At 34.5% G+C, this 288,358-nt stretch overlaps 1 long non-coding RNA gene across 1 annotated transcript; it reads left to right on the top strand.

Annotated features, from left to right (window-relative positions):
* The first annotated feature begins 3,432 nt into the window (after window positions 1–3,432).
* On the top strand, window positions 3,433–132,485 carry LOC138708655 (uncharacterized). The gene is made up of 3 exons (XR_011334749.1): window positions 3,433–3,539; window positions 16,266–16,371; window positions 132,430–132,485. It is a non-coding gene; the product is annotated as an uncharacterized lncRNA (long non-coding RNA).
* Window positions 132,486–288,358: the final 155,873 nt, after the last annotated feature.

Consider the following 288,358-nt stretch of genomic DNA (forward strand, 5'->3'; position numbering starts at 1 on the left):
AATCAACGATTTAGTTAAATAAAAAGAAAAATTGTATAGTAAGTTTTGTTTCTGAGGATCTGACAAGTATGTAGACAAAATTTCAGGCCAAAACATTTGAATTTATGGGAGGAGTAGCAATTTTTGACAAGCTAAATTTACACAATTTAAAATTACAAAATTGTTAATAATTATTAATAGTTATAATTCATACATTTCTGCACCAAATGAGATGAAACTTTATACCGAAATTATTTATATGCAGCAGGACATCTGTACAAAATTTCAGAGCTCTATCTAGAATAGTTTAGCAAATTGAAATTTCACATCAGTCTACCCTTAAAACGAGAAATCCTAGACCTGAGCGGGATTCGAACAGCCTGCGTGACAGACTGATGCAGAGGCTCACTTCGTACGTACGGAAGAAATCCCTACATTTAGTTTTCCATTCTCTCCAGCTACTCCGAGTAGGATTGCATTCCCTCGTAATAATTTCCCTTCTTGTCAGAACAATAAATACGGTTTGAAACGTCTGCCTCTGTCAGCATTCCCGGTCTGTGAGAGAATAATATTTTAGTGCCACAGGGCTTGTTTGTTAATACTTTTATCGAGTAGGCTGTGTAAACAAATTTAATTTAAAAAACAATAGCCATGACCTTTAAAGAAACGAATGCCATCCACCGTAAAACATTAGAGACGAACAGAGGTATCTGATTTAGTTTATTAGATAACAACGTTCCTACTTTACGTTAACCCTTAAATTGACAATGTACCCTATAAGATACAACAGGTTAATGAACTACTAACATTTAAAATCATCCGTCCTCAAGTGAGGTTGACCACTGGGATCCGGAATTAACAAACATAAAAGATAAAGGGAAATGAAACGGGAAAAATATGGATTAGATTTGTACATTAAAACAAAAATTTACGTGTTAATATATAGATGATACTGTAAAATTTGAAGAGAGGCCTTCAGAATTTCCATTACATTCTTCTGAACCTCATAAAAGGGAATTTTAAAGGATTTAAGAATATTACATGTAAATTTTGGTAAACAACCCCTCGCTCCAAATAGTAAGCCTGCAACATCCCAGTTGTAAAGCGAAATGCCATATTTTTCACTGAGGTATGGAAGACAAGGTGCAGTACTTGATTTGTGTCAACTCTGTGGCAACTCTTAGCTTATGAAACAGATGTTTGATTTTTTGTAGAAGTAAACACATCAGAGGATCAAGTGATTTTATAAATGAAACCTGTATGAGCGCTGACACTCCAGACACAGAGCCCATGTCACGGCGCTTGTTGGAATAAATGCGTTCACCATGACGAATGACACAACACTACTTAAAGTTTCCTCTCTTGAAATACACTTTAATTTCCAATCAGTGCAAGCAAGCTAACCAATAATGGCGAATCTTAGCTTATGAAACAGATGTGTGATTTTTTGTGGAAGTAGACACCACAGAGGATCAAGTAATTTTATAAATGATACCTGTATGAGCGTTGACACTCCAGACACAGAGTCCATGTCACGGCGCTTGTTAGAATAAATGCGTTCACCATGACGAATGACACAACACTACTTAAAGTTTCGTCTCTTGAAATACACTTTAATTTCCGATCAGTGCAAGCAAGCTAACCAATAATGGCGAATCTTAGCTTATGAAACAGATGTGTGATTTTTTGTGGAAGTAGACACCACAGAGGATCAAGTCATTTTATAAATGATACCTGTATGAGCGTTGACACTCCAGACACAAAGTCCATGTAACGGCGCTTGTTAGAATAAATGCGTTCACCATGACGAATGACACAACACTACTTAAAGTTTCCTCTCTTGAAATACACTTTAATTTCCATTCAGCGCAAGCAAGCTAACCAATAATGGCAACTCTTAGCTTATGAAACAAATGTGTGTTTTTTTGTGGAAGTAAACATATCAGAGGATCAAGTGATTTTGTAAATGATACCTGTATGAGCGTTGACACTCCAGACACAGAGCCCATGTCACGGCGCTTGTTGGAATAAATGAGTTCGCCATGACGAATGATTGGGCGTGCACCTAATCCTTCGTTCGTCAACCTAGCGTCATGAACAAAATCTATGACCGTGCTGCAGACTTGGAAATCCATTCACGCCGAATAACACGAAGGATTACAAGTAAATATTCCGGTAAATTCAATATTAAAATGTTGGGTGATGCCAACTGGCAAACAATGTGCAATTACACAGTTTATATCTGTTGCCGGTATAATCACAATTTACCTTTGAAATTATATTCTCGCGATATTGAACCTATGTGTGAGTGTACTGAGGGGGATATTGGAGTGTCAACAAGGGAACGCGGCTGGCTAATCGATGCCGGGCCTGGGCAAGCTTCTGTAAAAGGACAAAGGTTACCTGGTGGGGCACGGTAAATACCTGTAACAATACATCCACAGCTCTACAGGTGGATCTGAAGAAACAATTATACCGGTCGCGTGGACGCATTATGTCCGAGAGATCCGGAATACTATAGTTTCTGTTAGGGTCGTGGAGCTCGATCCCACAACTCTCTCTCTCTCTCTCTCTCTCTCTTTCTTTGGAAATGTTCATTCACACTGTCAAAATCTCACAAAACTATATTTCTGTCAAATAGGCATATGACTCGGTTAAGAGAGAAGTTTTATATGATATTCTTATTGAATTTGGTATTCCCAAGAAACTAGTTCGAATAATTAAAATGTGTCTCAGTGAAACGTACAGCAGAGTTCCTATAGGTCAGTTTCTGTCAGATACTTTTCCAATTCACTGTGGGATTTCCCAGATAAATCTCAGACCTATTGTGACATTACTATAGATTATTTCGTCATTATTTGTTGATGAACTCTTGTCTACTTTCCGTTGATCTCACATTTTTTAAATTTTGTTCCCTTATTTCCATAGTTACTCTGATTATTATAAACTTTTTTGTCTTTCCACCTAAACGCTTAATCAATTTCCAAGTGCCTCTCTCCTTCTACCTTCAAGAATGCCTAAGTGTTTATTTTGTTACAGTTTCCTTCCTGTGTTTTCCTTTTATTTTACGTACTTTTCTTCCATACTTTCGCGTGGGCTTCTTTGTAGTTTACCCCATCGTAGTCTTAGTTGTTAAAAATTGTTGGTATTCCTGTCGTTTACGCATGATTTCCTTTTCAATTTCCGTATCCATCAGTATGGTTTTCGATCTCTGTGATTTTTTCATATTCCCTTAGAGATTCTTTTGCTGCCGCATGGATACATTTTTAATACATCCGTAGTAATCTTCGGTATTGTCGAAGTTACCCCTTGCAATGTTTTCGTCCAAGAGCTTCTCATATGTATTTTTTTTTTATTCAAGGAGTTTAAATTATTTCGAACTTTCTTATGCCCTCATTCTGTTCCACGGCCACTGAATATTTTAATGTCTACTTCACATTATTCTCATTTCAGAATTGCTTCGTTGTCATGTAACCGTCTTCAGCAATGGCTGGGAGGATCGTTGCCCTGTCCTCAAGTTACTTCCACACTGGACACATAATCGTTCACCTCTACTGTGGGTAAGTGGACATGAGGCTGACAGTCGATTGGTAGGCCTTGGATTTATTAGATCTGCTTATTATTATTCAATACTAGCTTAAATTACCCGGCGTTGCCCGGGTTTTAAATTTTGGTCTATGTCTAAATAAACTGTTTGTTAGACTTATCGGAGACCTCGGCAAGGGAACTATATAAAACCAAAACGAACCATATTTACTTATGTTTTCCCCTCCCTAGTGACGAATATTAAAGAAAATGCCACTAATATCCAAAGAAACTGACTAATCGAAATAATTCCATCTCACCTATGAATAGAGTTTTAACAACATTAAGACCTTATGCTACAGGGATATTTAAGATATTTAACATTGTGATTGATGATAATATTTATCCTACCACGGCATTATGCATTATTAAGTCTTTCTGCCCACAATATATTTAATTTCCTTCAAGGCCAAAGTACTATCTGTAACGGATGGATTCTATCAAATACATGGATTTCAGGGTGTTTTGCAGTAACGGAGACTATACTCATCAGAATTCACTCTCCTGGAGAAGGCAATGTAGAACACTACCACAACAGAAAATCATATTTTTCTATAAAGGCAAGTCATTAGTGACCATAACTTATTAATAAGAGACGGGTTAACAGTAACAGTAAAATAGGCTCTATATTATTATTGCAATATTATAATATTGTAATATTATCACAAATATTACTATAACTTATAATAATTGCTTAAAATCGAATGGCTATAATAGCAATACGTAGGATAAAAACATCATCTTCTTTCGTTTTTCCAGTTAATATTGCCACTCATATTACGTTTCGCATGAGTTTTTGACACAAATTCTTGGCGAGTCAATATTTCGCAATAGTAGGTCTACTATGGCTATTCAATATTAAGTAAATTATGTGGTAGCAATCCTTGTAGTTTGAAGGAATTCTAGAATTCAATTGGATAAAACAGTCTGCTCACTATCTACAAAACTGCATCGAGGAATTCATAATACGGTCCTGGACTGCGTAAAAATACTTATTGCATGAATTATCTAGTTTTAGCCTTCATGATGTGTAACAACAATGTAATTTAATTTCGTGTTAAAATTTCCAAGGCCTCTTGAAAGTCTATGTTGAATACAACAGACAATAGTAAAGAACAATTGACTGTAGAAGATTTTGCATTTTAATATAATACATGAATATTTGGATCTATTTATTTTTATTTTTTATATATTTAACTAATTTAACTTCCATTTGCACAATTTTAATGTAGCCTATGTTCTTCTCCTGGTTATGAAGGTTAAATGTGCAAACTTTGGCACATATCGGTCAAAGCGTGTAGATTTGTATAGAGAACATACACACACACATACACACATACATACATACCCACATTCAATTTTATATATTAAGATTATGACATTATTATTCACTAAATTATATTTGCCTCTTTGTCTCATTATATGGTTCTTTTCAATATTAAACTTGGCTCTGATTGACTGGACGGTGTAACTTTTGGTGTTCCAAATAAGTACTTTAGTACGATTCTTGGCATCTCTCATGCAGTCCCTACCCAGAGATCCGATTGAGGGACTATTTTACCTCCGGAGAATTTTACACTGAGGGACTCCATGAATATAAGCAGTGAAAAATATAGTGGGACTGCGTTGGTGGTAATGCAGCCTATGTGGGTACCTCTTTGTTACTTGTTACCTTAAACAACAAGTTTAAGCCCCCTCACCACGACAAGGTGAGTACCCACGAGAGGGACTCCAAGGGGGCTATATTTAATATAATATGTACCAAAACCTATATGCACATAGAATTATTTCAATTCAGAAACAACTAAGTAAACTGAAAGAACTACAAAAGGAAATATAATTTCAATGGATACCTTGTCATTGTGGTATAACTGGAAAGAAGAAAGTCGATAATATTGAAAAACAGGCAACATACTCAGCAATATTTTAAAATCGATCTTAAAATAAAAATTCAATGGTGATCGTCTTTACCCTATTTAAGCAGGTAACTTCGATCACAAGTGAATTAAAAAAAACAGTTTTTTATAGATTATAATTCAATTTTTGTAACGTGTCTTCGTAAGTGAAGGATATGACGACAAAATGCTATTTTCTGAGGAACTTCGCTCCATTGCATAACCTCAATATCATTAAAAAATTGAAAACATTTGATCGACTTTACCCTCTTCTACAATTTACCGACAGATTTTTTTATTGTCTGAGGTTGTGTGAGACAGAGAGCAGCCAATGGCGCTTGTAAAAGCTTCCCTTGACTTTACTAGTGTAAAACTGTGTGCCTTAACCGGAACTATATTTCTTGTATACTCATATTAGCTACATTGTGTAACAAGTCTGCATAAAATCCCGTAATTTGTTTTTACAGTAATAGGTCTGCATAAAATGAAATTGTGTTCCATTAATTAAAAGGAACTAATTAATTACTAATTCTCAAGAAAACATTTATAAATAGATGATGGGAACAGCCCCCATATATTCTCTATAACAATCTACAGGACTTCATATTTTGTTCTTCAGGAAAAAAGGGGGGAGCGAGAGAGGAAGTCCACCGATCGGTTAATAGGGTGACCGATAATCGGGGTTCTACTGTTAAAAAAAAAACAAACAAACAAACGGTACCGTAGAAGTGGGTAAAGTCAATCAGTGGGTGTAAAATCGATCATTTCCGATTTTTATTGAAAATTATAGATTTTCTCAGTTACTTGTTAAAATTTTATTATGCTTACTTCATTGCCTTACATTGTAAATGTAAGCGAGACGGACAACTAAAAGCCTGCGAATGCCAACAATGGGAACACATTGTAATTACCGTTGAAGGGAAAATGGTTATTTTCAACTTTTTCTATTGAATGAAAACAAAGTCTTACAAACTCTAAATTATAGTCAGCAGTGAAAGGAGACAGGAAGTATACGCAAGTACTTTTCGTTGAGATCGTATCCTGAAATAATAGTTTTGCAGTTCGTAAATGTTAGTATTGAAATTTATTATTTCAAGAAAACTTGTACCTTTGTAGGGTTAAGTCGATCATGCCATCGACCTACTCGGAACAGATAGGACCAGCAGGAACAATAAATTGTTCACCGAAATACCTCCAACTAACACTTATAAACAGAAAAGTGTCATAGTATAGCTTATATTGATGGGATAGTGGGGAAAGAGGAAGACGAAATTATGGTGAATTTCTTGCGTAAGAGAAGCACTGCCAAAGGAACATATTTTGTACACCCCTCTGTACCTGACTACGGGAACAACGTAGTTTCTAAAGTGACATGAGGAGGGGAAGATTTCAAATAACATCTGATATAAACCTAAGCAATGTTGAATTGCATTTTAGATTATAATTGAAGGGTGGTATTTAAATGTAAATTTTGAAGTCTTAAATCTTTGTTTGTTGGTATGTGAAGTATTAAAATGTGTTTTTATGTTTTATAAGTTGGCAATCAGTCACAATTGTACAGTGAAGACCTATAGGCCTTATTATATCGAATAGTATGATCACAGTAACAAAAGATACACTATATAATACTATAGGCATATATTGAAGATTATTATTGTTTTTACACCCCTTATAACAAATAAAATATATGTAATACACTTAATTTGTTTTTTAAAAACGTAAACAGTGATCGACTTTACTCCGCAATATTTTAAAATCGATCTTAAACTAAAAATTCAATGGTGATCGACTTTACCCTATTTAAGCAGGTAACTTCGATCACAAGTCAAATAAAAAAAACAGTTTTTTTATAGATTATAATTCAATTTTTGTAACGTGTCTTCGTAAGTGAAGGATATGACGACAAAATGCTATTTTCTGAGGAAATTCGCTCCATTGTATAACCTCAATATCATTAGCCTAAAAAAATTGAAAAAAATTTGATCGACATTACCCTCTTCTACAATTTGCCGACAGATTTTTTTATCGTCTGAGGTTGTGTGTGTGAGAGAGAGAGAGAGAGAGAGAGAGAGAGAGTGATCGACTTTACTCCGCAATATTTTAAAATCGATCTTAAACTAAAAATTCAATGGTGATCGACTTTACCCTATTTAAGCAGGTAACTTCGATCACAAGTGAAATAAAAAAAAACAGTTTGTTTATAGATTACAATTCAATTTTTGTAACGTGTCTTCGTAAGTGAAGGATATGACGACAAAATGCTATTTTCTGAGGAAATTCGCTCCATTGCATAACCTCAATATCATTAGCCTAAAAAATTGAAAAAAAATTTGATCGACGTTACCCTCTTCTACAATTTGCCGACAGATTTTTTTTATCGTCTGAGGTTGTGTGTGTGTGTGAGAGAGAGAGAGAGAGAGAGAGAGATCGACTTTACTCCGCAATATTTTAAAATCGATCTTAAACTAAAAATTCAATGGTGATCGACTTTACCCTATTTAAGCAGGTAACTTCGATCACAAGTGAAATAAAAAAAAACAGTTTTTTTATAGATTACAATTCAATTTTTGTAACGTGTCTTCGTAAGTGAAGGATATGACGACAAAATGCTATTTTCTGAGGAAATTCGCTCCATTGCATAACCTCAATATCATTAGCCTAAAAAATTGAAAAAATTTGATCGACGTTACCCTCTTCTACAATTTGCCGACAGATTTTTTTATCGTCTCAGGTTGTGAGAGAGAGAGAGAGAGAGAGAGAGAGAGAGAGAGAGAGAGAGAGAGAGAGAGAGAGAGGGAGGGAGAGAGGGAGATATATATCCAATGGCTCTTGTAAAAGCTTCCCTTTACTTTACTAGTCGTGTAAAACTGTGTGCCCTAACCGGAATTATATTTCTTGTATACTCATATTAGCTACGTTGTGTAACAAGTCTGCATAAAATCCCGTAATTTGTTTTCACAGTAATAAGGTTCCTCGTTTCGCAGAAGGAATTTTCCAGCCCTGTCTGTATCACAGAGGCAGTGCTATAAGCCCATTACCACAGCAGAGTTAAATCCCATATGCTAATATTAAGCATTTAGCACTGATCATTCAACAGCACCTAATTAATATTTGCACTTAATGGCTCGCAGGCATTGTGGTTGCGGCAGCAAATTAGCATGGCAACCAGCAAAAACGGTCATAAGAGAAAAAGAACCCCCCCACCCAACGAGCGCTGCTGTCGTTAAGTCTGTGATACTGTGGCGCCGCTCGTGGAGGGGCGGGGAACGAAAATGACCCCATATGAAGTCCCGGATTGCGGCGGCAGAAATAAGAACATAGATCGCACAAATTGAAATACGTTTAACACGCCGTTGCCTAAACAATTGGTGTACGATGGGCGGTTGTCAATGACAACAGTTTTTGTATTCATTAGTCCTAAATCGATGTGTGTATGCATCATTATAACTATCTAGCTGACTATATGCACTACTGCAGCCGTGGCGAAAATGTGATCGTGCGCCGAGCCACTATGTAACCTGCAATGTGCATAGCATCTATGGAGGGAGGCGGACACCCGAAGGGGAAGTGAAGCAACTGTCTGACTTATTAACGGATTTTCATTTTCCTAACGTCAAGCACTTAAATATAATTTTATACAGTATAAGATTACAAACTAAAGTGTAGTACGTGTAACGAAAAAAGAAATGAATAAGACATAGGACACATTATCACAACCTAAAATTAACTGTCTTCAGAATGTCTGCGACACAGTTTCAAAATCAGGAATTATGTCACTTACTGCCAGTCGTAGTTGATCACGAAGGTATTTGTCTGTCAGTCGTGATCTCAATTTGGTTTATACTATTTTTCAATGTTGAAAATAATTTTTCACAAACATAAGTTGTAGCGAACATGGCTTCAACAGAGCAAGCGAAAGAACGAAGCTTCGGATATTTATTTTTTGGCAAAGATTTGAAAGTTCAACATTTGTCAAGTCCTTACATCTAGCTTTCATTTGACATCACGTAGTAAATCAGTGAGTTTAAATTGAAGATCTAACTGCATTATTCGTACATCTGCTGAAAAAAGAGTTGACATACAGAGATAGGCATAATAATAATAATAATAATAATAATAATAATAATAATAATAATAATAATAATAATAAAGTGACATGTAGTATAATGCCGTTTTATGTTATACAGCCGTTACCTCGTAATACTTGTGAACAAATCATACATTTAATATTCTCATCATATTGTCAGAAAAAAAAGCGTCCTCTCATCCTACTTGAAACTTTCGTTTTTGTAGAGGTACATGGTTTCGAGAGAGATATTTCGACGATATGCCACTCGCAGGTCAGAGACAAATACAAATGGAATGTAGTTTGAATCCAGTGAGTGAGAGGGTGTGGATTGGGGGAGGTAGGAAGCAAAAGAAATGCATAGCTATCGTTGCGAGCCACAATGTGTTCGCGAGTCACATTTTCGCCACGGCTGCTCTACTGTATTATAGGCTACTCTTGAGATTGTTTAATTGCCAATTTATAAAAATCAATTTATTCTTTCATTCATAGTGTTCTGCCCAAGGGCAGGTCTTTCACTGCAAACCCAGCATTCTGCAGTCTTTCCTATTTTCTGCCTTCCTCTTTGTCTCTTCATATGATCTATATCAGCGTTTCTCAAACTATGGATCACGGACCAACTGTGGTCCTGAAGTCTGCCCTTGTGGTCCTTCAAAAAAGACAGAAGAAAAAATAAAATTCAAACGAATTGCGCATCACACTATAGCACATCTGGCTCCTGTAACCCAGACAGGGACCACCCGAATTGATAACTGAGGATAAAAGTACCGAATCTTTTCATGTATTTATGACTTTCTTAATAGTTTTGCCGACACCCAGTCTACACATTGAAATGGTCACGTACCGTACTATATGTCGTACACCAATAATACAACTCTGAAGTCACAATTTTAAACTTATTTTCCAAGTAAATATGACGAATTTTCATGGGTTCGTGATCACTTTCATTGCGATATTGAAAATAACAAACTTTCATTGAGTGAAAGAGAACAGTTAATTGAACTCTCGAATGACATCGGACTTAAAATGAAATTCGAAGCGGAAGGTGTGGTTAATTTCTGGACCTCATCACAAGTGAAAAGAGAATATAGTGAACTGTACAATGGTGCTTTAGAGATAATAATTTAGTTTGCTTCTACATATCTATGTGAGAAAGGGTTTTCATCACTAACTCTAATAAAAACAAAGTAGGCTACCGATATCGACTCGAGTATGTGACGATCTCAGACTTAAGCTTACCAGCGTACGTCCAAATATAGAACTGTGCAAGAATCGGCAGGCTCAGCCATCTCATTAATGCGAATACCAACATTTATTTATTTTTTTAGTTAATTACTGCTGCGGGCTAAAGCAAGGAGATGCACTATCACCTTTACTTTTTAACTTCGCTCTAGAGTATGCCATTAGGAAAGTCCTGGATAACACAGAGGGTTTGGAATTGAACGGGTTACATCAGCTTCTTGTCCATGGGGATGACGTGAATATGTTAGGAGAAAATCCACAAACAATTAGGGAAAACGCGGAAATTCTTCTTGAAGCAAGTAGAGCGATAGGGTTGGAAGTAAATCCCGAAAAGAATAAGTATATGATTATGTCTCGTGACCAGAATATTGTACGAAATGGAAATATAAAAATTGTCGATTTATCCTTCGAAGAGGTGGAAAAATTCAAATATCTTGGAGCAACAGTAACAAATCTAAATGACACACGGGAGGAAATTAAACGCAGAATAAATATGGGAAATGCCTGTTATTATTCGGTTGAGAAGCTTTTGTCATCTAGTCTTCTGTCAAAAAGTCTGAAAGTTAGAATTTATAAAACAGTTATATTACCGGTTGTTCTGTATGGTTGTGAAACTTGGACTCTCACTTTGAGAGAGGAACAGAGATTAAGGGTGTTTGAGAATAAGGTTCTTAGGAAAATATTTGGGGCTAAGAGGGATGAAGTTACAGGAGAATGGAGAAAGTTACACAACGCAGAGCTGCACGCATTGTATACTTCACCTGACATAATTAAGAACATAAAATCCAGACGTTTGAGATGGGCAGGGCATGTAGCACGTATGGGCGAATCCAGAAATGCATATAGAGTGTTAGTTGGGAGGCCGGAGGGAAAAAGACCTTTGGGGAGGCCGAGACGTAGATGGGAGGATAATATAAAAATGGATTTGAGGGAGATAGGATATGATGGTAGAGACTGGATTAATCTTGCTCAGGATAGGGACCAATGGCGGGCTTATGTGAGGGCATCAATGAACCTACGGGTTCCTTAAAAGCCAGTAAGTAAGTTAATTACTGGTAGTTAAAGATTATCCAAACTCTAATACCTTGAATTATGAAAAAACAAAATGAATTTTCTTCTATTAACATTAACTTAATTAGTTAATACTAATATAAAATTAATTGAATTAAATTCATTTTAATTAATTAATTTTTTTAAATATAACTATACGGTATTAAAATATGCTACAAATATGATAAATTTGCTTTCGAAGGGAACAAGAGTAAGGTGGTCCCCGGAACTGCTCTGACTTGGAAAAGTGGTCCGCACTTAAAAAAAGTTTGAGAAACACTGATCTATATTTATCTTAATGTTGTCTATCACCTGATATCTTCTTCTGACACGAAATCTTCTCCCGTTCACCAAAAGACAGTTTCTTCTAAACTAATGACCCAGCCAATTCCTTTTCCTCTTCCTGATCAGTTTCAGCATCATTCTTTCTTCACCCACTGTTTCCAACGCAGCTTCGTTTCTTATTCTGTAATTCATTTCACACGCTCCATCCTTCTCCATATCCACATTTCAAATGATTCTAGTAGCTTCTCTTCACTTCGTCGTAATGTCCATGTTTCTGCCCCATGCTACACTTCACACAAAGCACTTCACTAGTCTCTTTCTTAGTTATTTTTCCAGGCAGAAGATGCTCCTTTTTCTATTAAAAGTTTCCTTTGCCATTGCTATTCTCCTTTTGACTTTCTATTCGCAGTTCAAGTTACTGCTTATAGTACACCCCAAGTATCTGAAGCTGTCCACTTGCTCTATTGCCTCATTTAGAATTCGCAAGTTTACTTTCTTTATTTTCCTTCCTATGACCATGGTCTTCTTCTTATTCGATACTACTCACAGCTGTCATTTAGGTCCAGTAGCATATCCCTTAGTATCATCTCCTCTTCTGATAACAACGCCATATTATCAGCAAGTCTTATGCACTTTATTCTCCTTCCTCCTACTATCACTCCTCCCATATTCTGAAAACAGTTTTTTACTAAATCCTCCAAATAGATGTTGAGCAGAGTAGGTCATAAAGGGCATCCTTGTCGTACTCCTCTCCCTATTTCACTTCCTTCTGACATTTCTTTTCCTAGAGAGTCATTATTTGAAACTGGAAAATATCAAATTGAGAAACATGTATATAAATATGTAGTTAAATATAGGCCTATTGAAATACTAGGGCATTCGATAAGTCATGGCAACACTGCTGTAAATAAGTGCTCCATTAAAATCTTGTACTACGTAATAGAGCATCGATTATTTCATAAATTTTGCAATATTGAAAGTCTCGAAATAGCCATATTTTGAAAATACAGTGGCTCTTTCTGATTTGTAGTAAACAATAAAGCGCCAAAGATACGAACAAAGGTACTTCATAAAAATCCAAGTTGCGAAAGAAAAACGTGCAACTCAGTGCTTTAGGGCATTACAAGAAGCCTGTGAGAGAGAAGTCCTACCATACTGAACTATTGAAAGGTGGGTGGAAGCGAGGCATTGGCTTTCAATCAAGAGTTGACATCCGAAGGGCTTTAGATTGATCAGTGAGAGAGATATCAAGAAATACTCCTGCAGATGGAGTTCGTCGTCTTCCAAGAATTTGGCAACGTATTGTTGTCATGGTAGGAGACTATATATGAAGTATGTAATGTCAAAAGTAATAAATTTAATGTGATACAGTAACTATGTTGTCATTACTTTTCGGATGCCCTATTATGTAAGTAGGTCTAAATATGTGATATCAAACGAATATATCGTCAGTTTACAAGCAAAACACATTGTCAAAAATATTACTTCTGAGAAAATGACGTATATAGTGTACATACTTAGAATTACTCATAAAGAGGAATAACTTACTAAAAATAATATTTTGAGGATTCGTTTTTGTCAAGAGATTACAGGACTCCTTGTTCTCAAAGGTAATATTTTTGCTGGATTTACTCAACTTTTAACACTGTATCACTTTGGAATATGTATGATAAGACTTTCTTGTGTTAAATTCTAACGTACCTTGTTTACATGTTTCGACCTATTTATGGGTCATCTTCAGAACTGATCATTGTTGGTCTTGGTGCCTCCTGTTCTGTTTCCTGTGAGGGTGCGTTCGTATGGTATAATGTAGAGTCAAATAGTGTGTGTGTTTTGAAATTGAGTTGTGTGTTGAGAATTTCGTTGGGGTGTGTTTCACATGAAACAGAACAAGTGGCGCCAAGACCAACAATGACCAGTTTTGAAGCTGATCCATAAATAGGTCGAAACATGTAAACGAGGGACGTCAGAATTTAACACAAAGTCTTATCATACATATTCCGAAGTAATGTTTTTGACTTCATGCGTTTTCCTTGTAAACCGACGATATAATTAGGAATGAAATAATTAGTAATTAGTAATTTATAATGTAATTCCATAAAAATCCGGACTCCAACAACTGTAAATTCGAAATATTATATTCGAAATATTATAACTAATTTCACTTACCAGTCATCATCCTTATAATATTTATTGCTCCCATTGCTTCAAAGTGATCCAGAGTCATTATTACACATCGTTTGATATTTAAGCACTGCACAAATTTCACTGTTGCAGTTTTCATAATGTTTTCTGAGTATTTAAAATGTTGTTTCTAATGCACGTATAATGTAAAATATTGTATAAGCTCTTGTACCAAGTCTGCGCCAAATGTTATAACAATGTATCATCGATTGATCGATGATAACTTCTAAAAATAGATAGTTCACATGTATTCAATACATATACAGAATGTTTCAAAAATACGGGGCATAATTTCAGGTCTCTATTTCCCACATGTAGACAATCAAAATAGTTCATTACAACATGTGTCCGGAAATGCTTTATTTCCGAGTTATGGCCTTCACAACATTGAAATTCACCGGAAAGTTTTTCTTTCCGCAGGTCGTTGCCGTCAAAGGAGACATTAAGAGGGCACTCTGACAGTTCATTCCGAGGCGAAGGTTACATTCAGTGTTGTGTAGGCGTTAGACTGTGCGACATGTATTCAAATCAAGAGCTGGCAGAGATACACTTCATGTACGGTAAGGCGGACGGCAATGCTGCGCTGGCTCGTCGTTTGTACCAGCAGAGGTACCCACAGCGACAATGTCCAGATCGGAAGACATTCGTACGTCTCCATTACCGTCTGTGCGAGTATGGAAACTTTAACTCTCCTGGTTTGGGAAGGGGACGACCAAGATCTACAACTCCAGAAGTACAGGAGGAGATTCTGGAGGCTGTGGACATGACTCCTTCTATCAGCACACGAAGAGTAGCGTTGCAAGTCAATGTTCCTCATACGACTGTCTGGAGACTGTTGAAAGAATATCAATTGTATCCTTATCATTTGCAACGTGTATAGGTCCTGTCACCAGCAGATTATCCTGCAGTAGTTCTTGCAGCAGTGTGGTGTAAATCCGAACTTTCCTGCCTTAGTATTATTTACAGATGAAGCACAGTTCACACGAGATGGCATAACAAATTTTCACAATCAGCATGTATGGGCGTATGAAAACCCACGTGCAACTGTTCCATCTCATCACCAGGTGCGGTTCTCCCTCAACATGTGGGCCGGTATCATTGGTGATCGATTAGTTGGACCCCATGTACAGTACTTGTAAACAGACTTACGGGGCAGGCGTACACAAACTTCCTGGAAAACACCATACCGGTACCTCATGTTTTAGAAGACACTCCACTGATCAATCGTCAACACATTCACTTCTTGCATGATGGCGCTCCTACACACTTCAGTCGTACGGCTCGCCGGTACTTGGATCGAAGGTTTCCTGATCGATGGATAGGTAGAGGTGGCCCAAATGCTTGGCCTCCACGCTCACCTGATCTGAACCCTCTCGATTTCTACTTGTGGGGCCATTTAAAATCATTGGTTTATTCGTCTCCGGTGCCTGATTTGGAATCCCTTCGGAATCGAATTTTGGCATGTTCTGAGGATATGCAATACTCCTGGAGTTTGGGATCGTGTTCGCAGGTCAATGAGACATCGATGTGAGGTCTGTATTCAAGCAGGAGGTGGACATTTTGAACATCTTCTGTAATGACAACGACCTGCGGAAAGAAAAACGTTCCGGTGAATTTCAATGTTATGAAGGCCATAACTCGGAAATGAAGCATTTCCGGACACATGTTGTAATGAACTATTTTGATTGTCTACATGTGGGAAATACATACCTGAAATTATGCCCCGTATTTTTGAAACACCCTGTATAACGAATTTTATTCATTTATTAATACAAGGAACTATATAACACTGGAACAGTGAACATTTATTAACTGCCTTCATCAGAAATGTGTTTATATTTGTTATCTTATTGTGATAGAGTTGACTGTATTCATTCTTGTATTGTAGCTTCACTTCAGAATAAACCTTATCTTAAGCTAGTAATAAATGAGATAATATTGCACGACTAGCTTACCAACCAATTTTAAACTTTTTGCAGGTCCAGCAACTTCTGACTACCTGAGGAATCCTAGCAGTTTTGTTGGGGTCAACTTCCAACTTCACTCAACACAACCATCTTCCTCAGACATTGGTGCGTTCAGGAGGTAAGACATTGTATATCTAATAATAAACTATAAGACATAAATATTGTGCGGGAATATAAAACATCAATGCAATAAATGTTAGCAATTTTTATTATTACATTTATATGACTCTTTCTTCGCAGACTATCACCTACAGGTTATACGCCACGCAATTTCTTGTATATTCAGATCCTATATCTTGCAAAAATTGTGCTTCAGAGTTCGAACTTTATAGTTCAGAGACTTCTATGAACTTGTGGGCGTTTCCACGTATTTATTTCATAGGCCTTATTTCCTGCTCTGTTACTTGGCCCCAATTTTAATTTATGGAGTGTTCATATGCTCATTAGCGAAAGTTTCACGGTAGCCCAAACTCCTTCATGTTTACACAATAACATGCATTTAATATTATATTAATAACACACAGTAAAACGATTAAATATCAACTTAAATTTTGCAAAATTCTATAATGAAAGCAGAAATAATCACAGTTGCCAACAGTCAGCTACAAACAAGAACGAGAATCTAATTTCTTTATACCTCATTTGAATGCGAGAAGAGGTCTTAAGAGCTGTTGCTCTCCTTTGTAAAAAGTGTATAACTAATGGCAAAACTAGGTAGTGGGCCTTATAACATGCTGGGCCTTAATACCTCCAGGTACCTTAATACTTATTCCGAAGTGATATAGTGTTAAAAGTTGTGTAATCAAGATATATTTTCGCTATACTGAAGAATTACCACGGTAGCTTTGAACCGTGCCGTTACGTTTACCACCAAATTTAACTACATACACAATGTTGCCAACATAAGATCATGACTTTGGTCTGTGGTGTCGTTAGAAGGAGAAATTTGTTTCTTTTTCTCTCTACCTCCTTCGTTCTGAACATTACTGAGAGATAGCATCACTGTTACTCTCATCTATTGCAATGATTTTTTCCCTGGACCACTAATTTACTTGGACGACATTTCTACATAGAAGATTAAGAAAGATCTTACAAGCGATCTCCAGTTACTAACACTATGGTCATAAAAATTGTGTGTCCATTTTATCTCGAACTAAAATATCTCTCGCATTTTCTTTTGTTTCATCACGGCCAAATGGATTTATCTCTTCGGTATCGATGTTTCTAGTCGGTCATGGCCTTTATGACAGTTTTTGTTTCATAATATTGATAGACGGTAATATAATTAAAGCGGTGAATAATTTCATGGTGCCTAAAAGTTTTTTTTTTTTTTTTTTCGTAAAAGGCTAGGTATTTTGTCTAGGCCACAAATAAAACTGCAACGCGGTCATAATTATGTACTTAATGCTTTGGTGAACGTTAATCGGAAATTTACTTTCCATTATTTAAATGATATTCCGTGAAACACATCTTTTTCCCTCTTCATTTCGTTGTCATAACCTACTTTAAGATCTTACTACATAAGCATTTTCTTTTAGTGCATTCAAAACAACGTCTTTGTTCTGCATAAATCTTGCACTTGACTAATGGAGTGGTTTATTTAAGAATATAGGCCTAGTCGCGAATTTTACTACCACCATTTCGATTGTCTTCTGTTTGACACGGCTCGGTACGGCCCGGTGACTAGTGGCCAGCGAGTAACGTCGACTACCGACATTGCTCTGCCGTGGGTATTATCCAGTTGTTCCTATATTATTATTATTATTGTTTTTATTTCTTTTCATTTCTTCTTTTCTTCCATTCTGATTTCCATTTTGCTTTCAATTTTCTTTCTTTTTCCTTTGTTTGTTTGTTTCTTTCTTTCCTTCTTTCTTTCTTTCCTTCTATCTTTCTTTCTTTCTTTCCTTCTTTCTTTCTTTCTTTCCTTCTTTCTTTCTTTTTTCCTTCTTTCTTTTCTTCTTTCTTTCTTCCTTTCTTTCCTTCTTTCTTTCTTTCTTTCCTTATTTCTTTCTTTCTTTCTTTCTTTCCTTATTTCTTTCCTTCTTTCCTTCTTTGTTTCTTTCCTTCTTTCTTTCTTTCCTTCTTTCTTTCTTCCTTCTTTCTTTCTTTCCTTCTTTCTTTCTTTCCTTCTTTCTTTCTTTCTTTCTTTATTTCTTTCCTTCTTTCTTTCTTTCCTTCCTTCTTTCCTTCCTTCTTTCCTTCCTTCCTTCTTTCTTTCCTTCTTTCTTTCCTTCCTTCTTTCTTTCCTTCTTTCTTTCCTTCTTTCTTTCTTTCTTTCCTTCCTTCTTTCTTTCCTTCTTTCTTTCTTTCCTTCTTTCTTTCTTTCTTTCCTTCTTTCTTTCTTTCCTTCTTTCTTTCTTTCTTTCTTTCCTTCTTTCCTTCTTTCTTTCCTTCTTTCCTTCTTTCTTTCTTTATTTCTTTTCTTCTTTCTTTCCTTCTTTCTTTCTTTCTTTCTTTCCTTCTTTCTTTCTTTCTTTCCTTCTTTCTTTCTTTTTTCCTTCTTTCTTTCTTTTTTCCTTCTTTCTTTCTTTCCTTATTTCCTTCTTTCCTTCTTTCTTTCTTTATTTCTTCCTTTCTTTTTTTTCTTTACATTTCCTCTTTACCTTCTTACAAAGCAGTATGCAGTAATTCAGTTTCTAAAAATGAAGTCTCTGATGGTTATAAATTCCTCGGAATTTGTGAGAGGCGTGCCGCACAGCCTTCTTGTACTCCACCTCCATACCGACAAGATTTGAATCTCAATATGATTTGTAACATGGCTACATTCACCATCCATTATTGTGTGGCTTTTAATATGATAGCACGAACTCTTTAGTGAAGAATGTTTCCGCCATGCAATTATTACGAAGCCAGCGATCGTTCTCCAGGGCGAAGTCCACACCGTACTGAGATAAATCCATGCCCTCGCTCCCTTTTGTTAAATGACTTCATTCGTGGGTAATTTTCGTTGTTCAATGCCTGCCAGTAGGAAACGTAGATTCAAGTTTGAGTGGTACGATATTTTCAATGGTGGAATACCAACAGGTGGCAAGTTCTCCCTTTCTTGAGAACGATTCTGTTTCAAGTCATGGTATGAGTTGTCCTACACAAACTGTGGTACAGTGAAACCTCTCCTTACGGACACCCCCAAAATACGAACACTCCTCATATACCAGGGCTGGGCACATTACGTGATTCTGAGAAATGAGCGCTGTGTGCTTTAAAGAGCGGGTCTAGCGAGCGCTCTGACGTATGCATACTGTACGTCATTCAGTGTCGGTGCAGTGGTGACTCTGCAGTATGATGGCGAACTTTGAAGACGGAGCTTCCGCTCATACACTAAAGCGGCCCGCTACTCCCAATGCTTTTAATGTATCATGGGAGGAGGAGTTATTTTTGGTAGAGAGCAGTGGATTAGCAAAGTGTTTAATTTGGCATAAAACACTCCAACTGATTAAGAAGTTCAATATCCAACGACATTATTCTTTACAACATGCTACTGAATAAGACAAATATGTTGGTAATGAACGCCATAAATTAATACAACAACTTAAAGACAATGTTTCTCAGGTACATTATATTAGAGTATCTATTTGATATTTACATTGCATTATAGGTTATTATACAGTTAGTAATATATAATTTTAAATTACACAAGTATTATGATATATCATAGTATAGTATATTACAGTTCATGATATATCATATATTAGGCCTATATATCTAATCATGAACTGTAATATACTATACTATGATATATCATAATATTTGTATAATTTAAAATTATATATTACTAAATGTACTATAATGACTTATAATGCAATATAAATATCGAATAAATACTCTAATGTAATGTACCTGAGAAACATTTTTTTTAGTTGTATTAATTTATGGTCATATATCATACCATACCATATCATATATCATATCATATCATATCATATCATATCATATCATATCATATCATATCATATCATATCATATCATATATCATATCATATCATATCATATCATATCATATTATATTATATTATATTATATTATATTATATTATATTATATTATATTATATTATATTATATTATATTATATTTTATATTAACAGGATGACAATAATGCACTTAGTGAATCGGCTATGAGAATTAGCTACACAATTTGCCATGAAATTGCAATGGAATTGAAAACATTCAACGAAGGTAACTTCATCAAGCGATGTTTAATTATATTGGTAGAAGATCTCTGTCCACAGCAAGTAGGGGAAGTGGAAGCCATACGCCTGTCTCGTAGAACCGTGGTGATGAGGTTGCAGTACGTGCGTATGGGTTATGTAAATAAGCCTAATGATTTGTGTGTGTGCATAGAGCGAAGTTTATTCCATTAAATTAATAAGAGTGTTATAAAGTCTGTAATGTACAATGGATTGATGTAATATCCTTATAAACTATTATGTACTGACAGACTGAATGACTAGAACAACCGTGGCTCTTGTTACGTTAATGCAGGGAAGGTAGCTGTAATGCGAGTCCGCCACTGCGTGAGCGTTCTGCTCCGGCTTGCCTTGCGGAGCGAGAGCAGCTCTGGCCGACCAAATGGAGCCGCTCTTATGCCCGACCCTGTCATATACGGACAGATTTTTATCTCCCAACTGAAATAATATAGAAATAATGTTAAGTTTAACTCTTGTTTACGGACACTCTCAGACACGGACACGGACACGGACACGGACACGGACACGGACACGGACACGGACACGGACACGGACACGGACAGCTGTTTCACACTCCTAAAGCTTGCTTTACCTCCTGACTGCGGACAGAACTTGGATTTCGAAACCTAATGTTTTATAGAAATGGAAAATTTAGTTTTGAGAACTGTACAGAAATTCCTTAACATGAAAGAAGACAATACGTTTTTCGTAGGCTACCAATAGCCCAGCCGGCTACCCCTTGTTAGCTGGAAGCGGGTGGATAAACACAGTCATAAAATTTAACCTGTCTGATGGGTCCAAAGTTTCCACGATAGTGAAATTGTATTCGACACATGATAGGGTTAGTAGGATTATTCTCTTCACTTCAATCAGTTGTTCTGTTTCGAGAGACATGGCACCTGAACGTAAAAATTAAGTTTAAAACTGTAAATTACAGTACTGCATAACTGTAGACCGAGAATAAAATTGCATGGCACAGTACTGTATTTTCCTTTTGTGCGAGATCGTGCGTATTTGCTTGTTTTCCGCACAGAACCAATACGCGGTAAGTGTGAAATACCACATTCAGTATTCCCAACGTAACACACATAACAATTTCCCTCTGCTTACCGCTTAAGCGCCACATTCATTTTACTGCTTTAGGTTTTTAACATATTATTTTTAGAGACGTTTAACATATTAATAATTATAAATTGGAAACTTACCACTGCAATTTCACCTAAATTGCAATGTTAATTATTGTTTTTAAATATTTGCAAAAATTAAGTAAAGTCTACTACTCCACGAAACTTATTGCATTCCTAATACAAGTAACATTAAGGAAGCCGTGAAAAAATCAACAAGATTCCAGGTGCGGATGTTATTACTGCAATATGCTATATAAATAATATTGTTAAAATATTAAAATGAAAAATAAATCATTACATAACCTTACCGTTTGTTTTAAGTTCGCATTTATAGACTGGGGGAAAAAAAAACAGACGTATATTACGGCCTACTGGAGTATAGTAAACACAGAAAACAATGTTGAAGGAAGATATTTTGGTTTTCCGAAGTTGCCGTCATTGAACAGAAACCAACATGGAGATTTCATTGCAACAAATTAGAAATTCGTCTTTCAGGTATGTAATAAACGATCTTCGCACAAAATAATGTACGATACACGAGCGGTATGTTTGTTTTCATGTTCTCGGAAATTAAAAAAGCTCAACTACGTTTCGCTTTTTCAATCTTTTCCTCGAAAATGAAAACGTGAACATACCGCTCTTGTAACGTATACCTATTACTATTTCGGTCTTATCTACTGTAGTTCAAAGTTGCAAAGAATTTATTGCAGTGTACTGTATTTAGAATTAACCTGCAGTAATACATTTAATTTAAAGAGTGAAGGGATACATAATGCATATTATAAATTTACTGTTAGATTGGGGAGCTTCCCTCCCAATAAAGGACACCTCCCAGATGCGGACAGATTGTTACGTCCCTTCGATGTCCGTAAATGAGAGGTTTCAATCTATTTACACAATTTCAATAACCATTCTTTCAATGATGATATGATGAAGAATATTTACTTTATGGTTTAAGAGGACTTTGATTTCTTTTAGTTCAAGATGTACCACTTTACGTACACATTCTGAAAATCAGATTCCCTCTGAAACAAAACACCAGAAATTAGTCCATCACGCTTATACACACTGTGACTAACAAATGAAATCGTATATTTTGTCACAAAGAATAATGGTGCTTTCAGAGAAATTAATTACCGTTATACTGTATATAATTACTTATATTCTTCTTTTTTACATTCGACTAAGTCTGCGCTTGCCTTCTACCGCCTCTGGGATCGTAACACAATACACGATAGAAGAAAACAGAACTTGTTTATTTTCTTGTATGTATATCCCTAGATCACATATGTAACAGATATGTCGGGGTTATAGGCTTTGAGGTTAACAACTTTTGTCAGGTTTACTACGCTGCCATCTAGTTGTTACATAAGGAGTCACGTCATAATTCCCATTTGAATTGCATTAGCGACTGTGCTGCCATCTCGTGTTCGTTTACGGCGGACAGGTGGCGATCCTGGCGGTTGTTCTCTTCAAAGCAGTGGCGGTGCGTTAATAAGAGCACAAGAGCACGTGAACACCTTGTTTCCATTAATGCACGACTAGTTTTATTATTTGATACCGTATTGACGTAGTGGGGATGTATAATATCAGAATCGAGTATTTTAAACTTCCCGCATCTTGCATAAACTTCTTATGTAAACTTGGCAACATGCGTTCAAGTACAAGCCGTGCTCTTTTCGAGTTGGTTACAGGAATTTCACGCATGCGCGGGAGAAAATTCTTTAGCTGGTCGCTTATGACTCGTCAAGAGCACAAAGCGTTAAGTGAACATGATGACTATCTATCCTACAGATGTCAGGTCCATCGATGCCTATCGTTCACGTGCTATATCTAGAGGAGGAAATTTAATAGCCTGTAGATGTCAGCATCTGACTGTAGGAACGTTTACTTACGTGTACAGTGCTGCTACGAGAGTGTAGTTTGTGAATTAGTATACTTCAGTGTCGGCATAATAGCATAGCTTGGCTTTCAAACACGTGCTGGCTGACTGTGGTGGTGGTATGAATTTAAGTATCTGTATGGCAGTGTATAATATTTAAGAATAATATTTACTGGCATGTATTTATAGTAACCTATGCGAGTGGGATTACAGTACTGGTATAGGCTATAGTGTATCAGTGTGTTGTGAATCAAAATATATTACTGAGCACACGCGTTTGTAAATAAGGAGATCGTGGTATGTATTCATTATTAACAAATGTAAACAATGAACTCTGTTCAAGTAATTTAGAACAGTAAAGAACTGGGTAAACTGGCTTACCAAAAAAAAATTGGAAATAAAAAGACTGAGTTTCATTATTATTATTATTATTATTATTATTATTATTATTATTATTATTATTATTATTATTATTATTATTATTATTATTATTATTATTATATGTTTTGAATTTATATACGGTTTTTTTTTCTATAGTGAAACATTGGAATCATGACATTTCATATTAGACTAAACATATGATTTCAAATTCTCTTCGATTTTGGAACCACAAAATTGTGAACACACATAATGTTTTATCACGAGCTGCCACTGCTTCAAAGTGCTGCCGATTTTAACGTAGCGAGGAGTTATCTGTTACATATATGATCTAGGGTATATCTCAGTACTCTTAGGTAGTGGGGGGAAAAATGTGACTTCTCAAAATCAAAATAAATCCAAAACAATGGCACCACCTTATGAGTATTGTTACAGTGTTGCTTCCAAAACATTTTCTTCACATTGATTTGATCACTTTAAGAAGGAATATTTTATATCATCAGTCAATATTCCAGCTCGGATTCATCACATTCAGCATCTAGTGCTTTTGACCTATGTGCAGCTTGGAAAAGCGACTGATTGTCTTCTCCCATCAGTGACGTCTGAACGTTTGTACAGACACTAGAGCTCTCTACTGTCTACATAATATAGTCATATTATAAGCTGTGCCTAAGCAGTAACACCCTAGCAGTATGCCAAAGAGGAATGGAGAGGAAAATACTCGACATATCTTTGAAGGACAGGATTAACAACAAGAGGCTGCAAGAAATCACATCCCCCAAGAACATAGTTCATGAAGCGGCAAGGATAAAATGGAGATGGGGAGGACATGTGGTAAGGCTGCGGGGGAATAGATGGGCGCAAATAACAACTACTTGGGACCCCTACCAAGGAAAGAGAAGACCAGGAAGGCCGAGAGTCAGATGGGCTGACCCTTTCAGGCAGCAGATCGGAATACACTGGAGCAGAGTAGCACAATGTAGGAGAGGATGGAAGGAGCTAGGACGACAGCTAGTTGAGTAGAGACAACGCATCCCAAGGAGAAAGTGATACATGTCCTAATATGTTAATTTAGTGCGAATTAAACGTAGACCAATGAGTAGGAACTGAAATCACCTGAATTACAAAGCCTAAATATTGTAAATTTATTTCAACTCAACAATGTAACTTTTATTTAAAGCAACAATAATTCCTTTCTACAATTTAACTTCACTCCCGTCAACAATGGGATTTGTTCTCCGCACAGCAGCACAGCTTTCTTTATTGCTCTCCACAAACGACAATGACAATTTACTTGGACTATTACGAACAACAATGAACTGTTAATCTTAACTAATATTCACAAAGCACTATTTACAACACAGAACTGTCAGTTCTCAGTTCACAGTTCTTCTAGCTCAGTCACTCGAGTTCACAGTATCTCGAACCACAGACCTTCAGAGACAGTCCACTGTACTCGAACTCAGGTCCCTCCAACTGCGGTCCACTGCACTCGAACTCAGGTCCCTCCAACTGCGGTCCACTGCACTCGAACTCAGGCCTTCGGATGCTGACACAGTTGCGGACGCACTCTCAAGTCGAACTCCGGTACACAAGACTGGCTGGCTTGCTCTGTTCACAACGCTAGCTTACTGACTGGCTGAATAAACTGAAACTGCTTAAGTTCGCTCGCGTTTCTTCTTTTATAGCTAAACCATAGTTGCGAGAAATTTCTACGGGTGTGCAGAGATAGCTCTCTCGAATTATCTGGATATCTCCACTTCGACGGACTTCTGGAAGAGTCGGGAGGGTCCGTCCCCCCTTCACTCCGCACGTAGCAGTTGCGCTCGCAACCTCACCTCGTCGCGTTGACGTAATACACCCCCTCTGCCCTTCAGCATGCAGATGCTCCCCGTACCAGCGTCTCGTCTGTCGCGCGCCCTGTTGGACGCGTATTCGAACCCCGTTGCAGCTGTCATAATATTCTAATGTGATAACTAACGTACAGAACAGACTAACAGCAATGAGTACAATCCTAAATGACAAAAGTGTTGAATATCTTAGTTGTAATTAAGTGACAAAGTGTTGATATTTAGTCATAATTGCCGATGTGTAGTACACAACTCCGCCCACGTGGACTAGCTCGACACGTGAACAAAACGGAGCCAGAGCTTTCCCTCTTGCAGGAGGCCTTAGCCCTTCTAAGGGACACTAATAGGCTATTTCATTTCATTTCATTTCATTTCATTTCATTTCATTTCATTTCATTTCATAAGCAGTAAGACATTTCATACTCACCACCACCTATGTGATGGAATAGCAAAATATGTGCATTTGTTTTGTATTTCTAATGGTGGCGACTATACTGAGGTATGTGTACATATATCTTGTCATTGCAGAGCACCCCTCAATTGTAGTAGGGAGTTTCCTAATAAAACATTTCAACTGTCAAAAACCTTATTTAAATTCGCTAGGAATTTGAACCTGGGTCCTCGGTGTGGCAATCTGAACCCTAGCCATTCGAGCAACTATCTATGTATTACAGCTTGATATTACTGCGAATTTTGAGGGAACTGTTAAGGTTTTCCAACTGCGTGATTGTGCCGCATTTGTTACACACGGGAAACTACGTATGGGCTATATTCCGTTCCATTAACCAATACTTCGCCTTCGAAGTTATCCAAAGCTTTCCTTGCCTCAAAGGCAGTCCTTGTCATGTGTAAATTAGGCCGAGGTATACACGCTTTCTGGACGGAAATTTGATTCTGTCTGCAGAATCCGGTAACTTCACGTTGCTCTTGATTTCAAAGAAACCTCATGGTCTTATGTAAATTTTCCTCCTTTCTGCAAGGAATTGGGGGATGACGTGGGTTGATGCAAAGAGACGGTTTACATGACGTCACAACCAAACATGTACGTCAGTCACCATTCCGCGTCTTTGCCAATTTCCGGGAGATTAATAAGTTACATTCCTCCTGCCGGTGTGATCATCTGGGGTGGTGAGTGCGTGTTTCTTATCGGGAGGAAATGCATCCATCACCACGGAGAAAAGAACACGAGAAAACGGCTGTGATGTGAGAAGCAACAATGAATGCGACAAGAAATCAGGAAATTCCGCAATGAAGTGCACACAATCGTATTTCTATAAAAGATATAGAAAAATGAGATATAAAACTCGAGGATATAGAAGTAATAACACAACTATTAACCAGCAAACGTAGTCTACTATATGATGAAAGAGTAATGGAATGGAGAAAAATTCTCTCCGGCGCCGGGATTTGAACCCGGGTTATCAGCTCTACGTGCTGTTGCTTTATCCACTAAACCACACCGGATACCCACCCCGGCGCCAGACAGAATCGTCTCAATTTAAGTTCCAACTCTTGGGTTCCCTCTGTACTACGTCGTAGATGTCTATGAACGTAGGACCGAAGTCCACACATGTGCTGAGGTGCACTCGTTATGAGCGACTAGTTGGCCGGGATCCGACGGAATAAGCGCCGTCTTAAATCACGAGGTGATTTACGCATATCATATATATTATTTTAATGTACCGAAGTACACATGATATTTCCATGCAGATATTCTGCGTCATCATACGATGAAAGAGTAATGGAACGGAGAAAAATTTTCTTCGGCGCCGGGATTTGAACCCGGGTTTTCAGCTCTACGTGCTGATGCTTTATCCACTAAGCCACACCGGATACCCGTTTCTCCGTTCCATTACTCTTCAGTCCTACGTTCATGGACATCTATGACGTAGTGCAGAGGGCGGCCAATAGAGGGAACCCAAGAGTGGAACTTAAATTGAGACGATTCTGTCCGGCGCCGGGGTGGGTATCCGGTTTGGCTTAGTGGATAAAGCATCAGCACGTAGAGCTGAAAACCCGGGTTCAAATTCCGGCGCCGGAGAGAATTTTTCTCCGTTCCGTTACTCTTTCATCGTATGATGAAGCAGAATATCTGCATGAAAATATCATATGTACAGCTGTCAAAAGAAAAAGTGGCCGCTCTCCTGAAACAAAGTTCCCTTCGGGTATCTTCGCTACAATTCGGACACAGACGATGTTACATGTTGTTGGACCACGTTGCCTGATATCTACAGTTATAATTGGAGTATTCTGTGTGTTATTCGATAGCGTAATGGTAGAGTTTAGGCCTCTTATTCATGAGATCCTGCGTTAGACTACAACCTCGTGCTTTTTATGTTCTTTTTTGTTCTGTTCTCCCAACTAACACTCTATATGCATTTCTGGATTCGCCCATACGTGCTACATGTCCTATCCATCTCAAACGTCTGGATTTAATATTCCTAATTATGTCAGGTGAAGAATACAATGCGTGCAGTTCTGTCTTGTGTAACTTCCTCCATTCTCCTGTAACTTTTCCATGTGATATCTAGGTAATTGATCAAAAGTCTGTTCCAATTCCTCGTAGAAGCTATCCTTTATATGGTCGTCTTTCTCTCCTGTAGGGGCATGAGCATTTATAACTACGATATCGCACCATCTACAGTATTAAATACGATAACCTATCACTAATAAATTCGACCTTCTTTACTGCTGATTTTATTCTTTCATGAATAAAGAATCCTGTTCCTAATTGGTGATTATCGTTTCCTTCCCCATAATACAACAAATAATCTCCTATTTGTGTTATGCCGTTCCCATCTAACCTAACCTCCTGTACTCCCACAAAGTCTATTCCATATCTAGCTAGTTCTTTTGCTACTAATGTTACCCCTCCTGTTCTATACAGACTTGTAACATTCCAAGTACCAAATCTCAAATCCTTATTCCTTTGCTGTGATCGTGCCAGAGAATCAGTCCCATTTGGAGGCTCATTTGAAGGATTCGTAACAAGTTGTTTTTTACGGTGATGGGTTGTTAGCCCTTCGCCCAACCCCCAAGCTGGAGGACCACCCCTCATCGGCTGTCCGCGACTGCTTATTCAATATATTCGCAGCTACCCTCCATATCTGGAGGCCGTCTCCTCTATCCGCAACCTGAGGACGCGCCATGCCGTGGTGATAGGGACCTACAATACATGGAATAGGCCTATTAATATTGATATTAATTAATTATTAGTGTGTTCAAACTTCACTAGCTTCCATTAATCGACTCAGAAATCTAGAACAATTTCAATTTTATAAAATTTCACTACTGTTTAGGCTGTTACTGCTCCCAACATAAAAGTTAGAAAATCACTACCAGTTGTAGTATTTCTCAGTACCGATATTCGAAATGAAGTTGACGAAAGACAATTCAATCTTCAAACTAGAAAATCACCATCATCTATTAGAATATGTAATAATGGGAGGAAAATGGTTACGTTTCGGCCTTAGTGTGTTAAGTAAGCTGATTCAGACTGATTATGTTCAAATTTCACTAGCTTCCAATAATCGGCTCAGAAATCTAGAACAATTTTAAGTTTATAAAATTTCACTATTGTCAAGGCTGTTACTGCTGCCAACATAACAGTAAGAAAGTCACTACCAATTCAGATGGAGATCAAAAACCCACTAATTTCAATTTTTGTCAAAATTGAGTTATGGCTGGATGATGCTTTTTATTTTGTCCCGCATGCGTGGAAGACAAGAATACACTAATATCGACATTCATCTGCATTCTGGGGGCTGTTTTGAAACTCGTAGAAGTCAGAACTCCACTTAGGAATAACAGCGTTTTTGCATTACAACCTTAATTTCCCGGTAGATGGCAACACTATCGCTCAACCAGCTGAGTAAAGTGATACGGTACGGTATTCAGAATATCACAAAAATCTAAGAAATCCGTGTAAGTAAGACTATTAAAGGCACAATATCGAGTCGATTAACTTCCAGAAACCCAATACAGATGCATCATTCCCCAGTCATCTAAATTACAATTCAGCATTGCCATTGAAAGAAGAAAGCAAAAGGAGTTGCAAAATTTAATGCAGTTTATTTCTGAGGAAAGGAGGATGTATTACCAAACTCTGTTTGCGGACAGTAATATTCTAGAATCTAGATGCACAGGAAGAACATGAGAGTGAGAGAAAAAAACGTAATCTGTAACATGAATGAGACTGTGTTAATATTTTAATATTGATTGTAGTTTTATTTGTGTATTTTGATGTGCTTTCTGGTAAATTGTGGTTTTCTGTCTCATATATTTGAAATTTAAAAAAATGTAGCAATGTTAATTTTAATAATAAACTTCCATTTTCTTGTATATTCCAATGTTTCATAAGGGAATTATGATATACTTATCTTTTTTTCTTCACATGGCTCATATTTATTCACTTTTCTTAATTCATATACTGTGGAAGTCAGAAAACCACTAACTCCAGCAGAGTTTATTTCAAATTGTAGCGTAAGATTTAGGTTTTGAAGTATTTAATCGATAAAGAATGTAACTTTACACAATATTAATAGATGAATGTATAACATTTTAGTTAGTAAGAGAAATAATGAGTTTTTTTCTCTCTCCTGTAAAATTTGGTTTATTGGAGTTAGGGAGTTTTTTTATTTCTCTGTCTCAATTGTAGTATTTCTCCGTACCGAAATTCGAAATGAAGTTAGCAAAAGAAAATTCAACCTTCAAACTAGAAAACCACCATAATCTACTAGCTTATGTAATAATGGGGGAAAATGTTTAGGTTTCACCCTTAGAGTATGAAGTAAGCTGACCCGGACTATAATATGCTCGCGGCCCTCCATTAAGGGGGTAGATGAGTACATTTCATGTTCATAGGCTTACTTTGGAGCAGATTTAGGCTACTTTTAAATGGATAATGCAAAAACAAAATTATTTAATATTTCAGAAGAAAATTCTATACAGAGTGTCCCATTTATCTTGTACACCTATTATAACTTTTTTGTTTGGATAGGTATTGGAATTTTTGTTTTTGAACGTTATGTTAGAACGAGGGGCTAACATGAGTGTAGAGATTTGGTGCATGTAACTACATTATGGTACAAGATACATGTGACGTCATCATTTTTCAAATAGCACTACATACTTTAATCATGTCATTGACTAATCATATTAAGAAGAGCTCAAAAATGTATCACAATGCCACCTTCATAATCAATAACAACAACAAAACGAAACAAAAACGTACTTCCAATGTGATAATGTTATGCTTTGAGAGTCACAGAAGATGCTCCAAATGGTGACCATTCACATTAATGCACATTCGAAGGCGTTCCCCGAAGGACCGTATGACTGCCCGGCATATTGCTGGCTGAATGGACACACAAGCCTGTCGAATGCGTTGCTGCATGTCGTCTGGTGTTGTCAGAATGTTCTGGTACACACTGTCCTTTACAGTTCCTCACAGGAAGAAGTCGAGTGGCGACAGGTCCGGAGAACGTTAAGGCCACTGTACGTGGATTGTGGTGTCGAGAGTTTTGTAGTTGGTTTACATGTTATACATACAGAAAACACAAAACACACGATGTGTACGGACGTCAGTCGTCTTTCATTTTGTGTAAGTTAATGCACAAGATGAATGGGGCACCACAACAAACGGCACATTCTGATGGCATTCATTTTGCACTTTGTTGTTGTTATTGATTGGGAAGGTGACATTGTGATACATTTTTGAACTCGTCTTAATGTGTGTAATCAATGTAACATGATTAAGTCCACACCTGTGGAGTAACGGTCAGCGCGTCTGGCAGTGAAACCAGGTGGCCCGGGTTCGAATCCCGGTCGGGGCAAGTTACCTGGTTGAGGTTTTTTCCGGGTTTTCCCTCAACCCAATACGAGCAAATGCTGGGTAACTTTCGGTGTTGGACCCCGGACTCATTTCACCGGCATTATCACCTTCATATCATTCAGACGCTAAATAACCTGGATGTTGATACAGCGTCGTAAAATAACCCAGTACAAAAAAACATGATTAAAATATGTACTGCTATTTGAGAAATTGATGACGTCACGTGTATCTTGTACCATAATGTAGGTACATGCACCAAATCTCTACACTCATGTTAGCCCCTCGTTCTAACATAACTTTCAAAAACAAAAATTCTAATACCTATCCAAACAAAAAAGTTATAATAGGTGCAGAAGATAAATGGGACACCCTGTATAGAAATAAAGAACATTAATACTACGTCATCTAAATATATGCAGGATCTATTAAAAAAATTTAACTAAAAGTCTTAGTAAACACTTCTCAAACTTTAATTATAATTTGGGATGTCAAATAAATATACATAATGAAAGTGTAAAAGATGTGGTGGTGGTGGTGGTGGTGGTGGTAGTATTGGTAGCAACTGCTGTAGTAGCTTCAGTTTACCTGGCAGAGTTAAGACCATAAGGCCTTCTCTTCCACTCAACCATATTTGAAACATAAGACATAAACATAAATACATACTCACACATATGCATACACGTTAGAGTTGGGTCGATTCGTAAACGAATCGTTCATTCGAACGACTAATAATAAAGAATCGTAAGAATCGATTCGTGGTATCAACGAATCGTCGTTCAAAAGTATCGTAACGAATCGTCGTTCAAAAGAATAGTAAGGAATCGGCATGGTATCGTAACGCACGATTCTATTAGTTGTTTGATGTAACCTGTCAACGAACATTTCCGAACCGTGCCGAATGCTCCCGAGCGAGAGTGAAATCAAAATATGTACTGCATTTGTTAAGTATGGAAAATGATGAACACAAACCTGAAATGTGCATAGTTAAATAGAGATGTAATGCAAAAAATGTACTTCGTAATAAGGTTCAGTTGATAAATTATAATTTAGAAACATTATCTTGGGTAATTTTGTAGATTAATGGAGGTCATGCTGAATGGTTCCAGCCAATGAGAAAGAGACAATCCAATGTCTCGCCTCTTATGCCATCTATGCGAGAGATGTAGAACGTTTTTGTTCTACGCGTGGTTTGCAATGGAAAGTGTCTTGTAAGTCGTTCGTTGACGAATCGTTGGAATCGCAGAGCAGGAAGAATCGTGAACCCGTTGACGATTCAAAAGAATAGTTGGAATCGCAGACTGAGAAGAATCGTGAACGAATCGTTAGAATCGATTCGTAATGTGTGATTGAATCGTTGGAATCGACTTCTGAAAAAGAATCGTATTGCCCAACTCTAATACACATATATACAGTGGCATCATTTCATTTTTATTAACATTTTTAATATTAGCCTGGCTATACCTTTGGATTAACATTTGAGAACCGGAAATAAAGTTTGCAACCCCCTTCCACGACTGGAGTTCGATGACACTGGCGTAATATACAAACAAATCACTTTACTAGGTATAGGAGGGAAGAAAAGTAGTTCATCCATTTACGTAAACTAGAAAATATCACAATTTTGAGTTTGATCATTTTCATTAGGTTTTTCTTCAATCAAAATACAGTACAGTATTAACAATGAGTGTTTTTACTCACGAACTGAGTAATCCATGCGAACATATTCATTATGCAGTGTCTATTATACTGTCTACAGCACATTAGCGTACAATATAGAGAATGAAGTTAAATTGAAAAATAATCACAATATGGATATTTAAACAAATTTCTTAAAATGGTGGCCGTTCATTTCGATACAGGCTTCAGTTCTTTTGTGCATATTATCGCACTATAGACTATTGCATCTAATTCCAATTACCAGTTTCTTCCTTCGTACTAGTAACTCATGTTGAAATAATTCTGTACCTACTCTATAAAAGGGTACCTTACGTACTGTAAATTCAATCTTCACTTCTGCCCGACCTGCACAGATAAAATTGTTCAAAAATGCTATCTACTGTCCGTCCAAGTGGTTATGCCGCAGGATCGTAGAAAGGGAGGAAATCACGTAATATTTAATTACTTAACGAGGCCATTTTATTTAAGTTATTTTAAATAGTTGCATAATATTACGTACGTAATAGTTGTATAATATTACTATTCTTTACAGAGGGGCGAGCAGAAGCAGGTTGAGGGAAATCGGGATGCAACGTAGGCAAACGGACGACAATACATGTGCGAAAATATGATTCAATATTGAAAGCTCTTTCGTCACTGGAAAACGCGAACATTTCTCTGGAACGTACTATACTCACTAACTCAGTACTGCTTACTATATGCGGCCTTGGTTCTGTGTGGAGGACAGTTGGAACTTCATTAGTAGAAGGGTGGGAATGAAGTACATTCAAAAACTCAGGTACAATAAAAGTTAAAGTAAAAATAAAATGATGTCCTTGTACATAGGTATGGTTTGCAACCTACGTTATCTCGGAACATTGTACTGATAACAGACAGAATGTTATATTAACTACTAGCCGTACCCGTGCGCTCCGCTGCACCCGTTAGAAATAAATATAAGGTAATTACATAATTAAAATAGGACATATGATCCAGGGAACATTCGTGTTTGATAGAAGGATAAATCGTTTAATATGTTACTTAATTTAAATTGCATGCAAATAATTAAAATGCTATCATTTTGGTCCAGAGACACTCATTTGGTGCAATGACAATTACTTTAATATGTTTCTTAATTTTTATCACATGCAACCATAGTTTAGATTTAATGTGTATATTTTATTTTACTTGTTATAGGTTTCCATTGAATTATGGTAATAACTTAATTTTAACCCTTGTTTTCTACGTATTCAGTAAATGGCTCTTGGCCCACTATAGTTCTGAACCCTTCAAATAACTTAAATTATATTATATTATATTATATTATATTATATTATATTATATTATATTATATTATATTATATTATATTATATTATATTACATTATATTATATTATATTATATTATATTATATTATATTATATTATATTATATTATATTATATTATATTATATTATATTATATTATATCAGAAGTTACTGTAATAACATTGTAGCATTATGTCCATCTAGAGAAACTACACTTTCCAATGGTGAAATAATAATTAATTATACAAATCGGTTAATTCAGCTTCCAATATTACTTTATACAAACACAGAAACATTCTCTGTCGGCTATCTTTCATAGCTTTCGAATGTTGCTGTCCAAGGCCCCTTATAGACGAAGTCATTTTTTTTAATTCATTACACGGCCTTAGATGGCAGTTATTTTAATTTTAAAACTCATTTATCTCATTACATATCAGTCCTATCAAACTTTTTCAAGGAATAAAACTTATCGCAAATTATTTGTAAAGAAACTTTTGTTATGTAACATTTTTCACAAAAATCAATAATAAGCGAAATATTTCGATTTATTTAATTCAGGTCCCCTTATAACCCCCCTTTTAAATGTATTTTTGAATGCTATATAGCCTAAAATCTAAGTTACAATGAACTTAATTTATATACCAATTTTCATCGAAATCCGTTCAGCCATTATCGCGTGAAAAGGTAACAAACATACAGACAGACAGACAGATATACAAACAAAAATTTCAAAAAAGCGATTTTCGACTTCAGGGTGGTTAATTATATATGTTAGGACCAATTATTTTTGGAAAATCGAAAATTACCAGAAAAATTTCGGCTACAGATTTATTATTAGTATAGATAATATTACGACTTGTCTAAACTTCAATAATTTACGAGTTACATACATACTACAATAGGTGAACAAATTATGCTCATAATTAATCCCGATGGAAAGTACTGAATCTCTCCTGGACTAGAAGGTATTCAACGTTTGGCGTTTGTATTTTCTATTTCCGTCTCAATCTGCAATGTGTCTCATACCCGTCACCCCCTGACACTTCATTTCTCTGTTGGTATACTGCCTCACGTTGCCATAGTAACGTTAGAATGTGTGATAGATGTTTGATTTTCTACAGTCGACTGAATGGAAATTTACGCAGCCCATTCAACGGAGGAGCAACACATTTTCGTTCCTCGAACATTGAATATCGACTAGTAACATAACAGAAAGATATTGCAGCTGAAATTCCGATATACAGGTATCTTGTTCTCAGAGATCTAGTAGCGGTTCATTTTCATAGCTCTTGGATGCAAGATCCGTGGGTTAAAACACAGCGGATGATGATAGATTTTAAATTGGTATAGAAGTTCTGCAATGGCTTCCTTTAGAAGGAAAAATGAAGCTATAGGTCTATGTAGTATATTTACAGCACATTAAAGAAATGTGCCTTGATAACAGGCTCAGAGCAAAATTTGTCCGCCATTTCTCGCCTACATTATATTTAACGCACAATAACCTCTACACATGAAAGCAATCTTAAGGGGAGAAAAATGAGTAAGATTTCAAAAACAATTTTTTTCCCTTAAAATACTCTGTGATATATGTGGAAGGCATAGCATAACATTTTGTGGGTATTTATGCTCTTATCGGATGTTGAGTCGCCATTTTGAAACTTCCTGCGCTATGGATTTTTAAATCACTCGCCCACTTTTATTGTTGTTTCCGGTAAATTAAATTTTCAAAAAAAAAAAATCTTTAAAATACACTGTGATATGTATGGAATGCAATGCATAACATTTTGTGGATATTTGTGCCCTTATCGGATGTTGAGTCGCCATTTTTAAACTTCCTGCGTTATGGATTTTTAAATCACTCGCCCACTTTTATTGTTGTTTCCGGTGAATTAAATTTAAAAAAATTCTTTAAAACACCCTGTGATATGTATGGAATGCATTGCATAACATTTTGTGCGTATTTGTGCTCTTATCGGATGTTGAGTCGCCATTTTTAAACTTCCTGCGTTATGGATTTTTAAATCACTCGCCCACTTTTATTGTTGTTTCCGGTAAATTAAATTAAAAAAAAAAATCTATAAAATACCCTGTGATATGTATGGAATGCATTGCATAACATTTTGTGGGTATTTGTGCCCTTATCGGATGTTGAGTCGCCATTTTTAAACTTCCTGCGTTATGGATTTTTAAATCACTCGACCAATTTATTGTTGTTTCCGATGAATTAAATTAAAAAAAAAATTCTTTAAAATGCCCTTTGATATGTGTGGAATGCTTTGCACAGCATTTTGTGGGTATTTGTGCCCTTAGCGGATCTTGAGACGTAATTTTTTAACTTCCTGCGCTATGGATTTTTAAATCACACGTCCACTTTTATTGGTTTCCAATAACTTCACTTTTTTTTTTTTGCTACTTTGCCAGACAAAAATGAATATAATTTCTGAACTATTGAAGATACATGCATTAAATTTGGAACACATTCTTTAGACTATTAGGAAACGTTTCTCTGTAACAGAATTTTGTTAATTGATTTCATTTTAAAAATACGTCCGTTTGTTTGCAAGAAAGGAAATAAAAAAAATTGTTATTAAATTTTAATTGTTTATTTTACAAACGTAGGGACTAATATCAAAATTCTGTTACAGACAGTTTGTAGAACACGCTTTTGCAAATATATTGCAAAAAAAAAGTTTCAATCTATTTTAAAAACGGTTTAGATATATCGGTTTTAGTACAATACTGCATTGGGTATATTTTTTTCAAATTTGGGCCTCCAAATAATTTTTTTTTTTCAAAATATTTATATTTGGTTGAGTTTCTACAGCTATGAGCTCTCTACATACAAAAAATTAATATTTTACATCAAATAGGAAAAACGTTTTAAAAAATACCATCCTCTCCGCATTCTTAAGGGTTTAGGTAGAGCTTACAGCAGTACAATTTTGGAAATATTAAAATTTTTTTCCTCCATTACTGTATCTTGTACATTAATGAAAATTAGTATGTGTAAAACACTGTTCTTCTGCTATATGAAAAAAAAAGTTACGATTTAAAGAGAATTATTTATATTTTTTTTTTTCAAAATTCAAAATGGTGGCAGTTCACTGTGCGGTAATGAAGCGTTTCCCTCATAACTAAAAAACTATAGAACATTCTGTAATTAAATTTTTGTGTGTATTTTTGCAATATGATGCAAAATTATTTCTCTACCTTTGATAGACTGTGTGATAAAAAGTAAATTATTTTTAAAAAATGGTCAAATATCAGTATTTTTTTCTAACACAAAATAAAAAAAATATATTATTTATTAAGGAATGTAGTTGAAAGAGCTTGATATTGTAAACGTGAGTTTCAGCAATAATATAAATGAGAGAGAACATGAAAAAGTTTGAGTTATGAGGGAAAAGCTTTATAACTGCACAGTGAACTGCCACCATTTTGAATTTTGAAAAAAAAAATACATAATTTTCTTTAAATTCTAAAAATATTTTTTCATATAGCAGAAGGACAATGTTTTACACATACCAGTTTTCATTATTGTACACGATACAGTAATGGAGGAAAAATATGTTGAATATTCCCAAAAAATTTACTGCTCTAAGTTGTACCTAACCTCTTAAATAAAGTAGGCCTACTGATTACATTACTAGTGTTGTTTCTACTACTAATGCTGCTATTCCTGTTATTTATACAATTACTGATACTGCCATTACTACTACAATCATTGTTGCTACTCTTAAAAGTGGTATTAATACTCTTACTAATAGTATTATTACCTTGTTCGTACTGGTATTTATAATTCCTATTACTGCTGTTATTACTCTTGATATTACATGTATTAAAATATCTACTAGAATCATTACTACTCCTGATAATACTAATATTAATGCTTCTACAGTAATCATTACTACTCCTGCTATAGTTGGAACTAATACTTCTGCTATTACTGATGCCGATATTTCTACTACAATCATTACTATTCCTGCTACTGCTATACTAATAAATCCTGTTACAATCGTTACCGCTTCTAGTACAGCTGGCACTAATACTCCTGCTAATACTAATGCTGATATTTCTACTACTGCTAGTGCTAGTACCAATAATCCTACTACAGTCATTATCACTCCTGGTACAGCTGGCACGAATACTCCTGCTACTACTGTTACTAATACTCCTGCTACTACTGTTACTAATACTCCTGCTACTACTGTTACTAATACTCCTGCTACTACTGTTACTAATACTCCTGCTACTACTGTTACTAATACTCCTGCTACTACTGTTACTAATACTTCTGCTACTACTGATGCCGATATTTCTACTGCAATCATTACTATTCCTGCTACTGCTATACTAATAAATCGTGTAACAATCGTTACCGCTTCTAGTACAGCTAGCACTAATACTCCTGCTAATACTAATGCTGATATTTCTACTACTGCTAGTGCTAGTACCAATAATCCTACTACAGTCATTATCACTCCTGGTACAGCTGGCACGAATACTCCTGCTACTACTGTTACTAATACTCCTGTTACTACTGTTACTAATACTCCTGTTACTAGTACTGTTACTCCAGGTGTTATTACTCGTATTACAATTAATAATTCTTCTAATGCTATTAAGGGGTTAGGTACAGCTTACAGCGGTAATTTTTTAAGAAATATTCAACATTTTTTTCCTCCATTATTGTATCTCTGCCAGGGAAAATAAAACTATTATTATTACTATTATTATTTTTATTATTATTATTATTATTATTATTATTATTATTATTATTATTATTAAACCTGCCCCGCCATCATTCCTGAATAAGTTCCTAGATTTCATAAATGCCTGCTGGAGCCATGGAAGCTTACCTGATGAGTGGAATGAGTCACTAGTGGTTCCCATTTACAAAAAAGGGAATAGAAAAGATAAGATTAACTATAGAGGCATTAGTCTATTAAATTCAGCCGCTAAAATATATGCAAAAATCATAAATAGCAGACTAAAGCCAATCACTGAAACGATACTTCTTGAAGAACAAAACGGCTTCAGAGAAAATAGATCTTGCATTGATGGAGTTTTTACATTGGCCCAACTGATTGAGAAACATCGAGAGTTCAATATTCCAACACACATAACATTTATTGATTTCCAAAAAGCATTTGATACTGTAAATAGATCAACAGTTTGGAACATTTTAAACAAAGAACGGATACCTGAAAATTTAATTTATGCCATTCAAAGCATGTACAGAAACACAAAGATTAAAATTAAAATTAATAACAAGATTAGTTTAACGACTAGGATAACAAATCAAGGCTTAAAACAAGGTTGTCCGCTGTCTCCTTGTTTATTTAATATATATATATATATATATATATATATATTAATGCATTTATTAAGGACTGGGAAATTGATTTGGCCACACATTTTATGATCGATAACAAACCCCTTAACACTCTGCTCTACGCAGATGATGTAATTATATTAGCTAACACCGAAGACAACTTACAAATGGCAATTCATAGGTTACATCAAAAAGCAAAAGAGTACAATTTAGAAATTTCTATACACAAAACAAAAACCATGGCCTTTATTGGTAAAAATTCTGTAAGAACTAAAATAGTTATCAATAACTCTGGAGTAGAGCAAGTAAATGCTTTTACTTACCTTGGCTGTAATCTCTCCTATATTCATTCTCGAGATATAGATAATAAATTAGCCAAATTTCAACAGCTGCTAAGAACAATTAGAAATACATTGTTTAAGAAGGTCCGGCAAGATACAATTTTGAAATTCTACAAAACAATGGCCATTCCAACTTTGCTATATGGATAAGAAACTTGGACTCTAACAACTAGTCAACTGAAAAGAATAGAAGCAGCTGAGATGAGATTACTAAGACCTCTAGCAGGCTACACTCTCTATGACCATAAATATAATGAAGACATCCGACAAGAACTAAATATCGCAGCCATTACAGAGACAATCCACAAGTATCGGAGCAACTGGCATGAGCATGTTCTACGGATGCCAAATGATAGACTACCCAGGAGATTATTAAATTACAGACCCCTTGGATACCGAGATCGTGGACGCCCGAAGAAGCGATGGAGAGACCAGCTTTTCACCTGAGACTGAACAGGCCAAATGGCCTAAACCCTCATAGCTATTGATGATGATGATGATGATGATGATGATGATGATTATGATTATTATTATTATTATTATTATTATTATTATTATTATTATTATCATCATCATCATCATCTTGTACAATAATGAAAATTGGTATGTGTAAAACACTGCCCTTCTTCTATATGAAAAAAATATTTTTAAGATTTAAAAAAATATATTTATATATTTTTTCAAAATTGAAATTGGTAGCAGTTCATTGTGCAGTGATGGAGCGTTTCCCTCATAATTCATAAACTTGTTAACTTTTTCATGTTCTCTCTCTTTTATTTTATTGCTGAAACTCATGTTTACAATATCATGCTCTTTCAACTACATTCCTTAATAAATAATATTTTGTTTTATTTTGTGTTAGAAGAAAATACTGATATTTGACCATTTTTAAAATGAATTTATTTTTTATCAGACCATCTGTCAAAGGTAGAGAAGTGATCTTGCATCATATTGTAGATATAACATGCATAAATACACACAAAATATTTCATCACAGAATGTTGGATAGGTTTTGAGTTATGTGGGAAACGCTTCATCAGTACACAGTGAACTGAATTTAAAAAAAAAAAATGGAAATAATTTTTTTAAATCGTAAAAATATTTTTTTTTCATATAGCAGAAGGACCGTGTTTTATACATACTAATACAAGACACAGTAATGGTGGGAAAGAATGTTGAATATTTCCAAAATTTTACTGCTGTAAGCTGTACCTAACCCCTTAATAATCATATTGTAATAATCATTATCACTGCTGGTACCGCTACTCCTACTATTACTGATACTAATACTCTTGTTACTTGTATTATTACTCCTGCTACTACCGGTACTGTTTTTTTTACAATCACTATTACCACTTTTGGTGTTGCTGATATTAATACTCTTTCTGCTATTATTCCTACTAAAACTGGCACTAATACTTTTGCTACTAGTATTACTACACCTGTGCTACTACTTGTACTAATACTCATGTTGCCATCGTTATTACTTCTGTTACTACTGGTACTATTATTGCTGTTAATAGTGTAGCACTCCTGCTGCTGCTACCACCACTGATATTAAAACAGTCTTATCCTGAATTTAGCTGTTTGAATGAAGTAAATGGATAGTATTTTATACTTTTTTTACTTTATAATTACATGAATAATGAAGGGAAGATATTGTGATTCAAATGAGATAAAGATATTGAGATGGTCATGTAGGCCTAATACATATTTTCAACAATAATTTCCTTCGGAATATGTATGGTAAGACTTTCCTGTGTTAAACTTCAACGTACCTCGTTTACATGTTTCGACGTATTTATGGGTCATCTTCAGAACTGGTCCTTGTTGGTCTTGGTGCCTCTTGTTCTGTTTCCTGTGAGGGTGCGTTCGTGTAGTATAGTGTAGAGTCAAAGAGTGTGTGTGTTTTGAAGTTGAGTTGTGAGTTGAGAATTTCGTTGGGGTGTGTTTTTGTGTGTCTGTATATTTCATATTGTTCTAGTGTGTTTAGTTTCTGGCATTTTGGTTGGATGTGTAGAATTTCCATGTCTGTGTTGATGTCTCTGTAGGTGTGGTTAGCATTTGAGATGTGTTCTGCATATATGGAGGTGCTTTGTAATTTTGTTATGTCACAAATGCTAACCACTCCATTCATTCATTCATTCATTCATTCATTCATTCATTCATTCATTCATTCATTCATTCATTCGTTCATTCATTAATTTTATTCCATAGATCTTACATGAGCAATGAAGCTATAAGATGTGGAACAAGTCAAAATTTTACAATATTGCAATTACAAATTTTACAAAATTTTATAGTTTTACAATTTAGTAATTTTCTACAATTTTTACAATTTTGTGCAATTTTTTACAATATTTTGGCGAGATGTAGTGAGATGACACAGACGTGGAAATCTACACATCCAACCAAAAAGCCAGAAACTAAACACATTAGAACAATATGAAATATACAGACACACAAAAACACACCCCAACGAAATTCTCAACACACAACTCAACTTCAAAACACATACACTCTTTGACTCTACACTATAACACACGAACGCTCCCTCACAGGAAACAGAACAAGTGGCGCCAAGACCAACAACGACCAGTTCTGAAGATGAACCATAAATATAGGTCGAAACATGTAAACGAGGTAGTTGAAATTTAACACAGGAAAGTCTTACCATACATATTCCGAAGTGATACAGTGTTAAAAGTTGTGTAATCAAGATATACAGTTTCCTATTTGCTACTTCAACAGGACTGTTGCCGATCGAACTTCCTCTTTCCTTCGGTAGTCAAATTTTCATCAACGTACCATGCATCATACATTGAACAAAAATATAACAAAAATAATTACAAATGAGTGAAATACCAAAGGTGGTGGAAACCTCAGTTCTCACAGTTACAGCTGGGTGGTTTGAAAATAGAGACAGAAAAAAAAAAAAAAGCAAACCGCTTACAGAACGGCGGTAATGTGCGCAACCACTCGAAATGTGTGTGCGGCGTTACAGAATGTAACAAAATATTTAGATTTGAAGTTTTGGTCATTTTAATTCTAATTCAATACAACCAAGGACAATCATAATTGTTTATTCAGCGTGGTATGAAAGAACCGCAGAATAGAGAACAAAAAAAAATCGCATATGATCGTTATAACACACAGCTATATTCAATTTAGTGGAGTACAGCTGTTATTTTTAGTCTGTAGCGATGCGAGATAATTTGAAATAATTTTTGTTGTCAAACCGTTTTGACAATTTATAAATTTCTTTCAGTTTCAGTTGTTCTGATGCACGTGCCGCTCTCTATGAATATTGACCTCATAAACTGTGGCTTTACTGTGCTTAAATAGTGAACAGGTTCGAATCCCAACAGAGAAATACCTAGAGAAATATCTGCATTATACAGGAAATGAATGTGTCCGTTCTTTTCACGTTTCACGCGTTGTTTTATACAGTGTCTTGTGTCATGCTGGCCCCATGTATGGGGAGTATCGCTATTGGTAAACTAGTGTATTACTTAAATAAACGTACTGGAATATTGAAGAAAATAGGTGTGGATTGAAAAGAGAAAGCTATAAAACAGGCCTGCACAAGGTTTGCGCTCTCCGAGCCGGCTCACAGCTCATGAGCGGAATGTAGATATTAGCTGCGCTCTGTATAAGGGTGGACTGGAAGAAGGGGCGATCTCGTACAAAATATACATAAAAGGAAGTACTATTACGAGTGCTTATGAAATGAATTCCCGTTCAGTGTTTGCAAAACTATCTTGGACTATTATTAATTAATAAAGAAATATTTATTTTACAGAAATAATAGAAATTCTATAGCTACTTAAATGTACAATATCATTTTGTTATATTTTTATTTATCAGTATATCAAAACGTCGTTTTATGCTGTTGGCAGCTGAAAGGAAGAGTAGCCTATTGATCGTAATGAAACATCAGTTACAGAAGTTCGATGTCTGCCTTTATTAAAGTTGATTATAGAAAAGAGTTGCTCACAAATATAAATGTTGAGCCAAACATAGCAATCATTTTCACAGCCAGCCTGTGTAGTCGTGGATATTATTGCTAATGTTTAGTCTTGTAAAACTCAACCAGGTTAGTAGTATTATTCAAACGATCTTTAGCTCTTAGGTCACATTGAAGATCAGTAAGTTCGAGCTGTAAATCGTTAAATGTTAAATTTTACGTTCCGTCTTTTAGATTCCTCTATACTGTACTGTAGCAGTAGGTAAGCAACGTGAAACAGTTACTGAGAATAGGCCTACATACTGCACTCCACTAGATAACTGAGTGGTCGTTTCCCTCTCCTCTAACTACAGCAAGTCTATGTCATTCTGACGTATCTTGCTCTCCGTTTCGGCGAGCGGTAAACACCGCTCTCCCGCTCTGAAGGAGCGCGCGCGCTCGTTGAGCGCTGTTTGTGAAGGCCTGCTATAAAACATCCTGTTAGTCAGGATAGGAGAATAAATGTCAGAAGTGAAATAGGGAGAAGAATATGACAAGAGTGTCTTTTATCACCTGCATTGTTCAATATTTCTTTCGAGGATTTAGTGAAGAACTGTTTTCAGGAATATGAGAGGGGTAATAGTCGGAGGAAGAAGAATCAAGTGCATAAGATGTGCTGGTGATATGACATTGTTAGAAGAAGAAAAAGTATTACTAAATACAAAGAAATACTCACCCAGTTCCTATTTAAGTTAACGAAATGTAGCCCTGCAGCAAATTTTGCATGAGCTGACACAGAAAGTAGGGCTATGCATTTTTTAGATATTCTGGAATTGTCATCACTAACCCATTACTTCAAATTGGTAACTATTATGTCTGAGCATTAGAATATAAACCCAAAGTCTCGAAATCAATTTAATGGTCAAAATTAAAAAGAAACATTCCCATATTAAAAGCCTGAAAATGCTTCCGAACCTATACCTTGATTTGAGTGATAATGATGGTGAATTATTTTAATACCTTGATTTTTAATAGCATTAAATAACTTCAGTTGTTAATACGTACTTGCTTACTTACTTCCTTACTTACTTACTTACTTAGTGGCTTTTAAGGAACACGGAGGTTCATTGCCGCCCTCACATAATCCCCCCCCCCCATAGGTCCCTATCCTGAGAAAGATTAATCCAATCTCTGTCATCATATCCCATCTCCCTCAAATCCATTTTAATATTATCCTCCCATCTACGTCTCGGCCTACCCAAAGGTCTTTTTCCCCTCCGGTCTCCCAACTAACACTCTATATGTATTTCTGGATTCGCCCATACGTGCTACATGCCCTGCCCATCTCAAACGTCTGGATTTAATTTTCCTAATTATGTCAGGTGAAGAATACAATGCGTGCAGTTCTGTGTCGTGTAACTTTCTCCATTCTCCTGTAACTTCATCCCTCTTAGCCCCAAATATTTTCCTAAGAACCTTATTCTCAAACACCCTTAATTTCTGTTCCTCTCTCAAAGTGCGAGTTCAAGTTTCACAACCATACAGAACAACCGGTAATATAACTGTTTTATAAATTCTAACTTTCAGATTTTTTGACAGCAGACTGGATGATAAAAGCTTCTCAACCGAATAATAAAAGGCATTTCCCATATTTATTCTGCGTTTAATTTCCTCCCGAATATCATTTATATTTGTTACTGTTGCTCCAAGATATTTGAATTTTTCCACCTCTTCGAAGGATAAATCTCCAATTTTTATAGTTCCATTTCGTACAATATTCTGGTCACGAGACAGTTGTTAATGCATAAAGAAATAATAGGTCTATAAAATGCTTTATGCTCGACCGTGCCGAAATGTAGTAATTATACACCTGGCAGCAGACCTTTAATGCATGTCATTAAAGTACACCTACTCATTAAAGGTCAGGTCTTTCAGCCAATGACGACTCAGGTTACAACTGTTCAGCCAATGACATGTCATTTCTACCGTTATAAAACCGCAAGTATCGATTATTCTCGGATATGCAATCGAAATAGAATTAGCGAAAAGTCACGGAGGCTGGAAATCCAATACTGTCGCAGAAGGTTATGTTCTGTTACTATAATAATTAGCGTTAATTGTAAATAATATTCAAATAAATTCAATTTGTCATCTCGTTTTTCATTGTCTAATTTTATTTGAATGTTATATCTGTAGGTTCTTATGGCCTAGCAAGGTCAATGTGAACATCTGTTCCTCGGAAAAAATCAATACTTTCGCGTCTGCCAACATCTCACAACATACGGGACATTGGTCAAGGTCAGATACAAAGAAAATTAATAATATCAAGTTAGAAATATGGTCGAGCATAAAAAGTAGTATAAAACTCGCCTGTAATGGTAATTAAGAAGCTCGTATGAAAATTATGAAACTCGCTTGCGCTCGTTTCATAAATATCCATACTCGCTTCTTAATTACCTTCATTACAGGCTTGTTGCATAAAGTACTATTATACTATGGCTTGTGGATATTTCACTGGAATTCAGCTGTTAAAATTTTAAAGAGATGTGGAATAATAATTTTAAATCCACTTCCAGTCTTGTAGAATGCCACATATCAGGTACTAGGATCGGTGTCACCATCCAAGTAATTATCATACTAACTCCTCCTAGGGGTTAGTGAAACTGCATCTCTGGGATTAGATCTCAGTACTAGCACTATACATTAAAGTAATGGCTACTCAATTACGTGACCTCAATAATCAGACTATATGCTTGACTGCTGCTAACACACATGTTATGTCTAATTGAACTTCATAGGTAGTCTATAACAGATGTACTGTAGATATTGTAACATTGTTTGAGGCGTATATCTTATATCTATGAATGGTGGAACCAGACAGATCGATGTCGCAATGAGCGTACTGTACAAGTCGAGAACTGAATATTATGAAGTTCTAAGTCCTAGCCGGACACTATCTACCAATTCCTACAAGATCGAAGTCCAAGTAGGATTCAATTTGCCATCAATTCGCTACAAGGTCAAGATGAGTATAAGTAGAATCCAATTTGCCGTCACCCCTCTATAAAGTCATTACTAGAGCGGTGCAGACGGAGCACATGACAGACAGAATGGCATCATAGCAAGGGTTCCGACGTTACTCGGCGTGTTCCCTGTGTACAAGCGACGGTCATGTACACGATGTGTTGACGTACAGACGACACAATAGAAATGACACAGTTTCTAACGTTTCTACAATTAATTTCCTACAGATACTTTAGTAAGATTTCAAAATTTCAAAACTAATTAACCATTTCATCCTAAACAAATAATATACTGTATACATGTATGATTTCATACAGAACGCAAACAAAATCACTGTTTATTTGTAACGGGTTCATGATATTCTATTCGCAAAAGCACTTGAACAATTGTTTTTTGTTTTTCTTTTTCTTTACAATGAGTGCGAGTTATTAATGCACATGTGATACGTTATCTGATTTCTTCCAAATATTGTTACAGTGCACAACAAATGATATTTGTACGTTATTAACAGAAAACGATTTTCGTCTATCTGATAGCATGGCCTTATACGTGGAGAAGCTTCTTTCTACGTCTGTTGAGACAACTGGGGCATACGTAAAATCCTGTAAAACATTTTTTTCAACTTCTGTTAGTTCTTCAAAGAAATCCTTATCTCCAGAAATATTGTCACTAATCTTTCAGAGTTTATAATATCCACCATTTTTTTCAACTTATTTGTTATTTTCGCAGATATTATTTTACCAATTTTATCGTCTACTTGAGTCACTTTCTTCCAGATATTTCGCAGTAGGGAAATCTGATCAACCAGTTTTGTACCAGACTTTTCTAAAGCTGTTATACAATCAGGAATAAACCCATAATTCGATTCAATGTATTCCAATTTGTTTTATGCTTGAATCAATTAACAAAAATATCACCATATTCGGAATTAAGTCTCTTAACTTTGCCGAACGAATTTGCTCAGCCTTAGGCATCGTAACACTAGAACCGAACTGTTCTTATGTTTCTTCAGTACTGACGTTTGCTTTACTACGCTGTACCTACTGCTTGCAGCTATCCTGTGTACCGCAGAGTCAGACCTCTGCAGGTACACAAGGTGAATTTACAACCCTTGCCCTGTTGCCGGTGTGTCGAACAACTGCTCTCTTTGCACTGCTCTAGTCATTACCCATACACATGGGTGGGCAACTCGTGCTCTCAAAGTGTCAACACAATCTCGGTGCAGGTAGAACGGACTCTGTACTAGCTGTACTGTCTGTGTGCGGTTCTTTCAAGACACAAGTTCGATCGCGTCCGCAGTAAGTGGCGGCTCGTTTTAAGTTAAAAACAATATAATTCCCAGATCATTTCCCTTTAGTTACGAGTAAAAAGAGAATTTTTTTATTAAGAAGAGAGGTAAAGCTTTTATTCTATTACACTTTCTTACGCATGACATTTTATGATACAAATAAACAGTGAAGGTTTTAGTAAAGAAATACTGTCTGCACCTGCTTTAGAACAGCTAAAGGTAAAAATGAGATATCAACAGTTGAGACTGATATCAAATATCATTAGCAAGTTGTGCGTGAGAGTTACAGAATTTCACGACATATAATCGACTAGCTAAGAACATTTATGGATAAATTTGAAATGTGGCAGTATCATGTAGAACATAGATAACTTCACTTTCTCTGACTATAAACTATCTTGAAGAGTGATAAGGAAACCTTCTTATCAAATATAAGACCCTACTTCAAGATCTACAGCAGAATTCACTGCTAATTTTGGAGAAAGAGTGACAATTGACAAGGAATCGAAATTTTTCTGAAATCTTATTGGCTTACGTCGATAGAAAATCCTGAAAATTTGTAGTTTTAATTATTAAATCTACAGAACAGCACGCCACTCAGATTCCAGCAAAATCAGGAATCGAACTATTCGTAATGTTGCCTAAGTCAGAATTTCTAAATATACTATTTGCTTCCATATGTACTGTATGTGCTTGAGTCAGAGTTTAATACAAGAAAGAAGTGTAAAAGCTCTCAAAGTAAAGAAAAAGCTCAGAAGTAAGCTTATTTCATCTGCCGTGATATGTAAAAAATACTTCCTTGAATTTGTTATTGTTTGCGAATACAGACTGTTACCTTTCTGAGAACAGAGCAATACTCTTTAATATATAAATACTTGCAAATTCTAGCGTTCTACGTTTCAAATAAGTCCTATAATAAGAAATATTAACAAATAGTGTAATAATAAATAAGTGTTGCAGCTATATTTGTTGTTATCTTGAAAAGGTTGTATTCAGTTTGTGTTTCCAGTACTAATCTAATTTAGAAAGCTAGAAAATAATATAATTTTGTTATGTGTTCAGGTATAGTCTGTCTAAAATTACTGTAATTAATGTATCATGCGTCATTCTGAAATTCAAATCATGGAATAGATATCACGACCACCTGCATGAGCCGCCAGAGCGCACCGTGGCTTTTGCAGCGAAACTACAAACAACTTGTAACTGCTGCGGCTGGCTCCGTCTGTCTTTCTCTCTTTCAAGGTTTTTTAACACTTTGGGAGCACGAGTTGCCCAACAATGCGCATACAGGTTCCAATTCATCATCAACTCCGCATTAAGTCGAAATCCACATAGCATGGAATTCCTCATCAACTCGCTACAAGATAAAATACAAATAGGATCCAATTTTGCCATCAACTCACAAAATAGTAGTAATAGTACGAAATAATAGTAAGATTAATTTTACTATCAACTCGCTACAGTGACTAAAAGTGGAACCCAATAACAAGATCAATGCTCATTTAGGATGCAATTTGCCATCAATTCACTACAAAGTAAAAGTAACATTAAAATCCAGTTCGCTATCAACTCGCTATAAGGTCGAAATCCAAATAAGATCCTGTACGCTATCAACTTGTTACAAGGTCAAAGTCTACATCGCAACAATTCTCTAAGCGGAAGAAGTACACGTAGAATCCAATGAGCCAAAATTCGCTAAAAGGTCAAAGTCCAGTTCTATCATTAATTTGCCTTTAGGTCAACGTCCAAGCACGATCCTTTTAGGTCAAAGTCCAAGTAGGATCCAATTCATCATCAACTTATTGTAAGGTCAAAGTCCAAGTAGGATCCAATTCATCATCAACTTACTGTAAGGAAGTAGGATCCAATTCATCAACTTACTGTAAGGTCAAAGTCCAAGTACGATCCAATTCACCAACTTGCTATTGACAGAAATAGGTGTGAATAATTATGTTTTTAATATAATTTTTCTTTGAATTCCGCTTAGACCTTGAAAGTCTTGTTGGACGAAAACTAGGATAAAAACGACAAAATTTCCGTGCAGTGAAGAGTAATCATCTCCCCGTCTGCTGTTAAATATTCTACACAGAGTTCCATCATATTTTTCTCCAGAAGAAAAACACTGCTTATTATTACATTATTATTAATAAAAACAAATAAGTGTGTCGTCAGTCAAAAAAAGGTTGGGAACCACTGCTATAAACTGTCATATACCTATAGTCGTGTCGCTGTTATTTCCGGTGTGACTCCTCTCCTTTTCTTACGTCTTAGGAAGTGAAGGCTCTATAAAATCTAGGTAGGTGGTATCGTTCGCCATTTTTGTTCTTTCGTTGCCGAGCTACCAGATGAGAAATCTATTTGCTTCACCGTTAAACATTATCACGTCGTAGCTCCTATGATAATAAATCAAATACACTGTAATTGAGCAAATAATTGAGCGGCAAATAACGCCCTCGTGTGATTTCTGCGAACGCCAACGAAAGAGCCAAAATGGCGGGCGATTATATTAAGTATTTATCGAGCCTTAGGAAATTCATTACATCATCAATAGCGAATGACAAGACGCACACGTTTAAATGTAGCCGACCTGTGATTGGCTGCCGGAAATAAGAGCGACGGGACTTTAGATTCTTTACTGATTCACTGAACGGAATTTCTGTGCCGTTTAATTTAATGGGAGGAAGATTTGGAAGTGCCGGCCAATTGGAAAGTGGTACATACGTTTCTCTTCGTTTAACCAATTTTGTTTCTCGTGTGTAACAATTGTTGTCGTTGGCCTTTGAATTGGTATTAATTACTACAATTACACGAATGAATGGGCGCAAATTACCACAGGGACTGAGACGCCTCCAGACTTCGCTATCTGCCAGCCTGCGTCACTGAATTCTACAGTTAGAGGTTAAATCATCTATGACGCCACGACGTCCTGTTAGCTTTGATTGCAACTAATGCGAGCGTCTGTAAACAATCGCAATATATTACCTGTGTAATTAGAAGTGGCCTCGGCTTCTGTCCAAATTAATCACACTGGTCAACTCCTCATGACGAGGCATGTTCTATAATCAGAGCTCATACTGCTTAGAGAAAAGTTTTATTTTAATTTGTGGTACAAATTTATTTATTTATTATTTATTTATTTATTATTTTGTTAATAATTGTAACATAAAATATAATATATACAGAAAAACTTTAGCTCGCCCCTGAAAGAGTACAACTCGTGCTCAGGGGCGGATTCCTGAATTGAAATTAATAATTATACAATACAATTTGTCTTATGTCTACTGTGCAATTATAGTATATAAATTTAAATTTACAATTTTTCAATTACTATAAAATCCATACATAACTTTTTTAAATTTAATACTAGAACTATTAGAATTGACAAGATTAGGATATTTAAATATAAATTTGTTACATATTCTTGGGTTTAAATTATTACTATGATTAAATACTGTAACAGTGTTGAATTCTGGTTCAAACAATCTTAAAGAATTCATACCTTTTGTTTCATAACTATGAGAATACAATTCAACATTATTTCGATTTTTATGTATGAATTCTATTAATACAATATAATAAATTTGTCTTACGTTAAATACATTAAAGTCTAGAAACAAATTTTGAGATGGAAAATCAATAGGTTTATGAATACGTATTTTAATTATTTTCTTCTGTAATAAATAAAGTGGATTAAAATTGGATTTAAATGAGCTACACCATCCTATAATTCCATACATAATTACCGATTGAAATAAAGTTAAATATATTGTACGTAATAAACTTATTGACAAGTAATTCCTCAATAAAACAAAATAATATACTATTTTACGTAATTTATTACAAAGTTAATTAATGTGTTGGTTCCTTTTTAAATGATTATCGAAAATTATGCCTAAATACTTAACTTCAGAGGACTCTTTAATAATCGGACATTTACACTGTATAAGACAACAATCAGAATTATGTAATTTAATACTTAATGTAGATGTAGGAGGTTTGTTACATTATTCAGATAATGAGAATGGAATAATTATCGTTTTATTTTCGATGATAGAAAGATAATTTATGTCAAACCATTTTTTTATTAATTTAAGTCCATTATTTGAATTATCATATGCATCATACCAGGTTTTTCCACCAAAAAGTAAAACTGTGTCATCTGCATAAGAATAGTGAAATTGAAATGCAAGATACTCTTTACTTCATAAAAGTCAAATATGCTGCCTTCCGCTGTTACGAAATACGTCCCCCAAAAGCAGGCACATCAATTGATGCCCACAGGAGCAAGCGCGCTTTAGAGCCCAGGAGAGCCTGAGCGCTTTACAACGGAAAGAAAGAGACAGACGAAAGAGGTGGTATGTGCCGCTTGGTCGAGCTATATTCAGGGATGGCCAGCACTGATTCAGTAGATAAAGGGAAGAGAACTTATTAAAACTGTATCCATGTTAATTTTTAGATTTGCCTGAAAAGTATAAGTGCATTATAAGAATATATATATATATATATACATACATATATAATTTGAACTGGTAATGGAAATTACCGGAAAACGCCTGAACGAATTTTAATGAGTGAATCCTCATTTTCATGCCTGGCATCCAAAGTTTTTCGGAAAAGTAATAGTTTTCAGTGAAATGTCAATTTTCCTACATCATTTTCCTATTTTCCAAAATTCATCTGTTGTCAGTTTTGAGAACTAATTTTATTCAATCACGGCCGACTTGATTGAATTTCAGGACAAAACACACACACTACAATAAACAAGAGGTTATTACACGAAGGCCATGACCTGCAGGATTGCCGACATATGTATTTAGAGCTCAATTCAATTTGTTATTAAAAACTGATTCTGCAGTGTATAATTTTCTGAGTACAGCTGTGTATTGGATATTCAAATCTACGAAACTTGAGGTTGAGTCTGATGACATTATTACCATTAGAAATTAAATATTATTATAGTTAATATCATGATGTATTTACTTTTTTTCATTAATTGTACATAATATTGATGCTATATTGATGACATGAAAGTGAAACGTTTTGTGGTTATGTAAGTAAATGTAGAGAATATCTTACTTTAGATCTTCATTTCTATAATTTACTGAGTGGCTGCTATACATAACTACAAAACTTAAGTAAGATTATAATATTGTTATTAAAAATCAAATATTTTTACACTTATTAAACCAGTGGGGTTGGGTCTTTTTCATATACTTAATGGCGGTGTAGTGTAGATATTGATTTGTGTCAATGTCTTCAGTATTGGCTCGAGAGAGCGCAAAAATTACAGTTCCTAAAAAGATCAAAAGGTATTACTTACTGATAAAATAACAGGCCTAGAAAATTTTGTTGTCTCCAGATCATTTCAACAAGATCTCTTAGTAGGATAAAATGATTTTACGCTCTACATTTCAAGTTCTACATGCAGCAGCTATACGAAAATGCTATTGTTCGAAACTTAGCAAACCTGACATTTTTTTAACTTTTGCCTACAATCCACAATGACCTGAAATAGCCACTGCTATCGTCCTGACATTAATACTTGCGTTTTCGCGTTGAAACTAAAAAACTGAAGTTGGATAGGTTCAAGAAAAAGTATTTGGCCTAAAAAAAGTCCATTCAGAGGGAGTATGTTTCATTATTATGGAAGCAAATAACTATCAAAAAGACAAGTATTCTTCATTGAAAATAAATTTGAAAATTTTTTATTTGAACGTCTAACGAACTTAGTTTGCACCAGTATTTGCAGCACAAGCCACTAGTAAGTTTTAATTTTAATGCTCATTTTTCACATGTTTCAATTTTTTATTCAAAAGAAATATTTTCTCAATTTTTTTTATAGAAAAATGAATTTTTCAGATATAGGTCCATTTATTTAGTAGCCTTACAGAATGTTTTCGTAAATCTAATATACCGTATATACGTATTACTGAAGATAGTGTATTGAAAATTTTGAAAATATTCGCATGGAAATTGTTTGTAACGAAGTGGATTAACAAAGCAACTACTGTTACATCATAAGCAAAAGATACGTGGCCATGTGTTGTAAAAATTTCAGCTCTATAGCTTCAGCAGATTTCGAGAAAATAATTTAATATTCTGATGATAGGAAGTTGCTCACAAATATCACCTTAAAAGCATAATGCGATAAGAGTTTTGTTATGTAATATTAGTTACACTTAAAACAGGTACAGTACCTAGGTAACTTTACTTTGTACTGTAATATTGTTTTGATTAGTTTATTGATTACTTTTGTAAGACTAAAGATACCATCAATATAAATTCCAACTTATCATGTCATACTCAAACTCTTTTTTTTTTTTTGGAATAACACTTTCTTTATGAATGATGTGTTTCATCCACTTAATACAGTATAATATTATACTAGTATGGAATTTAAGTGAATATTCCTTCTTAACTATCTGTTATGTTATTAATATTTAAAACACAAGTGCAATATTAAGAAATCAGTGTTAGTACTTTTGTTTTACAGACAATATAGATAATATTCAACAGAAAGAAGCCATATAAAATAACGGCATAAAATTTCACGTTCCGTTTGAAGTTTGTGCACCACTGTTTTCTTAATCCAACAGGTTGCTTATTCATATACACAACCCTTCCTCTTTCCATACTTAGTGCTTGCTGCCCGCGCACGACGTGAAGGTCAGAAAAATGCTCTTGCTTTGACATCACTGCCATAAAGTTTTAAGTTCAGTGCAGGGCCTATAATAATCATACAGGCTGTACCGTAAGTAACGTCATACAGATATTTCAAACAAAAAAGTTTAATAAAATTTTGCTCGTTTTTGCTTCCTTTTCGAGATAAAAATTATTTTATATGAACTATTTCATAGAGGTCCACACCTGTGGAGTAACAGTGTTGCAGTGTCCAGTCGATCAGTCGTAGTGAAATGGAGGAGTACACGAGAGCGGAATAAGCAGACCTGATTTTCGAATACGGATAAGCCAGTGGGAACAGTAGACAAGCTCACAGATTGTATCGGGACAAGTACCCACGTAGGAGACATCCGGCTCATACTATTTTTCCACGACTGTTCCAAAAGTTAAGGGAAGGAGGGCACGTGGTGCCAAATTACAATTGCATTTCCACTCAATTATTTTTGCTTATAACTTTCGACTCAGTCATTTCCGAACCAGGGTTCCTTATCTCAAATTGATACATGTACCCTTCGCCATCATCCCTGAAAGTTTGTAACACCACCTCGGAAACATCCTGTATAGTACTGTACAGATGGTTATTTACAATTAACAAGGAATATCTTAAAACATTAATGGCTATATTTCGAAGTTCCAGAAGATCAATATGGAAGCGAGGAAAGAAATAAAATTGATACAAAATCTGGAGATAGTACCTCTTGCACCAAAGAGCAAGTCAATTACTTCTCAGTGACAAAAGGGTATGTGGTATTTCTATTTCAGATAAGTAAAGCAGGGTTCATAATATCTTCTTCTTTTTTTTTTCCCAAATCTACTTTTTGTGGTTGTAATTCATTTCCCTCAAATCTGATAGTCGGATGGATTATGACGTCAATCTCTATAATATATACTAAAGTGTTTTTTAAATGTATTATTGTACCATCTCATCATTACAAAATTATTCCGCTAGATGGCAGTAGTGTGTTATGAGCTTTTCTTTTGTTACCAGTTGTGTCAACTACACTATCTACATTGAACTCTATGGACGATTATTAGTCAAGAAGTCTTTGTTCATTGTTTTATTTTTTGAAACAGTTGTATTCCACTTCAATTATCAATATAGGTCTATAGGATTTTTCCGATCTCGTGTTACAAACTTTCAAGGATGATGGCGAAGGGATATGTAACAATTTGAGATAAGGACCCATGGTCTGGAAATGAGTGAGTCGAAAGTTATAAGCAAAAATATTTATGTGGAAATGAAATTGTAATTTGGCACCACGTGCTCTTCTTCCCTTAACCGTTGGAACAGTCGTGGAAAGATGGTATGGGCCGGATGTCTCCTACGTGGGTACTTAGCCCGATACAATCTGTGAGCTTGTCTACTGTTCCCATTGGCTCATCCGTATTCGAAAATCAGGTCCGCTTATTCGTGTACTCCTCCATTTCACTAGGACTGATCGACTGGACACTGCAACTTGTACACATACACTGCTGTCTACAGACGTGCATATCAGGACCGACCATGTCCGTTACACATTACGCTATCTGCATTGCTTTAGTGTAGCTTCCTGTCCCCACCCCTCAGACAGCGCACAGAATGGAATACTGTAAGTAGAAAATGTAAACATCGTCAGATGAATACAGTATGTATAAGATGTACAGATAAATACACATAAATAAGGTGTACAGAGGAATAAAATTATTTCATTTCCACAAAACTATTTTTGCTTATAACTTTCGACTCAGTCATTTCCGGACCAATGGTTTCTTACCTCAAATTGATACATTTGCCCTTCCCCATTATCCCTGAAAGATAGTAACACTAGCCCGGAAACACCCTGTATATTAAAGAATCTCTGATACGTGATTATCTATTACATAACCTAAATAATGTTCATAAGAAATAATCGTATTCATCATCATACACAATCTCGCTCTCGCCCTTGTGGAATACCCTACCCAGTGACATCAGAGACTGTCCGAATTTAGTAGCGTTCAAAAGCAAACTTATTAAGCATTTTCTTACTGCGTAGAGTAGGTTTAATTTTTACTTGATTAATAAAAAAAATGTTTCTCTCTTATTAACTTTTACAATAAACTGTCTAGCTTTTATTAATCAGTTAATCTCTTAGTACTTTAATTTGTATTGTATTTATAAATTTAATATTAATTGTAATTATAATTGTAATTGTATTCTTAATATTGTAGTTGTAATCCCCTGGTAGAGGGGAAGAGAAGGCCTGATGGGCTTATCTCTACAAGGTTAAGTAAATAAATAATATAAACAAGATAAACGATAGAAAAGTTTTAATTAAGGATGATGGATTAAACATGAATCATTTTAAAAGGTACAATTATTGAAAGTACAATGCTGACAAAGGAGAAATGCTAGGGAGGTGATAAAAATTTCAGGATAAGCAGAAATGATTGGCTGAAACACGTTGTTCCGTACCGTTTCATTGGTCAAAAGAAGTATGATATAGTAAAAACATAATAGTCATCTATACTAATAATAAATCTGTAGCCGAAATTTTTCTGGTAATTTTTGATTTTCCAAAAATAATTGGTCCTGACATATATAATTAACCGCCCTGAAACCGAAAATCGCTTTTTTGAAATTTTTGTTTGTATGTTATGTCTGTCTGTCTGTATGTTTGTTGCCTTTTCACGCGATAATGGCTGAACCGATTTCGATGAAAATTGGAATATAAATTAAGTTCGTTGTAACTTAGAATTTAGGCTATATGGCATTTAAAATATTTGATTTAAAAGAGGGGTTATAAGGGGACTTGAATTATATAAATCGAAATATCTCCCTTATTATTAATTTTCATGAAAAATCTTACATAACAAAAGTATCTTTACAAATAATTTCCGATAAGTTTTATTCTATGCAAAATTTTGATAGGACTGATATTTAATGAGATAAATGAGTTTCAAAATAACAATAACGCCATCTAAGGCGGTGTAATGAAATAAAAAACAAATGACTTCGTCTATAAGGGGCCTTGGGCAACAACAATCGAAAACTATGAAACAAAGCCTACAGAGAATGTTTCTGTGTTTGTATGAATTAATATCGGAAGCTAAATTAACCGATTTGTATAATTAATTATTAATTCACCATTGGAAAGTGTCGTTTCTCTAGATGGACATAATGCTATAATGTTATTACAGTAACTTCCGAGTGAATCGAGGACAGGTAAGATTAAAATAGCTTCTTATGAACAGAAAACTTGATAGGCATTCGTTTCCTGTATTTCCTAAAATAATTTTTATGACCAAATGAATGGTCTCTGGATCAAAATGATCGCATTTTAATTTTTTTAATATAATTTAAATTAAGTAATATAATAAACGATTTATCCTTCTATCAAACACGAATGTTCCCTGGATCAAATGTCCTATTTTAATTATGTAATTTATATTTATTTCTAACAGGTGCAGCGGAGTCCACGGGTACGGCTAGTGTAAAATAATAGTACATTATGCAACGAGCCTATATTGATAGTAATTAAGACGCAAGTATGTCTGTTTATGAAACGAGCGCAAGCGAGTTTCATAATTTTCATACGAGCGTCTTAATTACCATTATAGGCAAGTTTCATACGACCTTATATGCTCGACCATATTTCTAACTTGAAATTATTCGGAGTTATAATTTTATTTGTATCTGACTGAAGATCGGAAGTGGCCTTGTGCATAGCTCGTGTGAGATGTGCGCAGACGCGAAAGTATTGATTTTTTCCGAGGAACAATAATGTCATTGATCTTGACAGAGAATAACATGAACTAATTTTGGTATAACCTGGAAATTGATTTAGAATTGAAAAACGAGATGACAAATTGAATTTATTTGAATATTATTTACAATTAACGCTAATTATTATAGTAACAGAACATAACCTTCTGCGACAGTATTGGATTTCCAGCCTCCGTGGCGTTTCCCTCGTTATCTTTCGATTGCATATCCGAGAATAATCGAAAATCTGAACCTTAATGAATAGGTGTACTTTAATCACATGCATTAAAGTACTGCTACCAGGTATATAATTACTACATTTCGGCATGGTCGAGCATAAATTTATTTCTCGTAAATCTAAGCGTGAAGGAATAAAATAGTACACGACTTTTTTATTCATACTGTGCTAAGGAGTCGTCCCTTGAAAGGATTATTCGTCCCTTGAACACTTTCCATACTGAATGTGCGCAATAATGCAAAAGTTGAACTAGATGTTGAATTCGTGATTTTACATGCAGAACAGTGATGACGAATTTTCGTGTTGCATATGAATATGGTTGAATACCATAATTAAAGTATCAGTATTACACTGTTGATTGAAGAGCGTATGGTATATAACATCCTACTGTTGTAATTGAACTCTGACTTTGACGAGCTCGTACACACGCTCAGGGTGACAATATCGTTAATTAGTTTATTAACGCCAACTCTGTTTATGTGCCACATTTATCATCGAGCGAGCGAAACATGGCATCAGCCTTGCCGCCGGAACGCACGACTAACATTCGTCTGTGAGCCGCTCATTATTTGCCTGCAAGCACAGCAGATCCCTCCGCCGCCCCCAAGACGCGATGACGTCAACAATCGCACCCAGGTCATGTGCAACAGAGAAAGAGAAGCCAAGCCCTCGCTTATTCTTCGTGATGGATATGCAGGTTCTTCCTCCAAAAGTAAACAACCGATTTTTATTCACAAGTTCCATGCCACATCTGCCCTAGTAGCAGTTTCTTTTTTTCATTATGTAAAGTACACAATGAATATTTTTATGCTCCAAAACAATCGATTTCGAAATATTATGGGAAAATAAACTCTCGGTAACCCTGATACAGAAAAAGAAGTTTCATCCACCTGTCCCTGTTTTAAGTTTTTCAGCGAATTTCGTTTATTCCCTCTACTTTTGTAGATTTGTTTTCGTATGTTCTCTATCCATCTTGTCTATCCGTGACTGACTGTCATTTCTATATATAATTTTTGTATTTATTTACACTGCAAGCGGGCAAGCACCCGGTGGCAGTGGTATACAGAATATAAACAATACACAATATGATAAACAATCTATACTAATAATAAATCTGTAGCCGAAATTTTTCTGGTAATTTTCGATTTTCCAAAAATAATTGGTCCTAAAATATATAATTAACCACCCTGAAACCGAAAATCGCTTTTTTGAAATTTTTGTTTGTATGTCTGTCTGTCTGTCTGTATGTTTGTTACCTTTTCACGCGATAATGGCTGAACGGATTTCGATGAAAATTGGAATATAAATTAAGTTCGTTGTAACTTAGATTTTAGGCTATATGGCATTCAAAATACATTATTTAAAAGGGGAGTTATAAGGGGACCTGAATTAAATAAATCGAAATATCTCGCTTATTATTGATTTTTGTGAAAAATGTTACATATCAAAAGTTTCTTTGAAAATAATTTGCGATAAGTTTTATTCCTTGAAAAATTTTGATAGGACTGATATTTAATGAGATAAATGAGTTTTAAAATTGAAATAACTGCCATCTAAGGTCGTGTAATGAATTAAAAAACAAATGACTTCGTCTATAAGGGGCCTTGGACAGCAACAATCGAAAGCTATGAAAGATAGCCTACAGAGAATGTTTCTGTGTTTGTATGAAGTAATATCGGAAGCTAAATTAACCGATTTGTATAATTAATTATTATTTCACCATTGGAAAGTGTAGTTTCTCTAGATGGACATAATGCTATAATGTTATTACAGTAACTTCTGATATAATGTAATATAATATAATATAATAAGATATAACATAATATAATTTATAATGTAATGTAATATTATATAATATAATTTAAGTTATTTGAAGGGTTCAGAACCATAGTGGGCCAAGCGCCATTTACCGACTACGTAGAAAACAAGGGTTAAAATGAAGTTATTACCATAATTCAATGGAAACATATAACAAGTAAAATAAAGTATATACATTAAATCTAAATGATGTCAATGTTCATTAAATTATGGTTGCATGTAATAACAATTAAGAAACATGTTAAAGGAATTGTCATTGCACCAAATGAGTGTCTCTGGATAAAAATGATCGCATTTTAATTATTGGGATGCAATTTAAATTAAGTAACATATTAAACGATTTCTCCTTCTATCAAACACGAATGTTCACTGGATCAAATGTTCTATTTTAATTATGTAATTACTTTATATTTATTTCTAACGGGTGCAGCGGAGCGCACGGGTACGGCTGGTACACAATAAAATCATAAACAATACACAATAAAATTTACAGTACACAATACAATTATACACACAATACAATAACAATACACAATACAATTTAACACAATAATTACAATTAATAAAATATATAAAATACCTCATTTTACAATACAACCTACATATGTATAGGCCCTACATAAGTTTCAATAGTCTTTCACTTTACTCTCATCTCACTCACTGTAGTGGCACTATGACGCATTTCACTGACACTTTAGGACACATTTCACTGACACTATAGAACACATTTCATTTACACTATAAATTATCACTGATCGGAACTATTCACTGCACTGTAAAACCATAACTTCACTGACTCACCTCGCTTCACTGATACAACAGTTCAAATAAGACAAATAATTACACCCTTATGCATACTTATAAACAGAACTACATTTAAGCTAAACATTTCTAGTCTAAGGCCCTCTTACACGCTATTTTTAAATAATTTACAATTCAAACCAAGGGAGTAACTCGTCAGGCTAAATAAATACATGTCACCTTAAAAAATTAAATATTAAATGTCGCCTTAATTTTAATTTGCACTTTATACACAACTTTTTAAGTTATTCTTGAATCTCCTTAAGGAAGGACAGCCCTCAAAGACCGCTGCACGTAGGTCATTCCAATCGTTTATAGTTCTATTTAAAAATGAGAATTTACCTACATCCGTTTTCTGTTTCCTACATTTGATTTTAAAATCATGATCATTCCTACCATAGTACGTTGGCTTTTCTAACCGAGCCGTTATGTCTACCCATGCTTTCTGACCTAGATGTGCTCTATACAATGATGTTATTCTAGTTTTCCTACGTCTGTTTTCCAAAGTTTCCTATTTAAGTTCTTTTATCGTATCTTTTCCATCTTCTCTATTACCTTTAACAAAATTAGCTGCCCTATACTGGATTCTTTCTAAGGAATTTATCTGATATATTCTACAGGGATCCCAACATGAGACAGGGAAATCAAAAACTCCCTAACTCGAATAAACCAATTTTACAGGACAGAGATAAAACTTATTATTTCTCTTACTAACTTTAAATGTTATACATTTATCTATTAATATTGTGTAAAATTACATTCTTTATCGATTAAATACTTCAAAACCTAAATTTTTACATTATCATACGCTAAAATTTGAAATAAACACTGCTGGAGTTAGTGGTTTTCTGACTTCCACAGTGTATGAATTAAGAAAAGTGAATAAATATGAGCCATGTGAACAAAAAAGATAAGTATATCATAATTCCTTTATGAAACATTGGAATATACGAGAAAATGAAACTTTATTATTAAGATTAACATTGCTACATTTTTTTAAATTTCAAATATATGCGACAGAAAATCACAAATTACCACAAAGCACATCAAAATACACAAATAAAACCACAATCAATATTAAAATGTTAACACAGTCTGATTCATGTTACAGATTCTGTTTTTTCTCTCACTCTCATGTTCTTCCTGAGCATCTAGATTATAGATTATTACTGTCCGCAAACAGAGTTTGGTAATTCATCCTACTTTCCTCAGAAATAAACTGCATTAAATTTTTCATTCCTTTTCCTTTCTTCTTTCAATGACAATGCTGAATTGTACTTTAGTTGACTGGGGAATGATGCATCTGTATTGGGTTTCTGGAACTTAATCGACTCGATATTGTGCCTTTAATAGTCTTACTTACATGGATTTCATAGATTTTTGTGACATTCTGAATACCGTAACGTATCACTTTACTTAGCTGGTTGAGCGATAGTGTTGCCACCTACCGGGAAATTAAGCTTGGAATGCAAAAACTCTCTTATTCCATGGAGTAAGTGGAGTTCTGACTTCCACGAGTTTTAAAACAGCCCCCAGAATGCAGATGAATGTCGATATTAGTGTATTCTTGCCTTCCACGCATGCGGGACAAACAAAAAAGCATCATCAGTCCATAACTCAATTTTGTCAAAAATTGGAGTTAGTGGGTTTTTTGATCCCTGTCTCATATATTCTTGTTTTGCTGTATGTCCTACTTTTTTTTTTTAGAAGATTAACATGTACACTTACTTTCTATTATATTAACTCTCTTATAATACCGCAATTTTATTGATGTAATCATAGCATTTCATAATAAGCGTTAATAGTAAATAATTTTAATATTTATCTTAAGAAGTATTAACCTGAATGAATAATAGGTGGAGGGGAGAAAAATTCTCTCCGGCACCGGGATTCGAGCCCGGGTCTTCAGCTCTGCCTGCTGACTCTTTATCCACTAAGCCACACCGGATTCCAGTTCCGATGCCGGATTGAATCATCTCAGTTCAAGCTCCACCTCTTACATCCCCTTTAGTGGCCAACCCTCATGCACTGTGTCGCACATGTGTGACAGTGGCACAATGTTCAACACACTATGTGCAGAGGTGCACTCATTACGAGTGACTAAGTGGCCGGGATCCGACGGAATGAACGCCGTCTTAAATCACAAGTGATTTTACTTATGCATATCATATTATTGTGATGTTCCGAAGTAGATATGATATTTCTGTGCAGGATTTCTGCGTTATCATATAATGAAGGATGGGTGGAGCGGAGCTGAAAACCCGGGTTTGAGTCACGATGCCGGAGATAATTTTTTCCCGCTCCACCCATCATTCATCATACGATAATGCAGAATTTCTGCACGGAAAAATCGTACGTATTTCGACACATCACAACAATTAACCTGAATGCTAATATGTACAGAAGTGGCAAAAAAAAACCGGACCGACCCTTGTAGCTGATTTCAGAGCCTTGTTCACTCAAGAGCGTGATAGACTGGTAACTAAGACTTTCATGGTTCGAATCCTGCCTGGGAAGGAAACTTTTTTTTAATCCTTATTAAAATTTATTCCCACAACTTTTCGATTGCAGCGATATTTTACTACTTAATTAACTTACTATTCCAAGAAAATTAATTTTACCAGCAATCGATGCCATATTAAGATATTAAACCCTAAAGTTTCGCAGGATCGACAAGTTTATTACGATATTTTTGCGATAATGTGAAACAAACTCTTATTAGCGCCTGCTGAAAATCTTGTAGTGCCTGTTGTTACATCTGTACAGTATTGAGATGTAGAACTACACGAAGGCAAAGCTGCTGAATTTTATTTGATTTACAGAGAAGATTACAGCGCCCGCACAGCTGAACGGCTTTAGTCTTTTTTACACACGTTACCCAGTGGCGCTTCAGCATTTGCACCGCAAACAACATGTTGGGTTAAGTGAAAACGTAGGCAAAAATGCAGTCAATTACAAAATATTTCACCATTTTGCAGTGTTAATTGTAGACAGTTTCAATTTTGCATGCACATTTTCAGTGGTTGGAACTTCCTGTCTTAAGGACAATAAAGCTAAAACTTTAGTTCCAGGTCTTGCAAATATGCGGACTAAACCTTTAGAACAGTGATCGCCAAAAGCTGTGTCGCGACTTATGCCCCCGCCTCCACTCAAGCGTAACCATGACATCATACCCCCACCCTCTGTTTACAGCCTTCACTTCGATATTAGACAAGACATTTATCAGCAGCGGATGTACACATGTAATGTTACAAGTGTGTTGGATAATATTATGTTTCGATTTCTTTTCCAAACGAGATAATATGAAATAGTAATATGCGTTACAAGAGCGGTATGTTGAACTTTTCATGTTTGAAGAAAAGTTTGAAAAAGCGAAACGTAGTTGAGCTTTTTTAATTTCCGAGAATTTATAGAAAACATACCGCTCGTGTATCGTACATTATTTTGTGCGAAGATCGTTTATTTCATAACTGAAAGAGGAATTTCTAATTAGTTGCAATGAAATCTCCACCTTGGTTTCTGTTCAATGACGGCAAATTTGCAAAACAAAAATATCTATCTTCAACATTTTTGCTTTAAAATGTTTTCTGTGTTTACTATACTCCACCAGGCCGTGATATACGTCTGTCTTTTTTTTCTCCCAGTCTATAAATGCGAACTTAAAACAAACGGTAAGGTTATGTAATAATTTATTTTTCATTTTAGTATTTTAACAATATTATTTATATAACATATTGCAGTAATAACATCGGCAAGTTGATTTGTTGATTTTTTCACGGTTTCCTTAATGTTACTTGCATCATGAATGCAGTAACTGTAGTGGAGTTGTAGAGTTTACTTAATTTTTGCAAATATAAAAAAACAATAATTAAGAGTGCAATTTAGGTGAAACTGCAGTGGTAAGTTTCCAATTTATAATTATTACTATATTGAACGTCTCTAAAAATAATATGTTAAAAGCCTAAGCAGTAAAATCAATATGTCACTTAAGCAGTAAGAAGAGGGAAATTGTTATGTGTGTTAGGTTGGGAATACTGAATGTGGAATTTTAGACTTTCCGCTGATTGGTTTTGTGCGGAAACCAAGCAAATACGCACGATCTCGCACAAACTTAATTTTAAGGAGCATAGGAGCAAAAGTATTTCTTTTGTGCAGATGGCAAAAATATGAGACACTTAATTTGTTGAAAAAATTTAAAATGAAGTATAAAAGAATAATGTACGTTGTCATTATTCTTCTTGAAATAAAAACTACCACGCCCTCACCTGCAAATGGAATATTTTATTAATAAATGAATAATAAAAAGTATCGGCTTCTATGTCTTAATCGGGGTAAAATACTTCGATGTTTTTTTCCGACGTATGTAGTATAATTTGGATATTTCATTAGTAAACAAACAATTAAAAAGTATCGGCTTCTATATCTTCATCGGGGTAAAATACTTCGACATTTTTTGGAGTGTGTAGTGTAATTTACAACTTCGTGACCAGCCTGATACGTATTTCTAATTTCAAATATCTGCTGATTTGAAGTATACGTTCTTTTTATGGTAAATAAGAAACTATACTTTATTTTATTAATAATACAAAAATAATGAATAGGAGGATAAAATTTAATACGGAAAAATGTGTGTGTAGTTAATAAGTAGAAGAATATTATATTCTTTTAGTTTTTTGGTTACAGTCCGTCTCTGCACTGTTATTCGCTGCAGTCCCTGAGGAGATACCCACTCCACCCCTCTCCCTGCGACAATGGTGTGCGGGCTGCATTTCTATTACGTCACAATTTCGTGGTGTTTGGCAACCATTGCTTTAGAACCTCCTGTACTTCAGCAAACTTCATGTAACGAAGGTTGTGTGGAAACAAGGTCCTCCGGTTTGAAAAGAGAACGTCACCCGGAGGTATTTCTTGTCCAGACTTTGCGTTAGAAGTTGACCTCAGCACCTGATTACGTCATGACCCACTTCTACAAGAACTGTTGATTTTTATCCTTGTCATCGGGGTAGCTCTCCCACACTGATAATCTCCGAGCAAATCAGAAGACCTACGCCAGGTAAACTTTTAAACATTTTATGTATCAAGAAACTGCGACACAAACTAAAGAAGACACCTCGTCGCCTGATGTTCTATAACAATAATAATTTTGTTGAACTTATGTAAGTAATAGATAATCGCGTGAACTCATAATTTTCCTTATTTTCTCCACTTAAATTCTAAGGTTTCTATGTTTCATCATTTATATTCCATGCTTATATCAGTAGAACAGCTAATATCGATAAAAATGATTTTCATCATTATCTTGTGAATAACCATAGAGTTTAGGCCTATACTAATATAAAAAAGTTACGGTACTGAAAAGTTATTAATAATAATTATTATTCTTTATTTATACTGGCAGAGTTAAGGCCATAGGGCCTTCTCTTACACTCTACCAGGTCACAAAGTATACAAGCAGTCAAAATTTAACAAAAAGTTAAAGAACAGAATACTAACATATTACAACAACAACAATAATAATAATAATAATAATAATAATAATAATAATAATAATAATAGCATAATAAAATCGACATTAAACAACATGAAAATAATACTATAATATAAAAAAAGAAAGTAACATACATTGGAATATAGTGAAAGCAACTCATTTAGTACAAATGGTTAATATGAAAAAACGTAAGGAAGAATATATCAAAATGGAATGTAATAAAATAATAATGAAAAAGAAAAGAAATACGAAAATTAAATAAAATTCACGATAAAAAGGATATGATAATAAATTCATGGGCTGATAAAGAGAACAAAAAGGGGAAAGGAAGGAAAAAGAAATATGTAGCCTATATTTTTACAAAACTATGGCAGAGAAAAGGGCTTACCTATAACTGAAAGGAATCTAATTCAAAAAGTGCAATTTTAATTTATTTTTGAAACTAGACAATGTCCGACAGTCTCTGACATGTTGTGGTAGAGAGTTCCAGAGATGAGCTGCAGAGACCGTGAAAGATGAAGAGTAGAAGGATGTTCTGTGTTTAGGAATGGAGAGTGTGATATGGTGTTGTGAGCGAGTATCTATTTCGTGATATGAGGACAAATGTTGAAAACGAGAAGCTAAGTAGCTAGGGTTAGAGGTTTGAAGAATATTGAAGAGTAAAGTGAGAGAGTGAATAGTTCTTCGCTCTTTGAGACGGACCCAGGACAGCATATTTAGTGAAGGTGTGATACGGTCAGATCTACGGACGTTGCAAATAAATCGAATACATGCATTACGAACACGCTGTAGTCTGTCTGTTAGTCTCATGTTAAGGTCAGTGTAGACAGTGTCACAGTAATCAAAATGAGGCATCAAGAGCGACTGCACTAGATTGTTCTTGAGAAGCAACGGAAGGAAATTTCTAATTCTTTTTAGTGCGCGAATTTTCATAAAAATTATTTTACATGTGTGTGTGTGATTTGAGTATTCCAACTTAAGTTTTTGTCCATATAAATTCCTAGATATTTTACTCTATCACTATCACAAATTACACTTGCACTTTAAAGAGCCTGTGAATCATGAGTGCAATGCAGATTCTCAGCGGTAATAGAAATGAAGTACTATTATCATGATGAGAAATAGAAGTAGCAGAGTACTCAGTAGAATGTACACTTCATTTTAGAACATAGACCAAACTTTCTTTTTTTATCTCGATGTGGAATAAATGAATTTTTTTCCTTTTACTCTCCAGAAAAATGTCGGGGTTACATCATTCAGTATATAGGTTTATTAAGTATCGTTACTTATGTTTATTTCTCAGTATTGTTGATTTGTTGGCTGTTTCTTCGTCAGTCAATTGCTTAGCTCGTTGACTGCTTGGTTATTCGGTTTGTTAATTGATTGCTTCCTCTGTTGACTGAGTGGGGTTAACTATAAGTTAGTTCGTAATTGATTCTCAGTTGATTAGCTCAGTTTTCTAGTTGTTTGATTGATTGCTTGATTATTTAGCTAATTCGCTGCTTGCTGTGTTGATCCAGTGGTTTCTTGCTCGATTGACAGATTAATTTAGCTAGTTCTGAGTTGGTCGATTAGTTGGTTCCTCCTTCTTCTAATATTTACTTGCATGTTCAGTCGGTTGCTTGTTTGTTTGAATGTCCGATTAGTTGGTTGATTACTTGGTTACTTTGTTGCTTAGTAGTTCGATTGTTTGCTTTGGCCAGTTAATTGACTACTTGGTTGGTTGCTTGAATGGTTACTTAATCCGTTGGTCCATTCGTTGCTTGTTCGTTTTGTCGACTAGTTGTTCGTTGTTTGGTTGCTTGATCGCTAGCTATACTTATGGTTGGTTATTCAATTGCTTGATTGATTGACTGGTTTTTTAATTGCTTAAGTGATAAGTAGAAGGTGGAAAGATGTTAAGAGTAGACGTACCAAATTTAAGCATTATTACACTCAGATATGTATTCTAAGAAAGTAAACGTTTACAAATTATGCAGAAATGGAAGTGATTGATAATAGTACATTATGCAACGAGCCTATAATGGTAGTAATTAAGACGCGAGTATGTTTGTTTATGAAACGAGCGTAACGCTCGTTTCATAATTTTCATACGAGCGTCTTAATTACCATTATAAAGAAGTTTCATACGACTTTTTATGCTCGACCATATTTCTAACTTGAAATTATTCATAAGTAGACTTCGTTGAATTGCCACACGCAGCATGCAATCAGGTTGCCGATGTACGGTAGTATAGAGGAGATGAGCGACCGCCCGGTCTCGTAGTATAAGCAGTTCATGTTAAGAGTTGTGACCGGTACAAATAGATAGAGCAGCTACAGCTAATGTATACCTATGTAAGCACTTGTTTTTGCATTATTGCGGTTGGAATAGTCAACGCTTAACATTTGTTCAGTGCAGACAAGAATTCAATCAAACATGCCGCGATATAATAGGCCTACTTCAGAATTGCATGTGTTTATAGAGGAGTTTGATACTAAGTATTTTAGTATTAAAGAGGAAGCAATTTTTTGTAAAATATGCAAACAATCTTTAAGAGTGGCTAGATGGCGTGATATAAAGACATTGTGACAGAGTTAATATATCTCACTATAAAATAATTGTGTATTTACATGTTTAGACATTTCCTACTTCAAAGATCATTCATCATATTTCTTGAATGCAGGATACAGGTTTTATTGTAACCGTAGTATACTGCTCAGTGTTTACATCAGAGACATACTCCATCCGTTGCACGCCCCCTTCTCATACAGTCTATACCGCGTGCGCAGTAAACCTTACGATTATAGTGGCAATTCCACGAAGTCTATTCATAAGTATTCATGTTATTGTTATCTGATTGAGGAGCGGAACTGACCTTGTGCAATACCTCGTAAATTGTGAGATGTGCGCAGACGCGAAAGTATTGATTTTTTCCGAGAAACAAATGTCGACATTGACCTTGATATAATCTAGAGAGTAAAATAAACATTAATCTTGATATAACCTTGAAATTCAATTAGACATTGAAAAACGAGATGACAAATTGAATTTATTTGAATATTATTTAAAATTAAGCTAATTATTATAGTAACTATAGTAAGTATAGACTTTATTTCAAATATAGGTGATTTATTGATTTATAGTTGTCTTTCGATTGCATATCCGAGAATAATCGATACTTGCGCTTTCATATTACTACCACGGTCTACTATATACAGTCGCGAAGCTGAATATGTAGTAAAAATGCAAATATGGGTAGTTGCCCACCACTAAGATCGCTACTATCGCCTCATCATCGCAGATCTCTCTCCTAGTAGACGACAAAATATGTTACACTTTCGTTGTGTTCTTTTGGAAAAATTAACACCTTCCTTCCATTATTCAAATATTAAATTCATAAAGTTAATTTATTATTTTAATGAAGTATATTAAATTCCACCATAAACTCGAAGATACCTGCAAGAAATAGGTTAATATTATTTTTGTTTGTGCAAAACGAACTGAAATTTACTATAATCGCTTCACTCATTCAAGATTATAGCGATAATTAACTATGAAACCAATAAATATTCATTTGCATTTCCCCTTACAACAATAATAATGGAATGCCATAATGGAAATATGAATTAATGGAGTAACTTACGTGTACCGGTACTTGTAGTGTAGGCTTACGTAGTTAACAAAGTGAGATGAGGTTAAGCAATAATAATCACACCAGAATTGGAAATAAAACGTGATCAATAAATGCTATTGTAACAGACTTTTTCTAAGTCTTTAGTAAAGTAACAAATAAAAATAACAACAAAATTAACAGCTATAATTAAAAACATATCCTTTGAAAAAAAAGTAGGCCTAAGCAATAATAATCCCACCAGAATTGAAAACAACGTGATCAATAAATTTCATCAAAACAAACTTTTTTTTTCTACGTCTCTAGTAAAATATTATTATTCCAATTATTGTATTTTAGCCATTAACATTTTCATTACAACCAATAACGAACATTTCACAAGCATCAATGTGAAATACGCAACGAGTTAGCTACGACACAGTCCAAAGTCGACCGTGGACAGTCTATTGTTTCTAGTTGCTAACCGCTTGGAGTGCTTTATCGCGAGATTTGCAAAAAATCACCACAAGCTTCGCGACTGTATATAGTAGACTGTGTTACTACCAGGGGCGAATGCTAGTCACGAAAGTTAGGCTTGCTCTTTTATTCATAGGGGAAGATGGGAGGATATAATAATTCATAATTAATAAAAATAATCAGACCCACATACATAATTTATTTTATAATCATGAAATCGTTATGAGTCGTGGATCATATTCGCTTATCAGATGTAGAAGTTCCATATAATATAACAAACATGGCCAATAAAACAGTTTATTTAGTATTTTCGACCCTGCCAACCAATGTATATTGTATTGAGCACATATTCTCTATAATGTCTGTCTTCTCTTGAATAGTCCTTCGGGAAATGGATTTAATAATAAGGTTTGAATAACACACAATTCCGAACTCATTGTAATACTTCAAATTAATGTTTAAGAATTAATAATACATGCATTCCCCTCATACAATTACATTGCACTCGCAAATCACAGCACATTCCCACTGTCAATACTGCTCTGTATAACGTTAAATAGTCGTTGGTGTAGCTCTCGGACCAGAGCTTCAAACAACACATAACAGAAGCATGTGCGCCTAGGACGGACTAAGGAGGAAGACACTTGCGCGCGCATCATATTCTCGCTATTGAGCGTATTCCGAATCTCACCGGTGAGCAATCCGATGGCATCACGGTATCCCGAATTCCACCGATGACGTCATTGATGCTCCACCGGTGTCGCACCGGTGCCATCAACTTGCACAGGTGGTGGCAGTCTCCATCAGCCGCCATCAGTGAATCTGATTGGTTCTTGTATAGGGCGGGAATTAGCAGACGAATGACATCGTGCACTGTTGTGTCATGGCGGTGTGTTCTGCTGTATTGTTTGTAATGAGCACAACGTAAAAACAATATATTAATGGCTTATGAGCGAACATGTCAACGGACCAGTTATTACTACTGGATCAAGAAATAAGTTGTTTATGATCTCTTTTATTTGATCGAGATGGCAGTACGGAAATTTCGCAAAATTTTGCTAGCGTAGCACAGACAGCAACTTATACAGTCGCCATGACAGCATCGATTCTTCCAGCAGTTTTATTCCTTATTTTCGTTGCAACGTGACGTCATTGATGCCATCGGACCTGTGAGATTCGGAATACGCTGATTTCTACGTCTTTCCTGTAGCTCCGAGAAACGAGCAAGCGTTGCGATACTTGCGGTGTGCAACCTGCGGACGGTATTACGCCTATACAATGTTCCAAAAATCAAAATAAATTTTAATGTACGTAATCCCATTTTGAGAAATACACATTCTACGAAAATGTTGGGCTTGCGCAGCAAGCATAGCATGCCCTGAGAAATCGCCCCTGGTTACTACAATGGTATTTTCTGATTGGTGGAACACCTGAACTTTAATGAATAGGTGTACTTTAATGAGGTCCATTAAAGGGCTGCTACCAGGTGTATAATTACTACATTTCGGCATGGTCGAGCATAAACCTATAAAACGCTGCAGTAACTGCCGTTTTTGTAATAGCCGTTACGGCAGGGTTTATAAACGTAAAATGTAACCTGGAATCTTCTTTTACTGTCTGTAGACTGAAGAGTCCTAATCCAGGTATTTGTTGCGTCAAACGCCTGTGCGGTAAGTTGGATCTCCGACTCTTAAGCCACGCTGAACCTCATCCGCATTACAGTCTTCACGAAATGTGACAGCAGTGCGATGCAGTCATTTTCCAAGCCGGTCTTCGCTGAGGAATACTGTCACATCACGACGAAAACAAGCGCCGTGTACCTTCTTGTTAGCGAAGAAAGTTCCAACGCCTTCCTTAAGAATTTGCATCAAGCAATGCGGGGCACGCATTTCTTTAATGGCTCAATCACGTAGAGAGATGTGGGCTATACAGCATGTCCCACGAACTTCCATAAATCAGTGAACCGGAAAGTAAATATCGCAGACATATTCCTTCCCTGCCTTATGTGCCAACACATTTCTTTCTAAATATTGAGTTTTCTGAGTGACATTTTGTACGTTTAATTCAATTCTGACAAATAAAGGCTTAAAACAAGTTTGTCCGCTGTCTCCTTGTTTATTTAATATATATATATATATATATATATATATATATATTAATGCACTTATTAAGGACTGGGAAATTGATTTGGCCACACATTTTATGATCGATAATAAACCCCTTAACACTCTGCTCCACGCAGATGATGTAATTATATTAGCTAACACCGAAGACAACTTACAAATGGCAATTCATAGGTTATATCAAAAAGCAAAAGAACACAATTTAGAAATTTCTATACACAAAACAAAAACCATGGCCTTTATTGGTAAAAATTCTGTAAGAACTAAAATAGTTATCAATAACTCTGGAGTAGAGCAAGTAAATGCTTTTACTTACCTTGGCTGTAATCTCTCCTATATTCATTCTCGAGATATAGATAATAAATTAGCAAAATTTCAACAGCTGCTAAGAACAATTAGAAATACACTGTTTAAGAAGGTCCGGCAAGACACAATTTTGAAATTCTACAAAACAATGGCCATTCCAACTTTGCTATATGGATCAGAAACTTGGACTCTAACAACTAGTCAACTGAAGAGAATAGAAGCAGCTGAGATGAGATTACTAAGACCGCTAGCAGGCTACACTCTCTATGACCATAAAGATAATGAAGACATCCGACAAGAACTAAATATCGCAGTCATTACAGAGACAATCCACAAGTATCGGAGCAACTGGCATGGGCATGTTCTACGGATGCCAAATGATAGACTACCCAGGAGATTATTAAATTACAGACCCCTTGGATACCGAGATCGTGGACGCCCGAAGAAGCGATGGAGAGACCAGCTTTTCACCTGAGACGGAACAGGCCAAATGGTCTAAACCCTGATAGCTATTGATGAATTCAATTCTGAGGATATATTTCTGAACGTAAAGTCGTCAAGTTCAAGATCGTTTTTTTTCAATATATATTCATAAAAGGAAAATACCTAATCACCATAGGCCAGTGATGTCAAAACAAGCGCATTTTTCTGACCTTGACGCCGTGCGCGGGCATTAAGCGCTAGGTATGCTAGGAGGAATAAGCAGCCTGTTGGATTAAGAAAACAGTGGTGGACAAACTTCAAACGGAACGTGAAATTTTATGTCATTATTTTTATATGGCTTCTTTCTGTTTGTTTTTTTTTTTTTGTTTTTTTATTGGGTTATTTTACGACGCTGTATCAACATCTAGGTTATTTAGCGTCTGAATGAAATGACGGTGATAATGCCGGTGAAATGAGTCCGGGGTCCAGCACCGAAAGTTCTGTTTGTTATTTTATATATTGTCTGTAAAACAAAAGTACTAACACCTATTTCTTAGCCTAATATTGCAGTTGTGTTTTAAACGTTAATAACATAATAAAGAATAAAGAAGGAATATTCACACAAATTCCACAAAAACTACAACTATACTGTACTAAGTGAATTAAACACATCATCCATAAACAAAGTGTTATCCCACTGAATATGACATGATAAGCTGAAATTGATATTTATGGTATCTTTAGTCTTATAAAAGTAATCAAAACAATATTATAGTACAAAGCAAAGTTGTCTAGTTATATGTTTTAACTGTAACTAATATTATATAATAAAACTCTTATCGCATTATGCTTTTACGTGATATTGGTATGTAACTTTCTGTTATCAGAATATTAAATTATCTCGAAATCTGCTGAAGCTATAGAGCTGACGTTTTACCAACATATAGGCACATATCTTTTGTTTGTAAGTAACAGTATTTGCTTTGTTAATTCATTTCCTTACAAACATTTTCCATGCGAATATTTTCAAACATTTTAATACACTATCTTCAGTAATATGTATTTACGATATATTAGATTTACGAAAACATTGTTTTAGTACCTATAAGGCTACTAAACAAACATATCTGAAAATTTCACTTTGCTGTAAAAAAATATTTGAGAAAATATTCCTTTTGAATAAGAAAGGAAACTTGTGAAAATGAACATTAAAATTACAACTTATAATGTACTTATACTTCTCAGACAAATCTAAAAATTAATATGGATACAGTTTTAATAACTTCTCTTCCCTTTATCCATTGAATCAGTGCTGGCCATCCCTGTATAGCTCGACCAAGCGGCATGTACTACCACTTTCGTCTGTCTCTTTCCTTTCCGCTGTAAAGCGCTCAGGTCCTCCTGGGCTCTAAAGCGCGCGCTTGCTCCTATGGGCATCAGTTGACATCACTGTCATTGGCACTTTTAGTCAGTTAAGTTTCATAGCATTTAAATGGTTCTTCTCGGAATTTCTGGTCTTTTGGATTTCACATGTGGCTATATTGTATTTATTGACGGAAGTCTTCGTTACAGCATTTTCTGTCTCTCTAGTAGAAAAAGCATATATATTTATGTAATTTGGTAGTTTATAAACATAAAATATACAAACCAATAAAGGTAAAGATGCCAATAAAGTATAAAATAATAGATAATTTATTACCTAACATTCTAAATAGACGCCAAAATCATTGTTTCTCACTTTCCAATCTACCTAGACCGCGAGAGAGTTCGGAAAAGTTGACAGACAAATGTATAGGTATATAAACACTTAAGTATACGAATATACACAGACATATTATCTCTCTTGCGTTTACCCCTACAATTATTTCTGTCCCTTGTTGTCTTTAAGCATTTTATAATTCTGAAATCTTACGGTTTGACTCACAATATGAGAAAATTAGAAACTTGAATTGCCCCTACACTAGTAGGAGGCCCTTGCCCTTCAGGGATGTCGAGGCTCATATTATCATCATCATCATCATCATCATCATCATCATTATCACATCATCATCATGAGTCTTATATCGATTGTTTTTATTACTAATATAATTAATATTGAAGAAAATATCAGATGATATACAATATTAAGATATATGGATCGTATTTTATTCATTCACTTACTTATTTGTTTATTTATTTACTTATTTATTTATTTACTCATTTATTTTCTTATTTACTTACATATTTACTTACTTATTTATTTACTCATTTATTTATTTACTTATTTATTTATTTATTAATTATTTATTTACTTATTTATTTATATACTTATTTATTTATTTACTTATTTATTTACTTATTTATTCACTTTCTTATTTATTTACTTATTTATTTATTTACTTATTTATTTATTTACTTACTACTTATTTTTTTATTTGTTTATTTATTTATTGATTTATATATTTATTTACTTACTTACTTATTTATTTACTTACTTATTTCCTTACTGATTTATTTATTTACTTATTTATTTATTTACTTATTTATTTATTTACTTATTTATTTATTTACTTATTTATTTATTTATTTACTTACATATTTATTTACTTACTTATTTCCTTACTTATTTATTTATTTACTTATTTATTTACTTATTTTTTATTTATTTACTTATTTATTTATTTAGTTATTTATTTAATTAATTATTTATTTATTTACTTACTTATTTACTTATTTATTTACTTACTTACATATTTATTTACTTACTTATTTCCTTACCTATTTATTTATTTATTTACTTATTTATTTATTTACTTATTTATTTATTTACTTATTTATTTATTTATTTATTTACTTATATATTTACTTTATTTATTTATTTATTCATTTATTTATTTATTTATTTACTTATTTATTTATTTAATTACTTATTTATTTATTTACTTATTTATTTATTTATTTATTTATTTATTTATTTATTTACTTATTTATTTATTTATTTATTTATTTATTTATTTATTTATTTATTTATTTATTTATTTACTTATTTATTTATTTATTACTATGGTGGAGTTAAGGCCATCAGCCCGCCTCTTTCACGCCACCAGAAATGCAATAAAACTACAAAAAAAATTACACATCAATGCAATTAATCTACAGTAATAACGAGTGACAGAATGAATATGACATGAACAAACAACTGAACAAACAAATAGAAATTGTAAATAATACAAATTAGTCTAACACATTAAATGTTGCAAAAAAGAACAAACAAAAAGTAAAAACATATACAACAAATACAGACACAAAATAACAGTGACACCCAGCATCATTTTTGTTAACCAAGGGACAATAAGCTGTTATACCATCCTAGCACAAAGACAAGGGCAAGGGTTAACCTAACAAAAGAAAATTAATGCAAAAATACTAAAGATAAAATCTTCGGCATAAATCTAGCAATTTCTCAGAAACAGATTTCGTGAGATAAAACATACGTACTTTTATGCTCGACCATGCCGAAATGTAGTAATTATACACCTGGTAGTAGCCCTTTAATGCACCTCATTAAAGTACACCTATTCATTACAATTCAGTTGTTCAGCCAATGGCAAATCACCTTTGTACCGTTATAAACCCGCCAATATCGATTATTCTCGGATATGCAATCGAAAGACAATTAGCGAAAAGTCACGGAGGCTGGAAATCCAATACTGTCGCAGAAGGTTATGTTCTGTTACTATAATAATTAGCGTTAATTGTAAATAATATTGAAATAAATTCAATTTGTCATCTCGTTTTTCAATTCTAAATCAATTTCCAGGTTATATCAAGACTAATGTTCTCTAGGTTATATCAAGGTCAATGATATTCGTGCCTCGGAAAAAATCAATACTTTCGCGTCTGCGCACATGTCACAATTCAGGTCAGTTCCGTTCGTCACTTACATAACCATAACTTGAAAACTTATGGATAATTTCAAGTTAGAAATATGGTCGAGCATAAAAAGTCGTATGAAACTTGACTATAATGGTAATTAAGACGCTCGTATGAAAATTATGAAACTCGCTTACGCTCGTTTCATAAACAAACATACTCGCGTCTTAATTACTGGCATTATAGGCTCGTTGCATAATGTACTATTCTACTTTACTTTTAAACTGTGACAGTGTCCGGTAATCCCTGACGTGACTATGTAACGAGTTCCAGTGGCGTATGTGGAGACAAGGAGGAATGAGGAAAATGTTGAAAATTGGAGAACGCTAGATATTCAGTGAGAAACCACTGGCACTTGGGCAGAAATCATGAATGTGATTAATATGGGAGATAAATTACAAATATGACTTGTAGACATGCTCCTTTGCTGTGGTCGTGCCAGAGAATCAGTCCCATTCCGAGGCTTATTCGAAGGATTCGTAACAAGCTGTTTTTTACGGTGATGGGTTTTTAGCCCTTCGCCCAACCCCCAAGCTGGAGGACCACCCCTCATCGGCTGTCCGCGACTGCTTATTCAATATATTCACAGCTACCCTCCATATCTGGAGGCCGTCTCCTCGATCCGCAACCTCAGGACGCGCCATGCCGTGGTGATAGGGACCCACAATACATGGGAGGCCGGAGGGGAAAAGACCTGTAGGGAGGCGGAGACGTAGATGGGAAGATAATATTGTAAATTTATTTCAACTCAACAATAGGATTTTATTCTTCCAACAATAATTCCTTTCTACAATTCGCCTTAAACGCTCTCGTCAACAATTGGATTTTCACTCAACACAGTATTCGTTATAGCACTCCACCGACGATAATGACAATTTAATTGGACTTGTACGAACAACAATGAACTGTTAATCTTAACTAATATTTACAAAGCATTATTTACAAATCAGAAATATCAGTTCTCAGTTCACAGTTCTTCTAGCTCAGTCACTCGAGTTCACAGTATCTCGAACCACAGACCTTCAGAAACAGTCCACTGTACTCGAACTCAGGTCCCTCCAACTGCGGTCCACTGCACTCGAGCTCAGGTCCCTCCAACTGCGGTCTACTGCACTCGAACTCAGGCCTTCGGATGCAGGCACAGTTGCGGACGCACACTCGAGCCAAACTCCGGTACACAAGACTGGCTTGCTTGCTCTGGCTTACTCACTGAATGGTTGAATAAACTGAAACACTGCCCAAGTTCGCGCGCGTTTCTTCTTTTATAGCAAAATCATAGTTGCGAGAAATTTCTACGGGTGTGCAGAGATAGCTCTCTCGCATTATCTGGATATCTCCACTTCGACGGACTTCTGGAAGAGTCGGGAGGGTCCGTGCCCCCTACTCCGCACGCAGCAGTTGCGCGCGCACTCTCCCCTCGTCGCATTGGCCCTTTCCCCTCTCTTCTCTCCGCCGCGCGCCGTCCCTCAGTGCTCCGTGAAGCCCGCGCGATCTGCTCTCTTGCGGGACGCTGGTCGTGAGTTCGAATCTCACGTCGCTGTCACAATATTAAAATGGATTTGAGGGAGGTAAGATATGATAGAGACTGGATTAATCCTGCTCAGGATAGGGACCAATGGCGGGCTTATGTGAGGGCGGCAATGAACCTCCGGGTTCCTTAAAAGGCAGTAAGTAAGTAAGTCATGCTCCTAGTAACATCAGACTCCTATATTTCAGTTGTCTTTCCAATTATTTGTATGAAATTGCGTTGCTACAGTGCGGGATGGTCAAGCATCGCGATGAGCCTAAATAAAGGAAGAAAGAAGGCACTCAGAATTCTGTTTCTGCACAGCAGCTTAACATAGCCGTATTTTATGTGCTTGTAAGGCACGAACCCGGAAAATTGCACTTAAGTCGTGTAGGCTGCCCCGCCTCCATATGTTGCTAGCATTAATAATTCAACTTGTTAAGTCGGAAGAGGGTGAGAAACGTTGGAGGGGAAGAAAAATGTCTAGATTTTTGTCTCGTTGAAATAAAATAACAGTTTAGACTTCTTCATAAGTAAAGCAGTCTCTCTGCCTCTTCGTTCTGTTTATCATTCCACGTCAGTGTCATTCGTCAGAAAACGCAGACTGATTGTGGGAGAATAATACAATTTAAAGACAACCTACGGTTTAATTGAAATACGAGAAAATTAACTCCATAATCTGTTTAATAGGATCTCATATTTCTAGATGATTACTATATGTTATTATTTCTGATGTCGGATTTTTTTTTTATAAAATTGTTTATGCTCGACCATGCCGAACTGTAGTAATTATACACCTGGTAGCAGAACTTTAATGCATGTCATTAAAGTACATCTACTCATTAACGGTCAGGTCTTTCAGCCAATGACGACTCAGGTTACAACTGTTCAGCCAATGACAGGTCAGCTTTCTACCGTTATAAAACCGCAAGTATCGATTATTCTCGAATATGCAATCGAAAGACAATTAGCGAAAAGTCACGGAGGCTGGAAATCCAATACTGTCGCAGAAGGTTATGTTCTGTTACTATAATAATTAGCGTTAATTGTAAATAATATTCAAATAAATTCAATTTGTCATCTCGTTTTTCAATGTCTAATTTAATTTCAATGTTATCTCTGTAGGTTCTTATGGCCCAGCAAGGTCAATGTGAACATCTGTTCCTCGGAAAAAATCAATACTTTCGCGTCTGCGCACATCTCACAACATACGGGACATTGGTCAAGGTCAGATACAAAGAAAATTAATAATATCAAGTTAGAAATATGGTCGAGCATAAAAAGTCGTATGAAACTCGCCTATAATGGTAGTTAAGACGCTCGTATGAAAATTATGAAACTCTCTTGCGGTTGTTTCATTAATATCCATACTCCTTCTTAATTACCTTCATTATAGGCTCGTTGCATAATGTACTATTAATTGAGTAAAACGTTAAACAGATATACCTAATTTCGATAAATTATATGTATGAAAAAAAAATATTATTCAAATCAACTTCACAGGGAGTTATACCTGAAAGCTTGATTTGCATAATACTTGTCACTTTACGTTACAGAAAACCACAATTTAAGTCACACAGAGTTAGTGTGCATCAATGTTGGTTGCTTCACGGTTGTCAGCCCACTTTGAGATATGTTGATATAGAGGGGAAAAATTGGATCGGTGTCGGGTAGAGTTCCCGGGTAGCTCAGTCGGTAGAGCGTTGGTACGTTTAACCGAAGGTCCCGGGTTCGATGCCCGGCCCCGGAACAATTTTTCCCTCTAAATTATTCAAATCAACTTTACAGGGAGTTATACCTGAAAGCTTGATTTGCAAAATAAATATTGCCTAATTATTATTCTCAGAATTCAGATCAACGCGATAAAGCCTAATTTATGAGTACATATATATATTGTAACTTTTAATTCAACAATAATATTACTTTTATTTCAATAGCAATCACACCCCCCAAACCATGGGTGTTCTACTCAACACTGCAACACTGTAGTCGTTATTGCACTCCACAGAACGACAATGACTACTGACGTGTATTATTGAGAAGAACAACAATGTACTCCTCATTTCAACTACTGTTCACAAAGCACTATTTACAAAACAAAACTGTCAGTTCTCATTTCAAAGTTCGTTCGCCTTGGCTAGTTCTTCTAGCTCACTCACTCAAGTTCACAGTATATCGAACCCCAAGCCTTCCAGGCACAGTGTACTGCACTTCGAACCGAAGACTTTCAGATACAATTCACTGCACGTCGAACCCAAGACTTCCGGATACGCCGCACTCGTCTGGACGCTGCCACAGTTACGGACCCACTTAAGTTCACTGCACGTCGAACCCAAGACTTCCGGATACGCCACACTCGCCTGGTCGCTGCCACAGTTACGGACCCACTTAAGTTCACTGCACGTCGAACCCAAGACTTCCGGATACGCCGCACTCGCCTGGTCGCTGCCACAGTTACAGACCCACTTAAATTCACTGCACGTCGAACCCAAGACTTCCAGATACGCCGCACTCGCCTGGTCGCTGCCACAGTTACGGACCCACTTAAGTTCACTGCACGTCGAACCCAAGGCTTCCGGATACGCCGCACTCGCCTGGACGCTGCCACAGTTATGGACCCACTTAAGGTTACTGCACGTCGAACCCAACACTTCCGGATACGCCGCACTCGCCTCGATGCTGCCACAGTTACGGACCCACTTAAGTTCACTGCACGTCGAACCAAGACTTCCGGATACGCCGCACTCGCCTGGACGCTGCCACACTTGCGGACCCATTTAAGTTCACTGCACGTCGAACCCAAGACTTCCGGATACGCCGCACTCGCCTGGACGCTGCCACAGTTACGGACCCACTTAATTTCACTGCACGTCGAACCCAAGACTTCCGGATACGCCGCACTCGCCTGGACGCTGCCACAGTTGCGGACCCACTTAAGTTCACTGCACATCGAACCCAAGATTTCCGGATACGCCGCACTCACTTGGACGCTGCCACAGTTGCGGACCCACTTAAGTTCACTGCACGTCGAACCCAAGACGTCCGGATACGCCGCACTCGCCTGGACTCTGCCACAGTTACGGACCCACTTAAGTTCACTGCACGTCGAACCCAACACTTCCGGATACAAGGAATATATAACAGACCTAAGATTATAAATATAAAATATACCAAACAATAAAGGCAAAGATAACATTGTTGCTATTATTATGATAATTATTGATAATGTTGTAATTATGATAATAGAATATCTTGTTAATATAATTATTTATCTTGTTTATACAAACTTTTTGATTGGAAGTCAAATATACTAATTATATTAGATAAATATGTTATCTTCCTGCCACACTCGCCTGGACGCTGCCACAGTTACGGACCCACTTCAGTTCACTGCACTTCGAACCCAAGACTTCCGGATATGCCGCACTCGCCACAGTTGCGGTCCTCCTCACGTCGAACCCCGGTCTCGATGGCTGACTTCCTTGCTCGCTCGCTACTGATTCACTTACTGACTGAACTAAACTGACACTTCTGGCTCACTTGCCCCTTTTTTATTTCTTAGATTACACGTTCTCGAATGTTCTGCGTCGCGTAACTTCTACAACAATCGGCTCGCGTGGCCTTGCGAAACTTCCAGAGATCCCCCCCCCCCGCTCCTTCGGCTCAACGTCACGCCGCACCTTCCCTCGCACTAGATGCGCGCGCAACTTCTCCGACACGACCAGGTCTTCCAACATGGCGCCACAATATAAATTGAACAGGCAATTAATTTCTGATTTGCAATGTTTCATCTATCCTACAAAAATAAAATCGGTGTTACTAAGAAATTATACATTATAAGGTTGATTATACAGGGTTAGTTAAAAGTCCCGCACCACATAAATAACTTTTGAAGCATGTGGTTCAGTGACATGAAACTTGGTATGTGGGAATAACCATATACTAAGAACTCAATAATGGTATTACCGAGTTTTTTCTACTTACGGTTTAACCGGAAGTAGCTCCAACTCTCTTATTTTAAATGGAACACCCGTTATATATTTTTTTTTCTTTTTGAATAAAGCTCATTAAGAGCTTTTCAAAAATTACCCATACTTGATACTTCTGTACAAATTCAGTGTTGCAAAGTCAAGAAAGAGAAAAAAGTGTATCGAATATTAAAATAATAAATGCACTACCTAAATAACTTTTGAAGCATACGGTTCAGTAATATGAAAGTTGGTATGTGAGGATAACCATATACTAAGAGCTCAGTAATGGTATTACGGAGTTTTTTATACTTCCGGTTTAACAGGACGTAACTCCAACTCTCTTATTTTAAAAGGAACATCCAATATATATATTTTTTTATTTTTGAATGAAGCTCATTAAGAGCTTTTCAAAAAGTACCCACGCTTGATACAAATTCAGTGTTGCTGAATAAAAATTGAAGTGGTGCAGAGTGAGTGGTCAGAGACTGTCGGACAATATCAAAATTCAAATTTAAATTTAAAAATCACATTCTAGTTCGTGGAATTGTTTGTTGAACACATGTCAGGTTGCGCAACTTCACCTTAACCCATGACATATAGTAAATATTGTAACTATGCTGTTGTAAAATTGAAAATTAATATGTAATGTATTTATAATTATTATTATTATTATTGCTACTATTATTATTATTGCTACTATTATTATTATTATTAATATTATTATTATTATTATTATTATTATTATTATTATTATTATTATTATTATTGTCAGTTATCAATAACATCATTGCTATCTCTGTTTTCTTTCTTTTAGTTGTATTAGCTCGATGAGAGCACTATAATGTACTTTTGACTCTGTTGACCCTCTATAGGGCTTTAACTTAATTTGTATCATTTTCATCAGTGTTTGTATTTCTTTTTTGTATTTATATGTGCTATCTGGTAGGATGGAAGAGAAGGCCTTATGGCCTTAATCCTGTCAGATTAAATAAATTATTATTATTATTATTATTATTATTATTATTATTATTATTATTATTATTATTATTATTATTATTATTATATTCCTAAAGCCTGGTTAAATCATTCCTTAAAAGCTTTCTATGATGAGTGACACATTGTAAAGCAGCTGAGGGGTACCAATTTGAACACATAATTTAGAAGATGAGCTAGCTTTGTTTTGTTTTTATTGAGGAAGGAGTATTTTATTATTTTAATATTCGATACACTTTTCTGTTTCCATGACTTACTAACACTGACTTTGTACAGAAGTATCAAGTTTGGGTAATTTTTGAAAAGTTCTTAATAAGTACTATTCAAAAATAAAATAACATATTGGGTGTTCCATTTAAAATAAGAGAGTTGGAGTTACTTCCGGTTAAACCGGAAGTAGAAAAAAACTCGGTAATACCATTATTGAGTTCTTAGTATATGGTTATCCCCACATACCAAGTTTCATGTCACTGAACCGTATGCTTCAAAAGTTATTTAGGTGGTGCGGGACTTTTAACTGACCCTGTATAAATGCAGTAGTAATAGAAGATCTCGCTTCTGCTCTGATACTAACGTCACGTCTGGTTTTACTACCATTGTCACGTGCAGTTTGCAGAGCCCATTTAACTTTTAATCCTAGCATAATCTATTTCCCTCAAACTATGATAATAATAACAATAGTTATTAGAGGAGAAAAATTCGCTCCCGGGCACCAAGTCACTCAATTGAGTGCTCTCCTTGTGTTAAAATGTTATGTTTTATTTAACGACCCTCGTAACTGCAGAGGTTATATCAGCGTCGCCGGATGTGCCGGAATTTTGTCCCGCAGGAGTTCTTTTACATACCAGTAAATCTACTGACATGAGCCTGTCGCATTTAAGCACACTTAAATGCCATTGATCTAGCCCGGAATCGAACCCGCAACCTTGGGCATAGGAAGCCAGCGCTATACTAACTCGCCAACCAGATCGACGCGCTCCTTGTATAATGGCATATATATATATATATATATATATATATATATATATATATATATAATATCTTTAGCAGTATTAAATAAATTTAATATTTTCGTGTAAAAGAATCATACTCTTTCATTTGTTATTTTTCGTAGGTTATTTTACATATTAGAGCTATAATTGTATTTTTATGTGAAACCTTCAGTATTTTATTATAAATTTTCAAGTTGTTTATATCACTTTCTCCATGTGGAAGCCCTCTAACGGGAAAAGTTTTGCAAATTAAATTATGTTACATTATGAAGTTTAAGAAAAGTGGTTGATGTATTAAAATACTCTAAATTAACACGTACAAACATCCAGTGATAATTCTGTCTTTTCTTGCCGTCTTGACCTAGAAAAGCATTCGTTCGCACGTTCGAATCTCGAAGAAAGTTTGTCGTGGGTTTTCGCATTGCTGGTGCACCCCACAGTCTACTATATACAGTCGCGAAGCTTGAGGTGATTTTTTGCAAATCTCATGATAAAGCGCTCCAAGCGGTTAGCAACTAGAAACAATAGACTGTCCACGGTCGACTTTGGACTGAATCGTATTTCCATCGAGTGCTAGCTCGTTGCGCATTTCACATTGATGCTTGTAATGAAAATGTTAATGGCTAAAATACAATAATTGCAATAATAATATTTTACTAGAGACGTAGAAAAATTAAGTTTGTTTTAATGAAATTTATTGATCACGTTTTATTTTCAATTCTGGTGGGATTATTATTGCTTAGGCCTACTTTTTTTTTCAAAGGATATGTTTTTAATTATAGCTGTTAGTTTTGTTGTTATTTTTATTTGTTACGTTACTAGAGACGCAGAAAAAGTCTGTTACAATAAAATTTATTAATCACGTTTTATTTACAATTCTGGTGTGATTATTATTGCTTAACCTCAACTACGTAAGCCTACACTACAAGTACCGGTACACGTAAGTTACTCCAATTAATTCATATTTCCATTATTATTGTTGTAAAGGCAAATGCAAAATAATACAGGGTGCGTCAGAAAGAACGGATGGATTTCACATGGCAAGAAAATTGTAAAGATTCATCAAATCAAAAATTTATTGTTATCAACATATTCACCAATACATGCAGTTTATTTATGTAAAACATTATCCATATGATGTCCTTGGCTTTCAATACAGGCATCGAGGCGTTTTCTGATGTTCGCCATCACTTTCACAGTCATAGCTGGTGCAATTGCCACGATTTCTTCACGAATCGCTGTCTTCAGTTCGTCCAGTGTATGTGATCGATGTTTACAAACTTACGCCTTCAAATGGTCCCAAAGAAAGAAGTCGCAGGGCGCGAGATCTTACCGTACCCTCGGACAATCTCAGTGCAATAGAATTTCGTCCAGGTGATTTCTTCTTTAATGTTGAACCTGTGATACGAAATGAAGCCACCCACCGCAAAATTGTATTCCGAGTTGGAATCCTAGCGTGACATCCGATGTCGAAATGAGTCCTGAGTGGCGATCACAGATTCTTCATTTTTCAAAAATGTCTCTACGATGAAAGCACGTTGTACACCAGACCAACACCATATTCTCAACTGAAACTGCATTCTATGGCTGACCCAACAGTCGTGGTCCCCCTCACTATATCTCTCTCCTCGTTGCGTATCGATAGTTTGAAATCCATCCGTTCTTTCTGACGCACCCTTTATTTATTGGTTTCATAGTTAATTATCGCTATAATCTTGAATGAGTGAAGCGATTATAGTAAATTTCAGTTCGTTTTGCACGAACAAAAATAATATTAACCTATTTCTTGCAAGGTATCTTCGAGTTTATGGTGGAATTTAATATACTTCATTAAAATGATAAATTAACTTTATACATTTAATATTTCAATAATGGAAGGAAGGTGTTAATTTTTCCAAAAGAACACAACGAAAGGGTAACATATTTTGTCGGCTGCTAGGAGAGAGAGATCTGCTATGATGAGGCGATAGTAGCGATCCTAGTGGTGGGCAACTATCCATGTTTGCATTTTTACTACATATTGAGCTTCGCAACTGTATATAGTAGACTGTGGTGCACCCTTTCCGCTCTAGCAGGTGCTTGTCTGTGTCGTTCAGCTGCAGGAGGAAGCAGAGGGAGGCGGACACAGCAGCCCATTTCTCTTCTCGCAAGCGAGAGCCATAGTGACCTTTACTGCCTAATCCCATGTGCGCTAAAATGACTTTTTCCACAATTTATACAAAATAAGTTCCATTTCGAAATAACAAAATTTATGTCCAGAGTCTCGTTTCTACTATCTATACTCTAACCACGACGTAAATACCAGATCACTTGTCTGTGGCACGCTAAGTATACCTCTTCATAGAACATCTCGTTATTCATCATCTTTTACAGTATCCACCTCAAGTCAATGGAATTCCTTGTCACAAAGTATTAGGGGCTGCAAGACAATAAACACCTTTAAAAACAGCTTAAAAGATAACCTTCTTAGCATTTCAATCCAATCTTACTGATTTAAACTATGACTGACTACATTGTTACTTCATTCTTTAGATATCACCCTGATAGTGCTGTTTTGTCAAAATTGTCTCATAATAATCTCTTTCTATTATGTAATATTATTTGAAATATATTAACATTCTATGTATTTTAGCTTAATTCTGCTACACAGTTTATTTCAGTGTTTAATTAATAGTTCATAGTATTTTGTTGTTTAATTCGTAAATAACTCTTGTATTACATGTAGCACTTATCTAAATCTGCCAGCTAAAATAAATCATTATTATTATTATTATTATTATTATTATTATTATTATTATAACAACGTAATTTCCTCTGATTTAGACGCACGCTGCCACATAAACTAGTGGCCTCATATATTACTTGTTTCAGAGAAAATTCTCATTCACAATGAAAATTAAACATAACGTAAGCGTTAACTTAACGTTACAGTAAAATCAAGAAGTCATACCATCATTCACGACGGGAACATGAACATAACAGCAAACATATTTGGTAACAACGACGCCATTTCCTCATATTCTGTCGTATATTTCAGCGCTCCACGATTGCGTTCTGTTTGCAAATCACGTAATCATAAGCATGCAAGTTTGGAGTTTGCAAACTTTCATGTTAACGTCTTACGGTAATGTTTATGTCAATGTTTATTGTGAATGATCCCATTTGGTAGCCTGGCCGCAAACTTCTGTGTTTATGTTACGGTTATGTTTAATTTTCATTGTGAATGGGCCTAAACGTTACAGTAAAATCAAGAACATTCACGATGGGAACATAAACATAACCGCAAAGATACTTGGTAACCATGGAAACATAACAACGACGCCATTTCCTCATATTCTGTCCTATACTTCAGCGCTCCACGATTGTGTTCCGTTTGCAAATCACGTAAGCATAAGCATGAAAGTTTGGACTTTGGAAACTTTCATGTTAACGTCTAACGGCAATGTTTATGTCAGTGTTTATGTGAATCATTGTGAATGATCCCATTTGGTAGCCTGGGCGCAAACTTCTGTGTTTATGTTACGGTTACGTTTAATTTCCATTGTGAATGGGCCTTAACCTGTGATAATTTGCTGGGTATTATAAAGATCCAAAAACGTTTCTGTTTGTTTTTTTCATTCGATAATACAGTCTGATCTTTAACTCACTCCAAAGCAGTGCAATAAGCGAGAACCCGCTAGAAACGAGGAATGTAGTGGTAACACTGGCTCTGTGTAAACAACGAATCTTCTTGGTGTTGATGCAGTGACGGACTGTTGAAGTGAGCAATCAATAAAAAAAGATAATACCAAATAATATAATAATATTATATTATTATTATTATTATTATTATTATCATCATCATCATCATCATCATCATCATCTTCATCATCATCAAACACTTTCCCTAAATAGGGATTGCCTATAAGACAAAGTATACCATTTACAAAACAAAATTTTAAATAGTACACATTACATGGATAATTTGTTAAGAATATAAAACAAATTCAAGAAAGAGAAAAAAAATAAATTACAGTGCTATGTCTTATCTCAGGTGATTTCTTAACAATGCAATCGAACCTTTCAACGCAAGTAAACAAACATTGGTAACTATAGTTGAAGGCAAATGAAAAGCCTTGCAAAAATCAACAAACTGCTTCGGGATGGATCCTTTTGCTCCGACCATCAAGCCTATTACTTCTATCTGTTGTAATTGATATTTCTCTTGATAATACGGGATTGTTGGTTCATAGATGAATGTTTTTCCTTATGGACATCTTGTGGTTAGCTCGTACAAATCTCGAAACGAGCGTCCATGTGCTAAAAAGGGTAAATGTTCATCTCCCCTTTTGCTTAAAAAAGTTCCTTGTGCAGACGCTTGTATAGCCGTATTTTGACTATGCTGACATTTTACTGACTGACCTCTCCAGCGACAACAAAACGAAACTTCAACGTGCTCATAATTTGTGTGTACGTTTTGTAAGCAATGTTCGTAAATATGATCATATTACCCCATCCCTGGAAGCAATAGGTTGGCTTAAACTAGATAAGAAAAGAAATTTACATTCACCTCTCTTTCTCTTCGAAATCTTGAACTCTTCTATTCCTTCGTACCTGTCGTCTCGCTTCACTTACCTTTCTTCCCACCACAATCTGAACACACGCTCTCGCCATGAAACAATACTAACAATACCATCCCATCGCACCTCCTCATACTCATCCTCTTTCACAATAATTGATTTCTTGTAAATAGTTTCCTTAATCTATCACAAAATATTTCAATATCTAGTAATTTCGTCACTATACAAAGGTTTAATTTGTAATTCAGTAAATATAAAATATTCTTTGTTTTTCTATGATAAATTATCTAGCTTTCATTGGTCAGGTAATCTTTTCGTACTTTGATTTTTATTGTAATTGTAATTGTAAATTTAATACTAAATGTAATTTTATTTGTAATTGTAATTGTAAATTTAATACTAATTTTAATTTTATTCTTCATATTATAGTTGGAATCTCCTGGTAGAGGGGCAGAGAAGGCATGACGGCCTTATCTCTACCAGGTTAAATAAATAAATACTACTAATAAACTGTAGGATCAATATAAAACCTCTTCCATTGTCCTTGAAAGCTATCAAATCTATCCTACGAGTGCTGCAGGTGGGTTAGACCATTAACCTTTCCGAAAACAGTAAACCCCGTATTACGTAGTGCTTGAGCTATGGCGTTTCTTACTTTGTGGTGTCTGGTATTGCGCAAAGCCTCGCCATGCGGGCAAGAACCTAGGACGTGTGGGAGAGTTTCTGTCTCACTGCCGCACTGACGACAGTGGTTGTTGTCCATGGCCCTTCCAGGTATGACACGAACTCCTGCTACGCTACTAGCCATCTTCAAAGCGTCACGCCATTCGCTTTATGCTAGGCATTTATGATGAGTTATCCAGCGACTGGCTGCGAGATGTTCCGCGAAGAGTTCAACACGAAGGCGTAGGTCCACACGTTTTATTTTATTATGAAACACTTTAATTAAAGATTATTTTGTCCCGAATTTGTCTAATTTCTTATTGAGAATTTTAGGTCATCAATTTTTACGGTTGTCTTGATATAGGTCTTCTGGTGACTTGCAGTATCCACAAAAGAAATAATCGAGTAGAGTAAGATTAAGGTCATAGTCCTTGTGAAATTATTCTCTTTCCGAAAATGTCTGCTAAAAAATTCATAACCCATTAGCAGTAAATTCTCGGTAACTTTTCGCGCTGGAACCTGGACTTATCTCGCCAGCATTATCACCTTCATCTCACTCAGACGCTAGATAACTTCAGCACCTGATAAAACGTCAAATAATCAATTTAAAAAAGAGATTTATTGAAGCATGGCATGTATGAGCTGTAGCAATATCCTGTTAAATAAAACCATTTAGTAGTTATAATAAATGGAAACAGGATATCGAAGCTTTCAAGGAACCCGGAGGTTCATTGCCGCCCTCACATAATCCCGCCATCGATCCCTCTCCTGAACAAGATTAATCCAGTCTCTACCATCATATCCCACCTCCCTTAAATCCAGTTTAATATTATCTTCCCATCTACGTCTCGGCCTCCCCAAAGGTCTTTTTCCCTCCGGCCTCCCAACTAACACTCTATATGCATTTCTGGATTCGCCCATACGTGCTACATGCCCTGCCCATCTCAAACGTCTGGATTTAATGTTCCTAATTATGTCAGGTGAAGAATACAATGCGTGCAGCTCTGCGTTGTGTAACTTTCTCCATTCTCCTGTAACTTCATCCCTCTTAGCCCAAAATGTATTTTCTTAATCTCTAAGCAATCTCTGCAAGATAGGTTATAGGCTATCGTTATTCAGTTTAGTTCATTACTTCAATCAAAACCTTCTTTTTGATTTTTAAAGTTCGTTTTTAATTAGTTGACTAACAAAACTCGTACTTTTTGCCATTCAGCAACAACGCTATTGCTTTTTATGTTCTATTTATTTCAATATATCATTATTTTCTCTGTGACTTTTCTACTGTCGATTGTTTGTTTCTTTGTTTTTCTTTTTTCTTCTTTTGGTTGCCCACCCTCGCTGCACCTACCAAGGGACGGAGAAATCTCATTTGTGCTTCTTCAAGTTTTCTCTCGTATTTCTCATCCAATAACCAACATATACTCTCACATACTACATACGTTTACTAATTGCGTTATGTATTTTCATTCTATTTCTTTGCTTAATACTTTCTTTTATTTTACACTTGATTTTATTATGCACTACCAGTAGCTTTTTTAATTCTACTTGTATGTAGACGGTTTTATAAAACTTTCAGATAAAAATATCAATAAATTCACTGACTTTTCTTATGAAACTCTTGTACGAAAGCATTTTCCCTAAATACTTGTCTCCAGAAATTATTTAGCAAATCTGTGTTCACAACCGTCATATAAAATAAGCATTATTTACAACAGCAACTCACTGTTGTTGTGATTGTAATGATTATGAAATATTTCATATACATTCTGTGATGTAGACTGTATTATATTTACAGTGCTTATTACATTTTATTTGCTTTATTTTTTATATTTCATATTCATTACAGAGTTGAATTTTAAGTTATTTTTTTACTCTAGTTTTTTATTTTACATACCTTTGTTTCTCGTTCTCTTATTTTTAATACAAGGTGATTCACGAATTTTTACCACGGTTTATGGAGGTGATATTAGAGATTTATTAATTTGTCCTACAGAATAATCTCTGTAATTAATTGACAATTAATATTTGAGGAGAAAAATTCGCTCCGGCGCCGGGGATCGAACCCAGGTTGGAGTCAGGCCAAAAGGGAAACATTGAAGGAGGAAGGTTCGATACGGTGCTGTGGATTGAATTCGGCGTAGCTCAGTGGTCAGAGCGCTTGGTACGTGGAACCAAGGACCCGGGTTCGATCTCCGGCGCCGGAGCGAATTTTTCTCCTCAAATATTAATTATGGAGGTGATTCCTGAGGTTATTTGGAAGGAAAAATGTAAATAAATTAATGGGATCACATTCATAATTACGGAGTTACAAAATATTTTCGAAACGCTTCATAGTGAATAGAGCCTCGCAGTCCGGAGATTTAACATTCTTAGGTTACTGCGTCGGGGATGGATGGAAGACATCGTGTATCAAGTTAAGGTTAACTCATAACAAATGTTCAATATGTTCTCCTCTTGCTTCCACACACACATCCAGTCGTCGGATCATGGACTCCTTGGCAACACATAGCCATCTAGAATACAATGGATGCATCAGCAGACTTGTATCGATAACATCATTCGATTATCTAATAAAATGAACGGTTACAAACTTAAGTTAAGTTGTTGGGTTGTACCACAGTCTAGTATATACAGTCGCGAAGCTCAATACGTAGTAAATATGCAAACATTAGATAGTTGCTCACCACTAGGAACGCTAATATCGCCTCATTACAGGCAATACAAAATAGTACCGTCACAGTCTATTGTTTCTAGCACCCTCAAAACTCAAGCTTCGTGACTGTATATAGTAGACTGTGGTTGTACCTCGAAACTCGTTGAACGTAAACTTTCATTGTTATGAGTTTCTGAATTGATTAAAGTTGCAACACTTGCTACCAAGCTGACAATATCTAACAGATGTTTCATTATGTTCTTTCATTACTTACTCTTACTTACGTCTCGGCCTCCCCAAAGGTCTTTTTCCCCCAACTAACACTCTATATGCATTTCTGGATTCACCCATACGTGCTACATGCCCTGCCCATCTCAAACGTCTGGATTTAATGTTCCTAATTATGTTAGGTGAAGAATACAATACGTGCATTTCTGCGTTGTGTAACTTTCTCCATTCTCCTGTAACTTCATCCCTCTTAGCTCCAAATATGTTCCTAAGAACCTTATTCTCAAACACCTTTAATCTCTGTTCCTCTCTCAAGGAGAGAGTGCAAGTTTCACAACCATACAGAACAACCGGTAATATAACTGTTTTATAAATTCTAACTTTCAGATTTTTTGACAGCAGACTAGATGACAAAAGCTTCTCAACCGAATAATAACAGGCATTTCCCATATTTATCCTATGTTTACTTTCCTCCCGATTTGAACTTCTCCACCTCTTCAAAGGATAAATTTCCAATTTTTATATTTCCATTTCGTACAATATTCTCGTCACGAGACATAATCATATACTTTGTCTTTTCGGGATTTACTTTCAAATCTATCTCTTTACTTGCTTCCAGTAAAATTCCCGTGTTTTCCCTAACTGTTTGTGGATTTTCTCCTAGCATATTCATGTCATCCGCATAGACAAGCAGCTGATGTAACCCGTTCAATTCCAAGCCCTCTCTGTTATGTTTCTGGCTTACTAGAAAAAAGATGTAATTTCATCAAAATCCTAGCCCTAATAATAATAATAATAATAATAATAATAATAATAATAATAATAATAGGGAAAGAGAACAAGAAAAGAATTATCACCTCTCTCTTTATCTTAAAATTTAAGCTCTTAACGATAGACGTTTTACAACTTCAGGCTGCCAAAGTTATTTTTATTTTATGTATAATTTCCGCGATCTAATTAAGTGCAAGTCCTATCTGCAGTTCTCGCTCGCTCCCGTTTGAGAATATAAATCACTGGTATTTATTATCATGGCCAAGTTTGTGACAACGGAGCGGCAGTATGCAGCCATTCCAGACGTTGCCATTTCGTTAGCGAAGCGCCTTCCCCTGGACTCGAGGGAATGTGGTCCATAACACAGTAATGGTTTTAAACCCTTGTCAGCGCGGTGGACAGAAATGATAAAAGTTAACGAGCGGAAGTAACGGCTATTGGCTGAGGGAAGCATCTTAATTAACTGAGCCGCCCCACCTACAGTGTGACCTTGACGCTGCAACTTCACATCTTAAACCAAAGGAAAACGAGATGCTGGACGTCCCAAAATATGTTGGAGTGATCAGTTTTTAACTTAAGTCCATGTGAAAAATTGAAGAAGCTTGAGTAAGTAATTCAACTTGACGTTGAGGAGAGAGTGGGATAATATCACAGTCTAATATATACAGTCACGAAGCTCAATACTTAATAAATATGCAAACATACACAGTTGCTCACCACCAGGATCGCTACTATCGCCTCATCACAGACTCTTTCCCTAGCAGATGATAAAATGTATTGTACTTTCGTTATCGTGTTATTTGAAAAAAATAATACCTTCCTTCCACTACATAAGGTTTATATATTATTTTCATAAAATATATATTATATTCTATAAACTCACCTTCCTGGATTTTTCGGAAGAAGGATAACTCTAACCTATTTTTCTTACAATTTATAGTACTACAAACGTCTCCTTGTCCCACATTATTATTCAGATTATTGTATTTTAGCCATTTACAGTTATTACAACCGATAACGAACATTTCACAGTTTACATAGCTTTTCACAACAATGCAAAATACGGCACAGTCAATGCCTTTTCGATCTAGACCAGGCCGTAATGTTTGTTCGGGTTTTCTATTTCAGTGTATGGAGCTCAGTGAAATATTATATTATAACTTTATTGCGTAACATTGCTAAGCTTTATTTAGTGTAATGTGTCCATAAGTTCCGTTTACTTCTTGTTGCATAATTTGTTGCAGAAACAATGACAAAAAATCTGTGTTATTTTGATGTGAAGAGAATTTTACATGTTAACATAATCTTTTCGCGTCAACATTATAAGTTTAGAATGGAAGCTATTTTGAGGTTTAATAAAAAAGAATTTATATTGTGATTTCAATTTAGCACATCTACCTTCCTTAATTTTAGACAAAACATTTACCATACCACTCCTATGAAATTAGTGTACGTATAATTGTGTTACAACGTCTCTTAAGTAGTAGATAAATACAATAATTCAGTACTCAATTGTAGTATTAAAATACAGACAAATTGAATGTCCGGGGTATCATACATGACATTATGCTTAATTATAATGTATGATTGCGAATTTAGGAATATAAGTTAAATATAATAAACATAACCTATAATTTTCATATGAATGGCAAGGTATTGGAGATCACTAAATTTAGACAGAAAGGGGCAACTGGTACAGTAAGCATAACCTATAATTTCAACAAATCTAAATATCCGTGCGGTGCAACTGAAAATTATTGAATCGTGCATAAATGAATGTACAAGAATTCCGCAATATTTAATCGAAATAAAGGCAGGTATTACACATACGAACAACGTAATTTTCACACCAAAAATAATATTACACCTGAACTCGCAAGTGAATTATGTCTGAAGTGTCTCATAATCATTGTTTTAAATTTTATTAATGAAATTACACTCCATTTTAGAGACACATATGTTACTGTTTATGCATTCCAACTAATTTATTTGGTTGAAACGCCGCCCTTCGTGATCGGGTTAAGCAAGTTACATGGTCTGCCTTACGGCCTGTATTAGATCACGATGGCAGTGGCACAGTCTATTGTTCCTAGTACTCACAGCGATCGAATTGCAAAAAATCATCCCAAGCTTCGTGACTATATATACTAGAATGTGATAATATGGTAACTTTAGGAATACATTTGGAGAGCACTCGCAGTTAGGCTTACGTGACTATTATTTTATAATATGGGCCCATTGTATAATCTTCAGAATTTAATTATATTCTTAGCAAAAAATGGGCTGAAATTCTTCGGTGGGCGGGCAAAAGGGTTTAAGTTCTTGCTTTTTGTGATATAAGATTTCCTTCATTAAACCCGTTTCCTAAAAGAATGACGTCAATAAATAAACCATCATGACGTAGCCGAAACATATCACTTTTCGGATTTACAGTAGATGTTTAAATCTTTGAAAATTCTCCTGCTGCACGACGGTGCACACGGGACGGCACTGCGTACACATTGCACATTCCAGCGAGTGCTGACGACCACCGCTTTAGGAGAATCTCTTCCCACAACTTCGATTCGTTTGGATTGGTCTTTCGTTAAGGTCTAGATTTCGTAGAGAAATGTAGGAATGGTCATCACTTTATAGAATTTAAGGCGACTTTCTCTTTTTGTCAATTTCAAATTTCGCCTAATGGTTCCACATAATATGGTTGAATTTATTTCTTTTACTTGATACGTCATCACTCTTATTACAAGAGACTTTATAGTCCAAATAGTCATCATCATTATCCACAGGGATTAGGCCTTTCGACCTGTTCCGTCCTCTCAAAGAAATTGATCTCTCCAACTCTTCGCAGGCCTTCCTCTGTTTCTCTTGCCTTTAGGTTCATACTTCAGAATCTTTTTAGGGATACGGTATTCTGGCATTCTTTTTATATGTTCATAGTATTTTTCTTGGTGTTCTTTTATTTTATTGTTGAAGTTGAGTATGTTCAGTTCGTCTCTTATCGTTTCATTATATTGTCTGACTGTTCTTCTGTATCCAGCTACCGATCTCAAAAATCTCATTTCTGATACTTCTAAAGGTTGCGTCAGAAAGAACGGATGGATTTCAAACTATCGATACGCAACGAGGAGAGAGATATAGTGAGGGGGACCACGACTGTTGGGTCAGCCATAGAATGCAGTTTCAGTTGAGAATATGGTGTTGGTCTGACGTACAACGTGCTTTCATCGTAGAGACATTTTTGAAAAATGAAGAGTCTGTGATCGCCACTCAGGACTCATTTCGACATCGGATGTCACGCTAGGATTCCAACTCGGAATACAATTTTGCGGTGGGTGGCTTCATTTCGTACCACAGGTTCAACATTAAAGAAGAAATCACCTGGACGAACACGGAGCGAACAGCAGACACTATGCTGTCCAGCCACCTCAAAGATCAGCCCGCATTCATGCTATTTCACTGAGATTGTCCGAGGCTACGGTAAGATCTCGCGCCCTGCGACTTCTTTCTTTGGGACCATTTGATGGAGTAAGTTTGTAAACATCGATCACATATACTGGACGAACTGAAGACGGCAATTCGTGAAGAAATCGTGGCAATTGCACCAGCTATGACTGTGAAAGTGATGGCGAACATCAGAAAACGCCTCGATGCCTGTATTGAAAGCCAACGACATCATATGGATGATGTTGTTTTCCATAAATAAACTGCATGTATTGGTGAATATGTTGATAACAATAAATTTTTGATTTGATGAATCCTTACAATTTTCTTGCCATGTGAAATCCATCCGTTCTTTCTGACGCACCCTGTACTTTGTGTTTTTGGTTTTCTGTTAGAGTCCAGAATTCTGAGCCATACAAAAGAGATGGAACTGCCAAGACTTTATAAAACTTCAAGATGGTTTCTTTCCTTCTTTGTTTAAGGGGAGAGGATGGTATTTTTTTAAACCTTTTTTTCCTATTTCGTGTAAAATATTAATTTTTTGTATGTAGAGAGCTCATACCTGTAGCAACTCAACCAGATATAAATATAAAAAAAATATTTGGGGGCCCAAATTAAAAAAAGGAACCTAATGCTGGATTGTACTAAAACCGATATATCTAAACCGTTTTTAAAGATAGATTCAAACTTTTTTTTTGCAATGTATTTGCAAAAGCATGTTCTACAAACTATCTGTAACAGAATTTTGATATTAGTCCCTAAGTTTGTAAAATAAACAATTAAAATTTAATAACAATTTTTTATTTCCTTTCTTGCAAACAAACGGACGTATTTTTAAATGAAATCAATTAACAAAATTCTGTTACAGAGAAACGTTTCCTAATAGTCTAAAGAATGTGTGTTCTAAATTTCATGCATGTATCTTTAATAGTTCAGAAATTATATCCATTTTTGTCTGGCAATGTAGCAAAGAATGAAGTTACTGGAAACCGATAAAAGCGGGCGTGTGATTTAAAAATCCGTAGCGCAGGAAGTTTAAAAATGACGTCTCAACATCCGATAAGGGCACAAATACCCACAAAATCTTATGCAATGCATTCCACACATATCAAAGAGTATTTTAAAGAAAAATATTTTTGTTTCTGAAAATTTAATTTACTGGAAACAACAATGAAAGTGGGCGAGTGATTTAAAAATCCTTAATACAGGAAATTTACAAATAGCGATTCAACATCCGATAAGGACATAAATACCCACAAAATGTTATGCTATGCATTCCACATATATCACAGAGTATTTTAAAGAATTTTTTTTGAAAATTTACTCATTTTTCACCAAAAAAATACCACCCTCTCTCCTTAATAAGGTTATTTTAATCATTCCACATATTTGATTAAAATTTTGTATTTTTTTTGTTGTTGATCTAGTTCTCTTGTGAATAATTGCGAGGGAAAAATTGTTCCGGGGCCGGGTATCGAACCCGGGACCTTTGGTTTAACGTACCAACGCTCTACATTGTTGATACGTTAAACCAAAGGTCCCGGGTTCGATACCCGGCTCCGGAACAATTTTTCCCTCGAAATTATTCAAATCAACTTTACAGGGAGTTATACCTGAAATCTTGATTTGCATAATACACGTCACTGTTCGTTAACAGAAAACCACAATTTAAGTCACACAGAGTTAGTGTGCACTCGAAGTTGGTTGCTTGACGGTTGTCAGCCCACTTTGAGGTCTGTGGATATAGAGGGAAAAATTGGATCGGTGTCGGTTAGAGTTCCCGGGTAGCTCAGTGGTAGAGCGTTGGTACGTTAAACCAAAGGTCCTGGGTTCGATACCCGGCTCCGGAACAATTTTTCCCTCGAAATTATTCAAATCAACTTTACAGGGAGTTATACCTGAAATCTTGATTTGCATTGTACTCTTGTGTTTCCAATTTCACAGCCCAGGTATTTAAAATCTCTTAATTGTTCTACTATATTGTCGTTAATTAAAATTTTACATCGAACCCGTGTTTTCCCTCGGAAAGCTATAATTTTTGTTTTTGTCGGAGATATTGTTAAATTATAGTTTGAGGCTGTGATTTGTAATTTCTGAAGACTATTTTCTGAAGCAGCTATTACTAATAGATCATATGCAAATAACAGAATTGTTAAATCTGTTTCGTACAATTTCTTTGTAGATTCTACCTAGTCTTGTGCGACTTGGTCAATATATAAATTAAAATGTGCTGGCGACAGCGGACACCGTTGTCTTACACCTTCTGACGATGAAATAAAAAATGTAGAGGACGTTGATTTCTCGGAATCTTGTTGACATTTTGTAATACATTAGTTTAGTAAGGCCGTGTAGAGTCCACACCTGTGGAGTAACGGTCAGCGCGTCTGGCTGCGAAACCAGGTGGCCCGGGTTCGAATCCCAGTCGGGGCAAGTTACCTGGTTGAGGTTTTTTCCGGGGTTTTCCCTCAACACAATACGAGCAAATGCTGGGTAACTTTCGGTGTTGGACCCCGGACTCATTTCACCGGCATTATCACCTTCATTTCATTCAGACGCTAAATAACCTAGATGTTGATACAGCGTCGTAAAATAATCCAATAAAATAAAAAAAATAAATAAATAAATAAATAAAAGGCCGTGTAGAAAACTCTCTGGGATGCCAATTTATTTTCTCTTTACAACAGTGCAAGTACCAGATAAATTTTGCATCAAGACTATCAAAATGAAAAACTAAAGTCTCATATGCTGTATGTGCGTGTGTCAGTTATAGTCCCGTCGCTCTAATTTCCGGCAGCCAATCACATTGCAGGTCGGCTACATTTAAACGTGTGCGTCTTGTGATTCGCTGATGACGACGTTAAGCATTTCCTAAGGCTGGATAAATACTTAATATATAATCGCCCGCTATTTTGGCTCTTTCGTTGGCGTTCGCAGAAAGCACACAAGGACGTTATTTGCCGCCCAATTATTTGCAGAATTATAATGGGTTTTGATTTATTATCCTAGGAGGTACGACATGATAATGTTTAACGGTGTGGAAAATATATATCTCGTCTGGTAGCTCGGCAACGATAGAAAAAAAAATGACGAACGATACTACCTATACCTATACTGTTTTCGCTGTAAGAAAAATCCTAATGTAAATATAACCACGTTTCTGTCATACTCGTGACTGGCTCCCAGTCGAAACACTCACATGACGCAGGAAAATATAGTTCGTATTTGGAAACCACAATCTTCTATTGTTTGAAAATAAAAAATTAAATTCTATTTGTTAAACACGATGAAACATATAACATCACTCATGTGTAAAACGCTATGTAAAAGAAAAGCTACTTTTATATTTTTTTATGTACTATGAACGCGGATGAATACCAATAGTAATACCGAGGTAGTCTGTTCTTGTAACAAGCTGGCATCACTTCTCACTTGAGCTCGTAGTTGTTCACGTAAGCACGTGGTACTGAAGTATGGCTTCTGTATCCTCAACTGTCCATTGTGAAGACATAAGACGTAAAAATAATTTAATTACAGTAATTATAAAGTAAATGTTTTCTAAGCAAACGAATGCATAGTAGTGAGGTTAGGCCTACTTGACGAGTAACGGGAAATGTTTAACATGAAACAGAATGTACAACAGTAGGCGGGAACACGTACTTAGAATCTATTGTGCCAAACAGTGGCCAATGAAGCCTCACTTCAGTCACGTGCTATTCTTTACATTATGATTTTTCTTACAGCGAAAAGATTAAACTTAGACTTTATAAGAGCCTTGACTTCCTAAGACGTAAGCAAAGAGGAGGAGTCACGCCGGGAATAACAGCGTCGCGACTATTGGGTGTTCATTTCAAAGTGTGTCATGACGTCACTGTTGTTGGGTCACCGATTTGAAGCGAGTTTCAGCTTATATGTTAGAGAAGTTGCCTATTATTTAAGGCGTTCTTCAATCTGAACTTGAGAACGTGTACGGTATAACTTGAACGTCGTAGCAACAGATGGCGGTCTGTACGGTCTGTGAGCTACCATAACCTCTTTCGAACTGTGTTTTGCGCGGCCAAGTCGTACGCAGGGTATTTGTTATCATCGGTTGCGTACGGTAACATTCCACAACACAAATCAAATGCTCCGTGTCCATGTTGACCGTCGAAGTTAATGTCAACAAATACGTAGGTAATCGTCTTAACCTTTTACCCATATCCCGACAGTACGTGTTTCCAAACAGTTCACATTCCTGCCACTACCGGCGTTACATCGCCGTCTTCACATCATAATTGTAATACACGTTCACAGCACAATCTATTTCTATCAATACCACGTCATCGGACATCTCTGTACTCAAAAGTTCTTTCTCAATAGCCATGGCCCGCTCATGGAATTCGCTGCCGCTGGAAATCAGGGGTAGTCTTAGTCCTCAGTTGTTTAAAATTAGGTTGTTTAGAAATTTTTTAAATGCACAGAACTAGTTTTTAGGTATAATTTTTATTTATTATTATTATTATTATTATTATTATTATTATTATTATTTTACACAGTCATTACTTTATTTTTCCATTAACACTAATATCTAGGTAATTGTCATTGTCTCAATGTAACACGTGCTGTGCTGATCACACTAATTGTACTATTCCTTTAGTTGTGAGATTATATTCATATGTATTAATTCTTTTTTTTTCTTATAACTTAATACTTGTATACTAGAATGTATTTTTCTGTTTGTGATTATGTATTCAGTCTCTTTCTTTTTATTACATATACATTTTTTTATTATTGTTATTTCAAAGTTAATACTGATTGTGTATATGTATTCAATCTCTCTTTTCCACTTAATTATGTTTATTATTATTTTAAGTTCATATTTGTATACCGGTATGTATTTTTTCTGTATGTGATTTGATCCTGGTTGAGTGGAAGAAAAGGCCTGATGGCCTTAACTCTGCCAGGGAAAATAAAACTATTATTATTATTATTATTATTATTATTATTATTATTATTATTATTATTATTATTGCCGTACGTATCGGTACGTACTCTTCAGAATGAACGCCGCACTTGCTAGGCAACTTCTCTGCCTCATAGGTTATACACCTCTTCGGAAGTGTAGGAAGATTGAATTCTCTAGTCCACATCTGTAGAGTAACGGCTAGCGCGTCTGGCTGCGAAACCAGGTGGCCCGGGTTCGACTCCCGGTTGGGGCAAGTTATCTGGTTGAGGTTTTTTTCCGGGTTTTTTCCTCAACCCAATATGAGCAAATGCTGGGTAACTTTCGGTACGTCGACCTGGTTGGCGAGTAGGTATAGCGCTGGCCTTCTATGCCCAAGGTTGCGGGTTCGATCCCGGGTCAGGTCGATGGCATTTAAATGTGCTTAAATGCGACAGGCTCATGTCGGTAGATTTACTGGCATGTAAAAGAACTCCTGCGGGACAAAATTCCGGCACATCTGGCGACGCTGATATAACCTCTGCAGTTGCGAGCGTCGTTAAATAAAACATAACATTTCATTTACTTTCGGTGCTAGACCCCGGACTCATTTCACCGGCATTATCACCTTCATCTCATTCAGACGCTAAATAACCTAAGATGTTGATAAAGCGTTGTAAAATAACCTACTAAAAAATTCAATTCTCTAGGCCAGGCGTCTCAAGGCCAACGCATGAAAGTTATTACAGAGAGCAAGTGTAGACAGCGTAGTCAGCAGAAGAGATAAGCGCAGTACCCGAAGATAGCCGATCGTTGATTCATGTTACAAGCATGAGCGAGCTAAGTTGTAGCTGTCGCGGAGAAATGCCACAAAGTTTCACTTTTGAGTTGTACTGTCACAATAGACGGTTATTTTCGTAAGGAATAAAATTTCTTAAGTAGTTTGCAATAATAATAGTAATAATAATAATAATAATAATAATAATAATGATAATAATAATAATAATAATAATAATAATAATAATGATAGTAAATTTATTTTCTAATGATATATCAATGAGTAAAAATAAGACATCCGAATGTTACGTAATTATTTAAGCACAAGGAACTGGCCACCTTACCCCATTATCTCCTGGCCTAGTTGTCTTTAAGTAGTGTCTTGTTGGTATCACTTGTGAAATTCAGACCTGTCTTTGGACAGTTTACTAAACAAGAACAATACTTCATTTCTAGTAAATGGTTTTTGGTATCGCTCTTTTTTTTAAGTTTACAATATATTTAATTAAATAAAATTCAATGAAATAATAACAAAATTACAATTAAACTTGTTGGTTGTTAAACTACGTATTTTTATGATACGTCAATATTAATATATTAATTACAATAATAGCTAAATAGCCTAATATAGTTCGTGATGTTTTCAATAATTAAAAATAACCAAAACATCTTAGAAATTCACAAAAAATCTTAAATCAGGTCTCAAATTCTTTTCTCAAGTCGTTCTTGTTTCAAATTAGGTAACAATTTTAGATTAATAAAGTGGTAACAGTTACCCACTGAAACTTGCGACTCCCACAATTTCACTTTCCCTATGAAAGCTTTTATTTCTTCATACATTTGCGGTAATAAGGACATCCTTTACTCGGAGATGGACACGACATCGTAGCGGTTGCAGATATTTATTCAAACGTTGCGGTCAATGACGTCATCCGGAGATATACGAACTGCTCACGCAACTTGTTCCACTTTTACATAAAAAAAATAGAGAGAGAGGAGGAAGTGCTCCGAGGAGGCTCTATTGAAACGTCTGCTCTAGGCTCATCGGCTAGCCACATGACGGCATACAGCGAGCCATGACACTCTTTGAACTGAACACCCAGTATAGCTTCTTAATTCATCACATTTTGTCCATTGTAAACGGAAAATCTAGTTTTTGACACTGACCTTGTAACCTTGGGGTGCGAGCCACGCTATGCCAACCACTGCATTACAGTCTTAAAGGTCACAGAATCCCCTACGAAGATTGGGCAGGGAGGAAGACACTGCTTCAAGATTTGCGGAAAGCTGGAGGTCGAGTGTACCCGCCCGCCGCCCGGGACGGCAGCTTCCGACGCCCACACACTGTCGGCGTGACCTGAATGGAGCCACCAACTCTGGGTCAAGCCAGGTCAGGCTGTAACCCGGCTGCCAAAAATAGCTTCAACCTGCTTACAAGTGACGTCATCAAAACTCGTCCCCTATCAAGTGTCTTCTTACGACGTGGATTTTTGGCACCTTCCCTAAAACTTCTTATCCTGGCAGTAGGGCAGTGTCTCCATTACACCGATAAGGGTTGCTCTCGTTTGTCTCCCCTTCTCTATCTACCACATCCTACCCTACTTTTTTTCCCCACCGTTATTTCTTACTTTTCTTCCCCTTGCTTTACTATTTCCATCGTCTTCCTGCCTATTTACCCCTATCTTCCAGTCACCCTTATCGATATCTCTTTTTTTTATTATTCAGTATGCTCCATTGCAGTAATGCAATACTACACACATTTGTTGCTACACTGTTTTTACATTCTGTGTGAACTTAAAACAAAAACTAATAGTAAACTATTTCTAACAATAGTAGTGCTTTGACTATTTACAATATTTACAAGGATGTCAAGTCAGCTGACTGAATAGAGTTTATGAATTACTTACAATTATCAATACTAATACTAATTTTAACTGGAGTAGTATTTTCACTATTTACAATATAATACACTGCAGTGAAGTCTATTGACTTAATAAAGGTCGTGAATTGCTTATAATTATTTTAACATATCTAACTTGAATACTAATATTAATACTAATTTCAACTAGAGTAGTATTTTCACTATTTACAATATAATACACTGCTGTGAAGTCTATTGACTTAATAAAGGTCGTGAATTGCTTATAATTATTTTAACATATCTAACTTGAATACTAATATTAATACTAATTTTAACTAGAGTAGTATTTTCACTATTTACAATATAATACACTGCCGTGAAGTCTATTGACTTAATAAAGGTCGTGAATTGCTTATAATTATTTTAACATATCTAACTTGAATACTAATATTAATACTAATTTTAACTAGAGTAGTATTTTCACTATTTACAATATAATACACTGCCGTGAAGTCTATTGACTTAATAAAGGTCGTGAATTGCTTATAATTATTTTAAAATATCTAACTTGAATACTAATATTAATACTAATTTTAACTAGAGTACTATTTTCACTATTTACAATATAATACACTGCCGTGAAGTCTATTGACTTAGTAAAGGTCGTGAATTGCTTATAATTATTTTAACATATCTAACTTGAATACTAATATTAATACTAATTTTAACTAGAGTAGTATTTTCACTATTTACAATATAATACACTGCCGTGAAGTCTATTGACTTAATAAAGGTCGTGAATTGCTTATAATTATTTTAACATATCTAACTTGAATACTAATATTAATACTAATTTTAACTAGAGTAGTATTTTCACTATTTACAATATAATACACTCCGTGAAGTCTATTGACTTAATAAAGGTCGTGAATTGCTTATAATTATTTTAACATATCTAACTTGAATACTAATATTAATACTAATTTTAACTAGAGTAGTATTTTCACTATTTACAATATAATACACTGCCGTGAAGTCTATTGACTTAATAAAGGTCGTGAATTGCTTATAATTATTTTAACATATCTAACTTGAATACTAATATTAATACTAATTTTAACTAGAGTACTATTTTCACTATTTACAATATAATACACTCCGTGAAGTCTATTGACTTAATAAAGGTCGTGAATTGCTTATAATTATTTTAAAATATCTAACTTGAATACTAATATTAATACTAATTTTAACTAGAGTACTATTTTCACTATTTACAATACGTGAAGTCTATTGACTTAATAAAGGTCGTGAATTGCTTGTAATTATTTTAACATATCTAACTTGAATACTAATATTAATACTAATTTTAACTAGAGTAGTATTTTCACTATTTACAATATAATATACAGCCGTGAAGTCTATTGACTTAATAAAGGTCGTGAATTGCTTATAATTATTTTAACATACCGGTATCTAACTTGAATAATAATATTAATACTTATTTTAACTAGAGTAGTATTTTTACTATTTACAATATAATACACTGCCGTCAAGTCTATTGACTTAATAAAGGTCGTGAATTGCTTATAATCATTTTAACATATCTAACTTGAATACTAATATTAATACTAATTTTAAGTTGAGTAGTATTTTCACTATTTACAATATAATACACAGCCGTGAAGTCTATTGACTTAATAAAGGTCGTGAATTGCTTATAATTATTTTAACATATCTAACTTGAAAACTAATATTAATACTAATTTTAACTAGAGTAGTATTTTCACTATTTACAATTGCGTATAATTATTTTAACATATCTAACTTGAATACCAATATTAATACTAATTTTAACTAGAGTAGTATTTTACTATTTACAATATAATACACTGCCGTGAAGTCTATTGACTTAATAAAGGTCGTGAATTGCTTATAATTATTTTAACAGCTCTAACTTGAATACTAATACTAATACTAATTTTAACTAGACTAGTATTTTCACTATTTACAATATTTACAGTGCTGTGAAATCTATTGACTGAACAAGTTTCTGAATTCCTTATAGTATTTTAACAATAGCTTCTCATGTGACACAGCCATCTATCTTGATTTCTATATATTCCCTTCTTCAGTATATCTCTTTGTTTACTCAATTTGACACACGAGTATATTAGGTGATCTACCGTTTTTGCATCTTGAAGGCATGAACACGTTGAGTCGTCTTTGATCATCGATATCTCTTATTTGTAGCTATTTTTACACATAATTCTTTTTCTATTTCATTTCTGTTTTGTTTTTCTTTACTTTGTCTTCTATTTTCATTTGTTTCGTTTGCATTCAAATTTATGTTTCGTTTCTCCGTCTTCCTTGCATGTATGTAACTTAATTCACTGAAATTTATTTTTAGTGGGATATTTTACGACGCTGTATCAACATCTCAGGTTATTTATCATCTGACTAATAAGTTATATTAATTTATTTTGTGTATGTTAATCCATATACTTACATCAGTTTAGGCATGTAGACCGATAAATCTCAGACCTCGAGTGACATTTATCAGTACTACTTCGTGAATAAAATACAAATGTAAATAATATATCCCTAAAAATAGTTAACAAAATAATTGTATATTTACTAATACTTAACCTATTCAGGTTTTGTGAAGTTGAAATAGATGAATGTCGATTGCTGCAATAAAGAAATTCGATGTTATTATTCAGTAATGCCAATTGCGAAAAGAAAAATACAGGTTTAACGATGTTAATTGCATGTACTGCACTTTTCTCTTATTATTATAACATAAATACATTTACATTATCTGCTGAAATCATCGTTTAATTTACAATTTCATAATATAATTAAAGTAACCTGATTAATACATTAATTAAATGAAGAATTGTATAGCAATGCTTATGTATTCACAGCGAGACATGTTGCTACACAGTGAAGCCATCTCTGTATAGATAATTAAAACACGAATTTTATTACTCCATACGGAAGGCAGTTTGATCAAAAACATTGTATATATTACTACACAAGGTCTTTGGGTTTGATATGCGATGATTTTACATAAATTTGAACATCTGACTTTCTATTAACTGTTTAATTTCATTCACAAAATACAAATTTTATAGGCTACAATTATAGGTTAAGTTACCTGTGGGAGCAGGACCAATGTCAGCTGTGCCATATTTCGACCGTTACTTGTGCTACAGGAAAGCATTTTTTATAGCTCGACAAACCCATTCTCGCTGTAGTGTGTAACGGAACTAAAACTGAATTTACACAGTTCAATATTCCAATCGCGTATGCGTGCAATCTGGGAAGAATATTGAAAGAATCAAGTTTAAAAAGTACGTTCAATTAAGATGCATGAAGATTTTGTGTCTACATGGTGCGACGTTTTGAACGTCGTCTTCACTGCGTAAATATATTAATTAATATTAAATATCAATCTTGCATTCATTGCTTTAAAGTTGAAAGAAAAGTTTAACCGTGTAGTTGCATCTTAATGTATTCATGATCATCAATTTACGGGGAAACAGTTGGCGACAACGACTAAACAAAAGAACGACCATGCGATAAATTGATAGCGATAAATCTAACTGCAAAAATTATCGCAAAGTGTGAGTGTGATTTGTTGGAATTCAAAATTTCATTACACTTCATTGGTCGAAAATGGAATGACGTCATATAAACGAAATAGTCAATGTTAATTCCTGATAATTTGTGACGAAATGCTTCATAGAAACGTAACGATTTCCTTTAAAACGGTGAATGTTAGAAAAAAGCTTATTTAGATTTTTCAAATTCTCATGATCTATTACCAATTTCAATTTGGTGCAAAGATTATCGTCCACTCTGTATAATCCCAGTTAAACTTCACAAATAGAAGATGTTAAGTAAACTATTCTGAAGATAATTAATCCAAGTTAATACATTTAAGAAAAAGAAACTCTATTCCTGGTGATTTACGTCACTGTCCTTTATACACTTTCTGTTTGTTTATTTTTACACTTTTATGTATTGATCCATAATATAATGAGAAGCTGAGTTACGAATTTATGCAGTAAATTTATACTGATTCTATAGACACTATAGCCGTGCATTTATAGACAATAAATTCAGGTAGAATCGTCATATCTTAAGCAGTTGTTTCATTACACATTACATGTCCCTATTAGAAACAACAACCACCAAATTTCTTGGTTTAAAAATCAATGTGTTAAATTGGAAAAGTCATATTAAAGAAATTACCCCCAAACTAAATTCAGCTTGTTTTGCTATTAGATCTATTCAAAAGATAGTAAATATCAATACCTGAAAAACAATATACTTTGCATACTTCCACTCGGTAATGAGTTTTGGAATAATATTCTGGGGAAATTCCACAGATAGTAACAGTATATAACTATTACAAAAAAGAGTAATTATAATAATAGTAGGTGCCAAATCTAGGGAATCGTGTAGGACAAATAATGCCCATGACTTGTCAGTATATTTTTTCATTAATAATCTTCCTCTTATGTAATCGTGAAAACATTGTAACTAATTCAACAGTTCATAGCATAAATACACGTCAAAAAGTGACTTTCATACTCCATCGGCAAGTTTATCGTGTTATCAAAAAGGAGTGCGTAATATGGCAGTAAACATTTTTAATAGCCTTCCTATCGATATAAAAAGTGAAACTCAAATTATTTAGGACCAAATTAAAGAAGTACCTAATTCCTCACGCCTTCTATTCTGTAGGTGAATTCATTACATTCAATAACGCTTCATGAAATTGATACTAAAACTTTGTGTTGTACTAGTAGACTATATTGTAAACCTCTTCTGTATATATTTCATCTAGACTGTGACTATAAATAAAGACTTTATAGTGGTATTTTTTTATAAGATGGGGATTAAATGATACCTTGGAAGATCTGGATTTCGCTGATGATATCTGTTTGCTCTCCCATAGTTTTGGTGATATGCAGAATAAAGTTAATACTTTATTAGAAGTAATAAAAGGGGATCATATGAAAATAAACCTAAAGAAAACTAAAGAAATGAGATTAAATAGTAAAAAGACAGATAGAGTTATAATAAATAATAATAATAACATTGATACTGTTCAAGAATTTAAATATTTGGGTAGTATAATTGACAAGGATGGTGGAGCCTTTGAGGATGTAAAGAACCGAATAAAAAATGCAAATAGTGAATTTGTCCAGTTGTACCCAGTATGGAAATCTTATATTATATCTAGATCTACAAAAATTAAAATCTTTAACAGTAATGTGAAATCAGTCTTATTATATGGCTGTGAGACATGGAAAACAAGTAAAATTATACAAAATAAACTGCAAACATTTGTTAATAGATGTTTACGAAGAATTAAAAAAATTAGATGGACAGATATAATCACAAACTCAGAACTATGGAAGATAACAAATCAGAAAGAAATCACAATAGAAATCAAAAGACGAAAGTGGAATGGGATAGGGCATACAATCAGGAAAGAAGATGGAGCAGTAGAAAGAATGGCTTTGGATTGGAACCCCCAGGGTAGTAGAACAAGAGGAAGGCCAAAAAATACATGGAAGAGAACAGTTTTGGAGGAAATTGCTAGGGAGGAGAAAACATGGAGCGAAGTGAAGAAGTTGGCTACAAATAGAGTCCGATGGAGGCACTTTGTGAATGCCCTATGCTCCTCATGAAGAGATACAGGAGTTTGATTGATTGAAGTTTTTTTTTTTTTACTTGTTCTATATTCTAGCTGTGAAATGTATGAATAGCGTGGAATGTTAATAAATACAATACAATACAATTTTAGAGCTGAAGGAAAATTATGAAAGAGAAAGACAGTTGTATCATCATCATCATCGACGCTACAGCCCAATTTGAGCCTCGGCCTCCCTTAGAACTCTCTTCCATGCATCTCTGTCCCTGGCAACCAACCACCATACTTTAATTCCCACTTTCTTTAGATCCTCTAACACTCCATCCATCCATCGCAGTCTTGGTCGTCCTACACTCCTTTTTCCTTCAAATTTATTCCCCATAACTTTCTTGGGTATCTCATGATCTGCCATCCTTTGCACATGTCCTGCCCATCTTAATCTTGATATTTTAATGACTGTAACCACACCAGGGGACTTATATAGTTGGTAAAGTTCAAAGTTGTATCTTATTCGCCATTCTCCATTATAACATATTGGGCCATATATCTTCCTTAGAATTTTGGTTTCAAAGGATCTCAATCTTGACATATGAGTCTTTGAAGAGGGTCCACGTTTCACTGCCATATGTTAATACAGGTTTTACCAAAACATTATAAATACTGCATTTTGTTTCCCTTGTAAGAAGTCTTGACTTAAAGTGCCTCAATAATCCAAAATATGCTTTATTGGCATTTTCAATTCTTCTATCAATTTCTTCACTAGTATCATTAGTGTCATTGATTAAGGAGCCCAGATATACAAAACTAGAAACCCTCTGAAATTTATATTGATTAATTTTTAAATGGGTTGTTGTTGTCAAGTCCCTTTTTTGTTTTTTACATCCAACAATCATGTACTTAGTCTTCTGTTCGTTAATTTTCAGCCCAATTTTTTGGGCTGCTGTTTCTAAAGCAGTAAATGTTCTCTTAACATTCTCCACAGATCGACCAATGATATCTATATCATCAGCATAGGCCAGTATTTGGGATGATTTGTAGAGTATTGTACTTTGTATATCTGCATCCCTTATCACTTTTTCAAGGGCAATATTAAATAAAAGACATGCTAATGAGTCGCCCTGTCTTAGACCCTTAGTTGTTTGAAATAAATCTGATAGTTCAGATTGGATCTTTATTTGACACTGACTGTCATCCATGCATGTTTTAACTAGTCTCACCAGCTTCTTCGGAATGTTCAGCTCTACCATCGCCTTATAAAGCTCAGCTCTATTGATGCTGTCATTGCCGTTGAAAAATCAACAAACAAGTGATGAGTTTCAATATTTTGTTCATATGTTTTCTCAATAATTTGTCTTAGAAAGACAGTTGTATGTAATGTAATATTTAAACAGTGTATAAGGAATATTGTTTTTTTATAAAGTTATCATTGAGGGCGAAATAGGCTATAGCCTTCAGCTTTAGTGTGAATATAAACATCCATTTTAATATTTGTGCACCATGTTATCTACAAACATCAATTTTATTTGTCTCTGAAACTTTGCCGTTAATCAAGTGTGATATTTTGTATGTATATGTTGGTTGTGTGCTGAAAACTCTGTCTGTACTGCAGAATACTCGGCGGTTGTAACACGCAGAAATGAAACAAACCAATTAAGGTAATTGAACGGCTTTAGTGAGAGGCTTTTAAAATGTTCGTTTAATATAGCCTAAGCCGTAATGTGCGTTGCAAAGATAATCTGTTTACAAATATTTAAGAAGTACTAAATAAGAACATGTAATTTAAAACATTTATTGATAGACTGTAAATCTGCTATTAGAACGAGTGCAATTGTACTGTAGGGCTTTTTAATTTCAAATCCAATAACCTTGTAAAGCTACATTACTCGAATTCCACGCAATATTCACTTGACTTGAGAAGGGGGCGCAGTTGGTCATTGCATGATTCATGTATAACTTTAGCATAGATGATGTTTGTCGTGTCTAATTGTACGGTTCTGATACGTAAAGTTATTATTTTTTGGTAAGCCTATATATATTTTTTTAAATAGGGTAATTAAAATAGCGTGTAAGAGGGTTTTAGACTAGAAATGTTTAGTTTAAATGTAGTTCTGTTTATAAGTATGCATAAGGATGTAAGTATTTGTTTTATTTGAACTGTTGTATCAGTGAAGCGTGGTGAGTCAGTGAAGTTATGGTTTTACAGTGCAGTGAATAGTTCCGATCAGTGATAATTTATAGTGTCAGTGAAATGTGTTATAGAGTATCAGTGAAATGTGTTGTAGAGTGTCAGTGAAATGTGTCCTAAAGTGTCAGTGAAATGCGTCATAGTGCCACTACAGTGAGTGAGATGAGAGTAAAGTGAAAGATTATCAGTACCAATGTGAAACTTATGTAGGGCCTATACATATGTAGGTTGTATTGTAAAATTAGGTTCACTTATTAATTAGGTTATTTTATGTATTATTATTAATTTTAATTATTGTATAAAATTGTATTGTGTATTCTTATTGTAATGTGTATATAATTGTATTGTGTATTGTAATTTTATTGTGTATTGTTTATATTGTGTATACCACTTCCACCGGGTGCTTGCCCACTTGCAGTGTAAATAAATACATACATACTGTACATCAGTTTCCACACAGGAAATACTTCTTCAAATGATTTTTCGTGAACTTATTGGACCTTGATATTTACAGTAGATCCCCTGTAGAGCATTTTAACCACATAGGCCCCTAACAGTAATCCATCTGCCGAGGCTCTTGTCTTCTGATCCAGAGTTGCGCTCGGGCATGGGTTCGATTCCCGCTTGGGCAAATTACCTGATTGGTTTTCCGAGGTTTACTCCAAATGTAAGGCAATTGTCAGGTGATCTATTGCGAATCCTAGGCCTCGTCTCGCCAAATGTCATTTCGCTATGACCAATTTCATCGACGCTGTATAACCTAGAAGTCGATACAGCGTCGATAAGGGTTGTATGTACGTGAATATTTTTGGAAAATTATGTTTTTTTTGTATTAAAAATTACGCATAGTTTTCTGAAGCCATTGATATATTATGCTATTTAAATGGATGTATTCCAACCAATGAATAAACGATTAAAAAATAAATAAAATAGTTAATAAACTAATAAACAACTAAATAAATAAGTAAATAAATAAATAAACGCGTAAACAAATAAATAAACAAATAAAGACATAAAGTAATAAACAAAAAAATAAATGAATAAACGAATAAACAAATAGACAAACAAATAAATATATAAGCGAATAAACAAGTAAAAAATTAAACGAACAAATAAATAAGCAAATGAAATAAACGAATAAGCAAATAAATAAACAAATTAATAAACTAATTAACAAATAATAATAAATTTCTAAATTATAGACATCAGCTCAAAGAATTTTGAGTGACCACAAGGGTCCTGAATACAATAAACATGTACAATAATGTGATGTGATACATTAAAGAAAAAAGAAAGTTAATTGTTGAAGGCAAATATAAGTTGATTAATTGAAATAGAGATGATGATGTAATATTTGAAGAGAATCCTTGATAATATTTATAAGAATAGACATTACATAATCAAAAGGAATGTGAAGTTTCTTAAGATAATTCCACGTGAATTTTGTGAGTAAAAAATAAATAAACAAATAAAGAAATAAAATAATAAGTAAATAAATAAATGAATAAACTAAGAAACAAATAAAATAAGTAAATGAATGAACGAATAAACTAATAGACAAATAAACGAACAAACAAATAAATGAACAAATGAATAAACGAATAAAGAAATTAATAAACTAATAAACAATTAAACAAATAAATAAACGAGTGAACAAGTAAATGAACAAATAAAGAAATAAAATAATAAACAAATAAATAATTGAATAAACTAATAAACAAACAAATAAATAAATGAATAAGCGAATATACTAATAAATAAACGAAGATTGAGGAAAATGCAGTGACAAAGAATATATTTCCATTCAACTGTTTGTGAATGAAAAAATTATCTGAAAATATCACTGCCGAAGAATAACAACAATGGTTGTAACAGGCAACTGTGAACTCTCTTATACAGGGACATCACTTTATTTTTACCAACATTTTTAACATTAACCTGGCTATACTCGGAAACACTGTTGCCCCCTTCCATTACAGGAATTTGGTGTTACTAGTGCAATATGTAAACAAATAATTTTACTAGGTATAGGAGGAGAGAAAAGTAGTGTATTCATTTATGTTGTAGGGAAATTCGATATTACGATTTTCGGTTTGATCATCACTTTTACGGAATTTATCAAAATACAGTAGAGTAGTAACATTTTTTTTTTCAAAAACTCAACTTTTCAGGCGGCTATGTTCGTTATGTAATGTCCACTTTATTTAGCATATTAATTATACATTATAGAGAGTGCATTTAAATTGAGGGAGTCATAAGTAAAGGCCTGTAAGTGCACTTAAGTTACTTTTAAGAAAATGGGGTTTACATATTTAAGCTTTATTAAAATCGGTGAAATTTTTATTTAAATTTTAATGTGTGATGCGATTAAAATATCCCTTTGGCACTAAAATTTTAGATACTTTTGCTTACACTGGATGCACTTAACTCATGTTATTACAAATGTCACTAGCATTCCTTTGCTTCTAGCCACCTCAATTCAAAATAAACTAATCTGAATTTTTAAACAAGTTGCTGAAAATGGTTGCAGTTCATTACAATCCAGGCTTCAATTCAGTACGCATATTATTAAAAACATTTTGAAGCATATTCTCTGAAATTGAACTTATCGTTTCTTGAATATAATTTTTAATACGATATTATTAATATAGGTTCTTTCTTCTATAGAAAACGCAACCATATTTATGAAACACACTATACACTGCAGTGTTTACTTCACTGCTTGAAGACTTCGAATGCAACAGCGGCCGTAAGTTTGTGTGTCTGACGGGAGCAAGGACATTAGTGAAGGGGTGGGAGTGAAGTACATTCAGAAATGCAGGTACAATAAAAATGCAAGTAAAAATAAAATGATGTCCCTGTATATTGCGCTATGTGTATGCATGGAATGTAGAGTGAGTTGCATGCCAGAGTTAAACAGATTTCTTAAAGCTCTATTTTGAATAATTTCTAAAGGTCTCAAAGCAGTTTTCTTGTTATGCCCCAAATAAATGTCATATACTCGTACATTAAATGAGGATGGATGAAAACATAATATACATTCAAGAGACAAGATATAGTAAAGATCTTTAAGCCTTTTCAAAATGCTAGGAATTAGAGAAATTTTGTTACAGACAGCCAAAATATGCTTATCCCATGTTAAATATTCATCAACACTCAAAGCTAAAAATTTAATTGATGCAACGTTTTGTACTACAGAATCATTAAACTTCAAGTGGTTCCATATTTAATGATGAAATGCAATTCGTAAAAAATAATTTAAGTTATTTAAAAAATTAAAATCTTATGTTGAACTCTGTTACAAGAAATAATTTCTGCTTTGCACAAGTTAATGCAAATATAACTCGTTTTGCGAGAATCTGGCCGAATGGAAACGGATTTCTGAATTCCGATGGCTCCCAACTAGCTGCATTATTAATATCCCAGAGCTTAGCTGAAGCGTGTCTCAACAAGACTGGAAAACCTCCGGGATTTTCAAGGTTTAACAGCGGCGGTGGCAGTGAAATTTGTTTCCTCAAGGAGCGTCAACATAATTCTGGAAATCCTTGTACTTACAGAATTACAAGTAGCAAAGATTCATATTCCTTAGAAATAAATTTGTAGATGACAGCTTCCTCTACCGAATAGGACGCTTTTCATAGTTTTCTCACTGAGACAAATTATGTATTAGTATAATACATAAAACAGGTTGTACATTCACAATATAATTCGTGAACTTCAGTTATATTTCCTTTGACCTACTGCCTTCAAAACATCTCTTCTGATTCACTTGAAGTGAAAAAATTGAGATAAGAGCTCAGGGAGCGAGCATTTCAATCTTGGTGCTCTTTAAATCAGAAAGGGAAAGGCGTCATCCTCTATAAAGAGTTCACTCCTGCCAATAAGTGGATCCGACAACCTGACCGCCTCACTAGCAGTGAATGGAGACTCGCTCTTAAAATGACAGCTAATGTTTGTCCGCTGCGTGCTATACCAGGAAGGTCCCGAGACGGAAACCACTGTCGTCGTTGCGTCAGTGAGATTGAAACTCTTGGCCACGTTTTGGGTGCCTGTCCTTTCAGCGAGACACTGCGGAACTCTAGACATCACAGAATCAGGTCCATGATTGCCATAGCCTTGAGGAAGAAAGGTCTCACTGTGCACGAAGAAGTCCATGGCATCTCTCAAGAGGGATCCTGTCGGCGAATTGACATGCTTGCCATTCCACCAGGCTCTACATCCGCCTACATTATCGACCCGGCAGTCAGGTTCGAGGCACAGGAACAACAGCCCGCTGACGTCCACGCAGAAAAATGCAGAATTTATGAGCCCACAGTTCCATTCTATTTGGAGAAATATCACCTCACCTCCATTGAAGTAGTTGGGCTAATGGTTGGCGCTAGGGGCACAATACCTCGCCTCTTTGTCAGTTTCTGCAAGAAGTTCCAACTGAACAACGACTTCATTCGTGATGTTTCCCTTACTGCTATTAGAGGATCACTTACCATTTTAAAATACCATCTGTACTTTGTTTCCTAAGAAGGAAGAACTTTTGTTTGAACGTCTAATCTATTTTTACTATGTTTAGGCCTGTTATGTGTATGCTATTATCTGTACTTAATTTCCCTTTTTTTTTTTTTGTTCGTTCTCAACATTTCTCTTTTGTGGCCTGTTTTTGTTTTCACTCTGTGTGTTTGTTATGCTTTGTCCAAGGAGGCAGTCCCGTTATTGGGAAAACTGACAAACTGTCTTTCTCTAATTAGTGATTTAACAAGTTGGTATAAAATATTAAGATAAAATGGAATGAAATTTATTACTTAGACCAGTTTTACATTACAACTATAAATCAATCATTGCTTCATTAACACAAAATCATAATTTCACCGAATTTAAAGAATATTCGGCTGTTAATTTTTTTAATTATTTTCTCACAATGTTATTCTGTAAAATTCTCGATTGAATGGATTTCTTGTTACACCAAAATATAATAGACTGCAGAAGTCAGGTTTTCTGAACTCGCACTAAAAATGACAGAGACTTTAATAGTAATAATAATAATAATAATAATAATAATAATAATAATAATAATAATAATATATTTTTATTTTATTTACTAATATTTAATGTGCTGTACAACAGCCAAGGGCCAATAACAGTTCAGCAGTTGACAATATCATCACCTCTGTTGTGTTGATTATTTCTTAACGCAGTTACGTAACCCACTAGCATTTAAAGCATAGTAATTAGAGATGGGAACGATATATCGGTTTTTACGAAATACCGATATTTTCGTTTCGATATAGCGATATATCGATATCGAAATTTTGATTCAATGTATCGTATAATATATCGGTTTTCTCATAAATTTATCGATTATTTTTGTGGAATTATTAACAACAACAAAATCCACACTAGACAACGCCGATAATTCCGGAGAGATGTCGCTACTGAAGGTAGATAGTTACATAATTGTGCAACCTCACTCAATACCTTGTTCTAATTGGCTGGACTGCAATTCGAATTCAAACTGTTTAATATGCAGCACCAAATTCAAATTGCAGCGTGTGCGAACGTGAGACAGACGGGAGGTTTATCTACTACTGTTTTAATATTGTTATTAATGCTCTCCAAGACAGGAGCAACTCCCACCCTGAAAGGGAACCGTCTGACCTCAAAACTTTTATTTCTATATTCTGAAATGGAAAGAGAAACAAGGATTTAATACCGATGTGACATTTGTTTACGTCTATGATTTCTTTGCACAACCTAGTGCTGACATTCTGTTTTCTTATTATATCTTTTTGTGCATAAAAATTCTATCCCTATAATCATCACCATTGTTGTTTTGGAATGTTCGAATGTAACAATAACTTGCAATTGGAACTTACTACACAAGGATTGTATCAAATCAACTGTGAAGCAGTGTTGCCAACAGTTGTTCATATAATCCCGCTAGATGACTTTCGAAAACCCGCGATTTTCTAACAAATATCTCTAGATTTTAATGTGTAGGCCTACTTATTACTGTTCAATTTTACAACAACAATAATAATAATAATAATAATAATAATAATAATAATAATAATAATAATAATAATAATAGTCACGATAGAGCATCCATCTGCCAATGCCACTTTTATCATTGCCAATGTGACGCTATAAAGCAATTTTGAACACTTTTATCACAGCTAAAACATATTTCAATTCTTATTGCACTATATACCTATATGTTACCTTTAAAACCCGAAATCCGACAAAACCCAGTTTCAACTAGTAAAAACTAGTTTTAAAATGTAGATAGATAGAAAGCGAATTTTCGTAAGATCTAGAATCAATGACAGGTTGGGTTTGGTTTGTTTAGGTTTTAGTTTTGCTTTTTCTTTTCTTTCTTTTTTTTTTTTTAGGATTTTACCAAACAGAAACCTAAACAAATCAAACTTAACTTGTCCTTGATTCTATAGCGACACACACTGAGCGAATTAAATGTAATTATGAAAGCCGCCAATAATGCTAATATGAATTTAATTTCAGAAACTTCAAAGATTAAAAACCGCTAGTATTCCCGCTAAGCGGGATAATATAATTTTACCCGCGAGACTGTTATCCAAATAAGCTAGATTTAGCGGGAAAACCGCTGAATTGGTAACACTGCTGTGAAGTTCGTTAAAACTTGTAACAGTCCAAGTACGGTTTACTTACATTTAAAAATAATTACAAGTTCTGTTCCCTTACATTTAAAAATGATTACGTTGTTAGGTAGAAAAGAACATTATATCTGTGTCCTGGATTGAATCCTATATAATATCAGAATAACTGAATCGTGTTCCAATATCAAATACTCAACCATGTAGATTTCACTTAACTCTTTCCCACTATATCATTTAAGCTCCCTTGCCTCCACCATAATTTTGATTTAGGTTAGGACCTACATCATATGGTATTGAAAATGTATTGTTTATTGTTACAATTTTACATTTACGCTTTTGACTCATGATGTTAATTTCATTGGTAAAAAGTAATATTAAAATTTAAGTAATTTTATTGTAATACAGTAAATGTACGCCTGAAAATGCAATTTGCTTACGGAATAGCGATATATCGATATATTTTCTGCGATATATATCGTTTATCGAAATTAGGTTTGCGATATATTGCAATATCAATATATCGGTATTTAATTTATTTCCACCATCACTAATAATAATCTTTAATTTTTATCAGAGATTTACACTAGCTCAGTTCGAAATATTGAGGTTAAGGGGAAGGACCTACATGAATGACCAAATATATATGTCAAAATTAACATTTTTTTTTTATTTTAGCCTAAAAATACATCATAGTATTGACTTCACTTGAGCGAAATTTCAAGGTAGTTAGGAAGAAAATAATAGCTTTTACGCCATTTTTAAATACCCGCTGTGATCCAGTTCCTTTACTCTGTGCTCGAACTTCTCTGTTGAATATTTTACATTTTTCAACATTTAATGTGTAATATCTCAGACAATAATAGAGATAATTGAATAAAATTTTCAGGGCATATTCTCGCATTATACTTGAATAATTCTGTGAGAGGAAATTGTCAAATTACAAATTAAATAATACGTTAAAAATAGACGTGCAATGTTTCTTTCTGTTCATAACAATGCAAAATGAAAATAAAAATATAAAAACTACAATTTCTAAAATTCTTCAAACAAAATTGATTAGCAGTCTTTTAGCCCTAATTTAAGACAAGATTTGTGATTCTGTGATAATCTTGAAAGCAGATATATCATTTTTTATAATACTGCATTTTTATGTCTGTGACTGTACTATAAAGGGCAGAAGTGAAAATGTTGCATTTAAAAGGCTTCATATATTGATATGAAACTATGTTAGGGAAATAGACGCTCTACTTGAAATAATATGAGAAAAGAGATTGCCTGTAGGTCCTTCCCCTTAATGCTGAAGCAATTAGAAAACTCTAAACTCTTTGTAGGGTATAGTATTTAGATAACTAGAACTAACAATTGTATAATTACTAGACTTCGTTGAATTACCACACGCAGCATGCAATCAGGTTGCCGATGTACGGTAGTATAGAGGAGGTTAGCGACAGCCCGGTCTCGTAGTATAAGCAGTTCATGTTAAGAGTTGTGACCGGTCCAAATAGAGCAGCTACAGCTAATGTATACCTATGTAAGCACTTGTTTTTACATTACTGTGGTTGGAATAGTCAAAGCTTAACATGTGTTCAGTGTAGACAAGAACTGAATCAAACATACTACAATGAGAGTGTTGCTGTTCCAAACAATTGTCCCTGGAATACCCTTACCCCCGCAGCCAGTCTTGACCCGTTGAGAAACGTGGTTGGAGGCTGTTAATTATTATGCAGAATATTACGGCAAAATAATGGAGGTAATTGATGCATTGGATAGCACAGACAGTTCCGCTGTTGCAGCTGTAAAATCATTGCCTTCTGAACAGCTATTGGAAGATATTCTCTTCATTGATTCTAATTTTAAAATCGTGTCCAAAAGCAGAATGAATCGTCTAAACTACAACTCTCAGAAGCCCTTAATACAGTGGATAAAGTATCACAAACCGTTATCCAAAATAAGAATTAATTAATTTCAGAAAAATTGAAATGTAAGTTGAGAAATATTATTGCTAAAAATTCTGCCTATTCACAATTTCGTATTATAAATTATGTACTATCAGGTCACGATAAGACGTCTGAAGTTGATGTACTAAAAAGTAGTGACTTTTCGTTCTTCAAATATGCACCTATTATATCGTATGATGTCGAATGTATATTTTCCCAATATAAAAACTGTTTAAGTGACCATCGTAGGAGGTTCACTTTGCAGTCGCTCAAAATGTACGTAACTCTTCACTGCAATGCACATATTCAAGGATGGTGTGAGTATATTACATTAAATTTTAAGAGTTAATATATCTCACTATAAAATAATTGTGTATTTACATGTTTAGACATTTCCTACTTCAATGATCATTCAATATATTTCTTGAATGCAGGATACAGGTTTTATTGTAACCGCAGTATACTGCTCAGTGTTTACGTCAGAGGCATACTCCATCCGTTGCACATCCCCTTCTCATACAGTCTATACCGCGTGCGCAGTAAACCTTGCGATTCTCGTGGCAATTCCACGAAGTCTAATAATTACACTAGTTCTTATCATCATCATCATCATCATCATCATCATCATCATCATCATCATCATATACCTAGACATTAAGATTTAGGACTTATTTGATTCTTTAAAATTGCGATTAAACTTAATCCACTTCAACTGGAAGGGTTTTGCACCGTTGACATAAGGTGATAAGCCATAAACTCTTCCTCCCGCAGCAATATCATTATTTCCTGAACAAAAGACGAGGACGTAACTGCTTCATAGATCGTTTCTATCATATTTTATGGACATACCCACACAGCAGACTAACACGTGGGTAGATGTAAGTAAAGTTACCCCAGGCCATAATTTAACAGTATAACAACATTATATGTACATTTGATGAAGTATTTTCTTAGCCGTGTTTTCAGTAATTTCCATTTTGATACGTTGAAAGACTTCGCAGAGGTTGAATCGGTTTTCTGTTAAGTCCCACGCATTTGTTACCCCATATAATGTCAATATCAATGAAATACAACCTTTGTTGAAAATACGTTTTCATTCTCTCTGAAATTTTAAAGTAAAGAAACAATGAAACGCCACTTTTAGCTTCGAACGTAATGGAAACGCTACAATTCGAAATTCAGTGATTAAAAAAGATTTGTGATACTGCAAGTGAAATTATGACAAAATTGATCAATAAAAAACACAATTTTACCACAAATTAGTACACAACCAATATCATAATTTTTCTTCTCTCAGAACTTTAACTTAATCTGGATTAATTTTTCCTCTCTCAGAACTTACTTAACTTGTTCTAGATTGAATTGTCTTCTCTCAGAACTTACTGTACTCTTGATCTGGATCAATATTTCCTCTCTCAGAACTTACTTAACTTGTTCTGGATTAATTCTTCCTCTCTCAGAACTTAATTTGATCTGGGTTATTTTTTCCTCTCTCAGAACGTATTCTTGATCTGGATTAATATTTCCTCTCTCAGAACTTACTTCACGTGTTGTAGATTAATGTTTCCTCTCTTAGAATGTACTATGATCTGGATTAATATTTCCTCTCTCAGAGCTTACTTAACTTGATGTGGATTAATTTTTCCTCTCTCAGAACTTACTCAACTTAATCTTGATTAATTTTTCTTCTCAGACTTACTTAACTTGATCTGGATTAATTTTTCCTCTCTCAGAACTTACTTAACTTGATCTGGATCAATATTTCCTCTCTCAGAACTTGCTTAACTTGATCTTGATAAATTTTTCCTCTCTCAGAACTCACTTAACTTGATCTTGATTAATTTTTCCTCTCTCAGAACTCACTTAACTTGATCTTGATTAATTTTTCCTCTCTCAGAATTACTTAACTTGATCTGGATTAATTTGTCTTCTCTCAGAACTTACTTAATTTGATCCGGATTAATCTGTCCTCTCTCAGAACTTACTTAATTTCACCTGGATTATTTTTTCCTCTCTCAGAACGTATTCTTGTTCTGGATTAATATTTCCTCTCTCAGAGCTTACTTAACTTGTTGTGGATTAATTATTCCTCTCTCAGAACTTACTAACTTAATCTTGATTAATTTTTTCTCTCTAAGAACTTACTTAACTTGATCTGGATTAATTTTCCATCTCTCAGAACTTACTGCTATCAAAAAGGAGTGCGTTATATGGCAGTAAACATTTTTAATAGCCTCCCTATCGATATAAAAAATGAAACTCAAAACATAAAATTATTTAGGGCCAAATTAAAGAAGTACCTAATTTCTCACGCCTTCTATTCTGTAGGTGAATTTATGACATTCAATAACACTTCATGAAATTGATACTAAAACTATGTGTTGTACTAGTAGACTATATTGTAAATCTCGTCTGTATATATTTCATCTAGACTGTGACTATAAATTAAGATTTTATAATAGTATTAAGTTTTTTGACTTGTTCCATATTCTAGCTGTAAGCATGTATGAATACCATGGAATGTTAATAAATACAATACAATACAATACAATACAATACTCAACTTGATCTGAATTACTCTATCCTCTCTCGGAACTTACTTAACTTGATCTGAATTAATTTTTCCTCTCTCAGAACTTACTCTTGTCCTGGATTAATTTTTTCTCTCTCAGAACTTACTTAACTTGTTCTGAACTAATTTTTCCTCTCTTAGAACTCACTTGACCTGATCTAGATAGTCGTTCCCTTGTATCCCCTATATAATAGGGTATGTTGAAGGATGAATACATTATCATCTGTGAGGCAGGACGTATCACACTTGTTAGAGCGAGGCCTGTAACCCCGGGCTCTACATGAGCAAGACGTCTGCTGTTGAAGAGGAAGGAGATGATCAATTAGACCGTGGTGAAGGTGTGGCTGAAAGGGGGAACAGGTGGCTACCGCCCACGCATCTGCGGCGACCCGGGCAATGCACTGACCCCATCGCATGGCTCACGCCACCAGCTGGGTCCCCGACCACCTCAAAAATAAACTTTTAAGAATGTATATTAAAGCACACCCTGTCATCACTGCCTCTCTCTTCCGCCGCGCAGGGCTGACTTACGTTGGCGCACCAGGAAGAAATGCTTAACCGTGGTGTAATTGGACCACTCTGCACCCTAGAAATCTTTTTTTTGCAAGGAGTCACTGACCTACGACAACTTCCTACATTCACTCCTGAATAGCATGTTTCGTGTACAAAGTTCAAATGCATATGAACTATTTTGATTCATTATCAGACGGTTCACAATCCTCAATATAAATTGATATCATAGCACTTCGTCATCATCATTATCATCATCGTCATAATCATTAAGGGAACACTATAGTGAAATTACTTACTTCTATGTTTTTTAAGCTAAATTCACAACAATTTTATTATTGGTGTGTCTGATTATTAACACATGTACAAAATTTGATTCCTCTATGATAAGTGGTTTGCATTTTATTAATGTCTTAATACAATATTGTATCGCTTTATACAGGGACATCATTTTATTTTTACTAACATTTTTAATATTAACCTGTCTATACCTTTAGAGAACCGGAAACACCGCTTGCTCCCCCCTCCAAGACTGGAGTTCAATGATACTGGCGTAAAACACAAATCACTCTACTAGGTATAGCAGGGAAGAAAAGTAGTTCATCCATTTACGTAAACTAGGAAATATCGCGATTTTGAGTTTGATAATTTTAATTAGATTTTTCTTTAATCAAAGTACAGTACTGTATTAAGAATAAGTGTTTTTACTCACGAAGTGAGTTATCCATGCGAACGTATTCATTATGCAGTGTATATTATACTGTCTACAGCACATTAGCGTACAATATAGAGAAAGAAGTTAAATTGAAAAATAATCATAATATGAATATTTAAACACAATTTTGAAAATGGTGGCCGTTCATTTCGATACAGGCTTCAGTTCTTTTGTGCATATTATCGCACTATAGACTATTGCATCTAATTCCAATTGCCAGTTTCGTCCTTCGTACTAGTAACTCATGTTGAAATAATTCTGTACCTACTCTACGTACTGTGAATTCAATCTTCACTTCTGCCCGACCCGAAAATATAAAATTACTCAGACATGCTATCTACTGTCCGTCCAAGTGGTTATGCCGCAGGATTGTAGAAAGGGAGGAAATCACGTGACAGTTAATTACTTAACGAGGCCCTTTTATTTAAGTTAAATTAAACAGCTGTATAATATTACGTAAACGTCCAATTCCTAAGAGAAATTAATGTTTTCAGAAAAGAGCTAAGACAGCCCAGCTTTTACAGAGGGGCGAGCAGAAGCAGGTGGGGGAAATCGGGATGTGACGTAGGCAAACGGACAGTACCTGTGCGAAAATATGATTCAATATTGAAAGCTCTTTCGCCACTGGAAAACGCGAACATATTTCTGGAACGTACTATACTCAGTAACTCAGTACTGCTTACTATCTGCGGTCTTGGTTCTGTGTGGAGTTGGAACTTCCTTAGTAGAAGGGGTGGGAGTGAAGTAAATTCAAAAACTCAGGTACAAAAAATATTGAAGTGAAAATAAAATGATGTCCCTGTACAAGAAGTCCTTTGCATCACAATTTACATTATTTTTAACTGATATTCACTTATATGAGTCTTTATATACATTGCAACAAACATTACTATTCGGTTTTTCTGTACAATGAATCGATAAATTACTAAGAATTTTTTTGTGATTATTAATATTCCTATTATTTTATAATAAAAATTATAGTAATTTACTGATTAATTTTACAGCTAAACCCCTATTCTAAGTTATGGTCCCACGTCTATTCATTCATTCATTCATTCATTCATTCATTCATTCATTCATTCATTCATTTATTATATTCCATAGACCTTACAGGAGCAATGAAGCTTTAAGATGTGGAACAAGTCAAAATTTTACAATATTACAATTACAATTTTTACAAATTCTTTCAATATTTTACAATTTTTACAGTTTTACAATTTAGTAATTTTCTACAAGATGAGGTGAGGATTCATATAAGTGAATATCAGTTAAGAATAATGTAAATTGTGGCGCAAGGAAATTTGTATGTAAAGCGATTCAATACTTTAATAAAATATTAATAAGCTGCAAATCATTTATTTTAGGCGGATGAAATTTTGCAAATTTCTCATTACTAACCAGATGGGTCTGTACAATTTGGTGAATCTATCTTCATAAGTATAATAGTTATTGATTTCACTATTGTGAAGTCCACACCTGTGGAGTAACGGCTAACGCGTCTGGCTGCGAAACCAGGTGGCCCGGGTTCGATTCCCGGTCGGGGCAAGTTACCTGGTTGAGGTTTTTTCCGGGGCTTTCTCTCAACCCAATATAAACAAATGCTGGGTAACTTTCGGTGCTGGACCCCTGACTCATTTCACCGGCATTATCACCTTCATATCATTCAGACGCTAAATAACCTGAGATGTTGATACAGCGACGTAAAATAACCTACTAAAAAAAACTATTGTGAAGCCTTAAAAGTATGGACCTTCGAAATTTCAGTACATTGCCCTCTTAACAAAAACGCTCTTAAGGACTTTACTAATAGACGGTAGTATATTATGCACACTATTTAATGGGTGTAATTGATGTTTTGTTATTTGAAGTGTTTTATCAGTGAAGAAGTGTGTTGTGTCGTTGAAGTGTGTTCTGTGAGTGAAGTTTTATAGTTTCTAGTGGTAGAGTAAAGTATTTGAAAAGTGAAATGTTTTTGAAGTGTTAGTGAAATCAGGATAGTATCAGTAAAATGTGTCGTAGTTCCAGTGCAGTGAGTGAGTTGACAGCGAAATGAGTGTAATGTTCAAAGGTACTTGTGCATGTATGAACATACCATACTCGTGGATTTTAGTTCGAACTTACGGTTCAGATACAAATTAGATTTATTTTAAGTGATCGTGCTTCTTTTAAATTAGGTTGCTCATTGTTAATATTATTATACTACTATTATTATTAATTTATTATTAATTATCATTATTGAGTGTAATTAGCTACCACTGCTACCAGGTATTTACCCATTTGCAATGTGAATAAACACGTACATCACGATGAAAGTCAAGGTCTTTGGTTTATAGCTGTCCATCTGGCAAACATAGCTCTACAGAATTGTTTTAAACTAACGCATAATTCAATTAAAATTTAATGAGATGAGTTGGGACAAAAAGCTGAAACACGACTAACCTTGTATTTACAAAAGGAATACTTTTATGACAACAATATTTTTGCGATTATTTTATGCGAGTATGACGTCACAGACAACATTTTAAAATTAAACTCTACGGTTTTTAATAACATCTGAAAGCGTAATATTATTTTTATGCTGTACTTCATTTGTTTTATACAGAAGCACTATGGTTATAGTTACTATGGTAACAATTTTATTGTTGATATATTTTATTAGTGTTTGCTTCATGAAAGCAATAAACCTTTGATGAAATCGGCATAAAACAAGATGTTCTTTACGGAAAATAAGAGAATTGAGATGAAGATGTTTATAGGATTTGGTGACAGAAGATGTACAGAACAAGGTGTTACGCACACTTTTTAACGAAACTCGTCCAAATTAGCCGCTTATCTCTCTGTTAACTGTGAGTAGAAAGAGAAGCGAAATTCTGAGAACTTAAACATAGCAGAAACATGTAAGCAATAAGCAGTTTCTCAGTAATTTAAAATAAAATTCATTAATGTGAACGTTTGCAACGTTTGTACTGGTGTCGCATTATCGTATGAGAGTGGGGCTTTCCACGTAAAGATTCGGTATTTAGTTTTCAATCGTCACAGTACCCTAGACACGTGTAGGCTCCATTTCTAGCTCTCATTACCTAAACACAGAGTATGCTATGGACGAAAGAAACCCAAGAGCTTTTTCCTCAATATTTCAACTGCAACTGACGTAATTTTCATTGTTGTTGCTTCATCCACTTCACAGTTCTGCCAACCTGTGCATTACTTATGAAATGGCCTTCGTATTTATTGTAATTACACCCCGTAACCCATCGTCATTGTCATGAAAATAGGTGTTCATAAAAATAGCACACGACTTAGGACCTGAATATGCCATAATGGCGAAAACCTGTACGTAACCACATTTTAAATGTTTGACTAGTCTTGGACTAAATTTTAAAATTAAAATAACTTATACACTGAACAATTTACAAAAAAAACTGTTGAATATTTTTATAACTTATCGAATTAAAAATGTCAGTAAAAATACAATCTTGCTATTACCAATATTGTATGGACGCCTTACAGGCTTAATCCATTGATAATGATGATTGTTATGATAATAGTGATGATTATTCAATTTTAACTCTAGGGGCCGTATTCATAGACATTCTTAGCACGGGCTTCCGGTAGATGATCAGCGAACTAACGTTTTTCGTATTCATAAACCAGTGTTAGTAATATGATACGATATGAATCCTGTACAAGTAATAATCAGTCGATAGCCGGGGCTAGTTTAGCACGCTCGTAGCACGGGCTAGCGAAATGTCTATGAATATCACCCTAGGTATCTTGTTAAACGAAGGACACCACTGAAAATACCAGTTATGTTCCTTAGAACGAAACAATTAAATGATCGCAGAAAATAAATTCACCGCATCTTTCTTACTTACTTATTTACTTACTTACTTACTTACTTACTTACTTACTTACTTACTTACTTACTTACTTACTTACTTACTTACTTACTGGCTTTTGAGGAACCCGGAGGTTCATTGCCGCCCTCACATAAGCCCGCCATTAGTCCCTATCCTGAGTAACATTAATCCATTCCCTTATTTGAAGGATTCGTAACAAGCTGTTTTTTATGGTGATGGGTTGTTAGCTCTTCGCCTAACCCCCAAGCTGGAGGACCACCCCTCATCGGCTGTCCGCGACTGCTTATTCAATATATTCACAGCTACCCTCCATATCTGGAGGCCGTCTCCTCGATCCGCAACCTGAGGACGCGCCATGCCGTGGGGATAGGGACCCACCATACATGGTCACCGTATCTAACTTTTTTAATTACTGTATATTGGTACTTTCAAGTGATTATTTAAAACAAAAGGTCCCGCGCCGTGGCGTCGCGGTCTAAGGCATTCCGCCTAGGACTCGCGTTACGGAATGCGCGCTGGTTCGAGTCCTCATGGGGGAAGAAATTCTCTCATGAAATTTCGGCCAGTGTATGGGACCGGTGCCCACCCAGCATCGTGATGCACTTGGGGAGCTACGATAGGTAGCGAAATCCGGTTGCGAATACCAGCTATAACGGCAGGGGGGGATCATCGTGCTAACCACACGATACCTCCATTCTGGTTGGATGATCGTCCACCTCTACTTCGGCATGTGGGCGTGAGGCCAGCAGCCGGCTGGTCGGTCTACGCCCTTCACGGGCTGTAGCGGCACGGATTATTATTATTATTATTATTATTATTATTATTATTATTATTATTATTATTTAAAACAAAAGAGAGAGCAAATCATTTCATTACCATCGGTAATAAGATTTTCAGGCTTTATATCATTATACTGCGTTGACGGAAAATCACAGCGTTTCGAAAACTTGATGCAATGAAATATGTATTATTTGGATTTACTGAAAGATAGAATTGAAATAGATCAATATTCCAGTTGTCACAGGATGTAACATTTTTACTTTTTTCGATCTATTTATATTGAAAATGAAAACTTTTGTCAACTTATATTATTAGAATCAATTTAGAAGATCATTATCATTTTACAGAGAAGGTTTTGAATAAAATTTCTTATTATTGAAGAAAATGAAGAAAAGGTTGCATCACGGATGTTATATGATTTGTGAACTCACTTCACACCTTATCAAAGAAAAAAAGTGTAAAACTCAGGTCTCTGCCTCAAGCAAAAAAGATTTATTCTCATAGTGTCCGTGTGAAAGCTATGCAAATCTCATGGCATCAAATTAGTTCACTAAAACATAATCGGTAAATATTTTATAGCTGTTTCTCCCATGTCACGGATGTTACACACATTTTGTCACGGATGTTACAGATGAGTTAATATCCTTCATTTTTCCAGTTTCAAAACAACTGTGACATTTCTAAGTCAAAATATTCACTTGAACTGTAAGATTAATAGTTATTAACCCAAAGTACTGATAATAAATGGCAGAAATAATATAGCGCAGAGTAAAAAGTTCCTTGATCCTGGAGCTCTGTAATTAACAGTGCAGACTCTTAACATATTTCTTCAACAATAGCTGCTTGAAAAACATACATTAACAGCTGATTTCTCTATCAGTAAGTGCTGCAAACTTCAGGGAAACAAAATAGTGTCTATTTCCCAGCCAAGAATATTTTGATTCAATGCCAATAACACTTGTAAAATATTTTCCTTTTGAAAATAAAGCATTAGAATATTTAAATTTAGAGCCTTATATAGGTCTTATGGCCAGTTTGACTAAGTAATGTTTAATTTTACTTAACGAATGTTAAATTAACAGTCTGTACTTTTAACGCTTTGTTAATGTATTTTCCATTTGAATAATTTTTCCCTCGAAATTATTCAAATCAACTTTACAGGGAGTTATACCTGAAATCTTGATTTGCATAATACACGTCACTGTTCATTAACAGAAAACCACAATTTAAGTCACACGGAGTTAGTGTGCACTCGAAGTTGGTTGCTTGACGGTTGTCAGCCCACTTTGAGGTCTGTGGATATAGAGGGAAAAATTGGATCGGTGTCGGTTAGAATTCCCGGGTAGCTCAGTGGTAGAGCGTTGGTACGTTAAACCAAAGGTCCCGGGTTCAATACGCGGATCCGGAACAATTTTTCCCTCGAAATTATTCAAATCAACTTTACAGGGAGTTATACCTGAAATCTTGATTTGTATCTTCCATTTGTTCAACATAATTTTGTTTAAGATAACCAACACTTAACTATAACGTCTATTAGCACTATTTTAACTACTCAACAGCAGTTGGTAATGATTCTACACATGTAAGACAATTTTTGATTGGCTAAAATTAATCTTTAAATTCTATGTTATAGAGTGAGTCATGAAACTTGCGTAAAATGGCAACCTGTTATAGTAGGCCACGCTTCATAAACAAACAGTTGACAAATGAAAGTTTTAGGTGACGTGCTGAATAATAATTACAAAGTAAGGTTATATTTCCTCATTGCTATTATGGATACGAAATACGAAAGAAATAAAATAACACTGATGTATTTAAACAGTCCAAAGTATTTTTTTATATTACCAGTCATATGCTAAACATTCCCTACAGAGAGACACAAAATATTAATTTCGCAACTTCTTTTCGAACAGCTGTGGAGACATCGGCCATATTTAACTAACTGTTAAACGAGTTAGCTGCCCGAAATACTACATTTATAAATTAACAAACTGTTAACAATCTGTTAAACGAAACTGGTGTTGAAAACATACAATTTTATTAATTAACAAACTGTTTAGAGTTTAACAGTCGTTATATTTTCTAACAATACTCGGAAAAACCGGCCACTACACTAATAAACAAATATTTCATAAAAAGACTTGTTCATTGAAATTTCCAGTTTGCTCGGAATGACTGAATACAAATTATTCTCTTTGTTTTAGTGTTGGCTGCTTTCTAACTAAGGAGTAACCAATATATTTCTTTCACTTTCAGGAAGAAGCTCGAATGTCTACAAGTCATGTCAAGACTTCAGAAATATTTATTCGGCATCTTTGGTGAGTAACCCATTATTGATTTCAATATTGTAGCTAGGAATTTTAGATAATACTTTGAAGGAAATTTGTATATCATTCTATAGTATTCACAGTTATTTTCGGAGTGCGTCGAAGGATTTAATTACCCATTTATCACACACACCAACCTCGATCATCCTTCTTTATAGCTATGCACAGATATATTATTTGCGATGACACAAGTATAGTAACTACAGCCAATAACTCCAACACATTCCAATCTTCAACAGAGGAAATTCTCTTCAAAATATGTGACTGGTCCTCAGTCAGTAAATTTGTATTAAATTGTAACAAAACTAACATAATTCAATTTAAATCCTGTCCAAATTCAACGTCGCAAATTTCTAGCGGAATAATTAATAATATATCCCTATTAGAAACAACAACAAAAAAAATTATAGGCTTAAAAATCGATAATGAGTTAAATTGGAAAAATCATATTAAGGAAATAACCCCCAAACTAAATTCAGCATGTTTTGATATTAGATCTATGCAAAAGATAGTAAATATCAATACCTTAAAAACAATATACTTTGCATACTTCCACTCCGTAATGAGTTTTGGAATAATATTCTGGGGAAATTCCACAGAGAGTAACAATATATTTATATTACAAAATAGAGTAATTAGAATAATAGGTGCTAAATCTAGGGAATCGTGTAGGGCTATTTTCAAAAACCTACAAATAATGTCCATGGCTTGTCAGTATATCTTTTCATTAATAATCTTCCTAGTATGTAATCGTGAAAACTTTGTAACTAATTCAACAGTTCATAGCATAAATACACGTCAAAAAATGACTTTCATACTCCATCGGCAAGTCTATCGTGCTATCAAAAAGGAGTGCGTTATATAGCAGTAAAAATTTTTAATAGCCTCCCTATCGATATAAAAAATGAAACTCAAAACATAAGATTATTTAGGGCCAAATTAAAGAAGTACCTAATTTCTCACGCCTTCTATTCTGTAGGTGAATTCATGACATTCAATAACGCTTCATGAAATTGATACTAAAACTTTGTGTTGTACTAGTAGACTATATTGTAAATGTCGTCGGTATATATTTCATCTAGACTGTGACTATAAATTAAGACTTTATAATAGTATTAAGTTTTTTGACTTGTTCCATATTCTAGCTGTAAGCATATGTGAATACCATGGAATGTTAACAAATACAAAAAAATACAATACAATATACGAAAGTCAGCTTCTGAAACTATGAGATCTTCCATATTGACTGGACACAACATAATTAAGTGAAGTGGACAAAATAGAATATTTAAAATGAAATTTTATGCAAATAAACGCAAATAATTTTGTGCTTAACCATATTCAGAAATCGATTTGTGTACTGTGAAAGAAATAGCTTCACAATTTCCAATGTTATTTTTGTACCAAAGACTTTTTAAACCGATTTGTCCTATGAATTTTAAACTTTGAGGTATATACATATATATATATATATATATATATATATATATATATATATCAGATTGGCCATACCCATGTTATAAAATCGCAACATTTATAAGGAAACAGCGGTCTCTAGAATTTTGTTTGTCAAAAATTAACTTTTGATAATAAGCGCTAGGTGGAAGTACAGCTGTAAGTTATTACTCCATGCATTTCCATCTGGATTATGACGTAACTTCATTTGCAGTCGCTAGATGGCAGTGTACAGAAATTGGTGCAAGTTGTTGTCTTGAAAGTGTACTCTGAGGTATATTTCAGGAGCCAGAGTGCTGCATTGGAGTTAAATCGCTCGTTTGAACTCGGTCGAATGTCGCACGCTCGAGTGAGATAAGATCGATCGTCATACGCTCGTAATAAATAGAAGCACAGTACAAGGTCATCTCACCGACATGTCTTATCTTGTATGGAAGGCGACAGATAAGATACACATATGATTTGCTCACACGGTAAAAGTAAGGCTTTATTTTCTGCGTTTATGACAAACGTTTAATGGAAAGTACCAAAACAGGAACATGAAATTATAAATAAAATCGTATGAAAAACTTCGATACACAGTTATTATTCCTAATTAATAATTATTCAATATTTCATTTACCAGATATATAATATGATAGGTCCATACATAATGTAGCGCCTATATACTGCGACAATGTAGAAACGTTTTACAAAATATATTTGATATAGCAGTAAATTAATAACAATATTAGTACAGAGATAACGTCACAGAAAATATAATAAAACGAATAATCATGCTGCACAACTCTTACAGACGCAAAGATTGATACACTAATTATTAGAGATTATTATTATTATTATTATTATTATTATTATTATTATTATTACTAGAAAACTTGATACATTTCTTGCATTATCATGATTGTGTTCTCCGTTTATAATAATTACATTTACATCCAATAACATCTATCAGATGTGGCAAAAACAAAATCACTCCTGTGTGGGAGGAAAAAAAAAACATTTACCTACAACATTTATATTACATTTTAAAGCAAGTTTTGTAGTTGCACTATGTAGAGGTTAGTTAAACACTGCAAAGTTTTGAAATGATAAACACCTATGATGTTACTACACAGTTCATCACTGTAACAAAAACGAATGTCTAACGCTCGGCTTATACCGTTCGAGGATTTATTGCTCGCCACAAATTTACCCATCATGCATGTGCGCTACCTATCGGATTATGCTATGAACTACTTGGCGCTCGAGCGAAAACGTCCGATGCAGACCTCTGTTAGGAGCAAAATTTGAGTTTCAATGTTGGGTTTTAAAGTGTTCCCTATGGTTGTCGTACTTTATCGAAATCTCCCTCATTATGGGAGAAGTCGACACTTTGGCATCGATTTGTATTTTTTTAAATACAAATAGGTGTATAAAATGATAATATTGACACTAGAAATGTGAAATATACGGAAAAAATATTCGTACATATTAGAGGAGAAATTAGAATAAAAATTGCATAAACTGGTCCCAAAATTGACATTTTTCCTTATCGTGTCGAGATGTCCCTAAAGGGGGATAATATATATATATATATATATATATATATATATATATATATATATAAAATTAAAATTACAATTTACTGTTAGTATCACTTTGAATTCACATTGTTAAATTTTCACTTGGTCACTTAATAGTAGCACATGAGTTTCTATTTCAGTACATACAGTACAGGAACATTTCATAAATCTATATATATATATATATATATATAAAATTAAAATTACAATTTACTGTTAGTATCACTTTGAATTCACATTGTTTAATTTTCACTTGGTCACTTAATAGCAGCACATGAGTTTCTATTTCAGTACATACAGTAGAGGAACATTTCATAAATCTATATATCTATATATATATATATATATAATTAAAATTACAATTTACTGTTAGTATCACTTTGAATTCACATTGTTTAATTTTCACTTGGTCACTTAATAGTAGCACATGAGTTTCTATTTCAGTACATACAGTACAGGAACATTTCATAAATCTATATATATATATATATATATATATATATACATATATATATATATATATATATATATATATATATATATATATAGAGAGAGAGAGAGAGAGAGAGAGAAACTCATCCGGCCTTAATTAAGGATGACCACGAGGATCCGGAAATGAATAGCAAACAAATACAATTAATTAAATATGAATAGTGTTATAAAAATAAAGTGTAATAATTAAGCACCATTGATTAACAATTGTAAAATAAAATCTTAGAAGATGACTGAATTATACTGATAAAAAAGATTTTATTTAAAATTAGCATATCCTTAATTAAGGCCTCCTGAGTGGTATAAATGAAATTGTATAATCTGCAGGGAATCGTTGAGAATTTGCGAGATGATTTTTTTAATTTCAAAAGATGATATTGATAATTGTTTTGTATATATATATATAATTTGAACTGGTAATGGAAATTAGGGGAAAACGGCTGAGTGAATTTTAATAAATGACCCCTCATTTTGAAGCTTGGAACTCAAAGTTTTTCAGAAAAATAGTAGTTTTCAGTGAAATGTCAATTTTTCAACATAATTTTCCTATTTTCCAAAATGCATCTGTCGTCAGTTTTGAGAACTAGCTAATTGCATTTCAGAATAAAACAAAACACACACTACAGTAAACAATATTACACGAAGGCCACGATCTGCAAGAATGCTGACATATTTAGAGCTCAAATTAAATTGGTTATTAAAAACTTAACTTACTAAAAATAATTTACAGGTTTGATTCTGTGGTGTGTAATTTTCTGGGTACAGCTGTGTATTGGATATTAAAAACTACAAAACTTGAGGTGGTTTGATGACATTATTACCATTAGAAATGAAATATTATTGTAGTTAATGCCATGATGTAACTATATTTCTCTAATTATACATATTAATGCTATAATGATGATTATGAAAGTGAAACGTTTTGGGGTTACATAAGTAGATGTAGAGAATAACTTAAATTAGATTTTGATTTCTATATTTTACTGAGTGGGGGGCTATATAGTAGGGGAGACTGTTGTACCTTTAGCATAGTGTACCTTTGAACATTTTTTGTTTTTAATTTTTGCTGCTACCTAGAGGACTCAAAATGAAGTAGACTGTAGAGAAAGCCGCTAAGTAGCTCTGGTCATAGTTTCAGTTTGATTTATTGCATAGTGTGAGTTCCGTGGACAAAAGAAGTTTTTTAGTACCAAAAGTAAACATTTCGTTCATTGATGCATGTTTTCTAACACAAAACCAGATTGTATTTGTTAATATCTTTCAAGTACGGCGTGCTCCCTATCATCTGGTGAGTAATAACATATTTTAATTTCCATGATTTATTTGACTCTCTTAGTTTTCGGAGCCATATTTGTTTAAACGTGCACCCTCTTGTACCTTTGAACACAGAACATCTTGTACCATGGAACATGTTCCAAATTACACGATACTATCGGTTTTTGTTTTTCTTTTATTTTAAGGTCATATCACGAAGTAAGTCTGGAATTAAAGAGGTCCCCAATTGATTCGGATGCCTTGAAGAAAGTAGTTGAAGCAGCTATTACTTCTCCAGGAAATAAAATCTCAATCAGAGAAGCCTGCTCTAGTTTATGATGGCAAATACATTTTAAATATGATTGTCAGTTTTCACAGCTATATTCCCTCCTATATTCCATGTGTTCCAACTTACAAGAGGTTATGTTCCAAGGTACATGATCCTGTTGTACCTTTGAACACATTACATATCCCTTCATTTTATTTTTTCCATCCTTAATAGATCTGTAAAACAGGAAAATACATACAGGAAGTTGTAAAGGAATCTTCAATAATTATTTCAAGCATTTTTTCATTTAAAAATTTCATTTCCCAAAATTAAAAAAAAATAAAATGTGAAAAGTGTTTAAAGGTACAACATCCTCCCCTATATGTTACTGAATGCTTTAAAACTTACGTAAGATAATAATATTATTAAAAATCAAATATTTTTATAGTCATTAACCAAGTGGAGTTGGGTCTTTTTCATATATTTAATGGCGGTGTGGTGTAGATATTTATATGCGTGGTTCTCTTCAGTATTGGCTCGAGAGAGAGTATCTTTCATTTATATGGAAGCAAATAACTTTCAGAATATCTGGTATTCTTCATTGAAAATAAATCTGAAAAATGTTTATTTGAACGTCTAATGAACTTAGTTTGCAGCATTTGCTGCATAAGCCACTAGTTGTTGTATAATACTACTTATGAAAGAATCGTGTGATATATCACATAATATTACGTCACATATCATAAACCATAGAATACATTAGATTACATTATATCACATGTTATGCAACACAACAAACCATATTGCGTCATAAATATCATGTACTCGTGCACTTATACAGTGTAAGTAGGTTATCAGATCACTTTAAATCATATATCACTTTTATACTACACATCAGATCACATTGCATCACATTTGACATATCATATAAATATTAGACCACATTTTATGACACATCACACATCATGCAATACATTCTATCATATTACGCCATGTATCATACATTGCACAAACATCATGAAGAAAACATTACTCACTTCAATTCACATCTTTTCCTCGTGTTTCAATAATGCCTACAGTTTACATCTCACATCTATTAAGTTTCATTATTCTAAATTTATGATTTCTACGCGGTTATAATTTGTAACTCTAATCAGCTTTATGGACCACAAAAATAGAAAATTTAATTATTTTATAAGTTAGTTGCTACGAACAAATAAAGAAAATACTTTGGTCAGCAGTTCTGGAGCGGAAGTGGGGATGGCCTCTTAAACCCTCTTTGTCACGCCACTGCATTTTACTGACGATTTTATAACCTTATCTTGAACCTTCCTCTTGCGTGCTCGGTACGGCCGACTATTTATGGCGCTAATAGAAAGTGATCACTGGTGTGATTTAAACATACTTTTGCTTTATTGTTACTCGAAAGTAAGAAAATGCTGATCGCCACGTTGTTCTATCAGGTGTTTATGCTATGTGACTACCTGCATCACGAAGAGCCTTTTTCGAAGATAAATTTAAAAGCTGAATTTCAAAAGCTTATGTGTATGTCTATGTATATGTATGTGTTTGTGTTTGAGTTTGAGTATTCACACTGCAAATGGGTAAATACCAGTGACAATGGTAACTAATTACACTCAGTAATGACAATTAACAATAACATTAAGGAACATTCTAAATTAAATGAAGCACAATCACTTAAAATAACATTTAAAGTAAATCTAATTTGTATCTTAACCCTAAGTTCGAATTAAAACCTACAAGTATGATATGTTCGTACATGAACAAGTAACTTTCACCACTACACTCATTTCTTTGTCAACTCACTCACTGCACTGGAACTACTACACGTTTCACTGATACTATCCTGATTTCACTAACACTTCCAAACATTTCACTGTTCAAATATTTTGCACTACCACTACAAACTGTAAAACTTCACTGATACAAACACACTTCACTGACATAACACACTTTTTCACTGATACAATACTTCAAATAACAAAACATCAATTACACCTTTTAAATAGTGAGCATAATATATTACTGTCTATTAGTAGAGTCCTTAAGCCTATTTTAAATACATTTTTGGTTATTGGTAAAGCCTTTAGTAAGTCTGCAGGTAAAGCATTCCAGTTCCTGATAGTATGATTGAGAAAAGAAATCTATAGACTAAGTTTTTTTTATTCAATGCAGAGTACAACGGTAACACCAATTCCGTACGAAACATCAAGTTCTGATTCCCTGCTCATGAAGGACACAGTCTTTTTCCCTCCCGATTTTTCGTTATTCATATTTAGTGTATTCTGATTCCCTCATAGCACAGTATATTTCTTAACGAAGCACACAATTTTCCGTCACATTTTATACAGACTTGGGACTGTCAAATAACCAAATATTGTAGGAAATAGTTTTAGTGTGTTTAAAAATGATGTAGGTATTTGTAGACTGCCAATAATTCCAATTAATTAAAATCTTTTAAGTTTGTATAAAAGTTATCAAAACAGTTGTTTGTTTATTCTACATGGAAACATTGGAAAGGGTCTTGTGAGACATGGAATTGCAACGCTCTGAATCATTGATCTTTCTATTATTATTCTAATTCTTCAATTTTATTCCTTATATAACTGATTTTGCGTGTGGAAGTCTTTGTAGACGAAACTAGTTTTATTAACGGTTGGAGAGGTTATGGAATGCACATCACTACCCCTTACACCCCATCTATATATATATATATATATATATATATATATATATATATATATATATATATATATATAATTTGAACTGGTAATGGAAATTACGGGAAAACGGCTGAACGGATTTTAATGAATGACCCGTCATTTTGAAGCTTGGCATCCAAGGATTTTCAGAAAAATAGTAACTTTCAGTGAAGCGTTAGTTTTCTATATAATTTTCCTATTTTCCAAAATCCATATGTCGTCAGTTTTGAGAATCCAGAGTAAAACAAAACACACACTACAATAAACAATATGCTATCACACGAAGGCCATGACCTGCAGGATTGCTAACATATTTAGAGCTCAAATTCAAATGGTTATTAAAAACTTCAAGGCTTACTAATAATATTTTACAAGTCTGATTCTGTAGTATGTAATTTTCTGAGTACAACTCTGTACTAAGATTGGATATTAAAAACTACAGAACTTGAGGTGGTTTGATGTCATTATTACCATTAGAAGTGAAATATTATTATGCCATGATGCGACTATTTTTCATTAATTATATTACATATTATTAATGCTATATGGATGATATGAAAGTGAAACATTTTAGGGTTATATAAGTGGATGTAGAAAATATCTTAAGTTAGATCTTCATTTCTATAATTTAGTTAGTGGCGGCTATATAGTATATGATACTAAAAACTACAAAGCTTATGTAAGATAATAATAATATTATTAAATATAAAATATTTTTATAGTTATTAATCAAGTGGGGTTGGGACTTTCCCATATATTTAATGGCGGTGTGGTGCAGATATTTATATGCGTCATTCTCTTCAGTATTGGCTCGAGAGAGCGCAAAAATTACAGTTCCTAAGGAAAGACCAAAATATATTACTTACCGGTAAAATAACAGGCCTACAAGATTTTGTACTCTCCCGATCATTTCAGCAAGGTCTCTTAGCAGGATAAAATGATTTTGCCCTCTACATTTCAAAGTAGTTCACGAAACATGCAGCAGCTATATCAAGATGCTATGTCTATTGTTCGAAAACATGGCAAACCTAACATTTTTTTAACTTTCAACTACAATCCACAATGACCTGAATTAGCTATTGCTTTACTCCCACATGATTAACTCACTAATCGTCCTGACATTGTTACTTGCGTTTTCGCGTTCACACTCAAAAACTGAACATGTATAGGTTCAAGAAAATGTACTTGGGCCAAAAAACCATTCAGAGGGAGTATGTTTCATTATTATGAAACCAAATCACTTTCACAATATATGGTATTCTTCATTGAAAATAAATCTGAAAAGTATTTATTTGAATGTCTAATGAACTTAGTTTGCAGCATTTTGCTGCACAAGCCACACTAGTATTATAGAATTAGAGAACCATAATGAAAAGAAAGACGTTTTATAGGCGGGAACACTGTTGCCAACATATCGCCCTACAATCTCGCTAACTTTTCAACAAAAAGTAGCTAAACCTCTCCAAAGTTTGTTAAAAAATCCCCACAAATGTCGCTAAAAATTAATAATGAATATCACTAAATAAAAATAAGAAAAACATACATATGCGGAGAAAATACTAATATATACGTTACAAGAGCGGTATGTTGACGTTTTCATGGTCGAGGAAAAGATTGAAAAAGCGAAACGTAGTTGAGCTTTTTTAATTTCCGAGAACATGAAAACAAACATACCGCTCGTGTATCGTACATTATTTTGTGCGAAGATCGTTTATTACATACCTGAAAGACGAATTTCTAATTAGTTGCAATGAAATCTCCATGTTGGTTTCTGTTTAATGACGGCTATAAAATGTTTTCTATGTTTACTATACTCCAGTAGGCCGTGATATACATCTGTCTTTTTTTTCCTCCAGTCTATAAATGCGAACTTAAAACAAACGGTAAGGTTATGTAATGATTTATTGTTCATTTTATATTTTAACAATATTATTTATATAACATATTGCGGTAATAACATCGGCATCTGGAATCTTATTGATTTTTTCACGGCTTCCTTAATGTTACTTGTATCAGGATTGCAATAAGTTTCGTGGAGTAGTAGACTTTACTTAATTTTTGAAAGTATTTAAAAACAATAATTAACATTGCAATTTAGGTGAAATTGCAGTGGTAAGTTTCCAATTTATAATTATTACTATGTTAAACGTGTCTAAAAATAATATGTCAAAAGCCTAAAGCAGTAAAATGAATGTCGCGCTTAAGCGGTAAGAAGAGGGAAATTGTTATGTGTGTTACGTTGGGAATACTGAATGTGGTATTTCACACTTACCGCGTATTGGTTCTGTGCGGAAAACAAGCAAATACGCACGATCTCGCACAAATATAATTTCCACGCCGTCACCCTCTTCTGCGGAGTCTGGTTGACGGCTGTGATGTTGAGGTGGGAGTGTGGGAACAGCTGATTGTGAATACACTGCACTTGATCCTATCATTGACACTACACTTTCTGGCAAATTGTAAGTGTGGAAATTTTCACCCAAGCGTTTCACCACAATTTTTTTTTTTTTTTGTGTGAAATCTAAAACTCTTTAAATCGTATATGTTAAAATATATTAAAACCAGCTAAAACTACACTCTCATTTGCTTCACACGAACTGTCGGCACAAAATTGCAAAACTCAATTGCCTCGGGTCGGTTCGGAGTGGAAAATCTCCGCGTGGCGGGAAAGAACCTAGATTAGCTGGAGCTCGTGACCCGTCACGTGCCAATCAAAGTTGCCGCCGTTTATCGGTGTTGGAGCAGTAGCATTGAGAGAGATCTAACCCGTGAGCATCAATGAATCAGCATCTTTCACCCCTGATCACTGATCACAAATACATGAGATCAGGGCTTTCACGTACGAATCATTAGACTACTCACTCTTGCACCGATGTCTCTTCTAAAACTCAGAAGTGCATGACATTCAGTTGAATGTTTTAACTTAATAGAAAGGAAAAAGTGGAAGAATATTAAAATCAGCAGAAAAGTCGCTAATCGTATTTTACAAAATTTGTCGCCGAGAACGATTCAAAATTCCCTATATTTAGCGACTTATCGCTAAATATGGCAACACTGGGCGGGAATCAATGTGTTTAAATGTAACAGCTCCTTTTTGGTGAGGAGGGAATCGGTATATTTAGAACAAAGAGTTTGTAATACTTACTAGAGACACATACCCGTGAGTGGCAGGCAAGAAAAATGTCACAAATTGAACCTGCTAGCATCCGCCATTAAAGGGAGTTTTTGCGGCTCGAAATTCGAAAACAGTACCACAATAGCCTACACAGATATAGCCTGGTGATAGACACTGTTTTAAAAATCTTTTACAAAGGATGAGTCGTGATGAAATCAACATGAATGGCGCTATATTTATCTTTGGCGATATTCTAAAAAATAAATTAAATCACTCTTATTCACTCGGGGTAAGTATGTGAAATATTGAATAATGGCAATGTCAACATTAATTTTCAGTATTACTAGTATAGTTTTAAGGACATAATAATGGATATTTTCTGTAATATTTAAATGATCTATATTTCAGTCCTTTCATGCAAAGGAAGAGGAAGGTATATGGTGCTTAGAAAATATTTAGTGGTGAAATATGAGATCATAAAAATTCTGGAAACTGATTAAAAATATGAGAATAAATTTTATCATAAAACAATTTATTCATTGTGTAGTTGATGACCACCAAGTTAGAGATCAGTACAGACTTTTTAATAAAATTAGTAGCGGTAATAGTAGGCCTAGGAGTAGTGGTAATAGTAGGCCTAGTAGTAGTGGTAATAATAGGCCTAGTAGTAGTGGTAATAATAGGCCTAGTAGTAGTGGTAATAGGCCTAGTAGTAATGATAATAGGAGGCCTAGTTTTGGTAGTATTAGTAGGCCTAGTAGTAGTGGTAATAGTAGGCCTAGTTTTGGTGATATTAGTAGGCCTAGTAGTAGTGGTAATAGTAGGCCTAGTTTTGGTGGTATTAGTAGGCCTAGTAGTAGTGAGACCTAGTTAGTAGTAGTGGTAATAGTAGGCCTAATAATAGTGGTAATAGCAGGCCTAGTAATAGTGGTAATAGCAGGCCTAGTAGTAGTGGTAATAGTAGGCCTAGTAGTAGTGGTAATAGTAGGCCTAATAATAGTGGTAATAATAGGCCTAATAATAGTGGTAATAATAGGCCTAGTAGTACTGGTAATAGGCCTAGTAGTAATGATAATAGGAGGCCTAGTTTTGGTAGTATTAGTAGGCCTAGTAGTAGTGGTAATAGTAGGCCTAGTTTTGGTGGTATTAGTAGGCCTAGTTTTGGTGGTATTAGTAGGCCTAGTAGTAGTGGTAATAGTAGGCCTAGTTTTGGTGATATTAGTAGGCCTAGTAGTAGTGAAACCTAGTTAGTAGTAGTGGTAATAGTAGGCCAAGTAGTAGTGGTCGTAGTAGACCTAGTAATAGTGGTAGTAATAGACCTAGTAGTAGTGGTAGTAATAGACCTAGTAGTAGTGGTAGTAATAGACCTAGTAGTAGTGGTAATAATAGACCTAGTAGTAGTGGTAATAATAGACCTAGTAGTAGTGGTAGTAATAGACCTAGTAGTAGTGGTAATAATAGGGCTAGTAGTAGTGGTAATAGTAGGCCTAGTTTTGGTGGTATTAGTAGGCCTAGTAGTAGTGAAACCTAGTTAGTAGTAGTGGTAATAGTAGGCCAAGTAGTAGTGGTCATAATAGACCTAGTAATAGTGGTAGTAATAGGCCTAGTAGTAGTGGTAGTAATAGGCCTAATAGTAGTGGTAGTAATAGGCCTAATAGTAGTGGTAATAATAGACCTAGTAGTAGTGGTAGTAATAGACCTAGTAGTAGTGGTAATAATAGGGCTAGTAGTAGTGGTAATAGTAGGCCTAGTTTTGGTGGTATTAGTAGGCTTATTAGTAGTGAGACCTAGTTAGTAGTAGTAGTAGTAGTAGTAGTAGTAGTAGTAGTAGTAGTAGTAGTAGTAGTAGTAGTAGTAGTAGTAGGCCTAGTAGTAGTGGTCATAGTAGACCTAGTAGTAGTGGTAATAATAGGCCTAGTAGTAGTGGTCATAGTAGACCTAGTAGTAGTGGTAATAATAGGCCTAGCTAGGTCATCAGCTATATTTTCACTAATTTCTTTGCATTTAATACTATCAAAAAGTAGAAGTACATACTGTACAAAACGAAAATTACATGATTAATTCATTTATTGTGAAACAAAACAGTTTTAGACAGATATAGTCTGCGGATTTTCTTATGCACTCCGCTATTATAATCCACTGTAATGTGATGGCACCTAACCGTTACATACATTGTTGAAACCAACCTTATAAACCTGATTAATGTGTTTCTGGAAAAAACTTTATCCAAGAAATATTCCGACATTCTGTAAACACATTCAAAGGAGGAACTGCATTTGGAACATTCTTCCAAATATTAAGATATGCTTGCTTTCCTGAGCATCCTACAATAGTAGCTATGTTCGAACAGTTATTTGCGGCGCAGTATTGCACCATTTTCTTATTATTTCCCTTCAAGTGTACTTATATTTATTCGTACTCCTCAATAAGCATGAACTGCTTGCAGTCCTGGCGAAGCATCAACTCCCTTTAATGGCGGCCGAACAGCGGTTCAATTTTGTACGCGAAACTAGCGCCGTTGGTGTCTCTAGTTATATATTACAAACTCTTTGATTTAGAATTACTGTTTCTTTCGGAGGGAAACAGGCGTCTCTAGTTAGGCTATATATTACAAACTCTTTGATTCAGAATTACTGTTTCTTTCGGAGGGAAACAGGAATAAAAATTTACCGAGAAAGAGAATCGAGAGTCATCCGACTACGAAACCTAGAAGAGTTAATTGAAATCCTACTATAGCCCCTCTCTTTTACAGTAGCCGTTAACTGAAAGAGAGAGAGCCTCATGCTAAATACGAGAAATATGTTTAGAGAGACTTATGTAAATGAGAGCTAATTTCGTCTATGTAAGCGCAAATTCTGAAAATAAAGTTCAACGAGCATTTTTTAAGAATAGAACTCTGAGGTACTACTGTGGGAGACTCCTCATTTGGTGGAGCTTGTGTCGGAATTTGCTTACAATATAGCATGCCTGCCTTTAATTATACCTTGAATAGCAAGTCGGGCTGCTCATTATAGCCCCACGCCAGTGGAAGGACGGTTGAGGCATCCCGGCACCGCAATAAGCTAAATTAATACAAATTGCTGTGGGCCAGTAAGGGCAGTTAAGTGTGCGATGACGTATGTATTGGCTTGCAATAACTGGCGTTTCTAAATATAGTCGGGTCAGGCTGGTGGCCTCGTTCAGGGGTCAGAGACGGACACCAAAATAAAGCTCGCGTGTTTGAAAATACGGCGCAATAAGCTTATATGAGAGGTTTTTTTGTTCTGATATGCCCTTCTTTATCTCAGAGGAAGAAGAAAAAGTTTTCTCCGTTTTAGTTTCTCTTAGCAAAGTTAAATACAGAAGGCTGTAAGACAAAACACGCCAGCCATGCGAAGCAACTATAAACCATCACCACTTCGCAGCGAAGCAATCCTTCACGAGTGTCTGCACCGGCACCTGTGATAAGCTCTAGCTGCGCCATGGAACGATGTGGTTCAGATCCTGGCCGACGCTGTAGCTCTCAATATGCGTAATTTAATGAAGAAAAGTATTCAGCTCATTTCCACATTTCGGAAAATGAAGATGATGACGTTAGAAGTCTGAACAAGAATCAATAGGAACTTTCTTTCTATGGCAGGCATGTCAATTTATGCCCACACGAGCAAGCGCGCGCTTTAGAGCTCAGGAGAGCCTGAGCGCTTTACAGCGGAAAGGAAAGACGCAGACGAAAGAGGTGGTACATTCCGCTTGGTCGAGCTATATTCAGGGATGGCCAGCACTGATTCAATAGATAAAGGGAAGAGAACTTATTAAAACTGTAACTATGTTAATTTTTAGATTTGTCTGAGAAGTATAAGTGCATTATAAGAATGTGAGTTTTAATTTTAACGCTCATTTTTCACAAGTTTGATTTTTTTTTGTTCAAAAAGAATATTTTCTGAACTTTCTTTTATAGAAAAGTGAAATTTTCAGATGTAGGCCTATTTATTTAGTAGCCTTACAGAATGTTTTCGTAAATCTAATATACCGTATATACGTATTACTGAAGATAGTGTATTGCAAATTTTGAAAATATTCGCATGGAAATTGTATGTAAAGAAATGAATTAACAAAGCAACTACTGTTACATAATAAGCAAAAGATACGTGCCCATGTGTTGTAAAAATGTGAGCTCTATAGATTCAGCAGATTTCGAAAAAATAATTTAATATTCTGATGATAGGAAGTTGCTCACAAATATCACCTTAAAAGCATAATACGATAAGAGTTTTTTTTATGTAATATTAGTTACACTTAAAACAGATACAGTACCTAGGTAACTTTGCTTTATAATATTGTTTTGATTAGTTTATTGATTACTTTTGTAAGGCTAAAGATACCATCAATATCAATTCCAACTTATCATGTCATACTCAGTCTCTTTCTTTGGAATATCACTTTCTTTATGAATGATGAGTTTCATCCACTTAATACAGTATAATATTATACTACTATGGAATTAAAGTGAATATTCCTTCTTAACTCTCTATTATGTTATTAAGATTTAAAACACAACTGCAATATTAAGAAATCAGTGTTAGTACTTTTGTTTTACAGACAATATAGATAATATTAAACAGAAAGAAGCCATATAAAAATAACGACATAAAATTTCACGTTCCGTTTGAAGTTTGTGCACCACTGTTTTCTTAATCCAACAGGTTTGTTATTCATATACACAACCCTTCCCCTTTTCATACTTAGCGCTTTATGCCCGCGCACGACGTCGAGGTCAGAAAAATGCGCTTGCTTTGACATCACTGCTCTATGGGGACACGTGAAAACTCTCGTGAACGAGATTCTAGTCAGTACACAAGAGGAGTTACGAGCCATAATGTTTACTATATTTGACGATATCTCTATTATTTTTAAAATAACTCGCCAAGCATAGCAACGGTTTATGAAGGGCGCTCTGAAATGAACTATGGGGCTCTAGAACAGATTTTATGACCAGTTTGTCTGCCCTAGAGCATTTAAACTATGTAGTAATTGTTAATTAAAGGTCCAATATACAATGAATTTTCAGTGCAATCATTTACGTCATCAAAATATCGCTTTTCAACTGATGCTATACATACAGTACATACGCAATCATCCAAACTAATTTGAACTAATATGCCGACGTACATATCTTTACTGCCCTACAGCATAACAATCCAATGTGTATATACCTTCCCTGTCTCAAAATACTAGTACAGGTTCTCTGAGTCAGTTTAAGAAAATACTAATTTTTATTCTGGTTCACTCTGCAGAGAAAGTGCTATGATGATGCAAAGTATGGAATTAGTAGGCATTGTTACGAACGTTCTGTGCGTCCTGACTTCATTACTTTACTCCTTCTTCTATTATTTTCTTACTTCTGTTCTTATTTACCCTTCCTCCCGTCTCTCCTTACTTCTTCTTTGCCTTTTACTTCTTCTTTCCCTTTTATTTCTTCTTAACTTCTTTCAATATATACTTATTTTCCTTTCATACTTTTCTTCCTTGCGCTTCTCTCCGTTTCTTTCCTTCATTCTTACTTATTCTTTTTTTCTTCTTTACCTTATTTAATTCTTTCTTTTCCTCCAATTCTCTCAATTTGCTGACTTTCTTCACTACTAGTTCACTTCTTTCTTTCCCTCTTGTATTTTCTTGTGTTTCTTCAATTTCGGTTTCTGTCTGTATTTCTTTCCTTATTTCTTTCTTTCCTTCTTTCTTTTATATTTCTTCTTCCTTTTCTTCTTCCTTTCCTCTTTCTGTCTTTCTTTCTCTTTTAGTCCTGTTTTGTTTATTCCTTTTCCATCTTTCTTTTTCCTTCCATCTTACATTCTTTTTCTCTTTTCTTTCTTTCCTTCTCATTTATTTCTCTTTTTTATTTATTTTTCTTTCTTTCTTTTCTTTCTTTTTCCTTCTGTCTTTGTTCTTTCCTTCTGTTTTCTCTCCTTATTTCTTTCTTTCCTTTCTTTTTCCTTTCTTTCCTTTTTTCTTTTTCTCATTTTCCCGTCTTTCTTTTTTCTTTTCTTTCTTTCTTTTCTTTTTTCTTTTTTTTCTTTCTTTTTTCTTTCTTTTTATTATTTCCTCCTTTTTATTTCTTTTCCTTTTTCCTTTCTTTTTTCTTTTTCTTTCTTTTTTCTTTCTTTTTCTTCTTTCTTCTTTTTTCTTTCTTCTTTTTTCTTTCTTTTTTCTTTTTCTTTCTTTTTTCTTCCTTTTTTCTTTCTTTTTCATTCTGTTATCTTTCTTTTTTCCTTCTTCCTTTTCCTTCCTTTCTGTTTTCTTTCTTTCGTTTTCTTTCTAACTTTTCCCTTTTCCTTCTTTTTTCTTCCTTTTCTTTTTTATCATTTTTCCTTCTTTTTTCTTTCCTTTTTTCTTTCTTTTTTCCTTCTTTCTTTTCCTTTCTTTTTTCCTTCTTTCTTTTTTCTTCTTTTTCTTTCTTTCTTTTTCCTTTCTTTTTTCTTTCCTTTCTTCCTTCTTTTTCTTTCCTTTCCTTCTTTGTTTTACTTTCCTTCCTTTCTCTTTCTTTCTTTTTCTTCCTTTTTCTTTCTTTCTTTTTCTTCCTTTTCCTTTCTTTTTCCTTCTTTCTCCTTTTTTCTCTCCATCCTTTCCTTACTTTTGTCTTTCTATTTTTCTTTCTTAACTTTTCTATTTCTTCTCTATTCCTTTCTTCCTTCTTATAGGTAATTTCGTTTTTAATATTTTTGCATTATATTCAAGCAAACATACTAATCAGTTATAAAATCAATTTAATTATCATTGTGAATAATTCGTTGTAATAAAGGAACCGAATCGATAGTTTGTTACTGGTGAAGAATTTTCAATTTTTTGTAATATATGAATTCAATTAATTTCTTGAAAAACACATGGAAGAAGGAGAAAGGAAACATTCGGAAATTCAGGAATAGTTATGATTATGTTAGCAATTGGTTCATAGTTGAATTAATAAACACTTCGGAAAACGTATTATTTGTCTTTCTTCTGTTAAATTTTGTATTACCTTGTTAACATGTTTCAGCCTACTTTCGGCCATCTTCAGAACTGGTTGTTGCTGGTCTTGGCGCCCTTTGTTTGTGTTTCGTGTGGGGGTGTGTTTGTGTAGTGTAATGTGAAGTCAAAGAGTCTTTCTGAAGATGGCCAACAGCAGGCTGAAACATGTTAACAAGGTAATATAAAATTTAACAGAAGAAAGACAAATAATACGTTTTACGAAGTCATACAGTGTTAAAAGTTGTGTAATCAAGATTTATATTAATAAACATGTTAATAAATTTAATAATCTACAATAAGAGAAATATTAATGGAAGTGCTCTTTCGGGACACGTTACCACAAGCAATAATTATTTCTTATTCAGTTGCTCGATGCTGACTGAGCCTCGATTTTGTTTGTTATATTGCCTAAATTAGAATCCAGTTTATAACATAGGGAAATTTCAGCGTTAGAATGAACTAAGAGCAAAGATGCATACACTGTTCTGCAAAGATGAGACTCAGCCTGACATCTCTCACAAAATTCTTGAACTACATGTACTAGGGCACATCAAAGCATCAAGTTAAAAGTAACTAAAAGACGGAGTTATTATTGTAAAAGGTCTCATTTGTAACATATTATGTTACTTACTACAGATTACAAATGTATAATACCATAACAATGATCAAATATTTATTTCACTTCCACTTACCTACAGATACTGTAATTTTATTTCGATTACATTTACAACAAATAAAAGCCAAGCTTACGTTATCGCCACTTATGGAAACGTCATTGTGGTTGATGTAATCACTTCAAACAAATTAATCAGACTGTTTTATCAGCATTTTCCAATCTTTCGTATTTTCTGCCTTTCCCTTAATCTCCGAATTATGATCCATTTATCTTAATGTCGTCTGTCACCTATATATATAATTTGAACTGAAATTACGGGAAAACGGCTGAACGGATTTTAATAAATGACCCCTCATTTTGAAGCTTGGAACTCAAAGTTTTTCAGAAAAATAGTAGTTTTCAGTGAAATGTCAATTTTTCAACATAATTTTCCTATTTTCCAATATCCATCTGTCGTCAGTTTTGAGAACTAGCTAATTGCATTTCAGAATAAAACAAAACACACACTACAGTAAACAATATTACACGAAGCCATGATCTGCAAGAATATTTAGAGCTCAAATTAAATTGGTTATTAAAAACTTAACTTACTAAAAATAATTTACAGGTTCGATTCTGTGATGTGTAATTTTCTGGGTACAGTTGCGTATTGGATATTAAAAACTTGAGGTGGTTTGATGACATTATTACGATTAGAAAAGAAATATGATTGTAGTTAATGCCATGATGTGTCCATTTTTCATTAATTATACATATTAATGCTATATTGATGGTATGAAAGTGAAACGTTTTGGGGTTATATAAGTAGATGTAGAGAATAACAAATTAGATTTTGATTTCTATATTTTACTGAGTGGCGGCTACATAGTATATATAGTATATGTTACTGAAAGCTTTAAAATTTACGTAAGATAATATTATTAAAAATCAAATATTTTTATAGCTATTAATCAAGTGGAGTTGGATCTTGTGCATGGCGGTGTGGTGTAGGTATTAATATGCGTGGTTCTCTTCAGTATTGGCTCGAGAGAGAGTATCTTTCATTATTATGGAAGCAAATAACTTTCAGAATGTCTGGTAATCTTCATTGAAAATAAATCTGAAAAATGTTTATTTGAACGTCTAATGAACTTAGTTTGCAGCATTTGCTGCACAAGCAACTAGTATGATATATTCTTGTACGCCGAACTTTTCTCCAGTTCACTATTCCTACCAGTGCATCCTTCAGTATGCAGTTTCTTCACAGACAGTGGCCCAATCAATTCCTTTTTCTCTTCCTGATCAATTTCAGCATCATTCTTTCTTCGCCCAGTCTTTCCAACACAGCTTCATTTCTTATTCTGTTTGTTTGTATTACGAATCATATCGTTGTTTACCCTACTTTCTTTTTTTGATCTTTCACATTATACATAAATGAAATCATTTATTGAGCATCGAAAGAAGAAAAGGGTAAATGTTTAAATAATATACATCAAAATACAATATTTACAACCATATAATTAGGCCTATAATAAAAATCTTAAACAGAGGCAATTCTCCTGAAAATATGTGATTGGTTCTCAGCCAATAAATTTCTATTAAATTGTAACAAAATTAACATAATTAAATTTAAATCCCGTCTGAATAGGTGTAAAAGTATTCTTTCCTGTGACACTACCAATATACCTTGACCTTAACGACCTAGAATAGTTACTCGAAAGTCTGTTTCTACAGGGACATCATTTTATTTTTACTTCAATTTTTATTGTACCTGAGTATTTGAATGTACTTCACTCCCACCCCTTCTACTAAGGAAGTTACAACTCCACACAGAACCAAGACCGCAGATAGTAAGCAGTACTGAGTTACTGAGTATAGTACGTTCCAGAAATATGTTCGCGTTTTCCAGTGACGAAAGAGCTTTCAATATTGAATCATATATTCGCACAGGTACTGTCCGTTTGCCTACGTCGCATCCCGATTTCCCCCACCTGCTTCTGCTCGCCCCTCTGTAAAAGCTGGGCTGTCTTAGCTCTTTTCTGAAAACATTAATTTCTCTTAGGAATTGGACGTTTACGTAATATTATACAGCTGTTTAATTTAACTTAAATAAAAGGGCCTCGTTAAGTAATTAACTGTCACGTGATTTCCTCCCTTTCTACAATCCTGCGGCATAACCACTTGGACGGACAGTAGATAGCATGTCTGAGTAATTTTATATTTTCGGGTCGGGCAGAAGTGAAGATTGAATTCACAGTACGTAGAGTAGGTACAGAATTATTTCAACATGAGTTACTAGTACGAAGGACGAAACTGGCAATTGGAATTAGATGCAATAGTCTATAGTGCGATAATATGCACAAAAGAACTGAAGCCTGTATCGAAATGAACGGCCACCATTTTCAAAAATGTGCTTAAATATTCATATTATGATTATTTTTCAATTTAACTTCTTTCTCTATATTGTACGCTAATGTGCTGTAGACAGTATAATATACACTGCATAATGAATACGTTCGCATGGATAACTCACTTCGTGAGTAAAAACACTTATTCTTAATACAGTACTGTAGTTTGATTAAAGAAAAACCTACCGGTAATGAAAATTATCAAACTCAAAATCGCGATATTTCCTGGTTTACGTAAATGGATGAACTACTTTTCTTCCATTCTATACCTAGTAGAGTGATTTGTGTTTTACGCCAGTATCATCGAACTCCAGTCTTGGAGGGGGGAGCAAGCGGTGTTTCCGGTTCTCTAAAGGTATAGACAGGTTAATATTAAAAATGTTAGTAAAAATAAAATGATGTCCCTGTACTTAATATAGGCCTACGAGGAAATGTAATATTTTGTGTTAACTTATAAAGACAAGTTATGTCAGCAGTATTCATCCCATACGACTCTCGTTTCGTCTGTATAAATTGAAGCATCGCTAATTTGAATTATGCTTACTTTGTGTGAGGTACCTATATGCCATTTAGTTCACGTTTATTACAGAAAGTTAAGTGTTTGTTGTATGTGTTGTAACATGTAATGTATTTATTTTACCACTGGCTTGTTACTTATCTCCCGCAAGTGATGACATGCGCTATAGTAATTTAAACAGAGTTAGTAATAATCGAAACGTTAAATTTTTAAATACCTAATGTTGCGTAATGTCTGAAAGATTTCGGACGTGAAATATCCTTCCGTTCGGATATCCTGGGAAAGGACAGATTACGAAGCAACGCAAGAGAAACAAGATTGAGGATTGAAATGTGGAATGCAGTGGTGTAGCGTGATATTTTCACAAAGGCATGAGATTTTGTAAATGGTTAAAATACTGTTTTCGTTATATGCGGGAGTTGCATTCCTGGAATAGCCGCTTATTGATGAACGTTTGTTTGAGTTGAATTTTCAAATTTTCTGTAGTAATGTCACGAGAAGTCTGAGATTTATCTGGGAAATCTCAGACCTCGAGTGACATTTATTAGGACTAATTCATGAATAAAATAAAAATGTAAATAATATATCCCTAAAATTCGATCACAAAATGTTTAATAATTGTTTATTAACGAATGCTTAACCTATTCGGACGTTGTGAAGTTGAAATACTCGTAGATGAATATCGATTACTGCAATAAAGAAATTCGATGTTAATATTCAGTAATGCCAATTGCGAAATACAACTTTAACAATGTTAATTACATGTACAGCACTTTTCTCTTATTATTATAACATAATAACTGAAATCATAATTTAATTTAACAGTAACAGTGGGGACAGCTATATACCAATGCTTATGTATTCACAGCGAGACATGTTGCTACACAGTGAAGCCATCTCTCTATAGATAGGCCTAATTAAAACATGATTTTTTACGCCATACGGAAGGCAATTTGATGAAAAGACATTATTATTACTATGCAAGGTCATTGGATTTGATATGTTACATAAATTTGAACATCTGACTTTCCATTAATTGTTTCATTTCATCCACAATATACAAATTTTATAGGCTACTTATAGGTTATGTTACCTGTGGGAGCAGGACCAATGTCAGCTGTGTCTTATTTCGACCGTTACAATCACTGCTACACGAAAGCATTTTTTATAGCTCGACAAACGCATTCTCTCTGTAGTGTGTAAAGGAACTAAAGCTGCATCTACACAGTTCAATATTCCAATCGCGTATGGGTGCAATCTGGGAAGAATATTGAAAGAATCAAGTTTAAAAGGTACGTTCAATTGAGATGCATGAAGATTTTGTGTCTACATGGTGCGCCGTTTTGAACGTCGTCTTCACTGCGTAAATATATTAATATTAAATATCAATCTTGCATTCTTTGCTTTAAAGTTGAAAGAAAAGTTTAACCGTGTAGCTGCATCTTAATGTATTCATGATCATCAGTTTACGGGGAAACAGTTGGCGACAACGAATAAACAAAAGAATGACCATGCGATAAATTGATAGCGATAAATCTAGCTGCAAAAATTATCGCAAAGAGCGACTGTGATTGGTTGGAATTCAAAATTTCATTACACTTCATTGGTCGAAAATGGAATGACGTCATATAAGCGAAATAGTCTTTATAATTTCCTTGTAGCATAAGTTATGAGGATATTTGCCGGGCCGAAGCCTGGCCGTGTTTGCATAAAACACGAAAGACGAAAGTGCATAGAACGAGACCGACTACACTGTTGATAATACAGTAAATCAAAATAAGCTTCATAGTTTTATTTTATACTAGCCGTACCCGTGCGCTCCGCTGCACCCGCTAGAAATAAATATAAAGTAATTACATAATTAAAATAGGACATTTGATCCAGGGAATATTCGTGTTTGATAGAAGGATAAATCGTTTAATATGTTACTTAATTTAAATTATATTTAAATAATTAAAATGGAATCATTTTGGTCCAGATAGCACTCATTTGGTGCAATGACAATTCCTTTAACATGTTTCTTAACTTTTATTACATGCATCCATAGTTCAATGAACATTGACATCATTTAGATTTAATGTGTATATTTTATTATACTTGTTATAGGTTTCCATTGAATTATGGTAATAACTTAATTTTAACTCTTGTTTTTCTACGTATTCAGTAAATGGCGCTTGGCCCACTATGGTTCTGAACCCTTAAAATAACTTAAATAACTTAAATTAAATATAATATAATATTATATTATATTGTATTATAATATATTATATTATATTATATTATATTATATTATATTATATTATATTATATTATATAAAAAGTGTGTTGGTAACGGATGTACCCTGATAAGTAAGTTTTCAATTTGTTGTGAGGGCTCTTAAATTTCAGGAGGAACAAATTTTATTTTACAACAGGGCAACATAATCTGCTTGGCTCATTACCCAAATTTTTTGCATTGCATTTAATGCATATGTATTTTATGTATTTTAACTCGATTCAATTGAACATAGTTAAAATTTGGATTATAAAATAATGAAATGCTAAGCTAACATATTATTACTGCATACTAAATCAATACACTCTCGTTGTTCATTAATTTTCTGAGATAAACATTATTTTAAGAAATACAGGAAACGAATACACAGAATAGCCTATCAAGTTGTTTGTGCATAAGAAGCTATTTTAATCTTACCTGTCCTCAATTCACTCAGAAGTTACTGTAATAACATTATAGCATTATGTCCATACAGAGAAACTACACTTTCCAATGGTGAAATAATATTAATTATACAAATCGGTTAATTTAGCTTCCGATATTGCTTCATACAAACACAGAAACATTTTCTGTAGGCTATGATTCATAGCTTTCGATTGTTGTTGACCAAGGCCCGTTATAGACGAAGTCATTTGTTTATTTCATTACACGGCCTTAGATGGCAGTTATTTTAATTTTAAAACTCATATATCTCATTAAATATCAGTCCTATCAAAATTTTTTAAGGAATAAAACTTATCGGAAATTAGTTTTAAAGAAACGTTTGTTAAGTAACATTTTTCACAAAAATCAATAATAAGCGAGATATTTCGATTTATGTAATTCAGGCCTACTTATAACCCCCCTTTTAAATAATGTATTTTGAATGCCATATAGCCTGAAATCTAAGTTAGAAAGAACTTAATTTATATTCCAATTTTCATCGAATTCCGTTCAGCCATTATCGCGTGAAAAGGTAACAAACATACAGACAGACAGACAGACAGACAGACAAACAAAATTTCAAAAAAGCGATTTTCGGTTTCAGGGTGATTAATTATATATGTTAGGACCAATTATTTTTGGAAAATCGAAAATTACCAGAAAAATTTCGGCTACAGATTTATTATTAGTATAGATTTAACAATATTCTTTCAGGGAGCGAATTTGCAAAGGTGGTAAATTGTGTATGATCAAGCATACTCAAAAGCTTCAGTTTGTAATTTTCAGCAAACTTTTGAATAATATTAATTCTTTTATCTTTGGGAACCATCGCTATTGCTTGTGATGGCATTACCAGCAAAATAGCAACATTAATATTAACAGATTATACAGTATTAAACGTTTTCCCTGAGTCCAGGTACCGCACATTCCTCAGTTAACAACTTGTTTTTCTTCGAGATTTGACGATGACAGCTTCCTTGATTCCACTCTTCCATGTTGTCCCTAGTAGAACCGTCTTTTTTCCTAAGAGTGGAAAATTTTGTTAGTCCAGCAAATGGTGGGCTCACAAACTTGATTTTGAATACGTGTAAAAATGAATCATTAACTAAGTTATAATAACCAAGCCTATTTATATGAGTTTGCTTTCACGTTGGAACCTAGGCAAAGATTATGACCAACCCTGTACTCTAGAACAGTGATTCTCTAGATGGGGTCCGGTGTTCTCGGACTGCCAGATGGTCCGGTAGATAGCAAATTAAATGGTCTTAGTCAGCCGTGACGAAAATGTGATCGTGCGTCGAGCCACTGTGTAACCTGCAACGTGCATAGCACCTATGGAGGCAGGCGTACACCCGAAGGGGAAGTGAAGCAACTGTCTGACTTATTAACGGATTTTCATTTTCCTTGCGTTAAGCACTTAAATGTAATTTTATACAGTATAAGGTTACAAACTAATTTAGTACGTGTAACGAGGAAAGAAATGAATAAGAAAACATAGGACACATTATCACAACCTAAACTTAACTGCCTTCAGAATGTCTCTGCGACAGAGTTTCAAAATCAGGAATTATGTCACTTACTGCCAGTCGTAGTTGATCACGAAGGTATTTGTCTGTCAGTGCTGATCTAAATTTGGTTTTTACTATTTTCATTGTTGAAAATAATTTTTCACAAACGTAAGTTGTAGCGAACATGGGTTCAACGGAGCAAGTGAAAGAACGAAGCTTCGGATATTTATTTTTTGGCAAAGATTTGAAAAGTTCAACATTTGTCAAGTCCTTACATCTAGCTTTCATTTAACATCACAGTGTAAATCTGCGAGTTTCAATTGAAGATCTAACCGCATTATTCGTACATCTGCTGAAAAAGGATCGACGTACAGAGATAACCTTTTAATGTTTCATGAGTAACATGTAGTATAATGCCGTTTTATGTTATACAACCGTTTTCCTCGTAATACTTGTGAACAAATCATACATTTAATATTCTCATCATATTGGCAGCAAAGAAATGCGTCCTCTCATCCTATTTGAAACTTTCGTTTTTGTAGAGGTACATGGTTTCGAGACAGACACATTGCGACGATACGCCACTCGCAGGTCAGAGACAAATACAAATGGAACGGAGTTTGACTCCAGTGAGTGAGATGTTGGGGGTTGGGGAAGGTAGAAAGCAAGAGAAATGCACAGCTATCATTGCGAGCCACAATGTGCTCGTGAGTCACATTTTCGCCACGGCTGGTCTTCCCTCAGTCGGAAGACAAGGAACGTATTTGTGACAGCAAAGGTGTGGAATACACAACTGGTGTTAAGGTAGTAGCACCTTTGCCGTGTATATTCGCGTCATGACTATCAGCACATAATCGATAAATGCTAATTCAGCCTAATGAATCACTGAACCTTGCCATGGCTTGCACTTTACAATTACTCGCTTTTATTGTTATTGGAAAGCAAAATTAATTAGTTTTTACAGTTTGACATTCCACCCACTGGGAGAATGAAGCATACATATATAGATGGAGGTTGACTGTGTTTTCGTTGTGTCAAAACATTTCAGTTAATTATTGAACTTACGAATCAGTAGAGCAGACGGGGGAACATGTGGCGCTGCTTCGACACAAGATTTTTACATCATATCACGTCTCTCTTTCAACGTCCGTCAGTTTCCTCTTCACACAACGTTATTGATCGAGAAAATATTTGCAGTAGGGAAGCCATTGGAACATGACGTTTGGTAATAGTCAAACGAAGGTTTTGAAACTTGCACAAAAAATTGAAATTGGTTTGTTGATACGTCTCTTACAAAGGCACAAGGACAGCGGATCGATTCCGGTCAGACCCTATGGATGGAAGACAGACAATCTTCCTTTTTAGTTCGTATCTCTCCGACACAATCGTTGGCAGTTTCGTAATTAATGAATTATTATACAAATCTGGCTTTCAGGTAATAGCTCCCTGTAAAGCAGGTTTGAATAATTTCAAGGAAACATTGTTCCGGGGCCGGGTATCGATCCCGGGACTCTTCGCTTAGCGTGCGAACGCTCTACCGACTGAACTACCCCAGGAACTATACAACTGTGACGGTGTCGTGTATAGTTCCTGGGATAGCTCAGTCGGTAGAGCGTTCGCGCGCTAAGAGAAGGGTCCCGGGATCGATACCCGGCCCCGGAACAATTTTTCCTTGAAATTATTCAAACCTGTTTTACAGGGAGCTACTACCTGAAAGCCAGATTTGTATAATACATTCGTTACTGAAGGTACGTTAACAGAAACCCACAATTTAAAGTCACGCAGTAATTGTGTGCACTCACAGTTGAGTTCTGGCGTCTTGTCAGCTCATGTGAGTTGTGTGGATATAAAAGGAAAAATTGTGACGGTGTCGTGTATAGTTCCTGGGGTAGCTCAGTCGGTAGAGCGTTCGCGCGCTAAGAGAAGGGTCCCGGGATCGATACCCGGCCCCGGAACAATTTTTCCTTGAAATTATTCAAACCTGTTTTACAGGGAGCTACTACCTGAAAGCCAGATTTGTATAATACATTCGTTACTGAAGGTACGTTAACAGAAACCCACAATTTAAAGTCACGCAGTAATTGTGTGCACTCACAGTTGAGTTCTGGCGTCTTGTCAGCTCATGTGAGTTGTGTGGATATAAAAGGAAAAATTGTGACGGTGTCGTGTATAGTTCCTGGGATAGCTCAGTCGGTAGAGCGTTCGCGCGCTAAGAGAAGGGTCCCGGGATCGATACCCGGCCCCGGAACAATTTTTCCTTGAAATTATTCAAACCTGTTTTACAGGGAGCTACTACCTGAAAGCCAGATTTGTATAATACATTCGTTACTGAAGGTACGTTAACAGAAACCCACAATTTAAAGTCACGCAGTAATTGTGTGCACTCACAGTTGAGTTCTGGCGTCTTGTCAGCTCATGTGAGTTGTGTGGATATAAAAGGAAAAATTGTGACGGTGTCGTGTATAGTTCCTGGGGTAGCTCAGTCGGTAGAGCGTTCGCGCGCTAAGAGAAGGGTCCCGGGATCGATACCCGGCCCCGGAACAATTTTTCCTTGAAATTATTCAAACCTGTTTTACAGGGAGCTACTACCTGAAAGCCAGATTTGTATAATACATTCGTTACTGAAGGTACGTTAACAGAAACCCACAATTTAAAGTCACGCAGTAATTGTGTGCACTCACAGTTGAGTTCTGGCGTCTTGTCAGCTCATGTGAGTTGTGTGGATATAAAAGGAAAAATTGTGACGGTGTCGTGTATAGTTCCTGGGGTAGCTCAGTCGGTATAGCGTTCGCGCGCTAAGCGAAGGGTCCCGGGATCGATACCCGGCCCCGGAACAATTTTTCCTTGAAATTAATGAATTATTACTAGGGAGCGGATTTTTATGTGCTAAAAAATTTAAATATATTTATTTTTTATGTGCTAAAAAGTACGAAAAATTTACTAAAAATAAAAAAAATATTTATTTTAAATATGACAAAATACCTTACTTAGCTTGAAAAAAAAAATGTTACTAGGTACTCACCAACCACACTTGAGTGCTAGTAGTTGGCCGAGAATTGCCAACAAAGGTCATCTCCAAATTCTCCATCACAAATGCATGCGATTATCTCTGAACAACGACTTATAATGTGAAAACGATATTTCCACATCACAGGACGTCAGACGTGCATATTTAAAGAGAGGAATGTCACAAACACAAACACGTCAATTTCACCTACAGGTACACCCTCCAATACTTGAGCAACTTTACATATTTTTTATATCCACTGTTTTTCCCAAACACATTCTGGAATTTGTCCCTTAGTACTTGTACTTCTGAACCTGGTAGCGAGTCTAGTTTAATTTTCACGGCACGCACCTCCCTGTTTCAGACAACAGGTTTTTGAATGTTTCGAGTTTTTTTATGGTGTCTCACAAAAAGTTGATTTGCTAATAGGAAAGCCAAATCGTTTTTCAAACAACCATCTTTCAGTATATCTTGAAGGATATCGATTGACGAAGACCGGTAACAGGGAATCACAACAAGACGTATTGCCTCACTTGATGGACATTAGCGAGAGGCGAGAGATTTGTTTAAATTAAATAATGTTCATACCCGAGCTCTTATCTGTTGTGTTTCGCAAACAAAGCGTGGAATGAAATAATCTTCAGCAACAATAAACATTCCTAATTATGTGTTGCAAGATCTCTCCTCCTTGTCCATGTTAATTTATTCTCTAATAATAACACTGATATGCTGCCTAGCAGTTCTCAGAACTTGAGGCGATACTATTACGAAAATGGATCACGGATGCACCATACAGCGGTTGGAAACACGAAGCAACCAAGAATTCTTAAAAAGATAACGTACTTCTGAGTGACATAATTGATTTAGTTTTAAAATGTTTAAAAGTTCTTGTAAAAAATTATTTAAGTAAAAAAACTCCAAGATTTATGTGTTTATAAAAGATTTCCTGAAAATATGTGTTTACATAATTTTTTTTGTGAAAATATGTGTTTTTATGTGAAATAAAATTTGGGTTTTAAACTTGAAACTTCATGTTCGGAATTTTTAACTTTGTTAATTGTGTTTTATCACACGCAAAAATAATATTTAATTACATAGGAATCCGCTCCTTAGATATTATCTCCTAATGTACAGAATGATTGCATTGGTACTTATCTTTATGCTGATGATTTGGCCGTGACTGTGATCAATATGAATACTGATATAATAACAGGTGCACCTGAAGAAACCACTGGGTAAATACTGCAGCGGTGCAAGGCTAATAAATTAAAATTAAGTGATAAGAAAACATTTGATATTAAATTTTATTAATCATCCTGGGTATGATTATGAAAAATCTTTTAAGTTTCTTGGCATTCATATTGATCCTGATTTAGGATGGCGTACGCACATAAATTCTATTGCTAATAAAATTAGTAAAGGTACTTTTATTTTAAGACTAGCCGTACCCGTGCGCTCCACTCCACCCGTTAGAAATAAATATAAAGTAATTACATAATTAAAATAGGACATTTGATCCAGGGAAGATTCGTGTTTGATAGAAGGGTAAATCGTTTAATATGTTACTTAATTTAAATTGTATTTAAATAATTAAAATGCGATCATTTTGGTCCAGAGACCACTCATTTGGTGCAATGACAATTCCTTCAACATGTTTCTTAATTTTTATTACATGCATCCATACTTTAATGAAAACTGACATATCATTTAGATTTAATGTGTATACTTTCTTTACTTGCTATATGTTTCCATTGAATTATGATAATGACTTAATTTTAACCCTTGTTTTCTACGTATTCAGTAAATGGCGCTTGGGCCACTATGGTTCTGAACCCTTCAAATAACTTTAACTTAAATTATATTATATTATAGAAAAAATGTGTTGATAAGGGATGTACACCGATAAGTAAGTTTTTAATTTGTTATGGGGGCTCTTGAATCTCAGGAGGAACAAATTTTATTTTACAACAGCGCAACATAATCTGCTTGGCTCATTACCCAATTTTTTTGCATTGCATTTATTGCATATATATTTTATGTATTTTAACAGGATTCAATTGAGCATAGTTAAAATTTGGATTATAAAATAATGGAATGCTAAGCTAACATATTATTACTGCATACTAAATCAATACACTCTTGTTGGTCGTTAATTCTCTGAGATAAACATTGTTTTAAGAAATACAGGAAACGAATACAGAGAATAGCCTATCAAGTTGTTTGTGCATAAGAAGCTATTTTAATCTTACCTGTCCTCAATTCACTCAGAAGTTACTGTATAGTACATTATGCAACGAGCCTATAATGAAGGTAATTAAGAAGCGAGTATGGATATTTATTAAACGAGCGCAAGCGAGTTTCATAATTTTCATAAGAGCTTCTTAATTACCATTATAGGTGAGTTTCATACGACTTTTTATGCTCGACCATATTTATAACTTGATATTATTAATTTTCTTTGTATCTGACCTTGGCCAATGTCCCGTATGTTGTGAGATGTGCGCAGACGCGAAAGTATTGATTTTTTCCGAGGAACAGATGTTCACATTGACCTTGCTAGGCCATAAGAACCTACAGAGATAACATTGAAATTAAATTAGACATTGAAAAACGAGATGACAAATTGAATTTATTTGAATATTATTTACAATTAACGCTAATTATTATAGTAACAGAACATAACCTTCTGCGACAGTATTGGATTTCCAGCCTCCGTGACTTTTCGCTAATTCTCTTTCGATTGCATATCCGAGAATAATCGATACTTGCGGTTTTATAACGGTAGAAAGCTGACCTGTCATTGGCTGAACAGTTGTAACCTGAGTCGTCATTGGCTGAAAGACCTGACCTTTAATGAGTAGGTGTACTTTAATGACATACATTAAAGGTCTGCTACCAGGTGTATAATTACTACATTTCGGCATGGTCGAGCATAAATAACATTATAGCATTATGTCCATATAGAGAAATTACTCTTTCCAATGGTGAAATAATAATTAATTACACAAATCGGTTAATTTAGCTTCCGATATTACTTCATACAAACACAGAAACATTCTCTGTAGGCTATGATTCATAGCTTTCGATTGTTGTTGACCAAGGCCCCTTATTGACGAATTCATTTGTTTATTTCATTACACCGCCTTAGATGGCAGTTATTTTAATTTTGAAACTCATTTATCTCATTAAATATCAGTCCTATCTAACTTTTTCAAAGAATAAAATTTATCGAAAATGATTTTTAAAGAAACTTTTGTTATGTAACATTTTTTACAAAAATCAATAATAAGCGAGATATTTCGATTTATTTAATTCAGACCCCCTTATAACCCTCCTTTTAAATAATGTATTTTCAATGCCATATAGCCTAAAATATAAGTTACAACGAACTTAATTTATATTCCAATTTTCATCGAAATCCGTTCAGACATTATCGCGTGAAAAGGTAACAAACATACATACAGACAGACATACATACAAACAAAAATTAAAAAAAAAGCGATTTTCGGTTTCAGGGTGGTTAATTATATATGTTAGGACCAATTATTTTTGGAAAATCGAAAATTACCAGAAAAATTTCGGCTACAGATTTATTATTAGTATAGATTATTAAGTCACAATCTTGCTTCAACTTCTTTATTGACATATATTATTTTAATGTACCGAAGTACATATGATATTTCCATGCAGATATTCTGCGTCATCAGACGATGAAAGAATAATGGAACGGAGAAAATATCATATGTACTCGGTACATTAAAATAATATATATGATATGCGTAAATCACTTCGTGATTTAAGACGGCGCTTATTCCGTCGGATCCCGGCCAACTAGTCACTCATAACGAGTGCATGGATGAATATATAATAGGATGCGAAACTTAATGAGTTTCCCGTAACACATACTAGAGGAGCTGTTGTAGAAATTGATCTTGCTGCCATCTATTTCTGGGAGGAGCGTTATTACATCTAGCAGCGCACCAAGTAGCAAAAAGAGTAATTACTCCATGCATTTAGCAGCGCACCTGGCGACGAAAATGTTAAACTGTGCAGAAAGTATTCCCTCCCGCCCTCATCGATATTCATAACTAACCCAATTTAAAATAAAACATTTACGGTTTTATTCCTCACAGCATATTCTACTGAAAATTCTTACCGGAGCCAACAGGAAAATAAAAGAGACGATGTGTTTTACACTACCCGATTAAAATATAACCAGACAGAGACAAAAAATAAAGCAAAAGGTTAGATAATTGGGATTTTTTCTTTGGATATTTATTGTACAGCGCAATGGAAAAGTCTGCAAGAACTACTTAGATAGTTCAATTTATTATATTACTATTACTTTACAATACATTCAACAACACTATTTTTACAACGTCCATAAACATCACTGTTTAACATACACTGCTTATACACACAAGTATCACTTTATGTTCACTTATTAGCAAGTTTCAGTCCGCCATCTTCAACTTCGACTCTCCCGTACAGCAATATCTCGCACGGATAAATAGAGAACTCTCGGTAATGTACCCAACACGTAGTTCTAATATTCACCACCTACGACGTTGGGCGCTGATCACCTTATTTCAAACCCCCAAATCCAGATGGTGCTGACCGCAGTTTCGCATCCTATTATATATTTATCCATGACGAGTGCACCTCAGCACATGTGTGGACTTCGGTTCTACGTTCATAGACATCAATGACTTAGTGCAGAAGGCGGCCACTAGAAGGAATCCAAGAGTTGGAGCTTAATCTGAGACGATTCTGTCCGACGCCGGGGTTGTATCCGGTGTGGCTTAGTGGATAAAGCATCAGCACGTAGAGCTGAACACCCGGTTTCAAATCCCGGCGCCGGAGAGAATTTTTCTCCGTTCCACACTCTTTCTTTATTGACGATTTACTATGCTTTTATTCAAAGTTATCTCAGTTATGCGACCCTGTTGTGGGGAAATCATAGCTTGACTGTTAAACTTATTTTGCAGAAAAGAGTTGTAAGGATCATTTGTGGAGCTTCTCTAAGATAGCATTGTAAACCACTTTTCATCAAATTGAATATACTTACTTTGCCATCGTTATATGTTTTGAGCTGCCTCCTTTATATGAAGAAAAAAGTTTTAAATTCAACCGCAAATTTTTACCTACATGATTATTCCACCCGTAATAGGAATAATATTTATCCTAATAAGAATAAATTTAGTATTACTCAAAACAGTTTTGATTCGGTTGCCAATAAGACTTTATAATAGGTTACCTTCTTATATAAAGGACTCTTCTTTTCAATTATTTAAAAGGTCGTTCAAGACTAAATTGAAGACTAATCCTCTTTATGGACTTGATGAATATTTTAACATTAATTGGTAGTATATTTGTTTTTGACGTTGCTATACATTTTTTAAATGTTTCCAGCATTAAATAAATATCTATCTCTCTATCTATCTAAGAATACGTTGTGAACATAATTAGTTGTAAGTTGTTGTTACAGAATTTTGTTGCTGAAATCGTGCCTGTCAGTAGGCATAAGTGACGTAATGAAGTTGTTGATTTCCTCAATTTCTTTCATTTCCGTTTTCATACTTTCTCTTAATTCATTTTTACATGTATTCGTCATATGTTCTTACTCACCTTCCTTATCTTTCGCTTCCTAATTTTCTACTCTTTTTTCTTTTTTCCTTTCCTGTCTTCTTAATTTTTGTTTTCTCTTTTTCTTTCTCTTTCTATCTTACTCCTTCCCCATCCACTTTTACTTCTTTATAATCTCTTTCTTTCTGTTTGTAATCATGCTCTTCTCTCCCCATCATTCTTCTTTCTCTTTCTCTGCATCTTCATTTCCATCATATTCCACTTATTTTCATTCTACCCTCCTCCTTATTCTTAACTTTTTTCTCCATTACATCCTGTTCCTTTTGTACTTTTCTCTTTCACATTATCGTTGTTCCTCTCTTGTCTTTCTCTCGACTTTGTTTTATTTCTGTACCTCTTCTTCTCTCTTCATTCTCAATCTTTCTCTTCTGCTTTCGCATAACTTGCTCATTCTTTGTGTTCACATTGTTTCTTTCTATAATTTTTATTTACAACGTTTTCATTATATTTACAGAGCTTTCTTAACGTTTCTTTCTATAATTTTTATTTACAAAGTTTTCATTATATTTACAGAGCTTTCTTAACGTTTCTTTCCATAATTTTTATTTACAACGTTTTCGTTATATTTACAGAGCTTTCTTAATGTTTCTTTCTATAATTTTTATTTACAACGTTTTCATTATATTTACAGAGCTTTCTTAACGTTTCTTTCTATAATTTGTATTTACAACGTTTTCATTATATTTACAGAGCTTTCTTAACGTTTCTTTCCATAATTTTTATTTACAACGTTTTCATTGTATTTACAGAGCTTTCTTAACGTTTCTTTCTATAATTTTTATTTACAACGTTTTCATTATATTTACAGAGCTTTCTTAACGTTTCTTTCTATAATTTTTATTTACAACGTTTTCATTATATTTACAGAGCTTTCTTAACGTTTCTTTCTATAATTTTTATTTACAACGTTTTCATTATATTTACAGAGCTTTCTTAACGTTTCTTTCTATAATTTTTATTTACAACGTTTTCATTGTATTTACAGAGCTTTCTTAACGTTTCTTTCTATAATTTTTATTTACAACGTTTTCATTATATTTACAGAGCTTTCTTAACGTTTCTTTCTATAATTTTTATTTACAACATTTTCATTATATTTACAGAGCTTCCTTAACGTTTCTTTCTATAATTTTTATTTACAACGTTTTCATTATATTTACAGAGCTTTCTTAACGTTTCTTTCTATAATTTTTATTTACAACGTTTTCATTATATTTACAGAGCTTTCTTAACGTTTCTTTCTATAATTTTTATTTACAACGTTTTCATTATATTTACAGAGCTTTCTTAACGGTTACATTGTGTTCTTCATATTATATATATCGCTTTTTTCATGTGTTTAACAGATTTAAATTTATAATGATTTTTATGATGAATCTTCCGGTTTATTTACATTTACAGAAAACTTAATGCCTATTTATCTATAATTTGTAAACGTATACCTATCTTTGTTTTGCTCTGCTCTGCAATATACCATTAGGAAAGTCCAACCAAAACAGAGAGGGTTTGGAATTGAACGGGTTACATCAGCTGCTTGTCTATACGGATTACGTGAATATGTTAGAAAAAATTCACAGAAGATAAGTGAAAATACGATAATTTTACTTGAAGGAAGTAATGAGGTAGATTTGAAAGTAAATCCCAAAAGAAACAAAGTATATGATTATGTCTTGTGACCAGAACATTGTGCCAAATGGAAGTATGAAAATTGTAAATTTATCCTTTCAAAAGGTGCAAAAATTCAAATACCTGGGAGCAACAGTAACAAATATACCTAAATGGCACTCGAGAGGAAATGCCTGTTATTATTCGGTTCAGAAGCTATTGCTCACTTTGAGAGGGGAACAGAGGTTAATGATTTTCGAGAATAATGTACTTAGGTAGACATTTGGACCTAAGAGGGATGAAGTTACAGGAGAATGGAGAAAGTTACACAACGCAAAACTGCATGCATTGTATTCTTCACCTAACATAATTAGGAACATAAATTCAGACGTGTGATATTGGCAGGGCATGTAGCACGAATGGGTGAATCCAGAAATGCATGTAGAGTGTTAGTTGGAACAGGGGAGAAAAGACCTTTTGGAGAGGCCGAGACGCAGATGGGAGTATAATATTAAAATGGGTTTGAGGGAGGTGGGATATGATGGTAGAGACTGGATTAATCTTGCTCAAAATAGGGACGGATGGCGGGCTTATGTGGGGGCGGCAATGAACCTCCGTGTTTCTTAAAAGTCATTTGTGAGTACGTATCTTTGTCAAACAATGTTAAAATTCGGCTCTGATATATATATATTTTCAGATAAAGTATTGTAAACAGACATTTTCATCTCAATCAATACTTATGAAGACGTCGGTGTACTGGAAGTGCAACAAGACTCCGGCAGGCATTGTAAAGGACCTTGAGTGTTTCATCTACATCGGTGTCAGTAAAACGACAGACTCGCTAAATAGGTACAGAGGTCGACATTCTGTAGTAAGCAAACCTGACTAGAGTGGACCTTCCTCATCATGTATGCAGCAAGTGGTTTCAGTACCCTAAGTAAATATCCAGATAATTGCTTACGATGTTAAGGGTTTGTAATCCTGATGTGGATAATCATGAAGTTTCCCTCCTTGCTTTATACTGATACCGCCAAATATGATTGCCTCTTCTGATCTATTGAGAAACCTATACTGATTTCCAATATTACAACACTCGTTTTAAAGATCATTTTGTCCACAACTGTGGAGTAACGGTTAGCGCGTCTGGCCGCCAAACCAGGTGGCCCGAGTTCGATTCTCGGTCGAGGCAAATTATCTGGTTGAGGTTTTTCCGGGGTTTTCCCTCAGCCTAATATGATCAAATGCTGGGTAACTATCGGTGCTGGATCCCGGACTCATTTCACCGACATTATCACCTTCATCTCATTCAGACGCTAAATAACCTGAGATGTTGATAATGCGTCGTTAAATAACCTACTAAAAAAAGGATCGTTTTAGTATTCTAGTACATCATTTGACAAGTTTCAACAAAATGTATATGGTCTATGGCTTAAAAAGTATATAATGGTTTGCCTGATGAAATTAAAAATATTAATGATTTAAGATGTTTTAACAGGTATATTAAAAGAATTTTGACAACCTTCTATCTCTACAATGTAGGTGAAATACGTGCGGGTTTACTTTGGTGTTAATTTATTGTAATTTTGTCTAATTTAATTATTGTTTTCTGTTTTCACTATTGTTTTTAATTTCCTTCTTTGACAAGTTCTATGGTTTTTAACTCTTTTATGGACAAATAAGGAAATAAATAAATAAGTAAATAAATAAATAAATAAATAAATAAATAAATAAATAAATCACTCAATGAATCAATGAATGAATGAATATGCAATTTACATAATTCATCATCATCATCATCATCCTTCACGAATTAGGCCTCTGTAGACCTGTTTCGGCCCCATCTAGCAGTCTTCTAAAAGATCTTCCTGGTCGACGATGTCCTCTAGGTTTATACTGCATCATAATTTTTGGGATTCTTGAATTTCCCATTCTTCTTACATGATCCAGCCAATTTAATTTGTATCTGTTGATTTTTTCTTCTACTGACTCTACTTCTAATTGTTCTAAAATTTCTTCATTCCTTTTTCGGTCTAAAAGAGTATATCCTGCTGTCCTGAAAAATTTCATTTCCGTTGCTTTGATTATGTTCATGTCTTTTTTCTTTAATGTCCAAATCTCTCTTCCGCATAAAAGGGAGGGTAATGCTAGTGTATTATATATTTTTATTCTTGTAGATTTTTGTACTAACTTAGCTTTTAATGTATTGTTTATTATTCCTAGAATTTGTATTGTTTACGTAATTCAATTATATAAATGAGATATGGTAAAGTGATCAGAGGGGAAAGAATTTCAAGAAGAAAAGCTACCTACAGCTTCTTTATTCACAACAAATAATCCGATGTAGTATTGGAGATCTATCTCCGATCCCTCCTGTGAAAAGTCGTTATCTAATTGATCTATAATAAAATTGCACTCTGAAAGTGTCGAGTTGCTGGCCGTTTCTAGAGAGTTTTCAGAAAACTTACGTAAACGATCTAATCTGAAAAGATTACACGCAAGTTTTTCCATCCTCTCCACTACCGTACATATAAATAATTTCCTTTATAACTTTCTTTCACGTCATTGCAAGATAGTTCGTGACCAGTGAGAACAGTTATCTAAGTGTATAAATTATATTACATATCTTATTCGACGAAATAAAACTGCTAGTAACTTACATTAACAAAGGAAAGGGAATATTCGTCTTGCCATGGTTACCTGCATCGGACAGTGAATCTCATTATATATTCCAATTGTGCTTGTCAGACGACCAGTACAGGTTTTAACATATTTGTTTTAATTTTAAGACATAGTCCCATGCCTGTTTGTGACAGCCACACCATGTATCCGTTATTCTGTAGTCACGTGGGTTGCGCAGAGTGTCCAATTTTATGACTATACGATTTCATAAATTCTTTTCGTATGAAGACTAATAACGAAGAAAGAAGCTAGCAACCAACCCAGGCCCGGACTCTCATAAAGGTGCTCATACGCTGAGGGTTGGGATAATTAAATAGAGTTGCTAAACAAAGTTACAATTACGTTGTGAAATGAATTGTGTTTGAATAAGAAATAATAATAATTATTATTATTATTATTATTGTTATTATTATTATTATTATTATTATTATTATTATTATTATTATTATTATTATTATTATTATTATTATTATAAAGGATCTTTAAGAACGGATATCAGCCAAGGGTAAACTTGATCAAGGATGAGAATGGTGACTTGCTTGCAGACTCTCCATCAATCCTAAACAGATGGAAAAACTATTTTGCGCAACTACTAAATGTACATAGGCCAAATAGAAATGATCGGGACGAAATTCAAATACAAACTGCTGAGCCATTTATACCCGAACCCACGCTTTCAGAAGTCGAAATTGCGATAGAAAATCTGAAAAAGTACAAGTCTCCAGGTATCGATCAAATTCCAGCAGAATTAATACAAGAGGGTGGAAATGCATTATATAGCGAAATTTATAAACTTGTACTTGCTATTTGGGAAAAGGAAATTGTACCAGAACAATGGAAGGAGACCATAATTGTACCTATTTTTAAAAAGGGGGACAAAAGCAACTGTGGTAACTTTCGAGGAATATCACTTTTGTTGACGTCGTACAAAATTTTGTCCAATATTCTTTTGAGAAGATTAACTCCGTACGTAGATGAAATTATTGGGGATCATCAGTGCGGTTTTCGGCGTAATAGATTTTTTGTATTCGACAGACAATGGAGAAAAAATGGGAGTATAAGGGTACAGTACATCAGTTATTCATATATTTAAAAAGGCATATGATTCAGTTAAGAGGGAAGTATTATATGATATTCCTATTGAATCTGGTATTCCCTAGAAACTAGTTCGATTAATTAAAATGTGTCTCAGTGAAACATACAGCAGAGTCCGTATAGGTCAGTTTCTATCTGATCCTTTTCCAATTCACTGCGGGCTAAAGCAGGGAGATGCACTATCAACTTTACTTTTTAACTTTACTCTAGAATATGCTATTAGGAAAGTTCAGGATAACAGGTAGGGTTTGGAATTGAACGGGTTACATCAGCTGCTTGTCCATGCAGATGACGTGAATATGTTAGGAGAAAATACACAAACGATTAGGGAAAACACGGAAATTTTACTTGAAGCAAGTAAAGCGATAGGTTTGGAAGTAAATCCCGAAAAGACAAAGTATATGATTATGTCTCGTGACCAGAATATTGTACGAAATGGAAATATAAAAATTGTAGATTTATCCTTCGAAGAGGTGGAAAAATTCAAATATCTTGGAGCAACAGTAACAAATATAAATGACACTCGGGAGGAAATTAAACACCGAATAAATATGGGAAATGCGTGTTATTATTCGGTTGAGAAGCTTTTATCATCCAGTCTGCTGTCCAAAAATCTGAAAGTTAGAATTTATAAAACAGTTATATTACCAATTGTTCTTTATGGTTGTGAAACTTGGACTCTCACTCTGAGAGAGGAACATAGGTTAAGGGTGTTTGAGAATAAGGTGCTTAGGAAAATATTTGGGGCTAAGCGGGATGAAGTTACAGGAGAATGGAGAAAGTTACACAACACAGAACTGCACGAATTGTATTCTTCACCTGACATAATTAGGAACTTAAAATCCAGACGTTTGAGATAGGCAGGGCATGTAGCACGTATGGGCGAATCCAGAAATGCATATAGAGTGTTAGTTGGGAGACCGGAGGGAAAAAGACCTTTAGGGAGGCCGAGAGGTAGATGGGAGGATAATATTAAAATGGATTTGAGGGAGGTGGGATATGATGATAGAGAATGGATTAATCTTGCACAGGATAGGGACCGATGGCGAGCTTATGTGAGGGCGGCAATGAATCTTCAGGTTCCTTAAAAGCCATTTGTAAGTAAGTAAGTAAGTAAGTAAGTTAGTAAATTATTATTATAAATTTATTTAATCTGACAGAGCTAAGGCCATTTTAGGCCTTCTCTTCCGCCCAGCCAGACTCTAATTCTACAGTAATTGAATGCAATTGGCTTTCATTACATTCATACAAGAGCGTAATAGGTTGGCTTAAACTAGATAAGAAAAGAAATTTACATTCACTTTTCCTTCTCTTCGAAATCTTGAACTCTTCTATTCCTTCGCACCTGTCGTCTCGCTTCACTTACCTTTCTTCCCACCACAATCTGAACACACGCTCTCGCCATGAAACAATACTAACAATACCATCCCATCGCACCTCCTCATACTCATCCTCTTTCACAATAGCCCGGCCAAGACTCTGGAATTCGCTACTTGCTAGCATCAGGGACTGTCGAAATAAAATTGAATTCAAACGCAAACTTACTAGGCACTTGGTGAGCAATTGAGACTCGTTCAGACATGGTTTCTTGTAAATAGTTCTCTTAATCTATCACAAAATATTTCAATACCCGGTAATTTCATCACTATAGAATTTTGTTATTCTAGGTTTAATTTGTAATTCAGTAAATACAAAAATATTCCTTGTTCTTAACATCTATGATAAAATGTCTAGCTTTCATTAATCAGGTAATCTTGTTGTACTTTAATTTTTATTGTAATTGTAAATTTAATATTAATTGTAATTTTATTCTTCATATTATAGTTGTAATCCCATGGTAGAGGGGCAGAGAAGGCCTGACGGCCTTATCTCTAACAGGTGAAATAAACAAATACTAAAATAAAAATAAATACTAAAACAATATGAAAGTGAAAGTAAATAATAAAAGTTAGGTAAGTAAATTAGTGAGACAATAATAAATATTGGTAAAAAATAGTAATAATAAAAATATGTCTAATAATAATAATAATTAATAATATAATAATAATAATAATAATAATAATGAGATAATTTAAATATTTATTCTGTGATATATATAACAATTAAACATTGAGAAATTTGAAACAGCTATTATTGTTAACAAGAATTGTTAGAAAAATATTTCGTTAGTCTATTCTTAAATTGGTTTTATGTCTGACAGTCCCTGACATTACTCGGTATGGAATTCCAAAGTTGAGGAAGATGAATGTGAGACTGTTCGATGGGAGGGAATGGATAATATTGAGGAGTGTTGTGATCGTGTGTCTAGGTCAGTCATGTCAATTGATGTCCATAGGCGCAGCGCGCGCTTTAGAGCTCAGGGGAGCCCGAGCGCTTTACAGCGGAAAGCAAAGAGATGGACGAAAGAGGTAGTATATGCTATATACAGGGATGGCCAGAACTGATTCAATAGATAAAGGGAAGAGAACTTATTAAAACTGTATCCATGGTAATTTTTAGATTTGTCTGAGAAGCATAAGTGCATTATAAGAATGTAAGTTTTAATTTTAATGCTCATTTTTCACAAGTTTGATTTATTTTATTCAAAAGGAATATTTTCTCAACTTTTTTAATAGAAAAGTGAAATTTTCAGATATAGGCCTATTTATTTAGTAGCCTTACAGAATGTTTTCGTAAATCTAATATACCATATATACGTATTACTGAAGATAGTGTATTGAACATTTTGAAAATATTCGCATGGAAATTGTTTGTAAGGGAATGAATTAACAAAGCAACTACTGTTACATCATAAGCAAAAGATACGTGCCCATGTATTGTAACAATGTCAGCTCTATTGCTTCAGCACATTTCGAGAAAATAATTTAGTATTCTGATGATAGGAAGTTGCTCACCAATATCACTTTAAAAGCATAAAGCGATAAGTGTTTTGTTATGTAATATTAGTTACACTTAAAACAGATACAGTAGGCTACCTAGGTAACTTTGCTTTGTACTGTAATATTGTTTTGATTAGTTTATTGATTACTTTTGTAAGGCTAAAGATACCATCAATATCAATTTCAACTTATGTCATATTCAGTGTCTTTCTTCGGGATAATACTTTCTTTATGAATGATGTGTTTCATTCATTTAGTACAGTATAATTGTACTACTATGGAAGTTATGTGAATATTCCTTCATAACTCTCTATTATGTTATTAACATTTAAAACACAAGTGCAATATTAAGAAATTGGTATTAGTAATTTTGTTTTACAGACAATATAGATAATATTAAACAGAAAGAAGCCATATAAAAATAACGACATAAAATTTCACGTTCCGTTTGAAGTTTGTGCACCACTGTTTTCTTAATCCAACAGGTTGGTTATTCATATACACAACCCTTCCTCTTTCCATACTTAGCGCTTGCTGCCCGCGCACGACGTCGAGGTCAGAAAAATGCGCTTGCTTTGACATCACTGCTTTATATGGTCGTCTTTCTCTTCTATAGGGGCGTGAACGATACCGCACCATCTACCCTTAAGTATTAAATACGATAACCTGTCACTGATAAATTGGACCTTTTTAAAGCTGATTTTATTATTTTATGAATAAAGAAACTGATTTCTAATTGGTGATTATTGTTTCCTTCCCCGTAATACAAGTAATTTCCTATTGGCAATATGCCAATTCCATCTAACCTAACCTACATTAACATCAATAAATCGTCATTCTTCCTTTTTATCTTATTATTTTCAGAAAGTAAGCTTACTGTGTAATTAATAATTTACTTGATTTTCTCAAAAATCCGTGTAGGGTGTATCCATAAAAGACTGAACTTCTGTTATTTTATTCCAAAGTATTAAATGAAAATACGTAGCTAACGAATTACAAAAAGACCAAAGCAAATTTGCTCATTTACCGGTATGAGGTCAAGGTTCAATTTTCAATTAATGTATTGCCTATTATTCTGTTATTATCACTATAGAATCCTGTGTAATGAAATAAATTCCATTGTACATACATACAGCAGATATTCAGATAATAGAACGAATTGCACCGACATTGTTTTTGTGCTGCCTTGCGATGAAGTACTGTACAGTAGCTCTAATAAATTGGAATGGAATCCCTGTACAACAGACGAATATGAACTAAATTAAAGATCCAGTGTATTCATGTTCGATTCCAGGTCAGCACAATAGAGACATACCCATTCCGCAAAAACTACACATCCCTCAACTCAATTCCACAGAGTGATCCCAACACATAAATACGTAGAATAATAGACAGGAATTCAAAATACCCACTTGAGCAGAAACAAAAAATTGTACCGACTTTATGACTTTGTTTATAAAACATTTAATTGAAACCACAGGATTTTTAGGTTTTTGTGTCCTGTATCCAGATCATGATTTTAAAATCAAATGTAGGAAACAGAAAACTAATGTAGGTAAATTCTCATTTTTAAATAGAACTATAAATGATTGGAATGACCTACCTGCAGCGGTCTTTGAGGGCTGTCCTTCCTTAAGGAGATTCAAGAATAATTTAAAAAGTTGTGTATAAAGTGAAAATTAAAATTAAGGTGACATTCAACATTTAATTTTTTAAGGTGACATGCCTGACGAGTTTATTCCTTGGTTTGAATTGTAAATTATTTAAAAATAGAGTGTAAGAGGGCCTTAGACTAGAAATGTTTAGTTTAAATGTAGTTATGTTTATAAGTATGCATAAGGATGTAATTATTTGACTTATTTGAACTGTTGTATCAGTGAAGCGAGGTGAGTCAGTGAAGTTATGGTTTTACAGTGCAGTGAACAGTTCCGATCAGTGATAATTTATAGCGTCAATGAAATGTGTTCTATAGTGTCAGTGAAATGTGTTACAGAGTGTCAGTGAAATGTGTGCTAAAGTGTCAGTGAAATGCGTCATAGTGCCACTACAGGGAATGAGATGAGAGTAAAGTGAAAGACTATTGAAACTTATGTAAGACCTATACATAATTATGTAGGTTGTGTTGTAAAATTAGGTATTTTATTTTATGTTTTATTATTATTGTGTTAAATTGTATTGTGTATTCTTATTGTATTGTGTATAAACTTGTATATGTGTTGTAAATTGTATTGTGTATTGTAGATTTTATTGTGTATTGTTTATCATTTCATTGTGTATTGTTAATATTGTATATACCACTGCCACCGGGTGCTTGCCCACTTGCAGTGTAAATAAATAAATACATACATACATACATACATACATACATACATACATACATACATACATACATACATACATACATACATACAATATCTGGGGATTTGAGGGACGCAGCCTCCTAAAATGTTATAAATTTGTTTATTTTATATCCTGTGGTTTCCATAACATTTCTTACGAAAATGGAAACTATATTAAATTAATGCAATACGATCGCCATATACATTACAATTATATTCATGACATCATCAGTGACATCACAGCTCTTCCATCAATTCTTTAAAGTTATCCCATATTCCTAGCAGAATTGAGAATAACAGCAACTACTAGAGTCGGTTATTCCTCCGAGTAGAGGATTGTACAAATCAAGCTTTCAGGTATAACTCCCTGTAAAGTTGATTTAATAATTTCGTGGGAAAAATTGTTCCGATTCCAGCTATCGAACCCGGGACCTTTGGTTTAACGTACCAACGCTCTACCAACTGAGCTACCCGGGAACTCTCCCAGACACCGATCCAATTTTTCCCTCTATATCCACAGACCTCAAAGTGGGCTGACAACCGTCAAGCAACCAACGTTGAGTGCACACTAACTCTGTGTGACTTAAATTGTGGTTTTCTGTTAACGAACAGTGACGTGTATTATGCAAATCAAGCTTTCAGGTATAACTCCCTGTAAAGTTGATTTGAATAATTTCGAGGGAAAAATTGTTCCGGGGCCAGCTATCGAACCCGGGACCTTTGGTTTAACGTATCAACGCTCTACCAACTGAGCTACCCGAGAACTACACCAGACACCGATCCAATTTTTCTCTCTATATCCACAGACCTCAAAGTGGCTTGACAACCGTCAAGGAACCAACATTGAGTGCACACTAACTCTGTGTGACTTAAATTGTGGTTTTCTGTTAACGAACAGTGACGTGTATTATGCAAATCAAGCTTTCAGGTATAACTCCCTGTAAAGTTGATTTGAATAATTTCGAGGGAAAAATTGTTCCGGGGCCAGGTATCGAACCTGGGACCTTTGGTTAAACGTACCAACGCTCTACCAACTGAGCTACCCGAGAGCTCTACCAGACACCGATCCAATTTTTCCCTCTATATCCACAGACCTCAAAGTGGCTTGACAACCGTCAAGGAACCAACATTGAGTGCACACTAACTCTGTGTGACTTAAATTGTGGTTTTCTGTTAACGAACAGTGACGTGTATTATGCAAATCAAGCTTTCAGGTATAACTCCCTGTAAAGTTGATTTGAATAATTTCGAGGGAAAAATTGTTCCGGGGCCGGGTATCGAACGGTTGTAGTCGACCGCCTTGGAGTAACGGTTAACATACCTGACCGTGAAACGAGGGGGCCCGGGTTCAAATCCTGGTTGCAACAAGTTACCTAGTTGAGGTCTTTCCGGGTTTTCCCTCGGTCCAGTAAGAGCGGTTTTCAGTCAATTATTGCATTGCGAAATGTTCGCTGCAAAAATGTCCATAATTAATGTCTAGTATCAGAAATGTCCTCAGTCATTAAGGATCGATTTCTAAAATGAAGTCTAGACCACGCCCATGGCGTTAAACTTTAAATATAAATTTTCCTAATTTATGCAGATTGCTGACGTTTAGGGGACTATTCATTTTTTTTACTTCCACATATGCAGAACACATCACAAATGAAGGGTACAAATGAAGGGAAAAACGATCAAGGTCCATCAAAAATCGAAATTGAGTTAATAATGTTATCTTATAGTGGAAAGGAAGTACCATCATGTGGTCTAGCTAGTAATAAGAAATAATCGTTCTTGACATTCCACTACGTCAATTTCTATTAAATACACACATAGCAAAGTATTAAGTGCTTAAACTTCAAAATTCGTTTTTCTCGAAACTTTCTAAAATGGACCTTGATCGTGTACCCTTCAAATGCTAACCACACCTAGAGACACGTAAACGCTGACATTGAAATTCTATATATTCAACGAAAAAGGCAGAAACTAAACACACTAGAACAATACGAAATACACACACACACACAAAATCACATCCAAATGAAATTCTCAACACACAACTCAATTTCAGAACACACACTCTTTGACTCCACATTACACTACACAAACACACCCCCACAGGAAAAACAAACAAAAGGCGCCAAGACCAGCACCAACCAGTTCTGAAGATGGCTGAAACTAGTTAACCAGGTATTATAATATTTAACACGCGAGATATATATATATATTTTTTTCTCAATTATAGACATCAGCTCAAAGAATTTGAGTGACCACAAGGGTCCTGAATACAATAAACATGTACAATATAATGTGATGTGATACATTAAAGAAAAAAGAAAGTTAATTGTAGAAGGCAAATATAAGTGGATTAATTGAAATAGAGATGATGATGTAATATTTGAAGAGTGTCCTTGATAATATTTATAAGGACAGACATTACAGAATCAAAAGGAATGTGAAGTTTCTTAAGATAATTCCATGTGAATTTGGAAATAGAACCTCTACTGCCAAACAGCAAACCAATGACAGACCATTGTTTAAGAGGGACGTTGTACTTTTGAGAAAGATACGGCAGACAAGGTTCATATATGGACTTCTTCTCAATATCAACTTCGGTGGCCTGATTTAGGTTTCTTTCGAAACGGATAGTAGGGTCAAGAACAAGAGCCCGTGTTAAGCGTCCGTTAGTAGCAATAATGTCTGCCCGTCTGAAAGAACCATCTGATGCTACACAATGTCCTTCCTCATGAATCTCCCAATTTAAAGTTTTGAACGATGTCGTCAAAGCATGTCGTACACGATGATGTCTAGCATTGATCAGCAGCTCGCCTTTGGGGCATTGTCCAAGCACGTGTCCAATACATATTCCGAAGTGCTGAAGTATTAAAAATTGTGTAATCAAGATGTATAAAATTAGTTTCTTGAGACGAACTTTAGCATTGCTTAACCCTTAAAATCGCAAAATATACTATGGGATACAACAATAGAAAAAAAAAATTGGTAGGAAATAGTAATATACGCTACAAGAGCGGTATGTTGACGTTTTCATGGTCGAGGAAAAGATTGAAAAAGCGAAACGTAGTTGAGCTTTTTTAATTTCCGAGAACATGAAAACAAACATACCGCTCGTGTATCGTACATTATTTTGTGCGAAGAACGTTTATTACATACCTGAAAGACGAATTTCTAATTAGTTGCAATGAAATCTCCATCTTGGTTTCTGTTTAATGACGGCAACTTCGGAAACCCAAAATATCTTTCTTCAACATTGTTGCTATAAAATGTTTTCTGTGTTTACTATACTTCAGCAGGCCGTGATATTCGTCTGTCTTTCCCCCCCCCCCCAGTCTATAAATGCGAACTTAAAACAAACGGTAAGGTTATGTAATAATTTATTTTTCATTTTAGTATTTTAACAATATTATTTATATAACATATTGCAGTAATAACATCCGCATCTGGAATCTTGTTGATTTTTTCAAGGCTTCCTTAATGTTACTTGTATCAGGAATGCAATAAGTTTCGTGGAGTAGTAGACTTTACTTAATTTTTGCAAATATTTAAAAACAATTATTAACATTGCAATTTAGGTGAAATTGCAGTGGTAAGTTTCCAATTTATAATTATTACTATGTTAAACGTCTCTAAAAATAATATGTTAAAAGCCTAAAGCAGTAAAATGAATGTCGCGCTTAAGCGGTAAGAAGAGGGGAAATTGTTATGTGTGTTAGGTTGGGAATACTGAATGTGGTATTTCACACTTACCGCGTATTGGTTCTGTGCGGAAAACAAGCAAATACGCACGATCTCGCACAAATTAAAATTTCACAATACTATAATAGTGTACAACGTATAAAATATGGACATTGCGATAGTTGTTTTCTTTACAGTCCGACACGGTTTAATAAACTACTTGTGAGAAATGAAGTTTTGCCAATTTAAGAGTTTAGGAGTGAGTCTTTCTGGTTTGTTATCACGTGTTTCACTCATCGCTTTTAGTTTCCACTCTTTTCCATTCTCACTGCTAAAATATTTTCTGCGCGCGCTTTCATCTGTCTGTTCATCTCAGCAATTTGCCTTATCACAAGAATAACGCAACTAAATACTGATATATATTCTGATGTAAGAATCGCGTGTCAGTATTTTTAACGGTAATTCCCCTCGACTCGTGTGTACCTTGCCTGCCGCATACGAAGCAGAAACATATGAATGAAGAAATCTATTATTTTCTTTCTTTCTTTACTATTCTGCTTAACCTACCCTTTTTTCCGACTTACACCACTGCAGGTAGGTAAAGAGATTCATTTGATCAAACAATAGATATCTAAAAAATGTTAGTCTCTCTTCTTGTTTTCAATTTTCTAAACACAATAATAGTTTTTGTTCATTTTATAACCTTGAATTGTGTCCAATAATTATTTAGTTCAATAAGTATGATAGGGTTACGTTAGGATATTCGGAGGTATGGTTTGGAAAGTAATTATTGAATCTTAAAGTTGGGTAAAACTTTAAATAAAGAAGTAAGATAACTGGACACAAGCGAAATATGAAATTCATCTGAGTTTTGCCTTTATACGTAATAGTACAAGAAATCCAAGAAATTGTGCAAAATATCATCAATATCATCACAGGTCTATTCGTACAGGGACATCATTTTATTTTTACTAACATTTTTAATATAAACCTGGCTATACCTTTGGATTAATGATTGAGACCCGGAAACACCGTTTGCTACCCCTTCCAAGACTGGAGTTCGATGATACTGGCGTAAAATACAAACAAATCACTTTACTAGGTACAGGAGGGAAGAAAAGTAGTTCATCCATTTACGTAAAGTAGGAAATATCGCAATTTTGAGTTTGATAATTTTCATTAGGTTTTGTTTAATCAAAATACAGTACAGTATTAACAATAAGTGTTTTTACTCACGAACTGAGTTATCCATGCGAACGTATTTATTATGCAGTGTATATTGTACTGTCTACAGCACATTAGCGTACACTATAGAGAAGGAAGTTAAAATGAAAAATAATCATAATGTGGATATTTAAACACATTTTTGAAAATGGTGGCCGTTCATTTCGATACAGGCTTCAGTACTTTTGTGTCTATTTTCGCACTATATACTATTATACCTAATTCCAATTACCAGTTTCGTCCTTCATGCTTAGTAACTCATGTTGAAATAATTCTGTTTCTACTCTATAAAAGATTACCTTACATACTGTAAATTCAATCTGCACTTCTGCCCGGCCCGCACAGATAAAATTACTCAGACATGCTATCTACTGTCCGTTCAAGTGGTTATGTCGCAGGATCGTAGAAAGGTGGGGAATCACGTGATAGTTAATTACTTAACGAGACCCTTTTATTGAAGTTATTTTAAACAGTTGCATAATATTACTTAGACGTCCAATTAATTCCTAAAAGAAATTAATGTTTTCAGAAAAGAGCTAAGAAATCCCAGCCGCTAGTCTTTACAGTGGAGCGAGCAGAAGCAGGTGGGGGAAATCGGGATGCGACGTAGGCAAACGGACGACAGTACCTATGCGAAAATGATTCAATATTGGAAGTTTTCGTCACTGGAAAACGCGAACATATTTCTGAAACGTACTATAATCACTAACTCAATACTGCGGCCTTGGTTCTGTGTGGAAGACAGTTGGAACTTTGTTAGTAGAAGGGGTGGGAGTGAAGTACATTCAAAAACTCGGGTACAATAAAAGTTGAAGTAAAAATAAAATGATGTCCCTGCATAACACTACTTGAAAATCAGACTCGTCATAGAGTAAGATTCATCTGCGGGATAGTCTGAAAGTTGAATTAATTTTACAAATGTCTGATAGAATGCAAACAGTACTAAATATTCCATTTCATAGTAAACTTATGCAATATTTACAGGGTGATCCGTTTGAGTATGGATAAAATAAAAACACCGTAAAACTTTTACTACTCAACTTTATTCCCTGAAACTTTGTGCATACAACACTGAAAGATGGGAGATTCCTCAGAGCTCAATATGACCCCCATTGCTCACCCTGCACAACTCATAACGGTGATGCAATTCAGCCCATGTCCGTTGTAACAAAAGAGGGGTGATTTGTTGAAAAGCTTGAATAATTTTTACTCTCAGATCATCAATGTTCCTGGGTTTCTGTGAATAGACAATGTATTTAATAAAACCCTCCACGAAGAAGTCAGGAGGGGTTAGATCTAGGGAGTATGGGGGCCAAACCAAGAGATAGCTGCTTCTCGTACTGGGTTTCGCCTGCGACCTCCTACATGTTTTTAACACAGAACCTGTTTCTACAAATGTTCGATACAACAACATTATGGAATCGTATTTAGGTACATTAAGCGCACCATACTCACAGCAAAATTCCCTTTGAACTCTTTTAACACTCTCAAATTTAGCATACCAAAGAATACAATGTGCCCGCTGTTGATTTGTAGTAGACATTTTAATCATCTACGATTTTCATTTGTCCTTTCAGATTATGCATTGTTCACTGTCATATATGGAAACTCCCAACTTTTAATCATAATATAACCAGCAAGAATTTTTTCCTACTATCATATTAGCTTTATAATAATACTAGAGGCTTATGCAGCAAATGCTGCAAACTAAGTTCATTAGACATTCAAATAAAAAATTTTCAGATTTATTTTCAATGAAGAATACCAGATATTTTGAAAGTTATTTGCTTCCGTAATAATGAAACATACTGCCTCTGAATGGTTTTGTTATGCCAAATACTTTTTCTTGAACCTATCCGCCTTCAGGTTTTGAGTTTCAACGCAAGTAACAATGTCAGGACGATCAGTGAGTTTTTCATGTGGGAGTAAAGCAATAGCTATTTCAGGTCATTGTGGATTGTAGGTGAAAGTTAAAAAAAGTCACGTTTGCTATGCTTTCGAACAATGGACAAAGCATCTTGGTATAGCTGCTGCATGTAGAGCTTGAAATGTAGAGGGTAAAATCATTTTATCCTGCTAAGAGATCTTTCTGAAATGATCGAGAGACTACAAAATTTTGTAGGCCTCTTATTTTATCAGTAAGTAATACCATTTGGTCTTTTCTTAGGAACTGTAATTTTTGCGCTCTCTCGAGCCAATACTGAAGAGAATGACGCATATAAATATCTACACCACATCGCCATTAAGTATATGGAAAAGACCCAACCCCACTTCATTAAAAACTATAAAAATATTTGATTTTAATAACAATATTATCTTATGTAAGTTATATATATATACTACATTAGTCGCCATTCAGTGAATTATAGAAATGAAGATTTGATTTCAGATATTCTCTACACGTACTTATATATCTCCAAAACGTTTCACTTTCATATCATCAATATAGAATTAATATGTCTAATTCATATCATGGTATTAATTCTAATAATATTTCATTTCTAATGGTAATAATGTCATCAAACCACCTCAAGTTTTGTAGATTTTAATATCCAATACACAGCTGTGCTCAGAAAATTACACACCGCAGAATCAGACCTGTAATAGTAATATATGTTACAAGAGCGGTATGTTGACATTTTCATGGTCGAGGAAAAGATTGAAAATGCGAAACGTAGTTGAGCTTTTTTAATTTCCGAGAACATGAAAACAAACATACCGCTCGTGCATCGTACATTATTTTGTGCGAAGATCGTTTATTACATACCTGAAAGACGAATTTCTAATTAGTTGCAATGAAATCTCCATCTTGGTTTCTGTTTAATGACGGCAACTTCGGAACACCAAAATATCTTTCTTCAACATTGTTGCTATAAAATTTTTTCTGTGTTTAGTATACTCCAGTAGGCCGTGATATACGTCTGTCTTTTTTCCCCCCAGTCTATAAATGCGAACTTAAAACAAACGGTAAGGTTATGTAATAATTTATTTTTCATTTTAGTATTTTAACAATATTATTTATATAACATATTGCAGTAATAACATCCGCATCTGGAATTTTGTTGATTTTTTCAAGGCTTCCTTAATGTTACTTGTATCAGGAATGCAATAATTTTCGTGGGCTAGTAGACTTTACTTAATTTTTGCAAATATTTAAAAACAATAATTAACATTGCAATTTAGGTGAAATTGCAGTGGTAAGTTTCGAATTTATAATTATTACTATGTTAAACGTCTCTAAAAATAATATGTTAAAAGTCTAAAGCAGTAAAATGAATGTCGCGCTTAAGCGGTAAGACGAGGGAAATTGTTATGTGTGTTAGGTTGGGAATACTGAATGTGGTATTTCACACTTACCGCGTATTGGTTCTGTGCGGAAAACAAGCAAATATACACGATCTCGCACAAATTATTTTTAGCAAGTCTTGAAGTTTTTAATAACCAATTGAATTTGAGCTCTAAATATCTCAGCAATCCTGCAGGTATTGGCCTTCGTGTAATAGCCTATTGTTTATTATAGTGTGTGTTTTGTTTTATTCTGAAATCACGGCAGACTTGATGCTCCCTTCCCTTCTCTGTACGGGTAGAAGCGAAGCGTGCATCAAGTCTGCCGTGCTGAAATGCAATTAGTTCTCAAAACTGACGAAAGATGGATTTTGGAAAATAGGAAAATTATGTAGGAAAACTAACGCTTCACTGAAAGTTACTATTTTTCTGAAAATCCTTGTATATCAAGCTTCAAAATGACGGGTCATTCATTAAAATCCGTTCAGCCGTTTTCCCGAAATTTCCATTACCATTTCAAATTATATATATAGAAATTAATACTATCTATACCCAAACGGTTCGGACTCCATTTTGCATTCGTAATAATTACTTGTTTGTTAAAAATACTGAAACATTTTATGTTAACCTAGAAAGTGAAAACCAGTGAAATTCGCAGTTTTCTCAATGACTTCTACCAAGTAAAATAACGAATGGAAATGCTTTTGATTTTATGTGACTATCAGCGTAATCATTTGCAGACAATTAAAGGGATGATAGTTTGGCTTCTATGTCAGCAAAATCGTGTGATTAAGTAAATCCAGCGTGTTCATGTAGTATTGTTTCTCATTTCACGCGGTTTTGTTCTATGCCACGAAATCGCTATGAACTTTGCCCATTGCCTCGGGAAGGGAGTCCAATAACCTGGAACTGAAAACCCAAGCTACGTCAGCCGGGGATATTTACGGAATGTTTTTCTCCCCTCCTCCTCTCTGAAAAGGTCTTGGAATCTCTTCGTCGGAGAAATAAGAAAAACTGCACAACACAAACAAGCCGCATACTTGACCTTTGGAACAAATCTGTTGTAATCAAAACAATTCTATTAAAGAACGTGGACGTGGATGTAGTTGAAATTATAAACCTGGGACAAGCAACATATACACTGGAATTGTGGTTAAATATGAAACGATGAACTTATTCCTTTCAACACTTTTATAAACACAAATAACACTGGTCAACAGTCATTTTGCGGCAGACATAAAACTAATAAATTCTTACTAATCTCGACCTCCTGAATTAAAAAATATCAAGCAAAATGTTCTATCAGTTCGGGTTTTCGAGATACACAATATAATTAATTTTTCCATGCATTTTATTTAAAAAATCACCATATTTCGTGTGTAACTATTTTGTGACGACCCAAATATTTATTTATTTATTTATTTATTTATTTATTTATTTATTTATTTATTTATTTATTTATTTATTTATTTATTTATTTATTTATTCATTTATTTATTTATTTATTAATAATAATAATAGTAATAATAATAATAATAATAAAGATTTATTTAACCTGGCAGAGTTAAGGCCATACGGCCTTCTCTAATACCCAACCAGGAGTAAAAACTGCGTTACAAAAACACTACAAATTTACAAAGTACACTACAATTTTACACACAAAACTGAATAAGATAATAATAAAATGTAAACAAGTAAGAAGAAATCAGACATAATATATAACATAGAGAAAGAAAGAAAAAAGCATAATAAAATGTGAACAGCAGGTCAAAATAAATGAGGCATACAAAGTATAAACAATAAGACAAGTATTGATAATAATAATAATAATAATAATAATAATAATAATGATAAAAATAAGAATAGTAATAATAATAATAATAATAGGCCTAATAGCAATAACAATAATAATAATAATGATAAAAATAAGAATAGTAATAATAATAATGATAATAATAATAGGCCTAATAGTAATAATAAAATAGTGCAGTACAAAGCATACAATGAATTCAATATTTTTAAGTACACACAGTAAGGAAAATTATGATTATATATATATATATATATATATATATATATATATAGCTCAACTTATCACATTAGAGATATACCATTATCGGAAAGTGTTTATTTATTTATTTATTTATTTATTTATTTATTTATTTATTATTTTGCTAATAATTGTAACATAAAATATAATAGATACAGAAAAACTTTAGCTCCCCCCCCCCCTGAAAGAGTAGAACTTGTGCTCAGGGGCGGATTCCTGAATTGAAATTAATAATTATACAATACAATTTGTCTTATGTCTACTGTGCAATTATAGTATATAAATTTAAATTTACAATTTTTCAATTTTTATAAAATCCATACATAACGTTTTAAAATTTAATACTAGAACTATTAGAATTGACAAGATTAGGATATTTAAATATAGGCCTAAATTTGTTATATATTCTTGGGCCTAAATTACTACTATGATTAAATATTGTAACAGTGTTGCATTTTGGTTCAAACAGTCTTAAAGAATTCATACCTTTTGTTTTATAACTTATGACAATACAATTCAAAATTATTTCGATTTTTATGTATGAATTTTATTAATACAATATAATAAATTTGTCTTGCGTTAAGTACATTAAAGTCTAGAAACAAATTTTTTGATGGAAAATCAATAGGTTATGTAGACATATTTTAATTATTTTCTTCTGTAATAAATAAAGTGGATTAAAATTGGATTTAAATGAGCTACCCCATCCTATAATTCCATATAATATATAATATATGAAAACAATATTAGTATAAGTAGGCCACCATACTAGAAGCACTTGCAGAAAGAAAATTATTTTATCGCCCTTTTACGAGTCTATTTGGAGGGGGTGAAAAGGTTTGCGGTATGAATTCGCTTGAGTTTACCTGATTTTACTTGAGATGTGTATTTTTTTCACTTTGAGCTTTAATTACATTACTGTAGTTTATAATTTGCAATCGAAAACCCTGCCAAAACCACTTCTAGGAGCGGAAATTGTTTTATTGCTCTTTTTGGTTCCATTTGGAGGGAGAGAAACAGGTTCGCCATATGAAATCGCTTCAATTTACTAAGAGATTTCCGTGGTGTTAGTATTCTGTGTAAGACGTGTACTTCTTTAAAGTGTGCTTTAATGATAATATTCAATGTACGAATGGTTTATATATGCGGATTTGAATGTTGTAGCATTGCTTCTTGGAATGCAGTTAAGCTACACAAAATTTTGCTGCTTTCTGTGCGAATGGGACAATCGCGCTCGAGATAAGCATTATTAAATAAAACGACATCACTAGAGCCAAGGAAGAAAAATATACATCAACCCCTTGTACCTCAAAGTAAAGTAATTTTACCCCCTTTACACATTAAGTTAACGTTAATGAAGAATTTTGTTAAAGGAATGAATCATAAAACTGAAGCATTTAATCATATCCAGGAAAAATTGTCTGCTATTAGTGACTCAAAAATAAAAGTGGGAGTTATCAATGGACCACAAATTAGAGAAATAATGAAGGACAATCACTTCGAATCTTTGCTGGAAGGAAAAGAGAGAACCGCCTGGATTGCATTCAAGGAGGTTGTATTAAATTTTCTGGGTAACTGTGGAAATACGAGTAAGAACTATGAAGAACTAGTGTAAAATTTACTGTTGGCGTATGATACTATGAGTTGTAAAATGTCCCTGAAAATTCACTTCGTTCACTTGACTTTTTCCTCGAGAATTGTGGCGATTTCAGTGATGAACATGGTGAGAAATTTCGACTATGGAAAAAAGATACCAACGACAGTGGAGTACCAATATGCTAGCAGACTATTGTTGGACTTTAACTCGTGATGTACCTGATAACCAATATAAAATAAAATGCAGAAAAGAAAAGCTGTAATCTTCTGAAAAGTGAATATTTAACCTTATTGTTAATATATAAAGCAGTTTTTTAAATAGATATAAATTCCAAAATGTCTCAAAAACCGTAACCAACAACTGTTTTTTATTGTTACATTCGTATTCAGGAGGCTCAAATTGTATAGAAAACGTGTATCACATTCCCAGAAAAAAATAAATAAAGTTAAAATTTGTTACGCAGTGTAATCAGTACCTACTACTCGTATATCGGTTGCAATATGCATCTCACGTTAATCATTCAAGACGGAAACATATCGAAAAGGACAGAAAAGACATTAAAAATTCACTATTATTTCCATATTACACAATAAATACAACATATACCCTGGTAACTCTGAAACAAATTTTAACTTAGTTACCTTAGTCTTTCATTCTCCTGTCACTTCATCCCTCTTAGCCCCAAATATTTTCATAAGTACCTCATTCTCAAACATCCTTAACCTCTGTTCCTCCACCAAGTTTGACAAGCATACAGAACTGATAATATATTTTTTTATACATTCTTTCAGCTTTTTTGAGAGCAGACTGAATGACAAAAGCTTCTCAACCGAATAATAACACGCATTTCCCATATTTATTCTGCGTTTAATTTCCTCCCGAGTATCTTTTATATTTGTTACTGTTGCTCCAAGATATTCGAAATTTGTTCACCTCTTCAAAGGATAAATTTCCAATTGTTTAATTATATATATAATTATATATATATATATATGTATTAATTCATTTGTTTATTTCGCTAATAATTGTAACATCTATATATATATATATATATATATATATATATATATATATATATATATATATATATATATATAATTTGAGCTGGTAATGGAAATTACAGGAAAACGGCTGAACGGATTTTAATAAATGGCCCCTCATTTTGAAGCTTGGAACCCAAAGTTTTTCGGAAAAGTAGTCGTTTTCAGTGAAATGTAAATTTTCCTACATAATTTTCCCATTTTCCAAAATCCATCTGTTGTATGTTTTGAGAACTAAATTATTGAATCACGGCCGACTTGATTGAATTTCAGAACAAAACACACACTACAATAAACAATAGGCTATTACACGAAGGCCATGACCTGCAGGATTGCCGACATATTTAGAGCTCAATTCAATTTGTTATTAAAAACTGATTCTGCAGTGTATAATTTTTTGAGTACAGTTGTGTATTGGATATTCAAATCTACGAAACTTGAGGTGGTTTGATGACAGTGTTACCATTAGAAATTAAATATTATTATAGTTAATATCATGATGCGTCTATTTTTCATTAATTGTACATAATATTGATGCTATATTGATGACATGAAAGTGAAACGTTTTGAGGTTATGTAAGTAAATGTAGAGAATATCTTAATTTAGATCTTCATTTCTATAATTTACTGAGTGGCTGCTATATATAACTACAAAACTTAAGTAAGATAATAATATTGTTATTAAAAATCAAATATTTTTGTACTTATTAACCCAGCGGGGTTGGGTCTTTTTCCATATACTTAATGGCGGTGTAGTGTAGATATTGATATGTGTCATTGTCTTCAGTATTGGCTCGAGAGAGCGCAAAAATTACAGTTCCTAAGGAAAGATCAAAAGGTATTACTTACAGATAAAATAAGAGGCCTAGAAAATTTTGTAGTCTCCAGATCATTTCAGCAAGATCTCTTAGTAGGATAAAATGATTTTACGCTCTACATTTCAAGTTCTACATGCAGCAGCTATACGAAAATGCTATTGTTCGAAAGCTTAGCAAACCTTGACATTTTTTTAACTTTTGCCTACAATCCACAATGACCTGAAATAGCTACTGCTATCGTCCTGACATTGATACTTACGTTTTCGCGTTGAAACTCAAAAACTGAAGTTGGATAGGTTCAAGAAAAAGTATTTGGCCTAAAAAAATCCATTCAGAGGGAGTATGTTTCATTATTATGGAAGCAAATAACTATCAAAAAGACAAGTATTCTTCATTGAAAATAAATCTGAAAAATATTTATTTGAACATCTAACGAACTTAGTTTGCAGCAACATTTGCTGCACAAGCCACTAGTAAAATATAATATATACAGAAAAACTTAAGCTCGCCCCTGAAAGAGTAGAACTCGTGCTCAGAAGCGGTTTCCTGAATTGAAATTAAGAAGTATATAATACAATTTGTCTTATGTGTACTACACAATAAGAATATATAAATTTAAATTTACAATTTTTCAATTTTTATAAAATCCATACATAACTTTTTTTAAATTTAATACCAGAGCTACTAGAATTGATAAGATTAGGATATTTAAATATAAATTTGTTATAGGACCTAAATTACTACTAAGATTAAATACTGTAACAGTGTTGCATTTTGGTTCAAACTGTCTTAAAGAATTCATACGTTTTGTTTCATAACTATGAGAATACAATTCAAAATTATTTCGATTTTTATGTATGAATTTTATTAATACAATATAATAAATTTGTCTTTTCAGGAAGAAAACATAACATTTTCCCCAAATGGTAATTACAATATAAGAAAGAATATAGTAATTTAGAATTTATCAGTCACATAGCATTCTTATTCAATCATAATATGCTATTCGAAGGATGTGATTACGTGGTAATGTGACAGTGACGGTAATTTTATATAGTTATGGTGGCAGTGTTGGCGGTGTAGTAAGCTCTACACTTCTCTCACAATAGTTCCGATGTCATTGATTGATTTTCATCGAAATTCCAAAGTCCACATATTTCTTTCGACTTATAATATTTTCTTTACAATGTACAACCGGACTTCACTGTTAGGGAATTTGAATGCATCGGAATTCAAGTCACCTGCGATATGTTCAGTGTTATTGTAGTTCACAATTATTAACCCTTACAACATGTAGCGAACTTTTCTCATGTCATAACTGATATTTGTCAGGATTTCAAAGTTCACACATTTGCATTGTATTCACTTTATGGAGAAATTGTACTTCGCATAAGGGATGTTCATTGAGGCGTGATAACACGTTGTTGTTTGCGACCTTTAACACGAAAGTTATTTTGCTACCCCTTTGTCGTAAGCGTTGTAAACTAGAAGGGTCTCTAGCCCTGCTTTCGTGTATATAAGACAGACCTGTGTTAGTTTTCTTCTGGGTTGTTACTGTGCGTGTACTGATTGACATCGTGGGGATATTCATCAAGAGGAATTTCTTCACATCATTTGGATTCAAATATACACACTATAAGGTAAGTGTAAAATGTATTCAATCATTTAATATACAGTACTTTTATAATTACATAAAACTTTATCGTTCATGCCTTAAATCAGTAAACTTAAGCAAGAGATGTCATTATTAAATGCAGGGCCATTATATGTAAAAGTAGAGAGATGGGCTGTGCTAATCCTTTGTCATGTTAGCACAGTTTAGTATATGAAGTTGCGAAGCTCAATACTTAATAAATATGCATACATAGATAGTTTCTGACCACCAGGATCACTACTATCGCCTCAGCACAGAACATTTCCCGAGCAGACGATAATACATGTTCGGGTTTTCTATTTCAGTGTATGTAGCTCAGTGAAATATTATATTATAACTTTATTGCGTATCATTGCTAAGCTTTATTTAGTGTAATGTGTCCATAAGTTCCGTTTACTTCTTGTTGCATAATATGTTGCAGAAATAATTACAAAACTGTGTTATTTTAATGTGAAGAGAATTTTACTTGTTAACATAATCTATTCGCATCAACATTTTAAGTTTAGAATGAAAGCTATTTTGAGGTTTAATGAAAACGAATTCATATTATGATTTTAATTTAGCACATCTATCTTCCTTAATTGTAGATAGAAAATTTGCCATACCACTCCTATGACATTAATGTACGTATGATTGTGTTACTTCGTCTCTTAGGACATACAATAATTCAGTACGTACTCAATTGTAGTATTAAAATACAGACAAATTGAATGTGCGGCGTATCATACATGACATTATGCTTAATTATAATGTATAATTGCGAATATAGGAATATAAATAATAACCTATAATTTCCATATGACATAACATAGGCCTACATATGTAGTGGTATGATAAATTTTCTATCTACAATTAAGGAAGGTAGATATGCTGAATTAAAATCACAATATAAATTCCTTTTCATTAAACCTCAAAATAGCTTCCATTCTAAACTTAAAATGTTCATGCGAATATATTATATTAACATGTAAACTTCTCTTCCCATTAAAATAACACAGTTTTGTAATTATTTCTGCAACAAATTATGCAATAAGTAAACGGAACTTATGGACACATTACACTAAATAAAGCTTAGCAATGATAAGCAATAAAGTTATAATATAATATTTCACTAAGTTCCATACACTGAAATAGAAAACCCGAACAAACATTATCGTCTGCTCGGGAAAGAGTCTGTGGTCTTCCAGGCAACCTCTTTCCATCTGCTGGTAGATTATCCAGCGAATAGGGATTATAAAGAATGGACACTTCGCGTCGGTACCTTTGATGTAGCTGGACTGATTTCAATGACCTTCAAGCCAGCTAGAGCGTCAGATTCTGCCTTCTCCCTAGAGTTGGCGCTGACATCACACCAGCTAGCAGTCGACACAGCGGAAATATAACACATATAATTAATACATCTAGGTAACATTATATACTCAAATAAAATAAATTGGATACATAAAATAATAAATCCTTCATTAACTGTAATGTCTAGACTCTAGACTTCCTTTATAATGAGAGTTGAGACGTTGACCCCAACAACAATTAAAATATGTAATGATTTGATAGCGCTGAAAATGGAAAAACAAAACTCTTACGAGAAGTAAAACCATATACCTATATTATATTATATACAAATATTAAACGAATTCGATCTTAATTTTATAATGTATTATATTATTTTATAATATAATTTATTATATCTGAAATATAAAATATTATTATTACAACTAGTTTGTCACTGAGAAATAAGGAAAAGCTGTTAACTTGAATTTATTTGAAGCAAAGCGTTACTGGATTATGCAATAAGGTAGGCGATGTTTGGATCCTGTGCCTTAATTCTATTCTCAATTATTAACTTAGCGTATGCTCGATTACACTACCTCTAGCGCTTGAAAGTGGAACTAGCCGCTGGCGCACAGAGAAACAAAACACAGGCAAATTAACTCAGTGTCCATTCTTTATAATCTCTGTTCGCTGGATTATCCCTTGCTATGCGTTCAGTTCTGTCTAGTGTCATGCGAGATACGAGATGATTCCATTCCTTTCTTCTTCTATTTACCCAATCACCTATTGATTGGATGTTTAGCTGCTTTCTAATTTCTTCACTTCTCACTTTATCTCTTTTTGTTTTCTATATAATTTTCCTTAATACACTCATTTGTTTGTTTCCAGAATCCTTTTAGTTTTTTAAGTATCCGCTCGTACTTCACAGGCATGGGTTGATATTGGGCGAATTACAGCTTTATAGATTCTTACCTTGGTTGCTTTATTTAAGTATTTGTTGTTCCATATAACATCATTCATCCATCCTGCAATACTTTTCTTAATTTTAATCTTTGAAAATTGGTATTTTAATTTAAAATATAATAGGGCGCGGCAATGAGATATGACGGTTTTTAGAACGCACTCGTTGCTAGCGGTTTTGAGTGAAGGAATCAGCAGTGCTGGTTATGTGATACCGAAGCCATGCAATTGCTTTTCTCATTGTTGTGAAAAACATTCATTGATATTATCCATTGACTTATCTGAAACACTTTCAAAATTAATTGTAAAAATTTTCATGTAAGCTTAAGAAGGTCATTTATTTATTATCAGAAAGCAAGAATAGAACTGCATAAATCGAACTTAAATGCTTAATATTATTTTTTTAAATAAATTAAGGGTGAACGACCACAAATATTATCAGAAAATGCAGGCTCAAAATTTCTAAAATTTTATAAGGAAATGAACTCACAATTGGACAAAAATTACAAGATACCACAACAAGACTTATTAGAACTTTAATATCTAATAAAAGTATAAAAAGGTTACTAATAATATTTTTTAGAATTCACTGTTTACTTGAAATTAAATTTTCCAAAGTTTGAAAATTTTCACACATTATTTCATAACTCCACAACCATTAAAGACATAATTCTGAAATATTGTACACTGATTTAACATGCATTTATGCAAAACGTAGAATCCAATAATGCCCATTTCTTTGAAAATATAAAAATTAGGTCACAAAACAATAAATTTTAATATGTTTTATATAGGACAAATAAAAAATTAATTTCATTAAAATGAAAAGCTCTACATGTCTGAGAGTAGTCTACTTTTCAGAAATAAGTGTTTATTACATGCAGGAAAAATGTTAAATATGTCAGAGAGACCATAACAATGTTATTGTTACCAAATGAAGTAACTGCAGAACTTTTTAGTTGTTTTCATACTTTGATAAAACAAGTTTGAAAAATATTATTAGTAACCTTTTTTATACTCTTATCAGATAGGCTATTTAAGTTCTAATAAGTCTTGTTGTGGTACCTTGTAATTTTTGTCGAATTGTGAGTTCATTTTCTTATAAAATCTTAGAAATTTAGAGCCTACATTTTCTGATAATATTTGTGGTCGTTCACGTACATATATCCATAAATCATTTCAGTGTTTAGAATAATTATTTGATATTACGTCCATACTTACGGATGAATTGAATCGTTTGTAATGCCAATGGACACAATTCTTACAATAATAATAATGATAATAATTTTTATTTATTTATTTTATTTATTTATTTATTTATTTATTTATTTATTTATTTATTTATTTATTTATTTATTTATTTATTTATTTATTTATTTATTTATTTATTTATTTATTTAATGTGCTGTACAACAGCCAGTGGCCAATTACAGTTCAGCACAAATATAACAAAATCATAAAACAAAAATATTTATTACACATAAATATAATTACAATTAATTACAATAATGACGATGAATGGATAACTAAGAATACTATGAGACAATGATAATTGAGTATAATGCCTAAATTAATACATAAATGATAAATCGTTGCCAAGAGCAAACAAAGTCTATACATTGAAGGGATCGAATTCGCAGCCATGCATGTTGGCATTTTTAATGCGTCTGGAGACTGGTGAAAGAAATTTCGAATTTCTAATATAGAAAAGTTTGTGGGCTCTCATATCTTTTGTTGGAATACGTAAGGTAATATTGTTTAAGAAAGAGTCACAGGATATATCACCTTTCAGGACTTTACAAAAGAACAGATAATCTAACTCATGGCGTCTAGCATATAGATTTTGACAATTAAAATATTCACATTTTCTCTCATAACTATACTCGGAATTAATGGGCAGAAATCTGAATGAACATAAGGATATAAATTTTCTTTGTATATTTTCTAATTTAGCCGAGTCCGTAGTTGTAATAATAATAATAATAATAATAATAATAATAATAATAATAATAGCTTTATTGGTGGTTAAATAATATAAATTACAATAGGATTCCTTACATATTAAAAGACTAATGGCCAGTTTTTTCCAAGAAATGTTTAATTTGGATTAAATAGTATTAAATTAACACCCTGTTTATTTTTAAAAATTTGTTAATGTATTTTCCATTTCTTCAACATCATTTTGTTTCAAACAACCAACACTTATCTGTAACAGTCGTTAACGCTATTTTAACCACTCAATAGCAGTTGGTAATGATTTTGCACTGTAAGGCAACTTTTTATTTGCTGATATTATTCTTTAAATTGTGTTGTAGAGTAAGTCATGAAACATGAATAAAATCATAACCAGGTACAGTAGGCCATGATCGATAAAGAAGAAGACAAATGAAAGTTGTAGTTGACTACTACTGAATAATATTATTACAAAGTATCACATCACATTATATTGTACATGTTTATTGTATTCAGGATCCTTGTGGTCACTCAAATTCTTTGAGCTGATGTCTATAATTTAGAAAAAATAAAATAAAATATTAATGCTAACATATGACTTCTCAAAGAAGAAATTTTTGCTGAAACCTTTTTAATACAATACTCACTGTATATTTTGAAATACAATTGGCATTGGCTATAGTTAGTTAAAAGGAGCCAGTATCATAGTATCAAGAGTAAATAAATTGGAGTAAGTGGTCTGTTTCTGTTTGTAGGATATTCAAGTCTGTTTTAATTTCTTGCAAAATTTTGAGGCCTACGCTACTTGTTTAGAGAATCTGTATTGCCATGAATTGAGTATCATGTACAGTATAGCAGAGGTCTCCAAAAAGCGTATCGTCATTCGTGCTCTCGATGATGCCCGCCGAACACAGTGTGCTGTAAGGCTAGAGAAGGGGAAGAGACTCGTACCTAACAGATGGAAGCGATCAGTGGGGGATCGCGGCAACGGTCTGCTTATGTTTACAAGTAATAGCATCAAAAAAATAAGAAATATCATACGTTTGCATATTATTTTGTCATATATAAAGCTGGAGCCCCTTCTGTTGCTATTGACACAAGCCATTGTAAATTCAACCTCTTCTGTTCCATGGTGCCTTTCAGTGCCTGGAAAAGATCTTCTACATTTGTATTTTGTAATTACATCTAGAAGACATTCAGACACAGTAAAATGTTCATTAACTCCTCGGATGAAAATGACTAGGTGAGCTCATTTCTATCTGTGCTTTCGTCCAATGCAAGTGAGTAAGCTACAATTGTGGTTTCGACTTCAGATACACTTACATTTACAATCTTGGAATTCCTTCTCTGAACTGTCATTGGAAACATTTTAATTTTCTTAAACTTTGACTTTGTTCTGAACACAGTACTTTAGTAACGTCCTGTATGTACGATTTTACAAATGATGCTTCTGTAAAGGGCTTCATTGATTTTCCAATATTTCAAGCTAGAACACAGCTAGCAAGAAGCTTTTTTTTTAAGACTGAGAACACGTGTGAGATTTGTGTTTGTATTTTCTTGTTTTATATTTATCAACATATTTGTAGGCCTACGCATTTCACCTAAAATTAAACGAAGAACTATATGTTTGTCATGCGGAACTGAGTGTAAATGTATTGTACCCGTACTAGCCGTACCCGTGCGCTCCGCTGCACTTGTTAGAAATAAATATAAAGTAATTACACAATTAAAATAGGACGTTTGATCCAGGGAACATTCGTGTTTGATAGAAGGATAAATCGTTTAACATGTTACTTAATTTAAATTGTATTTAAATAGTTAAAACGCGATCATTTTGGTCCAGAGAGCAATCATTTGGTGCAATGACAATTCCTTTAACATATTTCTTATTTGTTATTACATGCAAATAATTAAAATATGATAATTTGGTTCAGAGAACATCCGTTTTTGATGCAACGATAATCCGTTTAACATTTTTCTAAATTAGTCTTGAATGCATCTTTAATAAATCACTCCAAATTAATAGAGTGGATTGTGTAGAAAGAAAATTTTTCTGTGCGTAAACATCTATTTTCATCTTGCCTCATTCCTTATATGTAGTATTACATCCATCTAGAGAAACTACAAATTTCAAATAATGAAGGAATTATCCAAATTAGCTTCTGAGATTACTTCATACAAACAGACAAATTTAATATTCTCTGTATATTAATATTGATAAACGTCAAGGCCGCCTTCAATAGACGGAGTCATTTGTTTTTTTGTTTTTGTTTTTTTTTTTTTTCATTATAGCCATCGATATCATTCCTGCAATAAGTCCTTTATGACATATCGATTTTCAGATTTTTGCTCTATTAAATAACTTAAATAGTTATACAGCAAATAATACAATCTCCTATATGTAATTATATTTCTTTCTTTCGAAAATGTAATAATTCACGATCTCCTATGTACCACTCCCATAGAAGGAATAAATCTGTTTTTTTCTTCCTACTGAAAAATTGTATATTTTGCACATAGAAATTACGGTACAATGACGCTATAATCTGAGGCGGCGTTGAAAATGTATTGTATTGTTATTTTAAAACTCTTGTATATCCTTAAATATCAGTCCTATCAAAATTTTGCCTGGAATAAAACTTATCGGAAATCATTTTAAAGAAACTTTTGTTATGTGATATTTATCACAAAAATCAATAATAAGCGAGATATTTCGATTTATTTAATTCAGACCCCTTATAACCCCCCTTTTAAATAAAGTATTTTGAATGCCATATAGTCTAAAATCTAAGTTACAACGAACTTAATTTATATTCCAATTTTCATCGAAATCCGTTCAGCCATTATCGCGTGAAAAGGTAACAAACATCCAGACAGACAGATAGACAGACAGACAGACAGACAGACAGACAGACAGACAGACATACAAACAAAAATTTCAAAAAAGCGGTTTTCGGTTTCAGGATGATTAATTATACATGTTAACACCAATTATTTTTGGAAAATCGAAAATTACCAGAAAAATTTCGCTTACAGATTTATTATTAGTATAGATACTGATTATTATGTATAACCAACAGTTATACAGATAGCCCCAAAATAAATTATTTTCACACGTCCAACATGCCTGTAATTGTATGATATTTTTTGTGAAGAGTCGAGTATTTTCGTCGCTTATTGAATTTTAACACATCCTTAAGAATTTTCGAACAAATTAAGCATTTCACATTATCCCCATTAACACAAAAATTTTCTCTTCCTATTCATCCTTGAATGTACTACGTCCATGATTAGAAGACATTGTGAAACGGTGGAACACTCCGACCAACACAATGGTAATGGCAGTCCGCCACTGCTCTTCGTTTGCGCATAAACACTGAGTACAGTGCAGGTGGGGATGGGTGAGGCGGAGCGCGCTGATTACGTACTGGCTTCGGTTCCGTTCAGGGGCTTACTCGCGAGTACGCTTTTGGAGACGTCTGATGTATAGTATATAAATCATAATTCCTAGTTACCTTGCCACGTTGAGATCCCACATTTTCTAAATATTCAATATATAATAGCTTTGTATCAAAATAAGCAGCCAATATGATAATCAGTTCACTTTTTAATATTACCTTCCCTATATTAGCTTTCCAAAGTGTCTTTTAAATGTTGTATTGTCAGTCATTCACAAAACATCCCTTAAAGAGAAACCTAAAATATTATTCACAACTTCTGTTTGAAGAGCTGTGGTGTCACCTGCCATATTTGACTGTCTGTCAAATGAGTTAATTGCCTAAAATCCTTTAAACACTTAACAATCTGTTAAGCCAAACTAGTGTTGAAGACATGAAAAAAACTATATTTAACAAACTGTTTAGATTTGACTATAATTATTTATTTACTGTGCCACCTTTGCTTATCTTAAAAGTTAATAATTTACATTAACGTTTTCGATACATTTGTATCATCTTCAGATGTAGAGTATTAAATGAACATTTATGTTGAAAACCTTGCCTTATGGTATGGAACTTTTTGTGATGGTTTTCGGATCATGTTAGTGTGAATTGTTTAGAGTTTAACATTCGTTAAATGTTTTAAAAATACTTGAAGAAACCGGCCGTAGATCTTTAACTCAAAATTAAAAAACTCGTCAACAATATAAAAATCCTTATCAGTTAACCACTTTAAGATAACTTTACTACAATGTGAAAGAACAACACATTTGAATCGGTTTTTCCAGAAATTTCATAAGTCAAATTTTAACAAAATTGAGTTTATTGCTAATTCTTGTTCTATAGGGATAGATATACCATTTCGTAGAAAAAAATACCACAAGTCAAACGTTGTGACGTGTGCTTGCAAAATTATATTTCGGGGAGAAGGTCCATAAGTCAATGCAAGGTTGACACAAAAGAACAAAACTATAGCCAAAGCTGTTGTGTTGCAATTCACACCTTGACTTAACAATATTGTCACAATTTGAAAAGATCTCCCGGTTTCCTTGATTAGTGTGAATCCGGCAGTCCAACAATATTTTCAGTAAATATAAATGCAGTCGTAGAAAGTTTGTTAATCTCACTATTTCCGTGGCAATATTTAGATTGAAGCCCTACTGGTGTAAGAACACTGTTCCCTTTCTGTAGTGATTTTGTGTTTACTGCGGTAGAAAAGACTCTAATTACTAAAGTAGCTTAATAAAACGAGATATACTTAATAAAACAAGATCAACCAACTGACTGCTTTTAACAGAATGGATCCAATTTAAACCCTGTCGTACCATGTTTAATTGAAGAGTAGGATGTAAAAAGGCTGTAAGTGCCAAAGAGAAAGACATTACAAAACAGGGTTTTCTTGTATAACAGTAATGTGATATATATTTTTCTAAGATTGTGCGTGAAGTGAAAAATCACGTATAGTTAGCAGTGTGTGAAATGAGCCTTTCCAACGCCACTGCGTGAATTGAGCTTGGAACTCAAAGTTTTTCAGAAAAATAGTAGTTTTCAGTGAAATGTCAATTTTTCAACATAATTTCCCTATTTTCCAAAATCCATCTGTCCTCAGTTTTGAGAACTAGCTAATAGCATTCACGGCCGACTTGATATACCCATCGCTTTTTTGTAAAGGAGAAGCGAAGCGAGCATCAAGTCGGCCGTGTTGCATTTCAGAATAAAACAAAACACACACTGCAGTAAACAATATTACACGAAGGCCATGATCTGCAAGAATGCTGACACATTTAGAGCTCAAATTAAATTGGTTATTAAAAACTTAACTTACTAAAAATAATTTACAGGTTCGATTCTGTGATGTGTAATTTTCTGAGTACAGTTGTGTATTGGATATTAATATTGTATTATTGTATCTCCAATGGGGGGTAGCCCTATTTTACATAATATGTATGCTAGGGCTATAGTTTTACACAAAAAATAGGCCTAAGCATAAAACAAATTGAAAAGAAAAATAAATTAGCTTACACAATGGAAATAAAACCTAAACAATCCGTAATTTAAACATTGCGATTGCAAATCAAACTTCAGTCATTACTTGAGACATACAGAAAACAGTTACAACACATAGACAAAACATTTCTTATAGCGGTACTCTATAACACAATTAAGAAACTTTCCCTAACATACATCATAAATTAGTACACAATAGTCACACAAACACAATCAAGCATCCCATAACTATGACTCACATACACAACAAATCAAGCATCCTCTACAATACATACACTTCAACATAATAACCATATTTTTAAAAGTTACAAATTTGGCGGCAAAAGAATAAATAGGACACTGTTACTAAATACTGTTATTTCTACAAGGTCTTAAATACACCTGTAATAAATATGTGAAATTCCTTTATGCAACATTGCTTCAGAAGAACTTTTGTAATTGGTGGTGAGAAAGTTGTATCGCACATGCTAAGGTGGGTTTCTAGCCGGTATCTCTTGCTGTATTGGATATTAAAAACTACAAAACTTGAGGTGGAATGATGACATTATTACCATTAGAAATAAATATTATTGTAGTTAATGCCATGATGTAACTATTTTTCATTAACTATACATATTAATGCTATATTGATGATATGAAAGTGAAACGTTTTGGGGTTATATAAGTAGATGTAGAGAATAACTTAAATTAGATTTTGATTTCTATATTTTACTGAATGGCAGCTATATAGTATATATAGTGTATGTTACTGAAAGTTATAAAACTTACGTAAGATAATAATATTATTAAAAATCAAATATTTTTATAGTTATTAATCAAGTGGGATTGGGTCTTTTTCATATATTTAATGGCGGTGTGGTGTAGATATTTATATGCGTGGTTGTCTTCAGTATTGGCTCGAGAAAGAGTATCTTTCATTATTATGGAAGCAAATAACTTTCAGAATGTCTGGTATTCTTCATTGAAAATAAATCTGAAAAATGTTTATTTGAACGTCTAATGAACTTAGTTTGCAGCATTTGCTGCACAAGCCACTAGTTAAGTATAATGTCTGAAAGAATACACAAATAACTAATCATTGCCAAGAGCAAACTAAGTCTATACACTGCACGGATCGAATTCGCAGCCATGCATGTTGCGTTTTAATGCATCTGGAGAATGGTGAAAGAAATATCGAATTTCTATTATAGAAAAGTTTCTGGGCTCTCATATCTTTCGTTAGAATATGTAAAGTAATATTGTTTAATAATAATAATAATAATAATAATAATAATAATATTAATAATAATAGTTGTAATAATAATAGTAATAATAGCAATAATAATAATAATAATAATAATAATAATAATAATAATAATAATAATAATAATAGTAATAATAATAATAATAATACATTTACATTTAATATATGTTAGGAGAAAATCCACAAACGATTAGGGAAAACACGGGAATTTTACTGGAAGCAAGTAAAGCGATCGGTTTGGAAGTAAATCCCGAAAAGACAGAGTATATGATTATGTCTCGTGACCAGAATATTGTACGAAATGGAAATATAAAAATTGGAGATTTATCCTTCGAAGGGGTGGAAAAATTCAAATATCTTGGAGCAACAGTAACAAATATAAATGACACTCGGGAGGAAATTAAACGCAGAATAAATATGGGAAATGCGTGTTATTATTCGGTTGAGAAGCTTTTATCATCTCGTCTGCTGTCAAAAAATCTGAAAGTTAGAATTTATAAAACAGTTATATTACCTGTTCTTCTATATGGTTGTGAAACTTGGACTCTCACTTTGAGAGAGGAACATAAGTTAAGGGTGTTTGAGACTAAGGTGCTTAAGAAAATATTTGGGGCTAAGCGGGATGAAGTTACAGGAGAATGGAGAAAGTTACACAACGCAGAACTGCACGCATTGTACTCTTCACCTGACATAATTAGGAACATTAAATCCAGACGTTTGGGATGGGCAGGGCATGTAGCACGTATGGGCGAATCCAGAAATGCATATAGAGTGTTAGTTGGGAGACCGGAGGGAAAAAGACCTTTGGGGAGGCCGAGACGTAGATGGGAGGATAATATTAAAATGGATTTGAGGGAGGTGGGATATGATGATAGAGACTGGATTAATCTTGCACAGGATAGGGACTGATGGCGGGCTTATGTGAGGGCGGCAATGAACCTTCGGGTTCCTTAAAAGCCATTTGTAAGTAAGTAAGTAATACATTTACGTTGAAGCATCAATAGGCCTACTATTTCCTTGCATCTTGAAACTGTTGTTAATGAGTTATTTTCCGATCAACAGTAAAACAATATGTAAACGCATTCTTTTAATGCAATCCATGGACAAAAATGGCTGTAATTATTAAGACATTTAGCGCGGTTTTTAACTTCCACAACCCAAATCAATAATAATGACGTGAAAACATGAAGTGTTCAATGTGAAGTCGATTGTATCTATATAAAACAAGACTGAAATTGACATGTGAAACCAACTCTTTCAGGAGCGAGCTAAAGTTTTTCTGTTTATATTATATTTTATGTTACAATTATTAGCAAAATAAATAAATAACACTAAGGAACTAAGTGTATTGTACGTGCTTATTTTATTTCAATTCGTATCTATGGAAATTAAAATTATTGTTTATATCATAAAGAATTTTATGCTCGACCATGCCGAAATGTAGTAATTATACACCTGGTAGCAGCCCTTTAATGGACCTCATTAAAGTACACCTATTCATTAAAGTTCAGGTGTTCCACCAATCAGAAAATACCATTGTAGCAATATGAAAGCGCAAGTATCGATTATTCTCGGATATGCAATCGAAAGACAACTAGTTCTGTTACTGTAATAATTAGCGTTAATTGTAAGTAATATTCAAATAAATTCAATTTGTCATCTCGTTTTTCAATGTCTAATTAAATTTCAAGGTTATATCAAGATTAATGTTTATTTTACTCTCTAGATTATATCAAGGTCAATGTCGACATTTGTTTCTCGGAAAAAATCAATACTTTCGCGTCTGCGCACATCTCACAATTTACGAGGTATTGCACAAGGTCAGTTCCGCTCCTCAGTCAGATAAGAATAATATGAATACTTATGAATAATTTCAAGTTAGAAATATGGTCGAGCATAAAACGTCGTATGAAAGTTGACTATAATGGTAATTAAGACGCTCGTATGAAAATTATGAAACTCGCCTGTGCTCGTTTCATAAACATACTCGCGTCTTAATTATACCATTATAGGCTCGTTGCATAATGTACTTCTATATACGACTTAATGGACTTCACCAGACGAAAGATCACGAAATTTTACACAAAGGATGCCGAAAACCTGAAATTACTAAAAGAGTGACTTAATGTGTTTCACCAGTAGGCCGACTTTATCTTCATTACACTTCACATTAAAAATTGCGAACCTCACAAGTTTGCAGTTATTTTCTAACGCTTTAAAATTAATTAAAGAACAGCCCAAATCATTTCGATAACGACATTTTTTAGTTATTAAAACTCAAACTTACATTTAAGAAGATCTTGTTTATAATATAGGAAGTTCCTTAACTATGGTATCCAGGGAAACTTGACATGGCCTACTTAGATCATTCCAAAACAACTAACATAACATCAGTTAGATGTAATTATTTTTAATACTGAGGTGAAAATTAATGCTAGACGTATGAGATACGATATTGTAAAAATTCTATATTATATTTTGGAATTTGATGATATGATAAATGTTTGTTTACTTTCAGATATTGTAATGGACGCAGTAATAAATGAGTTCAGAAGTATTACACTTCGCTTAATGCTCTGCCGCATTTGCAAGGAGTATATAATACCTCCAGTAATTGAAATATGTGCCAATGGACATAATTGCTGCACACTGTGTGTCCGTGACCTGACTAAATGCCCTATCTGCAAGCTGCCTACCAGAAACTTACGGAATACTGGCGTCGAGGAAGCTTGTAGAAACCAGAAGGTGGGGATCCCCTGCTACAACCGATTCTGGGGGTGCGGGGAGAAATCTCTCATAGACGACTACAAGAGACACTCGGCAACCTGCGTGTATCAGATGCAGCTGTGTCCTTTCTCCTCGCCTCGTGGATCTTGTTCGTGGAAGGGCTCCGTTCTTGACCTGGAAGATCACTGCGGTGAAAAGCACAAAGACTGCAGCGTCATCTACACTGATGAAGATCCCATTGAACTTTCGTCTTATTGCGTAGATAAGAAATTTATTGTAGTGAGAAAGCATGAGATGTTTCTTGTCATAGCTGATTTTAGTGTTAGCAACCGTTTCAATTATTACTGTTTTGTTGGGGGTTATGTTGGTCCTGGCAATACTTTCAGCAGATATCAGTATGAAGTGGTTTTAGGAAACGGATTGTTACCGACTGCACGCGTCGAGAATTCTGAAAACAAACCAGAAAACGACTTGCATATCCATGTACCAGTCCACCCAACAGGAAGTATCTGCAGAAATGTTAACCAAACAAAATTCATTTTAAAAATAACCCAGTTAAATGACAGCATTTTAGACAACAGCAGCGTCACAGGTTGAAAATGTACACAGATGGCCAAATTTTGTAGACTGAAGTGAATACATGCAACAAAGCTCCATTTACCGGTTATTTACTGTTGTGTATAGCGCCTTTCTTGGATCAGTGTCCTCACATGCCTATTTGTTTTGAGGTGATTAGTAACATGTTTTTTTTGCCCACAATCTCACATTTTTCATACACAAAAATAAATCAAATTGTGCTTGTACACTATATGACATTAAAATGACTCTTAAACAATTAAAATATAGTGAACATTTTCATTAATCAAATCACTAACAGATATTACAATTAACTTACACAAAATGAACAAATCTCACAAAAAAATTAGTAACAATAGAAGTAGCTGTAAGAATGGAAACTTCTGCAGTATATCCACTGCCTGCTGGATCACATTCTTCGGTGATCCAGCAGGCAGTGAGTATAACATTAAAACAGTAATAGTACCAACACAGCCAGACAAAATATATCCAAACATTGTAAAAATATACCAGAAAATGTAAACAATAATGTTTACAGCAATATATACTCTGTGAATCATACTAATAACAAATTATATCATGTTGTTTTAAAGAAAAAAAACATTTTAGTCTAATAATTTGGCGACCTCTGTATAATGAAATGAGAAATAAAATTAATCATAACCATCGCTGCTAAATCTTCACCACTACTACCACCTTTACTACCAACGTAGTAAGATATAAATTGTTATACCTCTGTTATGTTTCAGACTCCAAATTTCTTTTTTTTTTATATTTAGCAGTTTTCTTTTTCTCATTGTTTTGTAGCGGGAGAATTTCAGTGATTAAAATTTATTTCATCTAGCTTCTTAATTTTGTTGTCATAATTAACTTTCTCATGAATTCAAATATGTTGGTCCTTTTACATAAAACATACTGTATTCATTTCTCAACTAGCGAGAGTGGTAGCAACATCTCGGTGTCGTATATATATATATATTTTTTTTTTTTGATAACTGTTACATGGACATTCCCATGACTTTTATACCCACTAAACAGAAAAACTCTGTTATAATGTGACTCATTTTTAAATATATTTTATATTATTTTTCCTAAGTATTACATGTAAGTACGTACATTGGATTCTCGATCATATGGCAGATATTTAGCATATTGTTAGTTTTTAGTATATTATATTTAACTTGCTCTTAACATTCCCTAGAGTAAGATTTTGTATATTTTAGTCAGTATTATAAATTACAAACTAGATAATCATATTTCATATTTTGATTTTAAAGTATGTGTTCATTTTTGTACATATGTGTAATTGAACAAATACAATGCATTTGAAGAACTTAGGATAAAATCTTACATTGCAAACGTATGCAATAATATTAATTGTGTTAACTGCTACCTGGCAAAAATAATATTCGTGTAAGAATAATGTTAAAAATCACTGTTTATGATTATGTGGTTCTTCATTTCAAATTCTACTGCTTTGGTTTATAGGATGAAAATGCATATTACAAATAGACACACTAGCCTATATTTTTGGCTTTATTTCCTTACAGTTACAGACAATCAAATTAGTAGATTTTGAAATTGCCGAAAGTCTACGTAACTGCCGTTCTCTTCGAATCTTCTTGTACAATCATTTATTTATTTATTTATTTATTTATTTATTTATTCTGGTGTAGTTAAGGCCATCAGCCCTTCTCTTCCACAACACCAGGAATACAAATGCAATAACAGAAATAAAAAGGAAAAAAAACACTATAAACGAAGTAAAGTCACACAAAAATATACAGGTTGCAGTCACACAAACTTTAAATGAGTGATTAAGTATAATTAATTGTATCCTAATTAACTAACATAAACAAGAAACTTGCGATTTTAATCTGGAGTAAAAAAAACACAAATCGACACTTCTAGCAATATCTAAAAAGCATTAAACAATACAAAATTTTCCAATTTAATTTTGAATTGTGATAAAGTCCGGCAGTCCCTGACATCATTAGGTAGCGAATTCCAGAGACGAGGTATTTCTACAGTGTAGGAGGATGAGTATAGAGACGTTCTATGATGAGGGATAGAAAGAAGTGCTTGATGTCGGTTTCGAAGAGTTGTAAGAAATTGAAAGCGCGATAAGAGATAATTCGGAGTAGAAGTATGCATGATTCTAAATAGAAGAGACAGTGAATGTATTGTTCTTCGTTCCTTCAGACGCACCCATGAAAGTAACTGGGAAGTTAATGCTGCAAAAACAAAATGTCTACGAGTCAAACTGTTCATTATTACCAGGATAAATACAAATAATACTGAATTATATTAATCTAGTTTCAGTTATAGATCTTATAGAAAGATTGATGCCACGTTTACTTTATTTGGTATAAAGCTGATGTTTAGTACAATTACTGCAGCTTAATACATTTGTAACACAAACCTTAGGTATCATACGAGGCATGTTCTTAAAGTAAGTTCCGTTTTCAATTATAGCCATCGCATCACTGCAATCGTTATTTTGCGCATGCGTGTTTTCTTCTTCAGTCCTCAGGCAAGCTGTGCATGCAGTTTCAGAGCTTCAGTCCGTGTGTGTAGTTAGTTGTGATCAGTTGAAATGTTTAAAGTGATCGAGCACCCCGCCGACTGTGAGATGCGGTCTGTTATCCGTTTCTTGAATGCGAGAAACATCAAACCAGCTGACATTCATCGTCAACTTTGTGAGGTGTATGGTGATGATGCCATTAGTGATGGAATGGTCAGGAGATGGGTTAGAAAGTTCAACGAGGGCCGTATCTCTGTGCATGACGAGCAGCGTACCGGTCGGCCATCTTTGATCAATGACGATTTGGTGTGTGCTGTCGATGAAAAAATTCATGAGGACAGGAGGTTCACAATTTATTCGCTTTCCTTGAATTTTCCACAAATGTTGCGGAGTGGTTCGCAGGCGGGTGAATTCTACAATGAGGGGATAGAAAGACTTGTGCCACGACTCGATAAATGCCTCAATAATGGTGGAAATTATATTGAGAAGTAATTGAAGTGTGGGGAATACAATGCAACAAAAATGGTTTGTAAATATCTTCCCGTTTACTTTCTACACCCTTTTGGAACTTACTTTAAGAACACGCCTCTTATCCTTGAGAATTGTGAGAATTTATCACGTCCGGTCATCGATTTTATCAAGGACAAGATGTGACACCTTTTTGAGAGTTGGATCAGATTGCATTCGTTGAAATATCGCACCAGTATCAGTAATGCAAAATACTGTAGAGATCATTCTGCGTGGCAGCTGCCTTTGTAGTCTGATCTTGTATCCCCCACTCTCACTCCTACAAACTTCGTCTCTCTTATCAGCCACTCGACACGCGACTGAAGTGGCGCTGATTCTTCGAGTTCAAGTTTACCGCCAGTGTTGCCAACTCGATTCTAAAAAATCCGCTGTGAGACCGTGCAGAAATCGCTAAATTGTTATACTGTCAATGTAAAATTAGATTATTTTGCCGCTGTGAGTGTTAAAAATACCCGCTAAAGTCCTATATCAGCAATACAAATTTCATAAATTTTATCCGCTAAACTAACACTGAAAAACGCTAGATCTAGCGGGAAAACTGCTAAATTGGCAACACTGTTTACCGCAACCTATCTCTTCACTGATGACTGTGACTTGATTCTGTTCTATGAATTCTATGATCTGATCTTTCATATTGAACGTTGGCAATTTCATCCCATCATCATCTTCTGATAGTGTTGTAGTTTTGTTTCGAAAGGAGCTGAGTTTCAAAAATAGTGTCCAATTCCCTATCGCCAGTTAATAATTTTCCCTTCAAGAGCGAATTTTCTGGTTTTTCTTCAACATTTACCTGTTATGTTCTGCACTAACTTGTATTTGAAAGCACTTTCATCAATGTGGCTTTATCTATCAATAGCAGAAGTCCTCTTTGTCTATTTGCTTGATCCAGGTTTATAACACCATTCCCAAATTTCAAATTATTAAATGTACTTTTATTTTCCTCTTGAAATTGTTCGTCACCAAAATCTAATCTTTCGCATTTGTTATCTAAAAAAAAGTAACCAGTACCAGAACTTTCACCATATTTATCTCCAGATTCAATTTTTTACTTTAGGTGGAAAGGTACTAGAACCAGACGGTTCAATTTTTATTTTAAGTAAAAAGGTGCCCCAATCAGAAAAAATTTCATTTCCTCGTTGTGACCTCATTTTATCTTTCTTATCTCTAGAAATGTCCGATTTGTTGATGGAACACAAGTGTTCTTTGATCTGATGTTTCTTTCTTGAATTAGTTCATTTTGTTTTCATTTGGATACATTTTTAAATTTTAATTTCAAGCTTAAAAAGAAAAAAAGTAAAATATTAAGTCATCTTACATGAAGATAGTTGAATGAATATAAGTGATAACATGGATTCAAATACCGAGAATGCAAGCGCAGGTTTTCTAGGACTATTCTTCGCAACGATTCCCCATTCGAATTATTAATCATCAAGAAATAAATATATACATTTTTAAAACTAATATTTTCACTAATGTGTTAATTAATCGCAGTCACTATTAATGCCAAACCACCAGCAGCACCCTTGAAGTTCATCTTCTGGCTTTAAGATCAATTAACAGTATAATACCAGTGGTAAATAGTTGAGATAAACAAACGATTGTTTAAATATTAGAGTACTTGTTACTATATAATAAATGTAATATGTAATGAAGTGTACATAATTAATTCCATGTAAGAAATGAGAAATTATGATAATTGTAAAAAAAAATCCATTTTGTTGCTATTACAAGAGAAGTAAAAGTGTTCAAATAATTGTTGTAGTTTTATGTCCGTAGTATTTTAATTTTAGTGAATTAGTTTTATGAACTTAGTGTCAAGTCACTACAGTAGTATATTACAGAATTTGTACCTACAAGAATGTAAACGTATATTGTTACTTTGATTACGAAGGAATAAAATATATGTTCTTGATAATGTTGTTGATCTTTATTTTCTAATACTCTCTCTGTTCCAAAATATGGTATAGAAAGATGTCATTTATTCTGTTCCAAAATATGGTATACATTTGTTAAAGTTATTAGTAATATAATGTAACTTTAATACATCTTCTACATACTTATTTGTTTGATTAATTAACATAAGAAAAACTAGTAAATAAAGTACATTTCATTCTGTGTGATGTCAAATTAATAAAAGAAAAAATAAACATTGTTTTGAGAGAGGCAAATTAACATAAAAACTGCGGTAAATTACAACCCGTTTTTGTACGACTGTTGGGCCTTAGATGTTCTATTCAACATTGACTGGGTTGGTGTTACGTTTTCTGCAACAGGAACACCAAAGCAGGTGCCCATTTGATTTCTGTTCATAATGAACTATTTAAATATTATAGTTTGATGCACTACAGAAGATTAGAAACATTCACAACTGCACTGTCTGATAGTCCCTTCACTACTGAACAGAATATCACCATATATATATTATTTTAATGTACCGAAGTACATATGATATTTCCATGCAGATATTCTGCGTCATCATACGATGAAAGAGTAATGAAAACCCGGGTTCAAATCCCGGCGCCGGAGAGAATTTTTCTCCGTTCCATTACTCTTTCATCGTAGAATATCACCAGTTTTGCCAACTCAGAATTCCATTTACCGCTGCACAAGCTTAAAAAACCGCTAAACTGTAGTTAAAAAAAACTCCAGATTTTTCTTAATACATCACTTCCAAATTCGAAATACAAACTATACATCTTGGGGCAATGCACAAGTGGAACAACATTTTTCAGGTCTTCTCAGTCCTGCTCGAATGGTCAAAATTGTATTTAGCTTGGAATTTTCCATTCTGTTCGTATGCTTTTACACAAGATTCATCTGGCTAAATAGCCTCTCAACCTCTGCATTTGGCAATGGTAGGATAAGGAAATAAAATGCCAGTTTAGCTATCTTCTCTGAAGGAATGGCCACCAATGCATCACTGAAAATCGCAACCTAAAATTTGGAATGAACCGTAATGAGATTTAAAATTTCAAAAAAAACCTAATATTTCTAATCCTTTGGAAATTGAAATGACACTCACCTCTGCCCAGACGCGTGTAGTGTTGGAAACATTTTTCCAATCCCCAAAGTTAATTTTCCGCCACTGTATCTCAGCAACTGTTCCCAGCAACAGAAAAACACTCGCTACTCTTTTTGTGTTTATCTCTATCAGGACGGGTAGTTAAATCTTAATATTTTGCATTCAATATCACCTTACACCAAGCTTTCGACATATCACCGGCAACTTCTTCCACCCAATTTTTCAACACTATGTTTTTTCCACACATGTCTATACGCCATTTCATACAAGTTGAGAGGATTTGAAAGCATTTCTTTCCCCTTCTACTTTCTCTGAGTTCGTCAGCGACAGCGTAAACGACATTTCATACAAGTTGAGAGGATGCGAAAGCATTTATTTCACTTTACGCTGTCGCTGACGAACTCAGAGAAAGTAGAAGGGGAAAGAAATGCTTTCAAATCCTCTCAACTTGTATGAAATGGCGTTTAAATGTTTGTACGTATGGAGTTTTACGCGGCATCGTTAAATTATAATTATAAATATATATATATATATATATATATATATATTTCAAAATTGAATGAAGTAGATCAAGAATATACTGGACACTTCGGAAATAATCAAATCACAGTCGGTTCGAAATCTGATTTCACATCGAGCTGGAGACGTGCCTGGAAACAATGAGTTTGGTTTCAAGTTTTAAGTATGTCTGTGTCACATAAACTATAATGCAAAATGAAAAATTAAATAATAATTCAGTTCATTATCTATTCTCTTCATGATTACATATATCAATTATTATTTACAAAACAATGCATACATTAGACTAAGAGTTTAACGAATGTGGCATATCTTATTTGTGCACCAACAATGGATGAAGCAGGAAGTGGACGTGGTTGCACCAAATGGAGTTAACATAAAACATGGATATTTTACACTCGCACAATGAGAAAGAGTGATAATACCAAACTAAACTCTGGTTTATGATCAAATTACATTGTTGTCCGCAATTACATGTAACATCCTTACAGAAAAAAACTTAAAAATATCATCTCCTTCTGCCAGAATCATCAAAAAACACCAAATAAATAGCTAGCCGCTGACGGTAAAATTCTGTAGCTGACCATGATAGTCCTGAAAACACCAGATTTAGCTACAAAACCTCTGACTTGGCAACACTGAATATCACACCGCGAAACATTTCGTGCGCGCATGCGCAATTATCAAACTTGTTTTGTTTGTTACTTTACCATATTTTGGAAAGGAGGGAATACCACGTTCGTACTATCATAGTAGTTATATGTGTTGCATAATATATTAAACAACTTTATGCATAAAATATTTTTGCGATGTACCGAAGTACATCCTCCATTTTGTGCATAAAATTCTAAAGTTTAAAATATAGATCAGAATAATACTTAATTATTCTTTCATATATATGTAATTAAAATTAGAAATTTAAACCTGATCATTTATGCAAACAACACTGCACTTTTAGCACATTCTGATGATAATTTACAAGTACTACACCACGAATTTAAACATACACCAAGAGATGGTATGAATATCTCAGTAAACAAAGGTATTAGCAATATAAAAAGAACCTAGAAGAGTAAAATTAGAAATAGATAGTGAAGTAATAGAGCAAGGAATGAAATTTAGATATGTATACATTGAGATTAATAGCACCCAAGACAATAAACGATGAAATAATACGCCAAGTCAATACTGCTAACAAAATTGAAGGTAGCTTCAATAATACAATTTGGAATAATAAAAATTTAAGAAAAGAAACAAAAACTAGTATGTATAAATCATTGTAAAATTTGTTCTTATGAGTGTGAATTCAGAATAATAACACACAAAACTAAACAGATAAATGATACAATAGAAATGAAGATTTTAAGAAGTGCATATGGGATGAAATGAGAAGCGACATAATTAGAGTTAAATGAATCGCTCCAATCAGAAGGGATTTCAGTCAAAGAAACATGATTTTGAGAATTTTTTTTTCTTCAAAATTTAAAACAAATGCATTTCGGAAAAAGAAATACTGATCAATTAATTTCCTTTGAAAAAAATGTTAATATGGTTAAAATGTTCTTAAATTCATTTCTAAATGAGAAAATAATTGTTTTACACCCATGAACTGAAGTCCTTATTTCAGTGGTGGGCAAAATGAATGCAACTCACAATACAGGATTTAAATGGCAACTAGGCCTACATACTGTGGGAAGGGTTGCACTCTACAGTGCAGTGACGGATTTACAGACAGTTTCGCCACTACACTCCTTCCTACCATATGTAATTAGAATAGTCCATTCACGTGATATTTAATTAATCATTTTTCAAAGCAATTTCTTCGAAATTGCGATTTATATCTGTGCATGCTATTTTCAGTTGCTCAAGGAGATGAGCATCGCTTAAGCGGGATCTGTGGCTGGACTTTATAAATTTCATTTTAGAAAACAGCTGTTTGCATTGGTAGGTTGATGAATACATACCGTCATTTCCCGTAACTGTGGTCGTGGAACACAACTATGGTCCACGACACAACCATTCAAAGATCATTGTAGAAGTAACAGACCGTTCGTAGATAGCTGCAGTGACTTGAATTCAAACTACAGTACAGCAAAAATACAGATACACGAGGTACTACGTTATGAAGTACAAAATTTGAATAGTTGTATCGTGGACAATAGTTATGTTCCAGGACCATAGTTATGGGAAATGGCAGTACTCATTATTTTTGGAGCAAACTGTCTAAGCAGTGGATATGTAGTACTGGACATCTTTTAAAAAATTTTAGCCCCCAGTAGACCTTCACATTATGCTTTCAAGAAGCCATCATTCTGCAAATCCAGTACCTTTAACAGCAATTCTGGGATAACATTTTCAATTTAAACATTAAAAGAAGTGGCAAAAATATTGAAATCTTTCTCCATCCTTTGAAAATCACTGAATCTGTGTTCTTTGAACTCGTATAACAGGTGATCTATTTTAAGAATGTACATATTTAAGTTCGCGTCCTGAATATTTGTAACTGATCCTAAACATGAGAAATGAAAGAACCGCCTTTCTTGTAAGTGTGATATCCTCTCGATTCATGTGATTCTGCGAAAGACATTGTATCACTAATGAAGCTCCGAAGTACAGCAATCCAGTATAATCCGCCACGTACACGCGCACTATTTTCATGGAGTGGGGGAAGGGGAAGGTAGGGGGTAAGTTTGATGCATCGCTGAGGTCTGACCGCAGACCTTATTTACTTGGTGGTCATTTAAAATTTATAGTTTTGTTGGAAAAATAGTGAAATAGTGATAAGCTGAAGGAAAAATAGAGTTGAAAGCCTATGAAGTTTAATAAAGCTTGAATATTAAGACCATTTTATGATTTTAGGAGACTATAACCATTTACAGCAACTGGACGTTTAGTTTTCATTTTCAGACACTGCGCATTAAAAAGATTTCTTCATAAAATTGAACATCAACCTGAGATACATAAGGAACCAATCTTCTTACATCATTAATTTTTAACACTTTATATGTAGTCTTCCCTGTGGATAACGCATTGTGGAGGAAAGATTGGCTTTGGTGTACCTGGATGTGACAAACAAAAGTGTGTCTCACTTAGGATGGCCATAATTCCTTTCAGTGAACGTGGGACTTCAATCACTTTCTTTCTGTCTATTTTTATTTGGTTATTTAACGACGCTGTATCAACTACTAGGTTACTTAGCGTCGATGAGGTTGGTGATAGCGAGATGGTATTTGGAGAGATGAGGCCGAGGATTCGCCATAGATTAACTGACATTCACCTTACGGCTGGGAAAACCTTGGAAGAAACCCAACCAGGTAATCAGCCCAAGCGGGCATCGAACCCGCGCCCGAGCGCAACTTCAGACCGGCAGACAAGTGCCTTAACCGACTGAGCCACGCCGGTGGCGATCACTTTCATTAGAGATAAAGTGGGACACCATTTTTTTCTGAAATCCAGTATTTATTTGATTTAAATTGAATCGTAACACGGATACACATACCAAAATGAAACGTAAATAACACGTAAAGAAGGAACAAATGTTATTAATTTGAATTTATACTGGGTGTTCAGTTCAAAATGTGTCATGGCTCGCTGTATGCCGTCATGTGGCTAGCCGATGAGCCTAGAGAATTCAATCTTCCTACACTTCCGCAGAGGTGTATAACCTGTGAGGCAAAGAAGTTGCCTAGCAAGTACGGCGTTCATTCTGAAGAGTACGTACCGATACGTACGGTAACGCTGGTAGTGGCAGGAATGTGAACTGTTTGGAAATACGTACTGTCGGGATATGGGGAGAGGGTTAAGACGATTCCTTACGTATTTGTTGACATTAACTTCGACGGTCAACATGGACACGGAGCATTTGATTTGTGTTGTGGAATGTTACCGTAGGCAACCGATGATAACAAATACCCTGCGTACGACTTGCCGGCGCAAAACACAGTTCGAGAGAGGATATGGTAGCACACAGGCCGTACAGACTGCCATCTGTTGCTACGATGTTCAAGTTATACCGTACACGTTCTCAAGTTCAGATTAAAGAACGCCTTAAATAATAGGCAACTTCTCTGACATATAAGCTGAAACTCGCTTCAAATCGGTGACCCAACAACAGTGACGTCATGACACACTTTGAAATGAACACCCAGTACTTGTTAAAAATAGTATTATAGCAATAAGAAGACATAAAATGTACTTTAAAATTGATTAATATTCAGCTCAAGTTGGAAATTAGACTTCTAAAGGGATTTATTTACTTTCTTTACTTCAATCATACTTGGCAGAAGTTGGTTTGCAACTCAGATTTTGCAAGCAAATATGAATAAAAGTGGCTCAGTGGTTAGAACGCTTGGTACGTAGAACTAAGGACCCGGGTTCGATCTCCGGCGCCAGAGCGAGTTTTCCTCCTCTAATAAACCATTGTTACCATAACAGATAAATTCTGTAGGACTAAAAATTAATCTTCACGTACAATAAAAATCATTACAGTTATATTCAGCTGAATAGTTATTTGTCGTAGCTCTAAAATAAAGGAAATTTATTTTCAAGCTCTTCCGTAAATTTACATTACCTCTTTGGCATTATTATAAGGAGTAAACACAGCTCTAATGTTCACTATAAACACATTAAATGACTAAAATTCTAGCTGAACTTAGCAACTAAACAAAACACAGTAAAAAAAATCTCGAATATTATCGTTATATCGATAAACAAAACAGGTAGTACCAACCTGAAAATTTCCGTCATTAATAGATAGACAGTCTTACTAATAAACGGTGTATAGTTTTTATGCGACACTTACGCAGACTTGAGACAGAAAACGTTACTAATAAACCGTGAATAAGCTATGGACATATAAACAGGCTGTAACTATACAATGGGAATCGCTCTGCAGTAGTTATATACACGAAACCCCTTGTTTAAGCGTTGTATATAGGGAAAAAATGGCCGCCCCTCTAACAGCTGTTCGTATCGACTGTCATTTTATGATGATGGTTACTTTGTAACCACAGAAGAACAAACCAAAGATCATAGAATTATTAGAATAATATTGCTGTAGCTTGTACTCTTTGACCAAAATGTAGTGTGGTAATCGATTAGAGCCAGTTGTTCTATCGATATTTAACACGCCACACTAGAGCGCTCTACCGGATGCAATAGAGAACTTCATATATTCTATTACCTTTCGTAACGAAGTAATGACGAAACTATGACGTAGCTCTGTAACAGTTATATTGGGTGTTCATTTCAAAGTGTGTCATGACGTCACTGTTGTTGGGTCACCGATTTGAAGCGAGTTTCAGCTTATATGTTAGAGAAGTTGCCTATTATTTAAGGCGTTCTTCAATCTGAACTTGAGAACGTCTACGGTATAATTTGAACGTCGTAGCAACAGATGGCAGTCTGTACGGTCTGTGTGCTACCATAACCTCTTTCGAACTGTGTTTTGCGCCGGCAAGTCGTACGCAGGGTATTTGTTATCATCGGTTGCGTACGGTAACATTCCACAACACAAATCAATTTCTCCGTGTCCGTGTTGACCGTCGAAGTTAATGTCAACAAATACGTAAGTAATCGTCTTAACCCTCTCCCCATATCCCGACAGTACGTATTTCCAAACAGTTCACATTCCTGCCACTACCGGCGTTCCCGTACGTATCGGTACGTACTCTTCAGAATGAACGCCGTACTTGCTAGGCAACTTCTTTGCCTCACAGGTTATACACCTGAGCTGCGGAAGTGTAGGAAGATTGAATTCTCTAGGCTCATCGGCTAGCCACGTGACGGCATACAGCGAGCCATGACACACTTTGAACTGAACACCCAGTACTGTTATGCACGACGTATGTAGTGATTATTAGTAAGGAATTTACACACGACTTATAAACGAGCTACTCATATATATATATATATATAATTTGAACTGGTAATGGAAATTACGGGAAAACGGCTGAACGGATTTTAATAAATGGCCCCTCATTTTGAAGCTTGGCAGCCAAAGTTTTTCGGAGAAGTAGTACTTTTCAGTGAAATGTCAATTTTCCTACATAATTTTCCTACTTTCCAAAATCCATCTGTTGTCAGTTTTGAGAATTAATTTTATCGAATCACGGCCGACTTGATTGAATTTCAGAACAAAACACACACTACAATAAACAATAGGCTATTACACGAAGGCCATGACCTGCAGGATTGCCGACATATTTAGAGCTCAATTCAATTTGTTATTAATAACTAATTCTGCAGTGTATAATAATTTTCTGAGTACTGCTGTGTATTGGATATTCAAATCTACTAAACTTGAGGTGGTTTGATGACATTATTATCATTAGAAATTAAATATTATTATAGTTAATATCATGATCCATGTATTTTTTTTTTAATTTACATAATATTGATGCTATATTGATGACATGAAAGTGAAACGTTTTGAGGTTATCTAAGTAAATGTAGAGAATATCTTAATTTAGATCTTCATTTCTATAATTTACTGAGTGGCTGCTATATATAACTACAAAACGTAAGTAAGATAATAATATTGTTATTAAAAATCAAATATTTTTATACTTATTAGCCCAATGGGGTTGGGTCTTTTTAATATACTAAATGGCGGTGTAGTGTAGATATTGATATGTGTCATTGTCTTCAGCATTGGCTCGAGAGAGCGCAAAAATTACTGTTCCTAAGGAAAGATAAAAAAGTATTACTTACTGATAAAATAAGAGGCCTAGAAAATTTTGTAGTCTCCAGATCATTTCAGCAAGATCTCTTAGTAGGATAAAATGATTTTTCGCTCTACATTTCAAATTCTACATGCAGCGCTATACGAAAATGCTATTGTTCGAAAGCTTAGCAAACCTGACATTTTTTTAACTTTCGCCTACAATCCACAATGACCTGAAATAGCTACTGCTATCATCCTGACATTGATACTTGCGTTTTCGCGTTGAAACTCAAAAACTGAAGTTGGATAGGTTCAAGTGAAAGTATTTGGCCTAAAAAAATCCATTCAGAGGGAGTATGTTTCATTATTATGGAAGCAAATAACTATTAAAAAGACAAGTATTCTTCATTGAAAATAAATCTGAAAAATTTTTATTTGAACGTCTAACGAACTTAGTTTGCAGCAGCATTTGCTGCACAAGCCACTAGTATAAATATAAAACAGTTAAACGTCTGTATATAGAGTTTTTATTAGTAAGTCCGAGAATCTATAGCATAAAAAATATCTTCCATCTTGACAGTACGCAAGTAGGTAAAAGTCAAGCAACGTAAATCCTAAATATTAACACGGTAAAACAGTTACAAATTTAACCAGTGGTAAATGTTTTAACAATAATTGTTGTTGTTTATCTCTTATTTTTTCCATACTCTCAACGTTTGACTGTTTAATTTACTAATCGCTAAATTTAGAACGATACAGCGTATAATTCCATTATTTTAATTCTTAAAAGGAAACCTTACATAACAGTCTTGAATTTCACTCGCGGAGCTGCACTGAGAAAGCATATGGTTCTACAAAAGTTATACCTGACAATAGCAGCTGTTAGACACAAAAATAATTTTGAAATATAGAGTAAAGTGTTCCGCTCTACTTTTCATTAGTAACCTCTTTACTTTATTAAAGAAGATGCACTACACTTCTCTCTGCAGTAGATACGGATCTCCAGCTATAATGCGGTTAGCTCTTCAATTTGAACTCACTGATTTACTATGTGATGTCAAATGAAAGCTAGATGAAGGACTTGACAAATGTTGAACTTTAAAATCTTTGCCAAAAAATAAATATCCGAAGCTTCGTTCTTTCGCTTGCCTGTTGAAGCCATGTTCGCTACAACTTATGTTTGTGAAAAATTATTTTCAGCAATGAAAATAGTAAAAAGCAAATTCAGATCACCACTGACAGACTACGTGATCAACTACGACTGGCAGTAAGTGACATAATTCCTGATTTTGAAACTTTGTCGCAGAGACATTCTGAAGACAGTTAATTTTAGGTTGTGATATTGTTCATTTATTGTTCATTTCTTTCTTCGTCACACTTACTAAACATTAGTTTGTAGCCTTGTACTGTATATTATACTGGGTGTTCAGTTCAAAATGTGTCTTGGCTCGCTGTATGCCGTCATGTGGCTAGTTGATGAGCCTAGAGAATTCAATCTTCCTACACTTCCGCAGCTCAGGTGTATAACCTAAGAGGCAGAGAAGATGGCTAGCAAGTACGGCGTTCATTCTGAAGAGTACGTACCGATACGTACGGTAACGCCGGTAGTGGCAGGAATGTGAACTGTTTGGAAATACTTACTGTCGGGATATGGGGAGAGGGTTAGGACGATTACTTACGTATTTGTTGACATTAACTTCGACGGTCAACATGGACACGGAGCATTTGATTTGTGTTGTGGAATGTTACAGTACGCAACCGATGATAACAAATACCCTGCGTACGACTTGCCGGCGCAAAACACAGTTCGAAAGAGGTTATGGTAGCACACAGACCGTACAGACCGCCATCTGTTGCTACCACGTTCAAGTTATACCGTACACGTTCTCAAGTTCAGATTGAAGAACGCCTTAAATAAAAGGCAACTTCTCTAACATATCAGCTGAAACTCGCTTCAAATCGGTGACCCAACAAAAGTGACGTCATGACACACTTTGAAATGAACACCCAGTATTTAAGTGCTTGACGTAAGGAAAATGAAAATCCGTTAATAAGTCAGACAGTTGCTTCACTTCCCCTTCGGGTGTCCGCCTCCCTACATAGGTGCTATGCACGTTGCAGGTTACACAGTGGCTCGGCGCACGATTACATTTTCGCCACTGCTGCTGTAATGTATGTATGTATTGTTTACATGGTTATTTAAGGTAACGTTTTGGAGGAAAATCTACATTTTTTAACCAACCTTTTTAAGATATTTATCAGACAACATATGAAAGTAGACTAACATAGCCATATATCAGAAACTTCAATTTCACTTTTTGATTCCTTAAAAAAATAATTAATTAAAAATTATTCTATTTCTTCAAAATGCCATATATTTTCTAAAAATTACTCAATTTTGAAATTTATTTCACTGAGTTATTGCTGTTTATGCGTACAATGCTCTGTACTAGGATTTTGCAGCTAACATTATTTCAAAGAAAATTTTAGTCAAAAAAACGCCATTTCAAACGTTAATACATACCTTAACGAATCTGTAGCAACTACGAGGTTATTTAGCGTCGATGGAATTGGTGATAGCGAAATGATATTTGACGAGATGAAGATTTGCCATAGATTACCTGACATTTGCCTTACGGTTGGGGAAAACCTCTGAAAAAACCCAACCAGTAATCAGCCCAAGCGGGAATTGAATCCGCGCCCGAGCGCAACTCTGGATCGGCAGGCAAGCGTCTTAGCCGACTAGGCTACGCCAGTGGCTGTGTGTGTGTGTGTGTGCGTGTGTTTTTTAACCGTAAGTAATGTCATTAATTTTCAACGGATCATTCTTTGAGCTATTTCAAACACAAAATTTAATATAATCTGCCTCTGTTTTTGCTTTCTTTTCGAGAAAAAAATATGTCAAAAGTTTCGTAGCCTTTTTGGGAAAGCTACTAAATTAATTCCCAATATCCTCTGTCAATGTAAGAGAGCAGTGTATTATGATAATACATTATTGACAGAATTGTAGTTTTATCCTTCAAATGTGCAGAAATTTGATTCGAACAAACTGTAACTTTTCGTTCTGCAAAATAATTTTACGTATTTCTTCCGTCCAAATTTCTGTACATTTAAATGACAAAACTAAAATTCTTTCAATAATTTATTATCAACAGTAATCTCACTAGAGGTTTTTGATTTATCTAGAGAAAATCAAAACTCGAGTGGGATTTAACTGACTATTACACGATTAGAAGAAAGTATATAAAGATTAGAAGTAACGAAGTACTCGAATACAATAAAATATTAATTGACTTACGAAAATACAACTGTCTTCAAATGTATTATTGTACCATCTCAGCATTACAAATATTACACTAGATGCATGCTAGGTGGCTTTAGTGTCTTTATACAGACACTGTAATGATTACTATTCAATAAATCTTAATATTAAACAATCTCTGATACGTGACTATCCATAATATCATATAAAAGAAGTCCTTTTTATCCTCTCAGAGCAGAAGCTATAACATAACCTAACTAATATACACAAGTGTTAGAAAAGTTTTAATTAACGACGATGACATAAAAAATAAACATGAATAATTTTTAAAGGAATAATTATTGAATGTACAATTTTCAAATTTGAATGTGGTTGGTGGTTCAATCGATGTTATATTGGACGTGTGCGTAATAGAAGTGGAACTCGTTGATTTAGGCCTACATGGTGTATTCAACTTATTCAGGATTTCCGAATGAATAATTTTAAAAGGAATAATTATTGAATGTACAATTTTCAAATTTGAATATGGTTGGTGGTTCAATTGATCTTATATTGGACGTGTGCATAATAGAAGTGGAACTCGTTGATTTAGGCCTACATGGTGTATTCAACTTATTCAGGATTTCCGAATGGTGCTCTTCATTTATTTGTAAATCGGATTTCAGAAGATGCATAGGTATGATCAGTGATTTTTATTAATTCTTGTTCTTGAATGCCAATGCGAGTCATATTTGAAACTGCTGTGCATCGACTGGAGTGGTTTGTAATTATATATATATATATATATATATATATATATATATATATATAATTTTTTTTTTTTTTTGACGTCCAGACCAGCGTAGTTTCAAATGTTGGCAAACAAAGAAACAAATGCTAGGGACGCGATAAAATTAAACAAATGCTAGGGACGCGATAAAATTAAACAAATGCTAGAGACGCGATTAAATTAAACAAATGCTAGGGACGCGATAAAATTAAACAAATGCTAGGGACGCGATAAAATTAAACAAATGCTAGGGACGCGATAGAATTAAACAAATGCTAGGGACGCGATAAAATTAAACAAATGCTGGAGACGCGATTAAATTAAACAAATGCTAGGGACGCGATAAAATTAAACAAATGCTAGGGACGCGATAAAATTAAACAAATGCTAGAGACGCGATAAAATTAAACAAATGCTAGGGACGCGATAAAATTAAACAAATGCTAGGGACGCGATAAAATTAAACAAATGCTAGGGACGCGATAAAATTAAACAAATGCTAGAGACGCGATAAAATTAAAGAAATGCTAGAGACGCGATAAAATTAAACAAATGCTAGGGACGCGATAAAATTAAACAAATGCTAGAGACGCGATAAAATTAAACAAATGCTAGGGACGCGATAAAATTAAACAAATGCTAGAGACACGATAAAATTAAACAAATGCTAGGGACGCGATAAAATTAAACAAATGCTAGAGACGCGATAAAATTAAACAAATGCTAGAGACGCGATAAAATTAAACAAATGCTAGGGACGCGATAAAATTAAACAAATGCTAGAGACGCGATAAAATTAAACAAATGCTAGGGACGCGATAAAATTAAACAAATGCTAGGGACGCGATAAAATTAAACAAATGCTAGGGACGCGATAAAATTAAACAAATGCTAGAGACGCGATAAAATTGTGCGATAAGCAGCCATGATTGGTTGCAATGCGTCCTTTCGTACCGTTTTATTGGTCAAAAGTAGTATGACGTAGTAAGAGTGTAATGGTCATAATAAACTATTCTCTTAAATTTACTGAGTATATTGGGAGTTAAATCAGCGGCATACCCAAAACACGCTATGAAATGTTAAAACAATTTTAATCTCGAAAAGGAATCACAAACGAACAAAATTGCATTAAACTTTTGTGTTTGAAATATCTCAAAGAATAACCCCCTTGAAATTAATGGCATTACTTATGCTTCATCCTGTATAAATAGCGAGATTTTATTGCCGAAATCTCAAGCCCTAAATCAGAACTGAGTGGACAATTAGTCAACCATCTCACTTTTCGAAAGATGACTCACAAAGCGACATCTATTTCCACACCTGTAATATTCTTTATCAACCGAAAGAGTTCATAATATATGACTTACACCAGCCATCGTCAACTGGCCTGCATACTAGTTAGGAGCGCCGAGACGCTGGCTGAGGAGGTAGTAGTGTGCAATGTGTCGAGCCAAGCCAACTCATCCCATCACAGAAGCCACCTTTCTGACCATAATTTACAATGTCTTCTTCTATTGTGTTCTACACGAGCATTGACACCTAACATTGACCAGTTAATGAGGGAAAAACGAATTCAAAAATCCAAGAAATCCAATACTAATGATCAGCGAAAATAACTTTTATAATTTATTTACATGGTAATAAAATAATTTAGGCCTACTTCAGTCTTGTAACAGAAACGACAATATGTTTCATATGTTATACAAAATAACAAATAATTGGTTTTGTGACATATAGTGTCAGATAAAAAATGGATAATTAATTTTATTTTATTGACGACACTTAAACAAAAGAATAGGATGACAGGATTTAAATATTAGTAATGGATTCGATTTGTTTAATATTTTGTAACAGTGAAAATGCATTATAGGTCTGTAAGTTCTCAATTACTTTAATATGAAATATATATATATATATATATATATATATATATATATATATATATATATAGTCCACACCTGTGGAGTAACGGTCAGCGCGTCTGGCCGCGAAACCAGGTGGCCCGGGTTCGATTCCCGGTCGGGGCAAGTTACCTGGTTGAGGTTTTTTCCGGGGTTTTCCCTCAACCCAATATGAGCAAATGCTGGGTAACTTTCGGTGTTGGACCCCGGACTCATTTCACCGGCATTATCACCTTCATCTCATTCAGACGCTAAATAACCTCAGATGTTGATAAAGCGTCGTAAAATAACCTACTAAAATAAAATTATATATATATATATATATATATATATACATAACGAAAAAGTAGAATTTGCTTGTTGTCTTAAACTAAAAAGTGATTTAAAAATCCAGGGAAACCAATGCTAACGAACAGCGAAAATAAATGTTATAATTTATTATTTACTTACTTACTTACTTACTTACTTACTTACTTACTTACTTACTGGCTTTTAAGGAACCCGGAGGTTCATTGCCGCCCTCACATAAGCCCGCCATTGGTCCCTATCCTGAGCAAGATTAATCCAGTCTCTACCATCATATCCCACCTCCCTCAAACCCATTTTAATATTATCTTCCCATCTACGTCTCGGCCTCCCCAAAGGTATTTTTCCCTCCGGCCTCCCAACTAACACACTATATGCATTTCTGGATTCTCCCATACGTGCTACATGTCCTGCCCATCTCAAACGTCTGGATTTTATGTTCCTAATTACGTCAGGTGAAGAATACAATGCGTGAAGCTCTGCGTTGTGTAACTTTCTCCATTCTCCTGTAACTTCATCTCTCTTAGCCCCAAATATTTTCCTAAGCACCTTATTCTCAAACACCCTTAATCTTAATCTCTGTTCCTCTCTCAAAGTGAGAGTCCACAGTTTCACAACCATTCATTTGTTATTTACATTGGAATAAAATAATTTAAGCCTATTTTAGTCTTGTAACAGAAACGATAATATGTTGCATATGTTATACATAATAACAAATAATTGGTTTTGTGATATATAGTGTCAGATAAAAAATGGATAATTAATTTTATTTTATTGACGACACTTGAACAAAGGAATAGCATGACATGATTTAAATATTACTAATGGATTCGATTTGTTTAATATTTCGTAATAGTGAAAATGCATTAGGCCTATAGGTCTGTAAGTTCTCAATTACTTTAATATAAAAAAAACTATTTATTTTCAAAACCGATACAATACATAACGGAAAAATACATATTTTTTTCTTGTCTTAAACTGAAAAGTGGTTTACTTATTACACAGTTCTTCTTAAAATAAATTAAGTACATGCTTCTTCCATGTTCATTAGAATTATTAAAGACTGATTAAAAGGGTTGAACAAGTGAACGGCGCCACTGCCATCACCCGATTCCTTCCCCCCACCTCCTGCTGCACAGTTGATGTCTAAGGGATACAACTGAGAAGCGAGCGATCTGTCCTGCACCATGGTGCACTGAGATGACGACTCATGGCTTAGATTATACTTTTTAGGGGATGGATATTTGTGGAGATTGTGTTGTTAAATATGTTCATACGCCTAACCGTATATTCATATCTGTCTCAATACTTTTCCAATATCAGAATTGTTAATGCTGGGTTTCAAAGTCCACACTTATATTCATTATGAACTCTCTAAGATTAGAACTACACTTCGTCATTAAGAAAATCTAAGTGAAAAGGATATCCAATAGCTTATGTTAACGTGCATTGAGGTAATTATCGTTTGCAACCTTTAACCCTGAAACCATGACGCTACCCTAAAAATAATTTGTAACAAGGTTCAGAATACAAGGTAGTCTTTGTCCGGTGTTTTCGTACATATACACGCCAGTCCTGCAATAACCCTACTTCGTTGTTAGTGTGCGTTCACTTGACAGTCATTTTGAGCGTATTATCAGACAAACTTTTTCAGAACATTTGGGATCAGACAGGTATTTTAATAAGGTAAATAATAAATAGGCAAATATTAACATTTTAATTACATTTTCAAATAATCTATAATATACATAAATCTTCATCATTTAAACTTAAAAAAACTGTCTATTATAGTAGTAGATTCAGTGAAATGCAAGGATATTATACGTGGCAATGTGGATATATGAATGTGTGAGGACTTGGCAGTACTAAATTTGTATTTCTACTCGAATATACGGGGTGCAAGTGAAATAACCCTGTAGATTATCAGAGCTAATAGCTCATGTGTACAAAAAGGTGTAATACCATATTGGTGAAAAGTTCATAGTTTTCTCAGAAAAAACATTTCTCCCAAATGTTTTTAACACCCTCTTATTGGATAACTGTTGAGAGTAGGATCATGATTTTTATCCATATCGATAGAAAATCTAATACAGAATCATTTATTTATTTATTTAATATTTTACACTTGAGCTACATTAGGCATTGCAGCCCGAAAGAGCAGAAGCTCGTGCTCGGGCGCAGTTCAGATCAGTTATACAAAATATATCACAAAATTACGAGAGTTCATTGAGCACAATATCATTAATAAGTGGTAAAATACATACAACATGTAATAACAGGGTCTATATACAAATAGAAAATACAAAAGTACATGAATATTAGAGTATCAATTTTTAACTCAATTAGCTTAAACAATTAAATAATTAATCTGATTTGTTTCTTAAATCCATGTGTGTTAAGTGTACTTAGCTCAGGGTAAGCTCTGATTAATGCATTATAAATTTTGGGTCCATAATATCTCTGGCGTATTTCAATATCGTAGACGGTTTTCGTATAAATTTAATTAAAAACCACTAATTTCATTTCCAACATAAATTGTTCAATAACAATCACAAATAAACACTAATTTCAAGCCACTGAACGATGCGAACAAATTGCAACGTAGTCAGAGAGGGAACTGCGGGGTACTTCACCTGACAGACCTGAGTTCGTTGACTTGTATTACGGGAAGAGAGCAATGTGTTAACGGCGATGTTGCCAGATTGCTGAAACTTCAAATTTAATTTTCTAATTAACCGTACATTTAATCACAAAACGTAATATATGTTTTCTATTCGTTTATGTATACCCTATCGTCCCTTTCAATCTGTAGGATTATTTCACTTCTACCCTGTATAATCTATTATCTCAAACTACGGTTATCCAATCTCATCTTCGCTCTTCTAAGTGTTTGTAATACAATGTCCATCACTTAGTCATGGTATGTAGGTAATTTTATTTGTCGCCAGTCTATTTGAATCACCCAGTAGGCTGAATATAAATATGTTTTCGTAATATACAGTTTTAATTCAGTGAAAGTACTTCGAACATATTCAAGATAGCTTTCAAAAGAATTATGCGGCTCTTCTACTATTGAATATACAGGGTGTTTTAGAATTCAACCGAAGAAATTTATTTAGTTATAGAGGGGTTGTGAAACTTGACCTTCACTGTGTGGGAGAAACAGAGATTAAGGATTTTTGAGAATAAGGTTCTTAGGAAAATATTTATGACTAAGAAAAATGAAGTTACAGGAGAATGGAGAAAGTTACACAACAAAGAACTGCACGCATTGTATTCTTCACCTGACATAATTAGGAACATAAAATCCAGACGTTTGAGATAAGCAGGACATGTAGCACGTATGGGCGAATCCAGAAATGCATATAGAGTGTTAGTTGGAAGTCCGGAGGGAAAAAGACCTTTGGGTAGCCGAGACGTAGATGGGAGGATAATATTAAAATGGATTTAAGGAAGGTGGAAAATGATGATGGAGACTGGATTAATCTTGTATAGGATAGGGACCACTGGCGGGCTTATTTTAGTAGTATTTATTTATTTAACCTGGTAGAGATAAGGCCGTCAGGCCTTCTCTGCCCCTCTACCAGGGGATTACAACTATAATCTATACTAATAATAAATCTGTAGCCGAAATTTTTCTGGTGATTTTCGAGTTTCCAAAAATAATTGGTCCTAACATATATAATTAATCATCCTGAAACCGAAAATCGCTTTTTTGAAATTTTTGTTTGTATGTCTGTCTGTCTGTATGTTTGTTACCTTTTCACGCGATAATGGCTGAACGGATTTCGATGAAAATTGGAATATAAATTAAGTTCGTTGTAACTTAGATTTTAGGCTACATGGCATTCAAAATACATTACTTAAAAGGGGGGTTATAAGGGGGCCTGAATTAAATAAATCTAAATATCTCGCTTATTATTGATTTTTGTGAAAAATGTTACATAACAAAAGTTTCTTTAAAAATATTTTCCGATAAGTTTTATTCCTTGAAAAATTTGATAGGACTGATATTTAATGAGATAAATGAGTTTTAAAATTAAAATAACTGCCATCTAAGGCCGTGTAATGAATTAAAAAACAAATGACGTCTATAAGGGGCCTTGGACAGCAACAATCGAAAGCTATGAAAGATAGCCTACAGATAATGTTTCTGTGTTTGTATGAAGTAATATCAAAAGCTAAATTAACCGATTTGTATAATTAATTATTAATTCACCATTGGAAAGTGTAGTTTCTCTAGATGGACATAATGCTATAATGTTATTACAGTAACTTCTGAGTGAATCGAGGACAGGTAAGATTAAAATAGCTTCTTATGCACAGGAAACTTGATAGGCTATTCTGTCCATTCGTTTCCTGTATTTCCTAAAATAATTTTTATGACCAAATGAGTGGTCTCTGGATCAAAATGATCGCATTTTAATTATGCAAATACAATTTAAATTAAGTAACATAATAAACGATTTATCCTTATATCAAACACGAATGTTCCCTGGATCAAATGTCCTATTTTAATTATGTAATTACTTTATAATTATTTCTAACGGGTGCAGCGGAGCGCACGGCTACGGCTAGTATGAACAATAAAATTACAATTAACATTAAATTTACAATTACAATTACAATAAAAATTAAAGTACGACAAGATTACCTGATTAATGAAAGCTAGACATTTTATCATAGGAGTTAAGAACAAAGAATATTTTTGTATTTACTGAATTACAAATTAAACCTACAATAACAGAAATCTATAGTAATGAAATTACCGGATATTGAAATATTTTGTGATAGATTAAGAGAACTATTTACAAGAAACCATGTCTGAACGAGTCTCAATTGCTGACCAAGTGTCTAGTCTGAGGGCGGCAATGACCCTCCGGGTTCCTTAAAAGCCGTAAGTAAGTAAGTATGTAAGTAAGTAAGTAAGTAAGAGATTGTAGACAACCAATTTTATATAAGGGACGCCATGGTCTCAAGAGTTATCAGTTGTTAAATTTGCTTACATTTAATACTTATATTCCGGTATTAAAATTAAAGATAGGTGTGCAATTGTATGTGATGGTTTTGGACCTTCTTAAGGATTTCATGAACCCCAACTATTAGGAAATAATCGACCGCGTTTTCAAAATTTATGTTTTCACAAAATCTGTAAAATTACCGGAAAATAATGAGACAGCACGCCACTGAAATGATTGTGTCACCTTCATTCGTTTCGGTTATTGTACACTGGCGTTCAAAGTTATCTGACTCGACTAATCGATAGTGGTCGATAATTTGTTTGTGTAAGTGTGGCTTGTTCAGTTATTACTTCAATGCTTAAATGACGAAGATAATAGTCATTGAATAATTTCGAGGGAAAAAATTGTTCCGGGGCCGGGTCTCGAACCCAGGACCTTTGGTTAAACGTACCAACGCTCTCCCACTGGGCTACCCGGGAACTCTACCCAACACCGATCCAATTTTTTCCCTCTATATCCACAGACCTCAAAGTGGGCTGACAACCGTCAAGCAACCAACATTTGACTGCACACTAACTCTGTGTGACTTTAAATTGTGGTTTTCTGTTACGTACAGTGACGTGTATTATGCAAATTAAGCTTTCAGGAATAACTCCCTGTAAAGTTAATTTGAATAATTTCGAAATTATTCAAATTAACTTTACAGGGAGTTATTCCTGAAAGCTTAATTTGCATAATAGTCATTGTTGCGAATCGTGCATAAATATACTCGTATTAGAGAATTTAATTTTCCATCCTACTCTGCTGATTGTAAAGCAACACTGGTTTTATCTGCAAGCCGCTGATATAGTCAATTATGAGAATAATTTACGCTAAATTTACATAATCATTTTCCCGGACACTTTTTAACCAATCTAATAATTATGCCACCTATTGAGAACTAGCAGAACTACTTCAAAGTTTGTCAATTTTTTATATCTTCGGTTCTGACATCCCATGGCTGGAAAGTTCGCTTACACCAGTCATGTCAATTGATGCCCATAGGAGCAAGCGCGCTTTAGAGCCCAGGAGAGCCTGAGCGGTTTACAGCGGAAAGGAAAGAGACAGACGAAAGAGGTAGTATATGCCGCTTGGTCGAGCTATATTCAGGGATGGCCAGCACTGATCCAATGGATAAAGGGAAGAGAACTTATTAAAACTGTATCTAAGTTAATTTTTAGATTTTTCTGAGAAGTATAAGTGCATTATAAGAATGTAAGTTTTAATTCTAATGCTCATTTTTCATAAGTTTGCTTTTTTTATTCAAAATGAATATTTTCTCAACTTTTATACGACGCATTTCTAAATGTACCGCTATGCCACTGGCAGGCTCAATTATTGGCATACTGACTCAAAAAAATATTATACGTCATTACGTGCAAGTTTGAACACGCAGACACCTAGTTCCCAGTCTCAAAATACTTATCTAAGACCTCCGTATAACCTTTTAAATTTTTCCGGCTGAATTCTGAAACATTCTGTATATAATACAAACAATTTGGACCGGAATACTATTAAAGTGGGTAAATACAATGATATGACTTTCAGGACTTTTTCGTTACATAGAAAATTTAGATAACAAGATAAATTTCTTATTTAATTTCAGAAAATTTCATGGCTGCAGTAGATGCTTTACTCGATTTAATGCAATGCTGTATTTGCAAGGAGTACATAATCCCGCCAATCTCTGAAATATGCGCCAATGGACATAACGGCTGCACACTATGTATACATGAAATGAAAAAATGTCCTGTTTGCAAGCTGCCGGCCAGAAACTTATGGAACAGCGACGTCGAGAATGCTTGTAGGGAACAGAAAGTGGGGATCCCCTGCAACAACCAATTCTGGGGGTGCGAAGAGAAACCTCTCTTAGACGACTACAAGAGACATTCAGCGGTCTGCGTGTATCAGAGACAGTTGTGTCCTTTCTCCTCACCTCGTGGATCTTGTTCATGGAGAGCCTCCGTTCTTGACCTGGAAGGTCACTGCGGTGAAAACCACAAAGACTGCAGCGTCATCTACACTGATGAAGATCCCATTGAACTTTCGTCTTATTGCGTAGATAAGAAATTCATTGTAGTGAGGAAACACGAGATGTTTCTTGTCGTAGTTGATTTCAGTATCAGCAATAGTTTTAATTATTTCTGTTTCGTTGGAGGTTATGTTGGACCTGCCAATATATTTAGCAGTTATCAGTATGAATTGGTTATAGGAAACAGATGGATTCCAATCGTACGCGTTGAGAACTTTGAAAAAGAACGAGAAAATGATTTGCATATCCACGTACCAATCCACTCAATTGGAAGTATTTGCAAAAATATTAATAAAAGGAAATATACATTGAAAATAACCCAATCAGTACACAGTCTTGACGATACATCACTATTGCAATGTGAAAGTTAATGATGAAATGAGAGGGAGAAATCATCATTTATCATCATCATCATCATCACCACCACCATCTCTAACCACAGCCACTGCCTCAACAACCACCGCTGTTGCCATCATTTTCTTAATAATTCATCATTTTATACACACCTAGTTCACTTTTGAACCCAAAATTAATTTTGTATCTTCGTTCCTTCATTGGTCTATCAATTATTCTTCCATTACCACTTAAATTTATGGAAGGAAACTTCATTACTTATATTTACCTAATTTATTTGTTATTATCATCGGTATCTTCTTGATAGGCCTACATTTTACAATGATAGTCAACTGAAATAATTAATTTTTTCTGTGTCTAGTCATAGAGTTACCGATATTTCAGTTTCCTTTGACTTGAGGATTCTATCTGTTGTCATTTCTCCGTCTGTAACCCACCAGCAAAAACAGGAAAGTCACCTCTATCGACTGGATTTTTCCTGTCGTGTTTTGTCTTCAATTTTTTCATTGTTGCTTGTATATCTTCACAAAGACTACCATCACATTGAATGAATCTAACTGTTCGTTTCTTAAGTTCTTTAATATTATTACTTTACTCTACATACTCCTTTAATATTATGTTCTATTCTTAATTTATTTAGGATTATACATAAAAATTCAGCTAACTAAATTTGATAAGAGTAGTTTTTATATTTATATGAAATATTACGCAATTCTTCATTGACAATCTGCTGTGTCGTTGATTTCTTTTTTTGCAAAATATATGCAATTGGCCAACTTGTAATTCTATTAACTGCAACCTGGAGATACTCGTTAAGAATATTATTTGAAATTAGGTACTGTTTTACATAATAGTTGAATTTTTCATACAAATTTACTATTATTTAAAACAGCTACGAGTCCATACCATCTTTTCTGTGTAGCCTACGTTAACTACAGCATACAAATATTCACAGATGAGTAATATTAGAATCATTTTTAAATTGTGTTAGTTTTATACTTCATTGTTAGGATGAAATTTTAAAATGGGTCGCCAGATTTCCTATTTATCTTTGAAGGTGCCTATTTAAAAGTATTAGCCTAATTGAAACTATTCGAAATGTGTGGCTATTCTTTGGGGATTCATTAATTTGTCACATTCCCAATTTTGTTAACTGATCCTTGGAAATATTCATTTACTATGTCGTTGCAATCTGTTCGCAATGTTCAGTGGTTTGAAATTAAATTTACATGAAAACCGTCCACGGTGGCAACCTAAACAATGGTATTTGAAATCTATAATTCACTATGTATCAAAAATGTTAAATCCCTCTCTTCTTGACAACAAATACATTCATTCATTCATTCATTGTCATTCGTTCGTTCGTTCATTCATTCGTTCGTTCGTTCATTCGTTCGTTCGTTCATTCGTTCGTTCGTTCATTCGTTCATTCGTTCATTCATTCATTCGTTCATTCGTTCGTTCATTCATTCGTTTGTTCGTTCATTCATTCATTCGTTCGTTCATTCGTTCGTTCATTCATTCATTCGTTCGTTCATTTATTCATTCGTTCGTTCATTAATTCATTCGTTCATTCATTCGTTCGTTCATTCGTTCGTTCATTCGTTCGTTCATTCATTCGTTCGTTCATTCATTCATTCGTTCGTTCATTCATTCATTCGTTCATTCATTCGTTCGTTCATTCGTTCGTTCATTCATTCGTTCATTCGTTCGTTCATTCATTCATTCATTCATTCGTTCATTCATTCGTTCGTTCATTCATTCGTTCATTCATTCGTTCGTTCATTCGTTCGTTCATTCGTTCGTTCATTCGTTCGTTCATTCGTTCGTTCATTCGTTCGTTCATTCATTCATTCGTTCGTTCATTCGTTCGTTCGTTCATTCGTTCGTTTATTCATTCGTTCGTTCATTCGTTCGTTCGTTCATTCGTTCATTTGTTCGTTCGTTCGTTCCTTCATTCATTCATTCATTCATTCATTCATTTATTCATTCATTCATTCACAACGAACACACTAGCAACAATAGAACTGCAAAATAAAATTAAACTGTTTTATATACTCTGGTTTAGATACCGGCAATGCATAAAATATTGTTTGCAATGCGAGAGTAAATCGATTTTATTCTGTCGTGGAAATTACTACTCTCATCTGCGTTAAAATTTCCATTCATAAATAAAATTCTACTTTATTCTCTTGTACCATAAATTACTATTATGTAGGTGATAAGGAATCAAAATTATTGTTGGAAAATGTATTATTGAAATATGATTGTTACCTTTTTATGTTTTTGACATGTGAATTTTGCTACTTTTTATAATTTACTAAACTTGATCAAGTCGTAATAATGCGTTACAGAATTTGTATCTACCAGTACTGCAAAATAAACTGTTAATTTAATTATCTATGAATAAAAAATACTATGTTTTATGTCGTCTTTACAATACAATATGATTTTCATAGGTGATATCACAATATGTCGTCATTTTTCTAACAAGTTCCTGATCGAATGCTTAAATAAAATTATCTATAGTGATGTCACAAGAGATCTGAGATGTATCTTGGAAAGCTGAGACCTCTAGTGAAATTTATTAGAACTATTTAGTGAACAAAATAAAATGTAAATAATATATCTGTAAAATTCGCTCACAGGATGTTAATAATTGTATATTTATGAATACTTAACCTATTCAGGCATTGTGAAGTTGAAATAGATTAATATCGATTACTGCAATAAACAAATTGGATATTATTCAGTAATGCCAATGGAAAAAAGTGAAATACAGATTTAACAATGTTAATTACATGTACTGCGATTTTTTCTTGTTATTATAACGTTAATACAGTTCAATTATCTGCTGAAATCATAATTTAATTTAAACTTTTATAATATAATTACAAACAACCTAATTAATACATTAATTAAGTGAACAATTGTTGAAAACGCAGTTATCATAAAATCTGAATGGAAGGGTGTCGTTTTCTTTAGATACAATGGACTTGGAATTAGAAGATGAGATGTAGATGTGGAAGTAGGATTTCGCACTTTATTTAGTACTTCATCGTTACGTTAATGGATTCATGCTCATCGATTTACGGAGAAACAGTTGGCGACACTGCTTAAACAAAAGAACGACCATGCAATAAATTGATTGTGATGTATCGAGTTGCAAAATTTATGGCGATTTATGGCTGTGATTGGTTGGAATTCAAAATTTCATTACATATCATTGGTCGAAAATGGAATGACGTCATATAAATAGTCCTCAAGAATTTCAAACGTAGCAAGATATTTAATGAGACTATTCCACGAATAGAATAATAATCCATCCCTAAATATAAAATAATTAATTATTAATAAATTAGAAATAACAACGCACAGTAGCCTATTTGCTTACAATGTATTATATTTTCTTCCTATTCGTATAGAAAGAATGAAAATGTTTATTTATCATATAAATAGACCAGAGTCATCTAGCCTTAACTACTATGTACAGGTAAAAACAAAGGAATAATGAAAGGAAAATTCAATATAAGAATAGCTGCCCTTCAATGTTTACCAGAATGATACAACCTAATATTTAATCTATTGTATAGGAGAATATTTAAAATATGGGTAGAATAATTAATATTAATAAAAAAATGATTAAGCAAGCAGTAACGTGTTTAACACGGATATGAATATGGCAACCAACATATTTATGAACTTATGTTTTATTGTTTTAATTTTCTCGTTCGTTGACTACAATGTCTGCTCTTTTAGATGTTCCAGTGGGAGAAAATATGCACATCAAACATCAAGAAAGGGACCCAAGACTTCCAAGTTACCGATACTATATTTTTTCTTCATGTAATCATAACATGGTTCATGGTGTTGTTTCTTTTACTTATGTACCGTAGAACTTGATTTGGAGATTGTTCAAAACGAACTGTGGGCTCTAATATGTAACCCTTATTTTTTTTATCTTTCGGTCACTGCAAAGTTTACTTTTTAAGATGAGTCAGTGTAAGAAGTGTTTTATTTGAACACAGTGAAATAAAAAATTATTTGCTAAAATCATAATTTAGTTTAAACATTTTGTAATATAATGAGAAATAACCTGATTAATACATTAATTAAATGAACAATTGTCATGAAGAAGTGCTATTTTCTTTAGATAAAATTGACATGGAATTCGAAGATGAAGATTTATGTGGAAGTAGAATTTTGCACTTTATTTAGTACAATGGATTCATGCTCATCGATTTATGGGGAAACAGTTGGTGACACTGACTAAACAAAACAACAACCATGCGATAAATTGATAGTGATAAATCGTACTGCAAAAATTATCGCGATATATGACTGTGATTGGTTGGAATTCAAAATTTCCATACACTTCATTGGTCGAAAATGGAATGACGTCATATAAACGAAAAAGTCAAAGTTAAATTTTGTTGACATTTCTTGATTTTCTGTGATTGACGTTGAAGTGGTCTGCACTGAGCTAGAGGTGAGGGTAGGATTTCGTAATTTCTCTAAGATCGATTAATGACGCTGTTTACCTATCTGCAATCAGGATTTCAGTGATGCTGAATTGTCGTGACCTGTTATTTTTATTATGTATTATATAGGCTATTAATTTTATTAATCACTACATACTAATCACATCAGATAAGACGTTTCTTTAGAAAGTGTCTTATCAAGAAACACAACTGTGATTGATTGATTGATTTTAAGGCTGTTTTGAAACGTTATAATAATAATAATAATAATAATAATAATAATAATAATAATAATAATAATAATGATGATTTATTTTAGCTGGCAGAGTTAAGGCCGTAAGGCCTTCTCTTCCACTCAACCAGCAAAAAGTGTATATACATATGCATGAACTTACAAAGAATTCAACAATTTGATTTAGATGAGAGTTACATGTATACAAAAGTTATTTACGAATTAAACAACAAAATACTATGAACTATTAATTAAACACTGAAATAAACTGTGTAGCAGAATTAAACTAAAATACATAGAATGTTAATATATTTCAAATGATATTAGATAATAGAAAGAGATTATTATGAGACAATTTTGAAAATACAGCACAATCAGGATGATGTCTAAAGAAAAAAAGTAACAATGTAGTCAGTGATAGTTTAAATCAGTATGATTGGAGTGAAATGCTAATAAGGTTATCTTTTAAGCTGTTCTTAAAGGTGTTTGTTGTCTTGCAGCCCCTAATACTTTGTGACAAGGAATTCCATTGACGCGAGGTGGATATTGTAAAAGATGAGGAATAACAAGATGTTCTATGAAGATGTATATTTAGCGTGCCACAGATAAGTGATCTGGTATTTACGTCGTGGTTAGAGTATAGATAAGAGAAACGAGACGAAAGGTAATTTGGTGTTGAGGTGTGCAGAATTCGAAAGAGTAAAGACAAAGAGTGTAAAGTCAGCGTTCTTTAAGTCGGAGCCACGAGAGACTTGGTCAATATCGCAATTTCATCCTCTAAGTTGGATAGTCAGATAAATTGATTCCATATGAACAAATTTCCTTCAGTAGTTTGTCTGTATATAATGATCTCTCTTAGATGTTATGACTAAAATCAATTTTTGGTGTCAGAGGTGTTCAAACTGGTCCTTTTACAACAATTTTAAAATCGAAATTAGCAGAATTTAATCGGTTGTTTTGAGAAACTACACATGTCCATAGCTAAAGCGAAGGACGTGTAGTTCCTCAAACAACTGATTCTATTACAATAATTTCTCTTAAAACTTTGTGGTAATAAGAAATTAAAAATAAGTTAAAATTTTTAGAAAACGCTAGAAGGAATACACAGAAATGGACCGTTCCAAAATATTAATAACTTTTTTTTCTACGAAAGAAAGGAAAGTAGGCTGGAAGCGTTATTACACATTTGGAATCAAGGACGACATAATAATAATAATAGTAATAATAATAATAATAATAATGGCTTTATTTAACCTGGCAGAGTTAAGGCCTTAAGGCCTTCTCTTACACTTAACCAGGATTAAAACTTGCTTACACAGTTGATCATAAAACTTGATCAGAATTAAGTAATTACATACTGATTAGTTGATTACATAATGAGATCAAACGAGGTAGTTACATAAAATTTACCTCATAAAATAAAAATAAACATAGTGAAATACATATTAATTTGTTAGAATCAAATGCGAATCACATAAAAACAGAAGCCGATAATTCAATAAAAAAAAGAAAAATGTACATAGAAAAAATAAAAATAAACGCATTAGTATACATATTAATATTAGATTACAATTAAGTAGGACTTACATAATTAAATAAGAAACCGACAATTGAATAAAATGTACACAAAAATAGATTAATAATAAAAAACAACACAGTGGGATACATATTGGCGTTAAGTGATAAGTAAATACGATTTAGATAATAAAAATAAGAAAAAAAAATAATAAATACAGTGGAACACATTTGCAACACGTTAGGTCTGGCAACTCATCATAAGATACTTTTCTAATTTACATTTAAAGGAAATTAAAGTTCGGCAGCCCTTGACTTCAGGCGGCAGAGAATTCCAGTGACGAGAAGTAGCAACAGTGAAAGATGAAGAATAAAGAGATGATGTGTGCAGTGGCATTTCTAGCGTGTTGTCATATTGTGACCGAGTATTTAAGTTATGATACCGAGAAAGACTGTGGAATCGGACAGATAAGTAAGAGGGAGTAGAGGTGTGCAAAATTCGGTATAAGAGAGAAAGGGAATGTAACTTTCTCCTCTCATTTAACCTGAGCCACAATAACTTATCGAAAGAAGGCGAAATGTGGTCGTAGTAGCGGACATTACAAATGAAACGAACACGCGCATTATGAACACGTTGCAGTTTCTGGGATAAATCCACCCCGAGATCACCGAATCGTCACAATAATCGAAATGAGGCATAATAAGAATCTGTACAAGCATCTGCTTTAATTTAGTCCTCTTTCTGTGAAATTGGTCACTTGTGTCCGGTAGTATCAACCACTGGGCGATCATGTGTCCAGCATTGCTGCTTGTAAATTACACAACGTAATGTGGAGCAGACCGGCACACCAAGGCTGACCTTTTCAGCTCCTCTTACCGCCTCACTAGTGTTCAATAGCACAACTGTGTGGACTATGCCCATGTGTACAGCTGCGGGGAGGAGTATTTCCTCTGACAGCAGTGAACTTTTGCCCCACTTGACATGTTTACAGGAATTTCGTTTTCAAGTTACTGTGATAGGATATTATCACGTTTCATACTGATAACAATAACGAAAAGAAGCCAGGTGCCTTCCTCTTATTAGTTTATTTTTAATTATATGTCATTTTTACTCTCGATTTTTGCTGTAGGCAACAACGCTGTGATGTACACATTACTGTACTACTCTGTCGATTTAGTGGAATGTGTTTGAGGCTAAAGAAAATATAAACCAGTACAAGGTCGTCTGTTGTGACAAGAATCCAAGCCCCCCCATACCGGTAAGGCATCATGTCACAAACACTTTCAAGTCTGAGTATTTCTGACGAAGTAAATATTATTCGACGACTTGAAAATGGCACAGATGGATATTGCCGGAGGGGCTAAAGCAATATTTATTTACAGTATTTTAAATTTTTTTCTTTATTTAATCGTTTATTTTTATTTAATTCTTTATTGACTTATTTCTTCATTATTCGTTCATTAATTAATTTATTCCTTCTTCCCTTCCTTCATAACTTCACTCACTCACTTCTTTCTTTCTTTCTTTCTTTCTTTCTTTCTTTCTGTATTCCTTTCTTTCTTCCTTACTTTCTTCCTTCCTTTCTTTCTTCCTTTAGTTCTTTCTTGCTTCCTTTCTTTCTTTCTTTCTGTATTCCTTTCTTTCTTCCTTTAGTTCTTTCTTTCTTCCTTTCTTTCTTTATTCCTTTCTTTCTTTCTGTATTCCTTTCTTTCTTCCTTACTTTCTTCCTTCCTTTCTTTCTTCCTTTCTTTCTTCCTTTAGTTCTTTCTTTCTTCCTTTCTTTCTTTATTCCTTTCTTTCTTTCTTCCTGTCTTTCTTTTATTCTTCCTTTCTTACTGTCTTTCTTTCTTTCTTCCTTCCTGTCTTTCTTTCTTTCTTCGTTTCGTTCTTTCTTTCTTCCTTTCTTTATGCCTTTCTTTCTTTCTTTTTGTCTTTCTTTCTTTCTTCCTGTATTTATTCCTTTCTTTCTTTCTTTCTTTCTTTCTGTCTTTCTTTCTTTCTGTCTTTCTTTCTTCCTTTCTTTCTTCCTTTCTTCCTTCCTTTGTTTCTTCCTTTAGTTCTTTCTTTCTTCCTATCTTTCTTTATTCCTTTCTTTCTTCCTTACTTTCTTTCTTCCTTTAGTTCTTTCTTTCTTCTTTTCTTTCTTTATTCCCTTCTTTCTTTCTTTCTTTCATCCTGTCTTTCTTCCTGTCTTTCTTTTATTCTTCCTTTCTTATTGTCTTTCTTTCTTTATTTCTTCTTTTCTTCCTTCCTTTCTTCCTGTCTTTCTTTCTTTCTTTCTTTCTTCCTGTCTTTCTTTCTTCCTGTCTTTCTTCCTGTCTTTCTTTCTTTCCTTCTTTCTTTTTTCTTCCTGTCTTCCTTTCTTTTTTTCTTTCTTCCTGTCTTTCTTTCTTCCTTTCTTTCTTTCTTCCTTTCTTTCTTTTTTCCTTTCTTTCTTTCTTCCTTTCTTTCTTTCTTCCTTTCTTTCTTCCTGTCTTTCTTTCTTTCTTTCTTTCTTCCTTTCTTTCTTTCTTTCTTTCTTCCTGTCTTTCTTTCTTTCTTCCTGTCTTTCTTTCTTTCCTTCTTTCTTTTTTCTTCCTGTCTTCCTTTCTTTCCTTCATTCTTTCTTTCTTTCTTTCCTTTTTTCTTTCTTTCTTTCTGTACTTATTTATTTATAATTTATTCATATATATTTGTTCATTCATTCATTCATTATTATTATTATTATTATTATTATTATTATTATCATTATTATTATTATTATTATTATTATTATTATTATTATTATTATCATTATTGTCATTATTATTATTATTATTATTATTATTATCATTATTGTATTTTCTTTATACATACTAGGAAATAAAATTAATTTATATTAACGTTGTATCAGAGTCGCTTTTTAAAATGAATTTAACAATATTTAACAGTATTTAATACCCATTCCCAATAGACATTTTATTGTCCGTAATATTTGTATTATTATATACTTATGCAATTAAAGTGTATTACTTGATGTCCGAAGTTTCTCTATATGAGGCATTGCGTCCGTTGTACAGCGTGGAATGTTTCATCATTGTTCAGAGAAGAGTCCAAAGAGGTAAACTCAATTTTCATGTCGTACCGCCATTTCTTCGTAGGATCCCTCTTCACCTGTATGAAACATGTTTTTGAACTTTGACCTTTTGTTGTAATAAATGAGCAGCTAAATGTTCCAGACTGGATAAGTTCCTTATGCACTGATTGCCCCTAATTGCTATGCCCAGCAAGGCTGTGTTTACAAACTGGCCGTCAATGTCTTCAACAGACAATCGTTCTGTGTGACCTGAATCCCTTCTTTGTTCAGTGTTGCCAAGTAAGAGATGTCGAGAACATTTTATTTAGTAAAACGCTTCGATTTGTAGACAATGATTAAAGAATATTTTGTTCAGTTGTTATGCAATTATCTCGGTTGTAATCTCTCCTACTACATACAGTAAATTCTAGGGATGTAGACATAAAATTAGCCAAATTTCAACAACTTTAAGGTACAATAAAATCAAACATTAAAATCAGGGTTGCCAACTAATACCAGATATCACCAAAGAGAGTCAATCATAATGTTACATTAATAATAATAATAATAATAATAATAATAATAATAATAATAAAATAGCAATTAACAATAAGAATGTCTTACTTATTTACCACATCTCATCTTTATGTTGCGAGGTGTTTTCTAAATGGTTCAATAATTTATGAAATAGTACATTTTCCTCCTGGACTTCTCGCATATTATGTTGGTAATTAGGATTAGTATGATCTAATACGAATTTTGTCTGGCAACATGAAATTCATTGCTTTGACTGAACAGCTTACGATTCACGAGACCTAACCTAAAAATGTAGTTTGATCACATGAAATGATTAAGTACATTCCGTAAACAGAACACCACTTTGAAATGTATAGCCTAATTAAAATATTTACAAGCACTTTCTTTCTTGGAGAAGTCGCTATCATAATATTTTCTCTCTTGGACATTTTAATAAAAATCTAAACACGAAAGAAATTAATTAAAATGTGAAATATATTTACGTGCATGATTCATACTAAGTAAGTCTGTAAGCTATTTCTTATTTAATTACACTTGCCTGAATATAGAGTTGAATTGGAATCACAACACAACAGAACTGAATTGTGTATTGATATTAATATTAATACCGGTATTACTAGTTAATTATTAATTCACAAGCCTAGGTACTTGCATTTTCATCAGTTACCTTCCCTGCAAATCGAAATTATTGCTGCCAACATAACAGTTAGGAAATTACTGCCAGTTGTAGTATTTGTCAGTATCCGAAATTCGAAACGAAATTGGTAAAAGAAAATTCAACCTGAGAGCTAGAAAATCACCACAATCCACTAGCATATGGGCTATTCCATCTCAAACCCACAGAAATATAGAGAAAATTGACCTTGCAATTTTTAAATACTATGAAACTTTTTTGTACGTAGGGAATTTTGATACAATGCTTTGTGCAAAGTATGAGACATCAGAACTTCATAGTGTTTGAATTAAAAATATTTAAATTTATGGTATTTTCATACAATAAGCAAATTTAAACTGGTGTGTCTCCGAAACCCTTTCACTCAATGATCAAAGTCATGGTTTATTTTGATGCTGAGAAATTAAAGTTTATGTTGTCATAAAACAGTTTTTCTTACTTTTTATGGAAATGCAGAAATTTAGATTTTTCTTCATTAAGACGCCTTTGACCACGAAAAAATATTTTTAAAATATATGGTTAGATTCCGCATTGAAAGTAAAAATAAATAGTACGCGCGTGAAGTAACCAGCTGACTGTGAGGCGGGAGCTAGCCGAGACAGGCAAGGCCAGGAGACAAACATGTGATGTTTCGTCTAGTAGCGCATAGCTGGACTAGCTTTATCACAAGTTTTCATAAACACAGGAATAAAATGACGCCCAACGCTCGCTTATCTTCAGATCTCGGTCAGTGCGTGCGATACTGCGCCGTTCAAGTCTAGGCGTGTGAAAATAATTTATTTAATACCCTCGAAACTTATTGCCGTGACACTAAGCAGACAATGCCGAATCCCTCTTAATAATGCAAGGTTTTTTGTCAATATTTTTTTACATTTTTACAAATGGGCAAAAAGCCTAAAAGTAAGTAAAATCAGATTATCTGTCTTTCTGTATTCAATAAAAATAAGGATTACTTCTTAATATAACCTACCAAATGTCAGCTTCAAAGTGAGCACTCGTTCAATGTTCTGCAGTAAATGGTTCAAGAGTTCTGAGCGCTGAAAGAGGCTTGTTTTTACAAAATACGCTAAATTTGTCGCTCAATAATACGAAAACCGTTTGACTTTCGATAGTATATTTTTGAAAATGCACTGTCCTCAGAACCTCGTATAAACAGGGAAAAAATTAGAGTATTAAAAAAATGCGAGGTTTTTTACTGATCGATTTCATGTGGAATAGGCCATATGTAGTAATAGGGGAACAATGGTTAGGTTTCACCCTTAGAGTATTAAGTAAGTAGATCTTAACTTTAGTTTCAGACTATAGAAATAACTGACCGAGATTGAACTACATTGGTAAGATTAGAATAACTCTGAAAATTTTTATGCAACTCTTGTGTCTTATGTGTAACTTGAACACTGCTTTGCAGACATCTGAAACTCCTGGCATGGTAGAGAGATATTAGTCTTCCCAGCATTTACTAGAATGTCAATGACAACGCATGCCTTGACTGTTTCCACGCTACACATCCGTTGTATTTCTATTTTCTGATTAGTAAGTTTCCAGCTATCGCCTTTATTACTTCCTTGTCAGCCGGAAGAGCTATGAAGATAACATAGACATTTTTGGCGTTATTACGTCGAATATATCTTCTTCTTCTTCTTCTTCTGTTCTATCTTTTTCAGTGGAAAGTACCACACTATAGTTCCATTATTTTTCCTGTCACAGATTTTGTATCATACAGTTATTAGTTAATAACTATTGCTGATTCCTTGTACTTCAAAATGTATTCATTCATGCATAATGTTCTGCCCAAGGGCAGGTTTTTCACTGCAAACCCAGAATTCTCCAGTTCTTTCCTATTTTCTGCCTTCCACTTTGTCTCCTCATATGATCCATATATTTTAATGTCGTCTATCATCTGTTATCTTCTTCTGCCCCGAACTCTTCCCCCGTTCACCATACTTTGCAGTGCATCCTTCAGTAGGCAGTTTCTTCTCAGCCAGTGACCCAGCCAATTCCTTTTCCTCTTTCTGATCAGTTTCGGAATCATTCTTTCTTCATGCACTCTTTCCAACACAGCTTCGTTTCTTACTCTGTCTGTCCATTTCACACGCTCCATTCTTCTCCTTATCCACATTTCAAATGCTTCTATTCGCTTTTCTTCACTTCGTCTGCCCCATACAATGCTACACTCCACACAAAGCACTTCACTGGTCTCTTCCTTAGTTATTTTCTCAAGTGTCCGCAGAACATGCTCCTTTTTCTGTTAAAAGCTTCCTTTGCCATTGCTATCCTCCTTTTGATTTCCTGGCAGCAGCTAATGTTACTGCTTATGGTACACCCTAAGTATTTGAAGCTGTCCACTTGCTCTACTGCGTCATTTAGAATTCGCAAGTTTACCTTCTTTACTTTTCTTGTTGCCATTTATCTTCAGCCCATACTGCTCACAGCTGTCATTTAGTTCCAGTAGCATATCCCTTAGTAACATCCCCTCTTCCATATGATCAGAAAATTTTGTGCACTTTATTCTTCTTCCTCCTACTATCACTCCTCCTATATTTTGAAAACACTTCTTCACTAAATCCTCCAAGTAGATGTTGAACAGTGTAGGTGATAAAGGGCATCCTTGTCGTACTCCTCTCCATATTTCACTTCCTTCTGGCATTTCATAATGGTAGAAAATTCCCTGGTTGATATTAAAATTATATCCTTCCCTGTTTAGAGTGAGTTGTATTTAAACAAAATTGATGCTATGAATTTATAATTCAATTCATCTAAATATCTCAATATATCTTAAAACGTGATTCTGCTGTTTGATCTCTTGTTACTGTCCAAACGAAATAATTAATTGTCTGTAGAAGTTAGTCTTCTGCTTTAAGTAGAGAACTGAAGATCAGACTAATGAATAAATGTGAATGGTTGTGATGTGATGTGATGTGTCTACACCAGGCTTTTGTTAATGATGACTCTAAGTTACTTCTTCTGAAGAACTTAGCACTGATCATAAGCCGAGTTATGGGGGATGGGGGCACTGCCCCCCCCCAAACTTGTCTGACCTCTTTTTTTTCTGTTCTATTGAATTCAAAAATTTTGTTTGCTTTTGTTTATGATTAAGTTTCTGTGTTTAATTGATGAATTAATGTCTTCAGATCATGTGTCTGGACTATAATACTAGACTGTATTTATTTTAAATTTATGAATGTATAAGAATTTCTATAGGTACCTCTTTTGAGGAATGGAAGCACTGTAATGTTACTTTTGTAACACCCTGTAGGCCTACTCATGTGTTAGAAGTCTGCAGGTGTTCAGGCCGCCACTTGGAGAAATATGAATAACATACTGCACAACAATGCAGAAAAAAGAAAAGTGATCCCATTATAATGTGTAAACTTGAAGACCAGAGATTAAATAAAATAATTAGAATTTACATTTCATATGATATTTTCGGAAGGTAAGCTTCATATAAAAAGTTTCTGTTAGCACTGTTACGTAGTTTTATTGATGTATGCACGCGTTTCTGTACGAGAGAGAAAAAGAGGGAGATCGTTTTAAGTTATGCCCTATTATAATTTATAGTAGATCTACAGTTCAAGCCCTATACAACTCGGCCCGAAACATCGTGGGTATGGATGTAACACTGTAAGAAACATGCCCCCGAAAATATTTTTATTAAAATTTAATGATCATGTTCCGATATACTATGAAATCTGCATCGACATGGGGAACTATTAATAATGGAATTCCTCAAGTATCTATATTAGGTCCCCTACTTTTTCTAGTGTTTATAAATGATCTTGCCCTCCTAATAAAACATATAGGTCATCTCATATTATTTGCAGATGACACAAGTATAGTAATTACAGCCAATAACTCCAACACATTCCAATCTTCAACAAATTCTTCAACAAAGGAAATTCTCTTCAAAATATGAGACTGGTTCTCAGTCAATAAATTAGTATTAAATTGTAACAAAATTAACATAATTCAATTTAAATCCTGTCCGAATTCAACCTCCCAAATTTCTAGCGCAATAATTAACAATAGATCCTATTAGAAACAACAACAACCCAATTTCTTGGCTTAAAAATCGATAATGTGTTAAACTGGAAAAATCATATTAAAGAAATTACCCCCAAACTAAATTCAGCTTGTTTTGATATTAGATCTATGCAAAAGATAGTAAATATCAATACCTTAAAAACAATATACATTACATACTTCCACTCGGTAATGAGTTTTGGAATAATATTCTGGGGAAATTCCACTGATAGTAACAATATATTCCTATTACAAAAAAGAGTAATTAGAATAATAGTAGGTGCCAAATCTAGGGAATCTGTAGGACTATTTTCAAAAAACTACAAATAATGCCCATGGCTTGTCAGTATATCTTTTCATTAACAATCTTCCTCGTATGTAATCGTGAAAACTTTGTAACTAATTCAACAGTTCATAGCATAAATACACGTCAAAAATGACTTTCATACTCCATCGGCAAGTCTATCGTGCTATCAAAAAGGAGTACGTTATATGGCAGTAAAAATGTTTAATAGCCTCGCTATCGATATAAAAAATGAAACTCAAAACCTAAGATTATTTAGGGCCAAATTAAAGAAGTACCTAATTTCTCACGCCTTCTATTCTGTAGGTGAATTCATGACATTCAAATTGATACTAAAACTTTGTGTTGCACTAGTAGACTATATTATAAACCTCGTCTGTATATATTTCATCTAGACTGTGACTATAAATTAAGACATTATAATAGTATTAAGTTTTTTTTTATTGTTCCATATTGTAGCTGTAAAGAAATGTATGAATACCATGGAATATTAATAACTACAATACAATACGGTCAAGCTATAACGGGGGGGAGGAGGTAAATGATGTCTCCCAAAACCCCGTTATATGGGGATTCTATGGTTTTGCTTTGCGCCGCCCCCCACACAAGGAAATGGTTCTCTCTCCGCCTATGGTACTCATTGTCGAAACTTCGTAATTTTTCTGTACGAAAGTAAGGAGTTCAAGATCGGTGGATGATGGACCGCATACGCCATCTAGTACGGAAGCCACGGCCTGCCCGTGTAGTGAGCGTCGTTGCGGAAATTTGTAGCATCTCAATTCACAGTCGACCGGTGACGGTAACTCGGCAAGCCTCGATGTCTCATTCTTTACGTCTGCGAATATATGATTCTGATTCTAACTGCACAGCTGTTATGATATTTGTGTGTCAAACATTGCATTGCTTTATTCATCTTCCTTAATGATTCACGTATAACTTATATTGAGATTGTGCACATCATCTGCAATGAGAGGTAATTAATTTTATCTATATTTCAATCAAATTATGCACACGTTCTGTTGTTAAGGTATAGAAATGCCATAAACAATTTTTAAAATGCATAATTGATAAAGAAGTAGTGTCAAAGCCACCAGGTTTCTTGCCTACGCATATAAACTGAACAACATGAGAGGAAAACAAGTGGGAGAAGACCACTAAATCAAGATTGAGTGGTGATACCGTCAGAATGAGAATAAAGAAAAACTAGTCAAAAACTATAAGCCTAAGGATTAATGATGGATTTAGGTGTCCTGAATTTGGTGAACTGCTGAGGATCATAACTGCCTAATGATGAGATGAATGGGTTATTGCTGGAGTGAAGTTTCGGGTAGAATTTTCTGGTAGCTTGTAGCAGATGAGTGTGGAGATAGTCAACCTGTAGATCTTCATGGACTTGTGTATTGCTGGTGAACCAATCGCAGGCATGGATGATCCGGAGAGATCTGTTTTGCGCTGTTTGGAGTGGCTTGAGGGTAGTCCGGGGTGCATAAAACCAGGCGGGAGACACATAAGTCAGAATAGGAAGAATTAATTGTCGATAAAGATTTGTTTTCTGTTTTAAACTGAGCACTGGAGATCTTAGTAACGAATAGATTTGAAAGGTCCTAGCAGTAGCTTTCGCAGTAGTGGATTTGATATGTTGTGTCCAGAGTAAACGGTTGTCAAGAGTAACTCCTAAATATTTAATTTGATCAACATATTGTAGAGACTGACCATATAATGTAAGTTTACTATCAGGTTTTTTGGTGCACTTTGTGAAAATTATGGATTCATACTTGTCAGGATTGATTTGTATTCTCCAACACAGGAACCATTGTTCAATGAAACTCAGATGTCTTTGAATGGCGGCAATAGCTTCGTTTGGATGAGATTTGTTGCAGTAAATTATGGTGTCATCTGCGTACATTGATGTTGAATCAAATTCTATGACCACGAACACTGTACACATACACCATCTATCGGTGGAAGTGATGAACAGATAAATTTGGTTCATGTAAACACCCCTAGACCTACGAGTATATAATAGTAATATACGTTACAAGAGCGGTATGTTGACGTTTTCATGTTCGAGGAAAAGATTGAAAAAGCGAAACGTAGTTGAGCTTTTTTAATTTCCGAGAACATGAAAACAAACATATCGCTCGTGTACTTACTTACTTACTTACTTGCAAATGGCTTTTAAGGAACCCAAAGGTTCATTGCCGCCCTCACATAAGCCCGCCAGCGGTCCCTATCCTGTGCAAGATTAATCCAGTCTCTATCATCATACCCCACCTCCCTCAAATCCATTTTAACATTATCCTCCCATCTACGTCTCGGCCTCCCTAAAGGTCTTTTTCCCCTCCGGTCTCCCAACTAACACTCTATATAGATTTCTGGATTCGCCCATACGTGTTACATGCCCTGCCCATCTCAAACGTCTGGATTTAATGTTCCTAATTATGTCAGGTGAAGAATACAATGCGTGCAGTTCTGTGTTGTGTAACTTTCTCCATTCTCTTGTAACTTCATCCCGCTTAGCCCCAAATATTTTCCTTAGCACCTTATTCTCAAACACCCTGAATCTATGTTCCTCTCTGAGTGAATCTCAAATCCTTATTCCTTTGCTGTGGTCGTGCCAGAGAATCAGTCCTATTCCGAGGCTTATTATAGGGATACGTAACAAGCTGTTTTTTACGGTGATGGGTTGTTAGCCCTTCGCCCAACCCCCAAGCTGGAGGACCACCCCTTATCGGCTGTCCACGACTGCTTATTCAATATATTCGCAGCTACCCTCCATATCTGGAGGCCGTCTCCTCTATCCGCAACCTGAGGATGCGCCATGCCGTGGTGATAGGGACCCACATCGTACATTATTTTGTGCGGAGATCGTTTATTACATACCTGAAAGACGAATTTCTAATTAGTTGCAATGAAATCTCCATCTTGGTTTCTGTTTAATGACGGCAACTTTAAAAAACAAAAATATCTATACTCCAGTAGGCCGTCATATACGTCTGTCTTTTTTTTCCCCCAGTCTATAAATGCGAACTTAAAACAAACGGTAAGGTTATGTAATGATTTATTTTTTTCATTTTAATATTTTAACAATATTATTTATATAACATATTGCAGTAATAACATCGGCATCTGGAATCTCGTTGATTTTTTCACGGCTTCCTTAATGTTACTTGTATCAGGAATGCAATAAGTTTCGTGGAGTAGTAGACTTTACTTAATTTTTGCAAATATTTAAAAACAATCATTAACATTGCAATTTAGGTGAAATTGCAGTGGTAAGTTTCCAATTTATAATTATTACTATGTTAAACGTCTCTAAAAATAATATGTTAAAAGCCTAAAGCAGTAAAATGAATGTCGCGCTCAAGCGGTAAGAAGAGGGGAAATTGTTATGTGTGTTAGGTTGGGAATACTGAATGTGGTATTTCACACTTACCGCGTATTGGTTCTGTGCGGAAAACAAGCAAATACGCACGATCTCGCACAAAAAGTTTTTCATAGAGGTGCAAACTTACCCCATTTTACGGTATTTTTAATAACATCAAATTAGTGTAACTCTGAAAATATTAAGAATAGGGCCCATGTTTATATGACAGTTTTTGCGCAGAATGTCTTCTGAAATAAGCTCCGTAAATGGCGTTAATTACTCTTGAATTACCCTGTTGCAAGGAAGGGTAAAGTAGAAGACTGTTGTGGTTTTTACGTGTAAACAGGATGCATAACATCAGGATCAGGAAGTAGAATTCCAAAAAGAGGTCATCATACAGGATGTATAAAAATGTATGGCGCAATCTGAAACGGTTGAAAGTAAACAAATGAACGGTTGCGAATATATGATTACGAGCCGTCACTGACTTGGTTTGTAAAAGTATTATTTTCCCTTTTCGCATTAGAAGTGGTCTGAACATTGACGAGAGGTGGAGTTGTAATCAAACCATAATGTAAGTTATATATTGTGTAGACCGGATAACAGTATTTCGAGCGAGGAGTAGCCATACAATAACGTTTAATTTGTTTTTATTTCTCACTAACTAGGACTATGACACTAGTGTACGAAGTGAAAAGTACACGCTGTGTCCATGTGTACAAACTACAAACAATGAATGTTTTTCTGACCCTTTTTGTTTCTATTATCGTGTAATTTCAACCGTTCCAGTTTTCTCTATGGATTTTGATACACCCTGTATGTGAATGAAATTTTTTAATCATCACAGTGATGGAAGTACACATATACACTGTATTAAGCAAATTTTACCCATTTTTAGCCTATTTTTGTCCATCTAAAATTTGAACCACTTAATTTTTTTACCAACAATTTGTAAATCATTTTAGTAACACACACGTAGGCTGTTAGTAACAGTGAAAATAATTAAAATACAGTGAAAATTGTTAAATTTACGTTACTTAACCTATGTAACGTGCTTTGCGCTACGAAAGCAACTTTGCAGTGCTAGAGCAGTTTTGAGATATAAAATACAGTACTTATTTATATACGTTTTACTATAAACTAGTCCTAGGCTAGTATCGTACTATAAAAAAGCAATATTTTCTTCCAAATAAGCAGAAAACAAATTTTTTAAATGTTTTATACCGGTAAAATTTGCTTATCCCATTGTATATAACTATTTTTTGAGTGATTTGTTTTGATTGTTATGTTAGAATCAGTGTTTTTTGCTATAAGCAAAAATTTAAAACAAAAAATGGCTTAAAATATAGTAGTTCTTTCTTAAGTTATGATAATAAAGAAAATTATTTCACTCAATCTTAAAGCATTTTGTCTTTAAAACTTGTACCAGAGTGCTGCATTGGAGTTAATGTCGCACGCTCGAGTGAGATAAGATCGGTCGTGATACGCTCGTAATAAATAGAAGCACAGTACAAGGTCATCTCACCGACATGTCTTATCTTGTATGGAAGGCGACAGATAAGATACACATATGTTTTGCTCACACGGTAAAAATAAGACTTTATTTTCTGCGTTTGTGACAAACGTTTAATGGAACGTACCAAAACAGTAACATGAAGTTATAAATGAAATAGTATGAAAAACTTCGATACACAGTTATTATTCCTAGTTAATAATTATTCAATATTTGATTTACCACATATATAATATGATAGGTCCATACATAGTGTTCTGCCTATATATACTGCGACAATGTAGAAACGTTTTACAAAATATTATTATATAGAAGTAGATTAATAACAATATTAGTACAGAGATAACGTCACAGAAAATTATAATGAAACGAATAATCATACAGCACAACTGTTACAGACGCAAAGATTGATACACTAATTATTAGAGATTATTATTATTATTACTAGAAAACTTGATACGGTTCTTGCATTATCGTGATTGTGTTCTCCGTTTATAATAATTACATTTACATCCAATAACATCTATCAGATGTGGCAAAAACAAAATCACTCCTGTGTGGGGGGGGGGGAAGCATTTGCCTACAACATTTATTTGATGTCCCAATGTCACCTACAGGTGACGCTCCCTAACAAGCTGTCCAAAATTACCAATAAATATATTTAAACATAAATCGCCGTCCACAATGCCTTATTAGACATCTGATAACTGAATTTCAACCATTTTTGGCGACTAGCTCGTAAATCTGCAGCAGTAGAGAAGAAAACATCAGCGTGGATGCAGAAGAATCTCAACTTTGTGCGCACTTCACATAATGGCTTGTGAAAATAGTACTCAGAGTTAAGTAGTTTCATTTTTGTTTCCATGTATACATTACTAAACTATTGATATTGTATATGCAATTTTCAAAAACAAGTAAAATAGTGTATATAGGGACTACAAAGTGACATGTCACCTCCAGGTGACATTAGTCAGATACATTAAACGTCCGATCTCATTATAGCCTATTAGTATAGTTATGTTACTTATTTTTCTTCTATAGTCTGACTGTGTATGAAATACTGGAGATGATGGATGAAGATACAGTTGGAGCTTCGTCTGTTATTGATATTACCATATTTCCACCGGCTGATGGACCAGTTATCGATGAGGAAAGTGGTGACGAAACAACCAGTGACATCAACCATCTTCCAGGAAGAATACTCAGACCTACATTTGAAGTCAACGTTACTTCTGCCAATGACGTACTAATAGATAATGATGAAGGAAGTAACCCGAAACTACCAACAATTGACGAGATAACAATGTCCAATTCTTATATTGAGGAAATAAACACTGAAGTTTCAACAGACAAAAACAAACTACCGAAATCAGATATGAATATACATGGAAGAAGTAACTCTTCTTATGGTCTACGAAAGAACACAGTGTTATTCTAACATTTCTCGCGATGAAAGACAATCTATTTCTAGTATTAGACTTCAGCAGAGAAAAAAAATAATCTACTTCTAATATTTCTTTTCGTAATAAAGAGTGGTCTGACAAAGAAGAAATCTTTACTTGTATATCTGGAAGAGGCGACTTAGATGAAACATCTACAGATTATAATGAATCAAAACTTACTCCTGTCTAATGTTTCGAGCTCCTGTTCAGTGAAGAAATACTCGCTGTCATGTGTAAAATGTCAAAATTGTATGCCCTCCAAAGGAATCATTCTATTGAATTGGACAAAAATGATATAAAAAGTTTACATTGCCATTCTCTTACTGACGGGCTACATGTCTTCCCAAAGCATAAGAATGTTTTGCGAAACAAAATCAGATGTACACAATTAACTTGTATCCAATACCATGAGGAGAAGTAGGTTTACAGAAATCCATAAGTATTTACATCTTTCGGACAATTTCAATCTTCCTCCTAATGATGAATTTGGTAAAGTCCGAAGATACTTCGAGATTCTAAATGGCAATTTTGGCCAACAGTTTGAAAAGATATGGTGGAGTCACAAATCTATTCATGAAACAATGGTTCCCTATTATGGGAGACATAGTGAAAATCAGCATATTCATGCGTTTTGGATATAAATTATGGTCAGCAGCTTCACGTCTTGGCTACCTCGCTAAGCACATGAAAAAGCGCAATCGTGGTGCAATATCTTTCGCTGTGACACAGGATGATGCTGTTCGATGGCATGATAATAATATTGTCACTCTTGCTTCAAACTGACACAATGTAACTCCAATTTTGAAAGCAGATCGAGTCAGTTCTATTGCAGGGAAACGAAGCAAAATTCAAGTGGATTGCCCTTCGGTTATTGAATAGTACATCAAATACATGGAAGGAGTAGATAGATTTGACGAAAATGTTCATTCTTTGAAAGTGAGCTTTCATGGATCGAAATGGTGGTTCCCAATTTTGCATTTGATCTCGATGCAGCCTGTCATAATGCGTGGTTAGTATCAAGAAGAGATGCAATACAAAAAGAATTGACATATTGTGAATTCCGGCGAAATATCGTGCAAGTATGTTGTGGTCTTCATGGGAAAGCTCCATACAGACATCCAGCCAGCGATTCAGTCCCATCCAGTAGTATTATTACATATATGCTATCTTAAATATTCTCCACTGAATAAAATATGATATTGCAGTCATTAAATGTGACAATAAGATTTACTGCCCAATGTCACCTACAGGTGACACCCCTACAGTCCGTTTGTAAATATGATTTTCCATGAATTCACAATAAATAATACTTCCATAGGCTATAATAAACATTATTTAATCATTTATAAACAATTTGTACATCTGTAATGAGTTTGGGCTAAGACGGGTTAAAGCAAGTTTTGTATTTGTACTATGGAGAGGTTAGTTAAACACTCCAAAGTTTTGAAATGATAAACATCTATGATGTTACTACACAGTTCATCACTGTAACAAGAACGAATGTCTAACACTCGGCTTAGGGTACGGACACGTTGGAGCGACGATAAACATAAAAGAAACAGCGATGCTATATCAGAGAGAATTGAAGCATGCATTGTTATTGAAGTGTGCATATTGGAGTAACGATAAAAGCGAAGATACACGATAAAAGAAACAGCGATGCTATATCAGAGAGAATTGAAGCATGCATTGTTATTGAAGTGTGCATATTGGAGTAACGATAAAAGCGAAGATACACGATAAAAGAAACAGCGATGCTATATCAGAGAGAATTGAAGCATGCATTGTTATTGAGGTGTGCATATTGGAGTAACGATAAAAGCGAAGATACACGATAAAAGAAACAGCGATGCTATATCAGAGAGAATTGAAGCATGCATTGTTATTGAGGTGTGCATATTGGAGTAACGATAAAAGCGAAGATACACGATAAAAGAAACAGCGATGCTATATCAGAGAGAATTGAAGCATGCATTGTTATTGAGGTGTGCATATTGGAGTAACGATAAAAGCGAAGATACACGATAAAAGAAGCAGCGATGCTATATCAGAGAGAATTGAAGCATGCATTGTCATTGAGGTGTGCATATTGGAGTAACGATAAAAGCGAAGATACAAGATAAAAGAAACAGCGATGCTATATCAGAGAGAATTGAAGCATGCATTGTTATTGAAGTGTGCATATTGGAGTAACGATAAAAGCGAAGATACACGATAAAAGAAACAGCGATGCTATATCAGAGAGAATTGAAGCATGCATTGTTATTGAAGTGTGCATATTGGAGTAACGATAAAAGCGAAGATACACGATAAAAGAAACAGCGATGCTATATCAGAGAGAATTGAAGCATGCATTGTTATTGAGGTGTGCATATTGGAGTAACGATAAAAGCGAAGATACACGATAAAAGAAACAGCGATGCTATATCAGAGAGAATTGAAGCATGCATTGTTATTGAGGTGTGCATATTGGAGTAACGATAAAAGCGAAGATACACGATAAAAGAAGCAGCGATGCTATATCAGAGAGAATTGAAGCATGCATTGTCATTGAGGTGTGCATATTGGAGTAACGATAAAAGCGAAGATACAAGATAAAAGAAACAGCGATGCTATATCAGAGAGAATTGAAGCATGCATTGTTATTGAAGTGTGCATATTGGAGTAACGATAAAAGCGAAGATACACGATAAAAGAAACAGCGATGCTATATCAGAGAGAATTGAAGCATGCATTGTTATTGAGGTGTGCATATTGGAGTAACGATAAAAGCGAAGATACACGATAAAAGAAACAGCGATGCTATATCAGAGAGAATTGAAGCATGCATTGTTATTGAGGTGTGCATATTGGAGTAACGATAAAAGCGAAGATACACGATAAAAGAAACAGCGATGCTATATCAGAGAGAATTGAAGCATGCATTGTCATTGAGGTGTGCATATTGGAGTAACGATAAAAGCGAAGATACAAGATAAAAGAAACAGCGATGCTATATCAGAGAGAATTGAAGCATGCATTGTTATTGAAGTGTGCATATTGGAGTAACGATAAAAGCGAAGATACACGATAAAAGAAACAGCGATGCTATATCAGAGAGAATTGAAGCATGCATTGTTATTGAGGTGTGCATATTGGAGTAACGATAAAAGCGAAGATACACGATAAAAGAAACAGCGATGCTATATCAGAGAGAATTGAAGCATGCATTGTTATTGAGGTGTGCATATTGGAGTAACGATAAAAGCGAAGATACACGATAAAAGAAACAGCGATGCTATATCAGAGAGAATTGAAGCATGCATTGTTATTGAGGTGTGCATATTGGAGTAACGATAAAAGCGAAGATACACGATAAAAGAAGCAGCGATGCTATATCAGAGAGAATTGAAGCATGCATTGTCATTGAGGTGTGTATATTGGAGTAACGATAAAAGCGAAGACACACGATAAAAGAAGCAGCGATTCTATATCAGAGAGAATTGAAGCATGCATTGTCATTGAGGTGTGCATATTGGAGTAACGATAAAAGCGAAGATACACGATAAAAGAAGCAGCGATGCTATATCAGAGAGAATTGAAGCATGCATTGTCATTGAGGTGTGTATATTGGAGTAACGATAAAAGCGAAGATACACGATAAAAGAAGCAGCGATTCTATATCAGAGAGAATTGAAGCATGCATTGTCATTGAGGTGTGCATATTGGAGTAACGATAAAAGCGAAGATACACGATAAAAGCGACGAAAAAGAAAAGTTCCATTTTCTTCGCTCTTGTCGTTCATATGATCTCTGATTAAGATAATATTAATCTGTATAATGACGCTGGTTATCAATATATCCGAACATTAATCGTTTATTATTATTTCGGCATATTAAATTAATTATTGTAGATATTGGAAAATTGAGCAGTTGTGTATTTATTCGTGATACATTATGTGATCACAACAACCAATCACAACACAATGAATTTATACTATCTTTGGGATGAGAAACGGGTTCACTTTTGTACGTATTTAAGTTATATTAAACTTGAACCTAGCAGCTGATATTTCCTATATATCTTCTTTCATTAAGTGGATGTATAGAATATCTTCTACTGATAAATCAAAATGTTCTCTTCCCGCGTCCTCGTTTCTCCGATATGAACACTTGATTCTTTGATAATACCAGAGCGTCGCTAGGTCATTTCTTTTATCGTTTATCGTTGCTCCAACGTGTACCTACCCTTATACCGTTCTAGGATTTATTGCTCGCGACAATTTTATCCATCATGCATGTGCGCTACCTATCGGATTATGCTAGGAACTACTTGGCGCTCGAGCGAAAACGACCGATGCAGACCTCTGACTTGTACTACTTTGACTTTGACATGATACATTCTGTCTCAAAAACTTGGGAGTGATATATTATCACGTGCATGACAAGGAATGTTTGCAAATTTTGTGATCAAGTTTAACACACCACAGCAAGGTACGGGAAGCACACATTTTAAAGGAGAGACTAATTTTTCCAGTCCCGGGTCGTAGCGTCGTGATCTAAGGCATCATGCTTGGGAATCGCGTTACGAAATCAGGTAAATGGCCGGACACTGTCTTTTGTCCACCACAAATTCCGCTTGGACCCAATGGGATTTAAATCTATGTTTTCAGAATAAAAAATCGAGACGCTGTAACAACTTTGACTAACGACGAGCTCAATTAAGTTGGCACACACTTACAGTCTTACTAATAAAAACTCTATATACAGACGTTTCACTGTCTTATATTTATACAATGAGTAGCTCATTTATACGTCGTGTGTAAATTCCTTACTAATAATCACTACATACGTCGTGTATAACATTACAACTGTTACACAGCTACGTCATAGTTTCGTCATTACTTCGTTACGAAAGATAATAGAATATCTGAGATTCTCTATTGCATCCGGTAGAGAGCTCTAGTGTGGCGTGTTAAGTATCGATAGTACAACTGGCTCTAATCGATTACCATACTATATTTTGGTCAAAGAGTACAAGCTACAGTAATATTATTCTAATTATTCTGTGCTCTTTGGTTTGTTCGTCTTTGGTTACTAGGCAACCATCAACATAAAATGACAGTCGATACGACCAGCTGTTAGAGGAGCGGCCATTTTTTCTCTATATACAACGCTTAAACAAGGGGTTTCGTGTATATAACTACTGCAAAGCAATTCCCATTGTATAGTTACAGCCTGTTTATACGTCCATAGCTTATTCACGGTTTATTAGTAACGTTTTCTGTCTCAACTCTGCATAAGTCTAGTATAAAAACTATACACAGTTTATTAGTAAGACTGTTAAGGTATATGTACACCCACAAAACGCAAAAAATGATGAAAAATTTGAATTTTCAAAACATAACTATTTTAATAGAGAATTTTCGCCCCTTTAAGTTGATATAAGAATTTTCGATTTATGCCTTATGGTTTTTCTGATAAGTCCCATTTTCCAAAATTCTGAGTCATCAGCCACGGTCACTTCTACGAAAATCCCTCCAAAAGTAATGCACAACATTTTTTTTTAATTTATTTTTTTTTATAAACCTTTGTAATTTATTGAGGTCATAGATACGTCCTTCCCCCTTGTATTCAAATTTAATTTAAGTCGTTCCCGTAAGTAGCGCCATGATGGTACTTCTTCGAGATTTATAATCTTGGATGGACAACACTGAAAAACCCGCTTTACAGTCCTGATCTGGCACCATGCGATTACCATCTCTTTGGTAAACTGAAGGAACGAGGTTTAAAGATGATGACTCCCTCGTGCACGCTACTAAAGAGTGGCTCAGACGTGTTGGTCCAGACTTTTATCGTGCATGTATTCATTCATTCATTCATTCATTCCAGGGTGGCATAAGGCAGTTGAAAAGTGCGGGGATTATGTGGAAAAGTGACGTATTGTTCCTGAAGGATGTATCTACATTCTGTGAAAATAGCAAAACTGTAGAATAAAAATGTAATTTTTAAATAAATATTGTGAATTACTTTCGGAGTGATCCTTGTAGCAGTCAATCCCCTCGTCCAGCATTTCTTGTAAAATAAACTTCTTTCTAGTCATTATCATTAGACTGAAAACACATTTTTACATAATGAAGTAATTTATAATATTTTACTGTTAGTCATAAAACTGTAAATTTGTGTGTCAATGATGTTGTACGTCATTTTAATAAGAGTCCAAAAGTAGAAATTAAAATTCTGAGGAGGATGGGAATAAACCCTGGGACAAACACCATCGCAGGATTTGTTGCATCAATGGAAAATAAGAACAAAATTAAAAAAAAAAATTCAACACCTGAAGTTAAAACAAGGAGGAGGTATTTTTAGAGCCAGAAAGAAGCTGAAACTGGACCGACATGAAGCTGTTTAAGGGGTGACATATGATGATGGAGTCTTCTAGGCTCTGAAAGTTTGTGGCTCATTTCCTGTAAATAATAATTTTAGAATATTTAATTCTTTTAAACATATCTCAGCCAAATATGGTGATACCAAGAAGATTTTGGTGTCATTTTGAAGCTTGAAATGTCCCCTAGTGCCTGACAATGAGTAAATTAACTTTACTATAGTTAATAATTATCTATGGATTTTTTACTTGATTTATACGACATAAAATATTAGTATAAGTTACATGTATGGTAATATTTAATTAATGTAAATGAAAATAAAAAATAGCTCAATGTCAGGCACTAAAGAATAGTTTTAGCTATAAAACAGTGAAAAAATTAGCTGTATCTTAAAAACTGAATGAGCTATCATGTTTCAAGTTGTATATGAAAATTATGAACAAAATAATTTTTAAAAACAATTTATACATAATTTCAAGGGATCTGTTCACTTCATTCTCTTTCTGGTACCATTCTCAATTGTATAAAAATTTTACAGAGCAAAATTATGCAAAACAAAATTTTTTGTATGCAAATGTGTACATACATATAGTAGCGCGCAAATTAATCCGAACACACATATTTTTACATTTTCTATCATTGTTGGCCTCACAGCTGCTCATACCGTATTAATTGACATCTGTAGTACGTGTAATTCCATTGTTCAAGGTCTGTCGTTATTATTTTTTATAATATGTGACATTTTGCCTGTCGTTTTGTACTTATAAGCATTTCAGTTGTGTTGAAGACTTAATACTGAAATCCTGTGTACATTCTGTCGTCTTCACAAATGGATACAACTCCACGAAATCGATCTAAAATTATAACATTAGCAGAGCATTCTTCTGTGACTCTGAGACAAATTGCTGCAGAATGTCACATCGGTTTGGCTACTGTTAATTCGATCATAAAACGATACAGGGAGACTGGATCCATCACACCCCAGAAAAAAGGAAACTGTGGCCGGGAAAGGAACACTTCACCTGCAGATGATCGTTTAATTGTCAGAAAAAGTAAATTAAATCCTAGACTAACTGCTGTCGACCTAACCCGCGAGTTAATGGCTACCACTGGGGCGAATATTCACGTCACAACAGTGCGGCGTAGGTTTTTGGAAGCTGAACGAAGGGCTCGTAAGCCTATTAAGAAGCAACTGCTACCCCCTGTTATGTGCAAAAAACGCTTAATGTGGGCAAAATTACATCAACACTGGATAGTGAATGACTGGAAGAATGTACTTTTTTCCGATGAGTCTCATTTCGAGGTCCACGGCCACCGTGTTTCTTACGTACGGAAAGGATCCGAAAAAGTAACAGCAGCTCATCTCCAACAAGCACCCAAATACCCCCCTAAAGTAATGTTTTGGGGTTGTTTTACACATGAAGGGCCTGGATCATTAATACCTATCAAGGGAATGATGAATTCTGACAAATATATTCACTTATTGGAAACCAGAATCGTACCCCAGCTGCAAAAATCATTTCCGGATGGCAGAGGTGTGTTCCAACAAGACCTGGCACCATGCCATACGTCTCGAAAAACTACAGAATTCTTCAACAAGAAGAATATTCAGGTACTCCCCTGGCCAGGCAACTCACCCGACATCAACCCCATTGAGAACTTGTGGTCAATTTGCAAAAGAAGAATGCAAAAAATGGATTGTTCTACAAAGGAGAAGATGATTTCTGCCCTCATTGGTGTATGGTTTCGCGATGAAGAAATGAAGAATATTTGTGGAAAATTAGTGGAATCCATGCCAAATCGTCTCAGAGCTGTTATTAGGAACAAGGGAGGCCACATAGATTACTGAGGTATGTCTTAGATCCTTTTTTTAAATCCCGTTTGAGTGTTTTTGCATAAGTAATTTCGTTGTCCGGATTAATTTGCACGCTACTGTATACCTTAAAGTGGAAACGTTTTTCTTCCTGTGAGAACTCTTCACGGAAACGATATTTGTTTCTCTTCTTCATAACTTAATTTTAAACCATTTCGTAAATTTAATGGTAAGAACTACCATTTCTTCAATTCTGCTGACAGCCATCCTCCAGCTCGTCTGTCAGAACTATTTTCTTCCGCGTGTCAGAATAAAAATGCTTAGTTAGAATAGCATTATCGCTGTGCAATCTGCAGTCGTCCTGACCACCACAGAAATGTCACCATTGCGTACGTTCGCCGTTTGTAAATTCGTATAATTTTAAAGTGCTGTTTGGAATCCAATTCCCTTAATTGTTTTGGGTCTTCACACCTGCGTTGCTACTCATTTCGAGTCGCCCTTATGGGATGAAAAACACCAGGTGAAAATTCGTTTGGTTCAGTCATTATTCCGAGAATTTCATCGCTTTGAAAGCCAAGCTTAGGACTAAAGCGGGCTAAGGAACACGATAACCGCAGCTTTACCGACATGAGCCATGAATGCACGGTATTCAGATCTCTTTAAATTGGAGAATTTCACCAACTCCTTCCTCTAGGATAATATTAATACTTCAAATCTACTTTAACTCTTAAATTCGCAAGGTATCCTATAGGATACAATAAGTTCATAGGCTATAAATGCTATAATTTTAATAGTACAATAGAAAACAAAACTGGTAGGAGAATTAAAATGTCACAGTAAGTACTATTAGTACATTATGCAACGTGCCTATAATGGTAGTAATTAAGACGCGAGTACGTTTATGAAACGAGCGCAAGCGAGTTTCATAATTTTCATACGAGCGTTTTAATTACCATTATAATCAAGTTTCATACGACTTTTTATCCTCGACCATATTTCTAACTTGAAATTATTCGTAAGTATTCATGTTATTCTTATCTGACTGAGGAGCGGAACTGACCTTGTGCAATACCTCGTAAATTGTGAGATGTGCGCAGACGCGAAAGTATTGATTTTTTTTTCCGAGAAACAAATGTCATTGACCTTGATATAATCTAGAGATTAAAATAAAGATTAATCTTGATATAACCTTGACATTGATTTAGACATTGAAAAACGAGATGACAAATTGAATTTATTTGAATATTATTTACAATTAGCGCTAATTATTATAGTAACAGAACATAATCTTCTGCGACAGTATTGGATTTCCAGCCTCCGAGACGTTTCGCTAGTTGTCTTTCGATTGCATATCCGAGAATAATCGATACTTGCGCTTTCATATTGCTACAATGGTGTTTTCTGATTGGTGGAACACCTGAACTTTAATGAATAGGTGTACTTTAATGAGGTCCATTAAAGGGCTGCTAGCAGGTGTATAATTACTACATTTCAGCATGGTCGAGAATAAAATATTGTACGACATAATAAGGTAGAGTGCCGATTTATTGTCCCCTATTTAGTTTTGTCTCACCATTCGTATACCATTAAAGTTGAAGACTTGAAACTAATCCAGTCAAGAATTTTCAACATTTAACTACAAGACACAGAATTCTAAATTCAAAAACTTGGAATCAAATTGAATATAAAACATGAAGAATGAAATTATGCAATTTTTTACATTTCAATGAAGAGGTATAAATTTCGTCCCCTATACATTTTAACATATTTAATGACAATTATTTCAATATTACAATGAAATAAAAACATAGAACACCAAGAATGTTTATTAATAACTAATAATTATATAAGACAGCATTCAGAAAATTATTTAAATTACATTTTGTAAAAGAAAAAACTTCTTCATGTGATATTTTCTTAAGTTTCTTAGCACCTTTAAAACAAAATTACATAGTTTAGCATTTTAACCTAACATTAAATAGTTCATTGCGTCCAATAGAACTAAAACCTTTCAATTTTATGTTTCACCCATTCAGACACATGTCACAAATAAGTTTTTTGTGGTCACAAGATTAAGAGCACATTTCGTGGCACCAATGGCAGAATTGTGTGCATTTGATCCATTTCTTTCTTTGTTTATGTTATTAAATTTTTTTCCCACAAAACAGGAATACTACATCATCATCATCATCATCATCATCATCATCATCACTTCCACTGTCGCTAGAAGACTCGCAGACAATTTTATTTTTTTGTTTATTTCGGTGCACTCTGGGACAGTGAAAAATTTATAAAAGGGAAAACGATTATAAAATACTCAAATCTATACTAATAATAAATCTATAGCCGAAATTTTTCTGGTAATTTTCGATTTTCCAAAAATAATTTATCCTAACATATATAATTAACCACCCTGAAACCGAAAATCGCTTTTTTGAAATTTTTGTTTGTATGTCTGTCTGTCTGTCTGTCTGTCTGTATGTTAGTTCCCTTTTCACGCGATAATGGCTGAACGGATTTCGATGAAAAAATTGGAATATAAATTAAGTTCGTTGTAACTTAGATATTGGGCTATATGGCATTCTAAATACATTATTTAAAAGGGGGGTTATAAGGGGGCCTGAATTAAATAAATCCAAATATCTCGCTTATTATTGATTTTTGTGAAAAATGTTACATAACTAACGTTTCTTTACAATTAATTTGCGATGAGTTTTATTCCTTGAAAAATTTTGATAGGACTGATATTTAATGAGATAAATGAGTTTTAAAATTAAAATAACTGCCATCTAAGGCCGTGTAATGAATTAAAAAACAAATGACTTCGTCTGTAAGGGGCCTTGGACAGCAACAATCGAAAGCTATGAAAGATAGCCTACAGAGAATGTTTCTGTGTTTGTATGAAGTAATAACGGAAGCTAAATTAACCGATTTGTATAATTAATTATTATTTCACTATAGGAAAGTGTAGTTTCTCTAGATGGACATAATGCTATATAATGTTATTACAGTAACTTCTGATATAATATAATATAATATAATATAATATGTAATATTATATAATATAATTTAAGTTATTTGAAGGGTTCACAACCATAGTAGGCCAAGCGCCATTTACTGAATACGTAGAAAACAAGGGTTAAAATTAAGTTATTACCATAATTCAATGGAAACCTATAACAAGTAAAATGAAATATACACATTAAATCTAAATGATGTCAATCTTCATTAAACTATGGTTGCATGTAATAAAAATTAAGAAACAGGTTAAAGAATTGTCATTGCACCAAATGAGTGTCTCTGGACCAAAATGATCGCATTTTAATTATTTGGATGCAATTTAAATTAAGTAACATATTAAAGGATTTATCCTTCTATCAAACACGAATCTTCCCTGGATCAAATGTCCTAGTTTAATTATGTAATTACTTTATATTTATTTCTAACGGGTGCAGCGGAGCGCACGGGTACGCCTAGTCTAAATATATAATTCTTTTTTAAGTTCAAAGGGAAGGTTGAAACCTGGCAAAACCCCCATTGCGTACGCCCCTAAGTCAAAGGAACACAATTTATTTTGAACTAGCCGTACCCGTGCGCTCCGCTGCACCCATTAGATACAATTATAAAGTTATTACATAATTAAAATAGGACATTTGTTCCAGGGAAGATTCGTGTTTGATAGAAGGATAAATCGTTTAATATGTTACTTAATTTAAATTGTATTTAAATAATTAAAGTGCGATCATTTTGGTCCAGAGAGCACTCATTTGGTGCAATGACAATTTCTTTAATATGTTTCTTAATTTTTATTACATGCATCCATACTTTAATGAAGACTGACATATCATTTAGATTTAATGTGTATATTTTATTTTACTTGCTATATGTTTCCATTGAATTATGAAAATAACTTAATTTTAACCCCTGTTTTCTACGTATTCAGTAAATGGCGCTTGGGCCACTATGGTTCTGAACCCTTCAAATAACTTTAACTTAAATTATATTATATTATATAAAAAATGTGTTGATAACGGATGTACACCGATAAGTAAGTTTTTAATTTGTTATGGGGGCTCTTGAATCTCAGGAGGAACAAATTTTATTTTACAACAGCGCAACATAATCTGCTTGGCTCATTACCCAATTTTTTTGCATTGCATTTATTGCATATGTATTTTATGTATTTTAACAGGATTCAATTGAGCATAGTTAAAATTTGGATTATAAAATAATGGAATGCTAAGCTAACATATTATTACTGCATACTAAATCAATACACTCTCATTGTTCGTTAATTCTCTGAGATAAACATTATTTTAAGAAATACAGGAAACGAATATACAGAATAGCCTATCAAGTTTTCTGTGCATAAGAAGCTATTTTAACCTTACCTGTCCTCGATTCTCTCAGAAGTTACTGTAATAACATGATAGCATTATGTCCATCCAGAGAAACTACACTTTCCAATGGTGAAATAATAATTAATTACACAAATCGGTTAATTTAGCTTCCGATATTACTTCATACAAACGCAGAAACATTTTCTGTAGGCTATGATTTATAGCTTTCGATTGTTGTTGACCAAGGCCCCTTATAGACGAATTCATTTGTTTATTTCATTACACCGCCTTAGATGGCAGTTATTTTAATTTTAAAACTCATTTATCTCATTAAATATCAGTCATATCAAAATTTGTCAAATAATAAAACTTATCGGAAATGATTTTTAAAGAAACTTTTGTTATGTAACATTTTTTACAAAAATCAATAATAAGCGAGATATTTCGATTTATTTAATTCAGACCCCCTTATAATGCCCCTTTAAATAATGTATTTTGAATGCCATATAGCCTAAAATCTAAGTTACAACGAACTTAATTTATATTCCAATTTTCATCGAAATCGGTTCAGCCATTATCGCGTGAAAAGGTAAGAAACAGACAGACAGACAGACATACAAAGAAAAATTTCAAAAAAGCGATTTTCAGTTTCAGGGTGGTTAATTATATATGTTAGGACCAATTATTTTTGGAAAATCGGAAATTATTAGAAAAATTTCGGCTATAGATTTATTATTAGTATAGATTTAATTTAAATCAACTGAATTTTATTAACTGGATTACAGTGGTGTAAATTAAATTAAATCGAAGCGAATTAAGATGAACTGTATTTCATTGAACTGAATTGTGACTATTAATTACGATATAACTTTCAGGCAAATGAGTTTAGTGGCAGTTTTCGTTGCGTTCTCGGTGTTTAGCTACTTTACAAGAAGCATTGTTGTCAGCCCACATCTTAGTCGCTGACAGTCGTAAGCAATCGCCTGAAGTCTCGCTGAGGCATACTCCTGGCACGTGCTCAAGACAGCTTACAAGGAAAGGGTGTAAAATCTGGTCGCTAAGGGGCGGGGCTCCATCCCAGATCTCGTTTGTCATATTCATCGCACGTCGGTGAGTTCGGTCTTGGAGTTCGCTGCCCGCCCATCCAACACTTTAAGCCGACCTCCATCCGGGGGTTGATTATCAATCTATTGCTACCCCTAATCACTCCGCTCGCTTCCTAATATTTATTAATAGCTTCTCGTAATTACCTCTTGTCCATGTTCTCCAGTTCGATACACTTGACCAGCGGGTGGGGGTGAAGAAACTTACAATAACTTCTAAAAAAAATTGTATTGGAAAGTGTGGTACACAACGTACGTTTTTATTTTATACTAGCCGTACCCGTGCGCTCCGCTGCACCGGTTAGAAATAAATATAAAGTAATTACATAATTAAAATAGGACGTTTGATCCAGGGAACATTCGTGTTTGATAGAAGGATAAATCGTTTAATATGTAACTTAACTTAAATTGTATTTAAATAATTAAAATACACCAACTGCACAAATTGCTATTTATGCAACATTAACATGGCCTCAAATCACCTTCAGGAAGCCTTACACATCATATGCCCTTGGCTTGAAAATTGGCGCATCGCACTGAACTACAATAAATGCGAAGCAATGATATTTACTTTGTGTCGTCCTGCTAATCCTCCATGCACAAATCTTTCAACCAACGTGATACCGTGGAAACCAAAGGATGAAGCTGTAAAATATCTGGGAGTGCACTTATAGTAAAGGGTGCGTCAGAAAGAACGGATGGATTTCATAGGGCAAGAAAATTGTAAGGATTCATCAAATTAAAAAATTATTGTTATCAACAGATTCACCAATACATGCAGTTTATTTATGGTATATAACATCATCCATATGATGTCCTTGGCTTTCGATACAGGCATCGAGGTGTTTTCTGAAGTTCGCCGTCACTTTCACAGTCATAGTTGGTGGGATTGCCACGATTTCTTCACGAATCGCCGTCTTCAGTTCGTCCAGTGTATGTGGTTACTTACGCCTTCAAATGGTCCCAAAGAAAGAACTCGCAGGGCGCGAGATCTTACCGTAACCTCAGACAATCTCAGTGCAATAGCATGTTTGCGGGCTGATCGCTGAGGTGGTTCCACATTTGTAAGTGTACACGCGCTCCGTGTTCGTCCAGGTGATTTCTTCTTTAATGTTGAACCTGTGGTACGAAATGAAGCCACCCATCGCAAAATTGTATTCCGAGTTGCAATCCTAGCGTGACGTCCGATGTCGAAATGAGTCCTGAGTGGCGATCACAGACTCTTCATTTTTCAAAAATGTCTCTGCGATGAAAGCACGTTGTACACAAGACCAACACCATGTTCTCAACTGAAACTGCATTCTCTGGCTGACCCAACAGTCGTGGTCCCCCTCACTCTATCCCTCCCCTCGCTGCGTATCGATAGTTTGAAATCCATCCGTTCTTTCTGACACACCATGTACGTCCACTCAAATGAGAGCTACTTGGAACGTGCGATTGGGCACACTTACCGCAAGGAGCAAGTAGGCACGCGACTCCGAGCAGGTTCCATGTAAACAACGCTGCGTTGCCATCTCTCCCTTCTGGAGACTGGAGTGAACCTTGTGTGCGTCTTGTAAACACAGAACTAAAACACGAACACCTATTCAGAGTCCGTTGAGTCACTATTTAAATCAATTACACAAGATTCCAAGCTAGTTGCTAAGGAACGATAATCACTTTCTTATGTCTTTATACGTTCGACATACCCGTACTTACCCAGTGATTTTTATTGTTAATGTCACCCGTCACATTTACTATTAAATCACGTACTTCAACACATTTATTTCCCAATGTATTTTCTGATCGGACATTTCTCTTCAGTTCCGACCAAACGAATTCTATGGCTCTGAGACAACAATGATGAAGGGGGGGGGAGGGGCAGTCGTAGTACAACATGGCCGTATTTTGATGATAGTTCGTCAACTACATAGCCTACATCTTTTTTCTATGATGGCTACGTTTTATCTCTTGTAGCAGATAACTTTGTTGTTGGGTCTGGCGTGGGCAAAGGGATGTTATTTTCACGTATAAATGTTTTAATGACATCTATTGCTGATCTAGTGGTAGATAGGGGATTCACAATACGGGAATGGTATGGGACATTATCCATAATGATGATGATGCACTGAGAAGTTTATTTAACGTTGGAGCTATTTTATTTTTATAAAACTCATACACAGTTCGTTGTAGTAAGTCCGTTAAGAAACCATCGATTTTACGAAATTTTTCTTTCGTATTTCGATCGAAGTTTTCTTTTGTTGATTTACCTTGTCCAGAGATAATTCTCTTTATTGTTGCGAGAGACACTCCTGTAGCAGCACTGGTATTTTTCAGTGGTGTCCGGCACTTACTCGCACCGTCTTTGAAATACGTATGAATATTAATAATAATTAACACTGTTCTTGTACAATCTTACCACGTTCTAATGGCGATTTGTGGGTTTACGTCTACGACTATTGTTACTATCCGTTTCCCAAGGACGTCACATTATAAATACAATCACAATGTATGGAACACAAAAGCCACAATATACACTTATGATCTTCTGCCTTGTTCTGAGCTGTATTATACTTGCGTGCTCGTCTAAAAACGAATAGGGTAAACTAGGTAGTTATTGACCAGTATACGGTGATTGACCGGTTCCTTTTTTCAAGTATATTGTGAATAAACCACGATCGTGATTTCACTTTTTGCTGCATATACCTCTAGTAGCAACCCTTATTTGTGGTTAGTTGTCGCTGTTCATCCCACTGAGTTAGTGTCTGTTGTCTGAGAGGACTGAAATCGATTGGAAATGCAAATGAACCTAAACAAGTGTAAGTAACTAGAGAAATTGCTAAGAATAATGCACGCAATAATTTATTTATTCTGCAAAGGATACATAAATTCTGGTGCTCGTTTTTACACTCACAGTGTGAGAAAAGGTATAAGGTTTCCGTCCACAGAATATTATTTTGTAAAAGTTTTTATATGACATAAAAATGCCCCGTGGTCAATCACTATAAAGTGTATGTTCGCAAACTACAGTGATTGGTCGTTCATAAATTATTTGTTAGAATAATGACCAATTTGCTTCAATTCTATATATGTTATCGGTTAAATGATGGGGATTTTTACAGGACTGATATTATATTATAATGCCTAAGCCAGGTAAAGTGCATTATACAGGGGAAGCTTTACGAAACGCTACAGAACCTGTCCACAGTGGATTTGATTTAAATGAAGCTGCCAAGAAGTTTGGTGTCCTAAAAGCAACCTTAGCGTCCAGAAACAAATATCCCGTTGAAGGAAAAGTGTTCTTTGGTCCTCGTCCAGTGCTGGGTGAAGCCATTTGTAATAACATCAGAGAAATGACACACACTTGCTTCTGATAAGGCACAAAAGAGAAAAATGGAAGAAGAGGCAAGAGAAGAAAGGAAGCGAATAAGAAATGAAAGAAAAGGCAGCGAGAAGAGTTCTTTTCTTATTTTTTTTTAACTTGGTTATTTAACGACACTGTATCAACTACGAGGTTATTTAGCGTCGATGGGATTGATGGTAGCGAGATGGTATTTGGCGAGATGAGGCCGAGGATTCGTCATAGATTACCTGAAATTTGCCTTACGGTTGGGCAAAACCTCGGAAAAACCCAACCAGGTAATCAGCCTAAGCGGGAATTGAACCCGCGCCCGAACGAAACTTCGGATCGGCAGGCAAACACCTTTGCCGACAGAGCTACGCCGGTGGCGAATAGTTCTTAATGAAAAAGATCAGAAGAAGAGAAACGAAACAGACAAGAAAAAAGTGAAAATTGTGAAAATGTGTTGTTCAATCACTAATAAATGAGTATTCAATAACTGTGCAGTAGACGGTCAATCACTAATAAGCGTGTGGTCAATAACTGTGCAGTAGACGGTCAATCACTAATAAGCGTGTGGTCAATAACTGTGCAGTAGACGGTCAATCACTAATAAGCGTGTGGTCAATAACTGTGCAGTAGACGGTCAATCACTAATAAGCGTGTGGTCAATAACTGTGCAGTAGACGGTCAATCACTAATAAGCGTGTGGTCAATAACTGTGCAGTAGACGGTCAATCACTAATAAGCGTGTGGTCAAAAACTGTGCAGTAGACGGTCAATCACTAATAAGCGTGTGGTCAAAAACTGTGCAGTAGACGGTCAATCACTAATAAGCGTGTGGTCAAAAACTGTGCAGTAGACGGTCAATCACTAATAAGCGTGTGGTCAATAACTGTGCAGTAGACGGTCAATCACTAATAAGCGTGTGGTCAATAACTGTGCAGTAGACGGTCAATCACTAATAAGCGTGTGGTCAAAAACTGTGCAGTAGACGGTCAATCACTAACAAGTGTGTGGTCAAAAACTGTGCAGTAGACGGTCAATCACTAATAAGCGTGTGGTCAATAACTGTGCAGTAGACGGTCAATCACTAATAAGCGTGTGGTCAAAAACTGTGCAGTAGACGGTCAATCACTAACAAGTGTGTGGTCAAAAACTGTGCAGTAGACGGTCAATCACTAATAAGGGTGTGGTCAAAAACTGTGCAGTAGACGGTCAATCACTAATAAGCGTGTGGTCAATAACTGTGCAGTAGACGGTCAATCACTAATAAGCGTGTGGTCAATAACTGTGCAGTAGACGGTCAATCACTAACAAGTGTGTGGTCAAAAACTGTGCAGTAGACGGTCAATCACTAATAAGCGTGTGGTCAATAACTGTGCAGTAGACGGTCAATCACTAATAAGCGTGTGGTCAAAAACTGTGCAGTAGACGGTCAATCACTAATAAGCGTGTGGTCAATAACTGTGCAGTAGACGGTCAATAACTGTAAAAGTGGACTTGTTGTGTTTATTTAATTTATCTTTGCATTAAAATTTTATTTTTTCTTTTGTTTATTGATTTTGATTTGTTTCTGAATCTTCACTTGACCCAATGCCTTTAAAATTCTCTCAATAAGTTACCACTGTTTTCCGCTATTTCATTGTTTTATTATTCATTAGCTTAAGTGGTCAATCACTATACAGTTTACCCTACTATATGAACTTGTTCTCGGAGCACCTTCTTAGATCTGTCAACAGCGCTGGCATACCAACAACCAGCTGCGTGCTTCAAGACTGAAACACCTGACGCCTCCCGCTCAAGGTAGGTGCAAGTGGCTCTCATTTGAGTGGTCGTACTATAGATCGCCGTCTATCATGGAAACATCACATCAACAACAAACTTAAATTGGCCTACTCAAGACTAGCTAAATTATATCCGCTCCTCAACAAGAAATCATCTCTAAAGCTACAAAATCGCATGCTACTTTACACATCTCTATTACGACCTCTACTGTTTTACGCCTGTCTTGTCTGGGGAGGAGCTGCAATAAGTGAAATTAAACACATCCAGTCATTTCAAAATAAAGTCCTACGAATTTCACTCAATTCTCCTTGGTTTGTCCGTAACAGCCAACTACACAGAGAAACTGGTATTGACACAATCAAACAGTTTATTCATTCACAAGCTAAGAAGTTCTATAGCAACCCAGAAAATGTTCCAGGCGCCACCCACTACTCTCTTGGAAGGAAGTCCACATTTCCCACCAGAATCAAGAGCCGACTTCCAATGGACCTCATATTATAATCAAAATTTATCATCACACCAACCTATGTAAACAATTACTTATTAACAATTATTTTGTCCATTGAGGAGCCCAATCTAGGCTGCCCTCAATTCAGTGTCATATATTGTATTTATAATTTTTAGAAATGATCTGTATAGCGCTAAATGCGCTGATCGATCAATAAAAAAAATAAATAAAATAATTAAAATGCGATCAATTTGGTCCAGAGACCAATCATTTGGTGCAATGACAATTCCTTTAACATGTTTCTTAATTGTTATTACATGCAGCCATAGTTTAATGAAGATTGACATATCATTTAGTAGCTTCCGATATTACTTCATACAAACACAGAAACATTCTCTGTAGGCTATGTTTAATAGTTTTCGATTGTTGTTGTCCAAGGCCCCTTATAGGCGAAGTCACTTGTTCGTATTTCGTTACACCGCCTTAGATGGCGTTGTTATCTTAATTTTAAAACCCATTTATCTCATTAAATATCAGTCCTATCAAAATTTTGTGAAGAATAAAACTTATCGGAAATCATTTTTAAAGAAACCTTTGTTATGTAATATTTTGCATGAAAATTAATAATAAGGGAGATATTTCGATTTATTTAATTCAACCCCTTTTATAACCCACCTTTTCAATAAGGTATTTTGTAGCTATATATCCTAAAATCTAAGTTACAACGAACTTAATTTACATTCCAATTTTCATATAAATCGGTTCAGCCATTATCGCGTGAAAAGGTAACAAACATCCAGACAGACAGACATACAAATAAAAATTTCAAAAAAGCGATTTTCGGTTTCAGGATGGTTAATTATGCATGTTAGGACCAATTATGTTTGGAAAAGCGAAAATTACCAGAAAAATTTCGGCTACAGATTTATTATTACCATAGATAGATTAAAGAATAGTGTATATAGGCCCCATTAAGTAGTGACAAAGTTTTTCAGTAAATCATTTTAAATTGTATTCATTCATTTAGTGTTCTGCCCAAGGGTAGGTCTTTCACTGCAAACCCACCTTTCTCCAATCTTTCCTATTTTCTGCCTTCCTCTTCGTTTCCTCATATGATCCATATATCTTAATATTGTCTATCATCTGATATCTTCTTCTGCCCCGAACTCTTCTCCCGTTCACCATTCCTTCCAGTGCATCCTTCAGTACGCAGTTTCTTCTCAGCCAGTGACCCAACCAATTCCTTTTCATTTTCCTGATCAGTTTCAGCATCATTCCTTCTTCACCCACTCTCTCCGACATAGCTTCATTTCTTATTCTGTCTGTCCACTTCACACGTTTCATTTTTCTCCATATCCACATTTCAAATGCTTCTATTCGCTTCTCTTTACTTCGCCGTAATGTTCATGTTTCTACCCCATACAATGCCGCACTTCATGCAAAGCACTTCACTAGTCTCTTCCTTAGTTCTTTTTCCAGAAGTTCGCAGATGATGTTCCTCATTTTGACTTCCTGGCAGCAGCTCATGTTACTGCTTATAGTACACCCCAAGTATTTGAAGCTGTCCACTTGCTCTACTGTCTTATTTATATTTCGCAAGTTTATCTTCTTTATTTTTCTTGCGACAACCATAGTCTTCGTCTTATTTGCATTTATCTTCATCCCATACTGCTCACAGCTGTCATTTAGCTACAGTAGCACTTATCCTTTAATATCATTTCCTCTTTTTATGCAAATCTGGCTTTCAGATAGTAGCTCCCTGTAAAGCAGGTTTGAATAATTATTATTATCTTTACTAAATCCTCCAAGTAGATGTTGAACATGGTAAATTGTAAAACAAAATTGAAATAAGTTTAAAACGCAGTGCAGTATTAGTCTAGGTCCAAGATTATATAATTATATAACTAAAATTAACCTTGAATTTTCAATATCCTGCTTCTAATTTCAATAACAAAATTAAACATCACTTATCAATAATTATACTTAATTCATAGTATGTAATTTGTCATGTTATTTATTTATATATATAGAGAGGGACATAGGTTAAGGGTGTTTGAGAATAAGGTGCTTAAGAAAATATTTGGGGCTAAAAGGATGAAGTTACAGGACAATCGAGAAAGTTACACAACGCAGAACTACACGCATTGTATTCTTCATCTGACATGATTAGGAACATTAAATCCAGACATTTCAGATGGGCAGGGCATGTAGCACGTATGGGCAAATCCAGAAATGCATACAGACGTGGACAAATTATTAGCAAAATTGAAGATTTTTATTATATATTTTTACAAAATATGATTCTTCAATTTAGACTACAGTTGACATTTTTGTGTATTTCCAAATTATTAGCAAAATTGAAGATTTATATTGTATATTTTTAAAAATTAACTCCTCAATTTGGACTACATTTGATATTTTTGGATATTTACAAATTATTAGCAAAACTGAAGGTTTTTATTGTATATTTTTACAAAATTCGATTCTTCAATTTGGACTACAGTTGACATTTTGGATATTTCCAAATTATTAGCAAAACTGAAGATTTTTGTTTTATATTTTTACAAAATTTGACTCTTCAATGCAGTTGACATTTTTGCTAATTTACAAATTGTTAGCAAAATTGAAGATTTTTATTATTTATTTTTACAAAACTTGACTCTTCAATTTAAACTACAGTTGACGTTTTTGCATATTTCTGTCTACTGTAATGATGGAAATATGCAAAATTGTCAACTGTAGTCTAAATTGAAAAGTAAAATTTTGTAAACAATATTATCATAAAAATCGTCAATTTTGTTAATAACTTGTCCACGTCTGTATAGAGTGTTATTTGGGAGGCCGGAGGGAAAAAGATCTTTGGGGAGGCCGAGACGTAAATTAGAGAATAATATTAACCCTGCGTTACTCATGTTATAAATATTCTCACCATTGCTCAGGTGGGGTTTCACAAACCCCATTTTAAATAACTAATATATTTTTCCGCAAGTTTCAGAAATCAGATAAACGCAATTAAATATACTATTCTTAGTTTACTTAAACAATTTCTTAAGTGAACTCTTCTGGATGTGATTGAAAAGTATACAGATGCACAGAATACACACTAGCTCCATCTCTTAGATTTTCGTTGAAATATACGCACCGGGGTTTACCACACCCCACCTGAGTAATGCAGGGTTAAAATGGATTTGAGGGAAATGGGACATGGTGGTAGAGACTGGATTAATCTTGCACGGGATAGGGACCGATAGCGGGCTTATGTGAGGGCGGCAATGAATCTCCGAGTTCTTTAAAAGCCATAAGTAGGTAATTATATGGGTGTTCCTAATTTGTTATGCTTTTTATAACTAATTTAATATAAATAAATATCAAATTAATGAATACATGTATTTTTTTCTGAGGCAAACGTTCTGAAACACTAAATGCTACTCTTAAAATCTCCACAGTTGCCTAACTTACTTCCTTTTCTAAGATACACGCGTTTGAATGCAGTAATTCGCTTACGCTTGGAATTCCATTATCTCGCACGTGAGCGGTGGAAGTGAACCCTTTGAGTCACGTACGCCTACAAATTTAGAAGCAGAAGTCAGAAATTCCGCTACTTTTTCTTACTAAAGGTATTTTTGTGGCTGGATCGTAAACATGAGCCGCTTCCGCTCCGAGTCTTTGCAGTGCTGGTAAATTTAGTGATCGAAGCGGAAACAATAAACGCGTGATTCATTCTTTTTTGACGGCGCCTCGTGACGGTGGCGCCTCGCCTTTGCATTCTTAAGCCTCACTCGTTCGCTCGCATTATACGTATAAAAGCGATACAACAGTAACTATGGGAACCATACGCTGTACAGAGTTAACCATAAGTAATGTCATTAATTCAGGGGATTATTCTTTGAGATATTTCAAACAAAAAAATGTACAGTAGTGGCAAAATAACCAGACCGACTCTTGTAGCTCATACAAAAGAATTCTGTGCTGTGTATTGTGTCGAACTGTGGTAATTTAAATATGGATAGTTAAGCCAGAGGTATGTACTGCTATTTAATGTAAAAAATACGGGCTATTCAATATGAAATCGATCAGTAAAAAACCTTGCATTTTTTATACTCTAATTTTTTTCCTATTTATACAAGGTGTTGAGGTTTTTTATTTATTTATTTATTTATTTATTTATTTATTTATTTAATTATTTATTTATTTATTTACTAGCCGTATCCGTGCGCTCCGCTGCACCCGTTAGAAATAAATATAAAGTAATTACATAATTAAAATAGGACGTTTGATCCAGGGAACATTCGTGTTTGATATAAGGATAAATCGTTTAATATGTTACTTAATTTAAATTGCATCCAAATAATTAAAATGCGATCATTTTTGTCCAGAGACACTCATTTGGTGCAATGACAATTCCTTTAACCTGTTTCTTAATTTTTATTACATGCAACCATAGTTTAATGAAGATTGACATCATTTAGATTTAATGTGTATATTTCATTTTACTTGTTATAAGTTTCCATTGAATTATGGTAATAACTTAATTTTAACCCTTGTTTTCTACGTATTCAGTAAATGGCGCTTGGCCCACTATGGTTCTGAACCCTTCAAATAACTAAAATTATATTAGGCATATAATATTACATATTATATTATATTATATTATATTATATTATATTATATTATATTATATTATATTATATTATATTATATTATATTAGGCCTATATCAGAAGTTACTGTAATAACATTATATAGCATTATGTCCATCTAGAGAAACTACACTTTCCAATGGTGAAATAATAATTAATTATACAAATCGGTTAATTTAACTGCCGATATTACTTCATACAAACACAGAAACATTCTATGTAGGCTATCTTTCATAGCTTTCGATTGTTTTTGTCCAAGGCCCCTTATAGACGAATTCATTTGTTTTTTAATTCATTACACGGCCTTAGATGGCAGTTATTTTAATTTTGAAACTCATTTGTCTCATTAAATATCAGTCCTATCAAAATTTGTCAAGGAATAAAACTGATCGCAAATTATTTGTAAAGAAACTTTTGTTATGTAACGTTTTTCACAAAAATCAATAATAAGCGAGATATTTCGATTTATTTAATTCAGGCCCCCTTATAACCCTCCTCTTAAATAATCTATTTTGAATAGCATATAGCCTAAAATCTAAGTTACAACGAACTTAATTTATATTCCAATTTTCATCGAAATCCGTTCAGCCATTATCGCGTGAAAAGGTAACAAACATACAGACAGACAGACATACAAAGATTAAAAAAAAAGCGATTTTCGGTTTCAGGGTGGTTAATTATATATGTTAGGACCAATTATTTTTCTAAAATCGAAAATTACCAGAAAAATTTCGGCTACAGATTTATTATTAGTATAGATTTATTTATTCTGGTGTAGTTAAGACCATCAGGCCTTCTCTTCCACAACACCAGGAATACAAATGCAATAATAGAAATAAACAGAAAAAATACACTATATACAAAGTGAAGCTACAGAAGAAATAAAGAGAGAAAAAAAAAACACTATAAACAAAGTAAAGCCACACAAAAACAGACACAGGTTGCGGTGACACAAACTTTAAATGTTTAGTGCATTGTCAAAAATGTACTATCGAAAGTCAAACGGTTTTCGTATTATTGAGCGACAAATTTAGCGTATTTTATAAAAACAAGCATCTTTCAGCGCTCAGAACTCTGGAACCATTTACTGCAGGATATTGAACGAGAGACATTTGGTAGGTTATGTTAAGAAGTAATCTTATTTTTATTTTACACAGAGAGACAGATAATCTGATTTTACTTACTTTTAGGCTTTTTGCCCATTTGTAAAAATGTAAAAAAATATTGAGAAAAAACCTTGCATTATTAAGAGGGATTCGGCATTGTATGCTTAGTAGCTCTGCAGTAAGTTTCGAGGGTATTAAATAAATTATTTTCACACGCCTAGACTTGAACGGCGCAGTACCGCACGCACTGGCCGAGAGCTTAAGATAAGCAATCGAGCGTTGGGCGTCATTATACTCCTGTGTTTATGAAAACCTGTGATAAAGCTAGCACAGCCATGACTGCTAGACGACACATCACGTGTTTGTCTCCTGGCCTTGCTTGTCTCGGCTAGCTCCCGCCTCACAGTCAGCTGGTTAGTTCACGCGCGTACTATTTATTTTCTTTATTTGACATTTTCAATACTTTATCAACGGTGCACCAGTAAAGAATATGTGTTTATTTGTACTTTCAATACGGAATCTAACTAAATATTTTAAAAATATTTCTTCCTAGCCAAAGCCGTCTTAATGAGGAAAAATCTAAATTTCTCTATTTAAATAAAAAGTAAGAAAATCTGTTTATATGTCAATTTAAACTTTAATTTCTCAGCATAAAAATAAACCATGATTTTGATCATTGGGTGAAAGGGTTTCGGACCTACAACTGTTTAAAGTTGCTAATTTTATGAAAATACGATAAATTTATATATTTTTAATTTAAACACTATGAAGTTCTGATGCCTCAAACTTTGCACAAAGCATTGTATCGCAGTTCTGTACGTACAAAAAAAGTTTTATTGTATTTAGAAATTGTAAGGTCAATTTTCTCTATATTTCGGTCGATTTGAGATGGAATAGCTCAAACAATAAGTATCTAGAAGATGCATTAAAGTTATATTGTATTACTAAGAACTTTAACAAATGTATGCCTTTGTCTTTATATGCCATATTTTGGAACAGAGGGAGTAAATGAATCAATAAATAAATGATGATCTCGCAACTTGCAATTTTTGGAAATTTCCAATTACGATAAAGAGTGTTGAGACAAGAGGCTTGAAAGTGGTCTAGAGGTGACTTTTACCTACTCCACTATCCTGTTATCTGTGGAAAAATGGCCTAGAGATTGTGTGATGACCTGGGACCGGATTTTTATGTAATTACATATTATATTCCTTTCAACCTAACCGTACATAAATAACAATTCACTGCGAATCTCGTAATTACCATTAATGTATTAAAATTTGATACTACATATTTTTTACACATTTACCCCACATTACATATTATAACAGAGTATTACATAAATCTACATATTTAGGGGTTTTATTCATTTCTACTTCTCTGAAAGGAAAAGAAAACTTCTGTTGCGGAAGTTTATAATATATTTGAAATACACAGATTTAAAAAGCCTTTTTATCTACCCAAGAAAGGATATATTTCGGAATGAAACATAACGCCCTTAGTTACAGGAAGTAATGAGGCACTCACCCCATACCACCAACTGTAAATAAGAGTGAACAAAAGGCAACCTTTCTCATACAACTACCTTGTATTGTAAAAATCACTCAAAAAGTAGCGTTGTCGTCATGTGGTGGAGGACGATATGATTTTTCTCGATCTATAATTGTTCTGCACACGTCTTAACAAGCCGTTCCGATGCAATTTGCAACCTTACCCAGCCTCTTCCTAATTCTTCTAGGGAAAACCCGTCTCAAGTCTGACATGAGACTTTCAGATTATTACTTGAGCTCTTTACTTTAAATTTTGTAGACCTATACGGAAATGGGATTTTCCGAGCAATTAGAAAGTATGGTTCTCGGCTGGAATAATCTAGGGAAAACCCGTCTCAAGTCTGACATGAGACTTTCAGATTATTACTTGAGCTCTTTACTTTAAATTTTGTAGACCTATACGGAAATGGGATTTTCCGAGCAATTAGAAAGTATGGTTCTCGGCTGGAATAATCTAGGGAAAACCCGTCTCAAGTCTGACATGAGACTTTCAGATTATTACTTGAGCTCTTTACTTTAAATTTAGTAGACCTATACGGAAATGGGATTTTACGAGCAATTATTAAGAATGGTTCTCGGCTGGAATAATCCTACCCTTCTGATTGAGACAGGAATGTCACTTTTTAAACAACAGTTTGTAAATGCCTATAGTTTGAGGTTTTAGTAGGTATTTGTTTCTTACAGGGAGCAGCTAAAATGCATGTGTCCCACATCTCCTCTTATTTTCTCCTAATCCAGTAAAGCGAAACAGTGCTTGCAGTACTGTTGTGTCATTCATTTCACTCAGTTCTCTAGTTTTAGTACTTAAAGTATAAAGTGCAAGTGAGTTTATCTACTGTTTTTAACTATCTAAAATAGCACCTGTATCTTCATTCCAAACGCCAAAATAAAATCATGGATTGCGATGGACGAAGCTTTCACTACAGATGGAAAAATAGTAATGTGTCAAGTGTGTAGTAAAAAAGTCGGGTGCTCTATGAAATCACAACTGGAGAGTCTTACCTATCCTTGATATTAAATATTTACATGATTTTTACATATTCTGGTACATATCCAGCTTATTTTTCTTACATAAATATGTACATATTTCACACCTTGATATCACATAAAATTGCGGTACCTATAGTCCCGTCGCTCTAATTTCCGGCAGCCAATCAAGTTTCAGATCGGCTACATTTAAACGTGTGCGTCTTGTGATTCGCTGTTGAAGATGTTAAGCATTTCCTAAGACTGGAGAAATACTTAATATAATCGGCCGCCATTTTGGCTCTTTCGTTGGCATTCGCAGAAAGCACACGAGGACGTTATTTGCCGCTCAATTATTTGCTGAAATACAGTGCGTTTGATTTATTATCATAGGAGCTACGACATGATAAGTTTTAACGGTGTGACAAATAGATCCCTCGTATGGTAGCTCGGTAACGAAAGAACAAAGATGGCGAACAATACTACCTACCTAGACATTATAGAACCATGACTTCAATACGTAAGCAAAGAGGAGGAGTCACGTCGGAAATAACAGCGTCGTGACTATAGTGATGAGGCGCTATAAGTAGCGTATCGTGAACTAAAAGAAGCATTTAATTCAAGAACGAAAAGAATATCGGGTCGGCATCTATAGGCCTATCTGATTCTGAAAATAAAACGAGACAACGAAATTTTTAAATCGTCCTAGAACATTAAATTTCTTGAGGATAAACACGAATTGATAACCGGGGAGAAGTTAAAATAATGAAGAGAGAATTTGACACTTTGACCGCAGGAACCGAGGTGAGTGAATATGATTGAAGACACACACGAATATAATAGCGGTGTGAGCGCACATCCTAAACACGGATAATCAAGTTACTGCGGGCAGGACATAGCCATTACTCCGCGTCACAGTAATGGATATTGATTTTTAAAACAGAGACGGCCTATATTAGCGTTATTTACTTGTATCGGACGGGCGCGCGATATCCTGCTTCTATGCGATACCGTTGAAAATGGTTTAATCGCCGCGTTGATATTTAATTGTCAAAATTGTGGCAAGCTGCAGTAATAAGAGACGACCGGACAATTAATGCTTCGTTAACGGGAGGGATTCATGTCGAGTCTCAGCTACAAGCCGATTCCCCCCCTCTCCGACATTTCCTGCACAATTCCGAAATAGCCCTTAAATATTACTAAATCAGCAATCGAGCTTGCCATTGTCAGTATCCATGTGGATTTTAGTGTGTCGCTGGCCAGTGAATTCTGAGAATATTTTGTTTGCATTTATATAATAAATTTTGAATTATATACGAAATAGTGAAATTTTTTCTTTTCCTCAACTTTTCCAGGAATTTTGTATATCTGTTACTTCTTATGTTTCTCTAAATTAATAAAATATTATTGTAATTAGTTTCATGTATTAACTTCCACTTTGCAAATAACATCATTTTATTGAAGTGAAATTTATTTCCGTTCACTGCATACCGTTTATATGAGGGGTCTAGTATCAAAACCTGGCATATCCACTTTTTTAAAATTGAGTTCCCTTATTATTTTGGAGTACTTTCTAACACCTACCACATGCACTGACCGGCTTTTTCAAATTTGAACTATAACCCATATATAATGCATAGTAAAAATGGAAGTTATTTTCAAAACCTACCACATCCAACGAAGTAACTGCACGTTTTTCTCATTTTTCTCAAAATATAGCAAAGTGGATGTGGTAGGTTTTGATACTAGACCCCTCTTATTCGTTTTGTTTTTTAGTCAACTGTCCGAAGACAGGTTTCAACTTCATGGAATGGAATGGAATTTAAGTGAGGGGGGCACAGATGACCCAGCATTGCGACCTGTTGAGATCTATTGCGCTAAACCTCGATATGGAATGAGTTACATGCCATAGATCCTCTACGCGCACTGCCCTAACCACATGACTCCCTTAACGACCGGTCCCTACAGCCAACAGAAATCCATATACCATTCCTGCTTCGGCAACTTCCTCCAAGGCCCCCCTGTCGGTCCGAGGCGCAACTCCTCTCCCGAGTAGGTCCGCCTCGGGTTCTCGTTGCAGAAGCCATCCAACATCACTGAGCTACATTCCACGGAGGCCTGTCGAGAGAGTCAGCAGCTTCGGGAGGCCGCCTGTAGAGTGATCTGAAAAACCAGAAACGGGATGATGAGGAAAGGATGGTGGGGGAGGAAAGGAAGTGGCGAAGATGAGTGGGGTTCCAATCGCCTGATATTCATCCATAGGAATGAGGGGGGAAAAAAAAACGAAAAAACCTTACCCAGACAACTCGTCCCGACCGGGGACCGCTGGGTTCGGAGTTAGACTCATTAACCCCTCAGCCACAACGGTGGACTTGAACCTCATAAATGACGAAGGATGAATAGAACAGAGAAAAATTCTCTCCAGGACTAGAACCCAGATTTTCAGCTCTACGTGCTGACGTTTATCCACTAAGTCACACCGGATTCCAGTGTCGATGCCGGATCGAATCCTCTCAGTTTAAGTTCTATCTCTAGTTTTCCCTTCGGTGGCCTACCCTCATGTACTGTGTCACAGAATATGTGACAGTGGCACAATGTCCAACACTATGTACAGAGGTGCACTCATTACGAGTGACTAAGTGGCCGGGATCCGACAGGATGGGTGTCGTCTTGAATCAGTAAGTGATTACTTACGCGTATCATATTATTATGATGTACCGAAGTTCTATCCATCCTTAATACAGAATTCCTTCATGGAAATATCATAGTACTTCGGTACATCATAATAAAACTTATAAGTGACCTCATTAAGGCATCACTCATGTCGATATAGTTTATAGACATGCAAGCCATGCCCCCCCCCACTCCTTATGCTTGCCATTCTTGTCATTCAGTACTTCCATTGGTTAGCGCTAAGGGTCTTTAATCTTCTTAACCACCACTTACAAAACAGCGGGGGTTTAAAAGCTACATTGTCCAGTCCTTGTGACTCATCCTGCCTAAGGTTTTTCCGTGGTTTTCCTAAGGCGCTAAGACAAATGTCGGGATGAGCCCTGAAAGAAATGGGCCACGGACCTGCACTCATATCCCCATGAATCTCCCTAATTACTCTAAATTAATTAATAATTACATCTCTCCCCTCTCTTCGTAATTGAGCCACCATAAAGCCAAATGGCTGGTCTCTAAATTGAGACGATTCAACAAGGCTCATGACAACCATCACCTCCTACATAATAGCCAAATTGGCTAGTCTCTTATATATGAGACAACTCATCCTGCCTAAGGTATTCCGTGGTTTTCCTAAGGCGTAAGACAAATGTTGGGATGAGCCCTATAAGAAATGGACCACGGACCTATATGCCCTTCACCATATATATTCCCCTTTTCTTGTAAACGACGTATGCCCTAGTTCAGAATGTATAAATTGTCTATTAAATATACGAGGTCTCAATTAGTCGCAATTTGAAAGGACAGGGACCTATCAAATTGCAGATTTAGATTTCACGGCGCTTCTTCCGACGGCCTTCACATGCCTTGTCATCGAACAACAGATGACAGCGTCTCGCCATCCTATCGTCAAACACCAGCCATCTCCTCCTCGCCCCGTTCCGTGATCACTTGATCAAATCTCCGTCCCCTCGCGTATGTGGTACCTAAGAGGTTACGTCCAATTTCGGTTTTCCCCTTCAAAATTTTCTAGAGTTCCTTCTGTGGAGCAGCGTAACCCGGAGTGAGACTAGTGGCCAACAGGCTTGAAGCTCACATATTTAGTTTTGTACAGCCCCCAACCCCTTGAAAGGACGCGTTTTGCGTACCTTTTAAATTGTCCTCCCATTTCTCTTTCGATTTTTCGATTTCCTTGTGACTTTTTTTGCATTTCGAGTCTTGACAACAAGGCTTAAAACCTTCTTAACCGGCATCACATCGACTCAATATACTCGGCGTCATTCTCAACTCTTACTACATATAAATCCTAGCTCTACTCAGGAGGCAACTAAGCCAGGAGATAATGGAGTAGGGTGGAGAGTTTCTTTCCCCTCCATCGCATACATCGCTGACTAATAACATATCAGACTTCAAATATATACAAACAATTATTGCTCTTTCTTGACATATAAGTTATCGTCAAATGAGGTGTACTGGCTGATAATAATTACAGGGAAGCTTACATATCTGCCACAACCTCAATCAGAGGTATTTCTTTTTGTAATGCCCAAATTTCAGAGTCATAAAGAACTTGTACTATAACGACTTTGTATAATTTTGTTTGTGTATTTTTCCGTGTCTTCTGTTTTAATTTTCAAGAACAGCTCTATATATACTTACTTTAGAGAACCCGGAGGTTCATTGCCGCTCTCACGTAAGCCCGCCATCGGTCCCTATCCTGAGCAAGATTAATCCAGTCCCCACCATCATATCTCACCTCCCACAAATGCATTTTAATATATTTCTTCAATCTACGTCCCGGCCTCCCCAAAGGTCTGTTTCCCTCCGGGTTCCCAACTAACTTTCTGTACGCATTTCTGGATTCACCCATATATGCTACATGCCCTGCCCATATGAAACTGTGCATTTAATATTCATGTTAGGTGAAGAATACAGTGTGTGCAGTTCTGTGTTGTGAAACTTTCTCCATTCTCCTGTAACTTCATTCCTTTAGCCCTCGTTATTTTCCTAAGCACTTTATTCTCAAACATCTCTTAACTTCTCTTCCTTTCTCAAAGTGAGAGTCCTAGTTTCACAACCATACAGAACAACCGGTAATATAACTGTTAGCATTCACACGAGGAGAGCATCCCGGGCCAGGTCGATGGCATTTAAGTGTGCTTAAATGCGACAGGCTCATGTAAGTAGATTTACTGGCATGTAAAAGAACTCCTGTGGGACAAAATTCCAGCACATCCGGCGACGCTGATATAACCTCTGCAGTTGCGAGCGTCGTTAAATAAAACATAACATTTAACAAGGAAAGTGGTGGCGTCAAGTTGATCACGTGACGGGAAAGTGGACATAAAAATTAACGAGTCGTCAACTCAAATTCTGCTTGACCGCCAAGTCACAACTTGATTGTCTCGACAATATCACACGGGGAAAGTCGACTTGCTTCAAGCACTTGACTCCTGTAAACTATCTCCGTGTGAATTGGCCTTACGGCTGATCCGTGTAGTGAGCTCCGTCCAATCAGAATGTTGCAGACTAGCTTAAGGAATTTCTTTCACATCTCCTTTCACCAAAATGTTTACATTGCTTAACACTTTGATTTTCTGCAAGGATAACATTTTTTTGTCAACTCTATCACATTGAAAGCGTGAATTATAATACCAGTACTTAATCTTTTATTGATAAGTGGAATAACTTTTACAGAAAACAGTATGGCTGTAGGCTACATACAAGTTCTCAGCTAAATAAAAATATTTTTGTTATAAACTGTATGAAGTCAAGTTGTTATAACTTACAACGAACTACGTGCGATATCTGTGGCGTAAATTGCTCGTATTATGTGTAACTAATAAATACAAGCGATCTCTGACATTCGTGAACTATAGTTATGACGCATGATTATTGCTGTATTTAAATCTAACTGCCCCGTTATGTACACGGCCGTTTTAATAGGATGCCACATGGGTAGATCCGGAGATATCACAAAGTTTTACTAACTTCCCTTGTTAATTACGGAAGTCATTATGCCCGCCCTCTGCCCCGTCCAGTTAGTGAAGAATAGGTAGCTAGATGAAGGGGGTGCGGAACGCAGTGTGTGTTACATTCATTACTGCTGCCAAACCTATAAAGTGACCTTATAAACAGAAGACTGCAGCGCCTGTAAGTGGGGTGCGCTTCCCAGTTAGAAGCTCGTTGTCTAACGCTCCGGCGTTTGACCTGCCTGAAATTCCAAACCTTCCAGATCAAATTCTTTTTCAGTTCAGCTTCTGATTTTACAATTCAAAGGTTTAACGAAAATGGAATTCAATATACTCGTAGATATAGAATATTCTCTCAAGCCTTATTTTCTCTTCTTTTTATTCTTTTCCTTTCAATTCGTTCTCCTCCTTCTCACCATCACCACCACCACCGGCACCACC

The sequence above is a fragment of the Periplaneta americana genome, chromosome 11 (genome assembly GCF_040183065.1).
Source record: "Periplaneta americana isolate PAMFEO1 chromosome 11, P.americana_PAMFEO1_priV1, whole genome shotgun sequence".
Classification (NCBI taxonomy): Eukaryota; Metazoa; Arthropoda; class Insecta; order Blattodea; family Blattidae; genus Periplaneta; species Periplaneta americana.